The 288,358-nt window shown below is 37.9% G+C and overlaps 1 protein-coding gene across 2 annotated transcripts; it reads right to left on the bottom strand.

Annotated features, from left to right (window-relative positions):
- Positions 1 to 142,685: 142,685 nt before the first annotated feature.
- GABRG2 (gamma-aminobutyric acid type A receptor subunit gamma2) lies at positions 142,686 to 273,013 on the bottom strand. Of its 2 annotated transcripts, XM_061424256.1 has the most exons (10): positions 272,450 to 273,013; positions 243,783 to 243,934; positions 241,910 to 241,977; positions 239,439 to 239,659; positions 235,258 to 235,340; positions 230,864 to 231,001; positions 154,864 to 155,016; positions 148,642 to 148,847; positions 146,532 to 146,555; positions 142,686 to 145,123 (listed from the first exon to the last, which is right to left on the bottom strand). In XM_061424256.1, exons 1-10 carry the CDS (start codon positions 272,554 to 272,556, stop codon positions 144,848 to 144,850), a joined length of 1,428 nt encoding a protein of 475 aa, XP_061280240.1. In that variant the 5' UTR covers positions 272,557 to 273,013; the 3' UTR covers positions 142,686 to 144,847. The 2 variants fall into 2 exon arrangements, with proteins under 2 accessions (XP_061280240.1, XP_061280241.1); XM_061424257.1 differs by lacking the exon at positions 146,532 to 146,555 and having other exon boundaries at positions 272,450 to 272,880.
- Positions 273,014 to 288,358: the final 15,345 nt, after the last annotated feature.

Raw genomic sequence — 288,358 nt, 5'->3', positions numbered from 1 at the left:
AATCCATGAAGAAGAAAATACATATTTATTACACAAAGTCATGAGGAATGATTAATAACATAGTTGACAATATCAGCATTCAGAAGGCTCCAAATAGTGAAGAAAAAATTGAAGAAAAATATTAAACATATCTTCCCTCCACCCACACATACACACAAACAAATGTTAAAAACACACATATAATGTTAGATGGAAGAAATTTGGGTTGACAGAAATCCATATTAATAAATTACAATGTTTTATATGATGGCAAGTTCAGTAAATAAAAGCAGTGTAAAATGACTCTGAAAACTAATAAAAACTTAGGATAAATAAGCAGAGCAAAGAAGAGTACTGCCCCATTGTGCTTCATGCTCTGGGACATAGTATCTAATTCTCTAGAAGAGCTCTTTAAAAAGGATGCTGATCAACTAAACTGCTGGGAAAGCTGGAGATGTTCTAGTAAAGAATAAAGTCTCTTATTTAGAGGATATTTAGAGGCTAAAAACATTCTTCAAACCATTTGCTGTAAGAAAAATTACATTTGTATTAATTACTAAAACAAATGATGGAATAGATCAAGAAATCTGGCTTCAGCTTAAGAACTTTATGTCATTTGGTTAGTCTGCAGATGGCATACTTTGCCATACAAATTAATGAGATCCATCACTTAAAGTTAAGACTCACTGTTAAAAATATCTTCGAGAGTATCTTTCTCTGAACAACCCTGTATCAACTTGAGCCCTCAAGGTTTTTTCCTAGGACTCCTCCCAACAACTGCTTCTATCACCCATGCTCTGCGGAAAATATTCCTTTGTATCTTCATTTATCTGCAAGAGCAAAATGTCTAGTCTATTAGGTCCTAATGTGTTATCTTGTTTTGATGGATCAGGTGGCTAGCTGAATCTAAAGCTAGTAATTGAAAAAGCACAATGTATGGACCCCAGGACTCGATTATCAAACCAGTGGTAACATTAAATATACTTATTATGGAAGGCTGATTTTAAATTCTAATTAGAAGCATAGGTTGTCTTACATCTGCTTTCTGACAATTGTCTAAAGTGAAAGTGAAGTCATTCAGTCACATCCAACTCTTTGCTACCCCATGGACTGTAGCCCACCAGACTCCTCCATCCATGGAATTTTCCAGGCAAGAGTACTAGAGTTGGTTGCCATTTCCTTCTCCAGGGAATCTTCCTGACCCAGGGATCAAACCCGGATCTCCCACATTACGGGCAGACGCTTTACTGTCTGAGCCACCAGGGAAGCCAATTAAGAGAAAAAATCATTTTATACATGGCTCTTAATAAAAATATGTTTGCTGGTCAATTGTTCTTTTTCATTGAACTGCTACCTCCAATTGCTATATCCTGCTGTTAGAAAAATTGAATGTTGCTGTACATGTAATTTGTTCCAAGATTCTAATTGTCACCATTTCATCATGACTGATTAGAAACTATTTGTTGTGCCTAACAGCAGAGTGCAAGGATCACACTAATCAGAGCATTACTTTTAGAGTAGAAACAAGGAAAGAAATTATTGTAGTATAAGGTACAACATATATTTGGTGGCAGAGGGTCATTTTACATTCCTAACAGACACTATATTTTTTTCTGGATTTCTTAATGCAAGTGAACAGTCCTTTGAAAGTTGTTGCTAGGTTGGAAAAGAAAAGAGGCCCTGAAATAAATCTGTTATTCAGGAAACATAAATTAAGCTATGGAAATAGAGAAGACTCTTCATCTACATTGTTTTGCATAATAAAACAGCTGCACTACTAATGTCTATGTATATGTTTAAATAGTAGATACAGTCATGAACCTTTCACATATTGAATAAGGAGACCACAAGAAATAACAGCAATAATAATATAATTAAGACCAACGCAGTAGAGAGAAATGGGAGTAAGGATTGAAAGCATATTTGCAGGTATTCTGTTGGGAGAAGCTGGTCTAAAAATGGAAACCTGCAAATTACTTCCTTTGGGAAAGTACTTAGCACCTTTTGCAAGTATAAGAATTCTCCAACTTTTTAATCATAAGAATTTTTTTAGCTGACAAAGAAAAGTGAGGACTACTATTTCCAGTTCCTAATGAAGGCAGAGTGAATTTAATGAGTGTCATTCCTATGTTAGTGTGATTTTTTTTTTTTTACCCTCTGAGATAAACTGAAATTCTGGGTGCTAATATATCATCAAGTCTGCATTGCAGGAAACTAGGTGCTGACCTGAGGTATGCAATAGATAAACAATTGCCATATTCAGTTGATTCTTAAGAGAACCAAAAGAAAACTTTACATGCTGTAAAGACAGGCACACACGTAAGTGACATGAACATAGACTTATTCACATTAAAAATGGGATATGCAGCTAAGGCAAAGAACTTTCCTCTTCCTGGTTTGGGGGGGAAAAAAGTCTGAAATTTCTATCTTTGCATGATAACTGGAAATGTATCCTTAGTCATTAGGTTCGGTAATAATATAGGAATAAAATAATTGGGTAGACAGAAAAACACAGCCTAAATATTTTGTGCCTTCTCAATGAAGAGATGGAGTAAATTTCCCCATGTTTTGAGTTGGGACTGTTCTTGTGATTTGCTTTAATCAATAGCATATGGCATAGTGCCATTATGGGTCCATAAACCCATAACTGAGGTGTAAACCTCAGTAGATATAGCATCTGTTTTATCCTTTTGGATGTTGCTGTGAGGCACTATATGAGGAAGTTGGTCTAGAATACTGGAGGGTCAGAGGCATGTGGAGGGGACTCAAGTGGCCCTGGTCATCAGCCAGCATCAGATGCCAGATAAGTCATTGCTGCCACCTTGGGTCTTCTAGCCCAGCCAGCTGTTGAGCAGTATGTAGACATATATGTGAACCCAGACAAAATCAGCAGGAAACCCAACAAACTAAGGAACAGAATATAAAATAATAAAGTGTTGTTTTAAGCCACAGGTTTGTTACATAGAATAGATCAACGAAATATAAATGGTTTGTCAGATTAAGTTAGAGGTCATTTCAGAATTCTTTGAAAGTGGCTTATCAAATAATTTTGACAGTATCAGTAATAACAATTTCTTCTTTTTGTTAAATGTGTATTATCTTTGATGAACAAAGTTACATGTTGTGTTGTTTTCTGAGCCAGCCTGATGTGTACTAGTTTGTTGAGGTCAGAAAAGGACTCATAATAGCAACCACATTTTTCATTTTTTTGCTTTTAAAGTTGTATAAATTACCATGCAGTGAAGTTGACCTTTATTTTGGTGACTGGTTCTATACGTTTTAACACAAGAACAGAAAAAAATCATGCAACTGCCACCAGAATCAGAATGCAGATCAGTTCTTTTACTCCACAAATGATCTTTCTGCTATCTCTTTACACTTAAAACTCCATCCTTAATCTTGGAAATCACTGATTTATTTTCAGCTACTATAATCTTGTTTTCAAGAATGTCATTTAAATGGAATTATACTGTACATGATCTTTTAAGGAAGATTTCTTCTACATTCTGCATAATGTGAGTCTCTGAGATCCATCCAAGTTTCTGTAACAGTCATTCCTTTTGACTGTAGAATAGTATTCCATTGTATGTATCACCACAGTTTCTTTATCCTTGCCCTTGATTAATAACATTTGCTTTATTTATCCAGCTTTTGATGCTTATGAAAAAGCAGCTATAAACCTCCGTGCACAGGATGAGTTAACATTAGTTTTTATTTTGCTATTATAAATACCCAGTAATGAGTTACTAAGTCATATAGTAAGTGTATTTTTAACTTAGTAAGAAACTTCTAAACCATTTTCCAAATTATTTGCACCATTATCCATTCCCACCAGTAATGTGGGAGAATTCTGAATGCTTTGCATCCTTGCCAGGATTTGATATAGTCAATATTATCACTGTTTCTTTTTAGCTATTATAGTCAGTATATAGAGGAATGTAATCATGCCTTTAATTTGTATTACCTTCTGGTCAGTGATGTCTATCATCATTCATATGTTCATTTACCTACATATACTTTCTTTGGTGACGTTCAAGACTTTCAGGCATTTGGGGGTTTTTTTCCCCTTCCTTACATTAGAAAACTATAGTAAAATCTCAATGAGTAACACTGTTAATAAGAGTATGATAACCAGCTTCAAAGATTTCTCTGGTGCCCCACACTATCTGAAAGTCACACTTTTGGGTACTATACACATTGTATACAATGTATAGGGTACAATACATATCAGTTTGTATGCCCAATAGCTAGTTTGCTGACCACTCATTTTGTTGATTGTTTTCATTGGCACTTGAACAGACATTCTGTTTCTGTTGGAGAGTCCTGTACATGATCAGTTGAGTCTAATTAATTCATAGTGTTGTTATCCTCTTCTATATCTTTGCTGATCTTATGTCCTCTAGTTCCATATAATATTAAGAGGAAAGTGTCGAAGTTTTCTACTATATTTTTGTGTTTGTATATTTCTTAACTCAAATTTTGCTCCATATACTTTAAAATTCTGTTGTTAGCTACAGACACAGTTAAGAATTTGTTGTTGTTGTTCTTGGTGAATTAACCCTCTTTTCTCTTATCATTGGGTAGCATTCCTCTTGATCCCTAATAAATTGCTTTGCTTTGACAACTACATTTTGATATAAATAGAGCCATTCCAGCTTTCTTTTGGTTAGTGTTTATATAGTATACCTTTTTTCTTTCTTTTATGTTTAACTCAATTATATTTTAAATGTATTTCTTGTGAACATGAAAGTTGGATATTTTGAAATCCATCTGTCTTTTAATTGATGTGGATTAACATTTTACATTTAATTACACTATTGGTACATTACAGTACATGTTATTATGAATTGAATTATGTTCTGCTCAAAATTTAGATTATGAAGCCTTAGCTCCCAATGTGGCTATATTTGGAGACAGGACCTAGAGGAAGGTTAAGTGAGGTCATCAGGGTAAGATCTTAATCCAATAGGGTTGGTTTCTATACAAGAAGAGACCAGAGCGCTCTCTCTCCCCCACTCCATGTGATCACACAGAAAAGGCCATGTGAGGACATGGCAAGAAGGCAGCTGTCCACAAGCCAGGCAAAGAGCACTCAGTAGAAACTGAATATGCCAGCACTTTGATCATGAACTTTTAGTTCACAGACTGTGAGAAAATAAATGTCTGTTGTTCAAGCCACTTAGTTTGTGGTATTTTGTTATGACAGCCAAGGGAGGCTAAAGTCTACCATTTGATTATTTGTTTCTTGTTTGCTTGTTTTTTAATGTTAAAAAAAAAAAAAAACACCTTGCTTCTTGTTTTTAATCTTCACTTTGGGTTATTTAAACATCGTTCAGTACTTTTTTGATGTCTGTTATGCTTTTGACTGCATCTCTTTCTATATCTTTGTGAGATAGGGATTATAGTATACATACTTAATACTCTTTATGGTGGCAGCATTTTACAACTTAAAGTCGAATGTAGAAATCATCATATAGGTCTTTTTACACCTCTTTATTTTATTGTTTTCTTACATGTGAACATCAGCCAAACAAAGAAACATATAGTGTTAGGCTTGAAAGGCTCCCAGGCATAGAACTTCTGTAGCCTCTCCGCATGGAATTAAGGCAAGTCATCCAATGTGTTCAGCAATCAGGAAGCTCCGTCAAGCTTTGACATTCAGAGTTTTTACTGATGTCTTATTGCATGGGTGTAGTTGATGAACCATTGACCATGTGATTAAATTTGATCTTCAATGTCCTTGCCCTTCCCAGAAGTCAGAATGGTTCAAAGATTCAGTCCTCTAACCGCATGGTTGGTCTTTCAGATATTACCAGTACAATTCTCAAACTTATCTAGGGGCTTGCCAAGAGTCACCTCATTTTCAGAACCAATAAAATGTAATACAAAACAAAATCCAAAGGGGCTTGCGAATGACAAAGACACCCGTATTACACAGGAAATTCTAAGGGTTTTAGGAGTTCAATGCCAGGAGCCTGGGACAAAGGCTAGACAAATTCTTATATGATAATCTCGTACTTTGTGTTTCAACCATAACATATACTATGTAAATCTCAAGAGGAAAACAAAAAATAAGCTAATATATTTTCTCAGATACTTAGCATTTTGGTCATTTTTCTTCATTCCTCGCGTTCCAAGTTTGTTTTGTTGTTCTCTCTGGTATGGTTACCTTTACATCTTAAGACTTTCCTTTAATCATACTTTGCAGCAGTTTCATTGGAAACACATTATCTTAGTTTTACTTCACCTGATATGTCTTATTTTACTGTCATTTCTAAATATTTTTACAATTTTCAAGTTGCTGTTTTATTGTATATAAAATGTCCTTTCTCTGGCTGTCTTCAATAATTTTCTTTATCTTTGGTTATAGGCAGTTTGATTATGAAGTCACTGAAACTTGTTTCAGCAATTATTTTTTTAAATATCTTTCCAGTGCCACACTCTTTCTCCTAGCACTCTGGGACTTTATTGTCCAATAGATCATTAGTTTTAATTTTTTTTTTTCTGTTCCTTAGCTGATTGAATGATGTTGAGTAACTTCTATTGCTCTGTATTAAAATCCACTGTAATCTCCATCCTGCAGCTAAGTCATCCAGTGAATTTTATGTACTGAGATTTCTAAGATTTACTCTTTTGTTTTTAATTTGTATTTTCAAATGTGTGTGGTTCAGAATTTGTACTTTTTAAATTTTGTCTCAGTTGTGTTAACAGTTGCTTGCTGCCATGTTTTTTTTCCCAGTTTTATTAAGAATTAATTGATATGTATAAAATTAAGACATAGGGCTTCCCTGGTGGTCCAGTGGTTGAGAGTCTGCCTGCCAATGCAGAGAACACAGGTTCAGTCCCTGGTCTGGGACGATCCTATATGCTGGGTGGCAACTGAGCCTGAGCACCACAGCTACTAAGCCAGCACTCTAGAACCTACAAGCTCCAACTACTGAGCCCACGTGCTGCAGTTACTGAAGCCTGTGCACCTAGAGTCTGTGCTCCACAAACAGAGAGTTGCCCCAGGTTTCCACAACTACAGAAAGCCCATGTGCAGCGATGAAGACCCAGCACAGCCAAAAACAAATGGATCTTTTTTTTTTAATTGACGTGAAGCATGATGGTTTGATCTACATATATTGTGAAATGATTATTACCACAAGTTCAACTAGCATTCGTTTTTTCATATAGGTACAATAAAAAAAGTAAAAAGGAAACATATTTTTTCCTTGTTATGAGAACTCAGGATTTGCTCACTTAACAACTTTAAAAGACACAGCAGTGTTCACTAGAGCCATCACGTTGTACAGTATCTCTAGTATTTATCTTATACTTGGAAGTTTTTTCCTTTGATCTTAATTTCTCCAGTTCCTTCACTTCCCCCCATCTCTGGTAATTACATTCTTTTCTATTTTTCTATGAGTTTAGGTTTTTCTTTTTTATTTTAGTTTTTTAGTGTTTTTTTGTTTGTTTCTTTCTGAGATCCCACAGATAAATGAGTTCATAACAGTATCCATCTTTCTCTGACCTATTTCAGTTAGCATAATGCCTTCAAAGTTCATCATGTTGTTGCAAATGGTAGGCTTTTCTTGATTTTTAATGACTGAATAATATTGCTGTGTTTATGTGTGTTTGTGACAGCTTTTCATCCATTCACCTGTCAGTGGACACTTAAATTCTTTCAGTGTCTTGGCTGTTATAAGTAGTGGTGCTATGAATATAGGAGTGCAGATATGACTTTGGATTGAAGGGGAATTGCTCGATAATTTGGTCGTTCTGTTTTTAATTGTTTGAGGATCCTCCATAGTGATTTCAATAGTGTCTAATTTATAGTCCTGCTAACAGTGCATAAGGATTCCCTTTTTTCAACATTCATGTCAACAATTATTGTCTCTTCTCATTTTGATGATGGCCATCCTAGTAAGCATGAAGTGATATCCCATTGTGGTTTTAATTTGCATCTCTTTAGTGACCTTTGATGTTGAGCATCTTTTCATGTACCTCTTGGACTTTTGTGTATCTTTTTTGGTGAAATGTCTATTCAGATTATGTGTGCATTTTTTTTTAATTGGGTTGTTTGGGGATTTTGCTGTTGAGATGTATAAGTTCTTTATATATTGGATATTAACTTCTTATCGATACATGGTTTACAAGCAGTTTTCCTCTCCTGTAGGTTTTCTTTTGCAGTGCATAAATCCTTTAGTTTGATATAGTCCTACTTCTTTATTTTTTTTATTTTGTTGCTTATGCTTTAGATATTATATTTAAAAAAAATCATTACCAAGACCCATGCCAAGGAGCTTTATTACTATGTTTTCTTTTAGGGGTTTCATAGTTTCATGTCTTAAATTAGAGTCTTTAATACAGTTTGTGTGAGTAGTATAAGATATGGGTCAAATATTATTTTACATATGAATACCTAATTATCCCAGCACCATTTGTTGAAAAGAATGTCTTTACTGATTATTCTTGGCCACTTAGTCAACAATTAGCCGACTATATATTCTTGGGTTTATCTCTGGGCAGTTGATTTGATCCCATTGGTCCTTTTATTTTTAATACCAGAACCATACTGCTGTGATGACAAGAGCTTTATTTTATAGCTTAAAATCAGGAAATGTGGTGCCTCCTTTTTTGTTCTTCTTTCTCAGACTTTCTTTGGCTATTCAGGGTCTTTTGTGGTTTTGTATATATTTAGCAGTGCTTTTCTACTTCTGTAAAAATTGCTGTTGGAATCTTGATAGGAATTACATCGACTCTATAGATGGCTTTTTATAGTATTGATAGTTTTTAAGATGCGAATTAAAAAAATTAATGTCAATTATAAAATATTTTAATATTTTAAAGCAGTTAATACAATTGCTTTAAAATATTTGTCAACCAATTTCAACATTTGTAACATATTATCATTGGTATCTATTGATTATCTTTTTCCTTTTGATTTGATATTTTTCTAGTCATTTGTATGCCAAATTTGGATTAAATAGTTTGGATTATATACTAGACAGGTGGAATATTGTCATATGAGACTGAGACTTCACTAATTTCTGACTGTGATATATTTGTTTTAGCAAGTAATAGATCAGTTTAGATTCAAGTACGGTTTCTAACCTGTGGTTTTCAAAGCCATTGCAGTAGCATTCTGATCGTTCTGAGTGTTTATCACCCTGTCACCAGTCTTGGACCTGGGCACTGCTCTATTCATATAGTGCATTACTGCACTCATAATGTCAGGTTTGTGTGTGAAGGATAGGGTGAGCATAGACGGTTAAAACAAAACAAAACAAACAACAAACAAAAACCATCTTTATCGGGCTACTTTCCCAAGTTCCTGCTCTCTTCAACCTCCCCAATAATTTCTGTTTCCCTGAGGCTCCTGTTTTGGGTCCTATGACCAGAAAGCTGAGGCACTGTTTACCTGTTCTTCCATATAATTTATCAACTACTCTCATGTTGGGGCCAGCCAGCAGATGAGAGAGAATAAAAGCAACAAAGGATAGACCCCATACTCTTAAAGCCATAGTTCTGCTGATCCAAGGGGGAATTTTCCCTAAGTCAGAGTTTTAGTTTGTGTGGTTACTGTTTTCTATAGCTGTTGAGGGCTGGATTGTAGGAGAAAAGGGAAGAGGACAAACCACAGGGGTGTGTTTCCACAATCTTCTGAGGGTTAAGACTGCTTTTTCCACTGTGGAACCACAACTAGAGGATTTTCACTAAAGTTTTTTCTCTCTATGCCTTAGAGCCCACATTTGGTGCATTGAAATTCAAGCTAGGGGATGCCAAAAAGCAAAAGAAAATAGTAAAGTCATGGATATGTTTGTTGTGTTTCAAATTTTGCTCTTTCTTTCCAATCTTTCTGCTACTATCTATGTTCAGAATACTCAAAAGAGCTGTTCCATGCATTTGTCCAGGTTTTATAGTTGTATTTAGTGGAAGAAAGAGAATGGAATAAACTTATTTTATCTTACCCAGAGCCTGAGCCTAGTCTTCTTGATAACAAATATTTATAGAGGGGATTTCATGTGACAGGTCTTATGCTAAGCAATTTATATAGATGATCTCTTTATCTCTGACAACAGGCCACAGGAGTTGGTTCAGTTTTACAGATGATAAAACCAGTATTGGGAGGCTAAATACTTTGCTCATGGTTCTGCTGCTACTAAAAGCTCTCTGTGCTCAGACTCCAGGCCTGTTGAGTTATAGAGCATAAAGCACTTTCCTGTAATAATCTCATCTGGGGCAGTGACACAAAATGAGGATGAGATTTTGGATGTAAAGAAATTTGTGTGAAAGCTCAGAGTAGGACTTGAAGAAAATTACGTAAGTAGCACTGAAAGACTAATCTTCCTCTTTCGTTATTTTGCTTGGCTCTAGTCCTGCTGTCAAAGTCCTTCCAAGGTTAGAACTATGGTTTTTCCTTGCAGTGAGAAAATGTGCTTGAAGGCTTTTCAGAGCTCTAGAAGTCCAAGGGCAAGAAAACCTTCAACAAAGATTTTTATAATAGGATATTGAAGTGGATAAAAGCAATGGAAGCCTTCGCCAATAACTTTGTCTTTGCCCAGTGAAAGTTTAGCTTTTATAATAGCTACATATTTAAGGTTGAATAAATGTTATTGGCATTTAGCAACATAGGATCTTGTTCCAGTACATATATGACATTTAAAAGCTGTTAAAAAGCTTTTTATTAAGTTGATAAAAATTTATCATCTGGAATTTTTTAAAACATCTGGGATTTCCTCAAGGAAGTATTTTACTAAGAAATTGTCCAAAGGAGGCCCAAGAAATGAAAGGTTAACATAACTTGAGAGACAAAAGATGAATGCATTTTAAGTTAATCTGAACTTCTGTGGTGATCCAGTAGTTAAGACTTAGCCTTCTAATGCAGGGAGTCCAGATTTGAGCCCTAGTTGGAGAGCTAAGATGCCATGTGCCTCATGGCCAAAAAACCAAATCATAAAACAGAAGCAATATTGTAACAAATTCAATAAACACTCTTTAAAAAATGGTCCACATCAAAAAATATATTAAAAAAGAATCTGATCTTGACTTGGGACCTAGTTATATCTGTGATCATTTGACATCATACAGTATGCAGTTTCAGATTAATCCTGTGATGTTATTTGTTCAGTGCAGTTCACTTCCCCACTTTTTTTCCTTTGTAAGCAAGTGAAGTGAAGTCGCTCAGTTGTGTCCTACTCTTTGCCACCCCATGGAAGGGGATTTTCCATCCATGGGGTTTTCTAGGCAAGAGTTACTGGAGTGGGTTGCCATTTCCTTCTCCAGGGAATCTTCCCTACCCAGGGATCGAACCCAGGTCTCCTACATTGCAGACAGACGCTTTACGTCTGAGCCACCGGGGAAGCCAAACAAACCTGCAAATACCAACAGCAAAGAAACCAAAGCAAAGGAAAAAAATTGCTCAGACCCAGAAACTGTGTGGTAGGAACCCGTTGAAAAACAAGTTTACAGTCTAATCCCAACCTCTCCCACCAGACTGTAAAGTTAGATATAGCATATAAGAAACCAATCGCCAGTCCAGGTTTGATGCAGGATACAGGAAGCTTGGGGCTGGTGCACTGGGATGACCCAGAGGGATAGTATGGGGAGGAGGGTGGGAGTGGGGTTCAGGATGGGGAATAGCAGCCCACCCGTGTACACCCGTCGCGGATGCATGTTCAGTTCAGTCGCTCAGTCGTGTCCGACTCTTTGCGACCTCCTCCCGGCCCATCACTAACTCCCGGAGTTCACTCAGACTCACGTTCATCGAGTCAGTGATGCCATCCAGCCATCTCATCCTCTGTCGTCCCCTTCTCCTCTTGCCCCCAATCCCTCCCAGCATCAGAGTCTTTTCCAATGAGTCAACTCTTCGCATGAGGTGGCCAAAGTACTGGAGTTTCAGCTTTAGCATCAGTCCTTCCAAAGAAATCCCAGGGCTGATCTCCTTCAGAATGGATTGGTTGGATCTCCTTGCAGTCCAGGGGACTCTCAAGAGCCTTCTCCAACACCACAGTTCAAAAGCATCAATTCTTCAGTGCTCAGCCTTCTTCACAGTCCAACTCTCACATCCATACATGACCACAGGAAAAACCATAGCCTTGACTAGATGGACCTTTGTTGGCAAAAGTAATGTCTCTGTGTTTGAATATGCTATGTAGGTTGGTCATAACTTTCCTTCCAAGGAGTAAGCGTTTTTTTAAATTTCATGGCTGCAGTCACCATCTGCAGTGATTTTGGAGCCCAGAAAAATAAAGTCTGACACTGTTTCCACTGTTTCCCCATCTATTTCCCATGAAGTGATGGGACCAGATGCCATGATCTTCGTTTTCTGAATGTTGAGCTTTAGGCCAACTTTTTTACTCTCCACTTTCACTTTCATCAAGAGGCTTTTTAGTTCCTCTTCACTTTCTGCCATAAGGGTGGTGTCATCTGCATATCTGAGGTTATTGATATTTCTCCCGGCAATCATGATTCCAGCTTGTGTTTCTTCCAGCCCAGCGTTTCTCATGATGTACTCTGCATAGAAGTTAAATAAGCAGGGTGACAGTATACAGCCTTGACGTACTCCTTTTCCTATTTGGAACGAGTCTGTTGTTCCATGTCCAGTTCTAACTGTTGCTTCCTGACCTACATACAGATTTCTCAAGAGGCAGGTCAGGTGGTCTGGTATTCCTATCTCTTTCAGAATTTTCCACAGGATGCATGTTGATGTATGGCAAAACCAATACAATATTGTAAAGTAAAATAATAATAATAATAATAAAAGTTAGATATGACTATTTTTGGAGTCCACCTGTTTGCTTTACTTAATTTTTTATTTCAACGGTGTTGTTGAAAGTAAGGTGAAGTCCTGTGCCAGATGGTCACACAGCAAAAAATAAACTTTCTCAAGCTGTTTGGAAATAGATACATCTCCTAAGTTGAAACTTTCCAAAACAAAGTCATTGGAATTAGAGGCCGGTAATGGAGAGGGTGTGATGAAAAGATCACCATTAGTCATAAATCAACATTTATGATTTCTAACTCAGAGATGACTTAAGTAGTCAAAATACATTCAAGTTTGTTGTAGCTCTTTACACATTTTTAATTGGATGGTAATTTTATTAGTTAGGGCTACCATAACAAAGTACCACAGAATAAATGGATTAAACAATAGAATATATGTTCTCATAATTCTAGAAAAAGTCTGAGATCAGGTTTTAGCAGGATTGGTTTCCCTGATGCTATCTCTCCCCTTGACTTGTGTATGGCTATTTTCTCCCCATGTCTTCGCATGATTTCTTTTAAAACTGTGTCCTAATGTCCTCTTCATATAAGGATACTAGTGATAACAGATTGCTAGGAGCTCCCCAGGTGGCACTAGTGGTAAAGAATCCGTCTACCAATGCAGGAGATGCCAGGAGATGCAGGTTCGATCTCTGGCTAGGGAAGATTCTCTGGAGGAGAAACTGACAACCCACTCCAGTATTCTTGCCCGGAAAGTTCCATGGGCAGATGAGCCTGGTAGGCTACAGTTCATGGCCTTGCAAAGAGCTGGACGCAACTGAGCACACACGCAAGCGTAAGCATGTGTTTGCTAGAGACCTGAATAGAGGCATATCAGATTATGGCCCATTTTAATTTAATTGCACTTTTAAAGTCCTAACCTACAAATACAGTCACATTCTGAGGTACCAAGGGTGAGGACTTCAGCATGTTAATTCTAAGGAGACACAATTCAGCCCATAAAATAGATATTTATATTTTATAAATGATTTTATATACGTATACTGATGGATATGTAATCATATACACTATATGTGTGTCTGTATGTACATATATATATATATATATGATATACGTGTATATGTGTGTGTGCATTTAACTCAGTGGGGAATAAAAACACTGTACTATGTTGCTTTCTTTTAAAATCTGTAGATCTGAGTACATATGACTTTTATTTACCCAAGGTAACAATTGGTTAGATAATTTTTACTTGGTTTTAAAATGTCTGCTCTTAGCGCTGGTCACATTTTCGGGTGCTACGGCAATTAGAAAGGCAGCCGAGGAGCCCGCGGCTCTGTTGCCTGAGGACACCTGCTCATGTGTCAGCCCAGCCCCCACACACAGACCACATCAGTTATTTAGGTTCCCTACCTGGCCTGTAGGCATTTGAGCTTATAGCAGATGCTCTGACCACTTACAGAACATGTGAATCGTGCCAACTAGCCTGATTTCTGGCTTTCTCTTCCTGGAGGGAATGAATGGTGGTTTTGATTTATTGTCGAACATTTAGGAGTTTCTGAGGGCATGGCTTAGTTAAGGCTTATAGCGCAACATCAAGTAAAAGTGGTTCAGTATGTTTGATGTTTGCTTGGCTGGTTATCTCTGAAAAAGAGTATCTTCACACATAGACTGAATCTCCTTATTTGATACAGCTCTGTCAATGCAGTTGTCAGTTAAAACTGGGCAACTTCCTAAGTTGTGCAATGGTAAAGAATCTGCCTGCCAACCAGGATACACAAGATATGTGGGTTCAATTCCTGGGTCAGGAAGGTCACCTGGAGAAGGAAATGACAACCTACTCCAATATTCTTGCCTGGAAAATGCTATGGACAGAGGAGCCTGGCAGGCTACAGTCTATGGGGTAACAAAGAGTTGGACATTACTGAGCACAGCACATCAGCAATTAAAACTGTTTATATAAAAACAATTGAAAAATAAAAAATTAAGCCAAACTCCTATGGTTGTATAACTTACATTATACCATATAATAAGCTATTTCATTTATTTTTCAATAAGTTAACCAAAGTGCATGCATGATTAGCTATTTTTTTGGAAGGAAATGAAAAACACAAATAAAACCAGGTTGTTTGTCTATTATATAATTTTGGAAGAGCTACTTAGATGATAGAATGTTTTCACTTTTTCCTGGATTGCTACTCTGGGATAAACATGATCACAGATACTTATGAAGTTTGCTTTCTATGAAAGCTGGAAATTTGCAAGGACTGGAGAAGGAAATGGCAACCCACTCCAGTACTCTTGCCTGGAGAATCCCATGGAGAGAGGAGCCTGGTAGGCTACAGTCCATGGGGTCGCAGAGAGTCGGATACGACTGAGTGAAGACTGCATGACCAATTATGTGGAGAAGGAAATGGGAACCCACTCCAGTATTCTTGCCTGGAGAGTCCTGTGGACAGGGGAGCCTGGTGGGCTGCTGTCCATGGAGTTGCACAGAGTTGGACACGACTGAAGTGAATTAGCATGCATCATGCATTGGAGAAGGAAATGGCAACCCACTCCAGTATTCTTGCCTGAAGAATCCTAGGGACAGGGGAGCCTGGTGGGCTGCTGTCTATGGGGTCACACAAAGTTAGACATGACTGAAGCGACTTAGCAGCAGCAGCAGCATGACCAATTATGAATGGTTTCAGATGATTATAAAAAGAAGAGGCTTTCAAAGTTTTAACTTACACCAACAGTCAAGTAAATAATAATAAATGAACCTCATTATAGTCTCACAAAATATTTGTGATGTGTCTAATTTCATGGAATTCTGGGTTTGATCTACCTTGAATGAATTTCATAGAGACAGATTTTATTCTTCAAGTGGTTCACATCCAGGATGTATCATTCTAAAGCTCTTCAGGTGGTAGAGTACTTGTGCATACACAGCTCAGGTGCTCTCAGAGCTGGTGAAAAATGAAAATATTAAATGAAAAGTGAATATATTAAATCAGATATTTTCCTTTTTATCTGCTTTCTTTTCTTTTTCATTTTATTTATTTTTTTAAATTTTATTTTATTTTTAAACTTTACATAATTGTATTAGTTTTGCCAAATATCAAAATGAATCCGCCACAGGTATACATGTGTTCCCCATCCTGAACCCTCCTCCATCTTCCCTCCCCATACCATCCCTCTGGGTCATCCCAGTGCACTAGCCCCAAGCATCCAGTATCGTGCATCGAACCTGGACTGGCAACTTGTTTCATATATGATATTATACATGTTTCAATGCCATTCTCCCAAATCTTCCCACCCTCTCCCTCTGCAACAGAGTCCATAAGACTGTTCTATACATCGGTGTCTCTTTTGCTGTCTCATACACAGGGTTATTGTTACCATCTTTCTAAATTCCATATATATGCGTTAGTATACTGTATTGGTGTTTTTCTTTCTGGCTCACTTTACTCTGTATAATAGGCTCCAGTTTCATCCACCTCATTAGAACTGATTCAAATGTATTCTTTTTAATGGCTGAGTAATACTCCATTGTGTATATGTACCACAGCTTTCTTTATCCATTCATCTGCTGATGGACATCTAGGTTGCTTCCATGTCCTGAGTATCATAAACAGTGCTGCGATGAACATTGGGGTACACGTGTCTCTTTCCCTTCTGGTTTCCTCAGTGTGTATGCCCAGCAGTGGGATTGCTAGATCATAAGGCAATTCTATTTCTAGTTTTTTAAGGAATCTCCACACTGTTCTCCATAGTGGCTGTACTAGTTTGCATTCCCACCAACAGCGTAAGAGGGTTCCCTTTTCTCCACATCCTCTCCAGCATTTATTGCTTGTAGACTTTTGGATTGCAGCCATTCTGACTGGTGTGAAATGGTACCTCATAGTGGTTTTGATTTGTATTTCTCTGGTAATGAGTGATGTTGAGCATCTTTTCATGTGTTTGTTAGCCATCTGTATGTCTTCTTTGGAGAAATGTCTATTTAATTCTTTGGCCCATTTGTTGATTGGGTCATTTATTTTTCTGGAGTTGAGCTGTAGGAGTTGCTTGTATATTTTTGAGATTAGTTGTTTGTCAGTTGCTTCATTTGCTACTATTTTCTCCCATTCTGAAGGCTGTCTTTTCACCTTGCTAATAGTTTCCTTTGATGTGCAGAAGCTTTTAAGTTTAATTAGGTCCCATTTGTTTACTTTTGCTTTTATTTCCAATATTCTGGGAGGTGGGTCATAGAGGATCCTGCTGTGATGTATGTCAGAGAGTGTTTTGCCTATGTTCTCCTCTAGGAGTTTTATAGTTTCTGGTCTTACGTTGAGATCTTTAATCCATTTTGAGTTTATTTTTGTGTATGGTGTTAGAAAGTGTTCTAGTTTCATTCTTTTACAAGTGGTTGACCAGATTTTCCAGCACCACTTGTTAAAGAGATTGTCTTTAATCCATTGTATATTCTTGCCTCCTTTGTCAAAGATAAGGTGTCCATAGGTGCGTGGATTTATCTCTGGGCTTTCTATTTTGTTCCATTGATCTATATTTCTGTCTTTGTGCCAGTACCATACTGTCTTGATGACTATGGCTTTGTAGTAGAGCCTGAAGTCAGGTAGGTTGATTCCTCCAGTTCCATTCTTCTTTCTCAAGATCGCTTTGGCTATTCGAGGTTTTTTGTATTTCCATACAAATTGTGAAATTATTTGTTCTAGCTTTGTGAAGAACACTGTTGGTAGCTTGATAGGGATTGCATTGAATCTATAAATTGCTTTGGGTAGTATACTCATTTTCACTATATTGATTCTTCCAATCCATGAACATGGTATATTTCTCCATCTATTAGTGTCCTCTTTGATTTCTTTCACCAATGTTTTATAGTTTTTTATGTATAGGTCTTTAGTTTCTCTAGGTAGATATATTCCTAAATATTTTATTCTTTCCATTGCAATGGTAAATGGAATTGTTTCCTTAATTTCTCTCTCTGTTTTCTCATTATTAGTGTATAGGAATGCAAGGGATTTCTGTGTGTTGATTTTATATCCTGCAACTTTACTATAATCATTGATTAGTTCTAGTAATTTTCTGGTGGAGTCTTTAGGGTTTTCTATGTAGAGGATCATGTCATCTGCAAATAGTGAGAGTTTTACTTCTTCTTTTCCAATTTGGATTCCTTTTATTTCTTTTTCTGCTCTGATTGCTGTGGCCAAAACTTCCAAAACTCTGTTGAATAGTAATGGTGAAAGTGGGCACCCTTGTCTTGTTCCTGACTTTAGAGGGAATGCTTTCAATTTTTCACCATTGAGGATAACGTTTGCTGTGGGTTTGTCATATATAGCTTTTATTATGTTGAGGTATGTTCCTTCTATTCCTGCTTTCTGGAGAGTTTTTATCATAAATGGATGTTGAATTTTGTCAAAGGCTTTCTCTGCATCTATTGAGATAATCATATGGTTATTATTTTTCAATTTGTTAATGTGGTGTATTACGTTGATTGATTTGCAGATATTGAAGAATCCTTGCATCCCTGGGATAAAGCCCACTTGGTCATGGTGTATGATCTTTTTAATGTGTTGTTGGATTCTGATTGCTAGAATTTTGTTAAGGATTTTTGCATCTATGTTCATCAGTGATATTGGCCTGTATTTTTCTTTTTGTGTGGCATCATTGTCAGGTTTTGGTATTAGGGTGATGGTGGCCTCATAGAATGAGTTTGGAAGCTTACCTTCCTCTGCAATTTTCTGGAAGAGTTTGAGCAGGATAGGTGTTAGCTCTTCTCTAAATTTTTGGTAGAATTCAGCTGTGAAGCCGTCTGGACCTGGGCTTTTGTTTGCTGGAAGATTTTTGATTACAGTTTCAATTTCCATGCTTGTGATGGGTCTGTTAAGATTTTCTATATTTTCCTGGTCCAGTTTTGGAAAGTTGTACTTTTCTAAGAATTTGTCCATTTCTTCCATGTTGTCCATTTTATTGGCATATAATTGTTGATAGTAGTCTCTTATGATCCTTTGTATTTCTGTGTTGTCTGTTGTGATCTCTCCATTTTCATTTCTAATTTTATTGATTTGATTTTTCTCCCTTTGTTTCTTGATGAGTCTGGCTAATGGTTTGTCAATTTTATTTATCCTTTCAAAGAACCAGCTTTTGGCTTTGTTGATTTTTGCTATGGTCTCTTTTGTTTCTTTTGCATTTATTTCTGCCCTAATTTTTAAGATTTCTTTCCTTCTACTAACCCTGGGGTTCTTCATTTCTTCCTTTTCTAGTTGCTTTAGGTGTACAGCTAGATTATTTATTTGACTTTTTTCTTGTTTCTTGAGGTATGCCTGTATTGCTATGAACTTTCCCCTTAGGACTGCTTTTACAGTGTCCCACAGGTTTTGGGTTGTTGTGTTTTCATTTTCATTCGTTTCTATGCAAATTTTGATTTCTTTTTTGATTTCTTCTGTGATTTGTTGGTTATTCGGCAGCATGTTGTTCAGCCTCCATATGTTGGAATTTTTAATAGTTTTTCTCCTGTAATTGAGATCTAATCTTACTGCATTGTGGTCAGAAAAGATGCTTGGAATGATTTCAATTTTTTTGAATTTACCAAGGCTAGATTTATGGCCCAGGATGTGATCTATCCTGGAGAAGGTTCCATGTGCACCTGAGAAAAAGGTGAAATTCATTGTTTTGGGATGAAATGTCCTATAGATATCAATTAGGTTTAACTGGTCTATTGTATCATTTAAAGTTTGTGTTTCCTTGTTAATTTTCTGTTTAGTTGATCTATCCATAGGTGTGAGTGGGGTATTAAAGTCTCCCACTATTATTGTGTTATTGTTAATTTCTCCTTTCATTCTTGTTAGCATTTGTCTTACATATTGTGGTGCTCCCATGTTGGGTGCATATATATTTATACTTGCTATATCTTCTTCTTGGATTGATCCTTTGATCATTATGTAGTGACCATCTTTGTCTCTTTTCACAGCCTTTGTTTTAAAGTCTATTTTATCTGATATGAGTATTGCTACTCCTGCTTTCTTTTGGTCCCTATTTGCATGGAAAATCTTTTTCCAGCCCTTCACTTTCAGTCTGTATGTGTCCCCTGTTTTGAGGTGGGTCTCCTGTAGACAACATATGTAGGGGTCTTGTTTTTGTATCCATTCAGCCAGTCTTTGTCTTTTGGTTGGGGCATTCAACCCATTTACGTTTAAGGTAATTACTGATAAGTATGATCCTGTTGCCATTTACTTTATTGTTTTGGGTTGGAATTTATACACCGTTTTTGTGTTTCCTGTCTAGAGAATATCCTTTAGTATTTGTTGGAGAGCTGGTTTGGTGGTGCAGAATTCTCTCAGCTTTTGCTTGTCTGAGAAGCTTTTGATTTCTCCTTCATACTTGAATGAGATCCTTGCTGGGTACAATAATCTGGGCTGTAGGTTATTTTCTTTCATCATTTTAAGTATGTCTTGCCATTCCCTCCTGGCTTGAAGAGTTTCTATTGAAAGATCAGCTGTTATCCTTATGGGAATTCCCTTGTGTGTTATTTGTTGTTTTTCCCTTGCTGCTTTTAATATTTGTTCTTTGTGTTTGATCTTTGTTAATTTGATTAATATGTGTCTTGGGGTTTTTCTCCTTGGGTTTATCCTGTTTGGGACTCTCTGGCTTTCTTGGACTTGGGTGATTATTTCCTTCCTCATTTTAGAGAAGTTTTCAACTATTATCTCCTCAAGTATTTTCTCATGGTCTTTCTTTTTGTCTTCTTCTTCTGGGACCCCTATGATTCGAATGTTGTAGTGTTTAATATTGTCCTGGAGGTCTCTGAGATTGTCCTCATTTCTTTTAATTCGTTTTTCTTTTATCCTCTCTGATTCATTTATTTCTGCCATTCTATCTTCTAATTCACTAATCCTATCTTCTGCCTCTGTTATTCTACTATTTGTTGCCTCCAGAGTGTTTTTAATTTCATTTATTGCATTATTCATTATATATTGACTCTTTTATTTCTTCTAGGTCCTTGTTAAACCTTTCTTGCATCTTCTTAATCCTTGTCTCCAGGCTATTTATCTGTGATTCCATTTTGATTTCAAGATTTTGGATCAATTTCACTATCATTATTCGGAATTCTTTATCAGGTAGATTCCCTATCTCTTCCTCTTTTGTTTGGTTTGGTGGGCATTTATCCTGTTCCTTTATCTGCTGGGTATTCCTCTGTCTCTTCATCTTGTTTAAATTGCTGAGTTTGGGGTGTCCTTTCTGTATTCTGGCAGTTTGTGGAGTTCTCTTTATTGTGGCATTTTCTCACTGTGTGTGGGTTTGTATAGGTGGCTTGTCAAGGTTTCCTGGTTAGGGAAGCTTGTGTTGGTGTTCTGGTGGGTGGAGCTGTATTTCTTCTCTCTGGAGTGCAATGAAGTGTCCAGTAATGAGTTATGAGATGTCTATGGTTTTGGGGTGACTTTGGGCAGCCTGTATCTTGAAGCTCAGGGCTGTGTTCCTTTGTTGCTGGAGAATTTGCTTGATATGTCTTGCCCTGGAACCTGTTGGCCCTTGTGTGGTACTTTGTTTCAGTGTCAGTATGGAGGTGTTTGATGAGCTCCTGTCAATTAATGTTCCTTGGAGTCAGGAGTTCCCTGGAGTCAGGGTTTGGATTTAAGCCTCCTGCTTCCAGTTATTGGTCTTATTTTTACAGTAGTTTCAAAACTTCTCCTTCTATACAGCACCATTGATAAAATATCTACGTTAAAGATGAAAAGTTTCTCTAACATGAAGGTCACCCAGACAGGTTCACAGCATTACATGGAGAAGAGAAGAGGGAGGAGGGAATTAGAGGTGACCCAAATGAGATGAGGTGGAATCAATAGTGGAGAGAGTGGGCTAGCCAATAATCACTTTCTCATGTGCACTCCACAACTGGACTGCTCAGTGATGTTCACAGAGTTATACAGAGAAGAGAAGATGGAGGGAGACAGAGGTGGCCAGAAGGATAAAAGGGGGGAATGAAAAGGAGGGAGACAGATCCAGCCAGTAATCAGTTCCCTAAGTGTTCTCCACTGTCTGGAGCACACAGAAATTCACAGAGTTGGGTAGAGTACAGAAGGGTTAGGGAGGAGACACAGGTGACCTGGTGGAGAAAAAGGAGAGTCCAAAGGGAGAGAGAGCAGTCAAGCCAGTAATCTCACTCCCTAGTGAAAAATGGGTCCTGAAGATTGGGTTCTCAAAGGTACAAAATTGGTAACAAATACATAAACGCAAAAATTAAAAATCTAGAGTAGAGTTTGGAATTTTAAAAATACAATGTTAAAGAAAAGAAGAAGGAAAAGAAAGAGAGAAAAAACGAACAAACAAATACAGACAAGGTTGTGAAAATTATAAAGAAAATATATGTACAAAATAGATAACTAATACCAAAAAGCAAAAGTTAAAAATCTAAAGTAGAGTTTGGAATTTCAGATATACAATGTTATATAAAAGAAAAAGAGAAAGAAACAGAGAAAAAAAAAAGTCATAGAAATTATAAAAAAAACTATAGGTACAAAATTGATAACAAATACCAAAAAGCTAAAATTAAAAATCTGGAGTAGAGTTCGGAATTTCAAAAATACAATGTTAAAGAAAAGAAAAAAAAATACCATGGTCAAAAAATTATAAGAAATATATATATGAAGTTTGCTGAAGAAAAAAAAAATAGGGTCTTTTTCTTTTTTTTTTGCAAAGTAATAGGTTATAAAAATGAAAATTAAAGGAATAAAAGAGGACTTAAAATTTAAAAAAAAAATTAAAAAAGAAAAAAAGAATGATCGTAAAAATAGTAAAAATATATCGAGGACTTTCTCTGGTTTTGTTGTGAGTATTGGGTTCAGCTCATTTTTGGCTAGTTCCTTGGTCCGACTTTTATTTCTCAAGATCTATAGGCCCCTTCCTATGTAGTCGGTAGTAACCACAGGGTTTTAATCTATTACCTGTAGCTTCCAAGGTGGTTCCCTCTGTTATAGCTTCTTCTGTTTGCTGGACTCCAGTGTCTGGTTTCCGCCCTGGCACAAAGGGGACGGTGGAGGATACTTTTTTTTTTTCTTTTTAGGCTCACTTGTTCAGTCGTGCTGTGGGGAGGGAGGGAGGGATGCTGCAAACAAGTAACACTGGTGTGTGCTCGCAGTGCCTCAGCCACACTGGGTCTGCCCCCACTCACGGCGCATGTAGCCTCCCTGCCCACACTGCTCAGGCTCTAGGTTGTTCTGCCGGGAACCATCCAAGGCCAGCTCTGGGCTGCCTGCACCTCCCAGGTCCAAGCTGCTCAGGTTCAGGCACTCGGGTAGTCCTCAGAGGCGCAGACTCGGTTGGGCCTGCGTTTTGTGCCCTTCCCAGGTCCGAGCAGCTCAGGTGATGAGGTGTTTAGCAAGCGTGATTGCTGTGACTTATCACCTCACCGCCGCTCAGTTATCTAGGTGTACAACCTGTGCACCTTCTCAGGGAGATGTTGACCGTCCAGACCCCCAAGAAGTTTTAGTTAGCAAAGAAGCCTGCTTACAGTTTTATAGATAATGTCTCTCTGGGGCTGCAATTGACCCCTTCCTGCTCTGGCTGCATGTCACTGGAGGGGGAAGGTCTGCAGCCAGCTATCTCTGTTCAGTCCTTTGTTCCGTGCGTGGGCCTGGCGGTGTCTTAGGTTAGGGCTGGCTTTTCGCATGGTAGATATCCCACAGTCTGGTTTGCTAGCCCAGATTATTTTGCTCAGATAGCGCTCAGGGTTTTCAGGTCAAGTCCTTACTCTAAGCGATGCAGCCCACACCGCGCCTCCCTGCCCAGACCCCGCTTGCTAATGGTGTGTGCAGGCATCTGCGCTGCTTCTCCGCTGGTGGCGTTACCGTAGGGCTCACAATCTGCGAGTTTTAATTGTTTATTTATTTTTTCTCCCTGTTATGTTGCCCTCTGTGCTTCCAAAGCTCGGCACAGATTCGGCAGTGAGAAGGTTTCCTGATGTTTGGAAACTTCTCTCTTTTAAGACTCCCTTCCCGGGATGGAACTCCGTCCCTCCCTCTTTTGTCTCTTTTTTTGTCTTTTATATTTTTTCCTACCTCCTTTCGAAGACTTGGGTTGCTTTTCTGGGTACCTGATGTCCTCTGCCGGCATTCAGAAGTTGTTTTGTGGAATTTACTCGATGTTTAAATGCTCTTTTGATGAATTTGTGGGGGAGAAAGTGTTCTCCCTGTCCTACTCCTCCACCATCTTGGCTCCTCCCCTTCTTTTTCATTTTAATCTATCATTATCTTATCACTTTCTGATCATCTTTCAGCAAATACTAGATGGCCATTGAGCCCCCCTTTCCCCCTTTTATTCGGCATCTGTTGCTGAGAATGTAACATTTGCATTTTGGAGAAAAGCTAGTACAGATTCTATTTATCCTGCCTGAACACAGCTTGCATTTTACCAGCCTCTACTCCTGCTTTTGTTTACTAATCTTTCTCACCTTGGTCATGTAGATTCACCTTAGCAAACTGAGATGTAGTGAGGCAAGCAGAAAAGTCAAGCCTTTGGCTGGGTTTTCCAGTTGTCATTTCCAAAGGGTCCATGAAGTACATCAAAGATGGCAGTTTAATTCTGTAGTGATCTATGCTGCATATCTCATTTGAGGACTCACCTGATTGAAAGCTTCCCTTGACTTTGGAATGTCGAGGTGATTACCATGGCCTGAGATACCTTCACCTTATGCCTGTACATCTTGAGCAGGGTGAAAGCCAAGTCTGTTTCCTTTCTGTATTGTGTCACTGAGCAGGGAACTGCCAGCCCACTACACTACTATGACTGGCTAAAGCCCTGGGCAAATGTGCTTTGTTAGAGATGACAGCAGGAGATGGGGTAAAGAATAAAAACCAGATCTTGTTTGAAAGAAAGTGTTTCTCAGTGAGGCTGACATGGCCCCAGAGGCTCTGGCAAAGAACAGAAATGTGACCTTCATGATTTGGTAGGCAGCTTGGCATCTGCCTTGGCACGTTCTGCAAAGATGCCCTGAAGAAGTACAAATTCTAAACTTCCCTCCTAGGACTGGCTGGAAATACAAGCCAGTCACCTTATATATTGTGTCACCTTATATATATATTGTGTGTGTGTATGTGTGTGTGTCACCTTATGTATTGACATTATATTAGGTGGTCATTCCATTTTATTTTTGCTGATTAATTAACATCCAACTTAATTGCCAGCTCACCACTCCTAAATTCATTCACAGCCATTGACTGATTTCTCTTCCAATCCTGTGGAGTTTTAACCTCCCACTGGCTGCAGCCCCAGATGTCAGTTGTTTTTCTCCCTCATTCCTACATTATTTTTGGTGAAGCTGGAGGTTTCAAATGAAAGGTGATCTTGCAGAGAAAAGACAAGCTTCTTTACAATCACAGCAGTACCTCCAGTCAGGTCTTCAGTTCTGATTCAAGGTGACTGCTTTTTGTGTTGCATTTCTTATCTTAGCATTCTGTTTCAGGAGCTGCCAGAACATTTATTTCATTTTTAAAATGAACGCAAAATTCCCCAAAGCCTCTATGGGACCACTTGAGGCTTGCTAATTAGATTCATTAAACATGCTCTCAAGAGGAAGGGAATTTGGCTCTTACTCTGTGTTTGTGTCCCCCTCACTGCACACCCCCCCCCAAAGATTACCTTTCCACACCACTTTATTAAATAGTGTGCTGTGCTGAATGGTCCCTTTTGGCTAAAACACTGGGTCACAAAGTGTCAGCTCATTAGACCTTTTCTCAGTGCCCCTGGATTAGTGTCAATGTTTCTTCTGCTGTGGCTATGTCCCGGATGCTGTTATTCGGGGAGTTATAAAATAAAAAAATATGATTGGCATGACATCTAATTTTGGAGCTATAAATATACCAGAGGAAGTAGCACAGAAAACCTTCTTGAGGATTCCTTTTATTTTAAGCAAGAGGAAAATATTCTGTTACTGTATTGGTTTTTAAAAATTCACATAAAGCAAAAGTCACCTTTCCTATTGTACATTTCCAAGTTTTAACACATCTGAAACTTATGTAACAACCATCACAATCAGGATACAGAATGATTCCAACAGCTTAAAGAAGGCCCTTGTCATATGACAAAGTTGAAGGGTTAAAACTCCAGGAGATCCAATCCAATCATAGAGGAATCCCCCACCTCCACATTTCTGTTAGTTTTACCTCCAGAAACTTTACCAGGTTCTTATGTGAATATTATGGTACATAATATACCATAATCTCCTTGTACCTTCACATAATCTCCTTGTACCTTCATGCTTCTGGCAGGGGGAGGGGAACTCTAACCATTATGAAATATTCCACAGTATTGCGTTCTTCTTAACAAAACCTGCCTCAGGAGAAACTAGTTAGCCAGAGACTACCCCTGCTTGAGTTTTATCAGAGCCACACCTAATTTGTTGCTGTCGTTCAGTCCCTTAGTAAAGTCCTATTGGAGCTTCAACTTCAGTTCTTCCAATGAATATTCAGGGTTGATTTCCTTTAGGATTGACTTTGATCTCCTTGTTGTTGAAGGGACTCTCAAGAGCCTTCTCCCACACCACAGTTCAAAAGATCAGTTCTTTGGTGTACAGCCCTTTTTATTGTCCAGCTCCCACATCTATACATGGCTATTGCAAAAACCATAACTTTGACTATACAGACATTTCTAGACAAAGTAATGTCTCTCCTTTTAATATGCTGTCTAGGTTTGTCTTTGCTTTTCTTCCAAGGGGCAAGCGTCTTTTAAATTCATGGCTGCAGTCACCATCCACAATGATTTTGGAGCCCAAGAAAAGAAAGTCTCTCACTGTTTCCATTGTTTCCCCATCTATTTGCCATAAAGTGATGAGACCAGATGCCCTGATCTTTGTTTTTCCAATGTTGAGTTTTAAGTCAGCTTTTTCACTCTCCTCTTTCACCTTCAGCAAGAGGCTCTTTAATTCCTCTTTGCTTTCTGCCGTAAGGGAGGTGTCATCTATATATTGGAAGTTATTGATGTTTCTCCCACAAGTTGATTCCAGCTTGTGCTTCATCCAGCCCGGCATTTTGCATGATATACTCTGCATATATTAAATAAGCAGGGTGACAATATACAGTCCTAATGCACTCCTTTCCCAATTTAGAACCAGTCTGTTGTTCCATGTCCGGTTCTGACTGTTGCTTCTTGACCTGCATACAGGTTTCTCAGGAAGCAGGTAAGGTGGTCTGGTATTTCTATCTCTTTAAGAATTTTCCACAGGTTTTTTTTTTTTTTTTTTTTTTGTGATCTGCACAGCCAAAGGCATTAGCCTAGTCAATGAAGCAGAAGTACATGTTTTTTTGGAAACTCTTTTGCTTTGTCTATAATCCAGTGAGTGTTGGCAATTTGATATCTTGTTCCTCTGCCTTTTCTAAATCCAGCTTGCACATCTGGAAGTTCTTGGTTCACATACTGTTGAAGCCTAACTTGAAGGATTTTGAGCATTACTTCGGTAGCATGTGAAATGAGTACAAGTGTGCAGTAGTTTGAACATTCTTTAGCATTGCTCTTCTTTGGGATTGGAGTGAAAGTGGACCTTTTTCAGTCCTGTGACCACTGTTTAGTTTTCCAAATTTGCTGGCATATAGAGTACAGTACTTTAATAGCATCATCTTTTAGAATTTGAAACAGCTCAGCTGGGATTTCATAACTACCATTTGCTTTGTTATAATGATGCTTCCTACAAAAGTAAGCTTTCATACTTCCATGTACTGTATGAACAGGCAAAAAGATATGACACCTACTTTGGGGAAGAGAAATACCAACTCCAGCCCACTCTACCCATCCTGTCATACTTAAGGTGCAAAGAATTGAAAAAAACTAAGAAGCACTGGTAAGTGTCACAGGCCAAGGGCACAGGCTCACAAAAACTGAGACCTAATCATGGAACAACAACAACAAAAAGGGCAACAGCAAGATGGCTGCTTGAGGAGGCCTTACAAATAGCTGTGAAAAGAAGAGAAGTGAAAAGCAAAGGAGAAAAGGAAAGATACACCAATTTGAACGCAGAGTTTCAAAATATAGCAAGGAGAGATAAGAAAGCCTTCCTCAGTGATCAGTGCAAAGAAATAGAGGAAAACAATAGAATGGGAAAGACTAGAGATCTCTTCAAGAACAGTAGAGATACCAAGGGAACATTTCATGCAAAGAAGGTGTCAATAAAGGACAGAAATGGTATGGACCTGACAGAAGCAGAAGATATTAAGAAGAGGTGGCAAGAATACACAGGAGAACTGTAAAAAAAAACACTATCACAACCCAGATAATCACAATGGTGTGATCACTCACCTAGAGCCAGACATCCTGGAATGTGAAGTCAAGTGGGCCTTAGAAAGCATCACTATGAACAAAGCTAGTGGAAGTGTTGGAATTCCAGTTGAACTATTTCAAATCCTAAAAGATGATGCTGTGAAAGTGCTGTACTCAATATGCCAGCAAATTTGGAAAACTCAGCAGTGGCCACAGGACTGGAAAATGTCAGTTTTTATTCCAATCCCAAAGAAAGGAAATGCCAAAGAATGCTCAAACTACTGCACAATTGCACTCATCTCACATGCTAGGAAAGTGATGCTCAAAATTCTCCAAGCCAGGCTTCAGCAATATGTGAACCATGAACTTCAAATGTTCAAGCTGGTTTTGGAAAAGACAGAGGAACCAGAGATCAAATTGCCAACATCCGCTGGATCATGAAAAAAGCAAGAGAGTTCCAGAAAAACATCTATTTCTGCTTTATTGACTATGCCAAAGCTTTTGACTTTGTTGATCACAATATACTGTGGAAAATTCTGGAAGAGATGGGACTACCAGACCACCTGACCTGCCTCTTGAGAAACCTATATGCAGGTCAGGAAGCAACAGTTAGAACTGGACATGCAGCAACAGACTGGTTCCAAATAGGAAAAGGAGTACGTCAAGGCTCTGTATTGTTACCCTGCTTATTTAACTTATATGCAGAGTACATCATGGAGGAAGCACAAGCTAGAATCAAGATTGACGGGAGAAATATCAATAACCTCAGATATGCAGATGACACCACCCTTAAGGCAGAAAGAGAAGAAGAACTAAAGAGCCTCTTGATGAAAGTGAAAGAGGAGAGTGAAAAAGTTGGCTTAAAGCTCAACATTCAGAAAACTAAGATCATGACATCTGGTTCCATTACTTCATGGGAAATAGATGGAGAAACAGTGGAAATAGTGGCTAACTTTATGTTTCTGGGCTCCAAAATCACTGCAGATGGTGACTGCAGCTACGAAATTAAAAGACACTCCTTTGAAAGAAAGTTATGACCAACCTAGATAGCATATTAAATAGCAGAGACAATACTTTGTCAACAAAGGTCCATCTAGTCAAGGTTATGGTTTTTCCAGTAGTCATGTATGGATGTGAGAGTTAGACTATAAAGAAAGCTGAGCATCGAAGAATTGATGCTTTTGAACTGTGATGTAGAAGACTCTTGAGAGTCCCTTGGACTACAAGGAGATCCAACCAGTCCATCGTAAAGGAGATCAGTCCTTAGTGTTCATTGGAAGGAGTGATGTTGAAACTGAAACTCCAATACTTTGGCCACCTGATGCAAAGAGCTCACTCATTTGAAAAGACCCTGATGCTGGGAAAAATTGAGGGAAGGAGGAGAAGTGGACGACAGAGGATGAGATGGTTGGATGGTATCACCAACTCAATGGACATAAGTTTGGGTAGGCTCCGGGAGTTGGTGATGGACAGGGAGTCCTGGCGTGCTGCAATTTTGGGGTCGGAAAGAGTTGGACACGACTTAGTGACTGAACTGAACTGAGCTGAATCATGGAACTGTAGAATACTTCCTCTCTCCTGACAGACACCTTGCCACTATGTTACTAAAGTCTTATTTACTGCAATTTCTTTTACCTGGCAAACCATGTCCACCTTTCAACAAAAATTATGCATTTAAAAGAGACAGAGAAACATCAGAACCAGATTCTGATATGGCAGGGCCATTGGATTGTAAGTATGGGAGTTAAAACAACTATGATTAATATCCTAAAGACCCAAATGGGTAAAACAGACAGTATGCAAAAGCAAATGGGCAATATAAGCAGGGTGATAGAATTCTAGGAAAAAAAAAAACAAAAAAAAAAAAACAAAAATGAATGCTGGAGATCAAAAAAATCTAATAGTAATGAGGAATGTTTTTAATGCACTTACATTAATAGCATGACCATAGCTGAGGAAAGAACCTCTGGGCTTGTGGATATGACATAGGAACTTACAGAACTGAAAAGCAGAGAGAAAAATGACTTAAGAAACAAACAACAAAAAAAAGAATAAAATGTCCAGGGACTAAGTGACAGCTACAAAAGATGTAACATATGAAGAAATATGGAGAATAGGAGTATCAAAAAGAATAAAGAGAGAAAGAAACAAAAAAACCTGAAGCAATAATGGCTGAAAATTTTCCAACATTAATGTCTGACATCAAAACATAGATTCACAAAGTTCAGAGAATACCAAGCAATTCAGTTCAGTTCAGTTCAGTCAATCAGTCATGTCCAGTTCTTTGAGGCCCCATGAACCACAGCACGCCAGGCCTCCCTGTCTATCACCAACTCCTGGAGTTCACCCAAATCCACGTCCATTGAGTTGGTAATGCCATCCAACCATCTCATCCCCTGTCGTCCCCTTCTCCTCCTGCCCTCAATCTTTCCCAGCATCAGTGTTTTTTCAAATGAGTCAGCTCTTTGCATCAGGTGGCCAAAGTATTGGAATTTCAGCTCAACATCAGTCCTACCAATGAATACCCAGGACTGATCTCTTTTAGGATAGACTGATTGGATCTCCTTGCAGTCCAAGGGACTCTCAAGAGTCTTCTCCAACACCACAGTTCAAAAGCATCAATTCTTTGGCACTCAGCCTTCTTCACAGTCCAACTCTCACATCCATATATGACCACTGGAAAAACCATAGCCTTGACTAGATGGACCTTTGTTGACAAAGTAATGTCTCTGCTTTTCAGTATGCTGTCTAGGTTGGTCATAACTTTCCTTCCAAAGAGTAAGCGTGTTTTAATTTCATCAAAATTACTGCAGTCACCATCTGCAGTGATTTTGGAGCCCAGAAAAATAAAGTCAGCCACTGTTTCCACTGTTTCTCCATTTATTTGCTATGAAGTGATGGGACCAGATGCCATGATCTTAGTTTTCTCAATGTTGAACTTTAAGCCAACATTTTCACTCTCCTCTTTCACTTTCATCAAGAGGCTCTTTAGTTCTTCTTCACTTTCTGCCATAAGGGCATTGTTATCTGCATATTTGATATTTCTCCCAGGAATCTTGATTACAGCTTGTGCTTCCTCCAGCCCAGCATTTCTCATGATGTACTCTGCATGTAAGTGAAATAAGCAGGGTGACAATACACAGCCTTGATGTACTCCTTTTCCTATTTGGAATCAGTCTGTTGTTCCATGTTCAGTTCTAACTGTTGCTTCCTGACCTGCATACAGGTTTCTCAAGAGACAGGTCAGGTAGTCTGGTATTCCCATCTCTTTCAGAGTTTTCCACAGTTTATTTTGATCCACACAGTCAAAGGCTTTGGCATAGTCAATAAAGGAGAAATAAGATATTTTTCTGGAACTCTTGCTTTTTCCATGATCCAGCAGATGTTGGCAATTTGATCTCTGGTTCCTCAGCCTTTTCTAAAATCAGCTGAACATCTGGAAGTTCACCGTTCACGTATTGCTGAAGCCTGGCTTGGAGAATTTTAAGCATTACTTTACTAGCATGTGAGATGAGAGCAATTGTGCGGTAGTTTGAGCCCCACCAAGCAGGAAGAATGCTAAAAATGATGATGATGATGATGATGATACAACCAGGTGCATTGTTTTGAAACTTTAGAAAACCAAAAAATAATGAAAAAAATCTTAAAAGAAGATACTGCAAAGTTCTTTCAAAACAAAACAAAACACAACAAAACAAAACACCTTTTCATAGAGGAGCACAGATAAATATTGCACCTGAATCATCTGACTTCTCAGATACTATTCGGGAAAGAGAGTAGAATGAAATATTTACAGTGCTGATAGTAGTGAGCAAAGTCTTTTCCTGGGTAGCTATACCATTTCCCACCAGCAATAGTTTCCAGTTGCTCCACTTACTAGCCAGCATTTGGTATGATCAGTGTTTTTCACTATAGGCCTTCTAGCAGGTGTGTATAAGTATGGCATTGTGATATTAATTTGCATTTCATTAATGACTAATAACATTCAGCATCTTTTTATGTGCTCATTTGTAACCCATGTATCTTCTCTAAAGTAGCTGTTATCTTTTTGCCCATGTTTTGATTGAGTTGTTGGTTTTCTTTTTCTTGATTTGTAAAAGTTACATGTATTTTCTAAATATCAAGTATTTTCTTAAATAAACATGTAAGTTGAAATATATTTAAGAAGTTTTTGCCCGACTGAAGGATGCATAGTTTATTTTTTCCTATGTTTCCTTCTAAGAGTTTTAAAACTACATTTTACAATTTATTCCACAATTCATTTTAAGTTAATTTGTAGCAGGCATGGGTTGTGATATTACATTTTTTACTCTGTTTTCTTTTTTTAAAACAATGGACAAATGTTGAAGCAGCATTTCTTAAAAGTACTCTCCTTTCTCCATTGAATTGCCTTTTCATTTTGTTAAAAAATCAATTAAGCACATTTATGTAGGTATTTTCCCCGAGTTTTTCTATTTTCTTCATTGATCTATTTCTATTCTTTTTATGATAATGTACAGTTTTGATGGCTATAGCTTTATAATAACTATTTTGACTGATTCTTTGGTCTTTACATGCAAATATTAGGATTAGTTTGTCTACATCTAAAAAAAATCCTGCAGGACTTTTGATTGGGATTGACATCTTAATTATATTGAATCTTGCAGTCAGTGAACACCACATATTTCCTTATATATTGGATCTTATTTGACATCTTCAACTAGGATTTTATAGTTTTCAACATATATGTACTATGTGTTGTTAGATTTATACCTAAGTAATTCATTTTGGTGGAACTCATGAATGAGACTCTAAAAATATCTTTGTTTGTTGATAGTATATTAAAATATATTGATTTTATTATGTTCACATTCTATTCTGTGACATTGCTAAACCCATTAGGAACTCTTATACAAATTATTTAGGATTTTCTACATAGAAAATCTTGTCTTTCATGAATAGGGACAGTTTGATTTCTTTCTTTCCATTTCAGTGCTTTTTTTTTTTTCTTGTTTCACAGTGATTAATAGAATTTCTGTATAATACTGAGTAGGAGTGGTGAGAATGAACACCCTTGCCTTGGATTTAACCTTAAGTAGGAACATTCAGTCTTTCACAATTAAGTATGATGTTAGTTTTATGTTTTATGTGGCTGCCATTTATTGTATAAAAGAAGGTTCCTGCTTTGTGATTTTTTTTTTTAATCATGAATGGATATTGAGTTTTGTCAGATGCTTTATTTCATGTACTCTTGTAATCATGTGCTTTTTCTTTTTAAGCCTGTAGATTTCATGGATTATATTGATTGATTTTCTAATATTGATTTTTAATACCACAGTCCCCAGATTAACCTCATTTTGCCATGTTTTGTTTTTTATTTCTAGATTAAACTACTAATATTTTGCTGAGGATTTTATTATCTGTGTTTATTATTGATAATGCAATGTGATTGTATTTTCTTATACTATTATTCTCTGATTTGGTTATGAGAGCTAAACTGACATCATAAAATGAATTGGCATTTCCTTTTCTGTTTTCTGGAAGATATTATGTAAGATTTGTGTTATTTTTTTTTTCTTTAAACATCTGGTAGAGTTCACAGTAAAACCACCCAGACTTGACATTTTCTTTCATAATAGGTTCTAACCATGATTACAATCTCTTAATTAGATTTAGGACTTTTAAATTATCTCAATCTTCTCAGGAAAGTTTTCTCAATTTGTATTTTCTAAAGATGATCCATTTACCTCGTGTTGTCTATTTATGTTGTTAGTGTTTTCTGTGGACTGAATGGTTGTGTTTCCCCAAACTCTTAAGTTGAAACCCTAATTCCAAATTGATATTTGGAGGTGAGGTCTTTGGGAGATAATGAGGTAATGAGGGTAGAATTTGCAGGAATGGAATTATTGCCCTTATAAGAAGAGACCAGAGAGCTCGTTAGGTTTTTGTCCATCTTGTGATGAAATAGAAAGAAAGCAGCCATCTATGAACTATTTAATATGAAGAGAGCATTTACCAAAACCCTGACCATTCTGGCACTTGGTATGGGATGTCCAGCCTTCAAAACTGTGAGCAATAAATATATGGTATTGATAAGCTACCCAGTTTGATCTTTTTTATGGCAGCCTGAGTTGACTAAAACTGTGTTGTTCATAATATTCCCTCATCAAATTTTAGTGTCTGTGGAGCTTATAGAGATAATTACTTCTCTCATTCTTGGCTACTAGAACTTCAAGTTTACTCATTTCCTTGTTCACTGGCTAGAGTTTATCAGTTTTATTGATGTTAACAAAGAATGTGCTTTTGATTTAATTTTTTCTATTGTTTTGTTTTCAAGTTCTTTGATATCTGCTTATATCTTTATTTTTATACATAATTTGGGTCTTGTGGTTTCCTAAGTCCTTGAGGTATAAAATTAGTGATGTGAGACCTTTATTCTTTTTTCACAATGTTCATTTGCTGCTATAAATCTCTGTAACTCCTGACATTGCATTCCACAAATTTTGATATGCTGTATTTCACTTTCCTTCAGTTCAAAATAGGAGACTTCCCTGGTGGCTCAGACGGTAAAGTGTCTGTCTACAATGTGGGAGACCCGGATTCGAGCCCTGGGTTGGGAAGATCCCCTGGAGAAGGAAATGGCAATCCACTCCAGCAGTATTTCCTGGAAAATCCCATGGACAGAGAAGCCTGGTAGGCTACAGTCTATGGGGTCGCAAAGAGCTGGACATGACTGAGCGACTTCACTTGCAGTTCAAAATACACTGAATTTATCCTGAAACTTCCTCCAGTCACTATCCATTACCAACTCCTGGAGCTTGCTCAAACTCATGTCCATCGAATTGGTGATGCCATCCAACCATTCTCCCACATTCAGTCTTTCCCAGCACCAGGATCTTTTCCAATGAGTCAGTCCTTCACACCAGGTGGCCAAAATTGGAGTTTCAGCTTCAGCATCAGTCCTTCCAATGAATATTCAGGGCTGATTTCCTTTATGATGGACTGGTTGGATCTCCTTGCAGTCCAAGGGACTCGCAAGAGTCTTTTCCAACACCACAGTTCAAAAATATCAATTCTTCAGGTGCTCAGCTTTCCTTATAGTCTAACTCTCCCATCCATACATGACTACTGGGAAAACCTTAGCTTTGACTAGATGGACCTTTGAGGGCAAAGTAATGTCTCTGCTTTTTAATAGGCTGTCTAGATTGTTCATAGCTTTTCTTCCAAGGAGCATCTTTTAATTTCATGGCTGCAGTCACCATCTGCAGTGATTTTGGAATGCAAGAAAATAAAGTCTGTCACTGTTTCCATTGTTTCTCCTTCTATTTGCCAGGGAGTGATGGGACCAGATACCATTATCTTAGTGTTTTGAATGTTGAAATTTAAGTCAACTTTTTCAGTCTCCTCTTTCACTTTTCAAGAAGCTCTTTAGTTTGTCTTCACTTTCTGACAAAAGTTTGGTGTCATCTGCATATTATCACAAGTTATTGATATTTCTCCCAGCAGCCTTGATTCCAGCTGTGCTTCATCCAGCCTGGCATTTTGCATGATGTACTCTGCATATAAGTCAAATAAGCCTGGTGACAATATGCAGCCTTGACATCCTCCTTTCCCAATTTGGAACAAGCCTGTTTTTCCATGTCCAGTTCTAATTTTTGCTTCTTGACCTACATACAGATTTCTTAGGAGACAGATCATGTGGTCTGTTATTTCCATATCTTTAAGAATTTTCCACAGTTTGCTGTGATCCACACAGTCAAAGGATTTGGCATAGTCAATAAAGCAGATGTTTTTCTGCAACTTTCTTGCTTTTTCAATGATCCAATGGATGTCGGCAATTTGATCTCTGGTTCCTTTGCCTTTTCTAAATCCAGCTTGAACGTCTGGAAGTTCATAGTTCATGTACTGTTGAAGACTGGCTTGGAGAATTTTGAGCATTACTTTACTAGCATGTGAAATGAGCGCAATTGTGTGGTAGTCTGAGCGTTCTTTGGCATTGTCTTTCTTTGGGATTGGAATGTAAAGTATCTTTTTCCAGTCCTGTGGACACTGCTTTTTCTAAATTTGCTGGCATTTTGAGTGCAGCACTTTCACAGCATCATCTTTTAGGATTTGAAATAGCTCAACTAGAATTCCATCATCTCAGTTAGCTTTGTTTATAGTGATGCTTCCTAAAGCCCACTTGACTTCGCATTCCAGGATGTCTGCACTAGGTCAATGATCATACCATCGTGGTTTTCTGTGTCATAAAGATCTTTTTTTATAGTTCTTCTCTGTATTCTTGCCACTTCTTCTTAATATCTTCTGCTTCTGTTAGATCTGTACCATTTCTGTCCTTTATTGTGCCCATCTTTGCATAAAGTGTACCCGTGGTATCTCTAATTTTCTTGAAGAGATCTCTGGTCTTTCCCAAGTGTTTTATCTGGATAAACAGAAATTCCCACCAGCCAATATTAAATATTATTTCAGTCTCATGCATGCTTTAAATAACTTAAGAGGAGAAAAATGGCTTATGATTTTTATGTATATATTTACCATTTCTTTTATTTTCTCTTATTTCCCATTTTTAAGTTTTCTTTTGAAATCATTTTCCTTTTGCCTGAAAATCTGTCTTTAACATTTTGTTAATAGGACTTGAAAAAAATATTTTAGTTTTCCTTTATCTGAATATATTTTTACTTTATTATCATTTCTGAATATTTTTGCTGGATACAGAATTTTTGGTTAGCTTTTAAAATCATTGTTTGCTTTCAGCACTTAAAAATTATGTTCAGCTTTCTCCTGGCTCCAGTAGTTTGTAATAAGAAATCAACAGTCATTAGAAATATTACTTCCCATACATATCTCATGAAATATTTCTGGCTGTTTTAAAAGTTATTTTTTTCTTTATCTTTGATATTAAGTGTTTTAATTAGGAGGTGTATAGACATAGTTTTCTGTGAGCTCTTTCCGTTTTCCGTTCATGGTGTTTCTTAAATTTGCAATTTTTTTTTTTTCTTTCACCAAATTTAGGCAGTCTTTCAGGCATTATTTTTTCATTTGGGTAAGGATCAGAAAACTTCTGCTATTTTTATGAGACTACAATGCCAAGAATATTAGACTTTTTGGTCTTATTCTATAGGTAGGTCCCTGAAGCTTTTATCATTATTATTTTTTTTTTCAGTTGTGTGTGTGTGTGTGTGCGCGCGTGCATGCGCCTCCTTTCTGTTCAGATTGGATTATTTCTGTTAGTTTATATTCAAGTTCACTTACTCTTCCCTCTATAATTTCTAATCCACTTTCTTCCCTATATAACTTTCAATACAGTGTTGAATCCATTAAGTAATTTCTTAAAATTTGGTTGCTGTGGTTTTCACTTTTAGAATTTTCACTTTTTGAATAACATAGTACTATAATGAAATTTTCAAGTTTTTATTGCTTTTAAGACCCCGAATTCATCTGGATTGGTTATAGTAATCGCTCTAAAATCTTTGTCTAATCATTCCAGGATATTCAGTCTTTGTGTTTCTCATGAACTCATTTCCATTTTTCTTGAATGTCATTGAGATGTACTTCTCTCTTTGTATGTTGATTACTTTTGTATCATGTCCCAGATATTTGATATATTATTTTCTGAGTCATATTAAAATCCTCTAGAGAATCTTGACTTTTTTGACTTTTTTGCTTGTTTTAATAAATAATTAATATTACTTAATTTAGGCTTCAGTTCCTCTTCTGTCTTATGAGGATTTTGGTTCTAATGTCAGTTCAGTTTTCAAAGCCTTTGTTTTGCTATCTGGATCAGGTCTGCTTATGTCACATTCAGGAATGCATCTGGAAACTGGGTGCTGACCTACACCATAGGGCAGTTCTCAGATAATTACTTTAAGGGTCATTTCCTTAGATACATGCTACAATTTCATGTATAGCTCTTCTTCCTTATCTTCTTATCAAGCTTTGTATTCCCCATAATTTCCCCAGCTCACTGTCTTACAGAGCCTACTCTTCTTGTTCTCTGGCCAGAAAGCAGGATTTTTAATCCCCACATTGTTGTGAATCTTCTGCAACTATTTTCTTCTCCAGGGTAAATAAATGGACCCAGATGTTGCAACCAATTCCACAGCCTAGAATTGAAGTTTGGGGACTGGGTTTGCAGGCAGATCTAGGAGAGAAAAATAAAAAAGGAGTATATCCACCACTCTCTCTGTTCCAGAGATTTCTTCTCCCTCTCTGACCAGAGAGGAAGGGATTTTCCATGGCCACACTCTTTATGCAGTTGCCAGTTCATCAAGACTATGAGTCCAAGAAACATAACAGAAAGATAAAGATAAAAAGTGGGAGCTGGCCAGTGTATCAGCTTTTCTTCATGTTTTTATTTTCCTTTCCAATACACCAGCTGTTATTTACCTTTTAGAGTCCTTGTTTTTATGTACTAAGTAGTTTTATGTAGTTTATCCAGAGTTTCAAATTGTTATACATGGAAGAAATTGAATATCTACTCTATCTTCACCATACCAGAATTCTGCTGTATTGATGTTTGAAAATATTGATGTTTAAAGACTTAAAAACCATTCTTTCCCTAGAAAGTTTGAGAATTAACTCTAAACTAGGAAAAGAAGTAGGGACAGAAAATGCTTACCTCAGTTACTGCATCTATATGAAGATGGATGGAATTAATTGATCTTCATTGATCTCAGTGGTCTTTTGGTTTATGCTGCATTTTATATTTATGCTATATGAGGGGAAGGATCACAGGGTGAGTTGCAAACATAAAGCGCCACACCTGAATTTCAGAGATATCCTTTTATTTCACCACCTGCACAGCCTCACCTCACCAAACAGATTAATTTTCCAATATAGTGGGAAAGTGCAAGCTAAACACTTCTATGTGCAATCCTGAAAGAGAAGAGCCAGTTTCAATAATTTTTCAAGCAGGAATACCTATTTTCTTTCCATGGAAACAACTTGGCCCAGTTTTTTTCTCCCAGAGTCTTGGGTCTTCCAGATGAGATTGTGTGAGGGATCACCAGTTTCCAACACAGAGAACACTCTCTAATAGGTTCACATTTGAGGGAGCTGCAGGAGGCTGGTGTCAATCTAGCATTTTATATCACAGCATATGTGAATTGCTATGTGGCAGATGTGTGTATATATGAGACTCCATTCAGTAGAACATTTCAACAATTTCCTTCAAGGAGTGAAGAATGAATATTAAAAAGGAAAAAAAAAAAAAGCCTAACAATTGTTTAAATGAAGTCTCTGAAAATAGCAACCCAGTTTTTTCCTCCAAAAGCTTCCAGATGCTTTAATTGGAAAGTCTTACAGAAAAATGTTTAAAAACATCTCTTCTCTTTTAAAATGTAATGTGTATCCTATGCACTTAAAAAATCCTTTAGTTATTAACATATTTAAGTAATAAATTTTCATTTATGAACTTCAAGGGACTTACAAGAGTTTGTAGGAAATATGATCCAAAAGACTTTGGTCTTGAGTGGAAGCAACCTTGACATTCTTTTCCAAATCATCATATTCTATATTCTGTCTGTCTGAGATTCACAGAATGACATGACTTGATATTCATATTATTAACTTATTGGTATTATAACTTTTGTTGTCATCAGAATTCATGAAGTACTTACCATATGCTGGGAACTGAACTAAATCTTTTCATACATTTAATTCTCACAATAACTGAATGTATTACATACTGTTGTTATTTCCACTTTTAAGAAAAGTAAGGGAAGCTTGGAGAAGTTAAGTATATTGTCCAGTGATTAACAGACAGAAAACAGCAAAGCCAGGATGTACATATAGTCCTGTAGGACTTCAGTGTGCATGCTCTAAACTATTACAGAACTCTTTAAATTAAGACAAAGAGGTTAAAGGCTAAAAATGTAATTGCTGACCTATCAATAAAATATAAACTAAGCTATCAATGCTGAAGGCCTAGAAGTCCTGGTCATTGAGAGAATTTCGAGCAGGTTACTTGTTGATATAATTTAAGTTAGAGGCATCTTTCAGTAGCCTTTATATCATAAATACCAGGGAATTGACCATTGAACCTATGAATAGGTTGCACCTTGGTACCAGTACTGTATCAAATCCCAAAAACCATGTGATATTATAAAAAGGAGCCTATCCCAGATCGCCATGATTATTTCTGTGAATGCAAATCTGCAATACCTGTGTTAGTGAGATGATATATATGTTTTTTAAATATTTGATTTGCCTATTTGTCTGCCCCAGATCTTGGGCTTCCCTGATAGCTCAGTTGGTAAAGAATCCACCTGCAGTGCAGGAGACCCCAGTTTGATTCCTGGGTCAGGAAGATCTGCTGGAGAAGGGATAGGCTACCCACTTCAGTATTCTTGGGCTTCCCTTGTGGCTTAGCTGGTAAGGAATCTGCCTGAAATGCGAGAGACCTAGGTTCAATCCCTGGGTTGGGAAGATCCCCTGGAGAAAGGAAAGGTTACCCACACCAGTCTTCTGGCCTGGAGAATTCCATGGACTGTATAGTGTATGGGGTCACAAAGAGTTGGACACAACTGAGCGACTTTCACTTCACTTTTACTGCCCCAGATCTTATTTGCAGCGCTTGGGATCTTTAGTTGCAGCATGTGGAATCTAGTTCCCTGATGAGGGGTCGAACCCCAGTCCACTGCACTGAGAGCATGAAGTCTTAGCCATTGGACACCAGGGAACTCCCAAAATGATACATGTTAATTCCAGGGATTATCAAAATGTGAATTATAGCTTACTGTGACCAATAAATTCAATTTAGTAAATGGTGCCAACATTTAAATATGTTGTATTGCCAGAACTATTGTTTTATAAGGCCTCTCAGGTAGCTGAGCTGGTAAAGAATCTGCCTGCAATGCAGGAAACCCCAGTTCAATTCCTGAGTCAGGAAGATCCCCTGGAGAAGAGATAGGCTACCCATTCTAATATTCTTGGGCTTCCCTGGTGGTTCAGATGGTAAAGAATCTGCCTACAATGCAGGAAACCTGGGTTCAATCCCTGGGTTCAGAAGAACTATAAAATGTTTATTTCTTTATAAATGCTAGTATTCAGTCAGTTCACATAAGGATTCACTGAACCATTTGTTAACAGTAATGAAGTATTTGTCTATAGTTAATAAAAAGTCACAGACTCCTTGGCCCCTGGTGCCCTCTATCCCAGGACACAGCAATCCCTTGGGTCCTCCCATTAGAGCTTTTCAGAATCTAACAGCTCAAGAGATTCCTTGATATGTTGGGGTCTTCTAGCACTACCACCACTATCAGTTTTGATTGATCAGGATCCATGCCAAAATAATTGTTTAATGTTGCATATATATATATCTCATATATATATATATATTTATTCATACATATACATACATATATGTATGTATATTTGGGTACTGGGTTGGGATTTGAAATGTATATTTTATTAATGACCATAGAAAAAATTAATTGCCCCAAATTAGTCAGCATAATCTATATCAATAATTCTCAATCAGAAACCTTTTTCTCCTTTGGAGAATATGCAGCAGTGTCTGGAAACATTTTTGAAATATTAGAATGGAGATGGGAGAGTCGAGGAGAGGAGTCTTACTGGCAACCAGCATGTAAAGGGCCAAGAATGCTGCTAAATATCTGACAGTGCATTAGACAGCCTTTTGCAGGATTAAATGGCCCAAAATGTAATAGGGTCAAGTTTAGGACATATGGTCTGTCTGGTACCATACAGAGATGAGGACTTCTGTTTTCTTGTATATGATGTCCTATAATTATCATTCTATACCCATTATCATAAGTAGCTTTTAATTTTCTATATGTTCTAAATTAATCTCACTTGGGCAAGCTGTTTACTCTGAGATTTGGAAAAGTCTGCTCTTCATTTGCATATAGTTTTTCATTTTGTTTACTACTGTATCTGGTTTGTGAAATGCCTTTTTCCTTGTTTGAGTTTTGATTTGCAAGATAATTCCCAGAAAATTATAGTTATTATAATCTGAATGGTTTTCATCACCTGGATGACAAATGAGTTTGTTTTCCTGATGAGAACTATGAATAACCAGGCCAAGGCCACTTCTGGGTCTGTTGTTGGCTTTATAGGCTGTGACTGAGTGAACATTCACAAATTGGCAGTAGATTACTTCTTTATACTATGCAAATTACAATGCTGGGTTTAGGATAACTGTTGCAAAGCAATTTTATTGAATTGTACAGTTTCCACTTAAATGTGTTTTGCAATATATTTTTTTCCTGAAAGTGATGTGAGCAGAAAATTTTAAAAAGAAATTTAATTTCTGATATCTCTATTGTTTTTGATATTGCTGTTTGTACTACTGACATCTTAAATTTTAAAAATAATTTATGTGTTTGGCCAAAATATGAACTATTTCAGGCCCTAAGCCACTATTAAAGTTTCTGTGTATTTAATACTCTACCAGTTGAAAAATTACACTTATTTTACAAATTTAGGCTTATACTATAAAATATGTTCTGAACCTTACTTTTTGGGTAAATAAACTTTGGAGATTTTTTTTTATATCAGCTTGTATATTTCTACCTTACATTCATATTGTGATCATAAGTTGAAGACAGCAGGAGTATAATACTTAACAATTTAATATATCTCTTAGTGATGGATTTTTGGAGCACTCTCTCTCGTTACAAACAATGCTTCATTAAACATTTATATTTCTGTATTTGTTCAGGTGTATTTGCAGAGTTGATTTCTAGCAGTGAAATCATAATATGAATTGGAACATGTGCTTTAAACTTTGATAGAAATTGTCAAATTTATAAAATCTGATTTTTGACACCCAGATTATTAAAATAAAATGTTAATATTGGAGAAGAAACAAATATGTGAGGTTGAGATAAAGAAAAGGTTGACTTTTCAATAGATTGCTGCCATTTTATGTCTAGGAGACAGATTAAATGGGATTAGATGGGATAAATAATAACAGTCAAAAGTAAAATTTTTCATTAGAAGCTTCTTGTTACCTTAGTCTTCATAATGTTATGATCCTGTAGTTGCTAAGTTTTCTAGTGTGTTTAATCTTATTCTAAACTGTATCTTTTTTTTTGAATAGGTACTTAAGATTTTTATTCACTATCAACTTGTATTACATAGAAGAAGGGTAATTTACTATAATCAAATGTGAAAAGTTAAGAGTCAATTGTTTGAAGACAATTTCTGTTTAAATTCAACCATCAAACCATAACCTGAGCACTGCTGTTCTCTAGTTGGCAGCTTAGACAAATTACAAAGATAATATGTAGGAGTAAGTAGGCTCATGTGTACCAGAATATTAAGTGATATCAAACAAAATAATTAGCGATTATTTTCTTTGCATATTTCATTGATGCACACTATCTAACAATTTGCTTCCAAGTTTATTAAATGTTGCTCATTATAATATTTGTTGTTAATAAAATTCATCTTGCAGTTTGGAATATAGGATACATGTTTATTGAAAACTAAACTATAATAACAAAAGAAATAAGATTGATATCTTTTTTCCCTTTTTCTTTGACTCAAATATTTCATAATGTCTTGATAACTACGTTTAGTCCCAATCTGTTAAAAGACTGTAAATCTATTGACAAATTTATTCATCTTGGGGGCTTCCCTGGTGGCTCAGACTGTAAAGAATCTGCCTCTAGTACAGGAGACCGGTGTTCAGTCCCTGGGTTGGGAAGATCCCCCTGGAGAAAGGAATGACTATCCACTCCAGTATTCTTGCCTAGAGAATTCCATGGACAGAGGAACCTGGTTGGGCCACAGTCCATGGGGTTGCAAAGATCTGGACACAATTGAGCAACTTTCACTTTCCCTTTTGAATCAAACATACCAAGGAAGTTAGGAGTAAAAGTCAGTGTTGTATTCTTTCTAACCATAACAAGAGCTACAAATATTGTTGAGATGCAAGGAAACAGAAATACCCTTTCAAAGCCTAGGGAACAGAAGAATGGTTCTCTGTGGGTTTTTTATTATTCATTTTTACACTTGATGTCACAGGAACAGTCTGTTGGTTTTACAGGATTTGTGAATATGGCTTGGGTTGTCTTTTATTCTTCTAGAATTGTTCGTTTTTAGACACTTTTTTTTTTCTTTTTCTATAGCATTCTAGTTTAACCACTATGCTTTCAGGAGTTGATTGCTATTCCTTAGAAACTCTTTAATCTGTATAATCTGTTTATATTTGTTGCAGCAGTCTAAAGTTTTTCCTCATTACTTCCAATACTCCCTTTTATATTGTTTCTTTGTACTGAAATCCCTCAGAGGGCAACAACTTTGTTGCTCTGCATTTTCTACTTTGTGCCTAGCCTCAAGTCCTTCGCCAGTTGGCACTTCACTAATTGTATTTCCACTGAGCATTATAAACTGTTCACATTTATAGAAGAGAAGAAGGATAAATTAAGATGTATGTATTCTAAAATTAATGTGAAACTGGCACCTTGATGATTCTGTAAATGGAGGTTAAGTTAAAACCACAAGGAATATAATTAATATAATTACTTTAGGAAAGTGTACTTTTCTTTCTATTTTTTTCTAAACAACTTTATTATTTGGAGAAATTTTTAGTGAGTGAAGTCGCTCAGTCATGCCTGACCCTTTGTGACCCCATGGACTGTAGCCTACCACACTCCTCTGTCCATGGGATTTTCCAGGCAAGAGTACTGGAGTGGGGTGCCGTTTCTTTCTCCAGAGGATCTTCCCAACCTAGGAATCGAACCCGGGTCTCTAGCATTGTAGGCAGACGCCTTACGGTCTGAGCCACCAGGGAGAAGTGTTTGGTTCAAAGCAAAATTGAGTGGAAGACAGACATCCCTAGTGGACCAGTGATTAAGACTCCACGCTTCCACTGCAGGGTACACTGGTTCAGTCCCTACTGAGGAAGTTTTGCATGTCATGAAAGAAAAAATGAGTGGAAGGTGCAGAGGTCTCCCGCATAGCCTCTTGACCCCACTTGAACATAATCTCTCTCCATTACCAACATCTCCCACGTTTGTTGCTACTGGTTTACCTACACTGACACATCAGTGTAATCCAAAAATCCAGTTCACGCCTGTGAACTATACAGTTACACTACAATTCACTCTTGGTTTTGTGCAGTCTATGAATTTGGACAAACGTATAATGATGTGCATCCATCATTATAGTATCATATGATGTAGTTTTACTGCCTTAAAATTCCTCTGTGCTAAGCCTACTCACCCCTTTCTCTGTCCAACACTTAGCAACTATTGATCTTGTTTTTTTTTGTTTTTTGTTTTTTTTTCCACTATATCTTTCTTTTTGTCTTTTCCAGTAGGTACTATAGTTGAAATCATACGGTATGTATCCTTTTAAACTGGTTTCATTCATATAGTAATATGAACGTAAGTTTCCTACATGCCTGCTTGGTAGCTCATTTCTTGATAGTGCTGAAAAATACTCCATTGTCTGTATGTATCACTGTTTATCCATTCACCTACTGATGGGCATCTTGGTTGCTTCCAGGTTGTGACAATTATGAAAAAGCTACTACAAATATGTGGGTGCAAGTTTTTGTGTGGATGTGATGTAGAGCCTGTTTTCATTTTTTTTTTTTTTTGCCATACAATATCTTCTTTGACCTTTGACCACTATTTAATCAGTTTGCTTATTTTCTTATTGAGTTTTAAAGGTTCATTTTATATTTTGGGTAACAGTCCTTTATCAGATGTATATTTTGCAAATACTTTCTCCCAGTCTGTGGACTTCTTTTCCTTTTCTTGAAGCCACAAAGTTTCAATACTGTAGCTTTGTGATAAGTCATGCATTGTGAATTCTCTTTGTCCTCCTCTTTCACAATTGATATAATGTGATTTTTTAGAAGTGTGTGACTTTTTTTGAGGTGAAAATTACAACTTTAATTATGTTACTGTCATATTGCCAACCCACTCCAATGTTCTTGCCTGGAGAATCCCAGGGATGGCAGAGCCTGGTGGGCTGCCATCTATGGGGTCGCAGAGTCGGACATGACTGAAGTGACTTAGCAGCAGCAGCAGCATATACCATAGAAATATTGATTATTAAAAATGACTAGGAATGTGCATTTTTCAATGGAAAAGAAGGCTTTTACATAAGATGGGAAAGAGAGTGGGATAGGATATATGCTAAATCATAATTAAAATGAAGATGGCTTGAAGAAGCTATTTATTGTGTTTTCATGCTAATATTACTGAAATACACATAAGATAGTATTCACTGTTATAAAATAAACTCTACTTAATATAACCTTGAAAATTATTAAGACTTTAACAAACATGGAGTCTTCATTCCTGATAAGAAACAGATTGATAACTGAGAGTTAAAGATGATTTTATGTAAGAGTTAACAGAGTTTTACCTGAAATTCATCAGAAGCAAGTGAGAAAATAGGATAAAAAGAAATAGGCATAATATATCCTAGTTATAGACAGCATTGTTTATATGGCTTGAAAAGTTTCTTTTAAGGATCATACAAATCATTTATGTGCCTCTTAAGGCTTTCTCTGACCTGCCTCTTGATAAACCTGTATGCAGGTCTGGAAGCAACAGTTAGAACTGGACATGGAACAACAGACTGGTTCCAAATTGGAAAAGAAGTACGTCAAGGCTGTATATTGTCACCCTGCTTATTTAAATTATGTGCAGTGTACATCATGAGAAACACTGGCCTGGAAGAAGCACAAGCTGGAATCAAGATTGCTGGAGAAATATCAATAACCTCAGATATGCAGATGACACCACCCTTATGGCAGAAAGTGAAGAGGAACTAAAGAGCCTCTTGATGAAAGTGAAAGGGAAGAGTGAAAAAGTTGGCTTCAAGCTCAACATTCAGAAAATGAAGATCATGGCATCTGGTCCCATCACTTCATGGCAGATAGATGGGGAAACAGTGGAAACAGTGTCAGATTTTGGGCTCCAAAATCACTGCAGATGGTGATTGCAGCCGTGAAATTAAAAGACGCTTACTCCTTGGAAGAAAAGTTATAACCAACCTAGATAGCATATTCAAAAGCAGAGGCATTACTTTGCCAACAAAGGTCTGTTTAGTCAAGGCTATGGTTTTTCCTGTGGTCATGTATGGATGTGAGAGTTGGACTGTGAAGAAAGCTAAGTGCCAAAGAACTGATGCTTTTGAACTGTGGTGTTGGAGAAGACTCTTGAGAGTCCCTTGGACTGCAAGGAGATCCAACCAGTCCATTCTGAAGGAGATCAGCCCTGGGATTTCTTTGGAAGGACTGATGCTAAAGCTGAAACTCCAGTACTTTGGCCACCTCATGTGAAGAGGTGACTCATTGGCAAAGACTCTGATGCTGGGAGGGATTGGGGGCAGGAGGAGAAGGGGCCGACAGAGGATGAGATGGCTGGATGGCTTCATTGACTCGATGGACATGAGTTTGAGTGAACTCTGGGAGTTGGTGATGGACAGGGAGGCCTGGCGTGCTGCGTTTCATGGGGTCGCAAAGAGTTGGACATGACTGAGCAAATGAACTAAACTGAACTAAGGGTTTCTCTGGTGGCTCAGACAGTAAAGAATCTGCCTTCAAAGCAGGAGACCTGGGTTCAATCCCTGGGTTGGGAAGATCCCCTGGAGAAGGGCATGGCAACCCACTCTAGTATTCTTACCTGGAGAATCCTCATGGACAGATGAGCCTGGAGGGCTACAGTCCCTGGGGTTGCAAAGAGTCCGACATGACTGAGAGACTAAGCACTAAGCACTAGGACAAAGTGTCCTTACACGAACAACGCAAAGAAATACAGGAAAACAATCGAATGGGAAAGACTAGTGATCTCTTCAATAAAATCGGAGATACCAAGGGAACATTTAATGCAAAGGTGGGCACGATGAAAAACAGAAACAGCAAGAACCTAACAGAATCAGAAGAGTTTAAGAAGAGGTGGAAAGAATACACAGAAGAACTGTACAAAAAGGTCTCAATGACTGGATAACTATGATGGTGTGGTCACTCACCTAGAACCACACTATCTGGAGTGTGAAGTCATGTGAGCCTTAGGAAGCATTACTATGAACAAAGTTAGTGGAGGTGATAGAATTCCAGCTGAGCTATTTCAAATCCTAAAAGATGATCCTTTTAAAGTGCTGCACTCAATATGTCAGCAGATTTGGAAAACTCAGCTGTGGCCACAGGACTGAAAAAGGTCAGTTTTCATTCCAGTTCAAAAGAAGGGCAAAGCCAAAACATGTTCAAACTACCAAATGGCTGTGCTCATTTCACATGCTAGCAAGATTATACTCAAAATCCTTCAAGCTAGGCTCCAGAAGTACATGAACCAAGAAATTTCAAGTGTATAAGCTGGATTTAGAAAAGGCAGAGGAACCAGAGATCAAATTGCCAACATCCTTTGGATCATAGAGAAAGCAAAGGAATTCCAGAAATAATTCTATTTCTGCTTCATTGACTACACTAAAGCCTTTGATGTGTGGATCACAACAAGCTTTTAAAGGTTCCTAAAGAGATAGGAATACCAGACCACCTTACCTGTCTCCTGAGAAACCTCTATACAGGTCAAGAAGCAACAGTTAAAACCAGACATGAGCAGACTGGCTCAAAATTGGGAAAGGTGTATATCAAGGCTGTATATTGTCACCCTGCTTATTTAATTTGTATGCAGAGTACATCACATGAATTGCCAGGCTGGATGAAGCACAAACTGGAATCAAGATTGCTGGGAGAAATACCAGTAAACTCAGATATGCAGATGACATCACCCTAATGGCAGAAAGTGAAGAGGAACTAGAGAGGCTTTTGATGTGGGTAAAAGAAGAGAGTGAAAAAGCTGGCTTAAATCTCAACATTCAAAAAATGAAGATCATGGCAGCCAGTCCCATCACTACATGGCAAATAAATGGGGAAAAAAGTGGAAGCAGTGGCAGATTTTATTTTCTTGGCCTCTAAAATCTGCGGACACTGACTGCAGCCATGAAATTCAAGATGCTTGCTCCTTGGAAGGAAAGCTATGACAAACTTAGGCAGCATATTAAAAAGCAGAGACATTACTTTGCTGAAAAAGGTCCATCTAGTCAAAGCTATAGTTTTTCCAGTAGTCATGTATTGATAGGAGAATTAGAACATAAAGAAAGCTGAGCACGGAAGAATCGATGCTTTCAAATTGTGGTGCAGGAGAAGACTTTTCTTTTTTAATTAATTAAATTTTTATTGAAGAATAAAAATGTTGAGTTTTAAGCCAGAGTATCATGGGAGAAGACTTCTGAGAGTTGTCTGAACTGCAAGGATATCAAACCAGTCAATCCTAAAGGAAATCAGTTCTGAATGCTCACTGGAAGAACTGTTGCTGAAGCTGAAGCTCCAGTATTTTGGCCACTTGATATGAAGAACTGACTCATTGGAAAAGACCCTAATGCTGGGAAAGATTGAGGGCTAGAGGAGAAGGGGGTGACAGAGAATGTGATGGTTGGATAGCATCACCAGCTCAATTGACATGAGTTTGAGTAAACTAAGGAGATAGTGAAGGACAGGGATCCCTGGCATGTTGCAGTCCATGTGGTTTCAGTAGTAAGATATGACTTAACAGCAACAACATAAGAGCAAAGAAAGAAGTCCTGGTGTCAGACTCAAAACTCAATTCCCCAAGCAGGCTGTAACTGCAAATGTCACTAGAAAAGGGTCCAAGAATGAAACAATTGTAAAAAAAAAAAAAAAAAAAAAATCAAAAGACACCAAGTCAAAGACAACAACGGCCAATAGAATTGAAAAAGAGTTTTATGTCCAGGGGTCTGGAACCCCGGGTAGTCAAAGTGAGATATGAACTTGAGAGAATGAACAAGTAGAGTAGGCAGAACATCAAGAAATATACATATCTATATTTTAGATTCCTCCCTATCAGGGGGCATTTTTCATATGAATAGACACAAAACCTCCTCAGATAATGACCTTAGAAGTAAGGCAGCTTTTCTAAATTCCACAGTTAATCTATACTATGAAATTAAAAGACGCTTACTCCTTAGAAGGAAAGTTATGACCAACCTAGATAGCATATTCAAAAGCAGAGACATTACTTTGCCAACAAAGGTTCGTCTAGTCAAGGCTATGGTCTTTCCTGTGGTCATGTATGTATGTGAGAGTTGGACTGTGAAGAAGGCTGAGCGCTGAAGAATTTATGCTTTTGAACTGTGGTGTTGGAGAAGACTCTTGAGAGTCCCTTGGACTGCAAGGAGATCCAACCAGTCCATTCTGAAGGAGATCAGCCCTGGGATTTCTTTGGAAGGAATGATGCTAAAGCTGAAACTCCAGTACTTTGGCCACCTCATGTGAAGAGGTGACTCATTGGCAAAGACTCTGATGCTGGGAGGGATTGGGGGCAGGAGGAGAAGGGGACGACAGAGGATGAGATGGCTGGATGGCATCACTGACTCGATGGACGTGAGTCTCAGTGAACTCCGGAAGTTGGTGATGGACAGGGAGGCCTGGTGTGCTGCGATTCATGGGGTCGCAAAGAGTCGGACGAGACTGAGCAACTGATCTGATCTGATCTGATTGTGTATGTTAGTTGCTCAGTTATGTCCAACTCTTTGCAACCCCATGGAGTGTAGCTCACCAGGATCCTCTGTCCATGGGATTCTCTAGGCAAGAATACTGGAGTGGGTTGCCATTTCTTCAGGGGAACTTCCCGACCCAGGAATCAAACTCTAGTCTTCTGGATTGCAGGCAGATTCTTTACCATCTGAGCCACCAGGGAAACACAATCTAGAACATTAAGATAAAATAATACAAAGCCCACATGTGTGTCATAGATCTACCACTTGTTTCTAAATTAAACTTTTTTAACCCTCAGTTTGCTTTCTACAAAATAGGATACTACGAATAGACTAACCTTGTGAAGTTTTGGAAAAATTAAATGATAGTGTATTTCCACAGATTTTAGCTTTTCATCAGACATGTAAGAACACTTGATAAACTTAGCTGTTTTGAGTCCTTAGCTCTATGTTCCAAGTGTAAATGTCATGAGTGGGAAGGGGAGAAACTGTACCAATGCATTTATTAATTTATGACCCAATTAATTTAATTTTGGGGGCAAGTTTCTACTCTAGCCTTTAAAGATACAAAAGAAAGTGAAAAGTGAAAAGTGAAAGTGAAGTCGCTCAGTCATGTCCGACTCTTTGCGACCCCATGGATGGTAGCCTACCAGGCTCCTCTTTCCGTGGGATTTTCCAGGCAATAGTACTGGAATGGATTGCCATTTCCTTCTCCAGTGGATCTTCCCAACCCAGGGGATTGAACCCGGGTCTCCCGCGTTGTAGACAGATGCTTTACCATCTGAGCCAAAGATAAAAACTAACCAGCAAATTTCCTATCATCTGTGAAATTTGGAGGGTCCCAGAGTCTAGTTGGAGGAGGAACAATATTAGATATGAATAGGATAATCCTTGCTCTCAATGTAGGCTCCCCAGCGCCAGACCTGTAAAATAGTCAGTTTTCAATAAATAGTTTATCAAAAGATATGATGAAGAATGCCTGACTAATACACACACAGACATACAACCAATAGCCAAAAGGATATAGATAAGCAACAGATGGATAAAAATAGAAAAGGATATTGAGTTGAATTGAGTTAGGAGGTAATAAAAATGGGCCATTCAAGATATGTGATGTGAACTGGGTGTGAGGTAGTATGCAAATTGTAAGAGATTTCTGTGATCCTTTAATGGCTCCAAAACCCTGCTAACTCTAGGGGATATGAATGTAAATTACACAGCAATCTGCCCTGAACATTCCTAAAGAGACAGATATAAAAACAAAAGTTGGAAATACAGCAGATTGGTTTCATCATGTACATGCCCATTGCTGTTTATCTCTCACACTTATTGCAATGCCCAGTACATTGTAGAAGTATAACAATTTTTGATGCATGATTAAAAAAACTAATTAAGCTAACTATAAAACAATGAGAAATGCCTAACTCTGGCCAATGATATTAAGAAAGAATTCACAAAGGAGGTAATATTTCACCTGGTCTTGCTGATCAGAAATGACTTTGAGTACCCTGATGGGTGAAAAGAATGAGTAGTCTGTGCTGTCTTTTGCTTTACATCTAATTGATGGGTTGAGTATGATATGCCACTAAGAAGAAGGCGTAATTCCTGCCCCTAAGTATCTTACTGAAGATAGGTTTCGTTTTCCTTTGAACTATATTCTTCTGAAATTATAGCATTCGAGACTTATAAAATAATCACCTTCTTTACTACTAAATTGAAAAGATAAGTTTACTGATTGCCTTGGTGTAGCTCAGCATGTAGGTGTTTTGTTTTTTTTTTTTCCTTCTGTTACTACAGTCTTTCTCCCTGGTTAACTATAATTGAAATTGTAAATTGTCATTTTGCCACCAGGAATGGGAATTTAATCTCAGAGTTTATTAGGAATCAACTCCTTTAGGTACTGGAATCAGTTATTCAGCCTCCATAGAGCTGACTTGATAATTTGTCATCCACCAGAGGCTTTCTGGTTAGGAAGGTTTCTGCTTTGAGATGCTTCTATTTCCAAATCTAGCCCTTTTCGTCAAGTAGGTGACTTCAAAGACTGCCCCTTTCTCAAGGAACACCTCCTGGTTTAGATACTTAATCCATCATTTATTTGTCCCTGATTCATTTTCTCTGAGTGTTATAATCAATTTCATAATCATTGATCATAATCAAATTTTAATTCTCTCATATTCTTACTGATAAACATTTATGATGATTATAAAAGAAAACTTGAGTGCAAAATACACCTTCATTAGGTGTAGTTAGGAAGTTTCTCATCTAAGAACTTTCAACAGGAATATTTCAAACCCCTAACAATCTGTACTCAGCACTGCACATGATCAGGTATTCATAGATTTGTTTTCTCTGTTGAGGTTAGTAGGATAAAGTGCTAGCCCAGCATCTCAGTATGGAAATCTATGCCCTCAAGACACTGTACTGAACCCCCATAACAACTTCTTGTTACGTCCTCCTGTGCTTGGCTTTTCTAGCCTCTGCATTTAGTTAGAAATTCCTTGTGCATCCAGAAGACTCCTGTTACTTATTCCAACCAAGAAAGATAAAATGCACCCTGCTTAATCTTTTACCTTCCTGCCACTGCTAAGTCGTTTCAGTCGTATCCAACTCTGTGCGACCCCATAGACAGCAGCCCACCAGGCTTCCCTGTCCCTGGGATTCTCCAGGCAAGAACACTGGAGTGGGTTGCATTTCCTTCTCCAGTGCATGAAAGTGAAAAGTGAAAGTGAAGTCACTCAGTCATGTCGGACTCCTAGCGACCCCAGGGACTGCAGCCTATTAAGCTCCTCCGTCCATGGGATTTTCTAGGCAAGAGTCCTGGAGTGGGATGCCATCCTGAAAATAGCTTAATATTCTGCCTGTCTCTGAGATCCTGACACTCTTTGTTGATGACAGCATATCACATGAGTGAGTTTGTCAGGATTTGTTGATCATGGCAGAAATAGTGCCAGTGACTGTTTCCAAGACAAGGGCCTGGCGAGAGTTTAGATGGTTTCCTTTTTGGGGATAGGAAACTGTCCAAAAAGGAAAACCCTCCCATTTAATGAAATAAGAAATTTCATCTGTAATTTGTATTGTTAATAAAGCATTATCATCTGATGGGGGAAATCACTTTGACAGGTAGATGAGAGCACCGTGAGATGATGATAATGCAGATTGAGTACGTAGACTGATGGTTTGACTCAAGGTGTTTTTCTTTTATTTTTCTTCCTTATTTCCTTCATTCTTTTTTTAAATTTAGAAAGTAAGTAACATTTCACACACTGTGGAAACATAGGGAAAGATAGATTCTTTAAAAAATTCTCCATTCAGAGGATGAACAACCTTGAAGATCTTAAAAGTTGTTCATGGTAAAATTACCACCTTTATTATTGCTGGTTTCTACTGGTCATGTGTCCCTTTAGAAAGTCTACAGTGAATACACTTACCACTTCTTTAATTTTATGAACTAAACTGTTCCCTAGTTCTTTTTATGCATTATAAGCAATTTAATTTATGTCTTTTCTTAGATATGTCTGCCTGAGCTTCTAACATGTTTGGTGCCCCATGGCAAATCTACAGATATTTGAGATTATTTTTGTTAATAGTAATTAAAATTTTATATTTTCATTATTTATCAGCATGGAAAATTGAAAATCAACGAGGCCCCTCTGTTATCTCAGAAACTCCACTTGCAGTTAGCAAGATCAATCAATTCGACTTATTCTTGAGCTATCTTCTTGTAGGAAAATTATCCAAAATTTGAAAAAAATAAAAATGTTGATTGTATGACTTCAGTATGATGCTAGATTATTTTCTAGTAAGCCCATCTGAGTGATATCTGATGCCACTAGAAAATGTAGTTTTGGCAAATGGTCAGAGCTTGGATGTTTTTTACAGCCCTCTTGCTGCTGCTGCTGCTGCTTCTGCTGCTGCTAAGTCGCTTCAGTCATGTCCAACTCTGTGCGACCCCATAGAAGGCAGCCCACCAGGCTCCCCCATCCCTGGGATTCTCCAGGCAAGAACACTGGAGTGGGTTGCCATTGCCTTCTCCAATGCATGAAAGTAAAAAGTGAAAGTGAGGTCGCTCAGTCGTGTCCGACTCTTCTCGACCCCATGGACTGCAGCCCACCAGGCTCCTCCGTCCATGGGATTTTCCAGGCAAGAGTACTGGAGTGGGGTGCCATTGCCTTCTCCGACAGCCCTCTTAGTTAGCCATTAACTTGTAGAAACTGATGTCAAATAATTGTTTTCCTCTCCAATAGAGATGATAATCCCAAAGATCATGGTTTGCTGTTTTGTAGGATATTCTCCAGTACTGCAATCTTATTTCAGCAGTCCTTTCCCTGCTATGCATGTATGCCACTTTTTCAAATCCTTTCTACATCATCTCTTACATTCTGCTGGTTCTCTAATTAATACACAAATTAAATTTTGGTGTATATTTACTCTTTATGTGTATGAAAATGATGTGTTTAACAGTTTGAAAATTGTCTTTATTCTGTAACATCTTGAGTCATTCTGGTTGAGTACACAAAGGTTTTTAAAGAAAATAACCAATACATGTAAAAGATGAATCTCCATGTTTATAATCTCACATTCACTTGGAGAAGGTACAATAGAGGGATTAAGCATGATTTTTAAAAAGTATCATTGAATATGAATTTGATATTTTGAGGGATTTGTTTTTGTTTTTTTTAATTTCATTTTATTTTTAAACTTTACATAATTGTATTAGTTTTGCCAAATATCAAAATGAATCCACCACAGGTATACATGTGTTCCCCATCCCGAACCCTCCTCCCTCCTCCCTCCCCATACCATCCCCCTGGGTCGTCCCAGTGCACCAGCCCCAAGCATCCAGCATCATGCATCGAACCTGGACTGGCATCTCATTTCATACATGATATTTTACATGTTTCAAGGGATTTGTTTATTCAAATCTTTGGTCATATTTAGGTAACAGTATCCTAAATGATTTACAAATACTAAATTTTTAAAATTATTAAATAGTAGTAAAAGTAGCTATAGCATTCATATTCTATGACTTATCAGGAGAACATTTATTTTAATTGAGAGAACAATTTCTTCCCCTGTTAAAATCTTCCATGTAACAGATCAGAAACAAATGGCTCACTCACTGACTCCCTAATTTGAAAGGCATGTAAGTCTCAGTCCTGTGGGACTGGCCAAGTTGAAGGTGTTGGGCACACACAGATCACCTCTTTTTTTTTCTCTCAATAGCCATATAGGCCACCCTGTTAAGTCACTTGTGAATTATGAGAGAAATGAGCTCATTTATCATCATTACACTTTCTTTTTTAATTTAATTTTTATTTTATATTGGAGTAGCTTTACAATGTTGTGTTAGTTTCAGTTTTACAGCAAAGTGATTCCGTATTTCATACACATACACACACACACACACACACATTCTTGTTTAGATTATTTTTCTGTATAGGTTATTATGTGCTTCCCCAGTGGTATTAGTGGTAAAGAGGGAGAGGGTGGGGAGATTTGGGAGAATAGCATTGAAACATGTGTAATATCATGTATGAGACGAGTCGCCAGTCCAGGTTCGATGCACGATACTGGATGCATGGCGCTGGTGCACTGGGACGACCCAGAGGGAGGGTATGGGGAGGGAGGAGGGAGGAGGGTTCAGGATGGGGAACACAGGTATACCTGTGGCAGATTCATTTTGATATTTGGCAAAACTAATACAATATTGTAAAGTTTAAAAATAAAATAAAATTTAAATTTAAAAAATAAAAAAATAAAAATAAAAAAAAGTCTTCAAAAAAAAAAAAAAAAGAACCTGCCTGCCAATGCAGGAGCGTTCCCTGTGCAAGAGTAGGTGCTTGTTGGCTATCTATTTTATATATTGTATATATAATATACCCAACCTGTTAATTTCCAACCTCCTAATTTCCCATTACACTTTCTGTGGGAAGGATCTTTTGACAGGCATATTTCTGGCTCAGCTAACTCAATTGTCATAAATACGGGGTCCTTGATTACAGCTACTGTGTCCTGAGGCAGGAGAACCAACTACAGAAGCACAACAAGCCATGGTAGTAGCATTATCAAGGACAGGAAACTTGAGATGTCAAGTGGGCAGTTGAGAGAGGACTATTACACACTTACCCCCAGTCAATTCCATGATTATTAGAAGAGTGGAAAGTTTTACTTCTATTTCTTTGGTTCTGTTCATGTCTAATCTTTTCTCCATTGCTCAAGAGTTATTCAATTTCAAGTTATATATCAACCTCAAAGCAGTTTAAAAAAACAAAAAAAAAAAAATACTGTAAAATATGCCTGTCAACAGATCCTTTCCATAGAAAGTATAATGAGAAAATAAGAGGTTGGAAATTAACAGGTTGGGTATATTATATATGCTATATATAAAACAGATACCCAACAGAGACCTACTGTATAGCACAGAGATCATGACTCAGTTGGTAAAGAATCCACCTGCAATGCAGGAGACCCCAGTCAATTCCTTGGTCAGAAACATCTGCTGGAGAAGGAATAGGCTACCCACTCCAGTATTCCTGGGCTTCCCTCGTGGTCAGCTGGTAAAGAATCTGCCTGCAATGTGGGAGACCTGGGTTCAGTCCCTGGGTTGGGAAGATCTCCTGGAGAAGGGAAAGGTTATACCCACTCCAGCATTCTGACCTGGAGAATTCCATGGACTAGTATAGTCTGCGGGATTGCAAAGAATCTGACACAACTGAGCGACCTTCACTTTCACTCAGATGGTCTTACGTGAGATGAACTAAAGAACAAATAATTTGTGAACATCCTGACACATTGAAATTACTTACTATCAGGTGAAATCACAGCCAGAAACTGCTTTTTCTTGTACATACTTACTCTGGAAAATAAGTAAGAGTTTTACCTCATTCTATGGAGATAAAAGATGTTCTTCTGCTTCCCAGAAAGAAGCCAATGCCTGAAGCAAGAGTCCCAGGTGAATTTTAGGGAGTGAAAAACGGAAAACGAGATCAGAGAGAGAAAATGCGCATTGATATCCATAAGAGTTGGCTCTGTGTGGAATGAAATGATGTAAAAACAGTTTTTTCACACTGTCTCAACTACGTATGCAAGGCTGCCTCTCACACATACAATGCCTTTGTGGGATTAACGGGGAAAAGCCAATTTATCTGCCTCCTCATGGCATATGAATTAGAAAAAGGCACTCTTCTTTGTTTATATAGATCCATGAAAAACAGGTTGTTTAGGATTGTGAGGCCTGAGGGGTGAACCTCATTCAATTCTTTTACCCTACAGTTGCCAAATCTATAAAAATCTGTGTGAGTGTGTCTGATTGGCTATTAATAATGATGCTAAAAACTTGGCCTCTGTGCACCAGTGCTGAATTGAATCTCAGAGACAGAGTTTTGGGTGAAGTATTAATAGAAAAGAATAGCTTTATTGCTTTCCAGGCAAAAGGAGAAACAGCAGGCTTGTATCCTCAAAAACTGTGTGTCCCAACTTGGGTAGGAGGAAATTTGATGAAGAGTTTTATAACAATGATTCAAGGACAGGGTTGCTGATAAGGATCAGGGTGTGTACAGATCCTATACTCTTTTGATATGGCCTCAGGTGGCCTGGAGAAGTATCAATAACCTCAGATATGCAGATGACACCAACCTTATGGCAGAAAGTGAAGAGAAACTACAAAGCCTCTTGATGAAAGTGAAAGAGGAGAGTGGAAAAGTTGGCTTCAAACTCAACATTCAGAAAACTAAGATCATGGCATCTGGTCCCATCACTTCATGACAGATAGATGGAGAAACAGTGTAAGACTTTGTTTTTTGGGGCTCCAAAATCACTGTGGATGGTGATTACAGCCATGAAATTAAAAGATGCTTATTCCTTGGAAGGAAAGTTATGACCGACCTAGAGAGCATATTCAAAAGCAGAGATATTACTTTGCCAACAAAAGTCAGTCTAGTCAACGTTATGGTTTTTCCTGTGGTCATGTATGGACGTGAGAGTTGGACTGTGAAGAAAGCTGAGCACCAAAGAATTGATGCTTTTGAACTGTGGTTTTAGAGAAGACTCTTGAGAGTCCCTTGGACTGCAAGGAGATCCAACCAGTCCATCCTAAAGGTCAATCGTGGGTGTTCATCAGAAGGACTGATGTTGAAGCTGAACGTCCAATACTTTGGCCACCTGATGCGAAGAGCTGTCTCATTTGAAAAGACCCTAATACTGGGAAAGATTGAGGGCAGGAGGAAAAGGGGATGACAGAGGATGAGATGGACTGACTCAATGGACATGAGTTTGGGTAAACTCCGGGAGTTGGTGATGAACAGGGAGGCCTGGTGTGCTACAGTTCATGGGTTTGCAAAGAGTTAAACATGACTGAGCGACTGAACTGAATTGAACAATGGGAAAGGCATTATTTGAAGAGTTGAGCAGGCATTATTTCATTTAATCTTTTACAACAACTCTAAGTAATTGATATTAGCTAGAAACTGTTGGTGCTGAAACACCAGTCATTATCAGATCAGATCAGATCAGATCAGTCGCTCAGTTGTGTCCGACTCTTTGCGACCCCATGAATCCCAGCACGCCAGGCCTCCCTGTCCATCACCAACTCCCAGAGTTCACTGAGACTCACGTCCATTGGGTCAGTGATGCCATCCAGCCATCTCATCCTCTGTCGTCCCCTTCTCCTCCTGCCCCCAATCCCTCCCAGCATCAGAGTCTTTGCCAATGAGTCAACTCTTTGCATGAGGTGGCCAAAGTACTGGAGTTTCAGCTTTAGCATCATTCCTTCCAAAGAAATCCCAGGGCTGATCTCCTTCAGAATGGACTGGTTGGATCTCCTGGCAGTCCAAGGGACTCTCAAGAGTCTTCTCCAACACCACAGTTCAAAAGCATCAATTCTTTGGTGCTCAGCCTTCTTCACAGTCCAACTCTCACATCCATACATGACCACTGGAAAAACCATAGCTTTGACTAGACAAACCTTTGTTGGCAAAGTAATGTCTGCTATTTAATATGCTATCTAGGTTGGTTATAACTTTCCTTCCAAGGAGTAAGCTTCTTTTCATTTCATGGCTGCAGTCACCATCTGCAGTGATTTTGGAGCCCAAAAAATAAAGTCTGACACTGTTTCCACTGTTTCCCCATCTATTTCCCATGAAGTAATGGGACCGGATGCCATGATCTTGGTTTTCTGAATGTTGAGCTTTAAGCCAATTTTTTTCACTCTCCTCTTTCACTTTCATCAAGAGGCTGTTTAGTTCCTCTTCACTTTCTGCCATAAGGGTGGTGTCATCTGCATATCTGAGGTTATTGATATTTCTCCTGGCAATCTTGATTCCAGCTTGTGTTTCTTCCAGTCCAGCATTTCTCATGATGTACTCTGCACATAAGTTAAATAAACAGGGTGACAATATACAGCCTTGATGAACTCCTTTCCCTATTTGGAACCAGCCTGTTGTTCCATGTCCAGTTCTAAATGTTGTTTCCTTACCTGCATACAAATTTCTCAAGAGGCATATCAGGTGGTTTGGCTTTCCCATCTCTTTCAGAATTGTCCACAGTTTATTGTGATCCACATAGTCAAAGGCTTTGGCATAGTCAATAAAGCAGAAATAGATGTTTTTCTGGAACTCTCTTGCTTTTTCCATTATCCAGCGAATGTTGGCAATTTGGTCTCTGGTTCCTCTGCCTTTTCTAAAACCAGCTCGAACATTTGGAAGTTCACGGTTCACATATTGCTGAAGCCTGGCTTGGAGAATTTTGAGCATTACTTTACTAGCGTGTGAGACGAGTGCAATTGTGCAGTAGTTTGAGCATTCTTTGGCATTGCCTTTCTTTGGGATTGGAATGAAAACTGACCTTTTCCAGTCCTGTGGCCACTGCTGAGTTTTCCAAATGTGCTGGCATATTGAGTGCAGCACTTTCAAGGCATCATCTTTCAGGATTTGGAATAGCTCAACTGGAATTCCATCACCTCCACTAGCTTTGTTCGTAGTGATGTTTTCTAAGGCCCACTTGACTTCACATTCCAGAATGTCTGGCTCTAGGTCAGTGATCACACCATCGTGATTATCTGAGTCATGAAGATCTTTTTTGTACAGTTCTTCTGTGTATTCTTGCCATCTCTTCTTAATATCTTCCGCTTCTGTTAGGTCCATACCATTTCTGTCCTTTATCGAGCCCATCTTTGCATGAAATGTTCCTTTGGTATCTCTGATTTTCTTGAAGAAATCTCTAGTCTTTACCATTCTGTTGTTTTCCTCTATTTCTTTGCATTGATCGCTGAAGAAGGCTTTCTTATCTCTTCTTGCTATTCTTTGGAACTCTGCATTCAGATGTTTATATCTTTCCTTTTCTCCTTTGCTTTTTGCTTCTCTTCTTTTCACAGCTATTTGTAAGTCCTCCCCAGACAGCCATTTTGCTTTTTTGCATTTCTTTTCCATGGGAATGGTCTTGATCCTTGTCTCCTGTACAATGTCACGAACCTCATTCCATAGTTCATCAGGCACTCTATCTATCAGATCTAGGCCCTTAAATCTATTTCTCACTTCCACTGCATAATCATAAGGGATTTGATTTAGGTCATACCTGAATGATCTAGTGGTTTTCCCTACTTTCTTCAATTTAAGTCTGAATTTGGCAATAAGGGGTTCATGGTCTGAGCCACAGTCGGCTCCTGGTCTTGTTTTTGCTGACTGTATAGAGCTTCTCCATCTTTAGTTTGACTCAAAAACCTCAGCACTATAGCTATGCAATTTATAATTTCTTTAAGTGGACTGTGGGAATTCAGTTACTCTAATTTTTCTCCAAGTTAGATAAATTCTGTATTTTCATTGTGAATTCATACAATAGGGGAACAAATTTTGCCACCCCAAAATGTGTCTCTTTGGCATGAGATTTAATTTAGGTTGATTATTTTTAGGACACATACGCATCAGGAAGTCTTTTTTATTTTACTTCCCCTTAGCTTCCTAAAGGTTCTGTTTCAGTAACAGAGTATCACCAAAGATAGATGCAAAGAATATGTTCTAGGTATGGTGAAGAAACTTAAGCAGGGCCTAGAGATCAGAGTCTACTCTTTGTCCTATTGTCTCTGTAGGGCCCACAAATCTTTATCAAATATTTTATTTTCTGTGTGTGTTGTTTGTTAGTGGCTCAGCGTGTCTGATTCTTTGCGACACCATAGACTGTAGTCTTCCACTTTCCTCTGTCCATAGGATTCTTCAGGTAAGAATATTGGAGTGGGTTGCCATGCCCTTCTCCAGGGGATCTTCCTGACCCAGAGATTAAATCCAGGTCTGCATTGCAGACAGATTCTTTACCACCTGAGCCCAGGGAAGCCTGTCCCCATATGAATTGCCTTCCTACCTTTTGAGGTCCCAAACCACTACCCTCTTTTGTCTTTAGCTTTAGATAATATTTAGGAGGACTTCAGCCATTTTGGTGAGTTACTCAGTTATCCTTGGTCTCTTCCATTGTAAATGTTATAAGTTTTTGTTTGATTTTCTCTTGTTAATCCGCCTCATGTCAATTTAATTCTTAGAACAGTCAGAAGAACCTAGAGAAGTAGAGGAAAATTTCTTCCTCACCAACAGCACTTTGTGTTAGGCTCAGAATCAACTACCTCCTCAGGTTCCATTCCTCTGTTACTGTCTTTTCTTTCCTTCATATCGCACATCCTTTTAATTCCCCTGCCTCAAGTGACACCTGCTCTTCTGAAAGTGAAACGTGGCATTTATCATTTATATTTGCGACACTCAGCAGTGTCCTGCAAAACAAATATAAAAATGACAGCTCCACTCCACACTATCTCTGGGTTTCACACTTTTGTTTTTCTTTGCAAATCTGGGGACAGTTCAGAATTTTTTTCAAAAAAGTTGTTGATGAAACATACTGCTTCCATTTCCTGACCTTTACAAGACTCCTGCAGTACCTATCTCTTGAGGAACAAAAAATGCAAAATAAAGCAACCACACAGCCTCCCTAGAGAGAAAGAAGAATGTTATTATGCCTAGTCTATAATCATTAACATCACCAGATAGTGTTTGCTAAGCTCCAGGAGCACGAGGCAATGGGGTGGTTAAATTGGCATCTTTTCCTCCTCCCAAGAGCTTTCAGTTTAAATAGAAACAGAACAGCAAAGACAAACATATACAAGGTCAGGTTGAGACCAACACTAACACATTAGCATACTCATTAAAATAGAATAGGGCTCATTATAATTCAGTATGAATGGGACCAGCAAGATGCACTATGAAAATATGCTGAACTAGGAGTCAAGGGGCTTTGCATCATGCAGAACATGTGGGTTTGGGCACATCACCTTTCCAACCCTAAGACTTATAGGCTTCCTGGGAAGGTGAACCAAATACAGACTAACATGGAAGTTTCTAAAATGGAAACTTCTAACATGGAAGAAACTGAGTCTTAGAAAAGTCAAGTTCTGGCTTCAGCATCATTTTGATTCGAAAAAGCAGAGGCCAAACATAACTAATGACATAGGGAATTGTAAGGAATGGAATTACAGAAAGTTAGCCTTGGGGAGAAGATGACGGCACCCCACTCCAGTACTCTTGCCTGGAAAACCCCATGGACAGAGGAGCCTGGTGGGATGCAGTCCATGGGGTCGCCAAGAGTCGGACACGACTGAGCGACTTCACTTTCAATTTTCACTTTCATGCATTGGAGAAGGCAATGGCAACCCACTCCAATATTCTTGCCTGAAGAATCCCAGGGATGGAGGAGCCTGGTGGGCTGCCATCTATGGGGTAGCACAGAGTTGGACACGATTGAAGCGATTTAGCAGCAGCAGCATACTAGGCCATATACTAGGCAAAAAATAAAAAAGAAGAAGAAGAAGAGAAGCTAAAGGCAAAGGAGAAAAGGAAAGATATATCCAATTGAATTCAGAGTTCCAAAGAATGGCAAGGAGAAACAAGGAAGCCTTCCTCAGGGATCAGTGCAAAGAAAGAGAGGAAAACAATAGAATGGGAAAGACTAGAGATCTCTTCAAGAAAATTAGAGATACCAAGGGAACATTTCATGCAAAGATGGGCATAATAAAGGACAAAAATGGTATGGGCCTAACAGAAGCAGAAGATGTTAAAGAGAGGTGGCAAGAATACACAGAAGAGCTATACAAAAAGATCTTCATGACCAAGATAACCATGAGGGTGTGATCACTCACCTATAACCAGACATCCTGGAATGTGAAGCTAAGTGGGCCTTAGGAAGCATAACCAGGAACAAAGCTACTGGAGGTATTGGAATTCCAGTTGAGCTACTTCAAATCCTAAAAGATGATGCTGTGAAAGTGCTGCTCTCAAAATGCCAGCAAATTTGGAAAACTCAGCAGTGGCCACAGGACTGGAAGAGATCAATTTTCATCCCAATGCCAAAGAATGTTCGAACTACCTCACAACTGCACTCATCTCACACGCTAGCAAAGTAATGCTCAAAATTCTCCAAGCCAGGCTTCAACAGTACATGAATCGTGAAATTCCAGATGTTCAAGCTGGATTTAGTAAAGGCAAGGAACCAGAGATCAAATTGTCAACATCGGTTGGATCATCAAAAAAGCAAGTGAGTTTCAGAAAAACATCTGCTTTATTGACTGTGCCAAAGCCTTTGACTGTGTGGATCACAACAAACTGTGGAAAATTCTTCAAGAGATTGGAATACCAGACCACCTGACCTGCCTCCTGAGAAATCTGTATGGAGGTCAAGAGGCAACAGTTAGTACCAGACATGGAACAACAGACTTCTTCCAAATCAGGAAAGAAGTATGTCAAGGCTGTATATTGTCACCCTGCTTATTTAACTTATATGCAGAGTACATTATGTGAAATGTCAGGCTGGATGAACCATAAACTGTAATCAAGACTGCTGGGAGAAATATCAATAACCTCATATACATAGATGACACCACCCTTATGGCAGAAAGCAAAGAAGAACTAAACAGCCTCTTGATGAAAGTGAAAGAGGAGTATGAAAATGTTGCCTTAAAACTCAACATTCAGAAAACTAAGATCATGGCACCTGGTCCCATCACTTCATGGCAAATAGATGGGGAAACAATGAAAACAGTGAGAGACTTTATTTTGGGGGCTCCAGTACCACTGCAGATAATGACTGCAGCCATGCCATTAAAAGACGCTTGCTCCTTGGAAGAAAAACTATGACCAACCTAGATAGCATATTAAAAAGCAGATATGTTACTTTGCCAACAAAGGTCTGTCTAGTCAAAACTATGGTTTTTCCAGTAGTCATGTATGGATGTGAGAGTTGGAAAGAAAGCTGAGCACCAAAGAATTGATGCTTTTGAACTGTGGTGTTGGAGAAGACTCTTGAGAGTCCTTTGGCTTACAAGGAGATCAAGCCAGTCAATCATAAAGGAAATCAGTCCTGAATATTCATTGGAAGGACTGATGCTGAAGCTGAAATTCCAGTACTTTGGCCACCTGATGCAAAGAACTGACTCATTGGAAAAGACCCTGATGCTGGGAAAAATTGAAAGCAGGGAGAGGAGAAGGGGATGACAGAGAAAGAGATGGTTGGACGGCATCACTGACTCAATGGACATGAGTTTGAGCAAGCTCCAGGTATTGGTGATGGACAGAGAAGTCTGGTGTGCTGCAGTCCATGGGGTTGCAAAGAGTAAGACATGACTGAGTGACGGAGCTGAACTGTACTGATACTAGGCCACCCTTTCAGCTAATCTGTATCTCACTTCCAAACTAAATAAATAAATCAATTTAAAAAGAAAATCTCTTTACTACAGATTGGCTGTAGTATAGCAGGGTCTTTGTACTAAACAAACATGCAAAGGATATGTGGTTTCTTATTGTTTATCTGTAACATATCTATACTTTATATTCAGCACCCACCTCCTACTTCTGGGCACAAAGCAGACTAAAAGACAATCACGTTTGTATAGCCCATATATTCTCTTTGGGACAATAACTTTTATGTAGTATTTTAAACAAGACAAGGATCAGTTTTGAAACTAGGCCTGAATTCAGATTAAGCAATGGCCAGAATAATTGTGCAGTACAGTCATCAACAATTTGTAACATTTATCCTACCCCAGCTTCTTGAACTAATAATATAACAGATATAACAAATATGAGCAAATAATGTGAATCCTAGGGTAATTTTTTCCAGCTCTTAAGAATGTTGAAATGTTATCAAAATTGTGAATTCTTATTTATTCTGTTTCACTCCCAATTCCAAAAAGTCTTATATTGTTACTCAAAATCCATCCTGCAGTGGTCATCATAACCAGTGATGCCTTTATATCTTCAGTTGTTTATGAAGATCGTCATTTTTTTTAAGATGACTATGGTATGTGATAGAATCATGTCTCTAAGAAACAAAAGGACCAAAATTTCATCTGTTCTTCTTAATGTCAGAAGCAAAATATTAACTATTTATTCTTTCATTATTGCAAATATTGCCATAACAAGCTAATTGCCTAACATTATCTTGGATGCTTTGGTCCCCAGGAAAAGTGTCAAGCACATGGAAATGTGAAAAAGAAACAATAATATATTTTAAAATATTACCCTCTTATATGTTGTAAACTCTTCCTCTTTCTAACAGGAATGGCCTGAAATCAGGGGAACTTATTATATAACTAACTGTTTCCAGGCAGTATAGATGCACAGCTTTAAAAGGGGGATACTTGTGGGGAAAGCATGGTGGGCATATAAAGGTTACCATATATATTTATACAGCCTATCATGGCTGAGTGATTAGAAAACTCATAATCCTAGCAATCATCACATCTTGTGCTAGATTTTGCTGTTACAATTTGAATTTTCACAAGAAAAGTTTGTTGACTGTGAGAAACCTGGGGTTATCCCTATATTTATTACTGTAAAGTGATCTCTAACTAGTTGCATTTCCAGTTCAGTCACTCAGTCGTGTCTGACTCTTTGCGACCCCACGAACCGCAGCACGCCAGGCCTCCCTGTTCATCACCAACTCCCAGAGTCTACCTAAACTCATGTCCATTGAGTCGGTGATACCATCCAACCATCTCATCCTCTGTCGTCCCCTTCTCCTCCTGCCCTCAATCTTTCCCAGCATCATGGTCTTTTCAAATGAGTCAGCTCTTCGCATCAGGTGGCCAAAGTATTGAAGTTTCAGCTTCAACATCAGTCCTTCCAGTGAACACCCAGGACTGATCTCCTGTAGGATGGACTGGATGGATCTGCTTGCCATCCAAGGGACTCACAAGAGTCTTCTCCAACACCACAGTTCAAAAGCATCAATTCTTCGGTACTCAGCTTTCTTTATAGTCCCACTCTCACATCCATACATGACTGTTGGAAACACCATAGTCTTGACTAGATGGACCTTTGTTGGCAAAGTAATGTCTCTGCTTTTTAATATGCTGTCAAGGTTTGTCATAACTTTCCTTAACTGGGAGTTAGTAATTAATCAAGAAGCTTCCAGGACAGGATCAGTTTGGAGGGAAAAGAATACAGTGGAAGGGATAGAAGCTGAACAGCTGACATGCACCTGGTAAAGGACTCTGCTCCCTTCACAACTGGGAACTGAGCCAACTCTGCACCAAACTCTGGAATTCTGAGCAGTAACATTCCTATTGATATGAGCAAGTTATAAGCAGCAACTCTTCCTCCAAAGAAATTAGACTCAAGGGACCATCTGATAAGAAGTGGAGAATGTCAGTCCCTAGGGTTGGCAGGAGCAGACCAATTAGCATCTCATTTTCTACCAGAGCTAATTAAGCCACTGTCTGCCACATTCTACCTCAGCACTCTCTGTCTCAGAACCACAGTGCCTCTTAAGCCTGAGGCTCGAAGGTTGCACTTTACACTCTGTTTCTCTTCAGCTCGAAGTCACTTTCCCTCTTGAAATTAATGGAGTGAGACAGGTTCCAGTATTGCCAGGAACTTGTATGTGAGTGAATCATTTCCTAAGGGTACTGGTTTCATCAGAAGTGCAGAAATTCAACTGTGAACAGGTCAAGAAAGGATACTAAAGGCAAATTTGATGTTTAGTTTTTTGGAGACCACGTCATCTTCTGCTGGCAGTAATAACTAGGGTTTATTGAATGCTTAGTTAATATGAAATAAACACTGTACTAAAGATCTTGCCTCTTGATGAAAGTGAAAGAGGAGAGTGAAAAAGCTGGCTTAAAACTCAACATTCAGGAAACTAAGATCATAGCATCCAGTCCCATCACTTTATGGCAAATAGATGGGGAAACAATGGAAACAGTGACAGACTTTATTTTCTTGGGCTCCAAAATCACTGCAGATGGTGACTGCAACCATGAAATTAAAAGGCACTTGCTCCTTGGAAGAAAAGCTATGACCAAACTAGACCGCATATTAAAAAGCAGAGACATTACTTTACCAACAAAGGCCCATCTAGTCAAAGCTATGGTTTTCCCAGTAGTCATGTTTGAATGTGAGAGTTGGACTATAAAGAAAGCTGAGCATGAAAGAATTGATGCTTTTGAACTGTGGTGTTGGAGAAGACTCTTGAGAGTCCCTTCACTGTGAGGAAATCCAACCAGTCAGTCCTAAAGGAAATAAACCCTGAATATTCATTGGAAGGACTAATGTTGAAGCTGATGCGAAGAACTGACTCATTTGAAAAGACTCTGATGCTTGGAAAGATCAAAGGAAGGAAGAGAAGGAGACAACAGAGGTTGCGATGGTTTGATGGCATCACTGACTCAATAGACATGAGTTTGAGCAATCTCCAGGAGTTGATGATGGACAGGGAAGCCTGGCGTGCTGCAGTCCATGGGGTCACAAAGTCAAACACAACTTAGCAACTGATCTCAAACACTGTATCATGAGTTTTTGTTCTAGTTGCTCTTTAGTTGCTAAGTTGTGTCCAACTTTTTGTGACCACATGGACTGTAGCTTGCCAGGCTCCTCTGTCCATGGGATTTCTCAGGCAAGAATACTGGAGTGGGCTGCCATTTCCTTCTCTAGGGGATCTTCCCGACCCAGGGATCAAACCCATATCTTCTGCATTGTAGGCAAATTCCTTACCACTGAACTACCAGAGAAACTCTAAGGAGTTTTACATGGATTATTTTATTTCACCCTTATAACCATCTCATAAAATAGGAATTTCTACCCTTTGACAGATTAGAATGTATTCATAGAGCTATAAAGTTGTAGCCTGAAAGCAAACCCAGATCAGTTGAGCCCAGAGCCAGTACTCTATCCATTGTAGTATATGATCTTGGAATACATACATATTAAAAGTTCTGTTTCTTGATTCTCTTTAATCTCAGAAGCATTAACTCTTTTTCTCCTAATCAGTTTTCAGTTAATGATGAATAGATGATTATTTAATAACTAGTAAATCCATTTTATCAAGCCCTTAATATATACATCAAAGTATCTATAATATATTTGATATAGATCAGGTTTTTACACATTTATTTTGCATATTATATATTTGATACATGTTTTCAGGGAGGGGGAAATTTCCCTCTCTGCTTTTCTTTAGTTCTTATGGCTGAACTAATAATAAAAATTGACACAAGAGAGATTGACAAGAGAAAAAGAAACAAATTTTAATTCATATGCATGGAGGTCTCTTAGAAATGAGAGGGTAACAGACAGGAAGGCCAAGGGTCTCCAAACATAGGAAATAGGCTGCAAGTGTCAGACATTTTTTCTCTCTCTCTTAAGTGGCAGGAGGAAACAAACTGGTGTTACTTTTTTCCCCCTTCTCTATACAAATTTAAAAACAGGTTTCTCTTAAAATTCTGTGTTGCCATAATGATACCTGGTTCCAACTGAACTTAACTTTTCTCAAACCTTGAGCTAACAAATGCATTTTTCTTATGGAAATGTTTGTCTTAAGCTTTGTTAATGTACTATGCATTTACCCTAAACTCTATCTTTAAGTCGGTTCCGCCTAAAGGCTCAGATTTAGGCTCAGAACCGACTTGAGAAACCAGTATGTTATACTCATACATTGTTCTCCTAATCTATGTTAACAAAACTATATATTTGTATGGATCTCTGCCTTTCTTCAAGATTTATGTCAACTGTTTTATGGCCCGGGATGGCTCACCTGGTGCCATTCTCTGAGTTTTGAGACATTTCCTTTCTCTAATTAGCAGACTGCTAGTAGCTATATAACATTCAGCTAAATACTAGCAGGGGGGTACTCTTTCTGCCTCCTTCTGATGTCTATGTCAGAAGCTTTCTCTATCCTTTTATACTTTAATGAAACTTTATTATACAAAAGCTCTGAGCGAGCAAGCCTCGTCTCTGGCCCTGGATTGAATTCTTCTCTTCTGGAGGCCAAGAATCCCGGCGTCTTTCGTGGCTCAGCAACAACTTTGCAGAAATAGAACATGAGAAGTGACCAAAGCAGGCAGCTTTCATACTTTTAGACCATGAAACAGTCAATTTGTGAGGAATTCACCGAATGAAGAAACTTAGGCTTTGTTTGCTTAATTAGTGAAGAATCCTAGATAGAGTTTGGGCTTGGGGTAGTAAATTAAAGAAGTAACGAGGCTTGTTTATCCAGTCTTGGTTGGCTCCTCTCTCTGATGATGATAAGGGAGTCCTTTTACCTCCAGATGCAGGGAGCATACCTTTCATCTGAGAGATTTATTTCCCACTTTATGGGAGACAAAGGAGGAGGCTCAGAACATCCTTCTTGCATCAGCTGCTTCTTGAGCAGCTTTAAATCAAAATAATCAATATGCCATTGTGGCATATTTGGGGGCTATCCACTCTGAGCCTCATCTATCGCTCTATATATGTTTTTTATACAAACAACCATGTATATGGTTTATCCATGTGTATGTATACATTATATATATATATATATACATACATATATATATTTCCTGTCACTACATTTTTAGGAGTAAGAGGTGAGAAAATCACAGCCAAAACAACAGCTACAACTTTCAAATTAGGGAAAGTCAGTTCATTTAAGTTCTTAGCTGTTTCTTTAGGATAATTCAGTTCCAACTCATCTTCATAATGATGATACTAAGGCCTTCCCAGATATTTAATTATCAAAGAGTAATGTTATATTACTTAGAAGTAGTTCATTATTATGATAAGACTGTATGATTTATGTAGATTTTCAATTATAATGATTGAAATAAAGACATTTATAGTTACCTCTTCAATACTCTTATATCTAATTCCCATACTCCATTTCTAAATCATTCTAGAAAATTAAAGTCTTAGTGTATGTGGTATGTACTATGTATTTAAAAGTTATTGCTCTTCCATCCAATAAAACCTGTGTGGTGGTTTAGTCACTTAGTTGTGTCCAACTCTTGTGACCCCATGGACTATAGCCCAACAGGCTTTGGAATTTTCCAGGCAAGAATACTGGAGTGGGTTGCCATTTCCTTCTCTGGGGGATCTTCCCAAGCCAGGGATTGAACCCAGGTCTCCTTCACTGCAGGTAGATTCTTTACTGACTGAGCTACCAGTGGATACACACATAAGTGCATGTATAAATAAGTGTGTGTCTGTGTGTGTGTAATAATGAGCAGTTCTAACTCTGGGGACCATCAGATCTCAGTGTAAATCTCAGCCCTTCTACTAACTTGCTATGTAAACTCAGGAAAATTACTGAAACTCTGTAAGCCTCATTTTATAAAAGCCATTAGAGTTACTGTAAGCATCAGATAAAGTAACTGCATGTGAAGCACTAAGCCTAGTGTGTGGCTCATGATAAACAAACCCTGATTAGTTGCTGCTGTTTATTTTTTTTTCTGAAATCACAATTTGTTCCACTTGTCCATCTTATTCCTGTTACAAGAAACTGGAAAGAATCACAAAGGTTTCTGACCGTTTTTAAAAAATGTCATTGATAATGGTATCATTTCTTGTTTTCTTCCTCTCATCTCTTCCTTTCTTTGCCAGCTCACTGCTTATGTTGCTATCAAATTTTCATATTGTTGAAAGGAAAAAAATTCCTATTGATGAAAGAAAAAAATTAGGTATAAGCTATACCTTCTATTTTCTATGTTTTGGTACTTTGACATCAGAAGCCTTGCTGACCCTGGAGGTACTGTCCTCCCAGTGTTAACCAATTCCTTCACCTAGTAAACCACTCCTCCAAGAGCAGGCTTTTCAAATGAGCACCAACCAATCCAGAGCCCACATTCTCAACTACCGCATTCCTGGGGCTCTCACATTTTTGCACCACTATCCACTTTGCCCTAATCACCCCAGGGCCAGGTACCAGACAACTAGGGACAGCGTTATAGCCCCAGAGGCCACTGGAATCATTCAAACCAGCTAAGCCTAAGTGTGCTTATTCTACCTCTCCCATTCCTTCCCATATAAACCACTATGAAGACTTCAGTTCATATTTCCCTGTCTTCCTCTCCTCCTGACCAACCCCAGTGCTTTCCTAGTGGAGCCCATGTGTGACACCATTATTTTCTTCATTTTCTTGGGATCTGTGAGAGTAACAGATTCTCTTTTTAATGGTAGATGTCTCCTGATCTTTTGGCCTCTCTTTACCTAAAACACACAGAACCTTGTATTTTAAAATAATAATTAATTCCAGAGTTAGCAACAAATAAAGCTACCTCTGTCCTTTGACTAGAGGTACCTTGAAAAGAGAGATCATGTATACACCAACCAATTGATGCTCAGAAAATATTTGTTAAGTGAATGAATATATTATATATCTAAAATGCACTGACATATATCTGTATTTGGAGAAAATGTCTGCATTGTGAGAAGTCGAAAATGTATATTCTTGTATGTCCCCTAGTTGTTCCCTAACAGGAGTTTGTTTGCCATTTAAATGTGCTTTAAAAAAAAATGCTTATTAGCTATACCAATGGGGAAAACATAATGCAGAATTAAAGGACATTACTGGCACTCTGGAAACCTGCCAGAATATGAGGAAGAAAGGGTTCAAGGTTAGGTGTCTTTAACTTTTTAATGGAGAACAGAAGATGCATCATATTCTATCAGACACTTAATGCTGTTGGCAAGCTTCCCAAGGCCGCTTTCTACTAAGGATATATATATATATATATTTTAGGTAGGTAAAAGAGGAAAAAGTAGTCCAGAATGGCTGTGGCTAAAAGACAAAGAAAGGAAAAGCCTGTGAAAATAGAATAAAGGAAGGTCCGAGGACCAGAGTGAGGATCTCAGGTAAAACAAACAGCCCTCCTGGCTAGCCCAATTTATATAGGGCAGGCTCAGGGGGAGGAGAAAGAACATATAAAGAAGCCAAAATTGAGCCTGGGGTTTCTCTTCTCTTTGTGTCTTTTGGGTATGCCCACCATCACACCTCCAGGATATATTTTCCTTTGTTAACCAAATAAAACTGAGCTGCAACATGGAGCTAGAACACTGGTTCATCCATTGCTTCAAATTTTTGCCACAGCGAGACAGAACTGAGGAAATTACACACTCTCCTGACATATATATGCTCCAATAATTCGCATGTGATTAGGAAACCTCTTTGGCAAGAGACAAGTATATTAAATGAATCTGTGGCTCAAGGAGAACCAGGGATTTAGGAAGAGAGAGAATCTTGCATTTTTGGAGTAGCAAGTGGTCTGGAAATAGCCTTTACAGAACTTTTTGGATATTACTATATAATAGGGGATCCTTTGAAATATTAAAGACTAATCTAAAATGTCTTTCTGCTTTTTATAACATCTGCTCTGACAGGCTGAAAATAATGTCAGATAAACTTATTTCTGTTTCTTCTTTGAAGTGTTTTATGTACACTCAATAAATTTGTTGTGGTTGTACTCAATGAACACACGTTTGACACACAGATCTATGCTGAGGTGCATCTTTTCTAGTATCACTTGGGAGACACCTGATTCATTAACATTTTCTTGCTAAGAAATTGAAATGTTTCTGAAGAATTCAAGCTTATATGTATATCAGTTCAGTTTAGCCACTCAGTCGTGTCTGACTCTTTGCAACCCAGTGAATCGCAGCACGCCAGGCCTCCCTGTCCATCACCAACTCCCGGAGTTCACTCAGACTCATGTCCATCGAGTCAGTGATGCCATCCAGCCATCTCATCCTCTGTCGGCCCCTTCTCCTCCTGCCTCCAATCCCTCCCAGCATCAGGGCCTTTTCCAATGAGTCAGCTCTTCGCATCAGGTGGCCAAAGTATTGGAGTTTCAGCTTCAACATCAGTCCTTCCAAAGATATCCCAGGGCTGATCTCCTTCAGAATGGACTGGTTGGATCTCCTTGCAGTCCAAGGGACTCTCAAGAGCCTTCCCCAACACCACAGTTCAAAAGCATCAATTCTTCGGTGCTCAGCCTTCTTCACAATCCAACTCTCACATCCATACATGACCACTGGAAAAACCATAGCCTTGCCTAGACAGAACTTTGTTGGCAAAGTAATGTCTCTGCTTTTCAATATGCTATCTAGGTTGGTCATAACTTTCCTTCCAAGGAGTAAGCATCTTTTATTTCATGGCTGCAATCACCATCTGCAGTGATCTTGGAGACCCAAAAAATAAAGTCTGACACTGTTTCCACTGTTTCCCCATCTATTTCCCATGAAGTGATGGGACCAGATGCCATGATCTTTGTTTTCTGAAGGTTGAACTTTAAGCCAACTTTTTCACTCTCCACTTTCACTTTCATCAAGAGGCTTTTTAGTTCCTCTTCACCTTCTGCCATAAGGGTGGCGTCATCTGCATATCTGAGGTTATTGATATTTCTCCCGGCAATCTTGATTCCAGCTTGTGTTTCTTCCAGTCCAGCGTCCTCGTGATGTACTCTGCATGTAAGTTAAATACAGGCCTTACAAATAGCTGTGAAAAGAAGAGAAGTGAAAAGCAAAGGAGAAAAGGAAAGATATAAGCATCTGAATGCAGAGTTCCAAAGAATAGCAAGAAGAGATAAGAAAGCCTTCCTCAGCGATCAATGCAAAGAAATAGAGGAAAACAGCAGAATGGGAAAGACTAGAGATCTCTTCAAGAAAATTAGAGATACAAAGGGAACATTTCATGCAAAGATGGGCTCAATAAAGGACAGAAATGGTATGGACCTAACAGAAGCAGAAGATATTAAGAAGAGGTGGCAAGAATACACAGAAAAACTGCACAAAAAAATCTTCATGACCCAGATAATCACGATGGTGTGATCACTGACGTAGAGCCAGACATCCTGGAATGTGAAGTCAAGTGGGCCTTAGAAAACATCACTATGAACAAAGCTAGTGGAGGTGATGGAATTCCAGTGGAGCTATTTCAAATCCTGAAAGATGATGCTGTGAAAGTGCTGCACTCAATATGCCAGCAAATTTGGAAAACTCAGCAGTGGCCACAGGACTGGAAAAGGTCAGTTTTCATTCCAATCCCAAAGAAAGGCAATGCCAAAGAATGCTCAAACTACTGCACAATTGCACTCATCTCACATGCTAGTAAAGTAATGCTCAAAATTCTCCAAGCCAGGCTTCAGCAATACGTGAACCGTGAACTTCCAGATGTTCAAGCTGGTTTTAGAAAAGGCAGAGGAACCAGAGATCAAATTGCCAGCATCCGCTGGATCATGGAAAAAGCAAGAGAGTTCCAGAAAAACATATATTTCTGCTTTTTTGCCTATGCCAAAGCCTTTGACTGTGTGGATCACAATAAACTGTGGAAAATTCTGAAAGAGATGGGAATACCAGACCACCTGACCTGCCTCTTGAGAAATCTGTATGCAGGTCATGAAGTAACAGTTAGACCTGGACATGGAACAACAGACTGGTTCCAAATAGGAAAAGGAGTACGTCAAGGCTGTATATTGTCACCCTGCTTATGTGTGTATATATATATGCAAATATATATATTTATTTAAAATAATTTAAATTGTTTTCTGCATTGGTTAATGCTTTTTATAAATAGCATCTTTAATGTAGCTTGCATATTATCATTTACATGCTCAAACTTATATTAGTTTTTAAAATTTCACATGTACATCAGAACATTTCCATAAAACTAAACTTCATGTAAAATAAGATTCTAGTAGAGGGAAAAACTATGAAAGATTGTAAATGAGCCAAAAGATTATTGAGTGTCTTGTTGAGTGCTTTGTTCTCTGTTTTTCATTATATTTGAGCTAGTTTTGTAAGTTGTAGAAAGGGCTTCCCTGTTGGCTCAGATGGTAAGGACACCACCTGCAATGTGGGAGACCTGGGTTTGATCCCTGGGTTGGGAAGATCTCCTGGAGGAGGGCATGGCAACCCACTCCAGTCTTCTTGCCTGGAGGATCCTGATGGACTACAGTCCACCGGGTCGCAAAGAGTCTGACACAACTGAGTAACTAAGCACAGCACAAGTTGTAGAAAGCTCATAGTTATGCACAGACTCTTGTCTATAACAATGTAAATTGTGTCCAGTGGAGATTCAGTTGGTTTTTGACCTGTGCAGGATGCCCAGTTGTGCCTGTTCTGCATTGACTAAGCTTATTTATTTCAGTGTCCATGATGGGCCAATACAGTTGACTTCCTTCAGATTTTCATTTGCGAATCTAAAGTTAACATCTTACTCATTCTCTCCTTCAAGAGTTAAATATAAGCTTTGACATGTGTTTATTTTATATCTATTTGCTTTGACGCTCTTTTGAAAACATATCTTTCAGCACTAGTACAATAAAAAACAAAGTGAAACTAAATTTAGATAAATAGCAAGGACGTATCCCATAGTACTCATGCCTAGGTAATGGCCAGTTTGATAGAGGCATGAATTTTCTTCAGGCTCAACTCAGGAGTATTTTCTATTACTAGATAGTGAAGATTTTTCATGCTTGCAGAAGAAGTCTATTCCCTCAATAGTTTCTTTCTAAATGACTTTCTGCAGCTGAGCCCTTACAGCTTCCTTCCAGGCCTGCAGGAGTTTCTTTGGTGCCCCTTGAGTTACTTCCTCCCAGTTATTTGAACAGTTTCTGAAATTACCTGGCCTTTAGAGGATCCACGCTAAAAAAAGAATGCACTGCCTTGCATTGTCTTATGCAAAACACCCTAATACTTCAGCAGTTAAGGCAACATTTATCAAATCAATTCCTCTAGCATATTAGCTTTAGATATGGCAAACAGTGGCTTTTGTTTCTGTTTTTTATGGAATCTTTTACATTTTTGTGGTATTCCATTCAATTGTGCTATGAGTGCCTATGACGATCATTAATGCTTTATGAAGTGGTGTATTATTTGTTCAATGAAATTCAAAATGTGTTCTAAACAACTTCAAATCAGTGGTGTCTGACTGTATGGAACTCTGACTGATCTCTCTGTCCTTGGCTGGTTAAATGGGCAATGAATTCAATAGCTACCCCTGGGCAGAATAAACTACATTTCTCTAAAATAAGATGTACTTTTCCTTAAATGACAGAATGTGGTCCACTGGAGAAGGGAATGGGAAACCACTTCAGTATTCTTGCCTTGAGAATCCCATAAACAGTATGAAAAAGCAAAATGATAGGATACAGAAAGGGGAACTCCCTAGGTCAGTAGGTGCCCATTATGCTACTGGAGATCAGTGGAAAAATAACTCCAGAAAGAATGAAGGGATGGAGCCAAAACAAAAACAATACCCACTTGTAGATGTGACTGGTGATAGAAGCAAGGTCTGATGCTGTAAAGAGCAATATTGCATAGAAACCTGGAATGTCAGGTCCATGAATCAAGGCAAATTGGAAAGGGTCAAACTTGAGATGGCAAGAGTGAACATCAACATTCTAGGAATCAGAGAACTAAAATGGACTGGAATGGGTGAATTTAACTCAGATGACCATTATATCTACTATTGTGGGCAGGAATCACTTAGAAGAAATGGAGTAGCCATCATGGTCAGCAAAAGAGTCTGAAATGCAGTACTTGGATGCAATCTCAAAATTAAAAAGAATACATTTGAATCAGTTCTAATGAGGTGGATGAAACTGGAGCCTATTATACAGAGTGAAGTAAGCCAGAAGGAAAAACACCAATACAGTATACTAACGCATATATATGGAATTTAGAAAGATGGTAACAATAACCCTGTGTACGAGATAGCAAAAGAGACACTGATATATAGAACAGTCTTATGGACTCTGTGGGAGAGGGAGAGGGTGGGAAGATTTGGGAGAATGGCATTGAAACATGTAAAATATCATGTATGAAACAAGATGCCAGTCCAGGTTCGATGCACGATACTGGATGCTTGGGGCTAGTGCACTGGGATGACCCAGAGGGGTGGTATGGGGAGAGAGGAGGGAGAAGGGTTCAGGATGGGGAACATATGTATACCTGTGGCGGATTCATTTTGATATTTGGCAAAACTAATACAATTATGTAAAGTTTTAAAATAAAATAAAATTAAAAAAAAATGACAGAATGATCTCTGTTCATTTCCAAGGCAAACCATTCAATATCACAGTAATCCAAGTCTATGCCCCAACCAGTAACGCTGAAGAAGCTGAAGTTGAATGGTTCTATGAAGACCTACAAGACCTTTTAGAACTAACACCCAAAAAAGATGTCCTTTTCATTATAGGGGGCTGGAATGCAAAAGTAGGAAGTCAAGAAACACCTGGAGTAACAGGCAAATTTGGCCTTAGAGTACGAAATGAAGCAGGGCAAAGGCTAATAGAGTTTTGCCAAGAGAATGCATTGGTCATAGCAAACACTATCTTCCAACAATACAAGAGAAGACTCTATACATGGACATCACCAGATGGTCAACACCGAAATCAGATTGATTATATTCTTTGCAGCCAAAGATGGAGAAGCTCTATACAGTTAGCAAAAACAAGTCCAGGAGCTGACTGTGACTCAGATCATGAACTCCTTACTGCCAAATTCAGAATTAAATGGAAGAAAGTGGGGAAAACCACTAGGCCATTCAGGTATGACCTAAATCAAATCCCTTATGATTATACAGTGGAAGTGAGAAATAGATTTAAGGGATTAGATCTGATAGAGTGCCTAATGAACTATGGCACGAACCTTCAGATGTTCAGGACATTGTACAGTAGACAGGGATCAAGACCATCCCAGTGGAAAAGAAATGCAGAAAAATAAAATGGCTGTCTGAGGAGGTCTTACAAACAGCTGTGAAAACAAGAGAAGTGAAAAGCAAAGGAGAAAAGGAAAGATATAAGTATCTGAATGCAGAGTTCCAAAGAATAGCAAGGAGAGATAAGAAAGCCTTCCTCAGTGATCAATGCAAAGAAATAGAGGAAAATAATAGAATGGGAAAGACTAGAGATCTCTTCAAGAAAATTAGAGATACCAAGGGAACATTTCATGCAAAGATGGGCTGGATAAAGGACAGAAATGGTACGGACCTAACAGAAGCAGAAGATATTAAGAAGAGGTGGCAAGAATACACAGAAGATCTGTACAAAAAAACATCTTCATGACCAAGATAATCACAATGGTGTGATCACTCACCTAGAGCCAGACATCCTGGAATGTGAAGCCAAGAGGGTCTTAGAAAGTATCACTAAGAACAAAGCTAGTGGAGGTGATGGAATTCCAGTGGAGCTATTTCAAATCCTAAAAGATGATGCTGTGAAAGTTCTGCACTCAATATGCCAGCAAATTTGGAAAACTCAGCAGTGGCCACAGGACTGGAAAAGGTCAGTTTTCATTCCAATCCCAAAGAAAGGCAATGACAAAGAATGTTCAAACTACCGCACAATTGCACTCATCTCACACGCTAGTGAAGTAATGCTCAAAATTCTCCAAGCCAGGCTTCAGCAATATGTGAACCGTGAACTTCCAGATGTTCAAGCTGGTTTTAGAAAAGGCAGGGGAACCAGAGATCAAATTGCCAACATCTGCTGGATCATGGAAAAAGCAAGAGAGTTCCAGAAAAACATCTATTTCTGCTTTTTTTTGCCTATGCCAAAGACTTTGACTGTGTGGGTCACAATAAACTGTGGAAAATTCTGAAAGAGATGGGAATACCAGACCACCTGATCTGCCTCTTGAGAAGTTTGTATGCAGGTCAGGAAGCAACAGTTAGACCTGGACATGGAACAACAGACTGGTTCCAAATTGGAAAAGGAGTAAGTACTTCAAGGCTGTATATTGTCACCCTACTTATTTAACTTATATGCAGAGTACATCATGAAAATGCTGGGCTGAAAGAAACACAAGCTGGAATCAAGATTTTTGGGAGAAATATCAACAACCTCAGATATACAGATGACACAACCCTTATGGCAGAAAGTGAAGAGGAACTAAAAAGCCTCTTGATGAAAGTGAAAGTGGAGAGTGAAAAAGTTGGCCTAAAGCTCAACATTCAGAAAACGAGGATCATGGCATCTGGTCACATCACTTCATGGCAAATAGATGGGGAACCAGTGGAAACAGTGGCTGACTTTATTTTGGGGGGGCTCCAAAATCACTACAGATGGTGACTGCAAGCCATGAAATTAAAAGACGCTTACTCCTTGGAAGGAAAGTTATGACCAACCTAGATAGCATATTGAAAAGCAGAGACATTACTTTGCCAACAAAGGTCCATGTAGTCAAGGCTATGGTTTTTCCAGTGGTCATGTATGGATGTGAGAGTTGGACTATGAAGAAGGCTGAGCACTGAAGAATTGATGCTTTTGAACTGTGGTGTTGGAGAAGACACTTGAGAGTCCCTTGGACTGCAAGGAGATTCAACCAGTCCATCCTAAAGGAGATCAGCCCTGGGTGTTCATTGGAAGGACTGATGCTGAGGCTGAAACTCCAATACTTTGGCCACCTCATGCAAAGAGTTGAGTCATTGGAAAAGACTGTGATGCTAGGAGGGATTGCGGGCAGGAGGAGAAGGGGAAGAAAGAGGATGAGATCACAGTAACTGGCTTAAGTCCTGTAAGAGGCAGTTTTTTTCACTACATTCATTTTAGCCACTCAGTCATGTTTGACTCTTTGCAACCCCATGGACTGCAGCACGCCAGGTTTCCCTGTCCATCACCAACTCCTGGAATTCACTCAAACTCATGTCCATTAAGTCGGTGATGCCATCTAACCATCTCATCCTCTGTCATTCCCTTCTCTTCCTGCCTTCAGTCTTTCCCAGCATCAGGGTCTTGTCCAGTGAGTCAGTTATTCAAAGTTGGACAGTTGGACAAAGAATTGGAGCTTCAGCTTCAGCATCAGTCCTTCTAATGAATATTCAGAAATGATTTCCTTTAGGATTGACTGGTTTGATCTCCTTGAAATCCAAGGGACTCTCAAGAGTCTTCTCCAACACCACAGTTCAAAAGCATCAATTCTTTGGCACTCAGCTTTCTTTATAGTCCAACTCTCACATTCATACATGACTGCTGGAAAAACCATAGCTTTGACTAGATGGACCTTTGTTGACAATGTCTCCACTTTTTAATATCCTGTCTAGGTTTGTCATAGCTTTTCTTCCAAGGAGCATGCATCTTTTACTTTCACTACATTAGAGATGAGATGAAACTATATTACTTTAATTATTCTTTCAGAGATTACTAAAATGCTAAGTATTCAACTGCTGGCTTTTTTTTAGCAGCTAAATGGTAAGATGACTTCCTAGAAATACAGGTAGCACACAAGGTAGCTTGCTGTTCTAGCAGTTTTAAGAGGACAGAGAAACTCTCTCTTCCACAAGGCCCTCGTAGACACAGTACCGTAATTAGTAAAGTAGATGGATTTCCTCTGTCTCCTTCCCATTTATATCTTTTAATATGTATTTATTTTTTCAGGGAAGACCCTGGCAATCATCAGACTTTAGAAAACAATGATAAAAGGTGACCATAACAATGCAAATAATGGCAGGAAGTAAAACTACACTCGTATTTTGGGTAAAATGAGTGCCTGACTTCTTGTTCCCTCTGCTTTGTCTTTTTAAAGAATATTACAGTCTGGCAGGGAGAGAACTTTCAGTGCTAATAGTAGTGGCTTTATTGTTGCTTTGAGATGTTTTGGCCCTTCAGAGTTTCCCTCTCTCTCTTTTTTTCCTTTAATAGGGCAGGTGGCCAAATAAGGCAGCCTACTTTGTTGTCCGTTGTGTGTTCATTGCCCATGTTGGAGTTCTAGTAGGAATGCAGTCTTTATGACATGAGTGAACGAATGAAATGGCAGTGATTTATCTCAAAACACATGTTGCAAGAAGCAGAAAACTTGTTCCATATAGGCTGTAATAGCTACTGTTCACAATAAGTTCAGTGTTAGTGAGTGGAACTTCCTGTTAGATTCTCCTACAGAAGAAAAGTAGGGAACCTGTGCAAACATATAATGTATAACAGCCTACGCAAAGAAATACCCTAAATAATCAGAGCAATAAAACTTTGTATCTGAAAAAGATTTTATGTAAAATCAAGAGGGGGTTATAAAAGCTGTCTAATCTATGAAATTAAAGCAAGCAGATGTGAAGTGTGAAAAATCTAAAGATAGAAAAGTACATCTGATGAATAACACAATTACTAAATTGAAAATAAAGATAGAGAAAAATCCAATATGTATGGAAGACAAAATTGAGATAGTCACTGAAATCCATAGGATAAAAATAAAGTTATATAATAGTTGAAAGACAGTAATATATGCAAGTTGCAGTTTCTATGTATGAAGATGACTTAATTTGGGGGGAGGGTGGGTCATGTTTTAAAGAATGGACACAGGAGAAGAAATAACCAATGAAATGATACGTCATACTTCAAATTTTTCTGAGTGGACAATTTGGACATACAGATCACTAAAATTTACAAAGTTTAAAAATTCATACCTAGGTTTGTTATTTCAATTTTATTGAAAATTCAAGAACAAAGAAAATGTAACCTTTAGAAATCAAGGGGGGAAAAGTTACCCACACAGGAAAGAAAAAGGCTGTCTGGGAATTTTCTTCTATAGCATGAAAGACTAGACAGCAATGCAATGATGTTGAGAGTTTTGAGAAAAAGAATTGTGACTCAAAAAGTCTGTGTTGGTTTAAGTTGTCAACTTACCTGTGGAGATACATGATAAATAGATTATAGAAAACACTGTGTGTGTGTGTTTTCAGAAATCCTAAGGACAAGTTAAAAATTTGTATCTGTTATAAATCCTTTATGTTGGAAATACTTCATTACACAGCCTGAAAAATACGTTTACAAATTTAAGATTGGGTAAGTGAGAGTATAAAATAGCTAATGATGTTCAATAAAGTCAGGTATTCAAAGTTAATGTTATAAAACTGAGTCTTCTCTGAATACCGTTTTCAGTTCAAGAGGGGAATGGAGGAGAAAGACCTATTTTGACTTAAGCTTATGCCACCTTCTCCAGTATTCAGAAGCCCTTCGTGTAATGAGTCAGTACTGTTCCAGAATAATACAGTAAAATTCTATTCCCTATTTGAATATTCATCCTTTATTATATGTTCCCCTAACTTACAACCCCCCAAAAGCAGAAAGATTGAGTGTGGCCCCCTTAACCGCTAACATGCAATTAATAAGGGACTATTCTCTTGGAGAAGGCAGTGGCACACCACTCCAGTACTCTTGCCTGGAAAATCCCATGGATGGAGGAGCCTAGCAGGCTGTAGTCCATGGGATCACTAAGAGTCCAACACGACTGAGCGACTTCACTTTCACTTTTCACTTTCATGCATTGGAGAGGGAAATGGCAACCCACTCCAGTATTCTTGCCTGGAGAATCCCAGGGACTGGGGAGCATGGTGGGCTGCCGTCTATGGGGTCACACAGAGTCAGACATGACTGAAGCAATGTAGCAGCAGCAGCACCATCTTTTGGAATCTTAAGGACACTGTCCTTACTGAGTTAAACTGCCATTGATTTCACTTCCAACGTTAAGAATAAATCACCAGTATCGTGCATCAAACCTGGACTGGCGACTCGGATACTGGATGCTTGGGGCTGGTGCACTGGGACGACCCAGAGGGATGGTATGGGGAGGGAGGAGGAAGGAGGGTTCAGGATGGGGAACACATGTATACCTGTGGGAGATTCATTTTGATATATGGCAAAACCAATACAATATTGTAAAGTTTAAAAGTAAAATAAAATTAAAAAAAAATAAATCACCAACCTTTGAAAAAGAGTTTTTAATTATAAATTTTAAACAATACAGCCTTCTCAGCCTTGCTGAAACTCTTAAGGGTCTTGCCATGGGAGGGTCTCCTTTGAATGGTGAGAGGCATTGAAAGTGCTGTATTGACCCAGCTCTGGGAGCTCTATGGAAAGATCATTAGTGACAAGAGTATTGTAAAGAAAAGGCCTCTGAGCATTGTTAAAATCAAAGGTTTGCTATGAAAAAGAAGTTTTTCGACTATATACTGTTTAACTGGGATACTTGTAAGAGGTTGCAAAACAACCAGGCAACTTTTCCAAATGTTTTGCATTCATGGCAACATCATGAATGGCTACAAAGTATGAGATTCCAATCTTCTTTGGTTGTATAAAGAAATGCCTTCTTATGTTCAAAGAACTAAATAAACAGGGAGAGATATACTAATTTCAGACTCCTGAGAAAGCAATCACTTCAAGGCTCCTGGGCTTTGAAGAGAATTGCTTTTTTGTGTGAAAGAGAGGGCAGGAAAAAAAAGAAAGGTGGTGGGATAATAATTGCTAACTCTGTCAGTAAAGGTATGTATCTTTACTACCAGTCTATGCTTGGCCAAAAAACAAAATAAAAATGTTTAAACTTTTTAAATTGTATTGGGATATTGCTGATTAACAATATTGTGATAGTTTTAGATGGACAGCAAAGGGACTTGGCCATATATGTATATGTATCCATTCTCCCCCAAATTTCCCTCCCACCCAGGCCACCACATAACATTGAGCAGAATTCCCTGTGTTATACAGTAGGTCTTTGTGGGTTATCCGTTTTATATAGCAGTGTATACATGTCAATCCCAAACTCCCTAACTATCCCCGTCCCCCAATCCTTCCCCCCGCAATCATAAGTTCATTCTCTAAGTCTGTGAATCTGTTTCTGTTTTGTAAATAATTTCATTTGTATCATTTCTTTTTAGATTCTTCATATAAGTTATATCATAAGGTATTTCTCCCTCTCTGACTTACTCACTATGACAATTTCTAGGTCCATCCAAGTTTTTGCAAATAGCATCATTGCATTATTCTTAATGGCTGAGTAATGTCCATTGTTTATGTACCATTGTTTACATCTTCTTTATCCTTTCCTCTGTTGATGGACATATAGGTTGCTTCCATATATTAGCTATTGTAAACAGTGCTACAATGAACATTGTGGTGTATATATTTTTTTGTATCATGTTTTCCTCCAGATATATGCCCAGGAGTGGAACCAAAGGGTCATATGATAGCTCTATTTTTAGTTTTTAAAGGAACCTCCATACTGTTCTACATTGTGACTCTATGAATTTACATTTCCACCAAGAGTTTATGAGGGCAAAAAACAAATTTTAAGCAGGGTTTTATTTAACATTATGACAAACCAAATTTACCAAACAGAATATAGTGAAAAAAAAATGCAAATAGAAAATAATTCTACTTCATTTTTTTAAATTAACTATTTTAATTGGAGGCTAATTACTTTACAATAGTGTGGTGGGTTTCACCATACATTGACACGACTCAACCATGGGTGTACATGTGTGCCCCATCCTGAACGCCCCTCCTACTTCCCTCCCCATCCAAACCCTCAGGGTTGTCCCAGTGTACCCTCTTTGAGTGCCCTGTTTCATGCATTGAACTTGGACTGGTGATCTGTTTCACATATGGTATCTAGCAGTAATTCTAGCTGTGCTAGATCAGGTTTATAGGGCGATTAAACATTGCCTGATGGCTAACAATATTGTTTGGTGAGGTCTATGGTATTGTTGCTCTAACATGATAGTTCTACAGAAGAGGACATTAAAATAGACTCAGTTCACCCCGTTATACCTCTGGTGGTGATGTACAGATCAGCTAAGATGGCTACAATATAGACTCAGATTTATAATGGCATAATGGCCTTTCAACACACATACACAGAGAATTCTGTAATAAATGAAATTCCTTTATAAGATGTTTTTGTTAAAGAATTTTATAAGCAATGCTGTTTTAAAGGTTGGAAAATGATTAAGTGGATGCCTATTAATTTTTTCCCTTTTTGATTCATGAATTGCATGATGCTGATTAGCTTTCTTACATTCTCCAGATTGGCCTTCTTATTATACAGGCTTTTCTCTGCCTCCCGAAGGCTAACCTTTATGGATTTATTGTTCTCTTTCATTGGGTTGACAAATGGAAAGATGGATAGAGGGCCTTAGGGGCATTTATTGTCCCAACTCTGTGGTTTCTCTTTGGCCTGACTGCATCCTGTAACTGAAGGTTGAATCTCTCCAGGTGGCCATCTCCACATGACACTCTGAAGATTTCTTATATAAGTGCTCTGTCCGCTCACCTCTTCAGGGGTATAGACAACCCTGGGGTTGACCCGGTCACATCTCTGTTAAGAGCCTTTTACTGAACTCCCTTGAGTTATCCAATTTGAATATGCCATCTGTTTCCAGCTGGTACCCTGACTAATGTGCACTTGATCAGATCTCAAAACAAAGTAGCACTAGAAGCTCCTGGGGATTGGATCAGTTCTGTGACTCACTCAGTTGTGTCTGACTCTGCGACCCCATGGACTGCAGCACGCCAGGCCTCCCTGTCCATCACCAACTCCCGGAGTTTACTCAAACTCATGTCCATTGAGTCAGTGATGCCCCATCTCATGTGTGTCATCCCCTTATCCTCCTGCCTTCAATCTTTCCCAGCATCAGGGTCTTTTCCAATGAGTCAGTTCTTCACAACAGGTGGCCAAAGTATTGGAGTTTCAGCTTCAGCATCAGTCCTTCCAATGAATATTCAGGACTGATTTCCTTTAGGATGGACTGGTTGAATCTCCTTGCAGTCCAAGGGACTCTCAAGAGTCTTCTCCAACACCACAGTTCAAAAGCATCAATTCTTCAGCACTCAGCTTTCTTTATATTTCAACTCTCACATCCATACATGACTACTGGAAAAACCATAGCTTTGACTAAATGGACAAAATAGATGGACTAGTTGGCAAAGTAATGTCTCTGCTTCTTAATATGCTTTCTAGGTTGGTCATAACTTTCCTTCCAAAGAGCAAGTGTCTTTTAACTTCATGGCTGCAATCACCGTCTGCAGTGATTTTGGAGCCTAAAAAATAAAGTCTCTCACTGTTTCCACTGTTTCCCCATCTATTTGCCATGAAGTGATGCGACCAGATGCCATGATCTTAGTTTTCTGAATGTTGAGTTTTAAGCCAACTTTTTCACTTTCCTGTTTCACTTTCATCAAGAGGCTCTTTAGTTCTTCACTTTCTGCCATGTGTGGTCATCTGCCTATCTGAGGTTGTATTATTTCTCCCGGCAATCTTGATTCCAGCTTGTGCTTCATCCAGTCCAGCATTTCTCATGATGTACTCTGCATATAAGTTAAATAAGCAGGGTGACAATATACAGCCTTGCCATACTCCTTTCCCGATTTGGAACCAGTCCCTTATTTCCATGTCCACTTCTAACTGTTGCTCCTTGATAATAATTCAGAAACTAATTCCAAGTGGCTTCTTCTATTTGACAAGTCACAACCAGTATAACAAGGGTCTGCTAGACTTCTTGGATTGTTTTTCCCATTAGATATTTTCATCCTGTTCCTCTTATTTAATTTTTGCAGGATTTTCCAAAAGCATCTCCCTTCTAAATAAAAAGGAATTGAATACCACACTTCAAGTCTTTTTATACCATCCACATACCACAAACACCAACCTTCACAATTGAATTTCTTTCTCTTCGTCTTTGGAATTGCTTTAAATATCCTCACCTTTGAAAAGCCATGCCAGATGGTGCAATATTGGGATCTGTGCCACTTTTCTGTGTTTCTTTAATATTTTATATTTATTAGGATACAGCATGTATTTTAAAATATTTAAAGTGCCTATGTAATTGCTACCTATATCCATATGTATATATGTGTGTGTGTGTATAAAATATGATACTCTTGAAGACAAGAACCCCGTCTTGTTCATTTGTGCAACATTACATGTACCCCAGTACTGACACATAGCAGTCCCTCAGTACAACAGTCCCCTCTTGTCTATGGGGTGTATGTTCAAAGACTCCCAGTGAATACATGAAACCAGAGATAATACCAAATGCTATATGTATGTCCACAATTGTTTTTTCCTGTACATATTATAAAACGTGATTCATAAATTAGTCACAGTAACAGAATATCCAGATTGCCAGCATCAATACTCTTGTACTTTGTGGCCATTATTAAGTAAAATAAGGGTTATTTGAAAAGAAGCATTGTGATACTGTGACAGTACATCTGATAACCAAGATGGTTCCTGAGTGACTAGTGAGTAGGATACTCTGGAGAAGGAAAAGAATGATTCCCATCCCAGGCAGGATGGAGTGGGAGGGCTTGAGATTTCATCATGTTACTCAAAATGGTATGTAATTTAAAACTGATGAATTGTTTATTTCCAGAATCTTCCATTTAATATTTTTGAACCATGGTTGACTGTAGGTAACTGAAACCACAGGTAAGCAGCAACTATTGTACTGTGGAATAGAGCTATGAACACAGTAAAGTCGGATTGAGTTTAACTAGCACGGTACCTACAACCGCAAACCTGTCCCTAGATTTAAGAAGACACAATGGGGATTGTAGAACAGCCCAATTCTCTATGATCTTTGACTCCCCATGATACCTGTATGTTGAGGGCTCAAGGTTAGCATAATGAAAAGAGTTCATTAAGGTGTTGTTGAAGCAACAAGGAAAATTTAATGATTAAATTTTTTTTTCAAGTAAGTGATAATTTTTTTGTTACTGTTCCAGAAAGTGTATCAGGACACCTAGATCTTTCATACACCAATATTTCATTAGGGACATAATTTATTTTCAAATCTTTATACAATATAGTATATGTATTTAATCCTAATGGAATTTATTTTTTCAATAGCTCAATAGCTCATTCTGGCATGCACTTGTAAAATTCCTCTCTATTATTTAGTTCGTTTAAGGAGGAAACTAAAGAGCATCTGTTTTTAAATATAATATTTTGCAATTTAGATAATTTATTTAAGAAATTATTTATGGTAATTTGGACCTTGACATTTTTTCTTAACATAAGTCCTAATGTACCTAAGAATTGCTTTAAAAATACATAAATATATGAATGCAATGAATAAAAATATATAAGCAGAATGAGTAAATAAATAAGGTTTATAGAAGAAAATTTGAAACACCAGAATAATAACAAGTTGTCATCATACAATTCACCAGGTTTTTAGGAACAGAATAAGACATTGAAATATTCTTCCATGAATGTTTCAGTTCAGTTCAGTTGCTCAGTCATGTCTAATTCTTTGTGATCCCATGGATTCCATCACACCAGGCTTCCCTGTCCATCACCAACTCCCAGAACTTGCTCAAACTCTTGTCCATTGAATTGGTGATACCATCCAACAATCTCATCCTCTATTGCCCCCTTTTCCTCCTGCCTTCAAACTTTCTCAGCATCATAGTCTTTCGCAATGGGTCAGTTCATCACATCAGGTAGCCAAAATATTGGAGCTTCAGCTTTAGCATCAGTCCCTCCTATGAATATTTGGGACTAATTTTCTTTATGATTGACTGGTTTGATCTTGCAGTCTAAGGGACACTCAAGAGTCTTCTCCAACACCAGTTTAAAAGCATCAATTCTTCAGTGCTCAGCCTTCTTTACAGTCCAACTCTCATATCTATATATGACTACTGAAAAAGCTATAACTTTGACTAAACAGACCTTTGTCAGCAAAATAATGTCTCTGCTTTTTAAAATGCTGTCTAGGTTGGTCATAGCTTTTCTTCTAAGGAGAAAGCATCCATGAACGTTTAGATACCTCCTAACTCTGATCCTGTAAAAGATTTAAGTGCAAAACTCAGCAGTGGCCACAGGACTGGAAAAGGTCAGTTTTTATTTCAATCCCAAAGCCAGGCAGTTCCAAAGAATATTCAAACTATGATACAATTGCACTCATTTCACATGCTAGCAACATTATGCTCAAAATCCTTCAAGCTAGGCTTCAGCAGGATGTGAACTCAGAACTTCCAGGACCACAAGCTGGATTTAGAAAAGGCAGAGGAACCAGAGATCAAATTGTCAACATCCATTGGATCATAGAAAAAGCAAGGGAATTCCAAAAATCATCTGCTGCATTGAATATACTAAAGCCTTTGAGAGTGCAATCACAACAAACTGTGGAAAATTCTTAAAGAGATGGGGATAACAAGCCATCTTACTTGTCTCGTGAGAAACTTGTATGCGGGAAAAGAAGCAGCAATCAGAACCGCACATGGAATAACAAACTGGTTCAAAATTGGGAAAGGAGTATGTTAAGGTTGTATATCATCTCCCTGCTTACTTAACTTATATGTGGAGTACATCATGTGAAATGCCAGGCTGGACGAAGCACAAACTGGAATCAAGATTGCTGGTAGAAATATCAACAACCTCAGATATGCAAATGATACCTCCCTAATGGCAGAAAGTCAGGAAGAACTAAAGAGCCTCTTGATGAAGGTGAAAGAGGAAAGGGAAAAAACTGGCTTAAAACTAATCATTCTAAAAACTAAGTTCATGGCATCCACTTTCATCACTTCATTGCAAATAGATGGGGGAAAAGTGGAAACTGACAGATTTTATTTTCTTGGACTCCAAAATCACTGTGAACGGTGACTGCAGCCATGAAATTAAAAGATGCTTGCTACTTTTAAGAATAGCTATGGCAGACCTAGACAGTGTATTTAAAAGCAGAGACATTACTTTGCTGACAAAGGTCCATCTAGTCAATGCTATGGTTTTTCCAGTAGTCGTGTATGGATATGAGAGTTGGACCATTAAGATGGCTGAGTGCTGAAGAGTTGACGCTTTTGAACTATGGCACAGGAGACACAGGAGATGCAGGTTTGATCCCTGGGTTGGGAAGATCCCCTAAAGAGAAAATGTCCACCCATTTCAGCATTCTTGCCTGGGGAATCCCATGGACAGAGGAGCCTGGTGGGCTACAGTCCATGGGACTGTCTGACTGTCTGACTCTCTGACTCGCAAAGAATCAGACACAGCTGAGTACACACACATCACAGGTTTTATCCAAAGGACATATTTCCTTCTATTCAACCCTTTGATGAAATAAAAAGGTCAGGGCTCAGTGGTTTAAAAACAAAAAATAATAAAAAACAGCAAATTATCTCTCACTGCCTTACTATCTCCTGGTGTTTGGTTCTCTGATGAGACTTCAGCTTGATCACAGGTATTAAAAATAGAAATAATGATTATTTAACCCCTACTCTTAACCATCTTGTATGTTCTATTTATCTTTTTTATATTACATCATTTATTTTTAGACAACCATATAATGTAGCTTCTACTCTAAATGTGTGATAAGACAGTCCATATTTAGGCAAATTAAGTGCTTACACATGATACTGACACTCATAAATGGCTGATCAGACTGAACACCATGCCCATCAAACTTCATTGTCATATTTTTATGCTGTAATATTTACTCTCTAGATTACTCTGTGCAACTCTCTCTGTCAAGCCTTAATAGGCTTGGCTTCAGTTTCTTTCAAGCTTTGTTTGTGTACAATTTTCAAAATGTCCGTATGTATCATCAGTACTGCAACTAATCATCACTAACACATAATGTCTACAATATTTGGTCACTGTTCTGAGCATTTATTTGTATTAACAAATTTAATCCTCCAATAATCCTATAGGTAAATATCATCTCTGCTTTGAACAGAAACAGGTTCATTCCTAAAGAAGTTAAGTGACAGAGTTAGAATTTATATTGTAGTCTGACCCCAGAGTTTGGGTTCTTAAATGTTATACAGTGTTTCTTCTCAATGTTATAAAATTCTTAAATATCTTTATTAAATAGATTCACTATGCATACATTTTATTTTAAAAATCTTTATTCATTTTCACTATAAATACTAGTTAAATACCTAATATTTTTTTTAAAAAATTGAAGTATAGTTGATTTATAATATCATGCTAGCTTTAGGTGTACAGCACAGCACAACAATTGTACAGCACAGCAATTCAGTTCAATTATGCATATATATACATACAAATATCTCTTTCAGTTTATTTTCCCTTATTGTTTTTTAAAAACTAGTGAGTATAGATCCCTGTGCTATATAGAAGGTCCTTGTTGGTTATCTATTTTATATATATTAACTATTAATTATATTAATAGTAGTGTATAAATGTTAATTAAGACCTCATTTATCTCCCCATGCCCCTTTCACCTTTGGTAATCATAAATTTGTTTTCTTTGTATGTCTCTTTCTGTTTTGAAAATAAGATAATTTGTATTGTCATTTTTGTTGTTGTTGTTGCATTTATAAGTGATATCATATAATATTTATCCTTCCCTGACTGGGCTCCTTCACTTATTATGATCATGTCTAGGTCCATTCATGTTGCTGTAAATGAATTATTTCATTCTTTTTTATGGCTGAGTAATATTCCATTGTATACATGTACCACTTCTTTATGCATTCCTCTGTCAATGGACATTTAAGTTGCTTCCATGTCTTGGCTATTAGAAATAGTGCTTCAGTGAACATTGGATTGCATATATCTTTTGAATTATAGTTTTCTCCAAATGTATGCCTAGGAGTGAGCTTTTAGGATCATATGGTAGGTCTATTTTTAGTTTTTTACAGAAGCTCCATGCTTTTCTCCATAGTGACTGTATCAATTTACATTCTCACCAACAGTATAAGAGGGTTCCCTTTTCTCTGCACCATTTACCATATGTATTGTTTGTAGATTTTTTATAATGGCTTCTGACTGGTGTGAGGTAATACCTTATTGTAGTTTTGACGTGCATTTCACTAATAAATTCATGATGTTGAGCCCCTTTTCCTATGTTTGTTGGTCATCTCTATGTCTTCTTTGGAGAAATGTCTATTTAGATCATCCACCCATTTTTTGATTGGGTTGTTTTTTTTTTTAAATGAGCTGTATATGCTACTCATATATTTTTGGACTTAAAATCCTTGTCATTCTTTATAAGTGGCATCATTTGCAGATATTTTAATCTCATCTTGTAGGTTGCTTTTTGATTTATGGTTTCCTATACTGTGCAAAGGCTTATAAGTTTGATTATTAATAGGTTCCATTTGTTTATTTTTGTATTTTGTTTTCATTATTCTAGAAATGGATCCAAAAAGATACTGCTGCAATTTATGTCAAAGTATATTATGCCTGTTTCCCTCTTGGAGTTTTATATTATCTGGTCTTACATTTAGAACCTTAATCCATCTTGAGTTTTAAATTGTATATGGTGTTGAAGAACATTCTAATTTTATTCTTTATATATAACTGTCTGGTTTATTCAAAACCACTTATTGAAGAGACTGCCTTTTCTTCATTGGATATTCTAGCCTTCTTTCTTGTATATTAATTGATCATAGCTGCATGGGTTTATTTCTAAGCTTTCCATCCTGTTCCATTGAACTATGTGTCCTTTTTTGGTGCCAGCACCATACTATTTTTGTTTTTAATTAATTTACTTTTTTTATTGAAGGATAATTGCTTTACAGAATTTTGTTTTCTTTCACACCTCAACATGAATCAGCCATAGGTATACATATATCCCCTCCCTTGTGAACCTCCCTCCCATCTCCCTCCCCATCCCACCCCTCTAGGTTGATACAGAGCCCATGTTTTAGTTTCCTGAGCCATACAGCAAATTTCCATTGGCTATTTAATTTACATATGGTAATGTATGTTTTCACATTACTCTTTCCATACATCTCACCCTCTCCTCCCCTCTCCTCATGTTGATAAGTCTATTCTCTATGTCTGTTTCTCCATTGCTCCCTTGTAAATAAATTCTTCAGTAGCATTTTTCTAGATTCTGTATGTATGCGTTAGTATACAATATTTATCTTTCACTTTCTGACTTACTTCACTCCGTATAATAGGCTTTAAATTCATCCACCTCATTAGAACTGACTCAAATACGTTCCTTATTATGTCTGAGTAACATTCCATTGTGTATCTGTACCACTACTTCTTTATCCATTCATCTGTTGATGGACATCTCGGCTGCTTGCATGATCTAGCTATTGTAAATAGTGCTGCAATGAACAGTGGGATACGTACGTCTTTTTCAATTTAGGTTTCCTCGGGATATATACCTAGGAGTGGGATTGCTGGGTTTTATTCCTGGTTTTTAAAGGAATCGCCATGCCGTCTTCCATAGTGTCTGTATTAATTTACATTCCCACCAACAGTGTAAGAGCATTCCCTTTTCTCCACACCATCTCCAGCATTTATTGTTTGTAGATATTTTGATGAGGGCCATTCTGACTGGTGTGAGGTGATATCTCATTGTAGTTTTGATTTGCATTTCTCTAATAATGAGCAACACTGAGCATCTTTTCATGTGGTTGTTAGCCATCAGTATGTCTTCTTTGGAGAACTGTCTGTTTGTCTTTTCCCCACATTTTGATTGGGTTTTTTGTTTGTCTGGTATTGAGTTGTATGAGATGCTTGTATATTTAAGAAATTAATCCTTTGTCAGTTGTTTCATTTGCTATTATTTTCTCCCATTCTGAGGATTGTCTTTTCACCTTGCTTATAATTTCTTTTGCTATGCAAAAGCTTTTAAGTTTAATCAGCCCCACTTGTTTACTTTAGTTTTTATTTCCATTACTCTAGGAGGTGGGTCATAGAGGATCTTGCTTTGATTTCTGTCATCAAGTGTCCTGCCTATGTTTTCCTCTAAGAGTTTTATAGTTTCTGGCCTTACATTTAGGTCTTTAATACATTTTGAGCTTATCTTTGTGTATGGTGTTAGGAAATGTTCTAATTTCATTCTTTTATGTAGCTGTCCAGTTCTCCCAGCACCATTTATTGAAAAGGCTGTCTTTTCCCCATTGTATATTCTTGCCTCCTTTGTAAAAAATAAGGTACCCAGAGGTGAATGGGTTTTTTTCTGGACTTTCTATCTTGTCTATTGGTCTATATTTCTGTTTTTGTGCCAGTACCACACTATCTGGATAACTGTAGCTTTGTAGTATAATCCGAAGTCAGGATTGCCCCAGCTCCATTCTTCTTTCTCAAGACTGCTTTGGCTATTTGGGGTCTTTTGTGTTTTCATATAAATTGTGAACTTTTTTGTTCTAGTTCTGTGAAAAATGTCATTGGTAATTTGATGGGGATCACATTGAATCTGTAGATTGAGTTTGGTAGTATAGTCATTTTCACAATATTGATTCCTCCTACCCAGGAACATGGAGTATCTCCCTGTCTGTTTATGTCATCTTTGATTTGTTTCATCAGGGGTCTTATAATTTTCTGTGTACAGTTCTTTTTTCTCATTAGATAAGTTTTATTCCTAGACATTTAATTCTTTTTGTTGCAATAGTGAATGGGATTGATTACTTAATTTTTCTTTCTGATTTTTCATTGTTAGTATATAGAAATGCAACTGATTTCTGTGTATTGATTTTGTATCCTGCAGCTTTGCTAAATTCACTGATTAGCTTTAGTAATTTTTCTGATTCTGTCTTTAGGGTTTGCTATGTACAGTATCATGTCATCTACAAATAGTGAGAACTTTACTTCTTCTTTTCCAATCTGGACTCCTTTTATTTCTTTTCCTTTTCTGATTGCTGTAGCTAGTAGTTCCAGAACTATGTTGAATAATAGTGGTGAAAGTGGACACTCTTGTCTTGTTCCTGATCTTAGGGGCAATGCTTTCAGTTTTTCACCATTGAGAATAATGTTTGCTGTACGCTTCTCATATATGGCCTTTACTAGGTTGAGATAGATTCCTTCTATGCCCATTTTTTGAAGAATTTTAATCACAAGTAGGTGCTTAATTTTGTCAAAGGCTTTTTCTGCATCTATTGAGACTATCATATGGTTTTTATCTTTCAATTTGTTAATATGGTGTATCACATCGATTGGTTTGCATACACTGAAGAATCCCTGCATCCCTGGAATAAACACAAGTTGATTATGGTATATGAGCTTTTTGATGTGTTGCTGAATTCTGTTTGCTAAAATTTTGCTGAGGATATTTGCATCTATGTTCATCACTGATATTGGACTGTAGTTTTCTTTCTTTGTGTTGTCTTTGTCTGGTTTTGGTATCAGGGTGATGGTGACCTCATAGAATAAGTTGGAAGTGTTCCTTCCTCTGCAAATTTTTGGAATAGTTTTAGAAGGATAGGCATTAGCTCTTCTCTAAATGTTTGATAGAATTCTCCTCTGAGGCCATGTGGTACTGGACTTTAGTATTTGTGGATATTTTTGATCAGAGCTTCAATTTCAGTGTTTGTAATTGGGTTGTTCATAATTTCTATTTCTTCCTGGTTCAGTCTTGGAAGATTGAACTTTTCTAAGAATCTGTCCATTTCTTCTAGGTTTACCATTTTATTGCCATATAGTTGTTCATAATAGTCTCTTATAGTCCTTTATATTTCTGAATTATCTGTTGTAACCTCTCCTTTTTCATTTCTTACTTTTGTTAGTTTGGTTCTTCTCTCTTTTTTTCTTGATGAGTCTGGCTAAAGGGTTGTCAATTATGTTTATCTTCTCAAAGAACCAGGTTTCAGTTTTATTAATCTTTACTGTTATTTCTTTCATTTCTTTTTCATTTATTTCTGCTTTGATCCTTATGATTTCTTTACTTCTACTAATTTTGGGTTTTTTTCTTATTGTTGTTCTTCTATTTCCAGTTGTTGTAGGCGTAAAGTTCAGTTGTCTATTCAATGTTTTTCTTGTTTCTTGAGGTAGGATTATATTGCTGTAAACTTCCCTCTTAGATCTGCTTTTGCTGCATCCCATAGGTTTTGAGTTGTTGTGCTTTCATTGTCATTTGTTTCTAGAAAATGTTTTATTTCCCTTTTGATATCTTCAGTAATCTGTTGGTTATTTAGAAATGCATTTTTTAAATCTCCATGTGTTTGTGTTTCTTAGAGTTTTTTCTTATAATTGATATCTAGTCTCATAGCATTGCAGTCAGAGAAGATGCTTGGTATGATTTCAATTTTCTTAAACTTACTGAGGTTTGATTTGTGACTCAAGATGTGGTCTATTCTGGAGAATGTTCCATGTGCACTTGAGAAGAAGGTGTATTCTTAAGCATTTGGATAGAATGTCCTGAAGATATCAATAAGTTATCAATTAATCTCATCTAATGTATCATTTAAGACTTATGTTTCCTTATTAATTATCTGTTTTGATGATCTGTCCATTGGTGTGAGTGGGGTATTAAAGTCCCCTACTATTATTGTGTCACTACCAATTTCTCCTTTTATGTCTTTTAGTGTTTGTCTTATGTATTGAGGTGCTCCTATGTTGGATGCATCAATTCAGTTCAGTCACTCAGTTGTGTCCAACTCTTTGTGACCCCATGAATTGCAGCACTCAAGGCCTCACTGTCCATCACCAACTCCCAGAGTTCACTCAAACTCACATCCATTGAGTCGGTAATGCCATCCAGCCATCTCATCCTCTGTATCTCCTTCTCCTCCTGCCCCCAATCCGTCCCAGCATCAGAGTCTTTTCCAATGAGTCAACTCTTCACATGAGGTGGCCAAAGTATTGGAGTTTCAGCTTTAGCATCATTCCTTCCAAAGAACACCCAGGACCGATCTCCTTTAGAATGGACTGGTTGGATCTCCTTGCAGTCCAAGGGACTCTTAAGAGTCTTCTCCAACACCACAGTTCAAAAGCATCAATTCTTTGGCGCTCAGCTTTCTTCATAATCCAACTCTCACATCCATACATGACCACTGGAAAAACCATTCCCTTGACTAGATGGACTTTTGTTGGCAAAGTAATAATGTCTGTGCTTTTCAATATGCTATCTAGGTTGGTCATAACTTTCCTTCCAAGGAGTAAGCATCTTTTAATTTCATGGCTGCAGTCACCATCTGCAGTGATTTTGGAGCCCCCAAAAATAAAGTCTGACACTGTTTCCACTGTTTCCCCATCTATTTCCCATGAAGTGATGGGACCAGATGCCATGATCTTAGTTTTTTAAATGTTGAGCTTTAAGCCAACTCTCTCTCACTCTCCTCTTTCATCAAGAGGCTCTTCAGTTCCTTTTCGCATAGATATTTACAATTATTATGTCTTCCTCTTCGATTGATCCCTGATCATTATGTAGTGTCCTTCCTTATTTCTTGTAATCTTCTTTATTTTAAGGTCTATTTTGTCTGATATGAGGATTTCTACCCCAGCTTTCTTTTGCTTCCCATTTGCATGGAACATATTTTTCTATCCTCGCACTTTCAGTCTGTATGTGTCTTCAGGACTGAAGTGGGTTTCTTTTAGACAGCATATATATGGGTCTTGTTTTTGTATCCATTGAGCCAGTCTATGTCTTTGGGTGGAGCATTTAATCCATTTACTTTTTTTTTAAATTTAAATGTATTTATTTTAATTGCAGGCTAATTACTTTACAATATTGTATTGGTTTTGCCATACATCAACATGAATCTGCCTGGGTGTACACGTGCTCCCCATCTTGAACCCCCCTTCCACCTCCCTCCCCATACCATCCCTCTGGGTCATCCCATTTACATTTAAAGTAATTATTGATATATATGTTCCTATTGCCATTTTATTAATTGTTTGAGGTTTTTCTTCTCTTGTATTTCTTGACTATATAAGTCCCTTTAACATTTGTTGTAAAGCTGGTTTCATGGTACTGAATTCTCTTAACTTTTGCTTGTCTGTAAAGCTTTTGATTTCTCCATCAATTTTGAATGGGATAACTGTTGGGTACAGTGATCTTGGTTGTAGATTTTTCCTTTTCAGTACTTTAAATATATCCTGCCATTCCCTTCTGGCCTGCAGAGTTTCTGCTGAAAGATCAGCTGTTAAACATATGGGGTTTCCCTTGTATGTTGCTTATTGCTTCTCCCTTGCCGCTTTTAATATTCTTTGTGTTTAGTCTTCATCAGTTTGATTAGTATGTGTCTTGGCATGTTTCTCCTTGGGTTTATCCTGTATTGGATTCTTTGTGCCTCTTGGACTTGATTGACTATTTCATTTTCCACATTGGGGGGATTTTCAACTATAATCTCTTCAAAATTTTTTGCATACCCTTTCTTTTTCTCTCCTTCTGGGACCTCTATAATTCGAATGTGGTGCATTTGATTGTCCCAGAGGACTCTGAGACTCTCCTCAGTTCCTTTCATTCTTTTTACTTTATTCTGCTCTTCAGAAGTTATTTCCACCATTTTATCTTCCAGCTCACTTATTTGTTCTTCTGCTTAATATATTCTGCTATTGATTCCTTCTAGAATATTTTTAATTTCAGTAATTGCGTTGTTTGTCTCTGAATGTTTATTCTTTAATTCTTCAAGTTCTTTGTTAATTGATTGTTGCATTTTCTCCATTTTGTTTTCAAGGTTTTTGATCATTTTACTATCATTATTCTGAATTATTTTCCAGTTAGTTTGCCTATATCCTTTTCATTTATTTGGACTTCTGTGTTTCTGGTTTGTTCCTTCATTTCTGTAGTATTTCTCTGCCATTTCATTTTTTTTTTTTAACTTTATTGTGTTTGAGGTCTCCTTTTCCTGGGCTTCAAGGTTGAATTCTTTCTTCCTTTTGGTTTCTGCCCTCCTAAGGTTTGTCCAGTGGCTTGTGTAAGCTTTGTATAAGGTGAGATTTGTGCTGAGTTTTTTGTTTGTTTTTCCTCTGATGGGCAAGGCTCAATGAGGTGGCAATTCTGTCTGCTAGTGATTGAGTTTGCATTTTTGTTTTGTTTGTTGTTCAGACCAGGCCTCCTGCACAGGGTGCTACTGATGATTGGATGATGGCCGGTCTTGTATTCAAGTGGTTTCCTTTGTGTGAGTTCTACTTGATGCTCTCTAGGGTTAGTTCTCTGGTAGTCTAGGGTCTTGAAGTCAGTGCTCCCGTGCCAAAGACTCAGGGCTTGATCTCTGGTCAGGAACGAAGATTCCACAAGTGGCTTCTTATGGTATTAAGTGAGATTAAAACAAATGCCTGAAATGAGAAACCAAAGGTGAACCCCAGGCAAGTAACATTTACAAAGTTAGGCAAATGGAATATACAGATATACCTATACACCCATAAGCAAAGTCAAAACAGCCCAACAAAAATAAAGTACAGTAGATTGACCTGGCAAACAAAGGAAATAAAAAATTATATGTACCAGTTAAGTATAAAACTAAAGCACAAACTGGGAAAAAAAAAAAAAAACTAAAGCAAGATGCCAAGTGAGGAATAAAGCAATGAAAACAAAACTAATAAATATGTTGAGAGAAAAGGAGAGAAAGAAAAGAAAGAAAGAATAGATATGCAAAGTTAAATATGGGTAGATTAATAAGATCTATATACATTAAATATTAACTGCAAGGGGAAAAGAACAGTAGGAAAATCAAGCAAAGGATTAACTGTAGAAAAATATAATATGTTTAAAAATTAAAATTATAAAACAGAGAAAAGAAAAGAGAGAAAAAAAAGAAAAAGGAATATTCCACAGAACTGCAAAAGCCCAGTGTAGAGGCAGAGGTTTATAATAACAGTAAAAAGTGTAACTGAATATACACATATACATATACACCCATAAGCAAGATCAAAACAGTCCAACAGAAGTAAAGTAAAGCACAAAGATTGACCCAGTGAACAAAGTAAACCAAAAATTATATCTACCAGTTAAGAACAAAGCTAATTAAAGCACAAACTGGAAAACAAAACTAAAGCAAGGTGCCAAGTGGGGAATAAGGCAATGAAATTAAAACTAACAGATATGTTGAGAGGAAAGGAAAGAAGATAAAGAATAGATATGCAAAGTTGAATAGAGGTAGATAAAGAAGATTTATATACATTAAAGATTAACTGCAAGGGAAAAGAACAGTAGGAAACTAAACAAAGGAAAAAATGTAGAAAATAATAACAATACGTTTAAAAAACTAAAATTAAAAAAAGAGAAAAACCAAAAAAAAAAAGGAAAACTCCACAGAACTGCAAAAGCCCAACAAACAGGCAGATTAAACTGTGACTGAGAAAACAATAAAAAATGTGACTGAGAAAAGAAAAAAAAGCTTGATTGGATTTCATAGTGCCAATAAAATCAACAACTACAGGTGAGGCAGAAAAAAGGAAGAAAAAAAGAAAAGAAAAGGGAAAAAAATCCAAAACAAAATCTACAGAACAAGTCAAAACATAAGAATAATATATGTTTTTCTAGAGTCACTGCTGCCAGAATCCTTTCTCTCTCTGGGAGTCACAGTCAACCTCACCTCCCTAGGATGCCCTCCAACACGGTGCTGATCTCTGGACCTGCCATGGGGGCAGCTCAGATTCTGTTCTGGTCCTACTCCTGTGTTTTCTTGCCTCCAATGTCCCCAACTATCAGAACTCCTGTGTTTTCTTTTGTGGGAGCTCTCAATGTCCTTTTATATAGTCCATAGACACTGAGTCTGCCTAGTTGCATGAATTTAATCTGCAGCTTGTACAGCTAGTGGGAAGCTTTTGGGTCTTCTTCCTTAGCCACACTGCCCCTGTGTTTCAATTGTGGTTTTACTGCCACCTCTGCATGTAGGTCGTCCACCAGGGTTTGCTCCTGAGGCTGCCCTGGAGGATTTGGGTTTGCCCCTGTGAGGGCCAGGTGTGGAGGTGGTGCAGCTGCTTGGATCGCAGGGGTTCTGGCAATACCAGATGCTCAGGGGAGTTGGCGGCTAGGGCAGCAGGAAATATAGTGTTCTAGAAGGGCATGGCAACTAGTATTGGCCAATACATTCCAGTATTCTTGCCTGGAGAAACCCCCTGACAGAGAAGCCCAACAGGCCACAGTCTACAGGGTTACAAAGAGTTGGACATGACTAAAGTGACCCTGAGCTGCATAGATGCAAGACTTTTTTGCCTGTGGCAGCTCTGCCTCCGTGAGGGTTGAGGGTGAAACTGGAGCAGCTGCTTGGCTTGCGGATAGCCTGGTGGTGCCAAGAATGCAGGAACACGGACTGCACCTGCCATAGGAGTTATGGCCCTATCAGAGTCTTTTTTTGGAGCCTCTGTAGCTGGTGATCAGAAGGCCTCTTTTGCCAGTCTTTGTAGTTCCGCCCATTCAGACACTCAGAGGGTTCCCTTGTCTGGGGTCTTTCTCTATTATTCGGCAGGTCAGGCACATAGAGAGACCTCCCTGGCTGGGGTCCTACTTTGTAGATTGGTGCATCAGGCACCTAAAGGGCACCCTGGGTGGGATCCTACTCTGTAGTTCATTGCATCAGGCGTTTGATGGTCCAGGCTCTCTATTGTTCAGCTGCCATACTGGCGTGTGGGGTGAGACAGGCTGTGGTGATGGCTCCACCACCTACGTGTGACTCAGCAGTACTTCCTTGCTTCCATGGCTTCCCAGCTTTCCTCCACAGGTATTTCCCACCACAATCTCCTCCTTCACATCCCTCGATGTGTCTCTTTGCAGCCAACAGGAGCGCTCGCCCTGGGATTGCTCTACAATCCCTAAACTCCAGCTTCCAGCCGCTGCTCCTTCCAGGGGACGTGCGTCCCTGTCAGGGTTTGTATGGCTGTGGCAAGGACTGCCTGATTCTCATTCCATTTAGGCTGCCACAGATCAGCTGTTTCATTCTCAGCCTTAAATGTTTCTACTATTACTCAGACACTTGCCCCAAGGTGGGTATCGGACCCCTGCTTCAATTCCCCCACACCTCGAGGGCAGGTCCAGTTCTACTAACACTCCTGTTTTTCCCCCTAGTTCCTTTGTCCTACCAAGTTTTGCATGGTTCTATATATTCTCTTCCACTGGTCAGGAACTCCTGTCCGCTCTCAGCTGGTGGTTCTGCATGTACTTCTGTATCTGAAGGTGTATTCCTTATGTATCTGCGCAGAGAGATGTACTCCATGTCTACCTACTCCTCTGCTATCTTTTCTCCCATACTGTCTTGATTACTGTATCTTGTAGTATAGTGTGAAGTCAGGGAACCTGATTCCTTCAGCTCTGTTTTTCTTTCTAAGATTGCTTTGACTATTCTGGATTTTTTTTATTTTTCAGTAGTTCAGTGACTATTTTTTTTATTACAATGTATTTATTTTTAATTGGAGGATAATTGTTTTACAATGTTGTATTGGTTTCTGCTATACATCAACTTGATTCAGCCATATGTGTACATATGTACCCTCCTTTGTAAATCTCCCTCCCACTTCCAACCACATCCCATCCCTGCAGGTTGTCACAGAGCACCGGGTTTGAGCTCCCTGATGTTGTACAGCAAATTCCCACTGGCTATCTTTTTCACATGGGGTAACAGAGGATGAGATGGATGGATGGCATCACCAATTCGATGGACGTGAGTTTGAGTGAACTCTGGGAGTTGGTGATGGACAGGGAGGCCTGGCGTGCTGCAGTTCATGGGGTCACAAAGAGTCGGACACGACTGAGTGACTGAATGGAACTGAATGTATGTTTCAATGCTACTCTTTCAATTTGTCTCACCTTCACCTTCCCTCACCATGTCCTCAAGTCTGATCTCTATGGCTGTGTCTCCATCACTGCCCTGCAAATAGGTTCATCAGTACTTATAGATTCTGTATATATGCATTAATGTTCAAAATTTGTTTTTCTTTTTATGACTTACTTTTCTCTGTATAGTAGGCTCCAGGTTCATCCGTCTCATGAGAACTGACTCAAATGGGATCTTCTGTTGTTCCATACAAATTGTAAAGTTTTTCGTTCTAATTCTGTGAAAAATGTCATTGGTAATTTGATAGGGATTGCGCTGAGTCTGTAGATTGCCTTGGGTGGTATAATTATTTTGACAGTATTGATTCTTCTCACCCAAGAACATAGTATATCCTTCCATCCGTTTGTCTCATTTTCAGTTTCTTTCATCAGTCTTAAAGTTTTCAGAGTACCAGTCTGTTGCCTCCTTACGTAAGTTTATTCCTAGATGTTTTTTTTTTCTTTTTTTTTTTCATATATTTTTGGTGTGATGATAAATGGAATTGTTTCCTCAATTTCACTTTCTGATCTTTCATTGTTAGCACATAGAAAAGCAACAAATTTCTGTGTATTAATTTTGTATCCTGCAACTTTACCAAATTCGCTGATGAGGTGTAGTAGTTTCCTGGTGGCATCTTAAGGGTTTTCTTAGTATATTATCATGTCATCTGTAGACAGTGACTAGTTTACTTCTTGTTTTGCAGCTTAGATCCCTTTTATTTCTTTTTTATTTTCTCATTCTGTAGCTGGGGCTTCCAAAATTATGTTGAATAAAAGTGACGAGAGTGGACATCCTTGTCTTATTCCTGATCTTAGAGGAAATGCTTCAGTTTTTCACTGTTGAGTATAATGTTAGCTATGAATTTTTCATATATGGACTTCATTATGTTGAGGTGTGTTCCCTCTATGCCTGCTTTCTGAAGAGTTTTTATCATAAACTGGTATAGAATTTTGTCAGAAGCTTTTTATACATCTATTGAGATGGCCATATGATTTTTATTAATTTGTTAATGTGGTATATCACACTGATTGATTTGTGGATATAGAAAAATTCTTGTGTACCCAGGATAAATCCTACTAGATCCTTTCCTTTTAATGTATTGTTGGATTTGGTTTGCTAGTATTTTGTTGAAGATTTTTGCATCTGTGTTCATCAGTGACATTGGCCTGTGATTTTCCTTTTTCCTCGTGCCTTTACTTTTGGTATCAGAGTGATGGTGGCCTCACAGAATCAGTTTGGAGGTATTCCTTCCTCTGGAAATTTTTGGAATAGTTTGAGAAGAATAGTTGTTAACTTTTCTCTAAATGCTTGGTAGCATTCACCTGTGGAGCCATCTGGTCCTGACTTATGTTTGTTGGGAGTTTTTAAATCACAGAATCAATTTCAATATTTTTACTTCATTTTTTCATATTTTCTATTTCTTCCTGGCTTAGTCTTGGGAAATTCTAACTGTCTAAGAATTTGTCTATTTTAGTTGCTTATAGTCATCTTTTACTGTGAATAATTTTTATCATGAATCACTTCCTTCAACACATATAATACCAAATATTTACATTATCTTATCTTTAAATTGAATTTTCATTTGTAGATTTTTGTTAAACAGCCACAGAAGCATGAATCACGAAACTCATCCCCCTACCCTGGAGTAAGGTGTTAGTCAACAAACTTCCTCTGCTGGATCATCTCAACATACATGCAACATTAGCTTTTGTTTTCTCTGTATCTTGAATATTACTCATGACACAAATCAGATGCTAGAATTGTAATTCTGATGCATAGCAAGTAAGATCAGTCTTGTGGAACGTTTGCCATAGATGTAAAAGAATAAATACCTATACCAATAGACATTAAACAATTTAACTGTAGCAATGACTGTTTAAATAACAATTTTCTCCTCAGGATTTCCTTCATAGTCTCATTTACAGCAAAGATAACAAATGGGTTTCAACTCTTGTTTTAATTCTGGTTACTTTGTGTACTGTAAGTACATTCTCTCTTGTGCACAGCTTCTAAAATCAGTGTTTATTCCTGGCCAGAACTTGGTAGGTGCTCAAGTAATGTTTATTGAATGGATGAATAGGTGGATGAAGAGTGTTTGATAGAGAATTGTCTTGAGAAAGAATTTGTCCCATCCTCTAACCTGAATGTTAAAGAGTGGTACTACTTTTCTATATAGGCAGAAATAGTGAAATTTACCTCCTACATTTGCCAGGCTTGTAAAACAATGCTTTCTTCAACATGTATATACAAGTGAATCATTTGAGGATCGTTTTAAAATGTAGATTCTAAATCCATAGGCATGAGATAGAGCCCCAAATCTGTTGATTTAACAAGTTGTTGTGGGTTCCCAAAGTTGTTGGTTTTAGGCAACACTTGGGTATCATGAGCTAGACTGAACAGTGGTCCTTGTTAAAACCCAGATTGTCCCACCCACAGAGTTTCTGACTCACTGAATTTTCAGTGGAGCCTGATGATTTGCATTTCTAAGAAGTTATGAGCAGATGCTGATGCTGCTCTTTGCCTTACTGTGCTTTGAGAATCATGGATCCAGAATATGCTGGTAAGAAAGAGTGTAATCTATTCCCCTCCACCCCCCCAATAATGATATATGAATCAACAAGTTTTATGGCATAGCTCCTTGAATTTTATGACCCAACTTGGGTTATTTCCAGTTGCTGGTGTTTCCTTTCTCAGCACTCCAGAAGGAGTCCTGAACTGTTATCCATTTAAAAGATTTCTAAGAAAGCAATAGCATTTGCAAACTAACTACTTGTATATGTGTTGAGGATGAAGAGAGAAATTATTTTCTCTCTACCTCACACATTTAGATATTATAGAAATTCCCCAGGGTTTTTTGCTAAACCATCTGTCCCACTAAAGAGAAAAACAGTCTGATATCTATAGCTATGTGTCAGTCACAGCTCAGGACACTTATCTTCTGCTTAGGGAGCTTTAAATTAAACAAACAAAACAGAGTCCTGAGCATGATTGTATCTGGCATTTATCCATAATGAGTTATCTATAGCTGAGTTGATGAGGTATCGACTAACCTTTTAGAAAGTTTCATTTATCACTCTTCTATGAACTGTGAAATCGTTTTCAGAATTTGGTGCATCTAGCTTTGTGGTTTGTCATTTATCATCATAATATTGGGAAAAGAAAGACCACACTGTGCCATTTGAGTCCCTAGAAAAAAATACTAAAGCGATAAGATGAATCTGATGATTTCTGGGAATGTAATTTCCATACGGCAAGAAAAAAAAATACTTTATGTTCAAAATCCAGGAAGCAAAGGGTTTGTCATTATTTATACTTTCATGGCCAAATTTTGATATCTTTAAAATGTAATTTATGAATTAAAATGTATTTTTTGATATATCTGTAGGAGAAGGGGAAGATCCATTTGCACGTGTAATTTGAGATCTCACAATTAAAATAAGCTATTGTTAGAATTGCTTTTTAGATGACTGAGAACGATAATAATTTCATGGGTTTTTATCCATGAAATACTTGCTGATGAAGCATTCTATATTATATTTACAATCCACAGATTTTCATATACTTACCCCACTCCAGTACTCTTGCCTGGAAAATCCCATGGACGGAGGAGCCTGGTGGACTGCAGTCCATGGGGTCACTAAGAGTCGGACATGACTGAGCGACTTCGCTTTCACTTTTCACTTTCACGCATTGGAGAAGGAAATGGCAACCCACTCCAGTGTTCTTGCCTGGAGAATCCCAGGGACGGGGGAGCCTGGTGGGCTGCCGTCTATGGGGTTGCACAGAGTCGGACACGACTGAAACGACTTAGCAGCAGCAGCAGCAATGCCTTGTTTGGTTAACCTTGCCTAGCATTAGAACCACGGGAAGAGCAATTAGCAAGTTTCCTTTAGAATTCAGTTTTCCTTTCTAGTGCAGAATAGCAAGTTGTTAAACAACTCATGTATACTTATTGATCAATTATGTTCATTTGTACGTGCTATATTTCTTTTACAGTATGAATGCAGGTTCAGGCAGCATTTCTTATACTAATGCCTGTGATACAGGCTAGGGCTTTGATTATATTCTCTGATAGTATAGGAAAAAAGAAATCAGTGGTGCTAGATTTTAATCTTGGGTCTGGCACTTTTTAACTATGATGCTGGCCAAGTCACTTTAACTTTCTGTCTTTATCAATAAAATGGGAACACCAAAACTCCTCACTGTGTTGTTGCAAAGACTAAATCAGGTTGTTTATTAATGCCTATAGTATAGTATGGCAGCCCACTCCAGTACTCTTGCCTGGCAAATCCCATAGACGCAGGAGCCTGGAAGGCTGCAGTCCATGCAGTCGCTAGGAGTCGGACACAAAACTTCACTTTCACTTTTCACTTTCATGCATTGGAGAAGGCAATGGCAACCCACTCCAGTGTTCTTGCCTGGAGAATCCCAGGGATAGGGGAGCCTGGTGGGCTGCCATCTCTGGGGTTGCACAGAGTCGGACATGACTGAAGCGACTTAGCAGCAGCAGCAGCAGCACAGTATAGTACCTGACACTTGCAAACCCTCACTAAACTATAATTGTTACTATCATTACAGCATTCCCCCTGCCAATAGAGGCATTTACAACCCCAACAGATTAATTCTCTCAGAAAGGCACTATAAGGGAAATGTAAGATTTTTGAACCTCAGGGTCTTCAAACATTGCTCTGATTTGAAAAGCAGTAGGCACTCTTCCCTCACAGCATATCATAGTGTATTGTTATCTTCCTATGCACAAAGCTATATATATATATATATATATATATATATATATATATAATCCATTTTGAAGTATAAACATATAAATAATCAAATGATTTTTTGCTTTCTCTACAATTTTATTGTGACAAAACAGGTACTAGTAAGGGACATTTCTAGCTTTTAAAATACAAGCTTATATATAAAACTGATCTCATTGCTTATTCTTTTTGAAAGGAATGTTTTTATTGCAAAATTTATGTTTTATTCCTTTTTTATATTGGATAGTTTTACATTTCCTTTTTAGTTGACATAATTAATGAAATACCCTACCATAATAAAGCATAAAGAAATGACATTTTGGTGGGAGTTCCAGAAATAAATCATAAATGTTAGAAGTGAACAACTTATAGAACATTACTTCATTCAGTGAATATATTTGATAACACCTTAGATTTTTCTTTCTTGAATTCCTAGAAATTATTCTGACTGAAAAAGAGACATTTTAGAAAAAAATACTTAATGGATTTTGAGATTTTTCTGATTTTTTTCTCCTAGCTCAGAAAAACTGGGCATGGTCTATAATTAATAGTATATTTTATCAACTATTGCCAAAAGCATCTTGGAAATATAGCTTGGAAATCATGAGACCAGCAGTTGAAAATGGTGTCCCACTACTTATATAAAATAAAACTGTCTATCCAGCATACAAGAAGATAACAGTTTTGTCTACATGGATTGCTTGTAGAAATTTGCAGAAGAAAAAATTAGAAGAAGATATGGATAGCTTAGAAATGTATTAAACAGTTTATGAACTATTTATAAAATGAGAGCTTATATCAAGAAATGCCACAACCCTCTTTGAAATCAACTAAATCTTTATTAGAAATATGCCTCAGTTGCTCAATAGTGTCTGACTTTTTGCAATACCATGGACTCTAACCTGCCAGGCTCCTCTGTGTCCATGGAATTTTCCAGGCAAGAATACTGCAGCGGTTGCCACTTCCTGTTCCAGGGAATCTTCCCAACCCAGGGATCGAACCCAAGTTTCTTGTGTTTCCTGCAATGGTAGGTGGATTCTTTACCACTTGCTCCACCTAGGAAACCCCAGGAAATATACCTCAGGAAGCACAAAAATAATAATTAAGATATAAGCCTTAATAGTAAATACTTTCCATTTGGATATTAAAATATTTTAAGAGACTATTTTCCTCACACTAACAACTACAGCAGAAGTTGTTAGCAGAAACTAAAGAAGATACAAAATCATCATCAAAAGGAGAAAAAAAAATTTAAGAATTGAATATTCAGACCAACAATACCAAAAAAGTATATGAACTCAAGTTCAAAAAATGTTGAATCCCTTTAAAGAGGGGAAAGCCTGCAATTGCTTTGATTCCTGGTAGAGAGAGAGGAGCATAAGAAATCTTCCAGAGAGAGGCGTGTGGAGAATTTAATAAACATTTAATTGCCATTTGTGGGCTGGTTTGATAGAATACTGAGGAGCTGCAGCCACTGAGCTGCTTTCATCCTATGACTTTCTACAAGCTACCTCTTTAAGCCGAGGCAGGAAAAGATAGTCAAGGGAGATCCACCCCACAGCCCACACCAGAGGCGCTTTTCCATGTGCAAGGCAGCGGCTTACTGAAGCAGAACAGGGTTGAAAAGCTGAGATCAGTCCCCTGTGGTGCAATAGACAGAAATTTTTTGCGCTCAATTGTGTCTGGCTCTTTGCGACCCCATGGACTGTAGCCCTCCAGGCTCCTCTGTCCATGGGATTTCACAGGCAAGAATACTGGAGTGGCTTGCCATTCCTCCCTCCTGGGGATCTTTCTGACCCAGGGATTGAACCCAGGTCTCCTGTGTCTCCTTCATTGGCAGGCAGATTCTTACCACTGAGCTATCTGGAAAGCCCTTAAGGGGCAACAGACTATCATCAAATCTCAGCCTTCCCAAAGGCTGGGAAGAGGGTAGGAAAGCTGAGATTAACCCCTCAAAGGTGGCCCTCCAACTCTTCTCTGAGTGTACTGTAGCAACCCTACTGAAACCCCTGCAATTCTGGTGTTTACTGACAATGTTGCAGTGGTGCTTTAAAGGGTTAAATGTAGATTAAAGGTTAAATCTGTTGCACTCTGCTCAGTTGTGGCCAAAGAGATAGGATTATCTCATGTAAGTAAGTATATTACTAAGGCCCATCTATTCATGTGGTAAATGGTAATGTGTAAGAATGGAGCATGAACTAAACAAGAAAGATGTATTTATTGCAAAGTTTTGACCTCAAAAGTTCATTCTGTGTACCCAATAGTAAAGTGTATATATGATGCAAAGTGGAGTACCTAACATATAGTAAGACAATAATAGGTTTTTTATTATCATAGTAATAATAATTGTTTTAAAATGTAAGAGGGCATATAGCATGGTGTGAACCTTTTTTAAGTTCAGAATATTTGCTTATTCTTTTTTCCTCCTTCATTAAAAAAGAAGGACAACTACACAATGCAAAGAAAATTATTTGATAATCACTATGTCTTTTTGTTCACTTGACTTCTGTTTTTATAGCATCATTTGAAGGGTGGAATAGTTCAAAATAGAGCCATATCATAAATGTATGCCCTACTCATGGCAAATATGTTGCATATATAATAGAACAGTTAATCTAGAATAAAAAGAAAGTATATGATTTCCTATAAGTACACTTCTAGTCTGTGTTACCACTGTTAAAAGATCAACTGAGGCACATTAAAATTTTCAAGAGTTTATTTGAACAAACATCAATCAGAATCCACCAGTGCCAAACGGAAAGTAGTTAGGAGCATACCACCTGATAGGAGCCGGGGGAGAGGTTTTTATAGAGAGGATGAAGAAGCAAAGCAAGGACACTGTTGATTGGCTATCACTGAAGCTTCCCAGATGACAGAGTAATAAAGAATCCACCTACCAATGCAGGAGACGCAAGAGTCGCAGGTTAGATCCCTGGTCAGAAAGATCCCCTGGAGGAAGAAATGGCAACCCACTCTGAGGAAGAAATAGCAACCCACTCCAGTATCCATGCCGGGGAAATGGCATGGACGGAGAAGCCTGGCGGGCTACAGTTCACAGGATCACAAAGAGTCAGACATTATCGAACACAGCACACTTACAGTTGTAGCTGAAGCAGTTGCCTTATTCGGGAAAGCCTAGGTAGCTGTGATTTTGTGAATGGTTGTTCTTTCATTTTCTTGGATTCAAGTGCATTTACTCTGCCTTAGGTTTTTGGGTTTTTTTTATTTTATTTTATTTTTATTTATTTATTTATTTTTTCTTCCAATTTTATTTTATTTTTAAACTTTACAATATTGTATTAGTTTTGCCCGACATCGAAATGAATCTGCCACAGGTATAGCCGTGCTCCCCATCCTGAACCCTCCTCCCTCCTCCCTCCCCATACCCTCCCTCTGGGCCGTCCCAGTGCAACAGCCCCAAGCATCCAGCCTTTGCTTAGTAGTCTGCCGAAGTATTAGAGCCATCCCAGTCCAACAGCATCCTCCTTTAATTAGTCTATACCAGCTTTTGCTTGATGTATATGCACCTCATTCTATGAATCATAAAATAGCTGTAAACAGCATCAACATGAATACTGCTTTTATAGTGATGAAGAAGGTGGTACATAGCTGGACTGCATAAAATATTTTGACTATTAGACCATAATTTTCTTCAGGCCTGGATATATTTTGATCCTTACTTTATCTCTTCATTCAGTAAAGTGCTGGTATGGTGTAGATACACATTAACTGTTGTTATGTAAAGTTAAGACATTGCATTTTCCTTTGTCCTGCTTCACCTATTCTTTATAATGAACATTTGAAGATTACCTCATGGGATTTTGAGAAATTTATGATGAGTTACCTCACATTGCCCCTATTAGTTTATGTAGATAAAAAAATTTTAATGTATTTTATTCAATGTTAATGGAATAGTAAATGAGAAAACTGAGATTACAAATAGATCTTCTGATTAAATAACGAATGTTCTTTTCAAACTTAAAAAGATGCTTAAAAGTTAATTAAAATAATTCCTAATCTCCCCAAAAGAGAAGTCTCCACTGAAATTTTAAGTAACTTTCAAGAGACCCCATCAGTTCAGTTCAGTGGCTCAGTTGTGTCCAACTCTTTGCAACCCCATGAATCGCAGCAACCCAGGCCTCCTGGTCCATCACCAACTCCCGGAAACTCATGTCCATTGAGTCAGTGATGCCATCAGCCATCTCATCCTCTGTCGTCCCCTTCTCCTCCTGCCCCCAATCCCTCCCAGCATCAGAGGCTTTTCCAATGAGTCAACTCTTCGTATGAGGTGGCCAAAGTATTGGAGTTTCAGCTTTAGCATCAGTCCTTCCAATGAACACCCAGGACTGATCTCCTTTAAGATGGACTGGTTGGATCTCCTTGCAGTCCAAGGGACTCTCAAGAGTCTTCTCCAACACCACAGCTCAAAAGCATCAATTCTTCGGTGCTCAGCTTTCTTCACAGTCCAACTCTCACATCCATACATGACCACAGGAAAAACCATAACCTTGACTAGATGGACCTTTGTTGGCAAAGTAATGTCTCTGTCTTCAATATGCTATCTAGGTTGGTCATCACTTTCCTTCCAAGGAGTAAGCGTCTTTTAATTTCCTGGCTGCAACCACAATCCGCAATGATTTTGGAGCCCCCAAAAATAAAGTCTGACACTGTTTCCACTGTTTCCCCATCTATTTCCCATGAAGTGATGGGACCAAATGCCATGATCTTCGTTTTCTGAATGTTGAGCTTTAAGCCAACTTTTTCACTCTCCTCTTTCACTTTAATCAAGAGGCTTTTTAGTTCCTCTTCACTTTCTGCCATAAGGGTGGTGTCATCTGCATATCTGAGGTTATTGATATTTCTCCTGGCAATCTTGATTCCAGCTTGTGCTTCTTCCAGTCCAGCGTTTCTCATGATGTGCTCTGCATATAAGTTAAATAAGCAGGGTGACAATATATAGCCTTGACGTACTCCTTTTCCTCTTTGGAACCAGTCTGTTGTTCCATGTCCAGTTCTAACTGTTGCTTCCTGACCTGCATACAGATTTCTCAAGAGGCAGGTCAGGTGGTCTGGTATTCCCATCTCTTTCAGAATTTTCCACAGTTTATTGTGATCCACACAGTCAAAGGCTTTGGCAGAGGCAATAAAGCAGAAATAGATGTTTTTCTGGAACTCTCTTGCTTTTTCGATGATCCAGCGGATGTTGGCAACTTGATCTCTGGTTCTTCTGCCTTTTCTAAAACCAGCTTGAACATTAGGAAGTTCACAGTTCACATATTGCTGAAGCCTGGCTTGGAGAATTTTGAGCATTACTTTACTAGCGTGTGAGATGAGTGCAATTGTGCGGTAGTTTGGGCATTCTTTGGCATTGCCTTTCTTTGGGATTGGAATGAAAACTGACCTTTTCCAGTCCTATGACCAGTGCTGAGTTTTCCATATTTGCTGGCATATTCTAAGAAGATACATAGAAACAGAAATTCTTTATTTTTATATATTTTTTAAAATTGAAGAACTGTTGATTTACAATGTTGTGTTAGTTTTAGGTTTACAGTAAAGTGATTCAGTTATGTGTACATACACACACATGTACATACACACACACACACACACACACACACACACACACACCGTATTCTTGCCTGTAGAATCCCACTGACAGAGGAACCTGGGAAGCTAGGGTCCTTGGGGTCACAAAGAATGAAACATGACTGAGAGACTAACACTCTCATTTTTATCATATATATATGTGTGTGTGTGTGTGTGTGTATATATATATATATATATATATATATATATATACACGTATTCTTTTTCAGATTCTTTTCCAGTACAGGTTATTATAATATTTTGAATACAGTTCCTTATGCCATACAGTGGGGCTTCCCTAGGGGCTCAGATGGTAAAGAATCTGCCTATAGTGTGGGAGACCTAGGTTCAATCCATGGGTTGGGAAGATTCCCTGGAAAATGGAATGGCTATCCACTTCAGTATTCTTGTCTGGAAAAGCCATGGACATAGGAGCCTGGCAGACTACGGTTAATGGGGTCACAAAGAGTTATACATGACTGAGTGACTAACATGCCATCTAGTAGGTTCTTGTTGGAAATAGAAGTTCTTGATTTGAAAACTCGTATTACTATAAAGTATGCTCACTAAGGGACCCACCCACTGCATGCTGCATTTTAGAAGAGCTAAATTAAAACTTACTGAGCTGTATGTAGGTTCATTGATACGTATATATTTACTACTTCTGTCATATATTTTCTCTAATTAGTATAACTGTTATGTCATTCTGCAAATAGCAGGCAAAATGTTCTTTGGAACGATTTTCACTAAATCATTCCTCTTCTCAGTAGTATTCGGTGACACACTGTCTTAAAAGAACCTAACATATCAAATTATCTCGTGTATTAAGCCCAACGTTCAAGGTTCTTCTTCAATTACTCTATTTCTCAACCTGTCTGTTCTTACCTCTTTTGACATCCTTTATTCCCACAGAGCTTATTTACTTTTTTAAAAATTTATTTATTTTAATTAGAGGCTAATTACTTTACAATATTGTATTGGTTTTGCCATGCATCAACATGAATCCGCCACGGGTGTACACGTGTTCCCAATCCTGAGTACCCTGTTTTTTTGTTTTTTTTTTCTTTAAAAAATTTTATTATTATTATTTTTTCTACTCCAATACATGCTCACTCTAACTCCTACTGAAATCTTCCCCAATATGACATGAATTTCTTGATTAGCCATTGTAGCAACCTTTGCTGTTTCTACAGCTTAAAATTCTACTCTCTTCTTGGAAAACCTATTAAATATAATCTGATTGCCAATGTGGAATTGGGCTCTTTCCTATTCTGAATCAACTCATTTCTAGTGAATCTGGTTAACACTGAATGAATATGGTAATCAGGAGTGATATTTGTTTGGAGACCTGAATGATGAAAAGAGTATCCGTTTCACAGAGATCTGAGGCTTTTTACTCTACTGGAATGGTCTTATTCCACGTAGAGAAAAAGGCAAGGGCAAAGGCTTTGAGCCAGAAATGGACTTTGCATTTCTGAGCAACTGAGAGAAGACGTAGTAGGTGTAGTGTGTAGTGAAGGACTGGGGAACCGTGGGAGGTGGGATTGAAGTTTGCCGTGGTGTTGATTTAGTCACTAAGTCATGCACAACTCTTGCGACCCCATGGACTGTAGCCACCCTGCTCCACTGTCTATGGGATTTTCCAGGCAAGAATACTGGAGTGGGTTTCCATTTCCTTCTCCAGAGGATCTTCCCAACCCAGGGATCAAACCTGGGTCTCCTGCATTGCAGGCATATTCTTTATTGACTTAGCTATGAAGGAAACCCCATGTTCAGTTTCTGAATTTTATGTTATGAGTACCAAAATCTACCAGAAAATTTTAACTTTAAAATTTAGAAAGTCTGTATGATAGACATATATGGATAAAAATCAACTTGAATTTGAAGGGAGAATGTGCTAAACGGTGTTACAGTGTAAGCCTACCTTCTGGTTATGAGCGAGCCCTCTCCTGCTGTCAAATGAGGGTAACAGCTTCACTCAGTTCAGCTCAGTCGCTCAGTCGTGTCTGACTCTTTGCGACCCCATGGACTGCAGCATGCCAGGTCTCCGTGTCCATCACCAACTGCTGGAGTTTACCCAAACTCATGTCCATTGAGTTGGTGATGCCATCCAACCATCTCATCTTCTGTCCTCCCCTTCTCCTCCTGCCTTCCATCTTTCCCAGCATCACGATTTTTTCCTAATGAGTCAGCTTTTTGCATCAGGTAGCCAAAGTATTGAAGGCAATGGCAACCCACTCCAGTACTCCTTTGCCTGGAAAATCCCATGGGCAGAGGAGCCTGGTGGGCTGCAGTCCATGGGGTCGCTAAAAGTCAGACACGACTGAGTGACTTCACTTTCACTTTTCCCTTTCATGCATTGGAGAAGGAAATGGCAACCCACTCCACTGTTCTTGCCTGGAGAATCCCAGGGACGAGGGAACCTGGTGGGCTGCTATCTATGGGGTTGCTCAGAGTCGGACACGACTGAAACGACTTAGCAGCAGCAGCAGCAGCCAAAGTATTGGAGTTTCAACTTCAACATCAGTCTTTCCAATGAACAGTCAGGACTGATCTCCTCTAGGATGGACTGGTTGGATCTCCTTGCTGTCCAAGGGACTCTTAAGAGTCTTCTCCAACACCACAGTTCAAAAGCATCAATTCTTCGGCACTCAGCTTTCTTCACAGTCCAACTCTCACATCCATACATGACTACTGGAAAAACCATAGCTTTGACTAGACAGAACTTTGTTGGCAAAGTAATGTCTCTGTTTTTTAATATGCTGTCTAGGTTGGTCATAACTTTGCTTCCAAGAAGCAAATGTTTTTCAGTTTCATGGCTGCAGTCACCATCTGATTCTGGAGCCCCAGAAAATAAAGTCTGCTACTGTTTCCACTGTTTCCACATCTATTTGCCATGAAGTGATGGGACCGGATGCCATGATCTTAGTTTTCTCAATGTTGAACTTTAAGCCAACTTTTTTACTCTCCTCTTTCATTTTCATCAAGAGTCTCTTTAGTTCTTCTTCACTTTCTGCCATTAGGGTGGTGTCAACAGCTTCACTATGAAGAAATAAATATGGTCTTTTATGAGAAATATTTAGGCAAGGATGTGATAAACAGTAACAATATTAGAAAAGATTTTGGAATTTATATAAAAAATCTAATGTAATGAAAGGAGCAAAATGTCTAGTCAAGAACTCAAAAGAGTTATATAATAAAATATATAAGTTATTCAGAATAGCAGAAGGAATAAAGGAGCAAAACATTTTCTGCTGAGCAAACTTCCTAACGCTTGGGTTTCCCTTGTCCTTGATATGATTTGTGCCAGCGCCCTGATGACCTTGTACAACAGAGGCCACGTGGATAGGCTCAACCACAAGTGACACAAGCCTATCAGAATGCCCTGTGTGTCTTCAGCAACAGGGAGAGTTAAGCAGTGTTGTGAGGAGTTGATGCAAAGCAGTTTCTCATTCACTTCTGTATCTTGAGAGAAACCTTCACAAGGCAGTTTCTCATCTGTCTCTCAATGGACATGAGTTTGAGCAAGCTCTGGGACTTGGTAATGGACAGGGAAGCCTGGGGTTTTGTGGTCCTCAGGGTTGCAGAGTGGACACGACTGGGTGACTGAACTGAACTGAGGGCTGGCAAATTAGAGAGGCTGGTAACTCAAACAAAGATTTTAGGAAACATATGGACTAACACTCAGAGACCCATCCCTGAACCAGTTAAAGAATTGTTGGCCTTTAAAATTCCAGCAAACAAAAAGAAGGCCCAGCATCTAATAGGCCTATTTGGGTATTGGAGTTAGTTGATACTTCATATGGAGATACTACTCACCCAGTTACATAAGAACACTGAAATGACAGCCACTTTTGAAAGAGGTGGTGGCCAACACCAGACCCTAGAATCTATCCACCAAACTGTACACACACTAATGAGCCATGACTAACAATTATATGGATTGGAGTTTTTGGCAAACAGTTGTTCCCACTAAGGCAACAATGCCTTCTGGGCCTTTGGACACAGCACGTGCCTTCGTCTGGTGCTTGGTGTACCTCATTGGGTGACAGTTATTGATTTGTTACTGGATGTTGGTGGAGACTGAGAGACTAAGCAACAGTAGATTGATCCCTTGACATCCTTATCTGAGACTGGGGTTTCCCTGGTGGCTCAGATGGTAAAGAATCTGCTTCCAATGCAGGAGACCCAGGTTTGACCCCTGGGTTGGGAAGATCTCCTAGAGAAGGGAAGAGCAACCCTCTCTAGTATTCTTGCCTGGAAAATTCTATGAATAGAGAAGTTGGTCCACATGAAAGTACCAACAATAAGGGCACTGACCAGTAAGCATCTATTTTAAATGGAATTAGTATGTCCAGAAAAGAGGTAAGCTGAGGATTAAACAAAGCTACATTAAAAAGTGCCTGCTGCTGCTGCTGCTAAATCACTTCAGTTGTGTCGGAGTCTGTGTGACCCCACAGACGGCAGCCCACCAGGCTCCCCCATCCCTGGGGTTCTCCAGGCAAGAACACTGGAGTGGGTTGCCATTTCCTTCTCCAATGCAGCAAAGTGAAAAGTGAAAGTGAAAGTCACTCAGTCGTGTCCAACCCTCAGCGATCCCATTGACTGCAGCCTTCCAGGCTCCTCCGTCCATGGGATTTTTCCAGGCAAGAGTACCGGAGTGGGTTGCCATTGCCTTCTCCGTAAAAAGTGCCTAGTCACCCTCAGATGGGACCATCTCAAATGCGGGGTCTACACTGGTCCTTTTATTCTCTGCATTCCTCCTCCACTCCTGTGACAACTCTTCTGTATCCTTCCATGCCAAGGAATTTGGAGGTGTCCTTCCTGGCCTGCCCTTCCTGATGGCCATTGCCTATGCTTGGTACTCCCACAGCCCCACTGAATTGAATCCCTCCTGTATTCTATTATCTCAAGGGCCTATTCTTTGTTTACTAGCGTGTTTGCTTAATTCATGTCTATCTTCATGGTAATTAATGTTAACAAGTCTAATGTATCATCCAGTCTTTCAACTTTGTGCCTCTTTAGGGCTTTTAAGACTAAAGTAGTTACTGATGTAGTAGATTTTAGACCTGGGGACAAAATAATGAAGGAGATTTTTCCCTGCCCCAAGAGGGACGGTGTCTTCCTCTGTTCCTTCTTGCTTTCCCTTATAGAGTGGAATTTGTGGTAAGAGAGAGGAAACTTTACAGAGAGAAGCAGCGTCAGCACAGCCCAGAAAACACACAATGCAGGGCTCCACCCCACGGCCCTTGAACCAGAGCATCTGGTGCAGGTCGCCTCCTGCCATCACTCTTGTGTTTTAAGGAACCCTTCACGTGATTCTGATGCCTTTTTAAGTTTGAGAATCACTGGGATAAATTCATCGATGGACTTAGATAAAGTGTTTCTAACTAATTTTTTTTTATGTGGTATTACTACTTGTCTGTAGTCAAGGACTATTTTTCCAGCAAATAGAGGAGAAATTCCAGGAAGAAATGCAAGTTTTAAGGCTCAAATTTTTCCATACTGCTATGACTCACCAAGCCAAAAAATCTTATTGATAGTTTCTTCTTGTTTGAAATAAGAGTGTTGTGTTCACTTTGAGATTCAGCTCTGTGACCTCCAAGGCCTGGTTTCTGGGGTGGACTCCATCAGGGGCCTGCTGTGAGCAATAATTGCTCCTCATCTCTCGTCTCCCCTTCTCTCTCTGTTCACCCTCCATCCCCTTTCAGCACTAACCTACTCTAAAGTACCTTTAGGGTAGCAGTTATATAACTTGAGTTTAGACCAAACACCTGTGTGTCCCCATTTATATATGCAATGGAAGGGTTAATACTTATTTTACCTCTCCCAAAGGTTTTTCAGAAAGCTGAAATAAAATCACATATGTGAAGTTATTTATAAACTGTGAAGTGCTTTGCAATCATAAGATGGGAATAGTAATAGCATGATTCTAAGCTAGACTTTTTTAACTCCAAGAAAGCAGAATTCTTGCTTGGTCAATTGATGTGTAAATTTTGTAAGGAGACTTGATTAAAATAATAGTTTCTACTGTGAATGTTTTCACATATTGAGAGAAAGAGGGAAGAAGGGAGGGGGAAAAGGGAGAGAGAAGGAGAATCAGAATAACATATTGAAAAAAAAAGGTATTTATTTTCTTATTTCAATAATCTAGTTTACCTTCTAGTAGTAAGAATAGGAGCTAAAGCCGTCACAAGTATTTAGCCTGGAAAGATGTCTCCTGGTTTCTGTCTCCTCCTAGGTTCAACATTAATTTCCTTTGGGGCATTAAAGAAAAAAAAAAAAAACAGGAAAGACAAAAATGAACAAATGAAGGCCTGGAAAACAATGTCATCATATTTTGCGAGTTGCCATAAGTATTAGTGAAACCACCCACCCAAGAAAACGAAAACTGGTCTTTGTGGACTCTTAAATTCATCTCAGAATTCACCAGGGCCTTCATAGAGGCACACTTAGCAGTTGGGTCATATTTTTCAACAATACTAACTGAGTCAGAATATAACTGATCGTGGCCCTAGCAGAGGGAGGGGAGAAGGGACAGTTTGTTAATACTTGAGCCAAAACTATGATCCTGACTCCCCCTCACCTCCAGAATTGAGCCCATCTGTGATGATTTTAAAAGTGTGTTATCTAGTTTTTTGATACTCTTCCCTTGAATTGGTCTTGACTTAGTATTTATGTCTAAGAAATAGAATGAAGCAGAATTAATGGTATCTTGCGATAAGCTATAGAAGCACTGGTACTTCTGCTCTTTCTCTTGGGTCATTTTTAGTGGGGGAAGCAAGCTGCCATGTTGCTTGCTCTGGAAAACAGCCTGTGAGGACTGGAGGCTTGCCAAAAACCAATTGAGCCATGAGACTTTAAAATTTTATTTTAAAATACTAATTTGGGGAAAAATTGGTTACACAGCAATAGATAGCTGACACAATATATCTTGATACAATTAAATGATTATTTAGGTCTTTTGCTTTTGCTTGCGGACTCTGGGAGTTGGTGATGGACAGGGAGGCCTGGCGTGCTGGGGTCATGGGGTCACAAAGAGTCGGACACAACTGAGCGACTGAACTGAACTGATCCCCAGTTGACTGGGCTTCCCAGGTGGCACTAGTGGTAAAGAACCCATCTGCCAGTGAAGGAGACACAAGAGACATGATCCCTGGATGGAGAAGATCCCCTGGAGGAGGGCATGGCAACCCACTGCAGTATTCTTGCCTGGAGAATCCCATGGACAGAGGAACCTGGCAGGGTACAGTCCATAGGGTTGCAAAGATTTGGACATGACGGTGCACCTCAGCACACACAAATGACTGGGAAGGTATTTTATGACAGGAACAGACATGGACACTTGTTCATATTCAATTCAAGGACTTTTTCTGCAAAGTATTTCTGCTAAATGATTTGAATCTTCAAAACTATCTTTTTATTAACTGAGACATTTTAAAGACATTTTAGAGCAGTTTTAGATTCACAACCAAATTGAGAGGAAGGTACAGAGAGGTCCCATATCTTTTCTCCTCCCACACATGCAGAGCCATGCCCTTTATCAATACCACCACCAGAATGGTACCTTTATTACAGCTAGTAAACCTGCATTGGCGTATCATTATCACCCAAATGCCAGTTTAGGGTTCGCTCTTGGTGTTCTACATTCTGTGAGTTTGGGCAAATGTGTCAAGACATGGATCCATTATTACAGTGTTACACTAAGTAGTTTCACTTACTTCAAAATCCTCTGTACTCTGCCTATTTATCCTCCCCATAGACCACAATCGCTTTATACTATCTCCACTGATCTTTTTACTAACTCCATAGTTTTGTGTTTTCCAGAATATTATTTAGTTGGAATGATGCAGTATGTAGCATTTTTCAGTGACTTATTTTACTTGGTAAGAATATACATTTAAGCTTCCTCCATGTCTTTTCTTGGCTTGAAAACTTGTTTCTTTTTAGCACTGAATAATATTTCAATATCTTTCTGTTTTGTTTATCCATTATCCTACTGAAGGACATCGTGGTTACTTCCAAGCTTTGGTCATTACAGATGAAACTACTATTAACATCCATATGCAGATTTTTGTGTGACCTGTTTTAAACCCCTTTGGGTAATACCAAAGAAAAGGATCATATAGTAAGAGTATGTTTATTTTTGTAAGAAACTACCATACTCTCTTATAAACTGGCTGTACCATTTTGCATTTCCACCTGTGATGAATGAGAGTTCCCATTGCTCTACTTCCTAGCCAGTGTTTGGTGTTGTCAGGGTTCTAGATTTGGCCATTCTAGTGGGTACCAAATGGTATCATATTGCTGTTTTAATTTGTTTTTCCCTGGTGACGTATGAGATGGAGTATCTTCATGTGCTTATTTAGCATCTGTGCATGTTCTTTGGTGAGGTGTCTGTTAAGGTCTTTGTCCCATATTAAAATTGGTTGTTTATTTTCTTGTTGAGTTTTAAGGGTTCTTTGCATATTTGGGTTAGCAGTGTCTTTTGTTTTTACGATGTGTCTTTTGTCAATATTTTTTCTCAGTCTGTGGCTTGTCTTTCCATTTCCTTTAAAACTAAGACTTTTTGAAAAAAAGTCTCATGACTCATGTGTCATTGCTAAAACTTGATCCCAGGAGCTCATCTTTACCTTTCTGCAGCAAAAGCTGTTCTGAGCACTTGTTACATAGTGTGCAAAGTTATAAGCACCTTGCATTAGACTGAACAAAACAACTTCCAGCCTCCATTCAGCATTGATCATCAGGTCTGATTTTCCTTTACCTGATCACTAGAATTTTCAAAGCCATCGTGACAAAATTTGTATCACATCCCTCTCTCATTTCCTTTACCCTCATCTTATAGGAAAATAGTCTGCAAGAAAGGAGAGAGGTCATATTTGTGTTAGTTTGGGGAACATGGGCATCAGAAGGAAATGACAAAATTGTATCCTTGTGTGAATATCTATTTTTTTCTAAATACAGATGAAATAACATTTATTTGTTTATTTTATTAAGGAAGTGATACATATTCCTCTTGAAAAACACAAGTACAAAATCAAATATTACATATAAGCACACAGAACATGGTAGTAATTACAAGTTTTTTCTAACTCTGTTCCTCCGAATGTTTTTCTCTCTTTGTATCTTTGATGTGCATGTGTATGAATAGGTGTAGAATAAAATATTCTGGCGAATCCTTGCGTTGACATAGAGCTTTATGGTTTAAATATTGTTTTAAATCATCTCTAATTGCTCAGTTAATAGTCACTGGACTTTGAAGCCTTTAGAGGCAGAGAGTACATCGTCTAAATTTTCCATGTCTGTCATAGTTCCTAACATGTATATGGATCTAATCATTGTTGAAAGTGTTATTCCTATTTTATATAAAGTAAAATGACTCAAAGATAAAGCAGAGGGCATATTCAAGTCATACTGTTAGTTCTCAATAGACTCTGGAACAAGAGCTACTGTAATTGCACTGAAACTTCCTCTTTTCTGGGAAGGCACACAGCTGCCTCTGGGAAGGTGAGGTGCTCTCATGGGAAATAAATTAGTGGAGAGAATGACCAGACCTTGGAGATCGGAGTGTAGTGGCCCTTTAAGCCTGGCTTTCCCTTGTAGTTTTGAAAACCTGCAGTGTTTTACCCACAGCTAATCAAAGACCCAAGTCCAGTTAGAAGTGAGAGATGACAGGAGAAAGACCACACCATCGGAGTCTGTTAGAAGTGTGGCTTTTGGAAAAGTATAGTGCTTTTCGTTTCCAGAGTATGTCTGCAGACGGTATAGAGCAGAACCGTTTTGGATTTTTAATGTTTTGTTCACAAAAAGCTATTTCAGAAATCGTCTCAATGCTGCTTGCTCAGTCTTTTCATTCACACCAGACAGAAATTCTGTCAGAACTTGTCACTTTTATTTAAGTAGGGCCCTGACACAGAACAGCTTTATTCTAATCATGTTTGCATTCAGTTTGACACTTGCATGCTATTTTGTGTGTCCAGTGTACATGCTCAGATAGATAATTTATCACTAAACATTTCTCTTTTGCCAACTGTAATAGATTCTCACCTTCTTTTAGCTCAATTTCTGGGGAGCAATAAAGTCTACATTAAAAAGTATTCTAGTTTTCCAGTTCTCTGTGGATGGTATGAGAAGACATATTGTAGAAACAAACAGTTTTATTTGTTGAGGGGCAGTGAGGGGGTAGGCGGGAAGCCAGTACAGAAAAGATGTAGTTCTCATAGAGAACTGAATCCTGAACTTTCTGATTTTCTCTTAGAATTCTATTTTCCCAAAGGAATAGATCACATTCATTCAGTTGGTTTTGTTGGAGTTTACAAAGCACATTAAAATGCTATTTTAAGTGTTACATTAATAATGATATGTAAACTGAATCTTTTAGTTCTATCTAGCCTTAAAAAAACTGAAGGTCAGAGGAGGACATTACTGAATAATCAGCTTTCATCGGTGCTGCACGAAAAACATTTTCATAGTAATAATATTAGTATTTCTAATTTCTTGAATGTGTATTAAGGCTCAAGCTTTCTATTTGCTTTTATACAGTATTTCATATATCTTTGCATCTACTCTGTGAGGCATTATCAGCTCTACCTTGCAGAAGAGGAGAATGAGCCTCAGAGTAGACAGGTGTCTTGTTCAAGGTCATTCTTTAAAAAGGTTGTTTCAGGGAGATGGTCATCCCTGAATTTTCTATGTAGACAATTAGGTAAATCTGTAAATATTTTTTGAGAGGTGGGGCACAAGTGTGTGCCTTGTTATGGGCCAGAAAACTGATGGGGGAAAATGATAAGAATGGACTTTGACTAGCAGCCTTTTACAATGTATCAGTCAACAACACACCTCAATCAATGAGGAAACTAAAGAGTGATTTCCCATGAATTGCAGCACTTAATTTGCACCTGTAGGTGCGTGTGTGTTATCACTCTCTACACCCAAACCAAATTTTGGGTGGGGTCCCTCCTGTCTCTGAGGGATAGCCAGGTCATCTTGTATGTTTCCTAAAAAGGAGATAATAGCATCCCTTCTGAAAAGTTATTATGAAGGGAATAGGAATTTAGTGCATTGTCTGAAAGTCTTACTTCTTACTGCAGAGGGACGTGGTCTTAGACAAGACCCCTTGGCTTTCAGGTGACACTCCTACCCCTGCTCAATTCAGGTTTCTACTTAGATGTCACCCATCAAATAGGATATTCTAACCACTCCAGCTTATACAACATCTCACATACCTTTCAGTATAATTCTCCAAATTAATACCGCTAATGCGTTTGCACATGTTCTGTTAACTTGTGAGAGAAAAAAACGTATGTTTTGTTTTTACTTAGTAATACCCGATTAACTATGTAGCTCTGGATGTGGGTATCATTATGGAAACTGATATGTGCACATCTATGGTTCCTTTTTTTCTGATAATAAAAGTAAACCATGTACATTGTCTAAATTTAAAACCATACATACAGGTAGAAAGAGTAAAATAGCGTTTCCCCTTCCAGTTGTTCCTCCTCCTTCCACTTGTTCCTCCTCCTTCCACCTACCCACCTGCCCTCCCTTTTGCTTCTCTTCTTCTCTCCTGAATGTCCTTCCTTTCCTCTTCATACCCTAAACATGACATACTGTGCTGAGATCAGCATTCTCAGGAATTTAGTGTAAACTCTTATATATTTGAAAAATATTCATTTATGATGCAGTGTATCTGTATATATAGGAGTAGTATGCCTTCTTTACATATGGACTGTAAGTGCAAAATCCAACTTTGCAACTTTTATATCTATCTATAAATAGATATCATTTTACAGTGTGCTTTTTCCATTTACCAATGTATTATGGATTTTTTTAATGTCAGTGAGCTTAGATCGACACCTTTATTTTAGCTGCTGCATAGTAACATATTACATGGGTGTATGTTGCTTATAATAATCAATCTCTTCTTAATGGCTGCTTCAAGTTTATATTAACATAACTTCAGCAAGGCATATATTATATATTACCATATCCTTTATAAATTTGTGTGGACATTATGTTATGCTCTGGTAGACCAGTAAGTAAATAGATCAGATACAGATTCTGAAAATAAATATATATTGATGTTGTATGGCAGAAGAAGAATATACATTTTTTAACTTTTAATTTTATATTGGAGTATAGCTGATTAACAATGTTTTGATAGTTTCATGTGGACATCAAAGGGACTAGGCCATACATATACATGTATCTATTCTACCCTAAACTCCCCTCCCATCCAGGCTGCCACATAACATTGAGCAGAGTTCCCTGTGCTAGACAGTAGGTCTTTGTTGGTTATCCATTTAAAATACAGCAGTGTGTTCATGTCGATCTTAAACTCCCTAATTATCCCTTCCCCCCATCCTTCACCCCTGGTAACCGTAAGTCTGTGAATCTGTTTCTGGTTTGTGCATAAGTTCATTTGTATCATTTCTCTTTAGATTCCACTTGTAAGAGATATCATATGATATTTCTCTTTCCCTGTCTTACTTCACTTGGTATGAGCATCTCTAGGTCCATCCATGTCGCTACAAATGGCATAATTCATTCTTTTCAATGGCTGAATAATGTTCCATTGTATATATGTACCACATCTTTATCCATTCCTCTGTCAATGGACATTTAGGTTGCTTCTGTGTCTTGGATATTGTAAACAGAATAGCATGTACTTTAATGTGGGAGGTAATTGGTTCATGAATAATTTTTTTGAATTAAGCAGTTCAGTATATACACTAAATCCTTTAAATCACATAAAAATAAATTCCAATAGGAATAAGTAATTTAAAAATAATTAAAATCACAGAACTGGTACAATTAAGTATACAAATATAGTTTTCATTCACTGCTTAGGGAAAACTTGCTGAAGAAAAAATACAGAAACTTAATGACAATGAATTGAAAACTTCCGTATGCCACAACAGAAAGTCTAAAAAACAGTGGACAAACTGAGAGAAGGTATTTACAACATCTACACATTTATAACAAAGGCTAGCTATGCAGACCACACAAAAACAAAGCCTACTATGAAGAAGATCAAAAAGAAGAATAAATAAAGAGATATGAAGAAAAACATATCATTTATATGAACAGCTGATTTACAAAAGAGATTTGCATGATCACAAAGATAAGGAAAGATTTGGAAACTCGTGAGTATAAAAGAAATGCAATTTAAAACAAAGCAGCACAATTTCACACGCAATAGCTTAGAAAAAATATTAAAAATTGTAAGGTACTATGTATCAGCAGGAGTATGAAAACATTATTCGCTCCCATTTTTTTCTGGTGAGAGTCTAAATTGATGCAGTTAGTCTGGAGAGAAATGTTAGTAGGCAGGACAGGATGAACATGACCACCAACATTTCTTTCAAATTATGTACAGTGAAGGTTCTTTTTTGATTTGAGTTGGAAAAAATACACACAAGTTTAGAGAATTTACAGAATCCCTGAGATCTAACCCTTAATATTTTAGGCTGTTTATTAACTTCTATACCCCTGGTATATCATTTCCTTGTTTGTGGACTAACAACATTATATAATGATCATCTAATGACTCGCAGAGCCCTTATGGGAGACTGTGAATAATTTAGATACCTCAAAGCTGCTTGTAGAGCAAGAAATGGAGCTTTCTGTGTTATAATTCACCAGTGGTAGAATTCTAGCTGAGAGACGGGTGACTGACTGCCATAGACTGAAGTCTATGTACCTCCAGAATCTGTACATTGAAAACCACTCTCCAGTGCAATGGTCTTTGGAGGTGGGACATTTGGGAGATGACCAGGTCCTAAGAATGGAGCCCTGCTGGACTGGATTAGTGCCCTTATAAAAGGAGCCCCAAAGAGCTCCCTGTCTCCTCCCACCATGTAAGGACAAAGTGAAAAGATGGACATCTTTAAATCAGGAAGTGAGCTCTCACCAGGCATCAAATCTGCCAGCACTTTGATCTTGGATTTCACAGGCTCCCAACACAATGAGAAATAAATTTTTGTTGTTTATAAGACATCTAGAATTTTTCTTGTTTATAAGACATCTAGTCTATATTATTTTGTTATAGCATCCTGAATAGACTATATATATATAGTATATATATTTATGTATATATATTTATGTATATATTTTTATATATATTTATGTGTGTGTATATATTTATGTATATATTTAATTATCCAGGAGAAATCAAAACACATATATATATAGAGAAAGACACATAGAGAAGAGAAAGCCCTGTGAAGACAGAAGCAGAGATTGAGGTTACGCAGGCACAAAATCAAGAAAATCCTGGAGCCACCAGAAACCAAAAGAGACAAGAAAGAATTCTACCCTAGAGCCTTTGGAGGGAGCATAGATTTGTTGACAACTTGATTTTGACCTTCTGGCCTTGTGGATTGTGAGAGAATTAATTTCCTTCATTGTCAACCGAGAAACTAATTCAGAGTGAAAACAATTTAACCTCTTAGAGCTAGATTCTCCCAAGTGCTCAGGTTAAGTGATTAGACAGTAAGTCAGTCTTCTCGATACTGGTTAACTCTGCTTCAGGCCATAGTAACTAACCCTGGCAAATTTGACTCTATTGCTGTCTATCCTTTACAACTAGACAAGACTCTTGAAAATTCACATAAATCAGTGAGGTATTTTGGCAAGCACATTTGATACTCGTGTCTTAGATGTAATTTATCATTGGCTAACTTTTTAACTTTTGTCGAGTTACTTAAGTCTATGGGTCTCCCTTTCTTTGTCTGTAAAATATAGAGGTGATGTAAGGGAGAACAAATTAAAGCAGAAATCAAAGGAATTTCATGTAGAAAAATTTACTTTGTTTCTCTGGTTCCATTTATTCTTCTGTACCAACACATTTGCTTTATGAGAGCACAATGATTCTTGGTTTTGAGAAACTATTCCAGGCATTTACACCTTTCTAATATATAACATTAGGTTAAATAATAAAAATCATTTGAGAAGTATGACTTTCAGCTCTGTCACTGCTTACTTCACTGGTGACATTTACAGATCTTCCTATTGCTCCTCATCATTTACTGGAGAATTAAATATCTGACTTACAGCCTTGCTTCTCACTCTAAGTCCTAAAAAAATCTCAGTTTCTTCAGTGTCTATATGGATCACTCATCCAACAACATAACTTGAGTCTTTATCAGTTCTCAAGACCTTTGACCTTCAGTCAACACCAGTAAGCTGGACATTGCTATTTTCAGTATCTCTTTCCTCTGATCTCCATAGTCTTGTTTCATCTCTTTCTCTCACCTGTTCTTTTTAGTGCCAACTAAGTCACTTCCCAAATGCTTCTTCATGAATCAGGAAATGTTTCTATTTCATAGAAATTATTTAGGATGTTGTTTAAAAATATAATCTTAGGGTCAGATACACAGAGATTCTGATTCTTTGTATCTGGATTGGTGTTTGTGAATTTGCGTGACTTAGATTTATTCTGTGACCCTTCACCATCTCAGTCAATATTTATCGCCTTCCATCTCCTTCCTGGATCTTACGATGCATCAGGTGCATAATATCTTTTTGACAAATGACACACACACCTCAGTACCAATCTTTTGTTGTTATTTCTTCAATCATGAAGTGAATGGCATTTTCTTTCACCTATGAATCAGGTCCCACTACATTCAGTCTCCTTAAGAATCTGGGTCATCACTGATAGAATTCATTTTCTTAGTCTTCAACCTTGGTTTTCTTTGGCTCCTTCTCAACAGTATTTAAACCTGTGAAATTCTCTCCCATCTTTAAAAGATTAAACTTTGCCTTCACCTCTTTTAGGCTCCCTAGAGCTATTTTCTTATCTCTCTCCTTCCCTCCACATCCCAGTATCTTAAAGAAGTTGCCTACAATTGCTGTCTCTATTTTTTTCACCTTGCATTTGTACTTCAGACAACTCCAGTCTGACTTCTGCCACCTCCACTCAGCTGAAATTGTTGTAGATAAAACCACTGTTTACTTCTTGGCTACTAAATTCAATGGAAACTTCTCAGTCCTAGGTTGAGTTAACCTTTGTGCAGAATCTGATCAGTTCATGAACCTCTCCTTGCATCACACTGAACTTCAGAGGGATTGAGGTTGCTGAGATGCTACACTTTTCTTGCTGTGTCCTACTGGGCTTCCTTGTAAGAATTTTCTTTTATTTTAACTCAGGGTTACTCTTTTTTTATTCTAAACACTTTCCTTCAGTTATCATATTCATTCCCTGATCTTCATGTACTGTTTTATGTTCTAATAATTTAGACTATACTTTTATCTCATTTTCCCCTTCTTGTCTCCAATCTAAATATCTCAGATCCAAGCATCTACTATATTATCACTACTTGGATGATAATACTACTATTAAATGTAAAGATCATAATAATTGAGAAATAACCATGGACCAAATTCTCTGAAATTTCCATTTCTTGAGTTATTTCACCATAAAGTGTCCCCATTTTAAGATGAATGAACTGAGTCTTGAAGATGTTTAATAAATTACTCACTGCATACAGCTAGAATCCAGATGTGTTTGATTCCCCATTCCTTACCATTATTTATTTTTAATACTGCTTCTAATGATAAATATGCAAGGGTTTCTCCACAAAAACTCAAATCCAACAGATCTAAACTGAAATATTTCATTTATTTTTCTATTGCAATGATTTTCCAATCTCCTTCCATTTACTCAAGCAAGAATTTTTGTCTTACAAACCATATCTAGTAAATCACAAATTTTCTAACTTCTCCTTCCTTAATACCTTGAAAATACAGCACATTCTACTTATCCCCATGGTTCAAAACACTATTAACCCTCCCCTGAATTGCAGCTTCCTAGCTGGTGTCCCCGCTTCAGGTCATGACCCCTCCAATCCACTTTTCACAATGCAGTCTGAGTGATTTTGTGAAGTCAGATCCAATCATGTCATTTCCTTGCTTACTTCAAGCCTGTCAATGCCATTCTGCTGCCCTCGGGATAATGTCTGCTCTCCTTACCAGGCGAGGAAAGGTCATTCATGAGTGACCTAGTACCTCTTTAAATCTGTTTCTTCTTCTCTGTCCAACTGCTTACTTCATTCTAAGCTCCAACCATTGGACCCTATTCATAGATCCCTAAGTGGGGTGCACTTTCTTTTCCATTCTAAGATTTTAACAAGATTTTTTTTTTTCCTCCGGCCTAAAATTTTTATTCTTCCTCCTCCATTCAGTGAGTTAACTGTAACCCATCTTTCATGATTCTGTCTAGATGGAGTTTTCTCTTACAAGCCTTCTCTCTCTCTAACCAAGATCCCCCTATGTTCTTCTGGAGTGCAGAGTGGTTTTCCTGATAATAGAATTCATCACACTAGTGTCATTGCCCATTTTCTTGTCTGACTTTGTAACTACACTTTATCTTCCTTTAAGAATAGGTATCATGACTTTATTTTAGCCTTGTTTTCTTTAGAAGAATAGCCTTAGAGAGGGATTATTCAAGTGCAGATAATTTTACAGGTGTCTTGGGAAACTGGGGACAAAAAGGAAGTGAAATAGGGAAGCTAAATAGACAGTGAAGAGTTCAAGTGCCACTCTGGATAAGTGGATATTAACATGTTGAGGCATTCTGGGAGCCACTTTAAAATCTGTGCCTTACAGTTATCCCAGGCTAGGACAGAGTTGGCATATTCACATACTATCTTGGTTATGCTAAAAGTTACACTTTCAGCACAGGGTAATCCCTTTATCCCAGATAAAACAGTGTAGTTAATCACCCTGCCACCAGCTCCCCTCAGTTAACTTTTGAAGGTAACTGAGAAGAGGTCAGGGAATTGGAAGAGAGGACATTAATTTCCTAACGCTTGTAACCTACCATGTAAAAAAACAAAATTAACTGCAATAACCAACCCAAATGCACCCAGGCAAAGAAATTTAGGAGCTGGCAGTTGAAGGCTGGGCAAGTATACAATATGTATAGATCCCTACCTTTGCTATAGGTTTACTCTTCTAGACTTAATGCCCCAGTGTCTCATACACAGCATGTAGTCAGTTAGTTATTAAATAATGGAATACTTTATTTTCTAAAAATGAAGCCCGTTTCTATGACTTTATTATTCTGTCCTCAGCATGGAACATGACCTCTAACACTTGTGTGTGTTCACTAAGTTACTGTGAATCAGTGAATCAGTCACTAAGTTGTGTCTGATTCTTTGCAACCCTATGGACTGCAGCATGCCAGGCTTCCCTGTACTTCACTGCCTCCCAGAGTATGCTCAAATTCATGTCCACTGAGTCGGTGATGCCATCCAACCATCTCAATCTCTGCTGCTCTCTTCTCTTTTTGCCTTCAATCTTTCACAGCATCAGGACCTTTTCCAGTGAGTTGGTTCTTCGCATCAGGTGACCAAAGTACTGGCGCTTAAGCTTCAGCATCAATCCTTCCAATGAATATTCAGGGTTGATTTCCTAGAGTATTGACTGGTTTGATCTCCTTCATGTCCACGGGACTCTCAAAAGCCTGCTCCAACACCACAGTTCAAAAGCATCAATTCTTCAGTGCTCAGCCTTCTTTACGGTCCAACTCTCACATCCGTATATGACTACTGGGAAAATCATAGTTGAGACAATGCAGACCTTTGTTGGCAAAGTGATGTCTCTGCTTTTTAATATGCTTTCTAGGTTTGTCATTGTTTTCCTTCTAAGGAGCAATAGTCTTTTAATTTTATGGCTGCAGTCACCATCTGCAGTGATTTTGGAGGCCAAGAAAATAAAGTCTGTCACTGCTTCCACTTTTTCCCCTTCTATTTGCCATGAATTGATGGGGCCAGATGCCATGATATTAGTTTTTTTAATGTTGAATTTCAAGCCAGCTTTTTCATTCTCCTCTTTCACCCTCATCAAGAGATTCTTTACTTCCTCTTCACTTTCTGTCATTAGAGTGGTATCACCTGCATATCCAAGGTCATTGATATTTCTCCAGGCAATCTTGACTCCAGTTTGGAATTCAGCCAGCCAGGCATTTTGCATGATGTATCTGCATAGAAGTTAAATAAGCAGGGTGACAATATACAGCTTTGTCATATTCCTTTCCCAATTTTGAACCAGTCTGCTGTTCCATGTCCAGTTGCTTCTTGACTTGCATATGGGTTTCTCAGGAGACAGGAGGTGCTCTGGTATTCCCACCTCTTTAAGAATTTTCTAGTTTGCTGTGATACACCCAAAGGCTTTAGCTTAGTTAATGTAGCAGAAGTAGATGTTTTTCTGGAATTCTCTTGCTTTTTCTGTGATCCAGCAGATCTCTGGTTCTTTTGTCTTTTCTAAACTCAGCTGGTACATCTGGAAGTTCTTGGTTCATGTACCGCTGAAGCCTAGCTTGAAGGATTTTGAGCATATCCTTGGTCACTTCCTTCTGAACAATGTTATAAACCTCTCTCCATAGTTCTTTTTTCTACCAGATCTAAACACTTGAATCTATTCATCACCTCCACTTTATAATCATAAGGGATTTGATTTAGATCAAACCTGAATGAACCAGTAGTTTTCCCTACTTTCTTTAGTTTAAGCTTGAATCTTGCTATGAGAAACTGATGGTCTGAGCCAGCCACAGTCAGCTCCATGTCTTGTTTTTGCTGACTGTATAGAGCTTCTCCATCTTTGGCTCCAAAGAATATAATCAGTCTGATTTCAATATTGACCATCTGGTGATATCCATGTGTAGACTCCTCTCCTGTTGGAAGAGGATGTTTGCTATGACCAGTGTGTTCTCTTGGCAAAGCTGTTAGTCTTTGCCCTGCTTCATTTGTACTCCAAGGCCAAATAAGCCTATTACTCCAGGTATCTCCTGACTTCCTACTTTTGCATCCCAGTCCCCTATGATTTAAAGGAAACCTTTTTTTTTTTTTTTTTTTGGTGTTAGTTCTAGAAGGTCTTGTATGTCATCATAGAACCATTTAATCTCAGCTTCTTCGGCATTAGTGATTGGGGCATAGACTTGGATTACTGATACTGAATGGTTTGCCTTGGAAACTAACAGAGATGATTCTGTAGTTTTTTAAATTGCACCCAAGTACTGCATTTTGGATTCGTTTGTTGACTGTGAGGGCTTCTCCATTTCTTCTAAGGAATTCTAGCCCACAATAGTAGATATATTGGTCATCTGAATTAAATTCGCCTATTCTAGTCCATTTAAGTTCACTGATTCCTAAAATATAAGTGTTCACTCTTGCCATCTGATTGACCACCTCCAATTTGCCTTGATTCATGGACCTAACATTCTAGGTTCCTATGCAATATTGTTTTTTACAACACTGGACATTATTTCACCACCAGACACATCAGCAGCTGAGCATCATTTTCGCTTTGGCTCAGCATCTTCATTCTTTCTGGAGCTATTAGTAATCATCCTCTGCTCTTCCCCAGTAGCATACTGGACATCCTCTGACCTGGGGGGCTTATCTTCCAATGTCCTATCTTTTTGCCTTTTCATACTATTCATGTTCATGGGGTTCTCATGGCAAGAATACTGGAATGGTTTGCCATTCACTCCTCTCTCTGACATTTTGTAATTACTCTCCACTATTTTGGAGAGTGTTTTGGGTGGCCCTGCATGGCATGGCTCACTGCTTCACTGAGTTACACAAGCCCCTTTGCCAGGACAAGGCTGTGATCCATGAAGGGCCTCTAGCACTTATTAAGTGCTTAACAAATATTTTGAATGAGTGAAAAATTAAATAGATGCATGAAGTAGAAGACCTTCAAGGTCCTTGTAAGATGTGAGGATCTATAATATTAAAAAAAAAATTCAATATGCACCTTCCACTGTGTCCTTTAAACAGGTCACTTCATTATCTCTGTGTGGGTACTGTGGAGGGCAAAGCAGACTGTTTAATCATTCTTAAGCAGTCCACATTAGGGAAAAGGAATGTTGCAACATTATTCCATCAGCCTCACAGCAGAGTAGTTGTGACTAATTGGAGGAGGGCTACCATAACCCACTTTTGGGGCCCTGTCACCGTAGAAACATTGAATACCACACTGTGGGATGGTGGAACACAGACTGACTGTTGCCACATGAGCTCCCCTAATGATGGAAATGAAAGGAGAACTCTGATCTCCAGAGCTATTACCTTGGTTCTTCCCTTGAGCACTTTCTGTATTTTTCAGAAAGAGAAGAATGAAAGTGGAGGTGTGAGTGTAGGAAGGGCTGTCTTCAAATAGCTTCTTGAAATGCCATCTGACACAGGAAGGGCCTGGAGAAGAGGACAAAGGGAATGTGTGTGAGCTATAGCAGAAAGTGAACGTGCTCTATTTCTGGTTTTCAGAACACTGAACATTTAAAGAAACTCTTTCTCTTGTATGTGTGGTTTTGTGTGTATGAATATGTATGTACCACTGCAGTCTGCTTTACCAGAAGAGTGTCTTGTTCTCTAAGAAAGTTCTTTTCTAAGCTGACTACATAAAATGTATTTTTAAAATCTAGATTTTATCACAGCAGTTTTAAAATTTAAAAACATATCCATTTTCTGATTATAAGATTAATTCATGTGAATAACTGAGGATTTTAGAAAACTCAGATGAGGATTTTCTTTAAAAAGCAATGATCTCCAAAACTCTAAACATCATAAATATTTTTATCATTTTTTCATATAATTTATCTGTTGTCTATATCAATCTATCTGTCTAGCTAACAAACTTGGAAGTTATCTTTGTGGTTTTCTGATTTAAAATACACCAGGTAGTCCACTCAGAACTTTACTTTGAAGTACCCAGTGTTAGGATCCCAGAAAAGCTGCAGGTCCTGATTTGCTTTGAACATATGTGGCTTTCACGGTTCATTTTGGAATGGGTGGAAGAAGTCTTGATTTTCCTTGGAAAGCTCTCTCTGAAAGCTGACCTTCAAAGTGACTAAGATCTCTGTGCAGCTCAAGGATCATGTGACTCTAGTCAAGGGAGATAAGGCTAAAAGGTATTAAGGCTGTGAATGGAGAAAACTGATATTTCAGGTCACGTGACAAAAAGACCATTTTTGTGTGCCTAAATCTTGGTTGGCAAATGTATATAGCACAGATTAGGGTAAATAGCATTAAGGGGTTCCTCATCTGGTCAGAGTTCATAATCTCAAGCTAAGAAATGAAGAATGGATATGGATTTGCATTAATTTTCACAATTGGATTATTCTGTTCATACATCTTTGTAGAATATTTTCCAAGTGCTAAAATGTTATCTTAATTTTGTTCTACATGGAATTGTATAGTAAAACTTGTGACCAGTGTAAGAACTGCATTTTGTAAAGTTAACTAGTATAAATATAAATAAACATAATAACAGGTCTGCTGATAATGAACTATATCCATCCTCTTCATTCTTTTTCAAAGGAAGTACTGGTACTTGTGATGTTTATGTGAAATTTCATGCATAGTTTATATGTGATATTAGAGGTAAACTTGGGAGTTCCATGTGGTCCATATCTCTCATTAGAAAAGTCTGAGCCGATTTTCCACCCCCTAAGGTTACAATCTTATTTACTTGTAAAAAAAACAGAGATGGAATAAAATTGATTTCATTTTCTATCAAGATCCTTTATCTTGTGCCCCATGGCAACTTCTCATATATTGGATCTGAGAAGGGATAAGAATTTTGTAATCAGAATCATTAGTTATGCATTAATAATTCTTACCAACTACTGCATTTCACGGAGAAGGCAATGACACCCCACTCCAGTACTCTTGCCTGGAAAATCCCATGGACGGAGGAGCCTGGTAGGCTGCAGTCCATGGGGTCACTAGGAGTCAGACACGACTGAGCGAATTTCCTTTCACTTTTCACTTTCATGCACTGGAGAAGGAAATGGCAACCCACTCCAGTGTTCTTGCCTGGAGAATCCCAGGGACGGGGGAGCCTCTTGGGCTGCCATCTATGAGGTCGCACAGAGTCGGACACGACTGAAGCGACTTAGCAGCAGCAGCACTGCATTTCAAATTTAATACTTTTCGGCGTGATACTGTAAACTTTATACAGACAAACCCTATGCCATGACAGCTCCAAAGCATAGTTCAATGTTTGGCGTATGATGGGTGCTTAATGTATTTACTGAATTGAGTCACATCTTCATTACTTTCCAAAGGGATCAAGTCTTTTTTGGAAAGAAAAAAAAATAATCAAAGAGTGAAAGGGAAGACAGAGTCAGTAGATGTTTAGAAGAGGAAAGGAACTAAACTGAAGTACCATGTAGACTTGCCCAATCTTCTGTTCAGGAGGGTTAAAATCTGGTCCTAATGAGGACTTACTTCCTCTCCTGACTTTCAAAGGAGTGAGGACTCTGCTCAGTGAGGCAGTCATAGTCTTGTACATGGCTGGACACTAGGCTCAAAGAGCCTGTTGAATTTATCTGGTCTCCAAATGGTTCAACTGTAATCACTTCCAGTTAAGTTATATCAATTAAGTTTTAATTGTCCTCTAGTCATTTTGGTTTTGCTATTTTTGCTATTTTGCTATTAAGACTGGTTTTGCTATTTTTAGCCTTGAACTCAGAATTGTATCCTTGGGTTCACACTGACTCAGAAGCCTTGCCGTTTTAAAACTGAGCAATAGCAAATGAGAAATACTGGATCAGAAGGTCCACTGTCTGTAAAACATCTCCAGGCTGCTTTGGACTGCAAATCACTGCCTGACATGGCATCCTTGCCATGGGGCTCACCATAGGGCCATGGCTATTAACCCACATTAACTCCCAGAAAGCAGTTTTCTGAAGGCATTTGCTTGATGGTTGTAAAGTCAGTTGGAAAGTTATTTGTGCTGAATAGAATACATGGTCTCTAGAATTCCACTGTGATTCTTTTTAACGATTACTTTTTTCATGCAATAGAAACCATTGAAATGACATAAATATCACCTTTATCATCAGAGAATTATGATAACTAGTATACAAAACAAAGAGACTATGCTGTTATGTGCTAATTTGGGGAGAGATTTTCTGGATAATTTCCATCCATTCCTCTAGATTGACTTTCTACCCTCTCACTATGCAGTATGCCCCAGTGAGGCTAACCTCTGTTGCCCACACTATCTGAGTGGGTTTCCTTGTCTTCCACTATCTATTTGGTTTGACCAACTGATCAAATAACAGGCTGCTTTATGAAGGAGAAGGGAATTCTGGGTAATCATCCTCACCCTCCCTCTCTGTCTGACCACTATTGGAAATGGCTGTATCATTTGTCCAAAGTCACAGCTCCTGTTGGCTTGTTCTGCAGCATGTTCTGGGTCTCATTACGGCTCTTTCCTCTTGTTAGGACTAGAGAGGTATGATAGGCAGAATAATTGTCCCCCCAAAGATGCTCATGTTCTAATCCTCAGAATCTGTGAATAAATGTACCTTATTTGGTTAAAAAAAAAGAAGGGTGGGTGGGGGGAGATGGTTTGTAGATGGGATTAAGTTAAGGATTTGGAGATGAATAGATTTAAATTTTCCAGGATTGTTGGGTGCTGTTATTTGGGCTTCCCTGGTGGCTCAAACAGTAAAGCATCTGCCTGCAATGAGGGAGACCTGGGTTCGACCCCTGGGTTGGGAAGATCCCCTGGAGAAGGAAATGGCAACCCACTCCAGTATTCTTGTCTGGATAATTCCAAGGACAGAGGAGCCTGGTGGGCTACAGTCTATGGGGTCACAAAGAGTCAGACATGACTGAGCCACTAAGTGACAATGTTATCTCAGTGGTTCTTGCAGGTCAGAGTTCAGAGCTAGAACAGGACATGTGAGGAAGGAAACAGGTTGTACTGATGTGATTGCTGTCTTTGAAGATGGAAGAGGACCCACTAGCCAAGAAGTGCAGGGAGCCTCTATAAACTTGAAAAGCAAAGAGCATATTCTCCCTTAGAGTATCCAGCAAAAACTCAGCTTAGAAGACACTTCTGTTTTAGCCAGTGAGACTTCCACCGTTCAGAGGTGATGATGAATTTGTGCTGTCATTAAGTCCCTAAGTTTGTGGTTATCTGATACAGGAGCAATAGGACACTAATTCAGATGGTAATGATAGACATGAGTTTGAGCAAGCTCTGGGAGTTGGTGGAGGACAGGGAAGCCCAGCGTGCTGCAGTCTGTGGGATCACAGAGTTGTATATGACTGAGCGACTGAACAGAACTGAATGACTTTCCACTCCTGGTAGACCCATGGTACCACCGCATCCTTTTATTGGTGGATCTTAACCTTGCCCATAACCTTGCAAATAACCCCTCCATTCATTTTTCTTCACTTATCTCTCTGAGTATACCTTCTGATATCTGCTTAGACTCTGTTGAATGCTTATGCCTTTATATTCAACAAAGCCAATTGTTGGTGTTTGTTCTATGAAAATTCTGGGAAATACATATAGTATCTGAGATATATATAGATATTGATTGTAGAATTATTTATAACAACAAAAATAAACAGAATAGGGACTGGCTAAATAAATTATAATATAGATGTATGATATAATAATAGAATGCCAGAAAATGTTTGTTAATTCATGCCTAACTGTATGAAAAATCAGGCTGCAAAGCATATCTATTGTGTATTTTTACCTATGCCTCTATAGTATTTATCTATATATCATTTATCTATCTGTTTAAATACATAAAGAAAACTGAAAAAGGAGAAAAAGATAAATGATGCTTTTAGAGGTTAACTCTTGCTAGTGGATAAAGGATAACATTTTTTTTCTTTGTGCATTTTCATATTTTTCAAATTTTCTACAAGGCTTTCCTTAGTAGGCAGAAAGAAAGCTTTAAAGCAGTAATGGGTCCTTCTCACACATGGTGGAATGCTTTGTATTACAGAGGGAATCTTCTCTGATTTCACCCTCAATTAGAACAGTTTCTTCTATCTACAACTATTTTGCACAGCTTCATTATATTTACTTGCATTCTTATCTGACTCCTCTATCATATTATGGACATTTTGATGCAGACCATGTCCTGAAATGTATCTCGTCCTACATCACAGTGACCTGTATGAGGCTTGCAATATGCACTTATTGAAAGCTTTATATTGAATTGCAGTAGATGCTTAATCAAAACTTTTTGATGGGTCACTTATTTTCAGATCCATAAAAATTACAAATAACAGAAAAAAAAAAAAACCTATGAGGCAAATTTGCATAGCAGGGAGATAGATGGAAGATAAACAACCTGATTTAAGATGCAAATGGATAGTGAATTATTTATATCATATTCTTGTCACAGAATTGTTCATTTAAAATGTGTTTACTAAGAGGATTAGATGAATTTAAGTGCTTAGCTGAGATAAATATTAGGATTAGACTATTCAAAAATCTCATCAAGTACTGGAAGGGATGAAAAAAAAAAAATAGCCTATTATACTTTACTCAGACTGGAAAGACTTCTTGAACCAGGCAGAATCTTTAATTAGTGACTCTTCAGTATGTTGAGCTGAAAAAGGTATTCTAGGAATATGCCACTATTTTAGAAACTACTCAAGGAGGAAATAGGACAGATGTGTCAAGATATCTATATGGAGACATGGCAGAGTTTGCTGCTAAGTCACTTCAGTCATGTCCGACTCTGTGCGACCCCAGAGATGGCAGTCCACCAGGCTCCCCCGTCCCTGGGATTCTCCAGGCAAGAACACTGGAGTGGGTTGCCATTTCCTTCTCCAATGCATGAAAGTGAAAAGTGAAAGGGAAGTCGCTCAGTCGTGTCCGACTCTTAGAGACCCCATGGACTGCAGCCCACCAGGCTCCTCTGCCCATAGGATTTTCCAGGCAAGAGTACTGGAGTGGGGTGCCATTGCCTTCTCCGATGGCAGAGTTTAGGAGAATCTAAATGGTAGATGGTAATCAATAATATCATACCATAATAAACAGAGAGGAGTGATAGAATTAAGACATGTCAGGAGAAGGAACTAAAATTGGAAGAACTTCAGTTGTGACTTAAAAATCTCCATTCTTGGTCCAGTGACATTTTTTTTCTTTTTTTTATGGGCAGAGCCCTCGGTAGTGATTAATGAGTCCTCATGTTCATTTCACTAAGGATTTTTGAAACATCTACAAAACAATGTATTGATTTATATCACAAAAATACTATATTAAGATAGAACTACATATTTATTTATGTTACACATGTTTATTTAACAATCTTTTTAGGGATTTAAATATTTTAAGGGAAATCATGTTTAATTTTCAAAAGGTATCAACGTTTGTATCTTCATACATATCACATACAGTGATTTAAATAATATACTGTTCCACTTGAGAGTAGTCCTCTGTTAACACTTAGCTCTATAATTTTCTTTATGTACGTGAATTTCCCAAATATGGGATGATAATACTGCATTCCCACAAAGCAGAACAATGTAGTAATTAACTTCATAGATGACAATCATTGTTCTTAAGCCAAGTAGACTATGAGCCTCCTGCTCTTTGTTTTATGATATTTCATATCTGTGCTAAAGAAAATTACTAAAAATCCAATAACTCCTCAGTATTACTTCAGTCACTTATTGTAAAAGAAACTGAGGTAGAGAAACATTGAATATTAAGTCTTGACAGGTCTAGGATTTGAACCTGTGTAATCTGGAGTAAGAGTGTCTGCTTTTCCATTTTGTTTCAAAAACAATAGTAAGGGAAAACTTAAAAAAAACCCAAATAGAGAAAAATAAAATCACAACTGGATTTTGTAATTGGTATCTAACCTCAGACCAAGTATTAATAGAGTACTTCTACCACTTTTCGGATACAGTGGAAAGAATGAGCCAGTAGAGACAAAATATAAGAAACTCTGGTTTTCTGTTCTTCCACACCCAGAGAGAAAAAGGGGCAACTCTGTCTGGGTCTAGAACTTTTCAGATTCTTGGAGATCCCTTCTTTCAAGCAGAATTCTGAAAGCAGTGAATAACACTGGAAAGTGACTAGAAATAGAATGAAATAAATGTAGAATCCATCAACTTAACTCTGTTGCTACATATTTTAAAATTTGTCTCATTGCAATTAAAATGAAGTCAAGATCAAAGAAAGAAGGCATCTTCAAATTTGACAGATCTTAAAGCATGAAGAGGAAGATAATGTATTCCAGATTTGACTTCCAAATCCTAAAACACCGTGAGGGTCAGTAGAAAGAGTAATGCTTGGGTGGCTGTTCCATGTTTGCCATTAACTGTGTGACCTTTGGCAACTCAGTGAGCATTAAAATTATATAGCAGAGCTATCGGTGTAGGTCATTCTTTCTTTCTTCTACATGTTAAACAAAAATCCATAGTGACAAGGCATAGAGATAGCAGTTTTTGACATAATCCCCAATGACCACATCATTTGGCTAAATGTAATTTGACCTTTGTTAGAGACAAAAAGCATTGCTACTAGTCAGAATAATACTGAGACTTTAAAAAGGGGATGGAAGCTAAAAATAAAGGCATTGAGTTAGATGGGAAACAAGACTGAAATGAAAACTAATTTTTTTGTGTGTCTGGAAGGTGAGAAATAGATGTTTAAATTGAATGCAGGAAGACATGAGGGGCCAAGAGAATGATAGCAAGAGGAAGGTAGGGTAGCTAGGTTTTTAATGGATTATGCTAACTGTTACCCCACTCCAGTACTCTTGCCTGGAAAATCCCACGGACGGAGGAGCCTGGTGGGCTGCAGTCCATGGGGTCGCTAAGAGTTGGACACAACTGAGCGACTTCACTTTCACTTTTGATTTTCATGCATTGGAGAAGGAAATGGCAACCCACTCCAGTGTTCTTGCCTGGAGAATCCCAGGGACGGGGGAGCCTTGGTGGGCTGCCATCTTTGGGGTCACACAGAGTTGGACACGACTGAAGCAACTTAGCAGCAGCAGCATGCTAACCATTCTGAGGAATTCAGAGGACTTAAAAATATGATACTGTCTCTGGAGCATGGTTCCCTATATTTTTAATTTGAGGGGGTGGTTACAGAGACAGGTTCTTTGGCTTTGAGAATAATATGTGAGATTTTTCAATAACAACTTAGATTGTCAGCCTGTAGTATAAAGAATGGTTTGCAGTGCAGTTACGCTTTCAAAATGAAACATCATGCTACAGGGCCTCAATTAAGACATATTTGAATATTGCCAGATGCTATTAGCTGATGTGATGGGAGTGGGAGGAGCCCAGCAGCAGAGCACTGGTGTCACCACATGGGCGGGCCTTACTACACCTAATTCATAGCTGGAAAAATGGAGGCTTATACAGGCTGACCTGACAATTGTGAAACAGCTGGTCTCTGGTAGACATGGGATCCCACTGATGGCTGACACCAGTGTCCATCTTGTTAGCCTCACCAAAGTTTTAGGCACAGAAGTCTTGAGCTACTCCTTCATGCCGTTTCTTTATGTCTCTACTCCACACTCCAAAAACCATCTCTTAATTTCTTTAAAGTGAGTATCATGCAAAACATGATCACACTGCTCACAACTAAAATTTACATAAAGGGAAGGCAGTGTTGGGGAGTGAGACAGAGAAGAGGGATCAGAGAAGAGACAAACAGAAAGTGAAGTTTGTCTCTTTTAAGACAAACAAGTCCAACCAACCACTGACCTGATGCCATGGCTTAGAATGCAGCATTTTTATTGTAAAAGTCCACATATTAGGCAGTTCCCTTTGTGAAAAGGTTTTCATATACATAGACCGGGAGCAGCTGATAATTAAGAATCAGATTATATATAATATATATTTATGTTGCCAATACTATGCACACATTGGAAAGCTATCTTTTTTTCTTGAATGTCCCCATTAACGGAATACATTTCAAGTTGACAATAACAACATGTTTTCTTGTCATTGAAAATTTGCCAACAACTCTCCCAAAGAGTCAACATTTAATATGTTAACAATTCAAAACAAGAAAATAATTAATTCTATTTACACCTGTTTGAGGTTATATACTACAGCACTGATACAGTAAAGGTTTGTAAATTTGGCAGCTATATGTATTTCAAGATTCATCCAGATGACCTGATGATGACTTTACATGGTTTTCTATTAACAATGACACTTTCTCTTCTTTTCTACTCTTTGTAGATTATCTGTAGCTATGATTGAATTCTGACTTAAAGAAATGATTGCCAAAAGGCAGAACTGGTGAAGGACGCAATTTTAGAAAAATAGGAATTCAGGATGAGTACATGAAAACGGAGCTCAACTCATCAAGTCTTAAGCCTGGGATAGCCACTTCGTGTGAGTACAGTCTGGTCAAATGGGGACACAGTCATAGGCTCGACTGCCTTTTAAGTCTTTCAGGTTTCTTTAATCTTGTAAATGTAAACTTCAGTACATTTTGCTTTCCCCAGAACAAAGGATACTGCATTTGAACACCAGTCAGGTATGACTCCTGTTGTTCCTGTCTATGTCCTCGGTGAAAAAGTGGGGGGTCAGGACTGACTCACCCCCAGACCTGGAACCATACTACACAGATTCTAATTATGCCCTGGTAGACTCATTTCTGTACAGAAATATAGGATGTAAATATTGTTCTAAAAGGAATATGGTCTTTGCCTAAAGTAAATGTGTAATAATGAACAAAAATAGTCAAAGTTCTTTGGATCCTTCTGTTTACTTCTACAAGATCAAATACCACTGGACAACGCCTGTGTGAAAAGGTGAATCACTGGTTCCAGACCAGTTCAGAGAGCTTTATCAGAGGCATCTAAAGCCAGTTCACTTCAAACCACATTCACTGGCACCAACTGTGTGCCGAGCACTCTACATGGTGCTGAGGACCCAAAGAAGAGATGACAAAGATTCTGCCCACAAGGCACTCACAGTCACGGGAAGCAGATCTTGAGCGTAAGTTCTGTGATGACCTATATCCTAAAAAGAAGAAAAAGTAGCAAGCACATACATTTATTTACTTTATACTCTATGAAATTGGGCATATTTCGAGGTGGCAAATGTCAATTATCCAGTCTGTATTTACTTAGTGTTGTAATACGTCTTACAAGGAAAAAAAAAAAACAAAACAAAACAAGATGTTTGAATCTTCATGCGTGAGGGAGAAGATTCCTCTCTCCTGTTCCAAACCCAAACCCATATAATTACATTCATGATTCATTTAGAGCCCAAAGACACAGAATAAAAGACAATATGATGTTAACGTCAGTCCACTTGTTTCAGCTCTAGAGATGCATGCATTAAACTTGAAGCATTCTATGTTACTGAAATATTTACATCATTGTACATGTGATGTGGAGGAAGTTTCCTTCATATCTTGGAAGGGAGATATAATAGATTTCTAGTCTAGGTTCCTATATTTAAAGCAGGTTGTGATTTTTCTCAAATTAGGGAGATATCCTTTGGGAATCAAATTTACCACAACTTGATCCCAGAACAGAGGGTACACTTTTGGGTCTTTTGCATCTAATTGTATTTTGAATTCAGGAAGGATAACACCATTGTAAATAATATTGGCTTTCACAATTGCAATTGTTGTAGCTGAAAGAAAAGCTTGTTTTGTTTCAATGTTCTTGCTCTAATTTCACTTTGCCTTGCAGGTTTTGAGACACAGCAAACATTACACTTCAAATTACACTTAGCATAGGAGAGTTGGGTGCAAACAATATGACATGAATACAATTTACCAGGCTGGAACACGGAAACAAATTCAAAGTATGGTAAACTACACAGGGGATTATGTAAGTAGACTTAGAAAGGACATCTTCTCTTCATGAGATTTAGTGAGTAAGACCCACATCAGTAACACCCATACCTCTTCACAGGTAAAGGTAGGAGACCCAATAAACCAGATTGAACAAGCAGAATGCAGTGGGGAAGAAGATCCGCGCATAGGAGTCCATCTTGGCAATACGGATGTGTATCCTCCCGTGTCTCCAAGCCCCTGTTCGGCAATCTTCAAAACAGCAGAAAAAACTGGCACAGTCCTTGCCATCCAGACACTCATACCCGTATTCTTCATCTCTCTCTTGAAGGTGTGTGGCATTGTTCATTTGAATGGTTGCTGATCGTGGGCGGATGTCAATTGTAGGGGCCTGAGATGGAGTAGGGAAGGAGCGGGATAAGAGTTAGTTTTACCTGATAAATCCCAGACCATGTCTCCACAATGTCCCCAGTGTGCGAATGATGAATCTGAAAATGAGTACTCAGGGAATTGCTATGACATCATGATCTACAATGGTGAAATTGAACTTAGAAGGATAGCAGTTGCAGATTTCAAATTTTGAGCTTAAGCAGTGCAGCTGAAAATAATACCACCAAGCTAATAAGCTATAGCAAGAAGATTGAACACCAAAAGAACTCAAAGTTTGAAGATTTAAATCAAACAACTACATGGAATCTTATTCTAGTAACTATTAGATGTGAGGTTGGTTACATGAAGGCATTTAATGGTGTTGCATGTGAGTAGGATAGAGAAATAAAAATGAGTCAATTGTGAAATCAAATTTTGTGTACATGCTTATCTATATAGGCAAATAGTAAATCCCGTTACAATGAGCAAATGTGTTAAACGCTTTTAACAGAAAATGTTAAGCTGTGTATAAATACAGAAGCTTCCTGAGTTTATACCACAATGGTAGGGTTTATACTTTAAAGTAATATAGTACTTTGCCTAACATCACCCTTTAGAAGCTTCAGAATGTCAGCAATATTAAACTACATGTGAGTGAAATTTTTTAAATGTTACTAGCTGTCAAACTCTCTTGAGGATTTGAGAAGAAACTAGTACCAATTAATTAAATGTTAATCTAATCTTTGCTGCTGCACCAATTATAAAATTGCTAGAAAATTCAATTTATTTAATGTTAATTTGGTAAGTTAGTTTTAGGAATGATATATATACGAACTCTATTGTCTCTGAATCAGCTATCAGAAAGTTCAGCTGAGAATAGAAATCTCATTGAATATTGTATGATAGAGCCAAAAGGCCCCTGGATAACCCTGGAAGGAAGGGATGGGTGTTTTAATCTAAAGCATTTCAAAGACAGTATCATTTTTATAGAGCCAAAAGGTAGGGTTCAGGCCAATGGAAATTTTTATATGTACTTATTGAAAAACAATCCTTTTTTGAATTAGGACTTACAGAGTTAAATTTTAGGACATAAATGGAACTTGGTAGGTACAACCAGTGAAACTGGATTCCATTTTTATCTGCATAGAGAGGGTAAGTCTTGGCTTTGATGTCTAATGAGGCCCACTTCACTAATAACATCTCATAGAGCTTAGAGATTTTTAGTCTCATGTTAGGTCAAAACCTCTGAATTAATGTAGGGTTGCTGAATCAACTCTAAAACTCTAAAGAACTTTCTCCATCTTAAATGTGTTATCTCTAGTAGAATGCTTAAATGTCTATTCATAAAAAATAAATAAAACACCATGTAAGCATTAATAGTTAGATCCAGCAGTTGCATGCAGTGAATTTCCATTCCAAAAACATTATACCTTGAAGGAAAACATCCGAAGAAGCTTTGGGTTTGTAGACAGAAAAGAGAATCGCATTTTTTTAATTAAAAGAAGGGAAAAAAGGAAAAAAAAAGAGAGACAAAATAAGATAAATTAAAAATACATTTTGAAAACATAGCAAGTGAAATGAACTGAAATTATAAACACAGAAGGACAGTTCTGAGCTTAGAATAAAGTATATGCCTAATTTGGAAAATGAAATTTTGGTGATTCCTAGGGAAATCTTTGATAAATTAATCTATAATGATCTAACTACAAAATTCAGTGCTGCCCACTTGTAAGGAAGCTTTGTTGCCTATTTTCCCTGTATAGAAATGCTGATTTTATTTTCTGATTATCATTAAGGAGGCCTTAACTAGGAGAGTCTTGACATAATGAACCCAAGAACATATTAAATGGGAAAGTGAAATTTTAGCTTCTCAGTCACAACTTGGACTCTAGCTCGTTCTGATAAATCATCTAATTGGCTTAAAAGGGAAATGTGCACAGAGTTCTTGGGTAATTTCACTTTTGCAGTTTCTTCAATTCCTTTTCTCCTCTGTCACCTTTTCTTTCTGCCATCCTCAGGACCAGGACCCTGGTCTAAGGAATCCAAGTGTTTCTGTCTCTGCAACAAAATCCACTCTGCAATAGAAAGGGCCAAAGGGCTTTGTCAACTGTCAGTCCTCACTGCCTTATTACTACTGGCAGGGAATTTGAGGGGAAAATGAAATGGCAAGTGAAGAAAGGGGGGAAAATAAAAAACAACACGACAAGGAAAATAAACTAAGGACCTGTGGCGGATTCATTTTGATATTTGGCAAAACTAATACAATTATGTAAAGTTTAAAAATAAAATAAAATTGGAGGAAAAAAAAAAAAGAAAAGATGCAAAGGTAAAGAGAGGCCATACAGAAAAAGAAGGGGCTGCAGAAAGTGTAGTGATCGGGAAATTGAAGATAAGCATTTCTTTTACATTAATCATCAAGAACAATGATGCATCTTTCTTTACCTGTTATAATGTTTCACAGTCAAATAAACGTGTGCCATTTGTCAAATTTCACCTGGGTTTCTGAAGATGCATCAGGATTCAGGCTAGAATCAGCTAGAATCAGTGGTTATAATTCAGCTCCCCAAAGTCCATGGGTCAGAAAGCTAGCCACTGTCATGGCCCTCACCAGGAAAGGCTATAAATTCAGGAGGGTGGGTAAGTTCCTTTGCCCCATTTTTGGAAAGAAATGCACCTTCACTTTCATCGGGCCTCCTGTGAACCAAACACTGGATTTAAGTGGGCAAATGCGTAGCTACGTGCTCTTTTCAGCATCCATAATACAAAACAATTATGTTAGGCTTTTATAAATGTGCTTCTTCAACTCTGTTTAAAGTTTGGTGGCAAGGTAAAGTGTTCTTACCTGTTTCCAAATCACTGAACTCAATCCAGGTTGGTAACTATATAAATCATCAACATCAGCCATCATCATCATTTTAATGCCAGGTACTATTTAATGTCTTTTATATCCATTACACTTATTTCTCACAGCAGCCTCATAAGATATATATAAAATAATACTCATTTATATACAAGAACATGATAACACAGGGAGGCTAAAAATACATATTTTGAGTATAAAACCAACAGAAGTCCTCTGGCAATGCACACACACACACACACACACACACTAAATGATTTGCAAAAAAAAGTATGGTGATCCCTGAAACTTTAAGAACCTCATGGCTTCCTATTGGAAAGCAGTGGATGAAGGACTTAAAACATCAGTAATTTTAAAACATTATAGTTAAGAGTCAGACAGCTGAAAATCAGGGAAACCTAAAATGACAGCTACTAAAAGATGAATGCAGTTTCCAGTCATGGTTATTCTCCCAGTGAAATGAAGAGAGCTACAGTCTGCCTCAGTGAATCAGGTCTCTCCCGATTAACTGATGACCATAATGAATCCTGGGAGCCTGGCCAAACTCACACATGCTGTCCTCACCTTGGGGCCCAAAGTATGGATAGCCCACAATAGGCCAAGCAAGGCCAAACCGAAACAAAGCCAGGTGATCTCTCGGCATAAAAATGTCAAAGGGCCCAATGAGAAATGATACATACAGGGTTTTTCTTCTTTTTGTCTTTGTCCTTGCTTGGTTTCCGGTTGCTGACAAAATAATGCAGAGTGCCATACTCCACCAAAGCAGAGAAGACAAAGATGAAGCAAACAGATACAAAGAGATCCATCGCTGTGACGTAGGAGACCTTGGGGAGAGACTTCCGGGCAATGGTGCTGAGGGTAGTCATTGTCAGGACAGTGGTGATTCCTGGAGGAAGGCAGGATAAAACAGACCCTGTGACCACATCAGCACATTGGATAACTGCCTCCCTGGTGAGACTAAATGTGTTTTGTGACTTCTGAGGAGTGGCCTCAGTTCTGGGAAAGGAGGCTTGACTGGAATTCATTCACATTGTTCACAGATATGTATCGCCTGCCTACCATGTGTCATCTCCCGTATGTGCTGAGAAATGTGCTAAGAATGTGCTGACTTAGTGCTGAGAAATAAAATAGACAAGGTCTCTGCCCATATGTCCCTTATGTATGCCCATATGTATTTCAGTGAGAGACACCACCATGAATCAAGAAAGCAGAGAGAAGTATAATGACAGATTATGGAATGCACCGTGCAGATGGACAGGGGCAGTGAGAACTTAGGTGGAAGGCCTGTTTGAGGAGGTGATATTTAAGGTGAAGCTTAAAAAATTAGAAAAAACCAACCTTCTGGCTATCAACGCTAAAGTAGCAAGGAGTTGGACACAACTGAGTGACGGGACAGAACTGGCTAAATTAATTAAAGGGAGGTTCTGAGGAAGGGAAACCTTATCTGGTTTTGAATTTTTAGAATACCTGGGATGGGCGGCCAAGTCACAGTGATACTAGGTAAATAGAAGTTACCTAGTTAAGTTATGCAGAGCCTGCCCAGGAGTTTGCATTTTATTCAAAGTGTAAGGAGAAGCCCTTTAAAGGTATTAAATAGAGGAGGTACTTTGTGTGTGACTGACAGGTTCTGATGTATAAATTCTTTAGAGACGATTATATGATGAAAACAGGCATCTCAGAAATGATATAACTAATATTTACTGAAAATGTCCTTGTGCCAGGCACTATGATAAGTATTTCATGTGCATTCTCTCTTTGAATCTTTACAGCAGATATTTTCATTTTGATTTTATAGTTGAGGGAAAGGAAGCCAAAAGGCAAGCTCTGTGTCAGATAGTAAAGTAGCAGAAAGATTTGAGCACAGAAGTTAAATGGCTGATTTCAAAACCCTTCTTTTTCCCATTGTACAACAGTGCCCAAGAAAACTAGTTCTCCCCAATAATTGTTTAACAACAAAGTGAAGACAAACTCTATGTATTTACAGCTGTGTTATTTATAACAAGGCAACGTGGATTCAGTACTTGAATAGGTTCTAGCTCATTATAGTAACTCAATTCACTTCAGTATTCTAGGTTTCAGTTTCTGCATCTGTTTGACTATCTTTTTGAAGACCCATCCATTTCTTATCATGCTATGATTTTAATTCAACATTTCTTATCATGACTGGATGCAACTTTTCTGTACTCCAAAAATGGTCTTCCCAAGCTTTTATCGTCTATAGCCTTGCGACTTAACATTTTTGTTGGAGGCAGGGGAGAGGGACGTTTCCGTTGTCTAATGCTGTGTGTTAATTCTCACTATTACTAGGACCAAGATACTTCTAGGAGAGAGTCAATGCCCCTGCCTCAAAGAGCAGTGCTGGGAAACTCAGAAGGAATCAGACACGAGAAACTTGAGGAGCAGGGGAAGGAAGCCACAGAGATTAAGAACAGTATCACCATACAGGAAAAGAGAAATAGGATTTTCTTCTCTCTTTACAACATGGGTACAAAATGCTCCAAAGATGTTTAAGGGGAGCCAGCCACTCTTGAAGAAAGGTTAAGCCAAGAAGGACATTGACCTTTCTCTTCCTAATTGCTCAGGTTTTTTCTCAGAGCCATTTTTGAAGAGTTTGGGTATGTTTCTAAGAACACTTAGCTTAGTATCAGGTTTGTATGATACATTGTGTGTTATGAAATTCTAGAGAAGGGGAAGATCAGTGTTGGTTAAAAGAACTACACAGAAAGAAGTGCCTTTAATAGAGGCCCTCCACAAGGAAACTTAGTCATAAAGACTGAGGCCTCTCTCGCATTCCATCATTAGCGATTATGGAGTAATCCATCTCTCTGTCTAGTCTACATACTTTGTGACGACAGATAAAACATGGCTCTTGATGTCCACTGTAACCCCACAGTGAGTATAGAGCTAGGACTCAATATCTGTTGAATAAATAAAACAATTGAAGAATAGTGTATACATGAAAGATCAAAGAGACTCAACCTACATATGAAAATAGGAATCCATATTGATGATTTGGGAGGATCATTTTAGTTGTACATAACAGTAGCTAACATTTAAGAATCTCTTCATTTGACCAGGTACTATGTCAAGCATATGTATAATAATCCCAGAAAACCCTCAAAATGAGGTAATAAGCACTGTTATCCTTCTTCTTGCAAGTGGGAAAAAAAAAAAAAAACAGCACAGAAAGAATAAACCAGTAAGAGAGATAACCTACAAGCCTAGCAAGTCTGACTTTAAATGCAATGTTCTAAACCACATTGTTGTATTTCCTCTCTATAAATAGGTCCATAATGTGCAGGATGAAGTGCCACATTCTTAGGAGCTATTAGGGATTTAGCTATCCCAAATCCCTAATTTGGGATATGATGTGGATCTGTGAATCTTCCATGTTGTCGTGATGGAAACATAAGCATGGTCTAGCTTCTCAAGTACAAACTGGGGATGGTAGTGACTTCATAAGGCGCTCATGAAGATTAAATTAAATCACGAACATAGAGTGACAATTCCTAGTAAAGTCTCAATAAATATAAGGTGTTATTATCATTTACTTTAGAGAAGAAAGATCTGCTTCTCAAAGTAAAAAAGCTTCACTTATGTTGTCTATGTATTAATTCACATAAAAGTTCTTGATTATACCTAATCACAGCTGATATTTTTGTGGGATAATTTCAAAAATTAATTAGCACTTTCTTCACTTCATTCAGGCCTCAAAGCAAAAATGACCTATGAGAAGTGAAAATGTCAGTATGCATAGCAGATATCATGGATAAGTTCACTTAAGAAAATTTGGTATGTCTGATATTATTAGGCTACATGGACATTCATCACAGGAATGTAAAGAAGAATCTTGAAAAGTTCCTTCAAGATATTTTCAGGTCTGCTTGGAGCCACAGAGAACAGTGAAGAACAGGACTCTGACTGACTTACCAACCAACAACAAGATAGCTTAATGTGTTTCGTTTGTTCCATGGGGTTTTTCAGTCCAGTTTTGCTAAGCAAAGAAACCAGACTTCTCTTACTTGAGATGGATGAAAAATATCCACAAGGTTTTTTCAGTTCCTTCAGTCTTGGCATGAAGTTAGCTCTTTAGGCATGTTGCTTACCTCATAACTTGGGTGAAAAATGCCAAGAGGTATTTTCCTTGTTTAATCCATCATCCTTATACCATGATTAAACCTCCCCAGCTACCACCTGTGTAGTAAACTCTACTCAAGTGTTATAACCTTCAAAATGACCTCAAATGTTGTGATCTGCACTTAGAAAGCAGTCACTCTCTTAGCCACATGGATATATTTATCTCACTCCTCAAACAACGTGGCTCTCTGCTTTGTGGCAGTAAACTTTTAGGTTCACAGGCATTTACTGACATCTGGTTCAACTCTTGATTGTAAACATTGGAAAAGGTAATTGGACCCAATAATCTAGGTCAGTGTTCCTAAACCTAAACCTGATCACGCCTTAGAATCACCTGAGGAATTTTTTATTTTTTTATTCTAAATTCCACCCCCCACCCCCCACCCCACCGTGTGCTCTCAAGAAATTAAATAAGCATATCCTGGGGTTGGACAAAGGCAGTTGTACTTTTGAAAGCCCTCTACTGATTTAAATACACAGTTGGACTTAATAAGCAGTGATAGAGACCTGAGACTGCAAAGCTAAAGTTGAGAAATTGGCTCAGCTCACCATCCCACCTCCCACAAGTGGTCCTTCAACAGAGCCCCACACCCAGAGCCAATCTAGTTCTCATCAGCCAAGGCACACATCTGCTATCTGCTGGCAGTGGCCTTGTGCGTGCCATTTAACCTCATGGCACCTCTGGTTCCTTAGCTCTAAAAATGTGATACTAACCTTTGTTTTCATTACAACTTCTGCATGCAGTTATTCTAAAAAGTAGGAAAAGCAGGAGGACCACACTGAGGATGACTGGCTTACGGTAAATGATCTATGAGCAAGAGGAGCGCCTACCTGCTATTTGTTCTGTCCCTTTTCCTCAGCCTACTCTCCTTCCTTTCTTCTCCCACTAGGGTCTCTTGCCGGTGAGCACTCATTGATCAAGTGGTGGAAATGAGCTAGTACTAAAGCCTTAAGAGGGTTTTTTAACCAGCAGGAATCTAGACTTCAAGAGAAGAGATTGATTTGAAATCTTTCCCTAAAGATATTTTTGGGATTGGTGGACTGGAACGCATCAGTGTGCTTGTTCCATCCACTCATATGTGCATATATTACTTGAGTAATCATAGAGGTACCTGCCGTGGACCAGGCACTGTGCTGGGAGTGAAGAAGACATTGATTGATACCCGGATGTGACAGACACAGAAAGCGAGTAAGTAATGTGGTACATTCTACTCACGATGACAAGTAATCGTCCTAAAAAGTAGCAACATATTTTGGGTCTGTCTTAGCATGTAGCATTAGACAAGATATTATAATTGTTAAATACAGCCTGTAACATAAAGTACCGCCTATAACAGAAAAAATCAAAATAACCTTATTTTGAAACAGATGGGAGACTAAATTTGGTTTGGAGAAGAATAAATATGCAAATGATGTCCTTTTTTCCCAGTCATCATTGCTGCTCTCAGTTTTAATAACCTGGTACAGATCACTTTGTTAGAAAATGACTGTAATTGCTCGTATTTCTGAGGCCCTACTGTGTTTTGTGCTCTTTGCATGGAGTGCCTGATTTAACCTGATACAAACCCCAACAGTTAGGTACAGGAAATGATATTCCACACGTGAATGCCATTTGTAGTAAAATGTGGTTTGTAGAGACTAAAGGACGTATCTAAGGCCATACCGTGTATGAGGGTTGAAATCCATTTGTTGGACTTCAAAATCCAAGCTCTTAACTATTACATGATACTGCCTCTAGCCAAAGAGTGAACAGGAATTGTGGTTCTAGTTGTCACACAGATGATTAAAGAGGATAGCAGCCTTATAATTCATTTTTCAATAGCTTTAGTTAAATCTTTAGGAAATATTATGTAGTGTGAGAATTCTATTCATGGACCTAGCCTCCAGTGTTCCTGTGAGTCTGTGGCTTTGTAATAATCTTTGAGTCCTCTTCCTTATGTGAGGAAAATGATGTGAAACTCCAAGACAGGTATCACCAGACAAGAGATTAAGCAAACTCCAAATAATCCTTCATAGGTAATCATATTTTCTCAAAATAATCTTTCCAACAGCTCTTCTGTATAGAGCCAGTTATGTATATGTATATCTTCAAATGTCATCATCATAATTATGCATGTTGAAATTAATCAGTAGCCAGTGGTATGCTAGTACAAGTGTAATAATTGATTCCCTAGGAAAAAGGTGCCCCTGATTTTTTGTGTTTATCTGTTTCCATGGTGTTAATATTTGTACCTGGGTTGATTTCAAGCTACCAAACTGGCATCACTGAAAACAATATTGGAAAAGGATAACCACAACCAACTCTTATGGGTATACAACTGCCCAGAGACCAAAACAAACAAATAAAAAATTTCCTGAAAAGAAGTTTTTAAAAAATTTTTTATCCCCAGTTACTTTATTTAAAAGATTACCTGGATAAAATCCAGGTCTAGTTGGGAATATCCCTTGGAGAAGGGAATAGCAACCCACTCCAGTATTCTTGCCTGGAGAAACCCATGAACAGAGGAGCCTGGCAGGTTACAGTCCATGGGGTCACAAAGAGTTGGACATCACTGAGCAACTAACACTTTCAAAGCAAGGAGAGAATTTAGCAAAACACAACTAAGAAGCTTTAAACACTGTTTTAATATGCTAGTTTTAAATAAATGGCATTTCTATGTTATTACTAACTGAATTAAAAGCAAATCAACTTAGAAGGGGGAATAAAGATTAGTGTTGTTCAGTACTTACCTTGGGACAGTACAACACAAGAAACTGTCTCTCACCTAAAGAAGTTCTGGCTGGAACAGCATCCTTATTGATCCAGAAAGACACCCAAGATAGGACAACAATGAGTGTACAGGGGATGTAGGTCTGGATGGTGAAGTAGCCCATTCTTCTGCTCAGGTCAAAATAGACAGTCATGACCACATAATCCCCTGGAACAGAGCAAGGGTGGACCATGAAAACTCTTCACAAAACTGGAAAGCGTCTCAGATAAGCATGCATATCACTCTTAGCTGCACTTGAAAGTTTTAATCCACCTGCATTAAGAACAAAAAACAACAAAAAGCAAAACCCAGCCTGTATTCACTGCTATATTTTAAATGGATAACCAACACGGTCCTACTGTAAAGCACTGGAACTTTGCTCAGTCTTCTGTGGCAGCCTGGAAGGGAGGGAGGTTTGGGGAAGAATAGATGCATGCATCTATGTGACTGAGTCCCTTCCCTGTTCACCTGAAACTATCACAGCATTGTTAATCGGCTGTACCCCAGTACAAAATAAAACGTTATAGAAAATACCCAACCGTACTGAATTCTGATCCTTTAAGAAGCAATGTGACTGCTAGATGAAAGGAAATACCTTTGAGCATATTGCTCATATTTTCTTCTTTCGGGCGATCTTTTACTTTGCCGTCTCTGCTGACTTAATGCACACAATGTAGTTTTACATTTGGTGCAGAAGTAGGGGAATCTTTGTTTCTACCCTGTGCCTCTCTTGCCTGCAATGAATTCTAAGATTTGTTACAATTTCTTCTTGTTCTCAGGACCTTTCTCCATTACAAACCAGAGAATTACCTTTGTGCTTGACACTAATAGATGACTATTTACTCAGTTTATAACCAAATTCCTGTGCTGAGACATTTTCTCATGTTTCCATTGAATCAAGTGGTTTTCCTTTATAACAGTTGCTTCAGTTTGTAACTTCTTGTCCATCCCTGTGGTTGTTTTTGTAACATCTGTCTCATTGTTAACTTGTATCTGCATGAGTCCACAGACTGTGCTTACCCCAGCCCTTCCCTACCCCTATCACTACACTTAGCATCCCACTGGATTCCAAACAGCCACTCAGCAACATTTGTGAGTAAATGATTAAATGAACAATCTATTTATACATTTAACTATAGAGAAAGAAACAAAAAATCAGGAAGTTGTATTTTGGGACATTTTGTTTATAAAGAAATGTATATAAATATTCCAGAGAGTAGAGTAATTAAGGAATCCAAGAATAACCATACAGCTATGCATGAGAACAATGTAATGTGACACAGTCCCAAGTCTCTGTAATTTGTTAAGATCATGATACATGCATTGTATTCACTTTACAGTACAAACTGTAAAGTACTTATACAGTATATACCATATTGTACCTTATAGCTCAGACTGATTTAAGACAACATCACTTTCAAACACTGTATCTGCTCTCTTAATGTGAGGCGACAGGTGAGACTACTTTTCAAATGTTGTGTCTTCTTTCCTTATAATTTGTCCTAAAATAAATGGGCAATGAAATCCAGATCACATGTTTTTTTTTTTTTTAAATTATTGACTTCATGTCTGTGTTTCTCTACTTACTTCAGTTCAGTTCAGTTCAGTTGCTCAGTCGTCTCTAACTCTTTGCGACCCCATGAATCTCAGCACACCAGGCCTCCCTGTCCATCACCAACTCCTGGAGTTCACTGAGACTCACGTCCATCAAGTCAGTGATGCCATCCAGCCATCTCATCCTCTGTCGTCCCCTTCTCCTCCTGCCCCCAATCCCTCCCAGCATCAGAGCCTTTTCCAATGAGTCAACTCTTCACATGAGGTGGCCAAAGTACTGGAGTTTCAGCTTTAGCATCATTCCTTCCAAAGAAACCCCAGGGCTGATCTCCTTCAGAATGGACTGGTTGGATCTCCTTGCAGTCCAAGGGACTCTCAAGAGTCTTCTCCAACACCACAATTCAAAAGCATCAATTCTTCGGCGCTCAGCTTTCTTCACAGTTCAACTCTCACATCCATACATGACCACAGGAAAAACCATAGCCTTGACTAGACGAACCTTTGTTGGCAAAGTCATGTCTCTGCTTTTCAATATGCTATCTAGGTTGGTCATAACTTCCCTTTCAAGGAGTAAGTGTCTTTTAATTTCATGGCTGCAATCACCATCTGCAGTGATTTTGGAGCCCAAAAAAATAAAGTCTGTCACTGTTTCCATTGTTTCCCCATCTATTTGCCATGAAGTGATGGGACTGGATGCCATGATCTTCGTTTTCTGAATGTTGAGCTTTAAGCCAACTTTTTCACTCTCCACTTTGACTTTCATCAAGAGGCTTTTGAGTTCCTCTTCACTTTCTGCCATAAGGGTGGTGTCATCTGCCTACTTGAGGTTATTGCTATTTCTCCTGGCAATCTTGATTCCAGCTCTCGCTTCTTCCAGCCCAGCGTTTCTCATGATGTACTCTGCACATAAGTTAAATAAGCAGAGTGACAATATACAGCCTTGATGTACTCCTTTTCCTATTTGGAACCAGTCTGTTGTTCCATGTCCAGTTCTAACTGTTGCTTCCTGACCTGCATACAAATTTCTCAAGAGGCAGGCCAGGTGTTCTGGTATTCCCATCTCTTTCAGAATTTTCCACAGTTTATTGTGATCCACAAAGGCAAAGGCTTTGGCATAGTCAATAAAGCAGAAATAGTTGTTTTTCTGGAACCCTCTTGCTTTTTCCATACTTAGATGACTTAAATCTGATTTGAAAACAAGGCACTTTAAAGAAGACTGTCTTAGCTGGATGAATTATTATTACTTAGTCCACTCCTTCCTTCCCTCTCTCCAGCTTCACTCCACATTCTTCTAAGCTGCTGAGACAGAAGACCCTTCACTGGGTACTCCTCGAGGGAGTCAAGATTCTCTGCTAACCCTGCAGTATTTCCTAAGTGGGGCTATGATTACTTCCTAACACTGCCCTTCAGGGCACTGATAGACTATCACTTGTCTGAATCAGGCCTGGTTAAGGCAGTCATAGTGACCCAGATACTAATTACAGAATTAGGCTCCCATTAGAACATACAGTTCCCTGAGAGCAGTAATTAGCCATTATTTAGCAATTATCTTTGAAAAGTTAAAGGTAGAAATTTTCTTATTGATCATAAATACATTTGTGCTAGTTCTCTGAGATGATGTTTCTCTGTGTTGATTTATTTGGATTTAGGCTATTTAAAGTCATAGCATTTCATATATTTGTTTGGTCTCTGCTTTTGTTCTAATCTAGAATATTATTCAATTACAGCCTGCCTCTATTTATTATAAAAATATTTAATTGAAGATGATCCCTATTAGTGTCTTTTTCTTTCATGTTCCTTTGACCACAATACCAGAGGCAAATGTAAGTTTCTTATTCTACCTAAGAAACACAAAGAAAGAAAGGGTTTCTTTATAAATAATCATATTCGGGGGCACTTCTTCTCCCTAATTTTTCAAGTCCTTGAGAATTCTCTGAATGCAAATTATAATATTTTAAATAAATCTAGACAATTTTAGTAACATCTTTTTACTCTTTATCATGCAAGTAAATGAGAATCTACACATTGGCATTAATGATCTGACTCTTTTAAAGGTGAACTTTAATTTTGCCTCAAGTTAACAGATAATTATCTCAATTCAATTTTCCACTTCCCTTTAGGTCAGAATCTTGACTCCCCTAGCCTATTTATCTATCAATTCCTATTTTAAGGTAATAGCTTCTGAGCATCTTTCATCTTTGCCAACAAATCCGAAGCTTTTCTATCACTAGATTATGGATTCAAACTTGGGAACAGGCCATTTAAAAGCCAAGCAGCTCCACAGTGACAGCCTGACATCTGTCTTATCTCTAAGGCCACATCACTTTTTGTATTTTTAAAAACTCTCAGGCTGAGAAGCCTATAAAATCAAATCCCCTGAAAGTGCCGCATCAGTGATTTCCCCAAGTCCAAAAGCTTTAAATGCCCACCAAGTCAAAGGTGGTTATTTCAGCCACTTCAGATTTATTCTATTGATTTATTCTAACATGATACTTAAAGCCATAGCATCTTAAAAAAACTAGTTTGGTTCCCTGTCTTTGTCCTAATTAAGAATGTAATAGAAACAGGCTATGACTGAGAAGATATATCATTTGAATAACACCCATTAATGTCCATTATTTTTTGTAAGATTCTTATGTCTAGTTTTAGGAAGAGAGCAACGTCAGTGAATAATGGACTTCAATAATTATTTTTTTAGTTGTTTGTCATATTAACAATTTGAAAGCTTTAAAATTCAAATTTATTGGAGTGTTTAGGCTCATACGTGAAACTACCTCCTCGTCAAAACTTGATTGCATGATAAGACATCTGCCCCTCCCGGATGCCCCAAATAATAAAAATAATGGTTTTCTAGTTACAAGTAATAAGGGCCTACTATGTGCAGACACTGGGCTGAATAGTTTGCATATATTTTCTTTAAAATTCTAAACATTTTGTCATGGTGGTGAAAAAACTAAGATTTCACCTGGTTCCTCTCCCATGATTCTTACTCCACTTAACTATAGTTGAATAGAGTATATATTACTCTACTGGATTAATTTTGAAAGCATAATTAGTGTTGATATACTCTACTTTCCTTTCTCTAGTCTCTTTTTATTTGTCAATAAATATTTTTAATCACTTTTATGCAAAGAGCACTAAATTAGGTAACATGGAAACTAAGATCTATGAAACCTCACAGACAGATTCTAAATTAAATGGATTAAATGAGAACAAGATTATTTCATCTCTCACTACAACTGGAGAGAGAGGTATTGAGACAATGCAGTGAATTTCCTTTATCACTCCTTGTTAAACACTTGAATCTGTGGCCTGATTCCACAGGGCTGGTTTTGACCACAGGAAGGTAGGGGAGTTCACTTTCTGCAAATTCATTTGGGGAAAAGTGTTTTCTGAAATTAGATCTATACCTCACCTAACACACAACAACACATTTGAGATGTATCGAAGATTCAGATTTAAGCATGAATATAAATACTATCCCGGAAAGAAATGTAAGAGAACACCTTCATAATCTTAGTGTGGAAGACACTTTGTCAAAGCACAACATAAAATACAGAAGGCATAAAGGAGAAAAAAATTATATCATGTTTAGAACTGTATTATACTTCTTTAAGTAATTTTGAAAGGCAAAATACTGCATTTGAATAAAATATTACCTATATAAATAAATCAAAGGCTAATATCACTGATATATAAGTAATTCTCATTAATTATTGAGAGAGAGAGACCCACATTTTTAACTGGGCTGAAAAAATGAATGAACAATTCATAGACACTAAATATGAAGAAAGATTCTCAACTTCATTAGTGATCAGTGAAATGCAAAGTAAAATAATAGTATTTCATTTTTAGCCTATAATATTGGGAACAAATAAACTGGTAATTTCCTGTACCACAAAATGTGGATGAAGAGCAGAGCTATGCACTCTTGGTGGGGTGTGCACTGATATAAACTTAAAGGTAACCTGGAAGCATATACAATTATTTTACTTCTGTATATTTGGAATTAGCGCTATAGAGAACAATGGTTTTTAAATATTGCCTTTTGACTGGCACCAAGTTTTTTTTCCAGGTTTGCTCTGTGCCCAAAAGTATGAATAGAATACTCAGTCCTTGGGCAGAATCCCAACCCCTGAGTTTATGTGCCCAGTGGAATAGAGCATAGTGGAAGAGAAAAAACTTTCAAATTTAATCGTGCTGCTTACTTCTATGCTGCTGCTAAGTCGCTTCAGTCGTGTCCGACTCTTAGCGACTCCATGGACCGCAGCCTCCAGGCTCCTCCGTCCGTGGGATTTTCCAGGCAAGAGTACTGGAGTGGATTGCCATTGCCTTCTCCCTACTTCTATGCATGACACCCCTAAGTATTCTGCATCCCTCACTGGCCCACCATTCCCAGGCATGGCTTAGGCCTGCAATTCTTCTGAAATTACATTCAACACTTTTCCAGCAACTAGGTCCTTGGAGGTCAAGCGTGGGCAAAACAACTAAGCTGTAATCCTTGCCACAGGGAGTCCTCTGGGTAAGAACGACATACGAATACAGCATCATTACTCCGTGGCATGCATGCATGCTTAGTTGCTCAGCTGTGGTGTCTCCTGCACTGGCAGGTGGATTCTTTACAACTGCAGCACCTGGGAAGCCCTACTCCATGGCCCGAGGACTATATAAAACAGAGCTGTTAGTTTGCCTTATACACCCTGATTAGATGAAGTTTCTGGCAAGCATATTTCTAAAAGTTCTGCTTAATAATGTTAATATTCACAAACCTTAAAGAGATCCATTCTCTTCACAGATAGTCCAAACTCCTTAGTATGGCCTGTAAGGCTAACTGTAATTTGAATTTAATCTAGGTTTCTCTCCCTCATCATTGTCTTCATGTTGCCAAGGTCCTAAACAAAATAAATAGTTTCATTTCACACTTCTATGATTTTCCTGTCTTTATTCTTCCTGACATGTTATCTCTCCCAGATTCCTGCTGCTGCTAAGTCGCTTCAGTCATGTCCAACTCTTTGCGACTCCATAGATGGCAGCCCACCAGGCTCCTCCGATCCTGGGATTCTCCAGGCAAGAACACTGGAGTGAGTTGCCATTCCCTTCTTCACCCAGATTCCTAGCTTATCTCTTTAATCCTTTTTACTCATTCCACCCTTCCAACCACCCACAGCAGCAGCACACACTGCACACACATACCCATACTGTGACTAGACCTGTGCTAGGTGGTAGCAATCTTAAGTAACATTTAAAATTAAAAATCAATTCCTTCAGTTGACCAAGCCAATATTTCAAGTGTTTTAATATTTATTTAGAGCTAGTGGGTACTGTGGGCTTCTCTGGTAGCTCAGATGGTAAAGAATCTGCCTGTAATGCAAGAAACCTGGGTTCAGTCTCTGGGTTAGGAAGACCCCCTGGAGAACAGAATGGCAACCCACTCCAGTATTCTTGCCTGGAGAATCCCATGGATAGAGGAGCCTTGCAGGCTATAGTCATAAAGAGTCAGACATCGCTGAGGGACTGACACCTTCAGTGAGTAATATAATAGCACAGATTATAAAAGTTACTAAGTGATAGAAAGCTCAATTAGATAGTGCTGGTCTAAGCTAATCTTTCTAGAAGGCATTTATGCTCATGCCATTCCCTTCCAAGTTTTTCGGAATAAAATCCATACTACTCAACACATGAGTCTAGTCTACTTTCCCCTGATCCACAACGAACCATCCCATTTGTATCTCCCACCATTCATAATCTCTCCATTTTATGCCCACCCAGCCTGATTTACCTTCTGCACTTCCAAGGGATACTGTTGTCCTCATTTTCCTATGATGTCTTCAATTTCTCAAACACTCTCCACATCTCCAATCGTATGATTCACACATATCTTCAAACCTTTTCATTATTGCCCATTGATGTTAAAAGCTAAATTAAGTTTTTAACTTGTTCTGTAGGAGTTCTTATGGCATTTCCCTGACTACTCTCCATCTTCATCTTAAATAGTATTTCTTCACACTCCAGCCGGGGTTCTTACAGTTCCTTTAAATGCTCCCTGCTACCACTCGCAAGGTGGCGCAGTGGTAAAGAATCCACCTGCCAATGCAGGAGACAGAAACATAAGAGACACGGTTCGATGCCTGGATCAGGAAGATCCCCTGGAGCAGGAAATGACAACTGGCTTCAGTATTCTTGCCTGGAAAATCCCATGGACAGAGGAGCCTGGCGGGCTACAGTCCATGATGTCACAAAGGGTTAGACACAGCTGAGTGACTGAGCACGCACACACACCTCTTACCTTAGAGTCTTATCACATGCTGGTTCCCTCAGCTCAGAGTCTGATATCTCCATCTCTACTTAACTCCATTCTTTCTTGAGATGTAAATTAATGTATCCCATCATCTGAGAAGCCCTTAGATGTTCTCTAAATCAGATGTTCTCAGTAAGATCTCACAGCACCATATGACTCTCATAGTGCTGATCTTGCTAGGAAGTATGTGATTGGTATGAATATTGGATTACACTCTAGGTTATAACTAATCCATGAACTCTATGAAGTAACTGTAGCTATTTATCTCCAGTATCCATTTACTCTCTATTTACTGCAGCTATTTACTCTTAGTATCTAGTACAGTGCTGGTACACACAGAAGGAATCCAACAGTTATTTGTCAAACGAATAAACATTTGAGCTCATATGGCCATGAAAAATACCGTGGGTGAACTATACACCCAAAGCATTAAGACCAGGGCAGAAATCAAGGTGGGGTTTTAAAATACTAAATTTTACTTTAGAAACTATTGCTTCTGGAGATATTTCTTACTGGATACCCTGGTGGACTTAATCTCCAGAGATGTAGATATAAGGTCACAGAGAGCTGTTAGCAGCCCTGACTGCTTGCCAAGAAGAAATGAAGGAAAATCAGCCACATCAGAGTGGCTGCATAAAGCTTATTAGAGAATCGATTGGTTATTTGAGTTTTCCAACTGGATGCAATTAGGGAGAGAAAAGGACAAAGGGGCTTGGCTGCTGAAACAGCCGTCACTGTCTTCCACATTAAGTCTAATAGGTGTGTTTTTGTTTCAAAACTTGACCATTATTATTTAATCTGTTGCTTGTTCAAGCTCACATGGTGATGAAAAAGAACAACATAGCAATTGGGGAAAATACAGTGAAAAATAAAAAGTGTAATTTGTAATTATTTTCTGGGCTAAATAAATCTTTTCTTTTCAAGACTTCCTCTGACTTCTCCACTGAGGAGTGGGAGCAGGGTTGTCAGGAAGAACAGGAGATGCTTCATGCCAGAAGGCAAGGAGAAGTCCAGAATCCCTGCAGGGGTGACGTTTGGAGCTCAGCTATGGGAAAATGAGGAAAGCACAAAAGGGCAGGGGGACCTGCTAAGGCTAGATTTGCTTCAGCCCAAGGAGGAGAGCTTCCAGGAGGTTCTGGAACAAAGTGCACAAGCAGAGTTAGTGCCACTTGAGACCAGACTGGCAGTCACTTGTCTCCCACAGGCTGAGGTGGGATGGTGTAAATCTCCAAGTTCAGACGGCACTACATTGCTCAAGGACATTCTCCAGAGAAGGGGACAGTGATACACTGTTAGCATCCAAACTTTGTAGCACCTGGAGAATGGGGCGCACCAGCTCAGAGAAGGTGAGGTGAAAGAGGGGACATCAAAACTGTCACTGCAAGGACTGGTGTTAGGCTGGGTTCAAAGGTTCTAGTCCAGTCACTCACAGGTTGTGTAATTTTAGGCAAGTATAGAAATGATAAGAGAATATACCTCACAGGGTTATCATGAACTAACATATATAGTGTGCTTGATAAGTTCCTGGTACACAATAAAAGGTCCATTAATGTCAGTTATGATTACAAAGTAGTTTAATCTATGGAAAATAATTAATAAAATTCTGGCATGTATAAGCATAGAAATACAGTCCATGTAATTCTCCAGGCCAGAATACTGGAGTGGGTAGCATTTCCCTCCTCCAGGAGATCTTCCCAACCCAGGGATCAAACCCAGGTCTCCCACACTGCAGGCAGATTCTTTACCAGCTGAGCCACAAGTAAAGCCCAAGAATACTGGAGTGGGTAGTCCTTCCCTTTTCCAAGGGATCTTCCCAACCCAGGACTCCCACATTGCAGGTGGATTCTTTAGCAGCTGAGCCTCAAGGGAAGCCCAAGAATACTGGAGTGGGTAGCCTATCTCTTCTCCAGCAGATCTTCCCGACTCAGGAATCGAACCAGGGTATCCTTCATTGTAGGTGGATTCTTTACCAACTGAGCTATCAGGGAAGCCCAGTTTAATCTATGGAAAATAATTAACACTATTCGGGCACATATAAGCAGAGAAGAAATGCTACTAAACATTCAGAAAAGAATAAAAATTAGAAAGGGTCCTAGCATTTATTCATGTCAATCAATTCTATCCTCTCACAGGTTAAACAATTGAAATCCACTTAAAAAGACAGAGTTGCAGACCCAAGACTCCTGCCTCCCAAACCAATACTCTTTTTGGAGTAAACAGCCTGCCCATTTTGAGCCAGTGGTGAGGATCATGGAGATAACGCAAAACAGAAAGCAGGATAAAGCAAAACAGGAAGTGGAACAATTACTGAATAGTGTTAATATAGAAATCTGGTATGGATGACTAGGAGCCCCAACCACAAGAAAAATTCCTTTCATTTGCTTTTAAACCTTATATAATAGACTTGTTACTTTTAAGAGAGTGGAAACTCATTAGTCTAGTTAGTCTAGAATTCCAGACTAACACAACAACCATTCTAGAATTGTCCTTCTGGAGAATAGCTCTAGATGAAAGGAAGCTCAGTATTTGCAAAGCCTCCAGGTAGTGAGATAGCCGATAGACAGACTCCAAGTTGGAAATTCACAATTGGCCAGTCTCCTCTCTGCAGTTCCTGAAGCAAGAGATAGGTGGGCTCCGCTGAGAAATTTATAATCATCTTCCCGTTTGCTCTCCAAAAGGGAAGTAATAACAGAAATAAATAGGATAAATAGCCAGTCTTTGTCTCTTGTAAACACCTCAAGAAAATAATCATGGCGAGGACAAAGAGAGGCAAAACCCTGTCTGAGTAAAGGATAAGGGAGACACTACACATGCACTAAAAGTCTCCTTGGAGTCAAAAGTCGGGATAATTCCAGGTCAAAGTGAGTCTTGCTCCTCCCAGAAGCATTCACTTTGAGATCAATCAGTGTGCATGCTGAATTTCAACTGAGCTATTTCAAATTCTAAAAGATGATGCTGTGAAAATGCTGCATTCAATGTGCCAGCAAATTTAGAAAACTCAGCAGTGGCCACAGAACTGAAAAAGGTCAGTTTTCATTCCAATTCCAAAAAAGGGCAATGACAAAGTACTTTCTTTTTTATTTTATTTTATTTAACTTTACAATATTGTATTGGTTTTGCCATATATCAAAATGAATCTGCCACAGGTATACATGTGTTCCCCATCCTGAACCCTCCTCCCTCCTCCCTCCCAAAGTACTTTCAAACTATCACACAAACAAACTCATTTCGAATGCTAGCAAAGTAATGCTCAAAATTCTCCAAGCTAGGCTTCAACAGAATGTGAACTGAGAACTTCCACATGTTCAAGCTGGATTTAGAAAAGGCAGAGGAACCAGAGATCAAATTGCCAACATCCGTTGAATCAGAGAAAAAGCAAGAGAATTCCAAAAAAAAACATCTGCTTCATTGACTATGGTAAAGCCTTTGACTGTGTGGATCACAACAAGTGGGAAAATTCTTATAGAGATGGGAATACCAGACCACCTTACTTGCCTTCTGCAAAACTTATATGCAAGTCAAGAAGCACTAGTTAGAACAGGACATGGAACAATGGACTGCTTCAAAATTGGGAAAGGAGTACATCAAGGCTGTATATTGTCATGCTGCTTATTTAGCTTATATGCAGAGTATATCATGTGAAATTCCAGGCTGGATAAAGCATAAGCTGGAATCCAGATTGCCAGGAGAAATATCAATAACCTCAGACATGCAGATACCACCACCCTTAATGCAGAAAGTGAAGAGGAACTAAAGAGCTTCCTGATAAAGGTGAAAGAGGAGAGTGAAAAAGCTGGCTTAAAACTCAGCATTCAAAAAACGAAGATCATGGCATCCAGTCCCATCACTTCATGGTAAATAGATGGGGAAACAATGGAAACAGTGACACTTTATTTGGGGGGCTCCAAAATCACTGCAGATGGTGACTGCCGCCATGAAATTAAAAGATGCTTCTCCTTGGAAGAAAAGCTATAAAAACTAGACAGCATATTAAAAAGCAGAGACATTACTTTGCTGACAAAGGTCCATATAGTCAAAGCTATGGTTTTTTCAGTAGTCATGCATGGATGTGATAGTGGACAATAAAGAAGGCTGAGCACTGAAGAACTGATGCTCTTGAACTATGGTGTTGGAGAAGAGTCTCTTGAACTGCAAGGAGATCAAACCAGTCAATCCAAAAGGAAATCAATACTGAATATTCATTGGAGGGACTGATGCTGAGGCTGAAGCTCCAGTACTTTGGCCACCTGATGCGAAGATCTAACTCATTGGAAAAGACCCTGATGGTGGGAAAGATTTAAGGCAGGAGGAGAAGGGAAGGACAGAGGAGAAGATGGTTGGATGGCATCATTGACTCAATGGACATGAGTTTGAGCAAGCTCCAGAAGTTGGTGTTGGACAGGAAGGCCTGGCGTGCTTCAGCCCATGGGGTCACAAAGAGTAGGATACACTGAGTGACTGAACACAACTGTGTTCATGCACACCCCAGGGGAGGGTCCTGAGACAAATTAACCAAGAGGGGACAAAGCAAGATGATTGGCCTGAGGGAAGACAAAGACACAGAAAACTGCGCCTTTATAAAGTATCTAAACTTCCCAAAGGTAGGACTCTCTCTCTCTGAGCTTGCCTACCGTGGGCCTTTCTGCACATACTTTTCTTTTCAATAACCTTTTTACTTTACTCTTTACTCTCTGCCTCCTCACCTGAATTTGTTCTTGACTAGGCAGGCAAAGGCTAGGGGCCTTAGCCCTAACTGCTGGTCCCTATGGTCCAATGGTTAGGACTCCCAGGCTGGGAAGCTGAGACACTGCTTCCAGCTACCACTCTGCTGCTTGCTGCAAACTGCTGCTTACTGCTGCACCTATCCAAAATCAGTAGTGGTTTTCTCTTGATTCACATGGGATCTAGGTATTTGCTAGGATCTCAGTTCTTTGTTCTCTTTTAATGGAACACTTTTTATTAGTGTACAGTAAGTCCCCTGCATATGAACAAGTTCTGTCCTGAAAGCGTGTTCATAAGTCCAGTTTGTTCCTAAGTCTGAAAAAGTTAGCCTGGATATCCAACTAACACAGTCAACTGTATAGTACTGTACTGTAATAGGTTTATAGCACTTCTCAGAAATAATACATTAAATAAACAAAAATAAAACATTTTTAATCTTGCAGTACAGTGCCCTGAAATGTACAACAGCTGGTGCACAGGGGATGGACAGAGGGCAAGCTGCAATTTCATGCCTGGCATTGATGGCACAGGTTTTGGCTCTTTGCTGGAACCAGGTGGACGTTCGCATCTTCAAAAGTTCACAACTTGAAGGTTTGTATGTAGGGGACTTACTGTAATAGCTCCTCTTCCTAACCCTCTGAAAAAGACACCGCTGATTCTTAGCTTAGTGTGGCTTTTGTAATTTTGAGCCCATCATCAAATTCCAACAAAGCAGCAAGTGAATGCACCTTGGGATTTATGTAAATAAAAATCTGGCTCAGAATTCTAAAGCTGAAGACACAAATGAATGCACTCGCTACTTTGATCCATCCAAAGGAAATGCATGTCCCAGCATAATTAAATCGAACTCCTTACAAACATCTGACTAGCTACTAAAACACGTTTCACAGAAGGGCAGAGTCTCCAGTCCCAGAATTCAAGTACTAGAGATGTCATTACCGGGTGCAGGGATTTGGATGGATTGTTCAAATTCCCCCAGTAAAATAGGGATAATCATACCTATCACCAAGGCCCCAGTGAAAAACCTTATTTTCTAATGATAGGAAAAGTGTTTTGTAAACTTTCAGAGACGATGCAGGTAGACATGCAGCTTCCTAAGGACAGCTGTCTTGCCAAATAGCGTCTATGATACTGGTAGAAAGCTTCTTGTTCAGTGGTTTTCTTTGATTTGTAGCTTTTGTTAAAAGGCTACCTGCAACTGTGAGGAATGATAGTAAAGAAGTCAACCTTGTTCTTGCTAATGTGGCCTTTACCATATCCACCAAAACCACTGATGCCATCATTTTAATACAGTTCACAAAATTTGTGTCCCCAAAGTTACACATTCTTTTCTGTTCAACGTGGACTCTGACGTACAGATAAATTATATAGTAACATGGCTTGAGAGAGAAAGATAACAAAATGCCCATTTATGTGTGGTTCCTTCTTATGTAGAGTATTATTGTGATACCACCAGATCTCACAATGTATCTTTCTGAGAAGTCTCATTTCAGGGAAAATTTTTCAACATGAATTTCTATTCCAGTTCTCCTGGCTTTATGTTACTGACTGGAAATGTTTTTAATAGCTCAGAAGAGAGATACCAATAATGAACACACACCATACAAGAGCTGTATCTGTCAACTTTGATAAGAAACTTAGACTGGCTTAATGGAGGTATCAGTGGAAATATGAGAAATCCTGAGAAAGATGCAGTCGTTTACTTCCAGTCAACCTTAGGTACATGCTAGCTGAGGAAGGACTTTATTCTCTTTGTAACCAGTCAATCCTAAAGGAAATCAACCCTGAATATTCATTGGAAGAACTGATGCTGAAGCTCCAATACATTGACCACCTGATGCAAAGAGCCAACTCAATGGAAAAAGACTCTGATGCTGGGAAAGATTGAGGGCAGGAAGAGAAGGGAATGACAGAGGATGAGATGGTTAGATGGCATCACTGACTCAATGGACAGGAGTCTGAGCAAGCTCTAGTAAAGAACAGGGAAACTTGGTGTGCTGCAATCCATGGGGTGGCAAATAGTCAGATACTACTTACCAACTGGACAGCAACAACTTGAGTTATCATATTTGTAATCTCAGAGCCACAGAAAGGGCACCAATATGTTATATTTTACTCTTCTGGCATAGAAATGATGAGATGATACTTCTCAGGAAATGAGTAGAAATCCTATTTGTGATATTTGGAAAGAATATTTTCCAGTAGGAAAAGGCATGGTTCAGAATTAAATCCCTGGGAATTGAAGTCTTTAGCCATTATCAGTCAGTTTCTGTCTTCTCTCACTTTTTCCTGACCTGTTAAATAGGAATTTCTACCTTTCAGAAGTACTGGAAAGAAAAGATTCTCCTTTGACTTCTTCCCAATTTTTTCATTCTATGTACTCTGATTGATGAAATTGGGACAGTTACACAATTTCCTAATTTGCGTTTCCTTCTAACAATCACTTTTGTCTGCTCTCCATTTGCTTAGGTATCCTGTGTTAAGCCACAGGCTGATTTTTAGAGGTTAATCTAGAGCTTTATCTTAGTTCCTACTATAGGGATGTAGTTGGAGCCAGTCAGTTAAGCAAGTATGCTGGTCTTACACATGCAACTCTCCTTTGAGTTGGTTAATACCAAAGATTAGACTTGGATGAAATATAGTAAGAATCCCAACTGTGATTACAAATTCATCCTCTAAACCAATACTACCAGCAATGAAGATGATATTTGAATTCTGCTGAATTTATGAATGCATCTCACAAATAGTTTCTAAGTCAAGAAACAAAGGGAAATATTGATAATTAGGTGGCTCAGCTGCTCATTGTAGATACAAAGGCCAGGTTAGACCCCGGTTTGATTCCTAGGTCAGAAAGATCTGCTGGAGAAGGTATAGGCTACCCACTTTAGTATTCAAGGGCTTCCCTAGTGGCTCAGATGTTTAAAAAATTCACCTACAATGAAGGAGAGCTGGATTCCATCCCTGGGTTGGGAAGATCCCCTCAAGGAGGGCATGACAACTCACTCCAGTATTCTTGCCAGGGAAATCCCATGGACAGAGGAACCTGGTAGGCTACAGTCCATGGGGTCGCAAAGAGTTGGACATGACTGAGCAACTTTCACTTTCACTTTTCACTTTTATACATCAGAACCCAGAAAACTCTTTTGGAGAAAGAAGCAAGCAAAAATTCTTTATTTTTTCATTTTTTTCCCTCTGTCAATGGGCCTAGCATAACTTTGCCTTTGGAGCCATACCTGATGAGTCTAACCCAGGCATTGACATTTGCTTAAAAAAATGACTCCACAGAGGCTGAGAAACCTAATGTTACCAGAATACCAAGCTTTCTAAAATGACTTTTAAAGCAGTTGGAAAAAGAACATCTGAATTCAGGCAACGGCAGGCAGTGATTGCAAAAGGTCAGATCACAAAATGTTCCCCAAGATGTCAAACCACTCCTGGGGATACTCTGCACAATTGTAGGCTTAAGAACTTGACTTCACTTGCTCTTTGCTCTATGCCCAAGCACTGCATTTTAAAGGTTCTGTTTTCTTTCTTTTTTGTTCCTTCCTACTGGAATTCTCTCAACCAGGAAGTTTTACATTTTGTGATATTCAAGGTAGTTTTTAAATGTCTGTCAAAAGTCATTCAGTTCAGTTCAGTCGCTCAGTCATGTCTGACTCTTTGCGACCCCATGGACGGCAGCATGCCAGGCCTCCCTGTCCATCACCAACTGCTGGAGTTTACTCAAACTCATGTCCATTATGTCGGTGATGCCATCCAACCATGTCATCCTCTGTCGTCCTCTTCTCCTCCTGCCTTCAGCCTTTCCCAGCATCAGGGTCTTTTCCAATGAGTCAGTTCTTCACATCAGGTGGCCAAAGTACTGGAGTTTCAGTTTCAACTCAGTCCTTCCAATGAATACTCAGGACTCATCTCCTTTAGGATGGACTGGTTGGATCTCCTTGCAGTCCAAGGGACTCTCAGGAGTCTTCTCCAACACCACAGTTCAAAAGCATCAATTCTTTGGTGCTCAGCTTTCTTTAAAGTCACTACTAAAATAAAAACTATCTAATATATCATAAAGTATATCCATTACATGGAGTTGATTATAAAAGAACAGAATATCTCTGAATCATGGCTTTATCTTTTGGGTGGAAAAGCACTAGATTCAAAATGAGCTGACTTGTGTACTAATTTATTCTGGCTACAATCTAGTTGTGTGATCTTGGATAACTCACTTTCTCCTCTTTTGTCTTTATAAAATATGACTAATTCAACTAGATAATAGACCTTGTGGAAATTCTATACCAAATGTTAAATATTATTTAAATATTTAAAATGTATTATTAGTGATGTTATTTAAATCTGTGTATTTGAAATGTATGTCCAGATTTCACCAATCAGAATTTAAAAATTTATTTTAAAAGTAAAAGAATGAGACATTTCATGGAAAAAAAAAGAAAAAATACTCACTATTTCTTAGTTGGAAATTCATTTGCTCCATAACCTTGAGCATGTTATTTAAGGTCTCTGGTCTATTTTCCCACATGGAAACACAGAGATGATAGTCACTCTTAAATCACAGAGTCATGATGAGGATTAAGTAGAATGATTCCTATAGAGTTTGTGATAGAGACTGAGATACAGTAAGTGCTTGATACATGTTCCTGAAAGTTATTACCATTTTTTTCCCTTTTAAAATGTCTTTACATAACTCAGAGAATCTTATGACCTTGAGAATTTAACTGTATATAGAGCTTTTCATTTTGATTTATATATACCATAAGTATTTCTGTTTTTCCCCATCTGTCATAAAATTGAAAGCCTAACCTCATTCCTTCCTATTCTAGCTTTAAACCTAAAGATTCTACAGCTCTACCCCTGACAGCACCACTCCTTTTGCATTGTAGTGGCCACTTGGGGTAAAAGACAAGAGAGCAGAATAAACCATTCTCTTCTTTCCCCTAAAGCTTCCCTGGTGACTCAGATGGTAAAGAGTCTATCTGCAATATGGAAGACCTGGATTCAAACCCTGGGTCGGAAAAATCCCCTGGAGAAGGAAATAGCAATCCACTTTAGTATTCTTGCCTGGAGAATCCCATGGACAGAGGAGCCCAGCAGGCCTCAGTCCATAGGGTCACAGAGATTCAGACACGACTTTCCTTTTTAAAATGTCTTTATGTAATTCAGAGAATCTTATGACCTTGAGAATTTAACTGTCTATAGAGCTTTTCATTTTGATTTATATTTACCATAAGTATTTCTGTTTTTCTCTGTCATAAAATCGAAAACAACTTCACTTCTTTCCCCTAATGAGCCTCTGTTATAGACAAAAGGATAAGGCCACAGGGCAGCCAGGTCAGACAAGCTCCCCGCCGCTGGAGGGCAGCAGGCTTTGAGCTCTGGACATGAGTCTGCAGAATCCTTCAAGGCAAGGGTCCACCTCTGCCCTGCCTCTCCTCCACAGGCAGCATGATCGCCTCTGCCTGTCCACCAGAACACCCCTGTTGTGGACTTGATTGTGTAATTGAGGAAAATAATATGAAAGCTTGAAAAAGGTCGGCAACTATATCCACTTCCGATTATATTTGGGATTCAGGCCTCAGGACTCTCTTGGTTTCAATTGATATGCCAGAGAATGAATTCCAGCATTGATGTGTTGTCCATGTGGAATGTTGTGTCTTTTTCACTCTATACAGGGCCATCTAGATTAGGGGGCTGAGGCCCAGCATTCTCTGTCCACAGGGAAAAGGAAGATTTTGTTTCTGAGCAAAATAGCCCTCTGGGAGCAACCGCTCTAAAAGATGGATCATGTGAATTATAGTATGTGGTATTTGCTTTCTATCTGATTTCTGCTATAGCAGGAGTGGTGTAGAAGATTATCAAAAGCGCTCCAAATCCATGTGGGTTTTTTGAGTTGGCAATTGCTTTATTTTTGCAGATGGTATTCTGTGTCTAATCAACATAAAGAACAATGGTGTAATGTTCTGCTCACCGAAACTGAAACTGGCCTCCTTACGTAGAGTTTTCAGTGCTTTCATTGCTGAGTTAGAATTGGGATTTGATCCTACAGTGTCAGAGCTGCAAGAGTTTAAAGATCAGACCAGTCTCTTCATTTTACCAAAGAGAAAGTGGGGCTCTGAGAAGTACAGCTTCTTCCTGAAGGTCAAGGTTGACACCTGCACCAGCAGCTAGGTCCCTCAATTTGCCCCCCAGAATTGTTTCATGTGTCATTTAAATAACTAAACTATGAATTGTAAAACTGAACTGTAGTCTTATGCATTAAAGATTTAGTTAGATTTTTCTCTCTCCTTTCCTATGTTTGAGTTTCTGAATAAACTTAGAGTCAACCAATCTTTGCTATAATTGCTTTTATGATTTGCAAAGAAGCACAAGAATGATCTTTAATTTTAGAGTGTTACATTCTTTGCTTAGCACTATTGTTCTTTCAACACTGAGGTTAACAACTCCTAGGCAGCTGATCAGGAGAGATTTCCCAAGGAGGACTTGGTGTTGGCATAAATGAAACTGTAGCCCACTTGGAATCCCATGTGGCTCAGTGGTGAAGAATCGCCTGCAGGAGATGCAAGAGATGCAGGTTTGATTCAGGAAGGTCGGGAAGATTCCCTGGAGAAGGAAATGGTGACCCACTCCAGTACACTTGCCTGGAAAATCCCATGGACAGAGGAGCCTGGAGGGCTACAATCCATGGGGTTGCAAAGTCAGACACGACTGAGCTAGTGAGCGATTAGAATCTGGTATTTAAATAGGGAGAAGATGGAAATACCTTTCTTCCCATCTGTAGCCTTCCCTGAAGGGAGGAAATTCCTCACTCATTCCTTTCAAGCAGTTTTTATAGGATGTGTACTTTGTAGTTTATTAACATTAATGTATAACTCATTTGCCCCAATGAATTCTGTAACACATATTGGGTTTTTTGTGACCTGGACATAGTAATGGAAAACATTTGTAAACTGGTTTGCAACTACAGGACATTATAGGATTAAAAATAGCTGCCTTAAGGCACTATTAGCATCTTTAACCTTATTAAATTTAGGTAAGATACTCCTGGTGATGTTTTAGGACTTATATTCCACAAGGAAAGAAAATCCCTCTTTTTTTTCCTTTGCTATGTGTCAGTTCTAGTAGACAATTTATTATCTACCCCAATGTCAGAGTCACCGGGCTTATGTGTAGTTAAGCTTCTGTAGAAAGATAAAAAACTTGTGGTAACATAAACATTCTCCATATTTCCTCATAGTTCTCCTATGTAGTCCGGTCATTGATCTTATTTAGACAAGACATTGATAAATAAATAATAGAATGTAAATAGACCTCCTTCATCCCCAGTTCTAAAATCATTCCTTTAAACTACTATTGCTTGAAAGTAAGTAAAATATGTATTAAAAGAAAAAAAAAGATAGTATATAGTTTAGATTATTTAAAATTGGAAGGAATCGTAAGCACCATCTCATTTAGCCATAGCTGGAACTCAGAGACTCAAAATTATACATCCAGGTGTACAAAACGTCAGATCTAAAAGATAATATTTCAGTACCTTGAGTCTCAGAAATTTTCTCAGACTGACTTTCCAGTGAAGGCATTGCACCGATTTGGGGGTATATGACACTGAAATAATAGCACAATAACTAAGCCATAGAAATATGCAATTTTAGACCTCAACTTGTTCAATTCTTTCATCTCAGAAGTGAGGAAAGTAAGAGAGACCCATCACTCCCCAACCCCCTTCTAGAGAACTGGAGGTCACCGTCCCTCGTCTGTCATAGGTTACGACCTGTGGTAGTGGGGAAGAAGGCAAAGAGAGGAGAGAGAGCAGGTTCGCTTTGGGGAAAATTGATTATCTGCCTGCCGAGAGCTGGGCTTGGAGCAAAAGTATTTTACAAGTGCTAATGCTTCCTTCCTCTATGTCATGAGAAGCCAGGGCAGTTTTAAGCATTCTTCCTTGAAGAACTGTGGTATCCTGTTATGTAAAACAAAGCTACACAAGGGAAGGGATGCCAACAAACAGTCTCACTATACTTAGTCAACTGTCCTCCAGGGAGAGATGACAGAATCTCTCTGCCTCTATGAGTAAAAGAACTCCACTTGCTGAATGTAGGTTGAATGACCCAGATGAAACTCTGAGCTGTAATCAATATAGCTCCTCACTGTGTCTCAGCCAGAGAAGAAAATTCAGGAGAGCTAAGCAGAAGAGAGACTTGGCTTGCATGTTGACACGTTTGCATGAAAGGAAAGGCAATCAGGAAGCTGGACCAGCAGTTTTAAGAAAACAGTTTCCCTTTTTTTCTGCTTAATTCTGAAGCTCTAAACAAAAGCGTGATACAAGGTAAAATTATTGAGTTGGCCAAAAAGTTTGTTCAGGTTTTTCTGTGCCATCTTTTGGGAAAACCGAAACGAACGTTTTGCTCGCACAGTATATCATATGTTTTCTGTTTCTCGAGTCCTGCCTCTTGACAGTCTGTCCTGGGTGACCGAGGATGAGCGTTTTACCCACTGCCCAGCTTCTTACAGGGCTTTTGGGCCAGGCCACACCTCAATACTCCTCATGTCTGGAGATGGAGCTTCCAGCAGCTGGATTAGATGATGAGCAAGAATATTCCTAATTCTAAAATCTTACAAAAAGCTTAGGTTTAGTCATAAACTTCAGAGCGAGTCTACAGGTGATTAGATAAAGGGGATAGATAGACCAAAACATCGTAATATGAAGCTATAATAACCTGAATTTTTAGCATAGTTTTAATTTGTGATGGGGAGCCATTTACCCCAAATAACTCAACTATGCGCAGTAGTGAAGACATGACTTTCATGCCAAAAGAAATGACATTCATATTCAAAAGTTTTATCAGTGTGTGATTTGATGACTTTGCTAAAAACAATTCCTAACGTGAATCTAGGTGCTCCAAGCTATCTTGGTCCCTTAATCTCCATTACTTCTGTGTATATACTTAAGATTTTTTTCTTTTATCATTTAAAAGTGTTACTAATGAATTCTAATAAGGTAGATTTTAAAGGGGGATGATATCTGGGAATTACATCTGGAATTTTAGAACAGCGAATATAAAAAATTTCAGGAAGATTATTACTGGGAATTGAATAGATTTATAGCAACCAGTGTTTACTGATCACCTGTTATAAGCTTCTCCCAGGAGTAAGAGCTGATGATGCAAGAGTAAACAAGACTGTCCCAGTACAGAGTGCCACTTATGTACTCCAGGTAACCAGGCAATTTGTAGCTTGTTATAAATGCCATGAAAGAGGAGAATAAAGGAAGAGAGTTGCAAACAGTCTCAGAAGTTGCTTCCTCTCAACTGAATGAGGAAGGACAAAAAGAAGTTGTCAAGTGAAAAACACAAAAGTGGACTTCCCGGGTGGCCCAGTGGTTAAGAATCTGCCTGCCAATGCAGGGGAAATGGGTTCAATCCCTAGTCCAGGAAGATCCCACATGCCACGGGGCAACTAAATCCATGTGCCACAACTCCTGAGGCCACGTTGTGGAGCCCATGCTCTGCGACAAGAGAAGCCACCACAACGAGAAGCCTGCATACCACTACAAAGAGTAGCCGCTGCTCGCCACATCTAGAGAAAGCCCTCACACAGCTGCAAAGACCCAGCACAGCCAAAAAAGTCCAAGAAGAACATTCCACAGAGGAAGCAGCAAATGCAGACTCCCTGAGGCCCTAAATATGCCAGCGAGAGACTGACATATTTAGGAAACTACAAACAGTTATTGTGACTGTTGTAGAGTGTTGGGATTAGGTGAAGGAGTAGGTAGAGAAGGAAAGGTTGGAGAAGTAGATATTCAGTTTCATATATGCCCTACTAAGGAAAGCAGAATTAGTCCTGAGTGCAATGTGAAGCATGCTGTAGACCTTCTACCAATATTATCAGGCAGAGTAGCAAAACTCCATGCTAGGATAATATCTGCCTTCCCCCAAAGTTTCAACTTTATTTAAAGGGGTCAAGTGGAGTCTCACACTCACGAATAATCCCATCGTCCCCATCAGAGGTAAGAGTGAATCAATGCACTAGTCTAAGACCATGACTCTTCAGGCCTTTTCACTGATCAGGGACCAACTCAGGTGGGAGGTTGGCTTGCACACTGGAAACATCTGCTTCTCCACTGCTGTTCCTCATTGATGGGGAAGACTGAGTTGCAAACAACTCCTCCCCAGCCATATCCTCAGCAACCACATCAATACCAGCTACCTTGAATCTACCATGTCTAATCTTAATATGCCCTGACTTGCTTCCCTGAATTACTTGAAGACTTTTAATCCTAGCTCACTGCCACACTCTCTGACAGCCCTGATATAAATTCTCTACAAACTCTGTCCTGTGAGTTGCTTGGATTTCTCTAGTCTGATGATGCAGTGATGTTGATCTCAGCACTACTCCTTTCACACACTTGTGTGGCATACTCAACATCACTTTTTAAAAAAGTAATACCTGCTACTGCTGCTGCTGCTGCTGCTAAGTCGCTTCAGTTTTGTCCGACTCTGTGCAACCCCACAGACGGCAGCCCACCAGGCTCCCCGTCCCTGGGATTCTCCAGGCAAGAACACTGGAGTGGGTTGCCATTGCCTTCTCCAATGCATGAAAGTGAAAAGTGAAAGTGAAGTTGCTCAGTCATGTCTGACTCTTCGCAACCCCATGGACTGCAGCCTACCAGGCTCCTCTGCCTATGGGATTTTCCAGGCAAGAGTACTGGAGTGGGTTGCCATTGCCTTCTCCGGTAATACCTGCAGCTTGAACATAATCTCCATTTTATGAACCTTGCTACGTGACCCACATCTCATTTGTTTCTCATTAACTCCCTCTGGGAGTCTAGTCTCTACAACCTTTTGGCCTAACTGCTGCTGCTCTGCTCAGTCGCTTCAGTCATGTCCAACTCTGTGCGACCCCATAGAGGGCAGCCTGCCAGGCTCCCCCGTCCCTGGGATTCTCCAGGCAAGAACCCTGGAGTGGGTTGCCATTTCCTTCTCCAATGGATGAGTGAAAAGTGAAAGTGAAGTCGATCAGTCGTGTCCGACTCTTAGCGACCCCAGGGACTGCAGCCTACCAGGCTCCTCCGTCCATGGGATTTTCCAGGCAAGAGTACTAGAGTGGGGTGCCACTGCCTTCTCTGTTTGGCCTAACAAGGACCCTTAATCCATTGCTTCTATAACATTTTTCCTCCACCTCACCTCATCAATGTCCTCTCTGTCCTTACCTGTGTGAATTCTTTGATCATTACAGTAACTTCTTTGCACTCTCTCAGCTTTACTGCCATTCATCAGACTGACCTGGCAAAACCATCACCTTTGTTAGACCCAAATTTCCTTGTACTTGATGCATAATCCCAGCAAAATGACCTCTTGCTGTTCCTTAGACAACACAGGAATCCTTTTGCCTTGGTGACTTTACAGTAAATGCCAAGTGGTGGCTAGAAATCTGGGAATCATAAGGCTCCAAAAAGCATGTACAGAACCCCAATAAACCTTACATACCAGTCCTTAAAGTATAGCTGCTATATACATTTGTACTGAGGCCTTGTTGGTGTCCGTTTCACCCATCATGTCGGTGGCAAATGGCTTAGTCACTCAAACTTAGACATTATTTTATAACTTCATAACAAAATTTCAAATGATTTGTAAAAACAGACACTTATTAAAAAAGGATCGATGAGGAGAGAGCAAGATAACAGTGAATATCTAGAGGATTAAAAAGGACCCCAGTATCAAATACAGTTAGCGGAAGATTCAACCTTTAGCAAATAAATATAAATTCTTAGAATTAAGAAAAAAATACAGACAATAGATTCCTTTAGTTGTTCCTTTACCAGATGAAAATGTAATCTTGGAACGAAGTGAAGTGAAGTGAAAGTCGCTCAGTCATGTCTAACTTTGCAACCCCACAGACTAGCCCACCAGGCTCCCCTGCCCATGGAATTCTCCAGGCAAGAATACTGGAGTGGGTTAGTCGTTTCCTTCTCCAGGGGATCTTCCCAACCCAGGGGTGGAACCCAGGTCTCCCTCATTGCCAGTGGATTCTTTACCAGATGAGCCTTTGGGCTTCCCTGGTGGCTAAGATGGTAAAGAATCCATCTCGGAATTCAGCATGTTTATCCAAAATCTTACCTTTTTCAGATTCAACTATATGCAATACTGAACATAGATGGCTGAAAAGATAGCACAACCCGTGGTGAGAAACCTTGTCTTAATGCTAGTTTTCATATGCTTTAGTGAAAATATACACAAATGTCCTTCTAATCCAAAAGGATTAGAAGGGACCTTATTTCTTTTAAGACTGTTCTTATGTTTAGAAAATGCTCTTTTTAGGTCACTTAGGAGATCCTTTGAGCTTTTTGCAGTTCTATTTAATTGCCACTGGGAATATTTAAGAGGAGCTAGTAATGAAGGAGTGAATCTCTACATTTATGTAAGGTAGAAAATGAAGAAAAATAGCCAAGGAACTTCGCTGGTGGTCCAGTAATTAAGAAGCTGCCTTCCAGTGCAGGAGACACAGGTTCATCCCTGGTCCAGGAACTAAGATGCCACATGCTGCAGAGCAGCACGTATCAAAGTCAGAGAGCCCACATGCTGCAAGTACTGAGCCTTTGCACTCTAGAGCCTAGGCTCTGCAATGAGAAGCCCTTGCCCCACAAGAGAAGCTTGTGCATCACAGCTAGAGAAAGCCAGCATGCCACAACAGAGTCCACATGCCTCAACGATGGCCCAGAACAGCCAAAAACAAAAAACAAAAAAACAGGGGGATTTTAGGTATAGAGTTTCAAGTTGGTCAAGGTAGAGGATGTTTCATTGCCACTCCTGATGTCTCCCTCCCTGTGAAGAAACTCTATTAGGGTAACTATTAGCCTCTCTACATCCTTTCAGCCCACCCCAGGGAAGATTGAGTTACTGTGATGAGTATAAAGAGCTTTAGAAGGATAAACTGGACATTCATCATCAAATTCTTCCTGTTCATCCTCATTCTTGGGAGGGAGAGGCCTACAGGGCACATGCATTCTACTCTGCTTACTCTTAATTCTTCTGGGTGGATAATTCTAGTTCTGTGGTTTAGTATTATAACATTCACTCTCTCACAGGTGTATATGAGATTTTTCACTATTAGCGTTGCTGGTAACAAAGATGATGCTTTGCTCACTTTCTACTTACTTGTGTTTAATTTTCCAATTGTTTTTCAACACGAGAGACAAAAACAATTCTGAAAGAGATGGGAATACCAGAGCACCTGACCTGCCTCTTGAGAAACTTATATGCATGTCAGGAAGCAACAGTTAGAACTAGATAGACATGGAACAACAGACTGGTTCCAAATAGGACAAGGAGTACGTCAAGGCTATATACTGTCACCCTGCTTATTTAACTTATGTGCAGAGGACATCATGAGAAACACTGTGCTGGACAAAGCACAAGCTGGAATCAAGATTGCTGGGAGAAATATCAATAACCTCAGATATGCAGATGACACCACCCTTATCACAGACAGTGAAGAGGAACTCAAAAGCCTCTTGATGAAAGTGAAAGAGGAGAGTGAAAAAACTGGCTTAAAGCTCAACATTCAGAAAACTAAGATCATGGCATCTGATCCCATCACTTCATGGGAAATAGATGGGGAAACAGTGGAAACAATGGCAGACTTTATTTTGGGGGGCTCCAAAATCACTGCAGATGGTGATTGCAGCCATGAAATTAAAAGATGCTTACTCCTTGGAAGGAAAGTTATGACCAACCTAGATAGCATATTCAAAAGCAGAGACATTTCTTTGCCAACAAAGGTCTGTCTAGTCAAGGCTATGGTTTTTCCAGTGGTCATGTATGGATGTGAGAGTTGGACTGTGAAGAAAGCTGAATGCAGAAGAATTGATGGTTTTGAACTATGGTGTTGGAGAAGATTCTTGCGAGTCCCTTGGACTGCAAGGAGATCCAACCAGTCCATCCTAAAGGAGACCAGTCCTGGGTGTTCATTGGAAGGACTGATCCTGAGGCTGAAACTCCAATAGTTTGGCCACCTCATGCAAAGAGTTGATTCATTGGAAAAGACCCTGTTGCTGAGAGGGATTGGGGGCAGGAGGAGAAGGGGACGACAGAAGATGAGATGGCTGGATGGCATCACTGACTTGATGCATATGAGTTTGGGTGAACTCCAGGAGTTAGTGATGGACAGTGAGGCCTGACGTGCTGCGATTCATGGGGTTGCAAAAAGTTGGACAGGACTGAGCGACTGAACTGAACCGAACTGAACTGACTGGATTCCTTGAACACTCAACATTCACCAGTGCTTGAGTAAGCTTGGTCCTTCCTGTTTCTGAGACTTTATCTGTGCTATCACCCTCGCCCAATTGCTTCTCTCTCTTCAGCCTATCAAAACGTCTCTTCAGAATGATCTCAAGCACTCTGTTTCCCAGGGGGCCTTCTTTAGTTTATCAAGCATCTCTGTGCCTATACTGGTCATTGCTTTAACTCCAGTTAATCCTAATCTTAACTTGCTGCTTCTACTCTATTTTGCTCATGTGGACATAATAAGATGATATACTTTTCACCTGGATTTTATGATGACTGTTGTTTAAAGACATTTCTTATATCACTAGAATTATTTCAAATGTTTCACACACAGATAAGAGCATTAACACAGTATATTCCTTAGAGTCACACAGGTCCTAAGGAATTCTCTTGGATGCCACATTCTAGGTGACCTCAGCCAAGGTTCTTAACCTGTTTCTCAACTTTAGAATAATAATAATTCTTCATAGTTCGGTAATAATAAAATATATAATGCAGTAAGACACTTAGCTTATCTCCTAACACATAATAGCCAATAAATGATAGCATACATTAGTCTTTATAAATATATCTGTGTGCAAAGACATGTACATGCATACATACATTTTCATTTGTGATATGATTCCCAAGGCATTGAGTTAAACCAGATGTTTCATATTTGTTTTGAAAATGCATAATCATTTTTTATTCGTTAATGCCCATTAAACTCCAAGGAAAACATTGTTAAATATAGACAAGTATTTCATGAAAATCCCATAACCATACAAAATAGTTACCCAGTGGATAAAGGGAAGTCTCATCTATACATAAAAAATTTTGAAAGATTTCAATAAGCATGACTACATCCCATCCATCAATAATTCCAAATAAACATATCCTTGGCATTCAATATGTGCTTAAAGCTGGAGGCAGCAGACTTTAGAAAGGAAGTAATATTAGAAAGATAATTTTCAGACTTGTATCTATGCCCTATCTTTCCCAAAGATGGTTGCTAAGGCTTTGTAGAATACCCAAATATTTAATTAGTCATCTCTGAACTAAAAGCACTAAGCACTTTGTTTTCAAATATATAATGATTATCATGTTCAATGTGTTCTAAGGTGTTTTAATATTAGTACTGTCTCCATTATGCCAGAATATACTTGCCTGACAGGTATTGTGAGATAATATTGATTTTAAAATGTCTTAACTTTAGTCAGATTAAAATGTAAAATAAATATGCACCTTAGAATCAATGAAATAAGATGATTTCTCTCAGTAATATTTTTTGAGAAAATATTTCAGATTTTATGCCAGGGTGTAAAACAGGCAGTTTTCCTGATCTCATGAATGTCAGGAAAAATTATATGGGCAATGTATGAAAAACAAAGTTAGGGCTTAAAAGAAATGATTTTTATAAAAAAATTTTATTCATAGCTAATTTTGACTTAATTGTAAATAGAAAATTCGAAAATAAAATTTTAATGCATGATAATAATAATTAGAGTTAAGAAAAATAATCATACTGACTTTTACTTCAAGTTATAAAGGAGAAGCTTGTATTTCACCAAACTTCCTGATGAGATAAAACTATAAAAGCTGGATAAATTTTTTTAAAAAGGAAATGAAAATATATTACTTGAAGGCATAAGGGAACAAAGGAGGCATCCAGAAGCTCTCTCAAAATGTTAGAGAAGAAAATTGCAGTAACTCTCACTTTTTGAGTCAATAGTTTTATGATGCAATGGTAGTAAACGTCAGAGTTCCAGGACAGACCTAGAAGATGGGCTTTAGAAAATAACCTATACTAGTAATCTATGCTTGTTGATTTTCTAATTATTGTTTCTAGTATACAGAAATAATTTTCTAGTGGCATTTGATTTAGTGGCAACGTTAAATTTCTATTCCAGTGGAAAATCTTCCAATAGTTTACAATGTATCATGTTTGATATAGGTTTGTGCTTTAGATACCATTTCTATTCCCATTTTACTAATAGCCTTTTATCATTTATGAGACGTAAGTTTTCCAAATGAAGTTTCTACATCCACAGAGATGATTGCATGGTTTTCCCTTTTTATTCTCTGAGGGTGATGACTTTGACAGATATTGTTTGAATTTATATATGTGTGTATGTGTGTGTGTGTGTGTGTGTGTGTGTGTGTGTGTGTGTGTTTATTAAGCCAGCCCTGCATCCCTGGAATAAAACTGTCCTTGGTCATGAAATACTATCTGTTTTAGGTAAAATTGGGGTAGATTTGTCAATACTTTGATTACAATTTTAGTTCATGAGCAAGACTGACTGCATTTTCTTATTTCTTGTTCTTCTCATTCTTGTTCTTTTACTGCATTGTCCTTGTTCTTCCTTTTGTTTTTTTTCTTCTTGTCCTTCCTCCTCCTGCACCCCTCCTCCTCCTTCCCTTCTCCTCCTCTACCCTCCACAACTCCTCCTCCTCCTTCGCTTACCTTATGATGCTTTGTCTATTGTGATGTCTAATGAAAAATGTGTGGGACCTACACACAAACAAATGCATGTAAACCACATGAGTGCAGTCACAAACTAGAGAGTATGAATGAGATAACACCAAAGTTCTAATTAAAGGGATACAATATATACCTTGTTCATGGAAGGATCAATATTGTAAAGATGTTAGTTATCCATAATCTAATTTATAGTTCTATGTAGTATCAATCATAATTTCATATACTACTTTTAAAACTGATAAACTGTTTTGAAATTTATATAAAAATCAAAAGAACTAATGATAGCCAAGAGAAAGAATAAAGCTGAGGAATTATAAGGCTAAAATCAAGATATGTATAAATTAGAGTAATTGAGACAATGTGACACTAGCAAAAATAAAATCAGACTAGATTTCTTCTCAAGCACACATACAGTCAGTGTATTACTAAGTTACCACTGAAATGCATTGTGGAAAAGACTATATTCAAAAATTACAGATGGACCTGTTGAATATACATTTGGTAAAACTTATTTCTTAATTGCTACATTACTCCTTACACAAAAAATGATTCTAGATAGATCATGGTCACAAATATTAAAGGTCTAACTGTAAAATGTGAATTCTAAAATATAGCATAGGAAAATTTCTTCATGACATTGAGATAGGCAGATATTTCTTAAACAAGGTAAAAAAAAAAAAAAACTACTGCTAAAAAAACTGTATTGCTTTAAACTTAAGACATTCTGTTCACTAAAAGACATTATAAGTGAGAATGAAAGTCAGAGGATAGAAGAAGATATGTATTTATTTGTCAAAATATGGACTCTATCCAGAGTCCATAAAGAAATCCTAAAGACCAATAAGAAAAAGAAGATACAAATGATGAACAGGGATGTCTCTGGTGGTCCTGTGTCTAAGACTGCGTTCCTGAGGGCCCAGGTTCAGTCCTGGGTCAGGGAACTATATTCCACATACTGTAAATAAGAGTTTGCATGCTGTAACTAAAGATCCTGTGTGCATGTGCATGCATGCTCAGCCATGTCTGACTCTTTATGACTCCATGGGCTGTAACCCACCAGGCAACTCTGTCCATGGCATTCTCCAAGCAGGAATACTGGAGCGGGTTGCTATTTCCAACTCCAGGGGATCTTCCCAACCCAGGGATCAAACCCACGTTTCACTAGTCTCCTGCGTTGGCAGGTGGATTCTTTACCACTGAGCCACCTGGGAAGCCCTAAATATCCCACATGCAGCTCAAGGATCCCACATGTTACAACTAAGACACAGCACACCAACCCCCTTCCAAAAAAATAAATAAACAAAACCAATGGACAAATTCCTGAGCAAGCACTTCACAAGGAAGAATAGGCAAATGATCAATAAACACATGAAAAATTGTTCAACTTCACTAGTCATCAGGGAGATGTAAGGTAAAACTACAATGGAATGTACCTATTTAACCATAAAAATGGATAACATTTTTTAAATTAAATTTTTAAAAAGATACTGAAAATCTAAGTATTGCCTAGTAGAGTATCTGAAACTTGTAGTGAGAGTGTAAATTTATATAGTCACCTTGAGAAACTCAGTTTCTACAAAAACTGAGTATTAGCATACATCATAATACAGAAATTTCACTCATGGATAAATATATATATACACACACACACACATACACACGGAAAAAAATGTATAAATGCACCAAAAAGACATGTGCATGAATGTTTATTGCAACATTATTTATAGTACTAAAACCCCAAAAAATTCATGAGTAGAATAGAATATATTCATGAAATTGCATATTTCAGTGAAAAAAAATGAACTATTGCTGCTCAAAATATAGATGCATGCTAAGATAAATCTAAGATACCAGATGAAAAGTTATACATACTATATAATCCTATTTATGAAAATGTTAAGACTAAAAGTCCACCAAGAAAATAAAAATCAGAATAGTGATGGGGTAGTGATAAGTGGGTATTGAAGATTTATTAGGGAGTCTTCTGTGGTGTTAATAATAAAACTCTATTTTTAATCTAGTTAGTGACAACATGAGTGCATTCCCTTTGTTAAAAATTCTTTGAGCTGATATAGTAATCAAAACAGTGTGGTACTGGCACAAAAACAGAAATACGGATTCAGTGGAATGGAATAGATAGCCCAGAAATAAACTCACCCTCTACTGTCAATTAATCTTCGACAAAGGAGGCAAGAATATACAATGGAGAAATGACAGTCTCTTCAGCAAGTGGTGCTGAGAAAGCTGGACATCCACGAATTAATCAGTGTAGAACACATCTTCACAGGATACACAAAAATAAACCCAAAATAGCTCAAAGACTTAAATATAAAACATGACACCATAAAACTCCCAGAAAAGAACATAGGCTAAACATCCTCTGGCATAAATCACAGAAATGTTATCTTACGTCAGTCTCCCAAAGCATAGAAATAAAAGCAAAAATAAATAAATAGGATCTAATCAGCTTATAAGCTTTTGCACAGCAAAGAAAACCATGAAAAGACAACTTATGGACTAGGAGAAAACATTTGCAAATGAGGCAACCGACAAAAGCTTAATTTCTAAAATATACAACCAGCTCATACAACTCAGTAACAAAAAAACAAACAACCCAATTGAAAAATGGGCAAAAGACCTAAACAGACATTTTCCAGAAAAGACATACCGATGGCCAATAAACACACGAAAAGATGCTCACCATCACTAATTATTAGAGAAATGCAAATCTAAACTATAATGAGGTATCACATGGATCAGAATGGACATCATTGAAAAGCCTACAAATAATAAATTCTGGAAAGACTGCAGAGAAAAGGGAACCCTTGTGCACTGTTAGTGGGAATGTAAGTTGGTGCAACCACTATGGAGAATGGTATGCAGGGTCCTTTAAAAACTAACAATAGAGCTGCCATATGACTTAGCAATCCCAGTTCTGGGTATATCTATCTAGAGCAAACACTAATTCAGAAAGATATGCACCCAATGTTCATAGCAGCACAATTTACAATAGCTAAGACATGGAAGTACCCTAAATGTCCATCAACAAATGAGTGACTAAAGATAATGTTTTATATATATATATATATATATCTCATACACACACATGTACATATATATGTATGATGCGCAGTCACTTCAGTCATGTCCAACTCTTGGCAACCCTATAGACTGTAGCCCACCAAGCTCCTCTGTCCATGGGATTCTTCAGGCAAGAATATTGGAGTTACCATGCTGTCCTCCAGGTGAATCTTCCCTGACCCCAGGGATAGAACTCATCTCCTGCATCTGCCCATATGTATGTATACATACATACATATATATGTACATATGTATCACATATCCAACATATAGTGGAATATTACTAAGCCATAAGAAGAATGAAATAAGCCATTTGCAGAAACATGGATGGACCTAGGGAATATAATACTAAGTAAAGTAAGTCAGACAAAGACAAATATTATATGATATCCCTTATATGTGGAAGCTAAAGTGTTAGGGAATCTACAATATGATATAAATACATTTATTTACAGAACAGAAATAGACTCGTAGACATAAAAAATAAACTTATGGCTACCAAAGGCAAATGGAGAGGAGGGTTAATTAGGAATTTGGGATTAGCAGAGAGAAACTACCATATATATAAATAGATTAACAGGTCTTAAAAGGCTGTATATTGTCACCCTGCTTATTTAACTTATATGCAGAGTACATCATGAGAAACTCTGGGCTGGAAGAAGCACAAGCTGGAATCAAGCTTGCCGGGAGAAATACCAATAACCTCAGATATGCAGATGACACCACCCTTATGGCAGAAAGTGAAGAGGAACTAAACAGCCTCTTGATGAAGGTCAAAGAGGAGAGTGAAAAAGTTGGCTTAAAGCTCAACATTCAGAAAATGAAGATTATGGCATCTGGTCCTATCACTTCATGGGAAATAGATGGGAAAACAGTAGAAAGAGTGTCAGACTTTATTTTGGGGGGCTCCAAAATCACTACAGATGGTGACTGCAGCCATGAAATTAAAAGACGCTTACTCCTTGGAAGGAAAGTTATGACTACCCTAGATAGGATATTCAAAAGCAGAGACATTATTTTGCCAACAAAGATCCGTCTAGTCAAGGCTATGGTTTTTCCAGTGGTCATGTATGGATGTGAGAGTTGGACTGTGAAAAAAGCTGAGCACTGAAGAATTGATGCTTTTGAACTGTGGTGTTGGAGAAAACTCTTGAGAGTCCCTTGGACTGCAAGGAGATCCAACCAGTCCATCCTAAAGGAGACCAGTCCTGGGTGTTCATTGGAAGGACTGACACTGAGGCTGAAACTCCAGTACTTTGGCCACCTCATGCAAAGAGTTGACTCATTGGAAAAGACCCTGATGCTGGGAGGGATTGGGGGCAGGACGAGAAGGGGACGACAGAGGATGAGATGGCTGGATGGCATCACCGACTCGATGCACATGAGTTTGGGTGAACTCTGGGAGTTGGTGATGGACAGGGAGGCCTGGTGTGCTGCAATTCATGAGGTCGCAAAGAGCTGGACACGACTGAGTGACTGAACTGAACTGACTGACAGAGCTGAAAAAGAATTCATTGAGGTGAAAACATTGTTTTTACAATTTTCTCTGTTATTTTCAATAAAAATGTTCATTAAAGTAAAATACTGCTGCAGCTAGAAAAGCAATATGAAGCAAAGTTTTAGCCTGTGAGTGGTATCTAGATCTATTTAATTATTTGACTCTGATTCATAATCAAGAGGTCATAAAATGACGTCTCATTAACTGACATTCATTTCATGGAATTTCCTAGACCCCACAATAAATTTTCAATAATACTTTCTTAGATTCCTTTCTGGAGCTTCTAATACCACTAATGTAAGTAAGATTTAAAGTATACAGAAGAACCAGAGATCAAATTGCCAACATTTGTTGCATCATGAAGAAAACAAAGGAGTCCCAGAAAAACATCTATGTATGCTTCATTGACTACACTAAAGCCTTTGACTGTGTGGATCACAACAAACTGTGGAAAATTCTTCAAGAGATGGGAATACCAGACCACCTTACCTGAGAAACCTGTATGCTGGTCAAGTAGCAACAGATAGAAGCAGACATGGAACAACTGACTAATTCAAAACTGAGAAAAGAGTATGACAAGGCTATATATCATTACCCTGCTTATTTAACTTATATGCAGAGTACATCTGTGAAATGCCACGCTGGATAAACTCAAGCTGGAATCAAGATTTCCAGGAGAAACAGCAACAACCTCAGATATGCAGATGATACCCTCCTCTGAGGACAGAAAGTAAAGAGGAATCAAAGAGCCTCTGGATAAGGGTGAAAGAGGAGAGTGAAAAAGTTGGCTTGAAACTCAGTATTCAGAAAAATAAGATCACAGCATCCGGTCCAACCACTTTAGGGCAAATAGATGGATAAAAAATGAAAATAGTGACAGGTTTTATTTTCCTGGGCTCCAAAATCACTATAGATGGTGACTGCAGCCATGAAATTAAAACATGGTTGCTTCTTGTGGGAAAAGCTATGACAAATCTAGACAGCATATTAAAAAGCAAGACATCACTTTGCTGACAAAGGTCCATCTAGTCAAAGCTATGGTTTTTCCAGTAGTCATGTATGTATGTGAGTGTTGGAAGATAAAGAAAGCTGAGTGCTAAAGAATTTATGCTTTTGAATTTTAGCCCTAGAAAAGACTCTTGAGAGTCCCTTAGACATAGAGGACATCAATCTGTCAATCCTAAAGGAAATCAACCCTGAATATACGTTGGAAGGATTAATGCTGAAACTGAAGCTCCAATACTTTGGCTAACGAATATAAAAAGTTGACTCATTGAAAAAGACCCTAATGCTGGGAAAGCCTGAAGGCAAAAGGAGAAGGGACAGCAGAGGATGAAATGGTTGGATGGCATCACTGACTCCATGGACATAAATTTGAGCAAACTCCAGAGATAGTGGAGGAAAGAAGAACCTGGCCTGCCACAGTCCATGGGTTTGAAAAGAGACAGACACAACTTAGCAACTGTACAAATGTAACACATGATGAATTGTGGATGGAGAAGCCAAGAACAGATTCATACAATATTTTAAGTCTCTACATTTATGAGGAAACTTTCACCAATGATAAAATCCCTATAGTGAGTGGAAGACCTGATATCATAGCCATCAATGTCTGCTGTTTTTAAGCAAGCTCTGGCCTATTAAACCCAGTGTTTTGGATCTGCTGCCTGGTGTTTTTAAGCCTCAACTTGCACATCTCTACTGAACAGGTCTAATTCTGCTTTATTGATGATGCCAAGCCTTTGACTGTGTGAATCACAACAAACTGTGGAAAATTCTTAAAGAGATGGGAATACCAGACTGCCTGACCTGCTTCCTGAGAATCTTTACGCAGGTCAAGAAACAACAATTAGAACTAGACATGGAACAACTGACTGGTTCCAAGTCAGGAAAGGAGTACGTCAAGGCTGTGTATTTTCACCCTGCTTATTTAACTTACATGCAGATTACATCATGGGAAATGCTGGGCTGGATGAAGCACAAGCTGGAATCAAGACTGCTGGGAGAAATATCAATAACCTCAGATATGCAGATGACACCACCCTTATGGCAGAAAGTGAAGAGGAACTAAAAAGCCTCTTGATGAAAGTGAAAGTGGAGAGTGAAAAAGTTGGCTTAAAGCTCAACATTCAGAAAACAAAGATCATGGCATCCCGTCCCATCACTTCAAGGCATATGGGGAAACAATGGAAAGTGAGAGACTTTCTTTTCTTGGGCTCCAAAATTACTGCAGATGTTGACTGCAGCCATAAATTAAAAGACCCTTGCTCCTTGGAAGAAAAGCTATGACCAACCTAGACTCATATTGAAAAGCAGAGACATTACTTTGCCAACAAAGTCCGTCTAGTCAAAGCTATTGTTTTTCCAGTAGTCATGTATGGATGTGAGAGTTGGATTATAAAGAAAGCTGAGCGCCGAAGAATTGATTCTTTTGAACGATGGTGTTGGAGAAGAGTGTTGAGAATTCCATGGACTGCAGGGAGATATAACCAGTCAATACTACAGAAAATCAGTCCTGAATATTCATTGGAAGGACTGATGCTGAAGCTGAAGTTTCAGTACTTTGTCCACCTGATGCAAAGAACTGACTCATTGGAAAAGATCCTCATGCTGAGAAAGATTGAAGGTGGGAAGAGAAGGTGACGACAGAGGATGAGATGTTCAAATGATATCACTGACTTGATGGACATGAGTTTGAGTAAGCTCCAGGAGTTGGTGATGGACAGGGAAGCTTAGCATGCTGCAGTCCATGGGGTTGCAAAGAGTCGGACCAACTGAGCAACTGAACTGAACTGACTGAACAGATTGGGGCTTCTGGTTGAAGAATTCAAAATATATACTGCAACATGCTCATGGAAGAATGTTAAGACAAAGTCACAGCCAACCAACTTTAAGAATTATCTTTGGAATTTCTTTTAAAAGATTCTTATTTTATACTTCTTAGCTCATACTCCTCTATATTTTGCAATCCATATTGTTGATCTCAGTGGAGTTTACAAATAGCCAGCTTGGTAAACGGATTTATATCTCTTAGCCTGTATTTATTTTTGCTTTGCCATTCATGTTGTCACTGACACCCACAGAGGTTACTCAAAAATTGTTCAGCTACAGCTTCATTTTCTTGGGGCTAGTAACTTATGCTTGTGCTGTACATAAGAATGCTCACAAGCATATCTTGATTTTCCTATCTCTCTTAAGCTATTTTGCTAAGAGAATAATTCAATTCTAGAATGCGTTGAAGATAAATCTATTACATGAAATACTGAATACCCATGCACTCTACTCTGCCCTCTCTATTATTCATTCCAAATAAACTCTGAAGTACATATTTTCTTCATTTCATAGATGAAAAAAATGTTCATTTAAAATAAATAGCATGAGTGACTCATAAACTTGTCAACTAGCGGTTTGTAGTTTAATACTCAATTTTTCCAATTTCTGAGGCCATACTTCTATCTTGTTTAAAGAGCTGAAGCCTGTTGTAAGTTAATGATTCTAAGGTACAAATTAATGTCTCTTTAGGTGCTTCCTTTTGAAATATGTGAGTTTCCACCGTACTGTCGGGCCATAGAGATACCTACATTACCAAACAACTCAACATATTTGACCAGATGTTATACTAAGAAACAAACAATTCCTTTTGTTACACCCCTGCCATTTCTAAAAGCAGAACAAGAGTTCCTTAGTATTCTTTGCTCTCTCTGGATTAATTTTCTGAAGAAGGTTAATGTACTCTCCTTTTCCAGGAGCTGTTCTACGACCTTCACTTAGAAAGCCCAGGTGGCAACCACTGGCAGTAAGAGAGGTACAACGAAATATGCCAGGGGACTAAAGAACATATCAAATACATTATAAGGGACTTCAAATGATACCCCTGGAAGCAGGGATGCAGGATGTATTACACAAGGGACTATGGGAAGAAATTTGTTGGGCTGAGACAGAATCACTTATGCAAGAGGAAATAAGGCCAGTTTATGCTTAGGATCTGAGGCAGCACTTCTCAAACTTTATTTCCCCTTAGAATCACTTTGGGATCTTGTTAAAAATGCTGTCTCTAAGGTCACACCTCTGGAGATTCTAATTGTCCAAATATGGGGTGTGTGTGATGTGGGGGAGGTCCAGAAATCTATACCTTGATAAAGTAGCAGGAGTGATGCTGAAACACCCATAATATATTGTGAGAATTCATACTCTAAAAAAAAGTCAAAGGGATAAAGGACTGATCAACAAAGGTTTGCAATAAAGCAACCGCTGAGTGGTTCCAATCCTACCTTTGGAAAAAAAAAAAATCAGTATAATTGCTTTATGATGTTGTGCTAGTTTCTGCTTTAGAACAACATGAACCAGCCCTACATATACATATGTCCCCTCCCTGTGGAGCCTGCCTCCCCTAACCCACCCCTCTACTTCATCACAGATCACTGAGCTGAGTTCCCTGTGCTGTACAGCATGTTCTCACTAGCTACTTTACACATGTAGTGCATATATACGAAAATGTATGGATGCTCATACTTTAAATAAGGTGAAGTCTACGACAAGTTTTCTGTCTTTTTAGGTCAGTTCTTTCTGTCAAATGAGTTGAGATCAAGTCATGTTGTTTTTATGACAATAGGAAAAAATTTTAATTTTCAAATAAATACTGTAACTAGAAATCGAATATTGTGGATAAGATACTATGGACTGTAAAAACTACAGCTTATTAACTCTTTAATATTTGCCTAGCATTGTAAGTCGGAGAAGGCAATGGCACCCCACTCCAGTACTCTTGCCTGGAAAATCCCATGGATGGAGGAGCCTGGTGGGCTGCAGTCCATGGGGTCGCTGAGTCGGACACGACTGAGCGACTTCACTTTCACTTTTCACTTTCATGCATTGGAGAAGGAAATGGCCACCCACTCCAGTGTTCTTGCCTGGAGAATCCCAGGGACGGAGAAGCCTGGTGGGCTGCCGTCTATGGGGTTGCACAGAGTCGCACACGACTGAAGCGACTTAGCAGCAGCAGCAGCAGCAGCATTGTATGTGGTGTTTTCTATATGGTTTCTTATTATTGTTGTTTTCACAATATTTCTATGAAAAATGTCTTACATGTCTTATTGTAAAGATGAGGAAACTGAAGCCCAGGGGGTTAAAGTGATTTGCTGATTTGCTCAAGGATGGGCTAGTGAGTGGCAGAGTCAGGTTGAGGACATAGCGGATCTGACTTTAACAATAATAATTTTTTTGTTATTGTATGGTATTATTGCTATGCTCCAAAGTCCTCCCATTACAACTAAATTAAGAAAGAAAAGTGTGCTTCAGTGGTAATATGAATACAAGTTTAAAATCTCTTTTCATTAACTGTTAAATGTTTATTAAATGTATGTTATACTTTGGTAGAATTCTTTGTGCAGTTCACAAGTATTCCCATTCTCCTTTCTCTCTGGACCACAGTAGAAAACCACTCATTCATCCCCTATGGAGATACACATGGCCTGTGATTGCTGTGATAGCATCATCTCAAAAGACTGATATAGCACTCATAACCTGCTGTTACCCAGCTTTCTCATTTTGCGTCTACATTATTGATTTTAGTTTCTGTTCCTAATCTATAAAGTGACCAAAATAGACACCAATTAATAAAGCTGTATAATAATTTTGCTGTTGAAAAACCACTGTTTCCTACCCTGAGCCATTTCTACCAACAACATATTGTCAAAGGAATACAAGAAAATATATTCTGCTTAAAGTCTGACACCATAAATTGCTCTTAAATTCTAAGTTTAATACTACATAAGAAATGGTCAATTTGCTGTTAACATATTTTTAAATTGATGTTTCTTATTTTTTATTTTATTATTACTGGGATTTCATTCTAATATCCTCTAGTCTTAAGCAAAAGAGCACCAATGTTATGGATCTTTACAGGTCATTTACTCACTAGCCTCTCCTTCCCTTTTTCTTTTACCAATTTTCCTAATTTCCTTTTGGAAATTACTCTGCTCCTTTCTCAGCCATTGAATTTGGATGGTACACACCACACTCCAGATCCTAGGATGGAGATTAATGTAAGGATCCTATTCCCAGCACCTAGAGCAGTTGGCTTAGGAATGTGAACCTGACAGTTTAAAGCCAACAGAAGAGAAATACTAGGAACACCAAGGAGCGAGCCTGCCTTTGCAGTGCCGTGGGAAGAGTCACGGTCTGTTCTCAGTGCAGCCATTTTACTATAACCAAGGGAGAATTTGGATCTCCACAGTGGTTCTGTGTGCAGCCTGAAAATGAAGCCAACAGCATGTATAAAAGGTGGATGACATGGAGAGAAGCCAGATCTTGATGGATATTTCCTGAGCTACTGAATCTGCTATTTGTGACTTAAAATAATCCTGTCACATATCTTGATTCTAAAAATGATTTTTTCTTGGACCACATTAAGACAAAAGGAGTATAAGGATTTTTCCATAACTTGAAAGATGTTGACTGTGTTTCCTTGAGAAGACCCAGTGACCAACTAGGCTTCAGACATTTCCCCCAAGAATGTTCTAAGCTTCCACCACAGAGCCACTCATAACTGTGCCACAAGAGGAGTCTTTAATACATGTGTTTTCAGTGTATTTACAGTCCATTTGAAGAGGCAAGAAACATGTTTCTTAAATAAATGTGTTTGGAAAATAATTTGAAAGTATTGGTACAGTTATTATCTTTAAATGCTATTGTAATTTATAATTGTTCCTGAGCAGCTCATGATACTCAGGTGATGCAGACAAGTCCAGGGGCTTATTTTTTCTAAAACATGTTTTATGTTTATCAAACTAGCAACAATGAAATGCTTGATAAAACACCGTGTTCAAGGCTGTACAGAAACATATGCTGTCATCATTGATGGCGGGAAGTACAAAATTCCACAAGCCTTTTTGTGGGGAATTTGGCAATATCTCATAAAATTAAATACATACATACTTACCTATTCTTCCACTAAGCAACTGAAGATACACCTATGCAACACTAAATGATACACACACACACACACACACATATGTTTATTAGTCATGTATTTGTAACAACAAAAGTTTCAAAACAATACATATTTGTTAATACAGACTGGTTAAATAAACTAGCCACACAGTGAAGTACGATACTTTAGGACAAACTCTATGAGTTGTTATGAATTTCTAAGATGTATCAGGTAAAAAAAGTCAAAGTATAGAACAGAATATGGTCTGCTACATTTTGTGTATGAAGGAAAGTAGAAATAACAGCCCCCCCACCCCCCAACACACACACATGCACACTTATTCCAGGGGATTATTTTAGCAAGTTTGTAAACAATGGTAAGTTCTGGTAAGTACCTTGGCCACAAACTGGTCACAGTATCACTAGACCTAGGTCTGAAGGTTGTATGTGATTTATCCATAGAGGAAATGACTGTTTCAAGAAGAGGGATATAACAGTAGTGGGATGCTAGTGGAGAAATGGATACCACTCCACCATTTACTGTATCAGTCATAGGTAAGGCCCATTTCCTACAGTGTGTTCTTAAGCATCTCATGATAATCCTGTGTTAAGAAACAATACTAACTGTATTTTATAGAAGAACATGGCAGTTTAGTTTTGGTTTGATTTGGTTCTTACATGCATAATCTTGCAGCAGGCCTAACTCTCATAGTTACTAGAACAAAGGACCTATGAATGGCACTTAAATATTTAATTTTTTCCTTAATTTTAACCAGTAAGACTTCCATTTAACTCTGAACAATTCAAAATTACTTCAATTATATAAGTAGATAATTTGTCAGATTATAAAAGAAGCATATGCATCATTTTTGTTTCTTTGTGTGTCTCTGTATGTACCTTATATAGTCAGCAAAATATTTTAAGTTCTAGACTAGTGAAATATGGAAATTATTAAAATTATTAATAACAGTGTGATTATTAAATAATATTTAATTTAATATTAAATTCACCTCATTCAACCTCACAAATTGTATTGTGCTGCTTTATATAACTTTAATAATTTTAATCTGATTTTGCCTTGAAAACAAAGGCATTGCAATATTAGTGAGATAATTAATTTATCCCTGCATGCATGTATGCTTCCTGTGACACTTTGATATCTAGCTCTTCCACATTTTATAGGTAAAAATATTGGAGTGGGTTACCATTTCCTTTTCCAGGGGTCTTCCCAACTCAAAGATTGAACCTGGGTCTCCCACATTGTAGGCAGATTCTTTACTGTCTGAGTCACCACGGAAGCCCATTTTACATGCATAGACTTTCAAGTGCCAAACTAAGATCTTTTTAGCAAAAACAGGAATTAATTTTCCTGATGTCATATTTTTGCTTCTCTGTTGAAGACCAACAATTGTGAGAAGTACAAGCCCAGAATGGTAAATCAGTTATCTGAGATATGCCTACATCTTAAATTACATTAAACCATGATCCCTTACTCTCAAGAGGACACACTGATGCTCTTTCTACTCTGAACTAATAGAAGCAGAAGAGATTAAGAAGAGGTAGAAAGAATACACAGAAGAATTGTACAAAAAAAGCTCTTAATGACCCAGATAACCATGATGATGTGATCACTCACCTTTGCCAGATATCCTGGAGTGTTAAGTCAAGTGGGCCTTAGGATGCATTACTGTGAACAAAGCTAGTGGAGGTGATGGAATTCCAGTTGAGCTATTTCAAATCCTAAAAGATGAAGCTGCACTTAATGTCAGCAAATTGTGAAAACTCACCAGTGGCCACAAGACTAGAAAAGGTCAGTTTTCATTTCAATCTCAAAGAAGGGCAATGCCAAAGAATATTCAAACTACTGCACAATTGTGCTTATTTGACATGCTAGCAAAGTAATGCTCAAAATCTTTCAAACTAGGCTTCAGTAGTATGTGAACTGAGAGCTTCCAGATGTTCAAGCTGGATTTAGAAGAGGCAGAGGAACCAGAGATCAAATTACTAACATCCATTGGATCATAGAAAAAGCAAGAGAATTCCAGAAAAACATCTACTTCTACTTCATTGACTATGCTAAAGCATTTGACTGTGTGGACCACAACTGGAAAATTCTTCAAGAGATGGGAATACCAGACCACCTTACTTCCCTCCTGAGAAACCTGTACGCAGGTCAAGAAACAATAGTTAGAACCGAACATGGAACAATGGACTGGTTCAAAATTGGGAAAAGAGTACATTGGGAATGTATATTGACACCCTGCTTATTTAACTTATATGCAGATTACATCATGTGAAATGCCGGGCTGGATGAAGCACAAGCTGAAATCAAGATTGCTGGGAGAAATATCAATAATCTCAGATATGCAGATGATTCCACCCTGATGGCAGAAAGTGAAGAACTAAAGAGCTTCTTGATGAAAGTGAAAGAGGAGAGTGAAAAAGCTGGCTTAAAACTCAACATTCAAAAAACAAAGATCATGGCATCCAGTTGCGTCACTTGATGGCAAATAGATGGGGGAAAATGGAAACAGTGACAAACTTTATTTTCTTGGGCTCCCAAGTCACTGTGGACAGTGACTGCAGCCATGAAATTAAAAGACACTTACTTCTTGGAAGAAAAGCTAAGACCAACCAAGATAGCATATGAAAAATCAGACATGACTTTGCCAACAAAGGTCCATATAGTCAATGCTATGGTTTTTCCTGTAGTCATGTACAGATGTGAGAGTTGGACCATAAAGAAGGCTGAGCACCAAAGAACTGATGCTTTTGAAAAGTGGTGCTGGAAAAGACTCTTAATAGTCCCTTGGACAGCAAGGAGATCAAACCAGTCAATTCTAAAAGAAATCAACCCTGAATATTCTTTAGAAGGGCTGATGCTGAATCCAAGACCCTGATGCTGGGAAAGATTAAATGCAGGGACAGAATAGGATGACAGAGGATGGATGAGATGGTTGGATGGCATCATCAATTCAACGGACATGAGTTTGAGCAAACTCCGGGAGATAGTGAAGGACAGGGAAGCCCCGCGTGCTGCAGTCCATGAGGCCACAAAGAGTTGGACCCGACTTAGTGACTGAAAAATAACAACTGCTCTTTTCACATTTCTATAAAGATTTTTCCTATTTTCAAGGATTAGTTCAAATATTTCTATCTCAATATTGTTTTTGCTAACTATCATCCTTCAATTCTACAACAGACATTTATGAAGCATCTACTCTGTGTCAGGTCCTGTAGGAGCTGCCAAGGATAATGAAGTTGTACTTTATGGCAGTTTATCTGTCCTCAGTCTTATAAAGGAGATACCCTTTCATCACATAGAAAGGGCTTATGGTAGATCAGTTAATCAGAAGTGGTTTTTATTATGTTTTAACACATATGATTTATATCATATTGTAAAATGCGTTTTAATCGGACTTCCCTGGTGGTCCAGTGGCTAAGAATCTACCTGCAGGATTTGATCTCTGTTCTAGGAAGATTTCACACGCAGAGAAGCAGCCAATCCTGTGAACCAGGACCACTGAGCCTGTGCATCCTAGAGCCAGTGCTCTACAGTAAGAGCAGTCACCAGAGCAAGAAGTCTGAGTGCTGCAGCTGGAGAATAGCAACCCCCACACCCACCACAACTAGAGAAAACCTGAGCACAGCTTAGCAGAGAAGTTTCCATTAAAACATGGTACTGAAATCCAACATTGCTTTCACTAACCAAGGCGTTCTTCAATTAGCTACTATGGTTAGTGAAAGCAATGTTGGATTTCAGTACTATGTTTTAATGCAAATTATTCATCTAAGCTGGTTGGCTTCCTTCCTGTACAATGCTATACAAATGATCCACTAGAGTTATATAGTTCCTTGTAATTACAAAGCCCCTGAAATTTCATTTAATTATTATATAATCAGTAATTGTATAATGTAATTATATAATTTATTTTTGCTGTTTAGTCTATAAGTTATGTTCTATTCTTTACAACCCCATGGACTGTAGCCCACCAGGCTCCTTGGTTCATGGGATTTCCCTGGCAAGAATGCTGGAGAGGGTTGCCATTTCCCTCTCCAGGGGATCTTTCCAACCCAGGGATCAAGCCTGTGTCTCCCGCATTGGCAGGGGGATTCTTTACCACTGCGTCACAAGGGATTTGTAATTATATAATGTGGTTTACCAAATAGAGTATTTCAAATATTATTTTTAGAGGCATGGAAATCATGGCTCAGATAAGCTAGAAACATGTCCAAGTCCATGAAGCCTGCAGAGACGGCATCAGAGCTCATGTCATCTGAATCCTCATCTAAAATTCTCTCGTCTACTTCTTAGACTAGAAAGATGCACTGTTCAATTAAAAATATGGTGATGGAGTGCTTACTGTAACTTCCTAATATCTCCTTTGTACAGAGAAGTCTAGTGGGTATAATTTCATGTTGAGACATGAACTTGTAACACTAGGACAAAGGATCTCAAAGAGATCTCAATACTGTCCTTGACTATTATCTATTATATTCTCCTAGGCCACAGAAAAGACTCCTGAGGGACTGAGGATAGATTCAAAGGTTGGAAGCAACATCAAATGACTATCATATCTAGAGCTACAGACACATTAGATCTATCTGCACGCAAAGCTCATGATGGTATTTCCGTGGGCCAAAAATGAATGTAAAAGATGGGGGAAGACAAACAGAAACCAAACAGCCTCTCACTCAACATTAAGCAGGCAGAGCTATAGAGATGCCACACTGGCTGACGTTTTCCTAAGGGCTTCCCAAGCAAACCCGTTCTCAGAGGGTTGGGATGGCAGTTGGTCTCTGCAGACACCTCTCTCCTACCACCTCCAACTGGGAGGCATCAGGCATGGGGGCGAGCATCCCGACTGCCAGAAAGGGATGGGTGGAGGTTAGCAATTCACTAAAATAAGCCCCAGGAGCAGTCACAATTATAAACTACAGTAGCACTTAAACTGGATAATGACTGTACCAATACTTTGAAATTCTATTCCAAACACATATTAAGGTATTTTAAGATTTGAGATATTTTTTAGGTAATGGCTTTTTAATTCAGAAAAAATAAGAGTGAGGATGACATGCTATTGAAGCATATGTGCACTAATGTGTTCTGGTATAGTAACAGATTTTTGCGTGTGATACTCCACCAGGCTTGTTACATAGAGATTCCTGTAAGAACTATTTAAAATTGGATTAGATCAAGCTCATTGTCACCCCATTGGACTGAGAGCTGCTCAAGGGCAAAGACCATGTCTAATTGCTCATCCTGAGCCCTATTAATGATTCTTAGAACATAGGAGACCCTCCATAAATAACCAAGGAGCTTAGTTATTTGGTTAGCTGATTTAGCTGACCCCAAAGAAAGGATTTAACCAGAGCTTGGAGCCACTCCTGGGAGAGTTTGGTGGTGTTGCATAGATGAATACGGGCAGTTTTACAGTCTGGCTGAGCCTGAATTCTGGCTATTCAACTCACTGGCCATGTGACCTTGAGCAACTTATTTATCCTGAGATTCCAATTTTTTAATTTGTAAAATAGCCATATTAATATTCTCTGCATAGACCAAAGGAATAAATACTTTGCCACTAGGAATCAGTACTCTCCATAGCAAAAAAAAAAAAAAACAAAAAACTTTTCCCTAAAATTAAGGTATATTTTCATTAAAGCAATGAAAGTCCTGAGTAAGTTAAAAGAAAAAAGTATAGAAACCATGCTGCTGCTGCTGCTGCTGCTAAGTCGCTTCAGTCGTGTCCGACTCTGTGTGACCCCATGGACTGCAGCCTACCAGGCTTCTCCGTCCATGGGATTCTCCAGGCAAGAATACTGGAGTGGGTTGCCATTTCCTTCTCCAATGAGTCTACGCACTAATTTGCATTAATTCCCTAACCTATATTGAGTTTCTATTGCTAGAGTTGGTGAAATTCAGTGCTAAGTAAGCCTTAGAAATAAGGAAGCACATTCAGGTGCCTGACAGGTGACCTTTACAATTTATCAGTTAACACATGGTAACAGAACACCATCCTTGAACCTGCCTTCAACATAACCCAGTAGTGTTTTGACAAGTGCCTCCTAGGCATGCTGGTCTCAGCTTACAGTGATTTTTAAATAAATTTTACATCCAGAACTCTTTTTCTTCTTCCTCTTCACCCTCATCCCTCACCAAAGGATCTTTGGAAAGAATCTTACAGAGCAGGATGTTTAAGAACCTGGAATTTGTGGTCTGTTTGATCTGATTTCAAATCCCCTACTTATCTTATTGACTGTGAAGGCTCAGACTAATTTCCTTGAGTAACAGGAAAAAAAAAAAACAGTTTCTTCTTATCTCTGAAAGTAGGGGACTTATCATATCTGCTTTGAGATACTTGTAGGGATACTTGAAAGAGATACTTTATAGAAATTGCCATAGGCACTTTGTTGCACATAGTATACTTTCAATAAATCGCATGATTAATTATTACAACGCTGGATAACTGTGATGTTGTAAAACACAAAATACAGCAATTATCTTGATAGAGGTGTTCAAGGAAGCCATCAGTTCTCAAGAGATGAACATCTGTTTCTCTCAATCCCAAACAGAATAGAAACTAGCACTAATGCAGAGTGTTGTAATTTTCCTTGCATCACCATGTAGATGCAAGAGACTGCACTGAATGTTTTGAAATGAAATGATAATCCACTTAAAATCTGTTTCCAAATCTCTACGTGAATTTTTATTTCAAAATGTTTGCAATCCTACATTCCTCATCTCAAAGCTGAACTTTCAAGTCCCAGGAAAGTTAGATGACCGAATGTTCCTTGCTCTGCTTTCCCTCAAATCTCCATGGGCTTTTAACACTGCCAAAGCTTCAGGGCTCTTATTGGCTTCCTTTGAAAGCCAGGGGTCATCCAAATTCCCAGGGTGAATCCTGAGGGTCACCCAAATTCCTTCTTTCTCTGTCTTCCTCTGAATATTATTCCCTTCATCCTTTAATTTCCACTTTTTGCCTTGATCTTTTAATAGCAGTTCCCCCTCAAGAGTAGCAAAAAAGAAAAAAAAATTAAAAAAAAAAACTTTTATGTGTCTTTAATAATATTCCTGATTATTATTAGCTTGTCATCCTTATTAGGTTTGGTGACAAAATCTGATCACAGGAACCCAGGAGGGAGAAGCAGGAAATTGAGTCACATTCCCAGTCTTGCACCTTCTGGAACGGGGAGGAATGATTCATTTTTCTCATGTCTCAATTTCCCTACTGGTACAAGGGTGTGAGTATCTGAACTCTAAGGCATGACTTTAGAACTTCAGATCTGAAGGGTCCTCACGGGTAGTTATTAAAGCCACATTGGTGATGCTTTGCATGTGCTGCATGCCTAACTTGATTGTAAAGCATGTTCACATTCACTATCTCATTTCACGTTTGATTCTCTCCATACTTTTCTGAAAAAGGACTCCAGTTAATGCCACGTATATCTGACAGAAAAGAAACACACACACAAATGGTTTTGATCAAGGATGTGATGGAACATGTTAGAGACAGGCCTGGAAATAGAATCTAGGTTTTAAGACTCTCTACTCTAGCTTTCTTTCATCACTCCAAGATATTTCAACTAACACTGCATAGTTACAAACACCACCAAAAATGCTGAGCCACGAGTACCTTAATCCTCAGAAAGCAATGACTGCCAGCATCTTTCAGAGAACACAGAAAGTAGACATAGGTCACCTTCTAACTCAGTCATTCTTTCTCTCTTAATTTTTATTTTTCTTCTATTTTCTTCTATTCCAATATCTGATGCAAGATAGAGGAGATGCCAAAGTAAACTTTTGAGTTATAGAACTTAACAGAGAGGCTTAGATGAGATCTGGAAGCCAATTGTAAAATGCTTCATTTCCTATGAAACTAGATGGGAGAACTTAGGCAAGCCGTTTCACTTCTCTGGACTTCATTTTTGTTTTTGTTTTTAATCTAGGGAATAAGGTAACTTGATTGGACAAGTCCAAGGTGTCTGTGACGTGCATGGTTTTGTCTTTATTATGTAACCACAGCACAGAGTATTGTTAGTAATGTGAAATGAAAAATAATGAACTCCTCTGATGCATATGGCAAATGTGTATGTGTTAGACATTCCAAATCAGTCCAGATCAGTCAACAAGTCAATTTAATCATACCTTCCCAAATCCTCAAGTACTTTTCTTTCAAAGCCACTCTACAAAACAGCTATTAAAAGAGCACTCCCACTCACACTTCTGCCCTTTTTTGGACACAATTCAGCTTTCTTCCTTTTCTGTGGTCTCACTGGAAGTTTACAAAACAAGCAAGAGTGGATAACTGAATAAATCACTGAAGTGAAGTGAAGTCGCTCAGTTGTGTCCGAGTGTTTGCGACCTCGTGGGCTGTAGCCTACGACGCTCCTCCGTCCATGGGATTTTCCAGGCAAGAGTACTGGAGTGGGTTGCCATTGCCTTCACTACCTTCTACAAATTTTCAATATGTTATAAATCACTTTTATTTTCTCAGATTCATTAAATATGCCTGGAATTTTCATGCAGAAACTTTTTAATTACAAAATTAGAGAAAGGAATGAGAGAGGAGAAAGTACAATTATACTATGATCACATTGTCATCTATTTCCAAAGCTATCCACAGTTTCCTATGCATTTTCAGATGCTTACCTCAGTTAAATCTCATAGCAACTCTGATGGGACAATCAATTTTTCCATTTTACAGATAAGCAGAGTAAGGTTCAAGAGGTTACATGATTTGCCCAGATGTATGTACCTACTATAAGGCCTGTTAGGACTTAAGGCCAAATCTTCTTAGCCCTAGCCAAGAATTTTTTTCCCTTCAGATTTTACTAAGAACGTTTTACTAATATAGCATTGACATAATTGTATCCAGAGTTTTCCTTTCTGTCATAGTGTTTTTGGTACTAGGAAGCATTTTGCCCAGTCTTGTTCAAGATACTTCTATTAGTTCCTCTTATCTTTGTAAGAAGAAAATTGGACCTACCAGGATAGAGTCAGTTATCAGCACTTTGAATACTGCCATCAACTTGAATAACAAAACATACCAGGTTGTTGCAAACATGCAAGTGACATAAGGTACGTTGAAAACATGTGTTCTTTACTATGTTACACACATATACACATAATACACACACACACACACCTGTTTATGTGGATAGCCTTCTCCTTAATGGAAACGAAATCACTGCTTCCTACAAATGAGACCCAGCAAAAACACTGTGGCCCCCTGTCAGAGCGCACATTCAAATCCTGGCTCTGCCACTTACCAGCTATAGCATCAGGGAAATAACAAGACGTACCTCGTAAAGCCGTTCCAGGTTTACATAATCTTGTAAAGTACTTAGTATAGTGCTTCTCATATGTGAAAGGTTCAATGAAAGCTGGCTTTAATGTACACATCATCATATCATCATCAACTCTATTTATTTCTGTGTAGATTAGTAGTTGGAAGATTTTTAGAACTAAAGAAAACATATCTTACTACTTGCTAATTCAGTATCATCCAATTAAATGAAAATTTATTATTATATTAGCTTAGTGTTAGGTAGTGGCCAAGATATAGTAGCTTGGGGACATAGATGCCCATTGATAAGTTCTAGTTCCACTAATAACTAGCCATGTAGAAATGTTTTAAATTATTGATAGCACTGTATTTTATGTACTTTATCTCTACAACAGAGGAACAGAATTAATTTTAAGACTGTTTTAGAGAGGAAGTAGTTAAATTATAGCTCATTGAAACTGCTCTGTTCATACTCTTTTCTTATATAACACCATTAAAATATTAAGGATATTTTTCCTTGCAAAAAGTAACAGTAATCAAGAAAGCTTGAGCTTTTCATCATTTTGTGGCCATTCATTATTAAATCATGTTCAATTATTTACTCCTCCTGACAAGAGGGTGATTCTAGTTAATTGTTTCTTAGAACTTACCCCTACCTAATATCTGTAAAATTGAATTTAGCATGAGACCACTGTTTATAGACTTGTTCTCTATTATAATTAATAACACTGTCCCAGCAGTATAGCAAGAGGTATCTTGCCCAGATATATAAAACTTGACAGTTCCCATCACCCTACAATAATTTTCACATTAACATTGTGTATTTTTACCTGCTCCTTCTGAAGCCAATTTCACATGAATAGGAAACCATGACTCTAGGTCACCGGAAAGTGAAGCAGGCTTGACAAAAATTCCCTTTTCAAGAGGAGAATTCTCAGTATAAGGGACATTTTCAAGCCTGGGCTCTATTTTCTTTGGGAGTAAGTTATTCCTTTCCCTTGCTGTGGTTTGGCTTATCCTGACATGTGACTTTGAGCTACAGGTGGGAAATGTATAGCATAAAGATTATAATAGTGGTAAGTTTGGTTACAGTTTTGTAGTTTTAAATATTTGCGATCCTTTTGTCCCAAATCCATTGCTATAGAAGCCTTCAGGTGGCCCATTGAGTAAAAGAAGTATGTATCTCACCTTATAGACATCAGACTTGCTCATGGGACTTGTTTTGGCAAATAGAACAAATGACTTATGCCTATCAAGCAGAAATTTTAAGAATCATTTTCATTTTCTATCATTTCACCCATTGGCCCTGAGAATGGCTTGCCACAGAATGAAAAGCACAGGGGAAAGAGCAATAGAAGAATACATATATAGTAGTATGCATAAATTTTAAACCACTAAGATTTGAGAATTATTTTCTTCCATAGCATATTCTAGCATAATCTGACAAATACAGTCTGATTCTACCTTACTTGTATGCAGTCAGCTTTAGATAGATGCCATAACAATAACAAGAAAACAAATTACACTCTAGATTTAAAAAAAAAAAAAAAAACTATAGCCAAGGACAAGTCTTTCTGCAAACACAAATTCAGAAACAGCTCAATCATCACTATATTGGAAAACTGACCTCTCAGGAAACATGGATGTCTGTTTAGTAACAGATTCTATGGTTTTGAAAGTCTCTACCCTATTTGGATACTTTTCTACAAGATAGGTTGTACATGATAATGCCACCTGGAAAATGAGTATCACCTTAAAAAATTACTGGGAAAAGTGAATGAGATGATGTATATAGAAAGGGCTTACAGATTCTAGTGCATTATATTCTCATTATTATAGAGTTGGCAATATCAGTACTATTTTAATGGACTGCCGATTCATAGCAGCCTGATTTATATAATGAAACACAAAATGATAAATTAAGCTTATACTATGCACTCTCAATTCCAAGTGTTCTTTCTGTATGAGGATACCCAGTGTCTCTTTTTTTTCCTCTCTGAAAGCCATGCAACAGCCACTGTCCTATCTTTGTCCCTTTCAATTTCTCACTCACAGTGAATCCAATGAAATTCCACCCTCACTCCTCACACCTACAGTGGCCCTATTTTTCCCAGGCCAAGTTCATTTATTCACACCTTAACTAATTTACCAACCATATCTATGGCAACCCCGTGAGCCTCTTGCACCACAGTTGCTAGCAGAGTCCTCAATACCTGACAGATAAAATAAATCTATTAATTTCTGAGTTTTATAGAGTAAGAAAACATGAAAAAGTCCTATTAGGAACTCATGGGAACAAGGAAAACCTAAATATCCGCCATACGTTTGCATTATGACAGAACTGCTAAGTATCAGGAAATACAGAAGAGCAAATTTTAGGGGACCTTTACACTTAATCTAGTTAAATTTTTTATTTGGAGATGAAGATACCGAGCACTGAAAGAGAAAATGACTTGCTCAAGGTCATTCAACTATGGTAGCAAAACCACAAAGGGAACTCTTAAAAGGAATCATAGTTTTTGTGTGTATCTGCTATATCCAGCTGTCTCATTTCATCAAAGAGGATGAAAGAAAAAGTGTTAATTGGTTATGCAAGACTGCTAATGAGTAATGTGCAGGAAACTTGCAACAAAGCTTCTAGCTGCCTATATATAAGCTGAAAGGAAAGAAAGAAGAAAATATGAGTGGACTAGATGCACAGATGTCCATATATTGTGCTTCACAACTCTGTTTATTTAAAATCCATTTTCCATGAAAGCTCATCATAGAGATTAAACTGAATTAACTTAAAATCGATTTGCACTGTATATGCTAGATACTTATGATAAACAAACCCTTTTGTAGAATGTGAAAAGCAAGTGACACCTAGGCTGGCTAGGTTCTGACACTTCTGTGCAACTCACTATCCTCAGTAAACTTCCATTGATTAACAGTCTTCACCATTACTTACTATTGTTTTTTTTATCATTTTGTGACAGAAATTCTCTCCTATGAAAAGTAAATGAATATTCTGCATTTCCATAGAGACATATGTGCTCTCATTTGGAAACTGATAATCCTTCATTTCCCCCTACATTGAGTGAGATATAGATGCATATAGTTTTCCAAGATAAGGTAACAGTGATGATCCAAAACTTACGGGATATAGAAAAAGCAGTTCAAAGAAGAAAGTTTACAGCAATACAATTCTACATGAAGAAATAAGAAAAATCTCAAATAAACAACCTAACCTTACATCTAAAGCAACTAGAGAAAAAAGAACTAAAAAAAAAAAACCCAAAGTGAAAAGGATATAAATCATAAAGATCAAAGCAGACATAAATCAAATATAAATGAAGAAAAAATTAGGAAAGATCAATTAAACTAAAAAGTATGCCTTTGAGAAGATAAACAAAATTGATAAACCTTTAGTCAGATTCATCAAGAAAATACAGGGAAAGGAGTCAAATCAATAAAATTAGAAATAAAAAAGAAGTTTAAAATGACACCACAGAAATACAAAGGATAAGAGACTATACAAGCTACTACGTGCCAATAAAATGGACAACCTGCAAAAAATGGATAAATTCTTAGAAAAGTACAACCTTACAATACTGAACCACAAAGAAACAGAAAATATAAACAGATCAATTACAAGCAATGAAATTGAAACTTTGATTAAAAATCTTCCAACAAACAAAATTCCAGAACCAGATGGCATCACAAATGAATTCTATCAAACATTTAGAGAAGAGCTAGCACTCATCCTTCTCAAACTTTTCCAAAAAAAAAAAAAAACTGCAGAGGGAGAAACACTCCCAAACTCATTCTACAACACCACCAGGATACCAAAACCAGATAAAGATATCATTAAAAAAGAAAATTATAGGCCAGTATCACTGATGAACTTAGACACAAAAATCCTCAATAAAAAACTAGCAAAATGAATCATTGAAAGAAATATACACCATGATCAAATGAGATTTATCCCAGGGATATAAGTAAGGAAATAAGTCGCTGTTAGTCACTCAGTCGTGTCTGACTCTTTGTGACCCCATGGACTGCAGCCCACCAGGCTCCTCTGTCCATGAGATTTTCCAGGCAAGGATACTGGAGTGGGTTTCCATTTGCTTCTCCAGGGGATCTTCCCAACCCAGGGATCAAACCCAGGTCTCCTGCACTGCAGGCAGATTCTTTACCAACTGAGCTACAAGGGAAGCCCCAGGGATATAAGGATTCTTCAATATATGGAAATCAATCAATATGATTCATCATATTAACGAATTGAAGAATAAAAACCAAACGATCATCTCAATAAATGCAGAAAAAGATTTTGACAGAATTCAACATCCATTTATGATAAAAAAACTCCCCAGAAAGTGGACACAGAGGGAACCTATCTCAACATAATAAAGGCCATATAAGACAAACCAACAGCAAACATCATTCTCCGTGGTGAAAAATTGAAAGCATTTCCTCCAAGATTAGGAACAAGACAAAGGTGTCTACTCTCACCACTACTATTCAACATAGTTTTGAAAGTTCTAGCTACAGAAGTCACAGAAGAAAAAGAAATAAAAGTATCCAAATTGGAAAAGAATAAGCAAACTGTCACTGTTTGCAGATGACATGATACTATATATAGAAAATCCTAAACAGGCCACCAGAAAACTAGTACAGCTAATCAATAAATTTCATAAAGCTACAGCATAAAATGTGAATATGCAGAAATTACTTGCATCCTATACACTAACAATAAAAGACCAGAAAGAGAATTCAGGAAACAATCCCACTGACCTTGCAATGAAAAGAATAAAATACCTAGAACTACATCTTCCTAAGGAGGCAAAAGATGGGCTTTCCTGATGGCTCAGTAGTAAAGAATCCGCCTGCAGTCCAGGAGATTCGGCAGGAGCCTCAGGTTCTTTCCCAGGTCAGGAAGATCCTTGGAGTAGGAAATGGCAAACCATTCTGGTATTTTTACCTGGAAAATCCCATGAACAGAGGAGCCTGGCAGGCTATGGTCCACAGGGTCGTAAAAGAGTCAGATACAACTGAGCAACTAAACAACAACAAGGGAGACAAAAGACTTGTACACAGAAAACTATAAGATATTAATGAAAGAAATCAAAGACAACACAGACAGAAGGAGAGATGTAACGTGTTCTTGGATTGGAAGAATCAATATTGTGAAAATGACTATATGACCCAAGGCAGTCTAGAGATTTAATGCAATCCCTATCAAGTTACCAGTGGCATTCTTCACAGAATTAGAATAAAAAATTTTACAGTCTTTATGGAAACACAAAAGACCCCAATAGCCAAAGCAATCTCAAGAAAGAAAAATGGAGCAGGATGAACCGGGCTCCCTCACTTCAGACTATGTACTACAAAGCTACAGTAATCAAGATAGTATGGTACTGGCACAAAAAAACAGAAATATAGACCAAAGGAACATGATTGAAAGCACAGAGATAAACCCAGGCACCTATGGTCACCTAATCTATGGCATAGGAGAAAAGAATATACAATAGAGAATAGACAGATTCTTCAGTAAGTGGTGGTGAAAAAACTGGACAACTACATGTAAAAGAATGAAATTAGAACATTCCCTAACACTATGCACAAAAATAAAATCAAAATGTGTTAAAGACGTAAGTGTAAGACTGGATACTATAAACTCCTAGAAAATAAAATAGGCAGAATATTTTGACATGAATTGCAGCAAGATCGTTTTTGACACACCTCCTAGAGTAACGAAAATAAAAACAAAAATAAACAAATGGGACCTAATTAAACTTGAAAGCTTTTGCACAGCAAAGGAACCCATAAACAAAATGAAAAGACAACCCTCAAAATGGGAGAAAACATTTGCAAGCAAAGCAACTGATGGGGCTTAATCTCTAAAATATACAAACAGTTCATGTACCTCAATATCAAAAAAAAAAAAAAAAAAAAAAACCAAACAACCCAATCAAAAAATGAGCAGAAGACCTAAATAGACATTTCTCTAAGACATATAGATGGCCAAGAAAGCATGAAAAGGTGGTCAACATCACCAACTACTAGAGAAATACAAATCAAAACTACAATGAGGTATTACCTCATACCAATTAGAATGTACACCATTAAAAAAAATCTACTAATGGTAAATGCTGGAGAGTGTGTGGAGAAAAGGGAATCCCTTTAAACTGTTGGTGGGAATGAAAATTGACAAAACCACTATAGAGAATAGTATGAAAAGTCCTTAAAGAACTAAAAATAGAACGACCATATGACCCAGCAATCCCATTCCTGGACATAAACCCAGAGAAAACATTATTCAAAAAGATATATGCACCCCAGTATTCACTATAGCACTATTTACAATAGCTAGGACATGGAAGAAACCTAAATGTCTATCAACAGAGGAATGGATAAACAAGATGTGGTACATATATACAATGTAATATTACTCAGTCATTGTAAAAAGGAATTAAACAGTGCCATTTGCAGAGACATACGGACCTAAAGACTGTCATAAAGAGTGAAGTAGATTCTTCAATATTTGCAAATTAATGTGATATACCATATTAACAAATTGAAAGATAAAAACCATATGATTATTTCAATAGGAGCAGAGAAAGCCTTTGATAAAATTCAACACCCATTTACGATAAAAACTCTCCAGAAAGTAGGCATAGAAGGATCATACCTCAATATAATAAAAACGATATATGACAAACCCACAGCAAACATCCTCAATGGTGGAAAATTGAAAGCATTTCCTCTAAAATCAGGAATAAGACAAGGGTGCCACTCTGACATTACTATTCAACATAGTTTTGGAAGTCCTTGCCATAGCAATCAGAAAATGAAAAGAAATAAAAGGAATTCATATTGTAAAAGAAGAAGCAAAACTGTCACTGTTTGTGGATGACATGATACTTTACATAGAAAGCCCTAAAGATGCCACCAGAGAATTAATAGAGCTAATAAATGAATATAGTAAACTTTCAGGGTATAAAATTAATACACAGAAATCCTTTGCCTTCCTATATGTTAACAATGAAAAAATCAGAAACAGAAATAAAGGAAACAATCCCACTCACCATTGCAATGAAAATAATAAAAAACTTGGGAATAAATTTACCTAAGGAAATAAAAGGCCTATATACAGAAAATAATAAAACACTGATGAAAGAAATCAAGTATGACACAAACAGAAGGAGAAATATACCATGTTCTTTGATTGGAAGAATCAATATACTGAAGATGAATACAGTACCCAAAGCAATCTACAGATTCAACGCAATCCCTGTCAAACTACCAATGGTATTTTTCACAGAACAACAAATAATTTCACAATTTGTATGGAAACACAAAAGACCCTGAATAGCCAAAGAAATCTTGAGAAAGAAGAATGGAACTGGAGGAATCAACCTTCCCGACTTCAGACTATACTACAAAGTTACAGACATAAAGACAGTCTGGTACTAGCACAAAGACAGATATATAGATCAACGGAACAAAATCAAAAGTCCAGAGGTAAATCCACACATCTATGGATACCTTATCTTTGACAAAGGAGGCAAGAATATACAATGGTGGAAAGACAATCTCTTCAACAAGTGGTGCTGGGAAAACTGGTCAACTATGTGTATAAGAAAGAAACTAGACCTCTTTCTAATATCATACACAAAACAAACTGAAAATGGATTAAAGACCTAAATGTAACACCAGAACCTATAAAATTCTAAGAGAAAAACATGGGTAGAACACTCTCGGACATAAATCATAACAATATCCTCTATGACCCCCCTCCCAGAAAATGGAAACAAAAAGAAAAATAAACAAGTGTTTATTAAAAATAAACAATAAACTTAAAAGGTTTTGCACAATAAGGGAAACTATAAGCAAGGATAAAAGCCCTCAAATAGGAGAAAATAATCGCAAACAAAACAACTGACAAACAATTAATCTCCAAAATTTACAAGCAGCTCATGCAGCTCAATACCAGAAAAATGAACTACCCAATCAAAAAGTGGGCAAAAAACCTAAACAGACATTTCTGCAAAGAAGACATACAGGTGGCTAACAAACACATAAAAAGATGTTCAACATCACTCATTATTAGAGAAATGCAAATCAAAACCACAATGAGGTGTCATCTCACACCAGTCTGAAAGGCCATCATCAAAACATCTACACACTCATACAGAAATCACTTATTTAAAACTTACAATGAAAAATTGCTATAAGCTTACAATGAAAAAACAGAAAGAGAAACGAAGGAATCAATCACATTCACCACTGCAACAAAAATAATAAAACATCTAGGAATAAACCTATCTAAGGAGAGTTCGTGACACTGTACAGGAGACAGGTTTCAAGAACATCCCCATGGAAAAGAAATACAAAAAAGCAAAATGGCTGTCTGGGGAGGCCTTACAAATAGCTGTGAAAAGAAGAGAAGTGAAAAGCAAAGGAAACAAGGAAAGATATAAGCATCTGAATGCAGAGTTCCAAAGAATAGCAAGGAGAGATAAGAAAGCCTGCCTTAGCCATCAATGCAAAGAAATAGAGGAAAACAATAGAATGGGAAAGACTAGAGATCTTTTCAAGAAAATTAGAGATACCAAGGGAACATTTGATGCAAAGATGGGCTTGATAAAGGACAGAAATGATATGGACCTAACAGAAGCAGAAGATATTAAGAAGAGGTGGCAAGAATACACAGAAGAACTGTACAAAAAGATCTTCACGACCAAGATAATCACAATGGTGTGATTACTCAGAGCCAGACACCCTGGAATGTGAAGTCAAGTGGGCCTTAGAAAGCATCACTATGAACAAAGCTAGTGGAGGTGATGGAATTCCAGTACAGCTATTTCAAATCCTCAAAGATGATGCTGTGAAAGTACTGTACTCAATACGCCAGGAAATTTAGAAAACTCAGCAGTGGCCACAGGACTGGAAAAGGTCAGTTTTCATTCCAATCCCAAAGAAAGGCAATGCCAAAGAATGCTCAAACTACTGCACAATTGCACTCATCTCACACTCTAGTGAAGTAATGTGCAAAATTCTCCAAGCCAGGCTTCAGCAGTACATGAACCATGAACTTCCCAATGTTCAAGCAGGTTTTAGAAAAGGCAGAGGAACCAGAGCTCAAATTGCCAACATCCGATGAATCATCAAAAAAACAAGAAAGTTCCGAAAAACATCTACTTCTGCTTTATCGACTATGCCAAAGCCTTTGACTGTGTGGATCACAATAAACTGTGGAAAATTCTGAAAGAGATGGGAATACAAGCCCACCTGACCTGGCTCTTAAGAAACCTGTATGCAGGTCAGGAAGCAACAGTTAGAACTGGACATGAACAACAGACTGGTTCCAGATAGGAAAAGGAGTTCGTCAAGGCTGTATATTGTCACCCTGTTTATTTAACTTATAAGCAGAGTACATCATGAGAAACGCTGGACTGGAAGAAACACAAGCTGGAATCAAGATTGCCAGGAGAAATATCAATAACCTCAGATATGCAGATGACACCACCCTTATGGCAGAAAGTGAAGAGGAACTAAACAGCCTCTTGATGAAGGTGAAAGAGGAGAGTGAAAAAGTTGGCTTAAAGCTCAACATTCAGAAAACGAAGGTCATGGCATCTGGTCCCATCACTTCATGGCAAATAGATAGGGAAACAGTGGAAACAGTTTCAGACTTTATTTTTGGGGGCTCCAAAATCACTGTAGATGGTGACTGCAGCCATGAAATTAAGAGACGCTTACTCCTTGGAAGGAAAGTTATGACCACCCTAGATAGCATATTCAAAAGCAGAGACATTACTTTGCCAACAAAGGTCCGTCTAGTCAAGGCTATGGTTTTTCCAGTAGTCGTGTACGGATGTGAGAGTTGGACTGTGAAGAAAGCTGAGCTCTGAAGAATTGATGCTTTTGAACTGTGGTGTTGGAGAATACTCTTGAGAGTCCCTTGGACTGCAAGGAGATCCAACCAGTCCATCCTCAAGGAGATCAGTCCTGGGTGTTCTTTGGAAGGACTGATGCTAAAGGTGAAACTCCAATACTTTGGCCACCTCATGCAAAGAGTTGACTCTTTGGAAAAGACTCTGATGCTGGGAGGGATTAGGGGCAGGAGGAGAAGGGGACAACAGAGGACGAGATGGCTGGATGGCATCACTGACTCAATGGACGTGAGTCTGAGTGAACTCTGGGAGTTGGTGATGGACAGGGAGGCCTGGCGTGCTGCAATTTTGGGGTTGCAAAGAGTCGGACATGACTGAGTGACTGAACTGAATTGAACCGAAGGAGACAAAGACTGTACACAGAAAGGTATAAGACATTGATGAAAGAAATCAAAGATGACATAAACAGATGGAGATATATTCCATGTTCCTGGGTTGGAAGAACCAATACTGTGAAAATGACTAAGCTACCAAATGCAACCTATAGATTCAATGCAATCCTTATCATATTACCAGTGGCATTTTTCACAGAACTAGAACAAAAAATTACACAGTTCTAATGGAAACTCAAAAAAACCCAAATAAACAAAGCAGGCTTGAGAAAGAATAATGGAGCTGGAGGAATCAACGTTCCTGCCTCCAGATTATACTACAAAGCTACAGTCATCAGGACAGTATGGTATTGGCATAAAAACAGAAATATAGACCAATGGAACAAGATAGAAAGCCCAAAAATAAACCCACACACCTATGGGTATCTTTTTTTTTTTTTTTTGACAAAGGAGGCAAGAATATACAATCAGGCAAAGATAGCCTCTGTTGTCCCCTTCTCCTCCTGCCTTCAATCTTTCCCAGCATTAGGGTCTTTTCCAATGAGTCAGTTCTTTGCATCAGGTGGCCAAAGTACGGTCAGAATGGCCATCATCAAACAGTCTACAAACAATAAATGCCAGAGAGGGTGTGGAGAAAAGGGAACCCTCTTGCACTCTTGGTCAAAATATAAATTGATACAGCCACTATGGAAGATGATATGGAGATTCCTTTAAAAAAAACTAGGAATACAAGCACCATATGACCCAGCAACCCCACTACTAGGCATATACCCTGAGGAAACAAAAATTGAAAAAAACACATGTACCCCTATGTTCACTGGAGCACTATTTACAATAGCTGGAGCATGGAAACAACTTAGATGTCCATCAACTGATGAGTGGATAAAGCTGTGGTACATATATACAATGGAATATTACTCAGCCATAAAAAGGAAAGGCTTCCCTCATAATTCAGTTGGTAAAGAATCTGCCTTCAATGAAGGAGACCCTGGTTCGATTCCTGGGTCAGGAAGATTCCCTGGAGAAGGGATAGGTTATCCACGCCAGTATTCTTGGACTTTCCTTATAGCTCAGCTGGTAAAGAATCCACCTGCAATGCAGGACATCTGGGTTTGATCCCTGGGTTGGGAACATCCCCTGGAGAAAGGAAAGGCTACCCACTGTAGTAATCTAGCCTGGAGAATTCCATGGACTGTATAGTCCAGGGGGTCCCTGGACATGACTGAGCGACTTTCATTTTCACTTTTCATCGTCATAAAAAGGAATGAATTTGAGTCAGTCCTAATGAGGTGGTTGAACCTAGAACCTATTATACAGAGTGAAGAATGTCAGAAAGACAAAGATAAATATCATATACTAAGACACATATATGGAATCTAGAAAGATGGTACCAATGAATTTATTTGTAGGGCAGCAATGGAGAAACAGACATAGAGAACAGACTTATGGACATAGGCAGGGGTGGGGAAAGAGAGGGTGAGGTTATAGAGAGAATAAGATAGAAACTTATACCACCATATGTAAAATTGATAGCCAATGAAATTTGCTGTATGACTCTGTATCAACCTAGAGGGGTGGGATGGGGAGGGAGATGGGAGGAGGTTCACAAGGAAGGAGATATATGTATACCTATGGCTGATTCATGTTGATGTTTGACAGAAAACAACAAAATTCTGTAAAGCAATTATCCTTCAATTAAAAAATAAAAAAATTAAAAACAACTAAAACAAACTAAACAAAACAACTAAACAAAAGATGTCTACTAACGATAAATGCTGGATAGCGTGTGGAGAAAAGGGAATCTTATTACACTGTTGGTGAGAATGCAAATTGGTATAGCCACTCCATACTGTTCTCCATATAGTGGCTATATGGAGAACAGTATGGTGATTCCTTTAAAAATTGGGAATAGAAGTGCCATATGACCGAGCAATCCCACTGCTCGGCATGTACCCTGAGCAAATCAGAATTGAAAGAGGCACATATACCCTAGTGTTCATCGCAGTACTACTAACAATAGCTAGGACATGGAAGCAACCTTGAGGTCCATCGGTAGATGAATGGATAAAGAAGCTGTGGTACATATACACAATGGATTATGCCTCAGCTATGAAAGGGAAAGCATTTGAGTCAGTTCTAATGAGGTAGATAAAACTGAAGCCAATTATACAGAGTGAAGTAAGTCAGAAAGAGAAAGACAAATACTGTACATTAACATATATATATAGAATTTAGAAAGGTGGTACTGACAATCCTACATACAAAGCAGCAAAAGACACAAAGAAAAGAGTTTTGGACTCAGTGGGAGAAGGCAAGGGTAGGATGATTTGAGTGAATAGAACTGAAACATATACATTACCATATGTAAAATAGATGACCAGTGTGAGTTTGACACATGAAGCAAGGCATCCAAAGCCTGTGCTCTGGGACAACCTAGAGGGATAGTGTGCAGAGGGGTGTGGGAGGGGGGTTTGGGTTGGGGGGGAACACATGTATACCTATGGCTGATTCATGTTGCTATATGGCAAAAATCATCACAGTATTGTAACGTAATTATCCTCCAGTTAAAATAAATTAATTTAAAAACAAAAGAGAATAAATTCAATAGGAAATCTTAAAATCAAAACATATCTTGGTGTTTACATTTTACTTAAGCTAAATTACTACCTACAGATATAATATTTCTTTCTATAAGTACTTTTTAATTCTTCAATGTTGATTTTCTATTAAAATTAATTCCAGTTTGTAGATCTACAAAAAAAAGAGTGGAACAACTCAGAAAAATGAATATCATATATTAACACATATATGTGAAATATAGAAAAATGGTATAGATTATCTTATTTGCAAAGCAGAAATAGAGACACAGGTGTAGAGGTAGAGAACAAGTGTTTGGATACAAGGGGGCGGGAAGAACTGGGAGATTAAGACTGACATGTATATACTATTGATACCATGCACAAAATAAATAAAGAGAACCTGCTGTATAGGACAGGGAACTCTACTCATTCTCTGTGGTGACCTAATTGGGAAGGAAATCCAAGAAAAGAGGGGATATATATAAACACACAGCTGATTCACTTTGCAACTATACTCCAAAGAAAATTAATAGGCAAACAAGGAAATAGTAATTCAAGAAGAAAATCATATAGTCCTGAAAATACAACAGGGGGTGGTAGGAATTTTGTTAAAAGAGATCATGTGCCTCACCCACTGGGAGAAGTGAGAATTCAACTTTACCCAATCATTTTCAAATGCAAACAACAAGCTAGATATTTAGGGTATAAAGATGTTTCAATTTTCATACAAAATTTCTCAATTGTTCAATGTTGATGGAAATGAAATTTAACCCTGTCCATGTTTAATGATCTGCACTCTAGGTTAGATTTACAAAGAATTATTTTACCTCTTTGGAGTAATTACCCAAAGTCAAATTACAGTTGGTCTTAATCTTTCATATTTAGCCCTAAAATTTTATTTTTCTATCAATCTAATTCTATTCTCAGTCACTAACATTGGTAACAAGAAATCAAAAAATAAAATATAATCATTAGGCAGTTACAATTAGTGATTGGATTACATTATCTCTTTAGCAAGGAGGTATTGCAAAGCTCATGATTTACACATGGCCTTTTATATTTCAAAGCTCTTCAACTCTTAGTAGTGAACAATAGATATAATGATGAAATTCGAGATGCACAATGCTGTAAGTCATATGAGTAAAGGCAGATTAGAAATCATATTTGGAACCTATTTAGGTAAACTCAATTATCTACATTGAAGCTTTCATTTTGTTATCAAGGTCATTTACTGTACTTCAGTATTCACAAGTAAAGTTACCATCTTATAGAGCTGATAGAAAAATGAATGAAAGTGAAAGTTGCTCAGTTGTGTCTGACTCTTTGCAACCCCATGGACTATGCAGACGATGGAATTCTCCAGGCCAGCATACTGGAGAGGATAGCCTTTCCCTTCTCGAGAGGATCTTCCTAACCCAGGGATTGAACCCAGGTCTCTCACATTGCAGGCGTATTCTTTACCAACTGACCTATCAGGGAAGCCCAAAGTGAAAATCACTCAGTTGTGTCCAACTTTTTGTGACCCCATGGACTGTAGTCTGCCAGGCTCCTCTGTCCATGAAATTCTCCAGGCCAGAATACTGAGTGAGTAGCCATTCCCTTCTCCAGGGAATCTTCCCAACCCAGGCAATCAAACCATTGCCTGGGTCTCCTGCATTGCAGGCGGATTCTTTACCATCTGAGCCACCAGGGAAGCATGTTTATGGGAGAAGAACTAGAGAAAATGCTATTTTTTATTGTTTCCTTTTATCTCCCTAAGATATGGTATATAACAAGGAGTAGGTAATTTGGAAATGGATCAATTTAAAACATTTATTATGTGATTTATGTTAAATTTGAAATGTTGTCAGTTTTTGAATAGCAGAGACACCATACATAAAAGTAAACAAAAAATAATATACTGAGTCATGTTTAATATATGGGTCAATTCTCTAGTCCTTGGGCTTTCCTGATCTCTTTCTGCTGCTCTGAAATGGATGAATAAAACCAGCTGTCCTTGATTTTCCAAAAGAGATAGATTACAGGAATGGCAAGTGAGAATAGCTAACAAATTCTGGTCAGCCCCAACTTGTAAACCCCCAAAATTCTTTTCAGGGTTATTATGTAATGTAACGTTCTGTGACCTTCATAATGACCTCCTTTTGAAGAAAAGAAAGTTAAATATAAAAAGAAAAAACATTCTTTTCCTCCATGCTATTTGACACCCTTTCCATTTCATGGCATGCCTAGATTTGCATATGTGCAATTCTGGGCAGCATTATTTTCTGAAAATGCAAAAATGAGATGAAGGAACTATTTGATTGCATCAAACAGAGTGAAAGGAACCTTCAATGATGTCTGTAGTCAGTCCCCCTCATTCACATTTTGGTATGTTTTAAAATTATTTCATCTTTTACATTTACATGAGGACAGCAACTTAACAGGAGGGCTCCATTAGTTAGATCATTCACATTGATGAAAGAGTCTTTTAAACATAGCAAAAGAATTTCAATTGAATTAGGAAATGCCATATCTTGGATAAAAATTAATGTTTTCTTGACCTGACTGGTTTTGATAGTCAGAATAAGATATTAGTCCTCAAAATTACTGTAAATAGTAGTCATGCAACCCTTCTATTATGCTTTTTGCTGATGATATTTTTCTGCAAGTAATATATTTACACAAATACACTGGATCCAATAATTTCTTAGTTAAGGCCAGATTTCCATAGTGACCCATAGGTTCATTCAGCGAGTGAATAATACCTTAAAAGCAATAAATGTGTTTCTGAAAAAGGAAAATATATTGTCACTAAATTGTTTCTCACTTGAGGTTTTTGCTGTATGTAAATATAATTGCTATTCCTATAAGTTAAAACATTTTATTAATTCTGATATCAATACCGGTACATAGTTCTCATATTATGTGTACTACTTTACTGCGTTGTCTTGGTAAAATTAGCTGTTATCAGGCTGAGGAATAATTTTTATCTTATTAATTCATCTCTTTTATCTTCTGTGCTTATAAGAGGTAGTGTGGTAAAAGTTTGGGATCTGGGTAAATAACTCTTATTGAATAGTCTTGAACAAATTACCTAGCCCTTCTAGATTTATGCTGCTCCATCTGTCAACTGAGAAAAATATTACCTCTTTGAGAAGCTTGTTGTGAGAAAAACAATGATATCATGCATGCTAGAAAGTTGTAAAACCTACTGTCCCTTCCTAGCACACAACTGAGTGACACTTCCCAGCCGATTTGATCTCCATATTAACATGCAGCTGGTTCTTGCCAATGGAATATAAGAAGAAATGAAGTGTGTCACCCTGGAACCAAACAATTTTTCTTAGATTTTCTTCAATTTCCTATGCCTTCTCTATGCAGCCCCTCTCCACTTCTAAAATGCTATATCCTCACTAGGTACTGTCAGAGCAACCTTAGAATTTAAAATTCCAACGTGGGATTTTTTTTTTAATAGCTAAATTGTTTATAAATTGAGGTAGGGGCTTCCCAGGTGGCACTAGTGGTAAAGAACCCACCTGCTAATGCAGGTTAGACTTCAAAGATGCAGATTTGATTCCTGCATTGAAAAGATCAGCTGGAGGAGGACACAGCAACCCACTCCAGTATTCTTGCCTGGGGAATCCCATGGATAGAGGAGCCTGGTAAGCTGCAGTCATAGGGTCTCACAGAGTTGGACACAACTGAAGTGACTTAGCACACACGTATAGTTGATTTACAATATTATGCTAGCTTCTCATGTACAGTGATTTTGTTATATATATACATACATGCTGCTGCTGATGCTAAGTTGCTTCAGTCTTCTGACTGTGTGACCCCATAGACGGCAGCCCACCAGGCTCATCTATCCCTGGGATTCTCTAGGCAAGAATACTGGAGTGGGTTGCCATTTCCTTCTCTATATACATACATATATTAATATATCATAATATATATATTAATATAGATTCTTTTCCATATTCTTTCCCATTATAAATTATTACATGACATTGAATATAGTTCCCCATGCTATACAGTAGGACCTTGTTGTTTATCTATTTTATATATGGTAGTTTGTATCTGCTAATCTGAAACTACTAATTAATTCCTCCTCCACATTTTAACTTTGACAGCTAGAAGTTTGTTTTCCATGTCTGTGAGTGTTTCTGTTTTGTAAATAAGTTAATTGTTATCATATTTTAGGTTCCTCATGTAAGTGGTATCATATGGTACATGTCTTTCTATTTTAACTTATCTAACTTAGATGATCATCTTTAGGTCCATCCATGTTGCTACAAAATGCATGCTTTCATTCTATTTTACGGCTGAGTAACATCCCATTGTATATGTGGACCTCACCTTTTTTTCCATTCATCTATTGATGGACATGCAGTTTGCTTCCATGTTTTGGCTATCATAAACAGTGCTGCAGTGAACACTGGGGTGCATGTAGATTTTCACATTAGAGTTTTCTCCAGATATACCCAAAAGTGGGACTGCTGGATCATACGGTAACTCTAATTTTAGTTTCTTAAGGAACCTTCATACGGTTAAGAACCTTCATACTGTTTTCCATGATAATTACACCAACTTGCATTCTAAAGTGGGATTTTTAAATGTAGTATATTAATTAGTTCAGTTCAGTTGCTCAGTCGTGTTCGACTTCACAACCCCGTGGACTGTAGCACACCAGGCTTCCCTGCCCATCACCAACTCCCAGAGCTTGCTCAAACTCATGTCCATCGGGTCGGTGATGCCATCCAACCATCTCACCCTCTGTCATCCTCTTTTCCTCCTGCCTTCAATCTTTCCCAGTATCAGGGTCTTTTCCAATGAGTCAGTTCTTCACATCAGGTGGCCAAAGTATTGGAGTTTCAGCTTCAGTATATTAATATTCAGTATAAATACAATGTCATATCATTAATAACAGGTTTTTAAATGGAGTAGGAATGTCATCTTTTTTACGTTAAAAGTCTAAAGGAGTATAATTTTGCATTTGACTCACTTTGTAAATGTTGAAAACTAGATGAAGCGAAACATTCTAGGAAAACATCAACTATAAAGAAAGTTGCTCCCACCCTGAGACATCTATAGTGTAACCTTGGTTATATCAAAGAGTATAAATTAGTCTAAGGACTTTAAAGAAACATCTAGTCAAATACATTATCTTTATAAATAAGGAATTTCCATCCCAGAAAGGACAAATGACTTCTCCTTGGCCATTCCTGGCCCAGCTCTCTTTACATAATGCATTCATTTTCCTCTCCTGAAACCAAAACTAATTTTCTAAATTGAAGGCTAAAAATACAAATCTTTTACTTTGCAGTCTTTCATACTGATTTAATTTGATACATTAGTAGTTTGAAAAGCTTATTATTGACTAAAAAAATGGGCTCACAACTTAACTATGACTCAAAAACTGAAGACTGTCGGACTGGTGCTGAAGTTGTTTATTTCTTTTCTATCATTTAGATTTATTATTTTGTTCATTCCAATCTTCTTAATGGAAAAATTACCGTTAACTTTTTATGTTTTGATTTCCCTTTTTATTTCTCCCAAAATAGTTTACTTCAGTGCTGAGTAGCTTTACATGTGTCTCCTTGGTTTGCCAAAGACATATAGATTAAAATACAGCCTAGAAAGTGGGAGCTATTTTTCTTTCTTCCTATTTGGAGAATTATCTGGCCAGTAGGTATATACTAATATAAGTAGAGAAGTTTAAACTTGAGCTTAGTATGAAGAAAAAATAGAGCATTGAGATCTGAAGTAGGTATAGCCCCTCCAAAAAACCTCAGGACAATCAAGGGAATGGTGGGAGAATAATGGGCAAGGTTTGAAGATACAGGGTGGATTACATACACTTTAGAAACCTAGCAATTAACATGAACTTCATCCACAGAGCTGGTTTTCTAAAATTGTGGTCTGCATACCACTCTTGAAAAGTAAGGTGAATTTAGCAGTTCATCTTTTAGCAGTTCAGTTTTTTTAATTTTAGCATTTATGCCTTTCTTCTAATAGGAATCAAGATAACATAACTTGCACATGAAATCAAAGCCAGGAAAGGTGGATTAAAGACAAAAAGGAGGTAAGTAATATTTAAGGTAATGGGAATACCAAAAAATTATGAAACAATGATGTTTACATTTCTAAAGATGATACAGAAGATTTAATGGTTTTCTAGATTTAACAATGGCACCCCACTCCAGTACTCTTGCCTGGAAAATCCCATGGATGGAGGAACCTGGTAGGCTGCAGTCCATGGGGTCGCACAGAGTCGGACACGACTGACGTGACTTAGCAGCAGCAGCAGACTTTACATGGTGATCATTTTGAAATGTGTAGAAATATCAAATCACTGTATTGTGTACAAGGAACTAACATAGTGTTGTAGGGCAATTATACTTTAAAAACAAACAGCTCAAAAAAAAAAGAGCTATTTGTGGTTACTAGAAGTGGGAGGAGGAAGAATTGGATGAATGTAGCCAAAAGGTACAAACTTTCAGCCATAAGATAAGTAAGTACTAGACATATAATGTACAACATGACAAATATAATTAACACTAAGTAAGAAAGTAAGTGTTAGTCGCTCAGTCATGCCCGACTCTTTGCAACCCCATAAACTGCAGCCCACCAGGCTCCTCTGTCCGTGAGACTTTCCAGGCAAGGATACTGGAGTGGGTTGCCATTTATATGTTAATTATAGAACACAAAAACAAGTTATATTTACAAGAGAGTAAATCCTTTGAGTTCTCATCACAAGAAAAAAATTTTGTTTTCTGTTTATTTATCATCTATATGAAATGATTGATGTTCACTAAAGTCATTAGGATAATCATTTCATTTCATAATCTATTTACAGTAAATCATTATGCTGTATACCTTAAACCTATACAGTGTATGCTCAGTCACTCAGTTATATCCACTCTTTGCGACTCCATGCACTATAGCTCCCCAGGCTTCCCTAATGGAATTTTCCAGGCAAGAATACTGGAGTGGGTTGCCATTTCCCTCTACAGGGGATCTTCCCAACCCAGGGATAGAACCTGTGCCTCTGGCATCTCCTGCATTGAAAGGCAGTTTCTTTACCATTGGACCACCTGGGAAGCCCTAAACTTATACAGTTCTGTATGTCAATTTTATCTCAGTAAAACTAGAAGAAAGAAGATTCAACATTTTTCTAATGTAGGAACAACATGATATATTTCTTTTTGATTCATAATAATGGAATCCCAATGAATGGATTCCCAAGAATGTAGGTTCCCCTAAGAAACTCATTTACCTATTTTTCTAGCCCACATTTCAAAATACTAACATTAGGAATAAAGCCTTGCTTGATACCACATAGATATCACACAGATATCACATAGATAATATCACATAGATAATCTGGTGAACTGGCCATGGCAATGTGACTAGAAAAAACAAGATCTCCAACTTCAAAGTAAACAATGAGTAATGGAAAAAATAAGAGAGTTCTGAATTGCTTATTTGAGATAAATTTTATGGCTTTATCAATATAATTGTCACAAGCAATCCATTTTATAATTACCTACAAATCAACAATTCTAAGCAAACCACCAGGCTAATAGCATCATGGATACAAAGATGATTATAAGAAGGAGTGAGAGGGCAGAAAAGAGGGAACAACTGTCCCCCCCAAAAAAAAAGGCAGAAATTATGTTTTTATAAGGTGGGTGAAGGAGAGGGAAATGGCAACCCACTCCAGTGTTCTTGCCTGCAGAATCCCAGGGACGGGAGAGCCTGATGGGCTGCCGTCTATGGGGTCGCACAGAGTTGGACACGACTGAAGCGACTTAGCAGCAGCAGTAGTAAGGTGGGTGAAAATGCTCTGAATTTGATAATGATGATGGTGCTCTCTATTTAATGAGTCCTTTCTATGTGTTAGGCACAGTTTTAAGTATTTATAATGGATTATTTTACTTATTCCTGAGAGTAACCCTGTAACATTGACGATATTAAACTTTGATATATTCTATAATGTATACAAATCAATGTTGAAACCTCAGCTGCCGGCTCTAAGAGTGCACATTCTTAAAAACTGCTCCAGGTTGTTTGGGCATTACCATCTGTAAAGCCCTCATCAAAGAGAAACCGTTTATTTATGTTTTAAATTCATAAAGAAAGTATGGGTGAGCTGACAAGCCACTCAAAAGAGAAAAGATTAAAATTCAACGTGTATATAGGATTGGCTATTTATATTCAGGAAAACATGGACAGAGTAGTTCTGTTACCAGCCGAGAAATTATAAAAACCAAGCTGGAAAATTCCCAAGATCTCAGGGGCTTATATATCAGGAACAAAGTTTATTGTTGTCATTTAGTCACTAAGTCATGTCTGACTCTTTTTCAACCCCATGGACTAGAGCCTGACGGCTCCTCTGTCCATGACCTTTTCCCAGCAAGGATACGAATGTGGGTTGCCATTTCCTTCTCCAAGGGATCTTCCCAATCCAGGGATTGAACCTGCGTCTCCTGCCTTGGCAGGAGGATTTTTTTTTTTTACTACTGAGCCACCAGGGAAGCCCATTATAGCTTGTGCTTAATTGAATCTCCTGAATTCTTGGGATATGAGGAAAGTCGTGGTTCAGAAAGACTCACTGGGCCACAGTGCAAATAAAAATAGTGCAGTGACTAAGAGCATGAGTCTGAAAGCAAACCACCTGAATTCATGTCCCAGCTGCCATATCTGATCCCTGTAATAAACGAACCCCTAGAATTCTATTTCCTTATCCACAGTGGTACCCTCAGTGTTAATGACACTAAATATGACTGTAGTTATAAGAATTAAAGTAGGTCATTTATATAAAATGTTTGCTATGGTACATGTAGTTAGTGCTCAGTAAGTGCTAGCTTTTATGATTAATGTATAAAGGATAGGCTGTAGGAAAGAGACTGACAGCAGGAACATAGTTTAATAGGCTCCCAACACAGTCCAGATGAGAAAAGATAAAATCGTGAACTAGGACAGTGGCAGTGGCAATGGAAAAGAGGACAGTTACACAAGATATTTCAGAGGGCTAAGTGCCTTCGTGATTCATTAGATGTGGGAGGCAGACATGTGACTCTGAGTGTTCACGCCTGGCTCACTGGGACAATGATGGTGCTGTTACCAGATATAGAACAATCAGGAAGAGATGGTTTGCAGAGAAATCATGGATCCAGAATCTATTTTGATGTATTGATTATGGATTGTAGGTATTCTTCAAGCCTTATCAATCCACCACCAAGGCAATATTTTTCTCAAGAGTAATGCAGATAAATGATAAAGATGATTCAGGTGGTGTATACAGAATTATCACACAGCATTGAATTATATGTAAGAAAATTCCTTCCTGCTTCTTCTATTCTTCAGTTTAAATCAAAGAAGTGTTTTACTTTGATGCTGTTTATCTTTTCCCTTTTCTCTATCTTTTCTAACATATTCAGAGTCTGGGAAACACAAATATGTGCACTTAAAATTTAAGAGCATTTCTTTATTTTTCATTATATTAATCAATTTCTATTCATGTCAAATGTTTCTGGTTTTCCAATTATGGTCCTAATATGAATTTCCCTTTTAAAAATTCATTTTATTAATAACAAGGAATCAATTTAAAGAAAAAAATACTAGGGAACCCACAGAATAATCATTACTTTGATATAACAAAATCATGAAAGGTGAACTTGAATGAGAGAATGTTAGAAATCCATACAGTAAACTAGACCAAATTTTAGGTAATATTCTTGCCTAGTTTTAACAGTTTTCTCAAAAGAAGACACATTTGCTGTAAATCTAAGAGAAAACCACATTGTTTGTAACAACCAGCATTCAAAAAATCTATAACTGTGATCTTCTGATAACTTCCCAAGAAAGTTGTTAATGTAACTTCTTTGTTGGTATCAACTAGTTATGGAGCAATGCTTTGAAGATAAGAATGGCATCAGAAATAAAACAAAGTAACACACAGACTTTTGATCATTACACAGTCAACTATTACAAGAATCAAGATGCCCCTCAGCATTGGTGTTTCCTTTTTCTTAACAGAGGCAATTGAAATGGTACCGCACACAAAAAAACAAACCAGCAAGAACTGGGAGTGGACAAAAAGACCAAGATGGAGGCTAACTCCCATATTAAATTTCATAAGGAATTGATGCAATCAATTAAATGGTGCTATTCAATATCAACTCTGATATCAATACAGGTTTGCTTTGATTTTTCTAGGAAGAAAAATAGTTCAGTGATGCCTTGATAAATTTTCTTGTCATGCTTTAAGTAAACAGATTATTTTCTTTTGGAAGTATCTCTTATTAGACAGTAAATACTCATTATTCTCAGTATGAGACTTTGGGGAGGGGTGATATTAAACCCTATGATATCAAATCAACACTTCCCTGACCATTAGTTGGTTTTAAGGTCATTCTGGGCTCAAATGACTAAACAAAAAATCTGCTAGTCATAAGTTTGTGGGTTCTGTTTTAGGGTGCTATAATAACTATAGAGATATGAATACACAGCAGAATTTAACACCCTTTTTCTTGTTCTGGAAGCATGCAGACTTAGAGAATATTTTTACATATGTTCTTTCACAGATGGAAGACCTGTTCTAAGACAATCCTGAATCTGTTAATGGGGACCAAAATAAGGACTGTTCTAGTACTTGATGGTCAGGATTTCCAGTGAATAAGAGAACATAAGGCCACATTTTTAAAAATAGACTAGAGCAGTTCTTGATTTTCTTTTGGATTCTATTTGCTGCTTAAGAGTTTTTTTTTTTTTTTTAAGAAAGCTGAAAATGCCAAAAACAATATTAGGGCCAGATAGCTTTGATTTAAAGGATGGTATTTATGAAGGTAGAATCTTAAATCCCCATGTTTGTCTAGGTTTTTGTTCCTTTCTGTACCATAGACCAAAGCTTTTTAGTCAACACAAAACTATCTCCTATGAATTTCAGGGGAATAAAAATTAGTATGTATAAATAAATAATCAGAAAGCAACTTAAGGAAACAAATATAAAAAGATATATCTTAATAGATGGTAAGTTGTGAACACAATGTTTATATTTGAAATTAGGACATATTTAAATTCACATAGCTTTAAAAAGGAGTAGCTGGAGTAATTTTTATGGAGTTTGTACTTAGCATTGCAAAGGGTTTGTATGAACCTATACCCACCCGTGAGATAGATGTGGTCTAGAAATATGTCTGATTTGTCCCATATGTTTTTAATACTGTTAAAATTATGATAGTTGATATAAGATTATAGATTTTTAGTTTTTCTTGAAAAAACTGAAGCCCTGACCACATTAGGCCCCAGACATACTTGATAATTCTAATCAATATTATTAGGCACTACTACTTACTGAATGTTCACTGCCAGGTTTTATTCTAAGCATTTTATCTTTTATTTTCATACATGTAATATGCCTATGAGGCAGATCTTTTTGTGCACACTGTTTCTCTGAGAAAGCTGGTCTCCTGAGACATTCAGTAATTTCTTAAAATTTGTAGCTGGTAACTGATGGAGTTGAGATTTGAACCCAGGCCTGTCTGACACCAAAACCCAGTCCCTTATTCACAATGAGCCAGTTTAAACCATTCATTACTGAATAGGGAATTAGTCCATATATACTATGGTGACTTTTCTTCATTTTTGTAAAGTTAATCTTCCTCGTGATATTTTTTAATATAAATTTATTTATTTCACTTGGAGGCTAATTACTTTACAATACTGTATTGGTTTTGCTATACATTGACATGAATCCTCCACAGGTGTACATGTGTTCCCCATCCTGAACCCCCCTTCCACCTCCCTCCCCATACCATCCCTCTGGGTCATCTCAGTGCACCAGCCCCGAGCATCCTGTACCATGCCTTGAACCTGGACTAGCGATTCGTTTCACATATGATAATATACATGTTTCAATACCATTTTCCCAAATCATCCTACCCTCACCCTCTCCCACAGAGTCCAAAAGACTGTTCTATACATCTGTGTCTCTTTTGCTGTCTTGCATACAGGGTTACCATCTTTCTAAATTCCATATATATGCGTTAGTATTACTGTATTGGTGTTTTTCTTTCTGGCTTACTTCACTCTGTATAATAGGCTCCAGTTTTATCTACCTTCTTAGAACTGATTCAAATGTATCCTTTTTAATGGCTGAGTAATACTCCATTTTGTATATGTACCACAGCTTTCTTATCCATTTGTCTGCTGATGGACATCTAGGTTGCTTCCATGTCCTGGCTATTATAAACAGTGCTGCGATGAACATTGGGGTACATGTGTCTCTTTTGATTCTAGTTTCCTCGGTGTGTATGCCCAGCAGTGGGATTGCTGGGTCGTATGGCAGCTCTATTTTCACACTGTTCTCCATAGTGGCTGTACTGGTTTGCATTCCCACCAACAGTGTAAGAGGGTTCCCTTTTCTCTACACCCTCTCCAGCATTTATTGCTTATAGACTTTTGGATCACAGCCATTCTGACTGGCGTGAAATGGTACTTCATTGTGGTTTTGATTTGCATTTCTCCGATAATGAGTGATGTTCAGCATCTTTTCATGTGTTTGTTAGCCATCTGTATATCTTCTTTGGAGAAATGTCTGTTTAGTTCTTTGGCCCATTTTTTGATTGGGTCATTTATTTTTCTGGAATTGAGATGCAAGAGTTGCTTGTATATTTTTGAGACTAATTCTTTGTCAGTTGCTTCATTTCCATGTGATATTTTAAATGCAGCTATTTCAATATATTATGAAACATATTTCTTAAAAGAAACATTATATCTATGCCTAATAAATATTTTCTTCTTTTTAAATAATAGACATTGATTTTTCTAAAGGAAATTAAGCAAATGATTTACTTATCCAATTTGAATCTAACTTGCTTTAAATTGATAAAATCCATTTATGTTTATGTATCATGCTAGAATACCAATTATAGTTGTCTCTAGTAAATTAAGACATTTAGCTGGCTGAATATCATTTCTAGACAAGTACTGAAAGCTTCTAAATCATTTATACCAGAATTTAAACTCTGGAAAGGTCATTTAAAATTATTTTCAAGTGCATCTTACCAGAAGTCGTCTTCACTACTTCAGTGGTATTTCTCAGTCCAACAAATGAAAATTGATAAAGTCTCCAAGACCTTGTGTCACCCACTTCAACAGAACTACGCTTCCACTGATAGACAATTTCTTCACGTGGATAGCCATCTGCCATGAGATAGGAAACATATTTAAAATTATTAAAAATGAATATACGTAGCAACCACTTTCTATGAACAACACACTGAGGGAAATAACCAAAGAAATAGTTGTGACTTGGATGATGATCCTGTATTAAAGAGCATTCAGTTCAGTTCAGTCACTCAGTCGTGTCAACTATTTGTGACCCTATGGACTGCAACATGTCAGGCTTCCCTGTCCATCACCAACACCCAGAGCTCAAACTCATGTCCATTGAGTCAGTGATACCACCCAACCATCTCATCCTCTGTCATCCCCTTCTTCTCCTGCCTTCAATCTTTCCCAGCATCATGGTCTTTTCAAATGAGTTAGCTCTTCACATCAGGTGGCCAAAGTATTGGAATTTCAGCTTCAACATCAGTCCTTCCAATGAATATTTAGGACTGATTTCCTTTAGGATGGACTGGTTGGATCTCATTGCAGTCCAAGGGATTCTCAAGAGTCTTCTCCAACACCACATTACAGGAGAGAAAAAATATATCCTAACTGGGAAATCAGATTTTAAAATCATGAGGTCAAAATTACCCGTGAAAAGCATGTAAACTGAGTATAAGGTATACTAAACAGAGTTTGTATATACTATATGAATACTTCATATTGTCTGGGGTAAGATATAAATAGCATATAATAAATACTATATACTATCAGTTCAGTTCAGCAGTGGCTCATCATGTCTGACTCTTTGCAACCCCATGAACTGCAGTATGCCAGGCCTCCCTGTCCATCACCAACTCCCAGAGTTCACTCAAACCCATGTCCATTGAGTCGGTAATGTCATCCAACCATCTCATCTTCTGTTGTCCCCTTCTTCTCCTGCCCTCAATCTTTCCCAGCATCAGGGTGTTTTCAAATGAATCAGTGCTTTGCATCAGGTAGCCAAAGTATTAGAGTTTTAGCTTCAGCATCAGTCCTTCCAATGAACACCCAGGACTGATTTCCTTTAGGATGGACTGGTTGGATCTCCTTGCAGTCCAAGGGACTCTCAACAGTCTTCTCCAACACCACAGTTCAAAAGCATCAATTCTTCGGCACTCAGCTTTCTTCACAGTCCAACTCTCACATCCATGCATGACCACTGGAAAAACCATAGCCTTGACTAGACGGACCTTTGTTGACAAAGTAATGTCTCTGCTTCTTAATATGCTGTCTAGGTTGGTCATAACTTTCCTTTCAAGGAATAAGCATCTTTTAATTTCATAGCTGCAATCACCATCTTCAGTGATTTTGGAGCCCAGAATAATAAAGTCAGCTTCTGTTTCCACTGTTTCCCCATCTATTTCCCATGAAGTGATGGGACCAGATGCCATGAGTGTTGAGCTTTAAGACAACTTTTTCACTCTCCTCTCACTACATATGCAAGATAATATTTACAGTGAAAGGGACTCAAAAGGGTGAGATTTTGAGTCATGTAGAAATAGAAAATAATGGAAGAAGAAGTATCTAGGATGTCCCCGATGGCTCAGTGGTAAAGAATATGCTTGCTATGCATGAGATGTGGCAGAAGCCACAGGTTCAGTACCTGGGTGGAAGGAAAGCAGATTCAAATCCCTGTCCAGGGCATGTCCTTGGAGTAGAAGGAAAAAATTACTTCAACTATTTATATTATTCTCACACTCAATTTGTTGAGGCTTCTTTTTAATATACAACTATAACTAAAAGTAGTAAGTAGAAATGCCAAGGGGAAGATACCTACTTCAACTATTTATATTATTCTCACACTCAATTTGTTGAGGCTTCTTTTTATATACAACTATAACTAAAAGTAGTAAGTAGAAATGCCAAGGGGAAGATACCTATGAGAACTATATCGATTCTTTAAGGTTCAGTCATGTTCAGCCAAAACAACAGAAGGCAATCATGAAACAAATGTTACATGGATAATGTAGTGATCAATAGTACCTTTTCCTTGCTTACCTTTTCCATAATAACCTAGACAAGTTTCTTAATTTTTCTCCTAAGTTATTTGTTCACCTATGGGTATACTTACATGGGGGTGATTGTACTTATTTTGTGGAATTGCTTTTCAATATGTATTTGTTGAATGGATAAAAATTACAATTAAGTAAAGTGTAGGGTAAACTCAAGTAAAATAGATAGCCCATAAAACTAGAAATCTTCTCCACTGTATATCTTCTAATAATTCTGTGGAAAGGTAAGTTTTGATTATGGAAGGTGATTGACTCCTTGGAATAAAATCCCTTGTCTCTTTTATTCTTTGGTTTTGGTCCAACTTTTTGTCCACTATATTAATTAATTTAAAAGAAAGAAAGAAAGCAGGTTGCTATTGAGAGGGCAGTGGCGGGTGGTAGGGCAGGATGTGATGAAAACTGAGAATTTAAGGAATATTAATATAATAATATTATTCCTGATAATATTAAGGAACTTCCTATGGAGAATATGTTGGTGATTGAATTGTTTTGATAGCAATAAGTAATACTAAGTTGATTTTGGGCTCAGAAGACAATTGTCAATCAGCAACCTGATGGCATAGAGATCACTGTTTCTTAAGTTTTATCTAACTCAGGAGAGGAGTAGTCTCAGTTGGAAAATTAAAAGAAAATAAATACCATATCCTAAGCCTTAGGAGAGTTTTCACTTAAAAATAGTCTATCCTTGGACAAGGTAAAACATATGAAATAAGATTTATAATGAGAACTTTTCTCAATATATATAGAATATACAATGAATTTTTTCTTTGGTGCCCTTTTTTTTTGCTTTTTTTGTTTTGTTTTTTGTTTCCCTCTGGAAATGTTTGTCAAAACAGGTGATTATTTTTCTAATCTTTTTTTGAAAGTATTGTTATTATGATTCAGTTTCTTTTTAGGCATCTCCATTACTCCCTGGCTGATAAATTGTACATACATTAAATTTTTAAATTCATACTTTTTCATTCTACACAATATACACAATTGACAGTTCAGAAATAAGGAGGAGGTAAGCAATCTAACATGAATACAGAACAAATAGTCAGGCAAATGTGGGAAAAAATGAGGCTTGTTTTTGATTTAGGCAGGAAATACCTATGAAGGTTACTAAAGCTTAATTCCTTCTAGAATCATCAAGGATCTTCTTGCTATTGGCTATTATCTCATGATAATAATAATAATAAAATAATACAGCTACTGATTGAATCTTATTATGTGTGAGGTAGCATAGGCTTTTTACATATATTATATGAACAAAACAATATTGAGGTGAGGCAGGTCTTATAATCTCTATGGACACCTGTGTTGTGGACTCATTGAGAGATTTAGTAATTTGTTCAAATCTATAGTGTTGGGTTTGGGATTTTAACTGAACCCAATAGGGCTTCCCTGATGGCTTGGTTGGTTAAGAATCTGCCTGCAATGCAGGAGACCCTGGTTCGATTCCTGGGTCAGGAAGATCCCCTAGAGAAGGGATAGGCTACCCACTCCAGTATTCTGGCCTAGAGAATTCCATGGACAGTCCATGGGGTCACAAAGAGTTGGACATGACTGAGCGACTTTCACTTTCACATGACCCCCAAATCAGTCTTTTGCTCACTGGCAGATAACTAGTTTTAGATATTACTAGAACTCCAGATGGAGGATGTAATTTTCAATTTTGTTATTTTGCTGTTTTTGTTCATTTGCTCAGTCATGTTCAACTCTTTGCAACTCCGTGGTCTGTAGCCCTCTGGGTTCCTTAGTCCATGAAATTCTCCAGGCAAGAATGCTGGAGTGGGTAGCCATTCCCTTCTCCAGAGTATCTTCCCAACCCAGGGATCAAACCAAAGTCTCCTGCACTGAAGGCAGATTCTTTACTATCTTAGCCACCGGGGAAGCCAACATAGGGAGAAAACAACTAACAAATATCCTGCTAATCTTTTCTGGGTCCATGGAGGGAGTGATATTCAGTTCAGTTCAGTTCAGTCACTCAGTCATGTCTGACTCTTTGCAACCCCATCAATTGCAGCACCTCTTTCTATTGAGACAAGGCCAGGCTTTACAATCCTTCCCAACACAGTCATTCAGGAACCCACTGCCAATTTATTCCAAGTTTATGCCCCAATGCAGTCTATTTGTAATTTCTGATAAAATAGATCCCTTTTTTAATGATGAAAGGGATTATCAGAATCTTCAAAGTCAACAACACTGCATAATGCAATTTTGCGTTCTCTAAGTTTCCCAATGAATTGGTATCGCAGTGAGAAAGACTACTGGTGAGAGGGGATACAGAATATAGAATGAGTAATTACTTACAACTGGAGAATTCCAGGGGGCAGGAATGTTCATCCATTGGAAAATTGTGCAACTGTAACTGGCACTCAGCATCAATTGTCAGTCTAAATAGAAAGATATGATACAAAGGTTTTAGACAGTTTAAAAAATTTTAAATATGTATTAGCACTTTCTAATGACCATTCATTTTTATTCCTGGACAGTATCTCACCCATTCTTACTGATAATACAAGGTGATCCTCACTGAAGTCCAGGATAAAATTGTGTAAGACTTAATGTCCATTTATTTTCCCAGACTAAACAATAAATTCTCACTGACCTCAATTTCACTTATTCAGTACTTATTATCCCATATTTTTTTTGGCAAATTAACTGCACACATGGGATTGCTCAGTGAATTCACTTAACTTACTTAATAGAACAAACTCTTTTAAGAACTTAAGCTCATTTACTGTTTGCATGTAAATGAATGCAGATAATTCTCAGAACTTATCTGATAATTACAGCAGAACCTTCTGCGTGTAAGTACTTGTTAGCTGTTATATTTAAATTACTATATGTGAGTTTAAAAATACCTGTGTTTCACAACAGAGTATTAAGCGTTCTTACAAAGGAACACTATAAAGCAATTATATAGGATGTTAAAGAGTATAAGAATATCTAGTAGCAGCCAGATGTTAAATGCACAGATGTATCAGAAAAATGTCTGCCATGGAGTCCCTGAAAGAAAGTGAAGTCGCTCAGTCATGTCCCACTCTTTACAACCCCGTGGACTGTAGCTCACCAGGCTCCTCTGCCAATGGGATTCTCCAGGCAAGAATATTGGAGTGGATTGCTATTTCCTTCTCCAGGGGATCTTCCCGACCCAGGGATCAAACCTGGGTCTCCCTCATTGCAGGCAGATCCTTTTAACCTCTGAGCCACCAGGGAAGCCCTTGGAGTCCCAGAGGCGCTTATTAAACATACAGATTTTCTTTCCCAAAAGAGGCTAGAACTCTAGGAGGGATAAAATTTAAAGGAGTCCTAGATGTTTTGACCACATTTGGGGAAGTATGACTATAATGTTAAATTGTGATGGTGATAGATTGATGATATTTTAAATTCCATATTTGTTAGCTATACTTCTTATAATTACAGATATCAATCTTAACATAAAAAACTTTATTTTATAAACCTTTTATGTTAAAAGTTCAGCATAAATTTAATTTTTCTATGGTATAATAGGGCAATTACTGGTCCTAAGATATAACTAATCATCATTGAGCCCTTAATTGTCAGCATGGCACTAGGTAAGGTGAATTTTTCTCTCATTTAGTAAGTGTTATTATGGCTTTATTGTACTTAGACTTGTCTGAAGTGACAAAGCTAGTGTCATGGTTGAGATGTGAGCTCAAGACTGTGTCTCCAAAGCTGGAAGTTTTTATCATTGTCACTCAGTAATTACATGCTCTTCAAAGAAAAGATAAGCTTTATTCATAAGTGAAATTATAATTAAATTTGATATTTTATTAGTATCATTTCTCCAAATTAAACTGGAATTATTAAAATTGAAGATAATACAGATTGCAGATAGTTACACAGATATATATCTATGCACATATATATACATTGGTAACTCATTATAGATAAGCAATAAGAATGAAATCATCTCTTTATATAGATTAGCAAACTCATTCAAATCTTGAATGAATCTCATGAGTGATAATTTTGATGTGGCTTCCATAATTAAATATTGTATAGTGTTTCTCTAAGTTAATAGAAGTGAAAAAATAACCATAATATTATGGAATGATAAAGTAACTTCAGATAGCATAACTTTACTTAATACTTCAAAAGCTAGACTGAGCTCTTATTTAGCAGACAAAATTTGATTTCCACTAGATTCTAATTCCAATCTTTACCTCACATCTAATTTAATAAAACCCATGATGAAATCAAAACATATGCAATGAATTTCTTTTGCAATTGTGACTGTTTTTCCTACTAACTGATGTAACTCTGATGACAAGAGCTATGGATCCAGTTTAAAGTATTGAATTTTATATCTTGAATATTACATATGGCATAAAATATACCTCAGAAGGGCATTTAACATGAAATATTTTGAAGCTACAAGATCCTGGATACTAAGATCTAGAAGAATCACATTATTCATATTTATTACTGAAAATATATACAAATAGTTTAAATGTCTGCTTGTGCTTACTTTTTTATTAGGTTCTGTGTTAAACACAGATAGATGGGATTTCTTTGGAAGGAATGATGCTAAAGCTGAAACTCCAGTACTTTAGCCACCTCATGCGAAGAGTTGACTCATTGGAAAAGACTGATGCTGCGAGGGATTGGGGGAAAGAGGAGAAGGGGACGACAGAGGATGATATGGCTGGATGGCATCACCAACTCGATGGACGTGAGTTTGAGTGAACTCTGGGAGTTGGTGATGGACAGGGAGGCCTGGCGTGCTGCAATTCACGGGGTCGCAAAGAGTCAGACACGACTGAGCAACTGAACTGAACTGACTGATGTTAAACACCAGAGAAGGCAATGGCACCCCACTCCAGTACTCTTGCCTGGAAAATCCCATGGACGGAGGAGCCTGGTAGGCTGCAGTCCATGGGGTCGCTGAGGGTCGGACACAACTGAGCGACTTCACTTTCACTTTCGTTCATTGGAGAAGGAAATGTCAACCCAGTCCAGTGTTCTTGCCTGGACAATTCCAGGGATGGGGGAGCCTGGTGGGCTGCCGTCTATGGGGTCACACAGAGTCGGACACGACTGAAGTGAATTAGCAGCAGCAGCAGTTAAACACTTTGCATATCACCCCATTTAGTCCTTATTACCACTCTGTAAAGTAATAATCATTAACTCTATTTTATAGAAGTTTAAAATAAATGAAAGGTGCTCAGTTGTCGTACTAGGGTAGGGGCATATGTCATGGCGGTAGAGGTACCTCCTTTGCCATAATCCCCATCAATTCTCACCTCATTCCTCTAAATAAAAATGTAACTAAGTAAAAACATCATACTCAGCATACAAATAAAACTTTGGGATACTCCTAGCAGCTAGACCCCTGCTACCAGATGGCTGCCTCTAGTCCTGTACATATTCTCAACTGTTGCCACTCCTGTAGAAATCCTGGAGAACTGCCCTAATACCTACAAATAATATAATACGATTCAGGAGCTTCCCAGGTGGCCTTATTGGTAACAAACCCGCCTTTCAGTGCAGGAGATGTAGAAGACGTGGCTTTGATCCCTGGGTTGGGGAGATCCCCTGGAGGAAGGCATGGCAACCCACTCCAGTAGTCTTGCCTGGAGAATCCTATGGACAAAGGTACCTGGCAGGCTACAGTCCATAGGGTCACACAGAGTCAGACACAGCTGAAGCAACTAGGCACAGCACAGTATGATACAGAGCTAATCAGCAAAGCCAGATTTGTCTGATTCTTAAGTGCGTGTACTTATCTATTATGTTGACTTCATAATATACTCTCACCCATGAGAAACCTCAACATAAAAAATTTAAATGTATCAATTATGAAGTGCTAAGATGATGGCATTAATTTAAGTCAAAAACCTGTCTAATGTTGGCTTAATATTTAAGTTCAGAAAATAAATGATACCTTTTAAAGTTTTCCCCGAGAATATCTATTCCAAAAATAGCAAAAAAAAAAAAAAAAAGTCAAATAGCCTATCAATGTAGTGGGGAGTAGATGTTGGGAGATGGAATTCATTCTAGTTATGCCATTGTGCAGCTAAAAAGAAAAGGAGGTACAGATTCCCACATCAAAAATTCTCCTTTAGTAATGATTTTTTCCTTTGAAACAGAAACATTTCCAAGCATATCAACTCCTAAGGATGACTATTTTTCAGTGTCCATATATTAAAGTAGCAGGGCATACACATAAAAGCCAAGACTGGTATAAAGGTTAGATGATCTCATAAAAGCAAGGGAAATTTCATATCCCTGTGAGAAAAGGGTTCCTACATCAGTCACAGAAAATGTTTTAATTATATCCTTTGAAAAAGTTCATTGATAAGAGAAAAAAAAACACCAAACTAATTTTGTAGCATCACATATTATTTTGCTCAAGCGCCAATCCTGATTTAGGTTCGACATCTTAGCTCTTTTTGTTCTAAGAGAACGTAATTGATCTTTGTTTTATTCCCAACAATTACTCATTTCCTTTTCCAAAAGAGTACCTTAAAGTGTAGAGCACTCGACCATCATTCCAAATTCTCAGCATCCTATTAGGGGTGGTTATCCAGTGTGCGTCTGCCTTTTTGGAATTTCTGAAGAAAGTGTCTGGAATCCAGATTTTCCCCACCATGTTGCTATTCAGTCGGAGGACTTTAATGGTGCTGTTAAATTTCAGACGTCTGTCATACCATGTTTGGGCAAAAAATATATCAATTGTATATTCCTGTTTTAAACAAAAAGGTGAAATGGAACATCTTTAATATAGTAGGATTGTATTATAGGCCACTTGTTTGTATTTATCACTTATGATTTCATTGCCAATACCAAGCAAAGCTACTTTGGGTTTGAATGATCCAAAAGAAAGCAAAAGCTTGGCTAAGGAGACTCACCCATCTTTTGTAGACAAGTTAATACATTATGAACAAATAGACCTGTGTAAATGAATTCTGGCAAAAGATCATAGCCTTGATACACTTGTTTGCATTTGGTATTTATGGGGAAGAGTTTCTCATGTTATTTTTGGCCAGCTAATTCTTTGTTGTGGGGGCAATTTTGTGTATTTTAGGATGTTTACTAGCATTCTTAGCTTCTACCCACTAAGTGCCAATAGCACCAACAAAAAATCCCACCCCCAAGTCGTGACAACCAAAACTATCTCCAGACATTGCCAATTGTCTTTTGAGGAAATAGTCAGGTTCAAAAAGCCACTGCTACAGAGTAAAACAAAGTCCAGAACACTCAAAAACAGTTCTAAACTAGAGCTCTGGAGTTTAGGTTGCCTCGCAATACATTGAGGCCACCAGAAGACCTAAGCAGTGTGAAGATAGAAAAGGGGAATACACCCTATACAAAAAAGACTTTGTGCCCTGTCTTGCAGATGGCAAACACTCAGTGTAAGGTAACTAATTTTATTTTTTTTTACTATTACAATTGTCTTTTTTTCTAAACAAGAAGAAATGGACCAATTAAAAGATAATCTTTATTACTGTGCTAATCTGTCACAAAACATATGCAAAAAGTGCTATGATGACACGTGACTCTGATGATTACCCTCATGTACATGATTGACTTTAATTAAAGAAAAGAAAGTTTGATGTGAATTAGACCTGGAGCCGTAACACCCAAGATCTGCTTGGCTGTCATATTTAGATTTTATTTAGTATTATTTTACAGCTCGATTTTAATCTATATACACATGAGAAAATTAATGGAAAAAACCCTTAGTGTTCTTAGAGCATGACCCTAGTGGTCTTAGAATATGAGAGGTGAAGAATAGAAACTATCCACATTTCCTAATCTAATCCCCTTGACCCATCACCATTTATGATGAAGAATACACATCAAAAGAAAAAAAGAAAACACCAGAAACCACAGAGAGATTATTTCTTTGCCTAAGAAACACAGCTTGTCAGGATCAGACTAGAACCTTCTTCCTTTGCCTGATTTCTGTTGTTCTGGATTGTATCCTTGCACTCCTGCCCTGTATCTCACTGGAACTGGCTGCATTTCCACTGGGGTAAGTCACACCACTTTGTTTACGATTTAATTCTATATTTGCAGTCCACAAGTAATGAAAGGGGAACCTGCTATGCCAGTAGATAGAGCAACTCAAGAATTTCTGACCTACATTTTGGCCAACACAAACACGTTTTAAAAGTCTTTAAACCATCATTTCATAAACTATGATCCTGGGACAGTAGTTCTGGGTACCAGTATTCCTGAAATCATAAGTTTTGTGTTAAAATAAACTACATGTACAGCTGATTCTTCTTAGATGCTCACAATCATCATCATAATTCTAAACAGTCTGAGAAACATGTTGCCATTTGTTTCATGGTTAAACAAGCAAACCTATTTGCATGGAGGGTGCAGGTGGTGGTACAGTTTTTTTAATCAGCCTCATTGAGAGCAATAAATGTTTCTCGTATCTGATTCAGCAGAGCGTCCTTATTGCTTATTTGGTAAATTGTGTTTTAAAGTTATACTATCACTAACATTACATCACATTGTTCTACTCTATTCTACTCTACCGTCTTCTGCTCCAAGCTAATTCGTTATTTCAGATTTTGATAGAAAGCTTTATAAAAAAAATAAAGTTACATTTGTTGTTAAATCTAATGCACTATTTCTTCTCTGAGAAACAATTCTGATTTGAAATATAACCTCTCCACACCATGAATATTCTAAAACACAGTAAAGCACTATATTTTACTTTATAGTAAGCAGTACCTACCAAATAAGCAATGAGTGTTGAATTTTAAGATTATAGCATTTTACATAAATTAATTTTATACACATGATCACATTTAATTTTTAATACAAATCATTAAAAATAATTATATTACAAGAGGGGAAAGAAAAGATATGAAAGGTTCTCTCTCTTCCAATTTTTTTGTAAGGATAGTCTTTGTTATTTCCATGATAACACACTACCTCTCTAGTTTGTTAATGAAATAAACAATTAGAAACTTACCATATTGATAGCATTCACTGGACCAATGCTATTCACATACATGTCTGTGTGAATTAATGTTGGTTTCACTGTAAAGAGAACCATAGAAATATATGCATATGAAGAAGCATAATGTTTTAACACTAGCCCTTGTTATTCTAGAAATATTTATTTTGCTACATTAGAAGTGATTTATTCACAACTAATGTGGAGTTAGTGACTAATTCACTACATTTAGCTATTTGCTTTCAAAGAAACATCTCCTTTTAAGCACATTAAGGCATTAACTAAGCATAGCACAGTTTTGAAACTGATTTTCTTTTTAAGACTACATAAAAATGAATAAGTAAGAAAGTACTGCCCAGATTTTCTTCTTCCTTCTTCATATATCATGACTTTTATTATTTTTTTTCTTAAAGCTCTTGAATCGATTTGGGCATTGTAACCTGACATGCCCCATATAGAAAAATAAATAACTATTGTGTGACCTAGAGAATAAACTGCATTAGAAATATGAAGTAGACATAAAAAGCAACATTATGAATTGTTATTGAAATATTGCTCCCTGTTGATTCCTTTTATGACCACTTTATCCTCATTCACCTCTAGCCAACACAAAATCAATTTTCCTCAATGATTTAATGACTTCCGTGACTCATCAAATGAGAAAACCATATGGAAACCCAATACACACCTATTTGTCAAAGAGGACTGATAGTAAAAATCTTGTAGTATTACATCCATGGTCTAATGAATGCGCTCCATTTTCATTTAATATTTAATGAACAAGGATTCATAACATCATTCTGGGCTTCAATTCAATAAGTACACCTCCCTCATCTTTATCCATTTTCCTTGAAGTGCCATGCTCTAATTCTCTGTGGGGGATTGGACTCTTCACCTATATCCTTGCCTTCACATTAGTGAGGCTGTTTCTCTGACTCTGAACTTTGAGTGTGACCATTTGATTCACACTGGTTAATAATATATGGGCAAAGGTGAGTGTGCTAGCTCTTATTCCAAGCATTAAGCTTTGCTGTTGCTGCTGCTGCTAAGTCGCTTCAGTCGTGTCCGACTCTTGGTGACCCCATGGACTGCAGCCCACCAGGCTCCTCCATCCATGGGATTTTCCAGGCAAGAGTACTGGAGTGGGGTGCCATTGCCTTCTCCAGCCTTAAGCCTTATGAGCTTCTATTTTTTTTCTCTTATTCTTTGCTATCATCATGAGAAGGATACTCCTAGCTAGTCTGCTGGTCCCAGGAGGAGAAACGAGAGTAAAGCTTTCTTAAATGAGCAGCCTCAACCTGGCTGACCTTAGATTAGGCCACCCCTAGCAAAGCAGCAAATAAATGCTTATCACTCTATACCTCTGAGATTTTGTGCTTGTTACACAGCTATAGATAATCAGTATGTCCTTCCTTTCTTTTTTTAACTAATTTTTATTGGAGTACAGTTGATTTACAATGTTGTGTTAGTTTCTGCTGTACAACCAAGTTCATCAGTTATACATACAAATATATCCACTCGTTTTTAGATTCTATTCTCATTTAGGTCATTACAGATTGAGTAGAGATCCTTATGCTATACAGTAGGTGTGTACTTGTTTTTGGTGTTACTTCATAAAGAAGCTGTCACTTTTTTTTTCTATAGTCTCTCAGTCTAGGAAATTTTAAATTACTATTTCTCAAGTTAGTTTGAATATCATCTTTCTTCATTTTGAACTTATCGATGCTCCATCTCCTCCCAGACTTGAATGCAGTTTATTCATTATTTTTACATTTAGTAAAAGTATCATTTATATCCTTCTGGTTATTGAAATAGGCTTATGCTTTGTTCTAATGCGGTAGGCCTCTTCGTTTGTATAAAACCCACATCACAAGAGGCTTTAACATACCTCCTATATCAGGTCGAAGCTTATTATCGTATCCTTCCAGGAGGTTGTTTAAGATGACTGTGACATCACCCTCCGGAACTTTTGGAGTCAAGACCCATGTTTTGTTAGAAGCATAATCTTCATAGTCATCATCAGATTTTTGTCTAGTGAGGCTAAGAAAAAAAAAATTGATCAAGAATCACATAGACTCCATCCAAGTTGACTTTTAGTCACAGACCTTTGGTGGAAAATGAGAAACGAAGTAGGGTGGTGGGAGTGTGTTACAATGGATTGCAGGGAAATTCTCAGCCGAGGGTTAGTCTAGCTAATTAAACTTCACAGAGGTAGATTAAAATCTATTCAGGTGTACTCTTTGGTTTTACAGAATGCTCTGTCCTCCCATCTATAAATATACTACGCTCTACCAGTTATCTTTGCCTTTTCTTTTGTTGATGTTCTTCCTGTCCACCTGCCCAACTTCACAAAGCACTTATTAAGAAAAAAATCACAAGCATTTTGTTGAAAGCAATGCTTAAATGATCATAATCTAGTCTAGGCGTTCAGGCATAATGTCTACTTCTTTCTCCTTTGAGAAGTTAACTTGTTCCAACCTATTAATGAAATAAGAGGCTGATAATTAGATTCACTCCCACACACCACCAGACAAATCTCTTCCTCCTCAACTGAACTACTAAGGAGAGCGTCAGTCTTGCTGCATTTTCTTCCCCCGGGGTGTGTGTATGTGTACTTTTCTCCCCTCCCTTGCACTGGAAGCAAGGGTGGTTCATTTATCCTTGATTGCTAAGAACCTGGTACTATGAAGAAAGATGTAGCTGTAGACTTTAAAATACTCTTTATTGTAGTAAAAGTTCCTAAGCTGGAAATTCATACTAATGGTTAATGTATTATTTATATAATCATAGAAATCAAATGATCTATTTTGAATGATCAAAAAGTGACATAATATTCTGATTCAGTTTTTTATGCCAAAACCTGTCAGAAAACCCACAACTAAACCCGAAGCTAAGGCTGATTTTGGAAGGATATTGAAATTCCTATAGTTTGTCTCCTCCTTGCCCCAAACTCCATGCCCCTGCCCCCAGCACACACATACACATAAGGTGATCATAGTTTCCAGACCTAGTGGGAGTGCAAACCTTGCCATTTTCATTTTCATCAATACTCAGTAAATATTGGTTACTTTTGATGTTTATGGTGAAATTAAAAATTACAAAATACTTTCTCATACCGATCCTCATCTTCAGTTTATTTGCTTAAAGATATGGTAAGAGTGAATCTTGTCAGAAATCAAATCACTGTCACATTATCCTGAATATACATCATGTTCTTAAACCATGTATTATACTCAATTGTCAATATATATATATACAGATATATATTTGTATGTATAGACAGATAGATGACTAAAGATGGTAAGTGAAAGCTGATTTTGTGATTAATTTTGTTTGAGAATGAGGATGGGAGATGAAGTTTTAAAAGTAATCACTGGCATGCATCAACTTGGTGAGTAATCTTTTTATCCCTTCAAAGCTTTACAAAAGGAAACATAAAAACTGAGTCACACACTCCCGTGAAACCTAACATAGCCAATCTTAAATCTTGCACTTCAGTTAGCATAAGAAGTTAAACCAAATTTGAATTTCATAGATCACCCACAGAGGGTATGTGTGAGGGGCTGGACAAAGCTTCAGCCAGCACTCAAAACTACTTCAGTGCAGGCAGAGAGCAGCTGTCTGCTAGGAAAATTCCTCTTAAGCCTCAATTCATCATTTCTCTAGAGCACTGATGAACCCTGCGTAATAGAGTTCTAATCCTATGACCTGAATCTTACTAGTTTAAGAAGAAAAAAAAAAGTTATCTGATAAAGAAAATTTCAAATCCCTCTCATAACTCATTGAGGAAAGAATGTAGTTGACCCACTGGATGTTGGATGTCATCATTATGAAATTTTATCACTGTTTAATTTGTTCAGGCAAAAGTGCATTTTCTAAAGAATCTCAACCTCTTGCTTCCTTCCCCCTGAAGCTTCTCTCTCTCACTCCCTCTTTCCTCTCTGAAAAAATGTACCCTCTCAAAGTTTCTTCAAGGAAAGGAAATATATATTAAATAGCTATGTTTATTCACAGTACGTATTCATACTAGCAAATAAATAATCCAAGTATGATGGTGCCATGTTACCTTTATTACTATTTTCTGGAAAACCAGGAGGAAAAATACATTAAGTGAAAAGAAAAGGGATACTTCTTTAAAGGAATACTACTTTCTAGAATTTCACCTAGTAATTCTCTTGGAGTCATCATCTATTGGATGCCAAAATAGTAATCAAATAGATTATCTCAGGTGAAAGTGTCAGTGACAGATTTGGTCATAATTCAGGATGCCTACTTAGCCACAAAGAGGTAAAGTGGAGTAGAGAAATTAAGAGCATATACTCAGAAAGTACCAGGTTTGACTTCTGGCTTCATATCTTGCCTGTCACTTACTCTTTTATGACCTTGGGCAAATGATTTAATCTTGCTAAGCTTCACAAAGTTCTCATCTTTAAAATAGAGTTAATACTATTATTCTATCACATTTTTTGTGCAAGATAACACTTGCTTCCCTGGTGGCTCGGGCAGTAAAGAATCTGCCTGCATTGCAGGAGACCCAGGTTCAATCCCTGGATTGGGAAGATCCCCTGGAGAAGGAAATGGTAACCCACTCCAGCATTCTTGACTGGAGAATCCCATGGACAGAGAGGCCTGGTGGGCTACAGTCCATGGGGTCTCAAAGAGCTGGATCTGACTGAGTGACTAACACTTTCAAGATAATGCTTATTAAGTGCTTAGGAGAGTACCTGACACATAGCCCTGAAAGTAGATTTATATAAAAAGTTTCAACCTCATAACTAAAACCTGAATCTTCAGACACCACTTCCAGGCTTTGATCTAATATGGGCTGAGAAGAACTAAAAACAGATGTTATCCAGGAAGAAAAATAATGAACCCCTACATTATAAATAAATGAAGTTTTTATTCTTTAGTGTGTTCCCAGCTGAGGTCTAAATTAACGGGGCTGATGAATAATCTGGGATTGTTTCCAGATTTGTTTAAAAAAAAAAGAAAAAAGAACCTCTCTCATTCAAAATTGGCTGTTTCTCCAGAATTCTCTGCTGTTAAGGTCACCTCACTTATAGATGGGAGCTCTAGTAATAATGACAATTAGATAAGGCATTCTGTGGTACTGTGAACTCCATGAAAACACCTGGGCAGAAATAAATTGATAATGATGCAAGAAAACTGATTAACAGTTGTGTGTGCTGAGAGCAAACTTGAACTTCTAGCTCAAGGCACCTACCTAAATGTAATGGCCTACGGAAATGATTATTTCTTCTTGTACCCTTTATAAACTGAATATAATCTTGCAGAGGAAAAGGACTGAAATTAACATTACTCTTACCATAATGAAAAACACTTTTTTTTTTTGTAGTCTGAGTGATAAGTCCTAAAAGACAGTGCCAGAAAAGGTTGTGAAGTTTTCATCTTTGAAAACTTTAAAAAAAAAAACAACCTGTTAGAAAGCCATCCAATCAAGAGCCTTGAACCAACAGCATGAGAATTTCCTGGGAAATTTCTAGAGATGGAGAACCCTTGGCCAACCTGGATTCCTGAATCAGAATCTTTATTTTAACAGATCTTCAAATGGTTCACATGCATATCAAAAGTTGAGAATCTCAGTCACAGAGTGAACCTGGGGTGCTTACCCTTGTGTGTGTGTGTGTGTGTGTGTGTGGTGTGTTGAGGTAGGCCCTTTAAAAAAGCACAGATTTCCAACTTCCTACTTTAGCTTTTCCAACTGAAATTCTCTGGTATAAATTAGAATATTACTTTTAATTTTCATCTCTACAGTTACATGCATGATTTGAGTGTAATGAGTTTATATTTATAATGAGAAAAATCAATTTAAGAAAAAAGTGACAAAAAAATAAATAGTGAAGAGATGAAAGGTTGTTCTCAATTAGACAGTAGGTCTTAAATATCTGAATGTTGGTACTTATTTTGGATACTTGACACTGTGAAGATAATCATGAAGTTTATACACTTTTAAATTTTAATCCAAGTATTTCATATTTTCACAGATTCAATCAAGCTCTCAGTTTTGTAGGAAGAAAAATCTAGTCATTGTACTTGCTTAGGGCAGTATATCAGCACACATTTGGATGAGAAACAATAAAAACATTTGTTTTCTCACTTGGGTATCTTCACATCCATTGGTATTTGGCATCATAAATACAGGATATATATTTTTCTTTCTCTGCCTAAAATCTCTTCTCTCCACCTCCCAAAGTGCTTATTCCTTATAAGCTTTCAATTTTCAACACAAAAATCACCTTCTCGGTATCAGTAGGGGTCATTCCTTACTGTTTCCTCTGCCTTTGTCACCCACCTGATCCTTCGTCTCTTCTCATCAGTCCTTCGACTGCTTCACAGCGTTTGTCACAATGGGTATTTACCGATTCGCATATTGTCTGTTTCCACTACTAAACTACAAATTCTATGAGTGCATATGAAATTTACAATTAAAACTTATGAAAAGAATCATTTTTTTCTGACTAGTTTTCCTAAGATAAATAATACCAACAATGGCTATTGTTATGTATTCACCATGTTCTACACATAAACTTTAAGGACTTCACATACATTCTCCCACTTTGACCTCTAAAACCCTGATACTCCTATAAATATCTCCATTTTACAGATGAAGAAAAACAGTGATATTTGCCAATAGTCGTTTAGTTTGCCAAAACCAAAATGTTTAACCATTATGCTGTGAGGGTTTGAGAAAGGAAATGGGGCCAAAGAATCTGCGATTTTACACTTATCAGAAAGTAAGATCAACTAAAACAAACGGGTGTTCAAGCTCATTTTCCCTTAGGACAATAAATTCGCTTATGCCTGAGTTCAATAAGAGTATGGCACCTTCAGCACAAAGTTAAGAACATTCAAATTTCATAAACTTGCCATTGCAGATACCAATGATTTGATCTTCTCACACTGAGGAATAAAAGTGGAGCTTGTAATTTAACTTAATGGATGTGATCAACTTACTCTCTAAGTTCTTTCATGACTTGGAAAGCAGTGCATGCTGCAGTGTTAAGGCATAAGTTTATTTCAAAGACCATCCTCCAGCTACTGCAAAAGGTGGACTTGGGTATAAAGTGTAGGAGCAGCTATGCTAGGTAAGTATATATCCTCAGGGGGTGGAGGGGACTTAGAATCTGATCATAGGAGGAGGAGACTTCATTCTGTACATCCCTGAAGGATAAGGGATTCTTGAGAAACACTGTGGTTTAGTGAGAAGGAGAACCGGGGCACAAGCTGCTCTTTCATATGCGGCCTTTAGTGGCCAATGGAATTCTGTATCTCCTAGGGAGGAGACGTAAGAACCTGTGCAGAACCTTTCAGGAAGGGTGCTCTATGCACAGGTGTGTATGTGAGTATATACATGCACAGAGGCTAGAGTAAGGGTAGGGGTATGTCTAAGGATCAATTCTGATGAATTGTTCTACTTACAGTGACGCCCCATTAGCTCATACCATGCTCAATATTTTTTTCAATTTTTTTAAAAATTTTATTTTATTTTTAAACTTTACATAATTGTATGAGTTTTGCCAAATATCAAAATGAATCCATCACAGGTATACATGTGCTCCCCATCCTGAACCCTCCTCCCTCCTCCCTCCCCATACCATCCCTCTGGGTCGTCCCAGTGCACTAGCCCCAAGCATCCAGTATCATGCATTGAACCTGGACTGGCATCTCGTTTCATACATGATATTTTACATGTTTCAATGCCATTCTCCCAAATCTTCCCACCCTCTCCCTCTCCCACAGAGTCCATAAGACTGTTCTATACATCAGTGTCTCTTTTGCTGTCTCGTACACAGGGTTATTGTTATCATCTTTCTAAATTCCATATATATGCATTAGTATACTGTATTGGTGTTTTTCCTTCTGGCTTACTTCACTCTGTATAATAGGCTCCAGTTTCATCCACCTCATTAGAACTGATTCAAATGAATTCTTTTTAATGGCTGAGTAATACTCCATTGTGTATATGTACCACAGCTTTCTTATCCATTCATCTGCTGATGGACATCTAGGTTGCTTCCATGTCCTGGCTATTATAAACGGTGCTGCGATGAACATTGGGGTACACGTGTTCTGGTTTCCTCAGTGTGTATGCCCAGCAGTGGGATTGCTGGATCATAAGGCAGTTCTATTTCCAGTTTTTTAAGGAATCTCCACACTGTTCTCCATAGTGGCTGTACTAGTTTGCATTCCCACCAACAGTGAAAGAGTGTTCCCTTTTCTCCACACCCTCTCCAACATTTATTATTTGTAGACTTTTGGATTGCAGCCATTCTGACTGGTGTGAAATGGTACCTCATAGTGGTCTTGTAATTAGGTCAGATGGAGGAGCCTGGTAAGGCTGCAGTCCATGGGGTCGCTAAGAGTCAGGCACAACTGAGAGACTTCACTTTCATTCACTTTCATGCATTGGAGAAGGAAATGGCAACCCACTCCAGTATTCTTGCCTGGAGAATCCCAGGGATGGGGAAGCCTGGTGGGCTGCCGTCTATGGGGTCGCACAGAGTCAGACACGACTGAAGCAACTTAGCAGCAGCAGCAGCTGTTGGTAAATGTGTTTATTTGACTAAGTCAACTATCAGATGTGTATATTCCAATGTAAAATTGCAAGCTGTTTATTAACAATTGCTGAAGACCTATATCAAATAAATGACTGAGGGGTTTTACTAGCAAAGATGAATTTTATTGCAAGTATCAGAATATTTGGGCTTCCCAGGTGACTCAGTGGTAAAGAATCCATCTGCCAAGCAGGAGATGCAGGCTCAATCCCTGGGCCAGGGAGATCCCCAGGAGAAGGAAATGGCAACCCACTCCAGTAGTCTTGTCTGGGAAATTTCATGGACAGAAGAGCCTGATGGGCTGAAGTCCATGGGGTCACAAAGAGTTGTAAACAACTTAGTGACTAAATAGCAAACAGCATCAGAATATTCAGACTAAATTGGGAGGGATATATAATTTTAAACCTAGTGTAGTATAAGCTTCCTGGTGCTTCAATTCAGCTTCTCATCTATGTATTTAACAACTTGGATTCTTTCTATATTGTCCTTCTGTCCTCCATGGTATGAGCTTCAACCCAAAGATGGCTTAACTGTATGATCAGAACTGAAATGAAACTTGCTCAGTCATGTCCGACTGTTTGTGACCCCATTGACTATACAGTCCATGAAATTCTCCAGGCCAAAATACTGGAGTAGGTAGCTGTTCCCTTCTCCAGGGGATCTTCCCAACCCAGGGATCGAACCCAGGTCTCCCGCATTGCAGGCGGATTCTTTACCAGCTGAGCCACAAGGAAAGCCTGTATGATCAGAAGATGCTAACAAAAACTTTCCTCTATGCATTCTTATGTACATCCATGAAAAGAGAGAAACTCTTCTAGATATTTAGTTTTCTAAAAGTCCCTAGAAGTTCTCATTTTGTGAATCACTAGCCTGAATACATATGAATTTATACATAAGAAACCAAATCTATAGCTAAAGGATGGGACTATGTTCATTATTTTGGTGTAATTATATATCCTTCCACTAGTATCAAAGATGAAATCGTCATCCCCAATGACATATGGACTTCAGAAACCAAATGAAAATTGGGATATTTAAGATAAGGACAGAAAATATGGAGAAGACAACCATAGCACTCACTAGGAACAGAAGGTGTAAACAGAAAAAAAAAAGTCCATGTCAGGTCATATTCTAGGCTTATTATTAAAGTCCATTTTCTTTGGGCTAGCCCCCTCACTGTGATTTGCTGTTGCTGCTGTTGTTTATTTGTTAAATTAAAGTGAGAGAATATGGACCATCTAGGACTCATGCACAGCTGAAAGGAAAACATTGTGGCATTATCTGCTAATGATGAACACATATGTATCCTATTGCCGAGAAAGTTTATTACTATATTTAATCCAAAAAGAAATGCATAATGTATCTGGTACAAGAATAGATAAGAATGTTCATAGTTGCATTATTGATAATAGAAATTCATATATCAAATAGTAGAATGCACAAATAAAATATGGCATATTTACATAGTGAAGTGTTATACAATACAAATTAGTGAACTACTGCTATGTGCAGCAAAACAAATCTGAAAAATTTAGTAGTCTCACAAGCACACCAAAACCATAACTCTCTGCAGAACAACCATGGCTGAAAAAGACTGGAAACTATCATGGTGCTTTTCAGGTCTACTACATCCTTCTACTTTTCTGTATTTTCATTCTATTCATTTTTGAGGGTCTTATATTGAAACTCCAACTAAAAATTTTAACTTATCTATTTAAAAAATAAGTACTATAATGGAACTATCTGTAACTTTGTTCTGTATTTTCCAAGTCTTGTGTAAATGTATTATTATACTATCATAATTTAAAAAATAAACAGAAAAAAAAAGACTAGATCCTACCAGAAAAGATCTTCTCCAACTGAAGACATAAAGAAAGAACTACAGTGAGATGGGTAGGAGGGGTGGACTCACAATATAATCAAATCCACAAAGTGGAAAATAATTGTATTGGAGAGATTCTTCCACAGGAGTGAGAGTTATGAGCCCCAGGTCAGGTTCCACAACCCGGTGTTCTAGTAGGTGGAAGACAAGCCCAACAGAGCATGTGGCTTTGAAAGCCAGCAGGGCTTAACTGCAGGAGCCTCACAGGACTTCCCTGGTGGCTCAGATGGTAAAGCGTCTGCCCGCAATGCGGGAGACCAGGGTTTAATCCCTGGGTCAGGAAGATCCCCTGGAGAAGGAAATGGCAACCCATTCCAGCACTCTTGCCTGGAAAATTCCATGGACTGAGGAGCCTGGTAGGCTACAGTCCATGGGGTCGCAAAGAGTTGGACACGACTGAGTGACTTCACTTCACTTCACTAAGGACTAAGGAAAACAAGAGTTCACTCTAACGGTGCACACAAAAACCTCATGCACACTGGAACCCAAGGGCAAGATCAGTAATTTGTTAGGAGCATGGGCCAGACCTAACCTGGTCTTGGAAAGTCTCCTGGTATGAGCTATGGCTCACTTTGGGGACATAGAGGCTGGCATCAGATGTATTGCAGAAACACAGCAGCTGCCGTATCGACTCATTAGGACCAAGATCTGGCCCTACCCGGAAGCCTATGGGTGCCAGTGCTGGGATGCCCCAGGCCAAACAACTAACGGGGCAGGAGCACGGCCCCACCCATCAGCAGACAGGCTGCCTAAAGTCTAAATAGCCCAGCAGCATCTGAACAAAGCTGGGCTTGACAACCACCCAGACTCGGGACCAACTAAGCCTACCAGACCATCCGCATAGTCAGATGCCACAGCAGAAGGACCCAAGCAGACCTCTTAGGGGAAACTCCTAAAGTGTATAGCTTGGGTGACCACGGGGACTGCTCTGCTGGGACTCATAGGATTTCTCCAAGGTCAAGAAACTGAACTATTCTACCACAGAAATAAAAATATAAACAGCAACTTAGACAAAATGAGGCAACAGATGAAGGAACAGGATAAAACCCCAGAAAAACTAAGTGAAATGGAGACAGGCATTCTATTGGAGAAAGAGTAAAGAAAAATGATCTGAAGATGATCAAAGAATTCAGAAGAATGGATACAGAGAATGGGAAGTTATAAGTTTTTAACAAAGAGAAAATATGAAGAAAAACTAAAGAGATGAAGACTACAATAACTAAAATGAAAAATACACTAGAAGGAAAAACAATATTCTCACGTTCTTGCTTGTGTACACTTTGCCGCAAATAGGAAGCCGTCTTCAAAACCTGAATTATTTGGACAAAACTCATCCTGTACACTATACACCAATGCAGAATTTTTTGAAGGCAGTTAGCTGAAGTGGAGTTCCAAGTATGTTGCTCTTATGCAGTAAAAATTTTTCTACACGGTGGCAGAACTTAGACACTATACTTGCATTGTTATTGGACTGTGACCACATGGTGACAAATGAGGCCACTGCAACTTTGGGGGCCACTCTCCCTCACTCTAGAAACACACGTGAAGTTTGCCTTTTTTGCTATTTTCTGACTACTGACATCCAAGACCGATTTTAACCACAGAAGATAGCAAACTATAAAGTTAATATCAGAGAAGAATATAATTATTTACCCTCAAAAAATAGTTTAAGAAGGAAATACTCTGAATTTCTTCATTTATATGATGACTGTCATTCACCAGGAATGTGAAATGTCCAGCCTAGACTGAATGTCTGATACTGAATACAGACCAATTGTTCTTATTCTGGCAGCATGTTAAAATTACCCAGAGGGCTTAAAAAAATAACAGTGCTGAAAGCTTACCGCTTAAGATACTAATTTAATTAGACTAGGATGAGATGGCAGCAATGATATTCACTAACTCTAAGGTGCAGCCTGGATGAAGAGCTACTGCAAGTGTGTGACAGAGCTACATGGACTTCCTTTTCTAAATAAACAGCATGTTGGTAACTGCTCTCAAGCAAGTCAAATAAATGTCACTTACTACAGTGTTTCAAGGTATACTGCAAATTCAAATTAGCATCATTTTGAATCAAGATCCTATGTCTTACTAAGATCACTTTATATCAGTGTTTCCCAAAGTCTGAGCCACTAGCTGCTAGTACCCAAAGCCGTTTTTTTTTTTTGTTTTTTTTTTTGTTTTTTTTTCCAAAGCCGTTTTAAGTGTCATTTATGCACAGCGTTAAATGATACTGAAATCTATAATTAGAAAGTTTTCCTCATTTCAGACTAGCTCATCCAATCATATTAAAGATAAGTCTCAGTTTATCTGTAATGTGTCTTTATCCACATTCTGCAATTCGCTAACCTACTTTCTCAAGAGGAGTACCAGCAAGCTTTACACCTCTGGTAGACAATAACGTATGATGAAAACTTGATAACATTGTTGTGACTTCACTGTATTTACTTTATGGTTTTCTTCTATTATGAAAAATGAAACTTATTTTCTGGGTTTAATACTTTTATTAAGTTTATTAAATAAACTAGTTAGATTTAAGGGCTTCCTGACGGCTTGGGCTTCCCTCGTGGCTCATATGGTAAAGCATCCACCTGCAATGCGGGAGACATGGGTTTGATTCCTGGGTTGGGAAGATCCCCTGGATGAGGGCATGGCAACCCACTCCAGTGTTCTTGCCTGGAGAATTCCATGGACAGAGGAGCCTGGTGGACTACAGTCCATGGGGTTGCAAGAGGAGGACATGAATTAGTGACTAAGCACAAGCACAAGCTAGATTTAAAAGACATTGATTTATGAAAAATAGTAAGCAAAAACATAACCTAGTGTCACTGAAATGTGGCAAGAAGGTGGGGGAATTTGGGAAATAATGTCTTGTGAGTTTAGATTTCTCTATCCTTCAGTTAATCAGCCTGTATTTGAGAATCTTTTGTGCAAAGTACCATTGCAGATGGAAAGATGTGCAAAGCACAATGCTGATATCAAAACACATCTCATCTATTTTGGGAGACAAATACCTGAACAGCTAGGGGAAAAAATGCAACACTTAAATCACAGTGCAAGGCAATAACAGAAACATTGTCACATGGTAGAATGTGGCTGATCTCTGTCTACCAGCACTTCCAACTTGATATGAAGGTTATTTCTATCAACATGCATCTGTAATCAGTTCCACATCTCCCTTTCTATGATAAGAGTAATATTTTTCTCTAGAGCATAAAACATTTGGGGGAACTGATAAAACATCTATTTCTGTTTTATTGACTATACCATAGCCTTTGACTGTGTGGATCCCAATAAACTGTGTAAAATTCTGAAATAAATGGGAATACCAGACCACCTGACCTGCCTCTTGAGAAATCTGTATGCAGGTCAGGAAGCAACAGTTAGAACTGGGCATGGAACAACAGACTGGTTCCAAATAGGAAAAGGAGTACATCAAGGCTGTATATCATCACCCTGCTTATTTAACTTATATGCAGAGTACGTCATGAGAAACACTGGGCTGGAGGAAGCCCAAGCTGGAATCAAGATTGCTGGGAGAAATATCAATAACCTCAGATATGCAGATGACACCACCCTTATGGCAGAAAGTGAGGAAGAACTAAAGAGGTTCTTGATGAAAGTGACAGAGGAGAGTGAAAAAGTTGGCTTAAAGTTCAACATTCAGAGAACAAAGATCATGGCACCTAGTCCCATCACTTCATAGCAAATAGATAGAGAAACAGTGGAAACAGTGGCAGACTTTATTTTGGGGGGCTCCAAAATCACTGCAGATGGTGACTGCAGCCATGAAATAAAAAGACAGTTAACTCCTTGGAAGGAAAGTTATGACGAACCTAGACAGCATATTAAAAAGCAGAGACATTACTTTGCCAACAAAGGTCCATCTAGTCAAGACTATGGTTTTTCCAGTGGTCATGTATGGATGTGAGAGTTGGATTATAAAGAAAGCTTATACAATATTTTAAAGTAATTAGCCTCCAATTAAAATAAATAAATTTATATTTAAAAAAAAGAAAGAAAGAAAGCTGAGCACTGAAGAATTAATGCTTTTGAACTGTGGTGTTGGAGAATACTCTTGAGAGTCCCTTGGACTACAAGGAGATCCAACCAGTCCATCCTAAAAGAGATCAGTCCTGGGTGTTCATTGAAAGAACTGATGTTGAAGCTGAAACTCCAATACTTTGGCCACCTGATGCAAAGAGCTGACTCATTTGAAAAGACCCTGATGCTGTGAAAGATTGAAGGAGAGAGGAGAAAGGGAAGACAGAGGATGAGATGGTTGAATGGCATCACCTACTGAATTGACATGAGTTTGAGTAAACTCTGGGAGTTGGTAATGGACAGGGAGGCCTGGCGTGCTGCAGTTCATGGGGTTGCAAAGAGTCGGCCACGCCTGAGCAACTGAACTGAAAAACTTTTGCTTCCTCTTCTAAAAAAATAGAAGGTAATAAACATGAACATTCAAAGTTGTCCTCTTACTTACAAGGGGGCAACAAGTGGATAGAACTAATGTGTGTTTTCTCATGGTCCCAGAACAAGAGGTCAAACAGTTCTAAAATAGTATACAGGTCCTGGAGAACCAGTTTATAAAAAGGAAGTCTGGTTATGCATCCATTATCAAATGTATTCAGATATGTATTCAAATATACTTTAGATGTATGGACAATTTATATTGCTATAGTTTGTGTTATTCTGTCGTAGCAAGAAATGAAATATTATCCTCATTTTGTTAATATACAGATGTTTCTAACTAGGAGCAAATTTGTTTAGGGGACTGACTGAATTTTCATTTTTACATGGAAATTTTACCAATATGTATACATCCTAGTGACCATGAGTCTGGGAATTTTTCTTTAGAGAAAGAAAATTTTCTTTTTTTTCTTTTCTAAAATTGTGCTATAGTCTTTTAAGTTCAATTCATGCAAATTTGAAATTTGTTCCTGTGGTGTGACCACTTTTAGAAGACTATTCTTAAGTTTTCATTATTTGGCTCTTCCTAGATAAACATTTTCTGGAGAAGGCAATGGCACCCCACTCCAGTACTCTTGCCTGGAAAATCCCATGGACGGAGGAGCCTGGTAGGCTGCAGACCATGGGGTCGCGAAGAGTCGGACATGACTGAGCGACTTCACTTTCACTTTTCACTTTCATGCATTGGAGAAGGAAATGGCAACCCACTCCAGTGTTCTTGCCTGGAGAATCCCAGGGACGGGGGAGCCTGGTGGGCTGCCATCTATGGGGTCGCACAGAGTCGGACACAACTGAAGCGACTTAGCAGCAGCAGATAAACATTTTCTCAAAATCAGTGTGTTATCAATCACTTAAAAAAGTTAATCAAGTTTTAGGTTTCAGCCTTGTTGTTAGTATTTTTCTTCCTCCCCTTCCCTCTCCCTTCATTACATGAATAGTCCATTTTATTTCTACTCTACATCATGTAAGTTTACATAATTAAGAATTATGAATACTCCAGAAGTTGTGTATTTATTCACTCATTTGTTATTATTCACAGACATCGTCTATGAGCTGAACACTATTCTCAGCACTAGGAAATATTACTTTTTTGCCTATGAAAATATAGTAGATGTTGTTTTAAAAAGTTCCATGCTGGCAGTAAACATAGACAGTCCAAAATTACTTTTGTTCTTAGAAATCTGGAACAATGTAAAAGAAATTCCCAGTGGAATTTGAAATATCACAGCTTCACCCAAACCTTAAAGGTGTTTTAAATCAGCATGCTGGCTTTGTAGAGAAACTAAAAGTTTATATGATAGGAAAAAGGTCAATTTGTGTCATTTACATTTTTACAAATTTAGATCCTTGTCACACAATAGGTTGACTGCTTTATCATTGTCATTATAGGATAATGAATTCATGTTGCAAAGAATATGTCTTAAGGGAATAACTTAATGTCTTTTCTCAGTAGTGAATTTTTACCTTTTTCAAGAGATTGCAAACATGTTGCACACATTAAAAAAGGAGCTCCCACAGAATCCATGCTTCTCCCTGCATTACCCCTATCATTATTCTATCCAGTCTTTCCAATATCCTCAGGTACATGGTCACAAGTAGAATCAAAGCAGATCATATAGCCATTAAGAAATGTATCAATTCAATCAAGAATGTATTCTCAAGTGAAATAAAGGAAAACTATTTTGTCTGGAAAACTTGATATGATCATATTTATGTAAGCATTTCTGAAAAAATTATCACATAAGTATAAAATCCATTATTCCAGAACGTAAGTTTTCAATCCTCCCATGCAATCAGAGTGGGGTTGTTCAGTAATGTTAGCCATATGCTTACTCTTACACAAAATTGCCAAATTGATCCCCATTTTTAGTTCTCACCAGTAATGTATGAGAGTTCCATTTGGTTCACATACTTACCAACCCCTGGTCTTGTCAATATTGCTTTTGTTTTACCCATTCTGGTTGGTATGTAGTGTTACCACATCATGGTCTTAGCTCGCATTTATCTCAAGGTAATGTGGGACTTCTGTTCATGTGCTTACTGACACCACAGTAACTGAGCTGACTCTCAAAGGCAGTATGCTGAATCTACACATATGACATTCCTGAAAAGGAAAACTACAGTGATGAAGTAGTAGTTGTTTCCAGGAGTTAAGAGTGGGGTAAGGATGTGGCTACAAGGGGTTACAGGAGGAACTTTTGTGGCTGCTGGTAGAACTGTTCAGCAGCCTGATTTGGGATACTGAATTATAAGAATTTACATGTGTGTTAAAATTCATACAACTGTACACTGATACAGGTCAGTTTGCTGTCTGTATGTTAACTAAAAAATAAAACTATTATGCTGTAAAGTAAATCACTGAATTTTTCAAAATATTCATTGACATGAAACTTTTGTGAAATTTCCTAAAGTGTGAGGTAAGTGAGTCTAAGCACTAAAAAATCTCCTGGGGAAAAGGAAACTTTTTATTAATAAAATGGCAGTTTTTCTTTTTCTTATTTGATGTGTAGATTTTTGTATATCTTTCAAGCTCTAAGAAGTATTACCTTCTGTGGTTCTATTTTATGTAGATGAAGTTCAATAATATATTTTATGGATGGGAATAAATGTACATTTGTTAATGTTCCCTGTGAGAATCTGTTAAAATTTAAAAATCATTCAGGCCAATAACTGCTCACCAGAAAAGCTATTAATTTGGAATTAAACTATCTTTTCCATTTTTTAGATGCAAAACATTTATCTTTATAAAAATATATGTTTAAACACACAAGTTAAATATAAATCATTTCATAGTGCCATAATTTTATGGCATTCATAATGATGCCAAAAAAATGACCATGTTTTAAATAATTGATATAATAGCAGAATCAATAGTTTTTTTTTCCTGCTAAGATTTTGCAGCAAGATGTAGCAACAATGTAGCAAGATGTAGCAATGTAGCAACAATGTAGCAACAATGTAGCAAGATGTAGCAACAATGTAGAATTATATACAGCAACACTATATATAATTCTAAGGAAGCTATAGGTAAACAGTTTAGTTAATTGCCAAGCAACTTAAAATTATTAGGCAAACTGCAACCCTCACCATTCCCCAAATCATAGAGGCACACTTCTTCCATAAGAACAAAACTGATGGTATTATTATATGAAGTATTTTCCTGAATTTAAAATATTCACTATGGCCACAAGACTACACCATACAAAGTAGCCTTCTGCCTCCCAAATCCTATATCCTGACCTCTTCATCCATGATCACTGTCCTCTATACATGTGGGCTATATTTTATTTCCTGACCCACACCAAATTTTTCCTCTATTCAAGGCCCTTGAACCTGCTGTTACCTATAATAAGAAAGGGCTTCTCTTCAATCTTTTCATGGCTAAATTTTTTTTAATATGCTTACAATCTCAACTTCTTATCTGTTACTCAGATAGGACTTCCATGAGTTTTCTAATATAGATTGTTTCTTTTTTCACCACATCACACCTTTTAGTTATGCAACATTTATCACAATTTGAAAGTTGTTTATTTACTATCTGCCTGTTCCTAGACTGCAATGTCTAAGAGGATTATGAAGATGTCTGTTATTCCATTTTAATCTCCAATCCCTAGTACATGCTAAACAAGCATTAGGAATGCAATAACTATTTATAGCAAGAAGGCACGAGGCAAGAAGGAGGAAATTTGTCTACTTTGCATTTATTTTCATTCTGCATTTAACATAGTGCTTGAGAGCTTGATTTGTTTTTATGTTCATTATATTGAAAACTAATATGTATGTGTACATATGGGTGGTGGTTTTCCTAGTTGCATACATTTGAGAAAATTTAACTCTACTCTTAAATTCTTAATAGTTCATTGAATCTAAATTACATCTGTATTTAGGAAAATAATTGTTAGGAAAAAAGTTTCTCTGCTGTATGGAGAATGAATCAGAAGGCAAAAAACTGGCATCAGAAAGGTCCATTAGATGGCTGATGCAGTAACCTAGGGGACAGATGGAGTTGGATTTTACTCTGTTATCAGATCCATAAGGGACACGCAAAAAAAAATAGGGAATCAGTCAAAAACTTGAATAGAAAAACATCAGCTCTCTCTTCTTTGCATATAGTTAAAGAAACTGTCTTCAGGAAGAAGGCCTATGTGTCAGCACATATTTCATTGTTATTGGGACTTGGCCCATGCATAATAGACATTTTATTATATATAATATGGATCTAAAATGAATGAACAGTATTGTCATTCCAGAAACTTAGGGAGCTTTATTCAATTTTCTCATCTTATACAAATTAAGACAGGGGAATAGAGAATTACAGAATTTTTATCAAAAAACCCCTCTCCTGTACTTTTTCCAAGTTCAAAGTTTAGTAGGGGTGGAGAGGCTACTTGTGCCTCTTGGGATATCCCAGGAAATAAATAATGACCCTGTAGTAGTAAAAACAATAACAACATATAAGAGATGCTTACCATGTTCAATGTATTATGTCAATTACTACTCAAAATAAGCTTAAGGGGAATTATTGTCTTTTTTGTTTTTATACAAAGAGACTAAGGATGAATGAAGTTAAGTAAATTTACTGAGGGTCATCACGTAGTGAATGTCAAGGGTAGAAATATGAATACTAGGCAAGTGCAGGTCCATGGCTTATGCTCTTACAGACTGCACTACACTGTAGGACTTGCTCTTTTGTTTTGGTCACCAGCCATGTACGCTGGACTTAGGTGCTATGGAAAAGATGAAAAGATTTTTTAAAAAGAAGATAAATTTCAGGGAAAGGGAGATGCCATTATTATTATTAAATTCATTAAACAGTAATTCCAGTTTCCTGGTGGCTCAGAGGTTAAAGCATCTGCCTCCAATGAGGGAGACCCGGGTTCAATCCCTGGGTCGGGAAGATCCCCTGGAGAAGGAAATGGCAACTCATTCCAGTACTCTTGCCTGGAAAATCCCATGGATGGAGGAGTCTGGTGGGTTACAGTCCACGGGGTTGCAAAGAGTCGGACACGACTAAGTGACTTAACTTTCACTTTTCCAGTTCTAGTTCAGTCGCTCAGTCGTGTCCGACTCTTTGTGATCCCATGAAACAGTAATTACTGAACATTTATCAGAAGCAAGGCACTTTTCTAACAGTCTGGAGTATAGCAGAGGACAAAACAGCATCTCTGTTCTCGTCCATCCTGGATTCTAGCTGAGTGAGACAGAAAGTAAAAAATTAAAATAATAAATCAGTAGGTGTCATAATACAAAAATTTTCTAATTACTGAAGACTGTAAATACTAAGGAAAGGTGAAACATAGAAGAGAACTGGAGTTGTGAATATAGGATTGATGGACATTTGCAATAGTGCACTGAATGATCAGTGTAGGCATTGAGAAGGCAATATTTGAGCAAAGATGTGAAGAAGGTGAATAAAGTAGTGGATATCAGGAAGAAATGAATCAAATAGGGAACATAATACTAAATATACTTTCTTAAATACTTAAAAAATTATCATAACAGAACTGAGAAAAAATGAGAAATGTTATGTTCTCATTTAACACCAATGTGATGGATTCCCAAGAAGAGGCAGAACTTGCTAGAGAAAGCCAAAAACCACTCCTGCATTCTTTTTCCTTCACCCAGTTTGGGACCATATAATGGAAGTTAAAAGATTCAACGAGAGAGCAGTTCTTATGGAATAAGGTTGTTGGCCTAACTGCAGAAAGAGCTACAGCAGTTTCATATTCCCTCCTCACAGTGACATATGTTCCACCTCTCCCTCAAGGCAAGTGGAAAACAAAGTCAAGAAACTCACTCATAGATGAAGTTAGCGAAGACTAACAGAGATAACGCTATCTCTACCCAAAACAGAAAACTTGCATTATTTACTTCTTAATGCTGTTTCAGCACAGGGTAGACAGAGAATTCTTAGCAAAATTTGGCCTGTGGTCTCTATAGTTTAAGCAGCCTAAGTGACTAATGTGGCTTGATTCTTTCCTGAAAAAGTCTAAAGAAGATAAGCTGGTTTGAACAATCCCTATAGTGAATCTGAGTCAGAAAAACACCATTACTTTCAGAAGCTGACAAGTAATTTTTCAGAGTCTGTTTTTCATTCATTCATTCTTCCTGAGCTAAATGGATGCCAGAAAAATAGTCATGCTGGAATTGTGCTGTTTATTTAGAGTTTATAGTGCAACTCTAGTAATAAAATGCTAGTATAAAGTCAGAGTGGATGTATTTTTGGAGTGGAGCGAAGGACTGTCATGAAACATCAAGTCCCTACAGCATGACCCATGTCAGGGAATAGTGCAATTCTCAAGGTTCCCAGGGGGAGGAAGGAGGAAGAGGGTTAGCTTCACAGAACCCATCCAACTCCCCCATGAAAGAATGACTCAGTATGCAGGCCTCTTTCACCCAGAAAGTACAGTAAGATCTTTCTGCAAATGTAACCGTCCTTCCTACCTCGACCCTAATCTTGAAAAAAGCCAAAAGCAGCATAATAAAAAGAGGGGGAGCCTTTAGAACATGATGTAATAGGTGGGCTGCAGAAATCTTAAGTCAGGCCTGATGAGAGAACAGAAAAAATAAAAAAGAAAAAATTAAAGTGAGTGAGAGATTGAAGGATCAATTTAGATGAATTTAATACCTGAAAATGAGATTACAAACTCTAAAATGAATGGAAAGTTTTGACATTGGATATATATTGTCCAGATGTGGTGTTGGGGCGGGGAGGGGTAGATTCAACAGATGATGTTTAAAAAGAAACATAATTTCTAGACCATAGCTATGTAATTCCAGCATGTTCAATAAATCAGTTACAGAGAAATTCAACCATATTTTAAGTATCATTTCATAATAGAAGGCTTACAATGAAAGATGTTTAAATTAATAGCATCTAAACATGACTATATTTCTGTTACCATTCACTCTCCCAATTATTAGGGGTGAACATCACCTATCACAATATATCAATATAATTAAATATCTTACAGATATTAAACAAGTGGTAGTTATAGGGTTAAGGGACTTCCCTGAAATAATTTAGTTTATAAATTATACCATACACAAAAATAAACTCAAAATGGATTAAAGACCTGAGTGTAAGGCTGGACACTATAAAACTCTTAGAGGAAAACATAGGCAGAACATTCTGACATAAACTGCAGTAATATCTTTTTCAATCTATCTCCTAGAGTAATGAAGGAAAAAACAAAACAAAACAAATGGGACCTAATTAAACTCAAAAGCTTTTGCATAGCAAAAGAAACCATAAGCAAAACAAAAAGACAACCCATGGAATGAGAGAAAATATTTGCAAAGGATGCAACTGACAAGGGATAATCTTCAAAATTTACAAACAGTTCATGCAGCTCAATATCAAAAAAACAAACAATCCAATTAAAATATAGGCAGAAAACCTAAATAGACATTTCTCCAAAGAAGACATGCAGATGGCCAAGAGGCATGTGAAAAGATGCTCAACATTGCTAATTACTAGAAAAATGCAAATCAAAACTATAATGAGGTACCACTTCACACCAGTCAGAATGGCCATCATCAAAAAATCTAACAATAAATGCTGGGGAGGGTGTGGAGAAAAGGGAACCATTCTACACTGTTGATGGGAATGTAAGTTGGTTCAGCTACTACGGAAAACAGTATGGAGGTTCCTTTAAAAATTAAAAATAAAACTACCATATGACTAGCAATCCCACTCCTGGACTTAGGTGAAAGGAGGAGATACTAGAATAAAATAGGTAAAATAGATTTTAAAAATTGATAATTTATTAACATAATTCCTTGGAATTATGTTAATAATTTCAGCAATCTATTCTCTTGCTGAAAGATTATAGTTTCTTATTATTGAAAAGTAACTTGAGGGAGTTCCCTGGTGGCTTAGTAGTTAGGATTCTGGGCTTTCACTGCCATGGCCCAAGTTCAATTCCTGGTCTGCGAACTCAAATCCTGCATGCCTCACAGTCTCCTTCTGCACATATTTTTAAAGGTCATACACAGTACATTTTGCACATAATTTTAAAATCTTCAAAACTCTATTTTTTATCATATTGTATCCAACTCTGAAATTAATTGATGCTCAACAGGTATTTATATTTAAGACAGTTGTGTGTGTGTGTCTGTTTTTCCCTTTTTGACATAGTTGACTATATTGGGTTGACAAAGAATCAGGGAAGATGCCTCAGCTGGAGGCAGTGGTAGGATAATAAATCTACTTTCACGCATATGTAACTTGAAGACCTATTTACTGGATGGGGGTGAGTAGAGCATAAGCCTTTCAACTGGCCATTGATTGGTAAATTTAGTTTGTGTTAAAATAATGTCACATATGATGTATTACATTATTTAATTATCCTTAATATAGTTCTAGTCTACTACATAACTTTTAAATAGTAAAAAAAGAAATTGTTTTTAGAACATTAAAAAATTTTCACCACTTTTCTTCCAAAAAATACCACTCATTTTTAAGTGAAAAAAAACCTCTTCAACTGAGGTTAAAAAAAAAAAAAAACACAGCAATAACTATTATAACAAAGAAAAGGATGTTGAAATATTAAAACCAACAAATTAGATGATTGTAGATCAGTTTTAGCTAGTTTGTGGCCCTAACTTAATTTCTCTGTCCTATGCTTTCACCAGTTAGAAAACTGTCATAGTCTCTCATAGCACCATATGACTTTGCTGTGTAGTATTTATCTAAGGTAAAATTAGTAAAACTTTGATCATTGCCTGCCACCCATGAGACTGCAAACTCCATGAGGACAGAATTATGGCTTTTGCTACCCCATAATAGTTATATACCGTTACTAGCATAGAACTAGCTGAAATACTAGTCACTTCTATAGTTTATATCTAGAGTTTTTCCCTTACTTATTGTATCTCAAATGTGTTTTCAAAAGCAATTTATAAATTATATAGTTATATACCGTTACTAGCATAGAACTAGCTGAAATACTAGTCAATTCTATAGTTTATATCTAGAGTTTTTCCCTTACTTATTGTATCTCAAATGTGTTTGCAAAAGCAATTTATAAAAAGGGACTGTTAACCTGCACAAAAGAACACAAATAAGTCATTTATTTCTTTCTACCAAGGTTATATTGACAAGTTATATTCAGTTTGTTTTGGCCATGTAATTTAAATGTGCCTAAATAAATTATAGAACTTGCTATTTATCTATCTCACTACATAGACTTTGGTTCTACTACGATACTTGTGTTCATGGCAGGGTTTCAATTATTACAAAGGACCTTGGCTTAAAAAGCATCTTTTGTTTTCTACACTATTACTTATTTGGTATTCATATGGTTTTCTTTTTTTTTTATATGGTTTTCTTTATAAATGAGTAGAGAATGTAATATCAGGACTACTTATTAGCATTTACATAGCACTTTGTCTTGAGAGTTACATAATGATTTCATAATAATATAGAATTATTACCATATTTGCCCTCTTATTTTATACTGTAGGGATTAATGTGATTTGGAGTTAAATTTTATTTTTACCCTAAATCACTAATATGTAACTTAAAAGTGTTTTTTTTTTTTCCTTTTAAAAGATACATATTCTCTAGAATACAGAAGAAATGAATAGGAAATAACCTTCCCAGTGAAGCAAACTGGAGAAGTCTTTTACACCTCAAAACAATCCAAGTATTTTTCTTATTTTTACAGAGAAAAAGGAAGACTGTAGGTGAATGGTGTGGTGTATTGCTCTAGAAATATATGACTGGGGAAATCTTAACCCCTACTCCACCACCAAAATTCAGGAAGAGTTGGACTATTTTCAGAACTATTCCATGACTTGTTTTCAAAAGTCAAAAAAGTAAAATATTATTTTCCTCATCTAACTTACAAAGCTACAGAAGGAGAAAAAGTGTGCACACCAACAGTCTCAGGAAAAAAAGCCCCAATATCTGGAAAGTGTAAATTGTTTTCCTCTAGAAATGAAAAAAGCACTTTAAGTTTTCACATACCAAAGAAGTTAATCAAGCTGTTGCTTGTATGACTGAGGTGATTAAAACTGTTAACTTTAAATATCTATACACTGAAGATAAAGATATCCAGATATTGAAGCAGCAACATTTTTTTCTACTTTCATATTCAGTATGGTTGCCTCAATATATAATTTTTGTAGGAAAACTATCCAACAACATTCAACAAGTCATCCTGTAAATTTTCTCAATAGAAGACAAAGTTTTTTTGAAAATGGGATGAAAAAGAGTGGTTAACTTTCTGGGTAATGACTGAATTACCAGATTAAACTATGCTTTAGTTACACATAACCATTAAGAAAATATGCTTTCTAAACAGTTTTCCCAGGTATTAAATAATATTATTTAGTATGTTATTAAACTAATAAAATAACTGAATACTGGATTATTTCTAAGCATATCTTTTAGAGCTTTCAATCAAAAATGCAAGATAAATTTAAAAATGGAGTGACTGATGCAGACTGAGGACCTCAAGCCACACTACTAGGTAAATTCAATCTTTATTTACTGGGCTAATATAATGTATATCCATACTAGCTTCTACTGTATGATGGTAGAATCAGATACTTATAAAAATTAAAATTGATCAGTTAAATACACTTATAAGTAAGCAGTACTGAGCAAATGAACCTGATGAAAAAAATCAGAAGAAAAAAGCAAAACAGAAAACAAAATTTGGAAAATAGTGACAGATACAAAATGAAACCAGTTATCACTATCATGTATGAACATATAATTCTAAAATATTTTTGGAAAGAACATGCCAAATCACCTTTTATTTATACAGAAAAGTCATATTTAGCAAAGGACACATCAAGGTCAGAGTGGCTATGGCCCAAGAGACAAGGCAGGGAGGTGACAGGCCTTCTGAGATCCTGCTTCAGGACAAGGGGTCTGGGGCAAAGTGATGAGATGATAAGTAAGTGGTGAGTGCTGGCAGCCACAGAAAGGAGAAAGCTCCAGTTGCATCAACGCAGTTGGCAGGTCATGCGTGGAACTCACATCAACTCACTGCTACTAGCAGTGCTGGGGAGGGGAGGAGAAGGGTAGGGGGAAATTAGTGGTATTAACTGGAGTGAGAGCCACTCCCTGGTTCCTGGAAAACTCCCACCAAGCGACACAGCAACGAACCCCAGGATGGTGTGAAATGTATACAAATGTACACATTTATCATTATAAATCTCTATTTCTATCCACATACATGCTTAATCATTATTTTGTTACTTCTAATTATCTGTTGCTTTTAAGCAAGTCTAAAGTCTCTATAATCTTGGTTTCCAAGTCAAATGTGCTTCACAAAAACTACTTAACAAATGTTAGTAAAATTGTGTGTGTGTGTGTGTGTATATACACACACATGATATAAAATAAATATATTTTATACATTGAAATAGGTTGCACAACTTTGTATATGTTCATTAAAATCTATATTATATATTAATATTTATGTGTAAAATCTGGTTTATTGTATGTATACACATGACACAAGTAGATTGGAAAATCTGAACTTGATGTTACATTGTTACTATTTGGTTTCTGACTTTGAAGAAGTCACATAGGTCTTTTATAACCCACGTGGATTTCTTATAACCAGTAGCAGGAGGATGAATTCTTTCTTTCATAATTGCCTGAATAAGAAATGTGCCCACCACAACTGAAATCCTGTATCTTTAAGCACTTAAATTGTTTGGACACCTGTGATGGTCAAACAGTTTCTGAAATGCACTAACTATAAAGTTTTTGCCAGTCTTCCAAGGTCTTTGATTTTAGCAGAAGTACTTTGGACAGTCATGTAGGGGAGGAAAATAATTTTCCTTCTACACTTGTAGATTCTTGGTTGAGACATCATTGCATTAATAAGATTCACAAGAGAAAAGAAAAAAAAAAGCAAACAGAAATGTAATAACATGTATACTTTCTGTACACATAGGAGATACCCAGGAAAGCTAAGTCCTTCAAATAGCCCAGGCCACCTCCTTACATACAGTGTCTGGTTAAAGACAAAAGAAGATGTTGTGAGCAGGGGGAGCCAGTTAAGGGCAGTTATTGAGTAAAGCATTGTCAACAAGGGGATGATTGTTAGGCAGATTCAAATCTCTGCCTTCACCACTGGTAAGTTTCTAGATATTTAGCCAAACTCTTCTTTCTGGTAGAGGGATGGAGATACTCATAAAAATGGAGATTTTTGTTATTTGAATGCCTCTTACAAAAGGTAACTTCCACTCAGTTTTAAGCTTCACACCTGTATCTGCTGTTTGTTAAAAATAATAAGCCTAAAATAATCCTTATGCCGAAGAGGCATATTTTGGGTTGGCAAATTCTGCATCTCTTCAACAAGTATTATGTCATTTCAGTAAAGCCTGTGAAAGTCACTTGGTAGTGTTCTCCAGGCCAGAATACTGGAGTGGGTAGCCTTTCCCTTCTCCAGGGGATCTTCCCGACTCAGGATCGAACTGGGGTCTCCTGCTTGCAGGTGGATTCTTTACCAACTGAACTATCAGGGAAGCCCTGGTAAAGCCTATTTGTACTTAAATTGTGGAAAGTCTGTCTTGGAATTACTAGGAAGTTATTCTAGTCACAGTCCTAGCAAAATAATATTTACAACAAAGATAAAATCTCTAAACTCAGTCCTACATTCTTCCAGTTTGAAGAGAAATTCTTGTTGATATGATGCAAATTTTAAAATGTGTAGCACAGAGGCCTCTATTGCTAAATAGTTTGTAATTCAATTATCTTGAGGAGATTATTCTAAACTGAGTCTAAGATATCAGATGCATTTATGTAACTAAATTAAAAGCTGATTTTTAAATTTCTGCCTACGTTTTGTCTAGAAGGTAGTAGGCAGCTGGATCCTGGGAAATACTGAGTGATAAATATTTCTCTCTCTCTTTTTTTTTTTTTACAGATGTATGTTTGTCTCAGGGTAGACACTACTTGAAATGTTATATCTATAACTAAGCAAGTAAATATGCTGAGGAAGTGATTTTGATTTTTCTTTTCTAATAAGGCGAAGTGGAAAATTTGGAAAGGTAGGGAATAGCAAGCTTGTTTGGTTCAAGAATCATACAAGTTTAGAAAGTTTCCCAGATGACTCATATGATAGCATTGTATAAAAGATATGTGACAGTTTAGATAGTTTTGGGTTTCAGAAATTAACTATCCCCCACATAAGAGATATTAGCTATAAACATCCTCATGCCAATGACTCATATTCCCACACAATCTAATTAATTTAGTCAATTTTAACGAGGGACATTTTTCTTTGAAGTTATATAAATAAAAAGTTGTTAATTTTTTAAAATATTCCTTCAACTTTCTGATTCTACTACCACTGTTTACCCAAAAAGCCTTTTTTAAATTTCTCCTAGAAACTCACATTTTACTAGTCACTTGCTGTCCTTCAGGATCAGCTTCAGAGATCAAAGCTACTATTTTCATTCAGTTCTATTCAGCCATTCAAATGGCTTTTTTTTTTTTTTCTTTTTATGGGATTGCAACAAACTGAAACTCTGATCACATTCTCTGCACCAAACTACAGTGACTCCATTCTCTGTCATTACAGAGAAAATGTGAAAATCCTCCTATTGAAGAGTTTTCTTGACACATAACTCCCATTATTTAGAGCTACTTATAAAGCTCATCTAGATACCATGCTAGGAATTGAAAATTAAAATATATCCCTAATATTAGTTTTTATATAATATTTGAGAAGGTAGGACTGTTGCTATAAGAAGACATCTTAAATTTGATACTCTTACAAATAATAAAATTGCATGTTTTTGGTTAAAATAAGTCCCTTGGAGATAAAATACATAAAAATGTACTAATCTATTTAAGTATAAAGTTGCTTACTAAAATGAATCTAAGTGTGTGGGAAGGAAAGTGTATTTTAATCCACAGGTTTCATAAATGGTAGGAACATGAGAATGATGTTTTTCTATCAACAAGTAACTAAATTCCCCAATTTCTGAAACAAATTAAAGGTTACATACTACATTAAATAGTAAAATGTGTGTAATTTTTAATTAAAAACATTGTTTTTCCAGTATGCCACTAAAATGCATAACACCTAAACTATCTTAAGTAAAAGGCCCTCTTCTGAGAAAGCTACTTAATCTGACACTCTTAAAGAATATGCATTCAATTTTTAATGTAATGCGGGAAGGTATGAAAAGTACTGGTAGATTAAGCAGGCCCTTCTCTTTACTTGCAAACTCCCAAGAGAGACTTTCACTCCTTGTTTTGCTTGGGTCTCCTTTTTACTGAAATCTTTTCCTCTGATTCTCTACTCCAAAGGATGCAGGACCAGCAAAGTTAGCTTTTCAATAAAATAAAAAAATATTTTCACCTTCATCTCTTTTATCTCCCTTCATTACAACTACTACATAGCAGTGTCAACTCCCAGGAAAACCTTAGGCAATGGCTTGGCTTCTTCTATAGCTAGTTTTTCTTTTTTTGAGTTTTGTCTCAAAGTGACAGTAAAGCAGAGTGCAACTAATATAAGTACAATAGACCTCTAACCTGCCTTTGGCTCTGGCTGGAAATCCTGATGGTGTGTGTTGAGTCAGGGGGGTTGTTTTTGTGGGTGGATAAATGATGAACTATTTGTGAAGGGATATTTCCTTGATATCTTTGGTGCAAAGAAGTTAAAAAAAAAAAATTAGGTGCAAAACACTTCACAACACAATCTTTTCCCATCTTTTCCATTCAATGTAATAAGGCTCTAAGACATTAATGCCTAACTTCCCAATTAGGCATCACATTTACCTGGCTCAGCATATTTTTCAACACTACAGCAAAGCCAACTCTTTTCCAGACCTATATCCCTCCATGCATTAACTACATTCTCCACCCCATGCCCAACAATGCCCCTCTTATCTCAAGGAGGGGGAGAGGATAATCAAAGCAGGGTCCCCAGACATCATTAGTGCTCCTTTGCTCCATCGGCATTCTGTCTTACTATGACAATGTCCTATGTAAATATAAAGTTGTCTTATGGGATTAGACAAGCTTCTTTTCCTTTGGCCCTGACAGGACTGCTGTCCCTGGTGCTGAACCATGTTACCCCACCAGGGAGTCTGCTGCCAGGTCAATGGGGCTGGATAGAAAACCTGGCTCACTCATCTTAAGAATGCTCAGGTGCAGAAACAAGAGATACTTTGGTCACAGGAGCAGAACCCATCCCCCAACCCATACACACACACACACACACACACACACACACACACATCTGCCGGGTATACGCCAGGACCCCATTTGTAGTTTTCTCTTCCAGACCCCCCACCCAAACGCCTCCAACATGGCCTCAAATGCCAGCATGTATCAGCACAGCCCACCTAGACATCAGATTGCAGTACTATCAAAATGCTACTCCCCAAACGCAAAGTCTTTATGGCGTTAGCTTTTCCATTCTAAAAGAAAGAAATAAAACCCATTAAATAAATAAATAAATGAAAATGACCTTCCTTTTCTCTCCCTCCTTTTCCTGCCCCACATATTCACATTCTCCTAAATAACAAAGCCCCAAATCCCAGAAGAGTCTTTTAAATCTGGGTGGTCTCCCTAGTTCCTCGGTCCCCACCCCTTCCCCCACCTCTGTGAAACAAAACAACCCCGAAAAGGGCATATCTTACCCCGGGTAGAGCGATAGCAGGAGCAGAATCCACAGCGTCATTTTCTGTGAAAATACAGGAGTCGAGTAGACTGAGCTTCCTGTGCTCCATATATTTGTCAAACTCATCGTTTTTTTTTTTTTTTCCCTCCCCTGCCTCTAGCCTCTAGGTTGCAGAAGAATCCCTCCCCTTTGTATTATTATTATGCTTATGATCTGATGGTGGCTCCCCCCACCTGCCTCTAGTAGGTCCGTCACTGGGGAGCCGTATTGCTACCAGCTTCGGGAATTAATATTCAGGGGGCAGAAATAACATCAGCACAAACGCTTGCAGATACCATCAAAGCATCAGCTCAGGGAGCAGCTTTCAAGTCTAGGGGAATAACATAATTGAGGCAGGGGGAGGGTACAGGGAGAGACGCATAGGAGACAAATAAGAGAATGAGAAACGCGGGCACACTCTTACACATATTCATGTCCCCCCACCATTCACACATACTCTCCCAGGTCCATCGTTTTATGTTTGTTTATTTGTTTGCTTTGCTTTGATTTTTCTTTTAGAGGGCAGCAAGTATGTATGTGTGCTGGGGGGGTGTGTATGTGTTTAAAAGAAATACTCGAGTCTCTGCGTGATTAACCATCACGCAGATTAACTATGAGGTCAAAGTGGAAGCGATGCGTGCTGCTGCAGAAGGAATTAACACATGCGTGGTGTCTTTCCAGCGCTGTTTAACTCTTTGGTGCACACACAGGCATGCAAAGAGAGGCTTTCCTGGGGACAAGAGATGCTTTAGCAATTTATATACTATATCACCAGTGACAGAAGGTGTCTCTTCAGATCTGCCAAGAATCCTTATTTAAAATCATGCAACATTAGAAATCAGGGTTACATCGTAGGGGAAGGGGGAGCAGGTGTTGGGGGAGGAGTGGTTGTTTCTCTGTAAACCATCCATTAAGAAAACAGATTCGGTGAATTTTTAACTTGAATGAAGGGAGAAAACATTGATAGAATTACGAAACAAGAAGAATCTATGCTCTTCAGTATTCACTCCTCCTCTTTCTGCTCCCTATCCCTAGTGAAAATGCAAAGACACAAACTACTTGGATATTAAATAATATAAATATAAATGCATGAAAATAGCTGCCTAAAGACTATAGACCACAGAATAGGGGCCTGCTTCTTGAAAGGATGGTGGATAAAGGGGAAAGTCAAGATGACATTAACAATATAAAGGGAATTCTATTTGCTCTGTGGGATTTGACTTTTGTTGTTGTTCTGCTTGGTGATAATTCTGAAAATTTCTGGAGTGGAAGAGTGGTGTTACCATGCTTCTTTCTTGTCTAGAATGTTACCATGGATACTGATACATGGGAGATATCCTTTTATGTCAACTTAGTTCATCCACTGCAGAGGAAACCCCATTCTCTCATCATGGAGAAGCAAGTGGAGGAGTGTTTCAAGGCTCCTGCAACACTGAGACCATAGCAAAGATGTTCATGAAAAATTCCAAGTGAAGAGGACCAATCAGACTCCCTGGAACACAGCAGGGAGTCAGTCCAAAACCAGTGCCTCTTCTACAAGAAACTTCCAGGTAGGGAACTTGAGTAAAGAGTCCAGGATGCATAGGAATAGAACATGGGATGAGTAGATGCACACTTCATCTGCAAACATAAAACATACTTAACGACAGTAGAGAGAAGAACTGTTGGCTTCCTTTAGACTGAGGAAACATATTCTGACACTAAAGCAAAAAACGCCTAACAGACATGCCTGGAAACCTGCATGCCTTCAGAACTTAGGCAGTTATTTATGGCATTTGAACAAAATCCAATTAAAACAACAACAGCATTCACATGTAGTAGTCAACTTTTTTTTTTTTTTGGTGGTGATTAAATTAGAGACAGAAAAAAATGAAAGTGTCTTCCTTTGCAATTTGCTTATTCCTTACTGCACTGTGAGCAATTTTGGCCCTCCTTATATTTATCCTTTTTTTTTTTTTTTAAGAAAACAAGTCTATGTTGTTAATAGCTGTGTATTTATTTTCAGTTAAGACATTCTATCATATTTTTGTAGGCCAAAGCTTGCGTGTTCACATGCCTACAAAAGCCAAGCAAGTGAGATAAGTGAAAAAAGAAAAGAAAGAGCTAGTTCTGAATCAGTATAGTAGTGGAAACCATGCACACTGGAGTACTTGTACCCCATCTGAATGGCGTTGCCACTGTTCTGTTCCAGTCAGTTGCCAGAGGAAATAGGAATACAATTATAAGAAACATCCTAATTTTTCAAATACACAGGAGGCCAAACTGAACAGATATACAGACCATTAAGCTGCAAATAAAAACTGATGTGACAATTCTGTCTTCTACCAAATAGAACATTTCCAATTTTCCAATGTAAGTTATTTTTTTCCTTTGAATTTAGTGACAAGCATAGTGAACCAGTGAGAATGAATGCTATCACATTCACAAAGTAGTAATTCAGATTTGATTCCTTATTGGTATCATAATGATCCCTGTAAATTATAAGTTATTTCAATAATGGAATACATGCCACCATATTAAGAGAAATCTATAGAGGAAATTATACTATTATAATATCTGGGTACAATTTTAACTATGCTATTCGTGGCTTGCAAGTTGCAGTTTGCCTTGGTGGATCTTTCCTATCTGGTGGCTGCTATTTGAAAAAAAAATAATATCAATATATTTTCTAAGATTTAACCACATACATATTCACTGGTATTTGTAAGAGATTTTGTCTAATAATTTTTTGTAATCACCTTCTAGTTGTGAGTATAATCACCTTTTATTCTTGCCCATTTTTAAGTTTATGTTTGATGCATCTTTAAACAACCATAATTTGATAAATATGTTCACATTTTCACTGCAAACAATATATTTGCTGTGTGAAAAGTGAAAGTGAAGTCACTCAGTCATGTCAGACTCTGCGACCCCAGGTACTGTAGCCCGCCAGGCTCCTCCATCCATGGGATTTTCCAGGCAAGCATACTGGAATCGGTTGCCATTTCCTTCTCTAGGGGAATCTTCCTGACCCAGGGATCAAACCCAGGTCTCCCACATTGCAGGCAGACTCTTTACCAACTGAGCCACAACTTACACTGAAATTTTAAAATTATTAAAAAGTAGAAAGAAAAAACTACCACTGCATCTTCTCATTCAAACAAGCCCCTGTCAATATATTGGAGAGTTGTTTGGTAGACTAATTTTATCTGAATGAAGATTATTTTAATTTGATATTGTGTTATTATTATTACTATTACTATTGTCACTGAGAAACACTGGGCTGGAAGAAGCACAAGCTGGAATCAAGATTGCTGGGAGAAATATCAATAACCTCAGATATGCAGATGACACCACCCTTATGGCAGACAGTGAAGAAGAACTAAAAAGCCTCTTGATGAAAGTGAAAGAGGAGAGTGAAAAAGTTGGCTTAAAGCTCAACATTCAGAAAAATAAGATCATGGCATCTGGTCCCATCACTTCATGGGAAATAGATGGGGAAACAGTGGAAACAGTGGCTGACTTTATTTTTCTGGGCTCCAAAATCACTGCAGATGGTGACCGCAGCCATGAAATTAAAAGATGCTTACTCCTTGGAAGGAAAGTTATGACCAACCTAGATAGCATATTCAAAAGCAGAGACATTACTTTGCCAAAAAAGGTCCGTCTAGTCCAGGCTATGGTTTTTCCAGTGGTCACGTATGGATGTGAGAGTTGGACTGTGAAGAAAGCTGAGTGTCAAAGAATTGATGCTTTTGAACTGTGGTGTTGGAGAAGACTCTTGAGAGTTCCTTGGACTGCAAGGAGATCCAACCAGTCCATTCTAAAGGAGATCAGTCCTGGGTGTTCTTTGGAAGGACTGATGCTAAAGCTGAAACTTCAATACTTTGGCCACCTCATGCAAAGAGTTGACTCATTGGAAAAGACTCTGATGCTGGGAGGGATTGGGGGCAAGAGGAGAAGGGGATGACAGAGGATGAGATGGCTGGATGGCATCACCAACATGAGTTTGTTGGTGGACATGAGTTTGGGTGAACTCTGAGAGTTGGTGATGGACAGAGAGGCCTGGTGTGCTGCAATTCATGGGGTCGCAAACAGTCGGACATGACTGAGCGGCTGAACTGAACTGAACTGACTGTCATTACTATACACAGAAGTAAATTATGAAATCTAAAGTTGGATCAATTTGGTTGTCAACATCAAATCCCTTAACTCTTGTAGAATTAAGATAAATAACTTAGGTTCTAGTTCTGCTAATGATGAAGTAGGCCAACCATTATGCAGATAACATTTATAACTTGTGGAGAAATCATTAAATAAAAACTATGTACACCCTAGAAAGTTACCAAAAATGGGCCAAAAGTGATGAAGATTTGACCATAAAATGAGGAAACTGGATTGGATGAGGTCTAGGGTTTCCCTGAGGGCACTTAAAAGATGATAAAATTTTCCTCATTTACTGGAGGCTTCCCTGGTGGCTCAGAGGTTCAAGCATCTGCCTGCAATATGGGAGACCCAGGTTCGATTCTTGGATCGGGAAGATCCCCTGGAGAATGAAATGGCAACACACTCCAGTATTTGCTTGGAGAATCCCATGGACGGAGGAGCCTGGTAGGCTACAGTCTAAAGGGTTGCAAAGAGTTGGTCGACTGAGCGACTTCACTTTTACTTTCTTTGGTTTTAGCATGGAAAGTTTCATTCTAGGAAACAGTTGCAGAGATATAGGATGATTAACATCAGCAGAAGGCAACAACCTTAATTAACTCTTAGAGCAGCTCAAATTAAGGGAGAAATCAGAGAAACAAAATAGCAACAGAAAGGTTAGACTCCAGATCCACAAACAAACTTTGTTTAGATACCTGTTTTTGAAGGGAAAGAGCAACAAGGCAAAGAAACCTAAAATAAAGCAAAAATGGATCAACACAATTGAGGTCAGGAAACAGTGGATGATACATTTAATGTGCTGAAAATAAACTATACATAGAATAAAATATCCAATATACAGATCTATTAGAAAAGTAAGGGGGAAAAAAAGACCTTTTCAAATAAATGAAGGCTGAGAGAATTTGTCATCAGCAAAGATGAGATAAAAATAATGCTAAGGTAAATTCTTCAGGCTGAGGAAAGTGATGCCAGATGGGAAGCCAGATCTGTGACAAATGAAGAACCCTGAAAATGGTCAACATATGAAGAAACTATATATACAATATGTAGTATTATACACATTATATATATAAATAAAAATATGTATACAAAGTGTATTTATTTGTTCTTTTAAAAATCACCTGACTTTTTAATACAAAAATTTTAACAGTGCATTTTGGGGTTTACAAAACATATATATGTATAAAATACATGTCAACAATTGCACAAAATATCCCAGAGTTGGGGGTAAATAAAATTATACTTTTATAATTGTTTGGTTATTTCAAGAAATAATATGGCAACTATACGTAGAGTTTGATAAGACCCAGAGGTGAATATGGTAATCTTTAAAGCACCACTAAAAGTAATATTAAAAGCTATAGCTAAAAATCATTTAAAAAATACTAAAAAAAAAACCCTCATAAATACAAAAGAAGGTAGAAAATACCAAACAGGGGGAAAAGACAAACAGAATGCAGACAGCAAAATTGTGGCAAAATAGCAACATAACCACAAGGAGTATTACAAGAGATAAAGAGGTGTTCTATATGATGACAAAAAGATCAACTCATCAAGATGACATAAGAATTATAAAATTTTCCACACCCAATAACAGAGCTTCAGAATAAATAGGAGCAAAAACTGACAGAACAGGAGAAAGAGATAAATCTCACAATCACAGTTGGAGATATTAAAAGTCCTCTGACTTAACATTTATAGAATACAATACCCAACAATTGAAGAGTGAAGTAAAAAAGGTACATCATTTTCAACTGTTCATAAAATATGCCTCAGTAAGTATCAAATTTTTGGAAGCTTACATATTCTCTAACTACAATAGAATTCATTAGAAATCAATACTATATGTAGAAACATCTCAAAAACTTTGAAAGTAATACTTCTAAATGATACACAGATCAAAGAAGAAACCACAGGAAAAGTTGTAAATGTTTCAAAACAAATGAAAATGAAAATACAACATATCAAAACTTGTTTTGTGGAGTTAAGGCAAGCCTTAGAGGAAAGCTTAGAACTATAAAATACATAGAAAAAGGAAAGGTTGGAGACAATAATGTAAGCTTCTGACTTTAAAAGCTAGAAAAAAGAACAGAGTTCTATGTATATTCATTTGATTTTCAGTAAAGGTGAGGCATTTCCAAGGAGGAAGATTAATGATTTAAAATAATGATGCTGAAACAAATGATTAGATTATTTTTAAATAGCATAATGTTGAAAATAACATTTGCCCTTTATTTCATCTCTTATGCCAAAGCTAAAATTAATAATTTTAAGAAAAGAGAATATGTTTATAACGTTGGGATTGACAAAAAATTCTTAGAGCAGGCATAAAGTAGAAAATATAAAATATGACTGATAAATTGGTCTTAATAAAAATGAAAAATATCTGTTCATAAAAAGACCACTAAAAAATGAAAAGGCAAGTCACATACAGGCAGAAAATGTTTGCATTATAAATAATAAAGGATTTTTATCCAGAATACATGAAGAAATTCTTCATTTTAATAATGAAAATTCAAGCAACCTAATAAAAAAGGTCAAAGTCCTCGAACAGACCAAAAAAAGTTGTATGTATCTAATAAGAACATGAAAAAGCTCTCATCAACAGTGTTCATTAAGAAAATTAAAAATGAAGCCACAATGATATCTTTTCTTGTGGACTGTAATGGCTAAAATTAGGAGAAGTGACAATATTACATTTTTGAGGGCATAGAACAACCAAAATTCATATTTCCTAGTAAGAATGTAAATGGTAATTGTATTTGCAAAGGATTATGACATTTGCTTTCAATGTTAAACAGTCACTTACCACATGAACAAGTCATTTTACTTCAAGATATTTATCAGAGAAAAATAAATGTATGCATATTCCAAAAAACTCTGTATAAGAATTGTGTAGATTTATTCATATTTGAAGTAATCTGAATATCATTAATAGAAAAATGGATAATCAGATTTAAGGGTATATTAAAAAATGAAAAAACATGATTGAAGAGTAATCTTATGAATCATTCATTTTCATAAACATATACACAGATAAATATGCATATATATATACACACACATACATACATACATATGACAACATGCTTGAATCTCAAAGCTATTATGTTAAAAGAAGCTAGGCAAACCACAGTATGTATTATATAGTGCCATTTATGTGACCTTCCAGGGAAGCAAAAGAAAATCATGTGATTAAAATCAGAATAGAGGTTGCTTATAATGGTTGAATCACAAGAGAAATTTCTGGGGTAAAGGAAATATTCCTGATTAGGAAAGTTATTACCCAGGCTAATACACTAGTAAAATTCATAAAAGCATACTCAAGATCTAATCATTTCACTGTGTATTAATTTCACATTGGTAAAATTATTGTTAAAATAGATATTGCCCTTATCAATAAGCATGAACTGTGACAGCCAAAGTACTGTGTATGATAGGCTTTATTTGATCATCATAAAAAAAGAACAAACAGAAGGCAAGCCATATTACTTTCAAATTTCTGCACATGGGAAGTTTAAAGTTTAGAGAGACTAAACAACTTGTCCAAGATAACCCACAGTGTCCACTATAGTCTATAGCAGAGCAGATTTTAAACCCAGTTTGCAGTTTAAGCAACTGAACTCTTTAGCATGTTTGCACACAGTTTTCCAAAAAGTATGACTGGTAATAAATAACATTGTTACTAATTCATTTCCTTAATCATGAGCTACAATAAAATTTTAGAGGAAACATGATGTAATACAAAGATCAGAGAGTCTGGAGTCAAAAATTTTAGTTCTGTCATTACCTTTGTGACTTTAGGGAAATTACTTCATTTCCCTAGATCTTATTGTCTTATCAATAAATTGATTGGTGAAACAGGTGATATATAAGGATCTTTTCAGTTCTAAGTATTCAGTTCAGTTCAGTCGCTCAGTCGTGTCCAACTCTTTGCAACCCCAGGAATCACAGCACGCCAGGCCTCCCTGTCCATCACCAACTCCCGGAGTTCACTGAGACTCACGTCCATTGAGTCGGTGATGCCATCCAGCCATCTCATCCTCTGTTGTCCCCTTCTTCTCTTGCCCCCAATCCCTCCCAGCATCAGAGTCTTTTCCAGTGAGTCAACTCTTCACATGAGGTGGCCAAACTACTGGAGTTTCAGCTTTAGCAGCATTCCTTCCAAAGAAATCCCAGGGCTTATTTCCTTCAGAATGGACTGGTTGGATCTCCTTGCAGTCCAAGAAACTCTTAAGAGTCTTCTCCAACACCACAGTTCAAAAGCATCAATTCTTCAGCACTCAGCTTTCTTTATAGTCCAACTCTCGCATCCATACATGACTACTGGAAAAACCATAGCTTTGACTAGATGGACTTTGTTGGCAAAGTAACGTCTCTGCTTTTTAATATGCTGTCTAGGTTGATCATAGCTTTTCTTCCAAGGAGCAAGCATCTTTTTATATCATGGCTGCAGTCACCATCTGCAGTGATTTTGGAGCACAAGAAAAGAAAGTCTGTCACTGTTTCCATTGTTTCCCCATCTATTTCCCATGAAGTGATGGGACTAGGTGCCATGATCTTATTTTTCTGAATGTTGAGTTTTAAGCCAACTTTTTCACTCTCCTCTTTCACTTTCATCAAGAGGCTCTTTAGTTCTTTGCTTTCTGCCATAAGGGTGGTGTCATCTGCATATCCGAGGTTATTGATATTTCTCCCGGCAATCTTGATTCCAGCTCGTGCTTCTTCCAGCCCAGCATTTCTCATTATATACTATGAATATAAGTTAAATAAATAGGGTGGCAATATAATATAGACTCTTTGACTATTTGTTCAAATCTAAAAGTTGAGTCTTAGAGTGTATCCTTAGAAACATTGTGCCAGTTTACATTTGCAACAAAAATGTATGCATGCCAGTTTGGTCATTCTTTAGAAGCCACAGGAAATTTACATATACACACACACAGAACACACACAGACTCATGTGTGTGTGTGTGTCAAAGCTAAGGCCTGTAAAACGAAGGCGTTCTCAACACTGACTCAGTTTGGCATGTGAATCAATGCTGTGAATTATTGTGTAGTGCTTTTCAGATGGCTTAGGCAATCATGACATAGTAAGAGACTCTCCCAGGCTAATGTCTCTCAGTGCTAATGAGATGCTTCCAGGGACTTTGTTTCAGACTTTGAGTCACCAGGGTGTCATTTAGTGTGACTATTACTGGATGGGACTGGTAGGACAGGTAGGCCTGGAACCATAGTATCAATTTCCCCCTATTGGCTTCAGAATCCCTTCACGTACCCAATAAAAGAGGATTTTAAACTGTAGGAGAAAATAAAGGACAAATGAAAATGACAGCAAATGATTATAGTGATAATTTATGGCATTCTTAGAATTCTCTTAATTTCCTTTTGGGGGGGATTCAGTTAAAAGGTGAATCAGTTCTTAAGTGATTGATTTCCTTTATTAAAAATTTTAATTATAAAATATAAATATAAATAAAATTATTGTAGCCATTAAAATTTATTTGGCACAGTTTACATCAGAATAAAAAATGTAAAAAATTAGAAAATATATTTTATTGAGGAAAATAATTTCAGCACCTCAAGTTAATACTTATAAGAAAACATAGCTTCTTTCAAGTTATAGAAAGTACATAAAAATTTCTATTGCCTTTGTCAAAAAACAAGAGGTTTCCGCAAGAAAAATTAATCCATTGTAATTTTTAAGTTTTATCAGAAATTTTAAGTTTTACATTTTATCAGATATTTTATGATCATGCCTATGTCACAACTGATAAAGATTTTTTACATTTTACAATTGTGTCATTTTTATTTGAGCAAACAATACTAAATTCATAGAGCTGTGTGGATTAAAAAAATTAATATATATAAACACTATATAATTTCTGATCCATATTGATTATTCATTATAATTATTATGTGTTTTTTTTTTATTATTCAACAACACTCACCAAAATTTATTAGCATTTAATAGGTACAAGCCTCAACCTAGGCATCATTTAAACAAAGCTGGATTAAATACGTTTCCTGCCCTTGAGGAGATTATAGTTCAGTGACTTAAATTTCTACCTTTCTCACTAGAACACAACATAATAAATCCTTTACCAGTGCTCATTGATTTTTCATAAATATATATCTGACTGCCTTGCATACCCCTTCAGAGTCTCCTGGAACAACAAACTCTGTCTATCTAAGACATAAGTTCATAAAGGGGCTTTCTCATAAAAACTCATTTCTGGTCTCTGTGGACTCCTCCTTTCTTCCATGTGAAATCCCAGGCATAGCTCACTGTTTTCCCTGTCACTGTAGCTAACAGATGAAGAAGGATTTACTAGTTCTTACAGGTAAAATTCTACTTAACTTAAAACTCTAAACACTGCAATTTAAAACATTTCTGCTATACCAAAAAGATTTCCTTCAGGATAAGAAATCTGAAAGGGGAAGGAGAAGACTAAATGACATGTCTGAGTTTTCTTGGTATACCTTTCCCCTCATTTTTTCCCTAACACAGAAACATTCCCACACACTTACATACACACGTGCAAAGACATAAACAGGTATGCACCCTATAGCTGCTTTTTAACAAGGGGAGGAGGTGAATGGAGATACCACTTGACTGGTACATTAAAATCTGATGTCAGAATCTTAGATACACAGTTATTCTCTTTTATGAGGCATTTTTGAGATGTCTTAAGAGATACCTGCTAAGGGCTACCAAGAAGTTTTTTGGTATAGAAAATGTCTAAGTGGAGGTGATGATCTCAGTTGCTGCATCTCTGGGAGATGCCAGTCTTTTTGAAATGAACAGAAGTTCTTTATGTGAAATCTTTCAAGATGGTATACAGCCAACCCTCTTTCCTGGGAGTCACATATGACTCATGGAAAACACACATTTTTTTTGCCAAGCTCTGAAAGTGCAGAATGTTTGCAGTATACCCAGTCTTTTCCGCTATTACCAGAAAGCTCTAGCCATAGCTTCTTGCCTTTAGATTGTTATAATTCTGAATTATGTATAGGTCCCTATGTCCTCCAAATTCTTTAAGGAATGTCTGTCATTCTCTTTAAGTAGCTCTCTTTAACTCCAAACCTGTGGCTCAAAGTGCGAGGTCAATTCACAGTATCTAAAAAGTGGAAGCAAGCCCAGTGTGCATCAAGAGATAAATGCATAAGCAAAGTGTTGTACATATATATTCACAAGAGAATATTATTCAGCCTTAAAAAGAAAAGAAAGAAAAGAAAGTGAAGTCACTCAGTCGTGTCCGACTCTTTGCGATCCCATGGACTGTAGTTTCCCAGTTTTCTCCATCCATGGGATTTTCCAGGCAAGAGTGGGTTGCCATTTCCTTTTCCAGGGGATCTTCTTGTCCCAGGGATTGAATCCAGGTCTCCCGCATTGCAGGCAGATGCTTTACCCTCTGAGCCACAAGGAGATTCTTAAATATGCATAGAACAGATGAACTTTGAGATCATTATGTTACATGAAATAAGCTAGTCACACACAAAAAAACAAACATTGCATGATTCCACTTATATGAGATACTTATTGTTGTTGTTCAGTCACCCAATTGTGTCCAACTCTTTGAAACCCCATGGACTAGAGCATGCCAGGCCTCCCCGTCCTTCACCATCTCCTGGAGTTTGCCTAAGTTCATGTTCATTGCATTGGTGATGCCATCCAGCCATCTCATCCTCTGACACCCTCTTTTCCTTCTGCCCTCAATCTTTTCCAGCAGCAGGGACTTTTCCAATGAGTTGTCTGTTCACATCAGATGGCCAAAATACTGGAGCTTTAGCTACAGCATTAATCCTTCCAGTGAATATTCAGGGTTGATCTCCCTTAAGATTTACTGGTTTGATCTCCTTGCTCTCCAAGGGACTTTCAGGCATCTTCTCCAGCACCACAGTCTGAAGGCATCAATGCTTTGGCATCCTGCCTTCTTTATGGTCTAGCTCTCAGAACAGTACAAGACCACTGGGAAGACCATAGCCTTGACTATATGGATCTTTGTTGGCAGAGTAATGTCTCTGCTTTTCAGCACACTAAGTTTGTCATTGAGATACTTACAAGTATTCAAAATCCTAGAGACAGGAAATACAATGGTTGCCACCATCAATAGTGACATGGGAATGGGATCTTAATGTTAAAGAGGTACAGAGTTTCAGTTTTTACAAGATGAAATGACTTCTGAAGACAGATGGTAGTCATGATTATACAATATTATGATAATAATCAGGAGAGAAAATTCCTTTGACATTATCTTCTCAATTCACATCAGTAAAGCAGCTATTTACTTATAATTTATTCCTACTTGTTTGAATCCTATTTCTAATAAAAAAAATTTGAATCTAATTATCCATAAACCCAAGCAAACAAGTATGATTTTAAGTTGGTTTATCAACTCATTCATTTAACAAATATTAATTGTCAACTAAAGAATCAGATACTGTGCCAGATGCTAGAGCTATACAGGTGATTAAGCCATGATTTTTGTCCTGAAGCTCCACAGATTCATGAGAAAGGCACTATGTGTACATCTTGGAAAAATGATTTAAGATGGTGAAACAAAAGGTGACCATCTGAGAACTTAAACAGGGCTGGCTGTGAGTACTTGATATTGAATGGAGTATTATTTAAATCTTTGTGAATTACTGTAGCTCATTGATACTATGTTTGTGAAATTAGATAGTATTAACACTTTCATGGACATCACCAGATGGTCAACACCGAAATCAGATTGACTATATTCTTTGCAGCCAAAGATGGAGAAGCTCTATACAGTCAGCAAAAACAAGACCAGGAGCTGACTGTGGCTCAGACCATAAACACCTTAATGCCAAATTCAGACTTAAATTGAAGAAAGTAGGGAAAACCACTAGACCATTCAGGTATGACCTCAATCAAATCCCTTATGATTATACAGTGGAAGTGAGAAATAGGTTTAAAGGCCTAGATCTGATAGAGTATGATGAACTATGGAATGAGGTTCGTGACACTGTACAGGAGACAGGGATCAAGACCATCCCCATGGAAAAGAAATGCAAAAAAGCAAAATGGCTGTCTGGAGAGGCGTTACAAATAGCTGTGAAAAGAAGAGAAGCGAAAAGCAAAGGAGAAAAGGAAAGATATAAACATCTGAATGCAGAGTTCCAAAGAATAGCAAGAAGAGATAAGAAAGCCTTCTTCAACGATCAATGCAAAGAAATAGAGGAAAACAACAGAATGGGAAACACTAGGGATCTCTTCAAGAAAATCAGAGATACCAAAAGAACATTTCATGCAAAGATGGGCTGGATAAAGGACAGAAATGGTATGGACCTAACAGAAGCAGAAGATATTAAGAAGAGATGGCAAGAATACACAGAAGAACTGTACAAAAAAGAGCTTCATGACCCAGATAATCACGATGGTGTGATCATTGACCTAGAGCCAGACATCCTGGAATGTGAAGTCAAGTGGGCCTTAGAAAGCATCACTATGAACAAAGCTAGTGGAGGTGATGGAATTCCAGTTGAGTTATTTCAAATCCTGAAAGATGATGCTGTGAAAGTGCTGCAGTTTTTTTTTTTTTTTTTTGCTGCATTATGCCAGCAAATTTGGAAAACTCAACAGTGGCCACAGGACTGGAAAAGGTCAGTTTTCATTCCAATCCCAAAGAAAGGCAATGCCAAAGAATGCTCAAACTACCACACAATTGCACTCATCTCACATGCTAGTAAAGTAATGCTCAAAATTCTCCAAGCCAGGCTTCAGCAATATGTGAACCATAAACTTCCAGATGTTCAAGTTGGTTTTAGAAAAGGCAGAGGAACCAGAGATCAAATTGCCAAGATCTGCTGGGTCATGGTAAAAGCAAGAAAGCTCCAGAAAAGCATCTATTTCTGCTTTACTGACTATGCCAAAGCCTTTGACTGTGTGGGTCACAATAAACTGTGGAAAATTCTGAAAGAGATGGGAATACCAGACCACCTGATCTGCCTCTTAAGAAATTTGTATGCAGGTCAGGAAGCAACAGTTAGAACTGGACATGGAACAACAGACTGGTTCCAAATAGGAAAAGGAGTTCATCGAGGCTGTATATTGTCACCCTGTTTATTTAACTTCTATGCAGAGTACATCATGAGAAATGCTGGACTGGAAGAAACACAAGCTGGAATCAAGATTGCTGGGAGAAATATCAATAACTTCAGATATGCAGATGACACCACCCTTATGGCAGAAAGTGAAGAGGAACTCAAAAGCCTCTTGATGAAAGTGAAAGTGGAGAGTGAAAAAGTTGGCTTAAAGCTCAACATTCAGAAAACGAAGATCATGGCATCCTGTCCCATCACTTCATGGGAAATAGATGGGGAAACAGTGGAAACAGTGTCAGACTTTATTTTTCTGGGCTCCAAAATCACTGCAGATGGTGACTGCAGCCATGAAATTAAAAGACGCTTACTCCTTGGAAGGAAAGTTATGACTAACCTAGATAGCATATTCAAAAGCAGAGACATTACTTTGCCAACAAAGGTCCATCTAGTCAAGGCTATGGTTTTTCCTGTGGTCATGTATGGATGTGAGAGTTGGACTGTGAAGAAGGCTGAGCACCGAATAATTGATGCTTTTGAACTGTGATGTTGGAGAAGACTCTTGAGAGTCCCTTGGACTGCAAGGAGATCCAACCAGTCCATTCTAAAGGAGATCAGCCCTGGGATTTCTTTGGAGGGAATGATGCTAAAGCTGAAACTCCAGTACTTTGGCCACCTCATGCGAAGAGTTGACTCATTGAAAATGACTCTGATGCTGGGACGGATTGGGGGCAAGAGGAGAAGGGGACAACAGAGGATGAGATGGCTGGATGGCATCACTGACTCGATGGATGTGAGTCTGAGTGAACTCTGGGAGTTGGTGATGAACAGGGAGGCCTGGCGTGCTGTGATTCATGGGGTCGCAAAGAGTCGGACACGACTGAGTGACTGATCTGTTCTGATCTGAACACTTTTATTGGGTTTCCCTAGTAGCTCACCAGGTAAAGAATCTACCTGCAGTGCAGGAGACCTAGGTTCAATCCCTGTGTTGGGAAGATTCCCTGGAGAAGCGAACAGCTACCCACTCCAGTATTCCAGCCTGGAGAATTCTGTGGACAGAGGAGCCTGGCAATCTACAGTCCATGGGGTCCCAAAGAGATAGTTTTAACACCTTTATTACTTCAGACATTTTCATTAATCAGTACCAAATTAATTACTCAGTGAAAAACTATTCAATGTAAGAGTTAAAAGTGACTTTATCCAACCAGACCTTCTCTTTGAACTAAAAAGGCAAATTAGGTCCAGAGGCGTTTAATGACTGATCTGAAGTTACCCCTCTGAATAGCAACAGAGCCAGCATGGGTAATGCAGATTTCCTAAATGGGTTTCCCAGGTGGCACAGTGGTAAAGAATCTACCTGCTGACTCAAGAAATACAGGTTTGATTCCTGGGTCAGGAAGATCCCCTGGTGGAGGAAATGGCAACCCATTACAGTATTCTTGCTTGGAAATTTCCATAGAGAGAGAAGCCTTTCAGGCTACAGTCCATGGGGTCACAAAGAGTTAGACACAACTGAGCGACTGAGCCACACACACAGATCTCGCCTCTACCTGTGACCTCTTCCTCAAGGGAAAAACAAACAACCCAACAAACTTCAGTTTGCAGATTAAGACAAAGATGAAGATTATCACTACAAGTATTTTTTTCAGTTCTTTTTATTGAATAATCTTCAGTTTAT

Source organism: Bos javanicus, chromosome 7 (genome assembly GCF_032452875.1).
Source record: "Bos javanicus breed banteng chromosome 7, ARS-OSU_banteng_1.0, whole genome shotgun sequence".
In the NCBI taxonomy this organism is placed as follows: domain Eukaryota; kingdom Metazoa; phylum Chordata; class Mammalia; order Artiodactyla; family Bovidae; genus Bos; species Bos javanicus.
Note: the sequence above shows the minus strand (reverse complement) of the source record. Positions and strands in the feature narration are given on the sequence as shown.

What these genes read in the sequence shown, in the direction of transcription:
- GABRG2 (XM_061424256.1), bottom strand. Translation starts at nt 272,556, where the DNA reads ATGAGTTTGACAAATATATGGAGCACAGGAAGCTCAGTCTACTCGACT. An exon ending in CGAGTGCTCTACACTTTAAG is followed by an intron (nt 235,341 to 239,438) that starts GTACTCTTTTGG and finishes CTTTCTATTTAG; the next exon opens with ACTGACAATTGATGCTGAGT. An exon ending in TCCAGCCAGAACTTCTTTAG is followed by an intron (nt 148,848 to 154,863) that starts GTGAGAGACAGT and finishes GCCTTCCTCCAG; the next exon opens with GAATCACCACTGTCCTGACA.